Source organism: Leucoraja erinacea, chromosome 28 (assembly GCF_028641065.1).
Source record: "Leucoraja erinacea ecotype New England chromosome 28, Leri_hhj_1, whole genome shotgun sequence".
NCBI lineage: Eukaryota > Metazoa > Chordata > Chondrichthyes > Rajiformes > Rajidae > Leucoraja > Leucoraja erinaceus.
Genome location: NC_073404.1, coordinates 20,583,451 through 20,871,808, shown reverse-complemented (window position 1 = coordinate 20,871,808; position 288,358 = coordinate 20,583,451). Strand labels below are relative to the sequence as shown.

General features: G+C 40.5%; 2 protein-coding genes across 3 annotated transcripts; both read left to right on the top strand.

The window, feature by feature from the left end:
- The first annotated feature begins 108,628 nt into the window (after positions 1–108,628).
- LOC129710464 (elastin-like) lies at positions 108,629–229,368 on the top strand. Its single transcript, XM_055657419.1, has 53 exons — positions 108,629–108,692; positions 125,406–125,480; positions 128,978–129,043; positions 131,982–132,035; positions 132,826–132,894; positions 133,723–133,752; positions 136,745–136,807; positions 138,048–138,074; positions 139,786–139,821; positions 143,082–143,242; positions 145,767–145,802; positions 147,053–147,088; positions 156,520–156,654; positions 158,728–158,898; positions 165,159–165,290; positions 165,665–165,700; positions 166,310–166,369; positions 168,406–168,465; positions 168,822–168,853; positions 169,350–169,507; positions 170,107–170,142; positions 173,631–173,750; positions 174,551–174,586; positions 177,415–177,498; positions 178,045–178,080; positions 182,039–182,188; positions 184,670–184,705; positions 185,406–185,585; positions 186,299–186,334; positions 187,485–187,568; positions 188,673–188,756; positions 191,441–191,476; positions 192,221–192,304; positions 194,892–194,963; positions 196,416–196,454; positions 198,574–198,633; positions 200,496–200,531; positions 203,371–203,454; positions 203,871–203,906; positions 206,064–206,108; positions 207,378–207,428; positions 208,530–208,598; positions 208,899–208,934; positions 211,178–211,222; positions 212,393–212,416; positions 213,817–213,837; positions 215,491–215,526; positions 218,030–218,113; positions 219,165–219,212; positions 220,269–220,310; positions 222,297–222,344; positions 223,195–223,254; positions 227,580–229,368. The coding sequence occupies exons 1-53, from the start codon at positions 108,629–108,631 to the stop codon at positions 227,624–227,626; spliced, it is 3,486 nt and encodes a 1,161-aa protein (XP_055513394.1). The 3' UTR covers positions 227,627–229,368.
- A 3,732-nt stretch (positions 229,369–233,100) lies between these two features.
- On the top strand, positions 233,101–278,490 carry limk1a (LIM domain kinase 1a). 2 transcript variants are annotated; one of them, XM_055657982.1, is made up of 16 exons: positions 233,101–234,657; positions 235,137–235,233; positions 249,195–249,333; positions 251,056–251,165; positions 251,952–252,158; positions 254,399–254,504; positions 256,300–256,478; positions 259,400–259,574; positions 261,088–261,174; positions 263,456–263,587; positions 267,115–267,174; positions 267,588–267,653; positions 268,949–269,099; positions 270,360–270,415; positions 272,007–272,164; positions 274,885–278,490. In XM_055657982.1, exons 1-16 carry the CDS (start codon positions 234,600–234,602, stop codon positions 275,033–275,035), a joined length of 1,932 nt encoding a protein of 643 aa, XP_055513957.1. In that variant the 5' UTR covers positions 233,101–234,599; the 3' UTR covers positions 275,036–278,490. The 2 variants fall into 2 exon arrangements, with proteins under 2 accessions (XP_055513957.1, XP_055513958.1); XM_055657983.1 differs by lacking the exons at positions 233,101–234,657; positions 235,137–235,233 and adding an exon at positions 242,581–244,086.
- The last annotated feature ends 9,868 nt before the right edge of the window (positions 278,491–288,358 follow it).

Genomic DNA, 288,358 nt, shown 5'->3' with positions numbered 1-288,358 from the left:
GATGGACCCAGCAAAGCGTCGTGGAGCGCAATTAAGGCACAATGTTCACGTAGAACACAGGTGGCCATTCACTGCATCCTGACCTAACGCCAGCCATCTTGACTATGTCTTGCCACTGGATCCAGATAGGCCGGGACGAGAGAGTGAGGCAGAAGAATTGCGCAACTCTCCCTCACTTTAATCCAAGTCAACGTGCATGTCATGACTTCAGGACCTGTACCGCCCAACTGGGCGAAGCAAGATCATCACAGGAGTGCCTGCAGCTGAGATGTTGCGTACCGCAGAAGCTCAGAGGAAATGCATCGTGCGCAAAGCTCGAGCCTCTTCAACTTCTACTGCAGCACCCACCCAACTATGCCCCATATGCGGGCGAGCCTTCTGGGCCCGGATCGGTCTCACCAGTCACCTCCAGACCCACAAACAAAAACACTGAAGTCATGGTCTCCTTCGATTACGAAGGACGAACAACAGATAACACAGTAAACAAAAAAAAGTTCAATAAATTAAAAAAACAACAATATTAGTACAAAGCAAAGCCTGAAGTCCCTCGTGCAAGACAGTTCATAGATCGTTGTTTAGTTGGTCGGTTTTTGTAGTGTTCAAGAGTCTGATGGTTGTTAGGAAGAAGCAGTCTCTGAAGCTGTTTTCAGACACCTATACTTCCATTTGATGGCAGAGTGAAATGGTTCTGGCTTGCTTTTTGAGGCAGCACCTCCAATAGATCTTTAGATAGATCTCTCTACTGTACACCTGTAGATGTTCACAAGAGTATTTGGCTCAGTGTTCTCAATCTTCTCAGGAAATAGAGGTGTTGATGGGCTTTCTTTATCATTGTAACAATGTGTTGAGTCTAGGACAGATCTTCAAAGATATACACATCCAGGCAGGGCCGTCTTAGCAACATTATAGGCCCCGGGCAAAGCAGTGCAGTGGGGCCCCTACACTTCCAGTTTCTTTATGCCGAATCAAATATGCTGTCATGCACTTGCGATGTTCTTCTCCGTTTTCATGTTCTACAATAACATTCTACAATACATGGTTTGGCATGGGGCCCCTATGCTCATGGGGCCCCGGGCAACTGCCCAGCGTGCCCATGCATTAAGATGCCCCTGCGTCCAGAAACTTGAAATTATGTATCATTGTTTTTAAAGGTACATCATCTTAGCCTCTATTCTAAATAGGCGCAAGGCACATTGTCTTTGCTTGTTTACAGCTGCTGTCATGATGTATCACTGATTCTTGTGCATGGTTATTTATCAGCCTCTGTTTTGCTTGCATGAAACCAGATGAATGAGCAGAATGGGCTTCCCTTTCTTAACAACAGAAGAAGTAAATAGAGTGAAACTATCAACATGATTTGTCTGTTTGGAGCATGTGTATGACGCCATTGTCAGTAATGTTGAATGATTCATAAGCTCTGGTACAAATGTGCACCCATTTAACATAAATTGTTCTGCATCATCTAGGTGAGTCACCATCTGGAAGTAACATCAGTTGTTGGGAAGCTACTAATGTCTGCCATGACTGGGCACTTGAACAAATATGTGCTGATCAGGAGAGTCAGCATGATTTTGTTAAAGATAAAGTATGTATGAATAATATAGTCGAACCTTAGGAGGAAATCATTAATAAGGCAGAAAAGGAAGTTTCAATTGTTTCAAGTGCCTATTTACATGGATCTCTAAATGCATTCAACATGGTGTACATAAAACCTGGGCATGTCCTGGAGACCAATACATCAAACTTTTTCACCTTTGTTTGTTTAGATTCTCAGTCTCAGTAACTTGCCTGGTCTATTTTGTTCATTTTCTTTCTCTCTAATTTATCCCATAAACCTATTAATCAGATTACCTCTGTAACCTATCCCCACAGTGATGCTGGCCTCACCTTATCACCAACATTCCCTTTTAATCATCCATCCTGATCCATATCGCTGCAATTTAAAGCCAACTGTTGCGATCTCCTTTTGAGATGAATAGTCTGTTTCTGTCCTGAAATATTAACATGCTTCTCTTTTACAAATTCTGCTTGAATGTTATTTGAATTTTCTGTTTATGCTGCAGTTATTGAGAAGAGCATTCAGTAGTGTAGATTGGAGCATTAATCAGGTAAGCATGCCTGATGAGAGGAAGTTATACATCGGTTGTGTAAAGTATATAATATTATGGATTTATCTGTTTAAGATGTTTAAAATGCCAAATAATGCAATAGTTACTACCTCTGGTGGTAAATCAAAAACACGTTCTTAAAAATCTTGGTGGGTAAATTAGGAGGTAAGTCTAGAAATACCTTTTGGATGAAAAAGGAGAATGTTTTCAATATCTGTCCACCCTAAAGTTGTGGGTACCAAATCAATTGGAATTTTCAAGGCTGAAAATATTTGTTAAATAAGAATAACAAATTGATATAGAGCTACGGTCAGCAAATATATTTGATATCCAGTTGAATGGGAGAAAGGGATCAAGAAGAGACTCATTCTGTCCCTACATTTCTGCATTTCTATATCCTTGTAAATTGCATGCTTATGAGCAAAAGGTACAGTTCTGTCATGTTGTAGTTTCACGTTGCATCATCGATATGACACCTAAAGTTCATCAGTGCAAATGTTCTCTGAGGTAACTGTCCTTTAGGTTTGTCCTGATGGCCATGAAACCAAGTCTGTTGTGAAATAATAGTACGTTAGTCGGCTGTTATCATTGTCGTGGTTATCATTCCCCTCACTTTTGTTAGCTTAGAACAACCAAATGTGCAGTTGCCAAAAGAAAGGTCACACTTTTACAGTCTGAAGATCCAAGGCTAAAACAATTAACACAACCAACTACATGGAAACAACAACAGAAATGTATTATGTTTGACTTTAATCAAAGGCAGATTTCAGGAAGTGAAATGATAAGTCTGACAAAAAAAAACAACAACTTTCTTTAAATCTTCTGAATCTTCTGAATTTGTAGTCGGCAGGGCAGTGCTCTGCATATCGCCAACTTGGGTGTGTTGTGCATACTAATGTGCTGTTAGTGCCCCCTTAAAAGTGTTTAGTGAAGGTGATTTGACTATATTCTTGTCTAGTTTATTCTATTCCCTTAAGGTTCTTACAAAGAATGAGCTTATAAATATCTGTCCTGGTGAATGGGATTTTTATTTGCATACCATTTCTCTTTCTTGTTCTCCTTCCTGTTGAGTATGTTATGTATCTATCTGCAGTTATGCCCACGATCCTCTTTTGAATCTTGTACAACATGGCTAGTCTGTTCCTTGCCCTTCTTGTTTCCAGCGTTTCCCACTCCAGGTCGGACAGCATCTGGGTGACACTGCTACCTCTATTGTAGTTCCCGATGCAAAAGCGTGCTGCGTCCCTCTGTACCCCTTCTAGTTTGTTAATACGACCAGTTTTGTATGGGTCCCAGGCGCATGAAGCGTATTCCAGTAAGGGTCTAACCAATGTTGTATATGCTGTGGTTTTCACTTCCTTTGGGCAGAACCATAAGTTTTGTCTAAGGAATCCTAGTGGCTTTAGTGACTGTGTTGTCCACATGTTCCCTCCACAAAAGCTTGCTATCAAGATATCAAGATTTCCATCAGGAACATTACTTCTTTACTCTCCCACATTGCATTTATTTAGTTAAGATCTTACCTATCAAGCATATTGCTTGGGCTTTATTCATGGCAGAATATTACTGCAAAAGATTTTGCAACAAACTGGTACAGACTTCCTGCCCCTGCCGCATCCCACCACATTTTCCCCACCCCTAATGTTTCCCCCACTTGTCATGCCTCTATGAACTAGCTTTTCAGACACTTTATAATTGTTGGTCAATATCTTTCCACACATTACTTCGAGCCTTTTTTGAAGAGGAGCTCTTGTCCCATTCTCTGATTTGATTAATACTAGATCCCAAAGGCGTGACCCTTTATTTTATTGATGTGCTTCAGACATTTCACAGTTTCTGCTTACCCTATGTTGAGCATCAATTACTTCCTACCAAATCAATATCAAAAACAGTGTCAATGCTGGGAATTTGAAATAAAAGCAAAATATGCTGGACACACCCAGCAGTTCGGGTAGCGTTATTTGCCGCTAATCATTCCTATGTCAAACCCAAAGTGTTGGAGTAACTCACCGGGTCAGGCAACATCTCTGGAGGACATGGATATGTGTCATTTTGGGTCGGAACCCATCATCAAACCCCGGAAACATTCCTGTTCATTTCAGCTTTTTTTCACATAGGCAAGTAGTATGAAAAAGAGAAAACCTTTTTTTTTTTACCTCAAAGCACATATTTGCAGAACTGTTTCATTAAAATGTAAATCATTTTGTAGGCAAAGATTCAAGGTCACTCAGAACTGGGCAGAGTGGGAAATAGCTTCCAGATTCACTTTCTGATGTGATAATTTTTGCAAGTATGAAAGTTGCCAAAGGCTTCATTACTCAAAGTTTGGAAATCTTTAATAACGGGCCAGTAGAAAATGCAGCAACGCAGTAGAACTATGCGACATTATAGCCTTCATACATGCACTGAACAGACAATCTGCCTCATCTTTATAACCTGGTGTTAGAATAGGCAGTACGTACAGCATGTTAAGAGATATGGGTTGGGATTTTTCTTTCTCCGAAATTAGAGACTACAAACAGCTTTGCAAGTTTTACGAGCACAGTTTTATAAAGCTGTAAGAGGATTGCAATGTTTCTACATGATCTTTGTGCAACAGCACAGGTATGTTTATTTCTAGAAATACTGCCTTTTATGGTAAGTAGAGTATTTTTAAAGAGATCTAAAGTAATGTTGCGCAGCTGCTGGCACTTGAGCACGCAGCTGTGACCTTGGGCTCCTGCCACGAAAGGGCTCTGTGCAATACAGGCACGCCACTGCTGCAACTTTCTGTAGTGAAAATGGTTGATAGTGAGGGTAGGACATCTTCACAAGTAAGGACCTTTAGAAATACATGTGGAGATAATAACTTACAGGCAAGCACCGTTACATATCAGCAGGGACAGAGTTCATCCAGGGCAATACTGGGGCTCGACTGGTAGGAAGAGATAAAGTTGACAGCTAGGATTGACTTACTATGTAACATGGAGCAATGTTGATATAAAACCTTAATTTTCACCAGGGTTGTGAAGGTTAGTCCTCCACACTCAGCATTTATTATTAACCTGTATTGCATTTAGCACTTGCACAATGAACACTCCATCACCACCTTCCCTTTCCCCTCATTCTCTATCATACCACCTACATTTCACACATTAGAGAAAAGGGTTGGTCACTAAAATGTGAAAGGGGTTTTAATCTGTGGAAGGATCAACAAATCCACATGGGATGGGAAAATAAGTTGGGGTAATGAATGGTAAGAGTTGAAGGTGGCACTGTGAGCTTGCAATGCATGTTTGTAAGTTAATATAAGGCCAGAAATGTTGGGGATGCAAAAGGCAAACATCATACATTAAAGAAGGTGGTGTGGCAGTTTTCTTCAGGTATGACACAGTGGTGCTGCAGATAATGCAGTAGTCCCAACTTCAGTGGTCTTCAGTGCTATCTGTGTGAGTTTGCACATTCTACCTCTGACCACATGGGGTTAGATCTCTGCTGCTCTAGGTTCCTCATCCCAAAGACACTTTGCTTGTGAGGTTAATTGCTACTATAAATAGTACCAAGTGTAGTAGATGGTGTTAATGGGCATTTGTAAAAGTGTACGCTATAGGAAAGTGCTTAGCAGAATGGAATCAATGGGAGTAATGGCATAGACTCAATTGGCTGATATACCTTAAGACCTCTAGCACCTCCTCTTTTGTAATAAGGTCCTTTTGTAATGTGACACGGTGACCTTGGAAAATAAAATAAAGATTAAAAAACAAACCACCCATCTGAACTTACATTTTAATCAAATTCAGTAACCTCGTTGAATTGAAAAGGGCAGCATTCCTGAGATAAAACTGAGGGCTCAGATACAAAGTGGCCTCGCAACCCAGGATATTTCTGTACATAATCAATGTATTCTCAAAGATGCTCATTGTGGAGGGAATTAAATGCAATTGCTCTAAACAGCCATCATTACTATAGTCCAAATTAAGAGGTGGGAAATGGAGACTCTTACCACAAAATCTGGAGTCCGACAAGAATGTCACTTTCTGTCTTGTGTATGTGCTCCACCATCAAGCCTTAATGCCAAATCCACCAGGAAAGACATGGGTATTTGAAGGGAGATGATGTCAGACATTAGGGGTACTTAGGTCAAAGACTCCCATTATGTAGACAGCTTCACCATCTTCTACTCAGACCCACTGCCTGTTCACAGATTGATCAGCATCTGCAAGCAGGTTGAACGGAGCTCACAGCAAGAATAAGGCCATCCTCTTTGGCAATTGGCCTGACCAATCCTCTGTTCCCCAGGCAGACTTATCGAGAAGAATGCCTCATCACCAGAAACAAGCGGAAAAAGCACACTTGCCTGGCAATGTAAAGAGGCCCTGTCCCTCAGAACCTTCAGACACAGTGGATGAAATGGTCCTTGAGGAGATTGTCCTGAGGAGTTGTATAACAAAGGCTACTCCCAGAAACACATGCTGAGGAAAATAGCTGCTGCTGGGTGATCAGCAATTCTGTGGTAGACACACTTTGGTCTGTATAGAACCCATTGGTCTCCTAATGTAAGGAATTGCCCCCAACGGCACATTCCAAGATGCAGGAGAACATGCTGAGGGATGCACTGAAGCCAATTCAAAGGTACAGTCGAGACTGACCAGGTTCTGCTGTCACTGAACATTGAGGGTCTGGGACCTGTGTGACAGCCTCTCAAATGCATCATCGATGCATCATTTTAGGAGGAAATGTGAATGGCACTGATGGATTGCAGGATAATGCATTGAATTGACAGTTCAATGAATAAAGGGAAATACTTGACATAGATAGGGTAGACAGTCAGAATTTTTCCCTGGATGGAAAAATCAAATACTAATATGCATAGCTTTAAGTCTAGAGGGGCAGAGTTTAAAGGAGATGTACGGGGCAAGCATTTTACACAGAGGGTGGTGAGTACCTGGAACGTGCGGCTGGTGAGGATGGTGGTGGGGGCAACTGCGATAGTGGCATTTGAGGGAATTTTGAATAGGCTATGGATATATTTCTGGAGGGATGGAGGGAATGGAGGGATATTTCCATGATCAGTTATTCTCATTTATGCTCCTGAAGCCAGTTCAAGTTACTGCTTAAACCATATAACTATTTTTTCAGTATAGTTATCATGTTAAAGAGGATGCTCTGCTTTCTAGTTTGCAACAATTTAACAATATTTGAAAGTCTTCCAAAACTGATAATTGCGTTCTTGACTTTGCTTGGGCCTTTTGCAGAGATCTTTTTTGCTGCTTTTTATGTCATTGAGTGTTCCACAGGGGACTACTCAGTCCTTTATTTGATGTAAATGAATGGGTCACCATGTTTTACTCATGGCAAAGGTGTCTGGCTTGTTCTTACAGCTTAGAATCTCTGTGCCCAACCTTGCCGCTAAAAAATAGATGGAAGCAAAATCCCTGCACAGTTATTATATGGAAGCAGATAACTTGGAAACCTAAACATAGAAAACAGGTGCAGGAGGAGGCCATTTGACCCTTCAAGCCTGCATCGCCATTCATTGCAATCATGGCCCCCTAGAGCTCTATCTAACTCTCTTTTAAATTCATCCAGTGAATTAGCCTCTACTGCCTTCTGTGGCAAAGAATTCCACAAATTTGCAACTCTCTGGATGAAAAAGTTTGTTTCCTACACATTAGTATATGATAATCCCCTGGGATAGAAGGTTATATTCTGGGCATTGGTTCGATTTTGCATCTTTGTATCTCACCTGTACCTGTGGATTTAGATTCAACGTCGCACCAACTCACTGCCTATTGTTGCTTGCAGCCTGCATGAAATGTGCCATTTATCAACTTATCACATCCGAAGGGGCCCAATTTTGTGCTGAAAGCTGCCTGAGGTCGTTATGCCTATTTTCCACTGAGGTTGGCGAGGAGTCTCCTTCCAGTCTCACTTGCACTGATTGAGGTCCAAGATTTCTCTTATGGGGCCATCTGCAACAAGAGGAAGTACACGGAGTCTGATTCTTAAACCAGCTTGGAATGAAAAACAAACCGTAAAATATTCCACAGGCACACGCAAACATTTAAAAGAAAGACAGTTGGGAAAGAAATAGAATACTATAAAAGCTGATCAGGACGGAATTGTGGTCAGCTTTGATAATGTGACAAAAACATAAATTATGTTGCCTTGTTATTTAAACGATGATGGGACAGGTAGACATGACATCAGAGGATGAGATTAGAAATTGAACGCCAGTTACAGAGCATAAACATTAAACAAACTAATCAAACAAATAATTGCATTACAATTTACAAGTATTTCAGGAAGAGCTAGTGGAGGCACCGTTATGCTCATTTGAGAAGGTGTTACGCCAGAGGATGAAGGGGGTGACCATTGTCATACTATTTAAGACGTTATTATAGAAGCTCTTATAGAAACACATAACATTCTTAAGGGACTGGACAGGCTAGATGCAGGAAGAATGTTCCTGATGTTGGGGAGTCCAGAACCAGAACCAGGGGTCACAGTTTAAGAATAAGGGGTAGGCCATTTAGGACAGAGATGAGCCAGATAGTTGTGAATCTGTGGAATTCTCTGCCATAAGATATATCTGCTAGGGCTAACGGACTTAAGGACTTTTTAAAAAAGGTAGCTAAATACATAATGTAAAAGATGCATTACTATTCAACTTTAAAATCCTTGACTAACATTCATTAATACTTGAGCAGGTGGAATCAGGGACTAATATGCAAGTCAGAAAATGGAGAGAAGACAACAGATCCCTACTTTAAAAAAAAGTATGTGCCTCTAGAATATTTACCACTTACTTTCCATTCACAGCTATAAAAATGTCACTGGCAGAGCTAGATGTGAAGTTCCACAAGGATCAATACTGGGAGCAATGTTGCACACAATTTAGTTCAAAGATCAAGCCACTTCAATGTATGGGCTGATTAATGGGCTATGTGCAGCTTAGCATTTAAAAAGGGTTTTGATCACAGCTCCGGTGAAGAAGGGTCTCGACCTGAAATGTTACCTATTCCTTCCCTCCAGAGATGCTGCCTGACCCACTGAGATATTCCAGCATTTTGTGTCTACCTTCGAGATATTTAACATATTGCTAGCCATTGAAAAATGAAGCTGGGAGATGCTGTGTGAAAATAAATTCATTTTCTGTTTAATTCTTGTGCCTCTCATTCTTGTGTCCAGTAGTTCATCTAACAGGTCCAATTTCTGGTTTTAGCGAAGGAAATGTGCACAGCTGATCTCTATCTATAGCTGCATTACTGATACAAGGCGAATGTCAATTTCTCTCCTTTAATTGCGCAAGAACATTCCCATACCAATTTACTGATGGTCAAACGTAACCTAGAAATGAACTCTGACCCGATCTAGTATATGGAAAGATGCTTTAAGGTATGAAAATCATGTGCAAATAGATCCAATTGCAGGCAAATATGTGATTTAAAATAACAAGTAGAAATACCAAATAAATGAATAAAATCTAGAGTTACAACATGCTGACCAAGATGCCTATCTAAACTAGCCATATTTGCCTGTATTAGGCCCATGTCCTTCTAAACATTTCCTATACAGATACCTGTCCAATTGTCTTTTATGTTTATATTGTGCCTTCTTAACTACTTTTTTTGGCAGCTCATTCCATATACCCACCACCCACTGTGTGAAGAAGTTGCACCTCAGGTTGTTTTAGACGTTTCCCCTCTCACCTTAAACCTATGACTTTAGTTTGTGATCCGACTTCCCTGAGAAAGACAATATGCATTAATTTTATCTATGCTACTCATAATGTTATACATCACTGTAAGGTCACTCTGAGTCTCCTGCATTCCAGGGAACTAAGTCCTGGCCTGCCCAATCTCTCATTATAACAGTCCCTCGAATCCTGGCAACATTCGCATTAATGTTTTCTAGCTTAATGTCTTCTTTCCCACATCATGGTAATCCAAACTGTACATTGGAATCCAAGAATGGCCTCCCCAACTACTTTTACAACTGCAACATAACATCCTAATGTCTGTACTTAATGTCCTTATTGATGATTAGCATTCTAAATGCCTTCGTCACCACCTCGTCCTCTATTCTACCCATGTCATAGGTACCAATGTAGATAAAGACTTCTGGTTCCTCATCCTCACCCTTGAGAATGTCCTTTACCTTCTCGGAGATGTACTTAACCCTGGCAAGCGAAAGGCAACACAGCATCTTGCTTATCGTTTGCAGCCACAGAATCTCCTGTCTGTCCTCCTAACTATTGATTCTCCTATCGCTATTGACTGGTCCCGCAGAGTAGGCTCGTAGTCTGGAAGGTTAGATCACATGGAATCTAAGACGAGCTAGCCAATTGGTTTCAAAATTGGTTTGGAGGTAGTTGAAGCCAAGTTGAGGTGGTTAAGGTAGGTGACTAGAAGTCAAAAGGTAGTTGTGGAGGGTTGTGTAGGGGAGGTCTTGCGTGACAAATTTGTTGGAATTCTTTGAAGAAATAAATAGCAGGACAGACAAAGGAGAGTCAGTAGATGTTGTTTACTTAGATTTTCAGAAAGACTTTGAGAACGTGCCACACGTTGGGCTGCTTAGGACGATGAGAGCCCACGGTATCAAAGGGCAGATAATAACATGGATAGCAGGTTGATTAGATGGCAGAAGACAAAGAGTGGCAATAAAGGGGGATTTTTCTGGTTGGCTGGTGGAGTTCCACAGGGTTGGTGCTGGGTCCACTATATTTCACGTTGTATATCTATATTACTAAAACTCTGTTCTTGACCGCATTTGGCGATCTGTACTGCGATTTCTGAGAGAACGCCGCCACCTACGGCCATCATTTTTGGCCACCTCGCTCAGATCCCCCCCCTCTGCCGTATGTGTGCCGAGGATTTTTCCCGTCGATTAAATATGACAGAGATATTAATGATTTTACAAAATTTCCCATTCTCTCTGCTGCCCCTGCTGGCGGCAGGGGGGAGGGACTATAAAACCAGGAAGTGGTGTGCCTCAATTAGTCTTCAAGCTGGAGGAAGGCAGAGGGTCACGTTTCTCTGAGCTGTGAATAAAACTGAACAAATGTCCACACAACTATGAGTAAGTACCCTTAATGTGGTTTGAAAATGAAAATATGGTTAACGAAAAAAAGCACTGCTTGCAAATGGTTGTTTGGGTTGAAATAAAAAGGCACTCTCTCTCTCCCTCCTCCTCCTCTCTCCCCCCCCCCACCCTCTTCTCTCCCCCCCTCCCCCCCCCCATCCCCTCACCTCACCCCCCTCTCAGCACACCCCTCATTCCCCCCTCTCCTCTCTCTACCCCCCTCTCCTCTCTCTCTCTCCCTCTCCTCCCCTCCCCCTCTCTCCCCTCTCCTCTCCCTCCCCCTCCTCCCCCCTCCCCCTCCCCCTCCTCCCCTCTCCCCCCCCCCCCTCCCCTCCCCCCCCTCTCTCTCCCCCCCTCCTCCCCTCCACCCCCTCCGCCAACCTCCCTCCCCTAAACCCCCCCCTCCCCTCCACACCCCCTACCCTCTTCCCTCCACCCTCCCTGCTCCCCACCTCTCCCCCTCCCCCCCCTCTCAGTACCCCCCTCTCAGTACCTCACCCTCTCTCTCCCCCTCACTCAACACCCCCTCTCTCTCCTCCTCCTCCCCACCCTCCTCTCCCTCTTGCCCCCTCTCTATGTGTTTCTGTCTCTCTCTCTGTCTCTGCCCCTTCTCTCTCTGCCCTCACTCTCATCCCCCCCCCCCCCCCCTAGATGTGACTGCAAGTTGGGGGCTATGTGTCAGTAGATACGGTGGTTATGGTGTAAAAGGAGCAAATTAATAATATTAATATTATATCAAGGGGGGTAATTAGCGTGAGTGCGGGGGGGGGGGGGGGAGATAGTTAGTGTGTGTGTGATGCTGCATGCCGCTTCCCCCCCCCACAACCGCATGTTGGGGGAACAGACCCAACGGGTTTGCACTTGGTCTAGTTAATGATATAGATGAAGGGATTGAAGGCTTTGTGGCATAGTTTGCTGATAATACAAAAATAGGTGGAGGGGTAGGTTGTGCAGAGAAAGCAGGGACTCTACAGAAGGACTTGGACAGGTTTGGACAGTGAGCAAAAAAGTGGCAAATGTAATATAGTGTAGCAAAGTGTGTAGTCATGCATCGTCCGATCAGCTGAGAAGGTAGTTGGCTGCAACCTTCCCCCCATTGACGAACTGTACACTGCAAGGGCCAGGAAGCGAGCAGGTAAGATTATCTCTGACCCCTCTCACCCTGGCCACAAACTCTTTGAAGCACTTCCCTCTGGAAGGCGTCTCTGGACTGTCAAAGACGCCACAGTCAGACATAAAAACTGCTTTTTCCCATGAGCAGTAGCTCTATTCAATAACCAAAAGTCTGTAGCCTCCTTTTGCTCTGGTATTGTTTAAACTATAATGTTTTATTACTAATGTTTAATGTGTTATGTGTCATTCTTAATTGTTACTGCATGTGTTACTTGGGCGCGGAGCACCAAGGCAAATTATTTGTATGTGTACATACTTGGCCAATAAACTTATTCATTATTCATTATTGAGTAGGTTAACCTATGATAAATGTTTGTCAGCACTAGATGCACTGCAGTTTTGGAAGAATGAGGGGGGACCTAATTGAAACGTTAAGAATAGTGAAATGCTTGGATGGAGTGGATGTGGAGAGGATGTTTCCACTAGTGGGAAAGTCTAGGACTAGAGGTCATAGCCTCAGAATTGAGGGACTTTCTTTTAGGAAAGAGATGAGGAGAAATTTATTTAGTCAGAGGATGGTGAATCTGTGAAATTCTTTGCCACAGGAGGGTGCACAGGCCAAGTCAGTGGATATTTTGTAAGGCAGAGATAGATAGATTATTGATTAGTACAGTGTCAGAGGTTCTGGGGAGAAGGCAGGAGAATGGGGTTAGGAGGGAGAGATAGTTCAGCCATGATTGAATGGCGGAGTAAAAATGATGGGCCAAATGGCCTAATTCTACTCCTATTGCTTATGACCTTATAACCTTATGACACATGTGAGGTGTTGCACTTTGTTAAGTCAAAAAGGGCATGACTTACACAGTAGATAGTAGAACCCTGGAGCATGTTCAGGATAGAGATCTGGGAATGCAAGTGCATGGTTTCCTGAAAATGGTAAATCAGGTGGTGAAGAAGGCATTTGTCACACTTGCCTACATTGGGAAGGGTACAGAGTACAAACGTTGGGACATCATGATGCAGCTGTACAAGTCATTGGTGAGACCATACTTGAAGTACCAAATGCAAATCAGGTCACCCAGATTTAGGAAGGATGTCATTAAATTGGAAAGAGTTCAGAAGAAATTATCCAGGATATTACCTGGAGTTGTGGGCTTGAGTTGTAGGGGAGGATGGATAGGCTGCTACTTTTTAATTTGAAGCGTATGAGGCTGAGGGGTGTTCTTGTAGAGGTGTACAAAATCATGAAGAGCATGGATAAAGTGAATACTCACAGTTTATATTCCTAGAGTTCATTCTAAAACTAGAAGGCAGAGGCTAAAGGTGAGAGAGGAGAGAGTTAACAGCGTTTTCAAGGACAACCTTTTCCTTCAGATAATTGTCCATATCTGGAATGAGCTTCCAGACGTTGCTATAGAAACAGATACAATTATGACTTTCAAAAGATATTTGGACACATATATGGATAGGAAGGGATTAGAGAGCTGTAGACCAAATGCAGGCAAATGGAATAGCCCAGAATGCCAACTTGGTTGGCCAGGACAAGGTAGACTGAATGGCCTGTTTCTGTGTTCTATAGCTTTATGATTCATAAGCTTTAATTTTTGATTAGTATGGGTGTCAGGGGTTATGGGGAGAAGGCAGGAGAATGGGGTTAGGAGGGTGAGATAGATCAGCTATGATTGAATGGCGGAGTAGACTTGATGGGCCAAATGGCCTAATTCTGCTCCTATCGCTTGTGCCCTTGTACCTCTAACTTCATTAAAAAAATATAGACCATGAAGTACTTAATTTTATCATTGCCTCCTCTTTTGGCTTATCTCTGTATCCTCTGTACATTCCCCATTTAAGATTTACTCTGCGGCCCATAAATAATGCATGCCCTTATCCTTTTCCTGATGTTTTTTATTAATCTACAACACCATATTAATGTGTAGTTTAATTTTCTCGTGGATTAATTTAGTGGACTCTATTATTTCAAATGTTTCAAATTGTTGCTTTCGATGATGGTTTGCCATGATTGCTCACCAATCTACTTGCACCTTTATATCTTCATCCTTAGTGACCCATACTTGTAGGTATCATGATGACAGAATTGTGATTCATTGTGGTCATCATATCATGAAATACTGTAGACAAGAAATACTGCAAGCAAGCTACATTTGGAAATCCAAAAGTTGCTCTCTGTGAACCCTCGTATCTCTGTGCTACAACCTTCGCCAGTGCAATCAGGTATTTGACAGCAACTTCAAGTATTTCTGAAGTATATTCATGATAATGACTTTTAAAAAATGTTACTCTTTGTTGAATGCCTTTGACTTTTTAATATTTTATTAAGCTGATCTAAAATTTCTCTTGTACTGAAAGGAGGATCATTTTATATGTGTGTGTTTAAGAAATTGTGGGCACTCCATTTTCTTGTGACCTTGTGATCAATTAATTTTGAGGTGGTTGAAATTACCCATAATTATTTTATTCTTTTCCATAAATTATTTCAGTATTGCTTGCCCTAGTAACTTTCTACTATTACATGCTCGTGAGCATCACTAAGCAGTTTTTACCTCTAATTCCTGTCGTCGGATGATAAGAGCAATGTTATTTTATTTGTACCACCGTTATGTGATGTTAATAGACACAGCTGCTTCATCTGCGTGTTTTCCCATTTTATCTGTCCTAAAAATGATGCACTCTGCAATTGGTCCTAATTTCTCCAGAGCAATTTTTCAATCATCACAATTGTATGGTGTTCAGAACAGAATAGGAGGGATAGGTCATCTGGTCATTATGTCATTCAATAAAATTGTGGTGGATCATTTACCTACACACCACTTTCCCGTACTAACCTAATATCACTTGATCCCCTTAATACCTAAATAATACATCAATTTCTGTGATTAGTTCCTTATCACACACAGTGTCCCTGTTTTATTGCAGGTATTGTGTACATTATTCCACAGACATAACTCATTTTTAATAGTTCCTCTCATTTTATAAATGATTAAATGGAAAGAATCAACAAAACCATATCACTTACAAGGTACCAAATGCGAGTGGATCGAATCAGTAGGCAGATGCAATGGAACAAGCCGACATCAGCTCCAAGCTGCTGAATTCTGAATAATTGCTGGTGAAATGGCTAACAATTAAATACATATCCCAGCTGAATTTTCCTCTGGTGAGTACTGTCAACCACAATTACGCGGAACTTTGCAGTGATTGAGCTTTGTATTGCACGGTTTGTACATTGACCACAAGAATTTTCATATTTCCATTTATATTGTATAACAATTTTTGAGTATTCCAGTAGTTTCTTGCTCTGTGCTAATTATCTTTTTTTGCAAACGAATAGATCATTTGCGATTTCTTGAAAAATTATGTGTAAACAGAACAGGCTAGTAATACCAATTATCTGCTTTCAACAAACAAATATTTTCTTCCATATATAGGCGAATTAGGTCATCCATCAAAAGCATCTTTTTCCCGAGGCAGCATTATCAACGAATGTCCATTACAAGCAATTTCCAAGAAATCATGTTTGACTCTGAATTATCAAAGTTATGCTACAATTCAACACTCCAGTGAGAAGTATTGTTTAAAGAATTATAACTTGAGAATTCGCAGACTGCTGATCAACGATTTATGTGTTTTCTCCTCGCACCAAATGCCAGATGGTACTTACATTAAATTAATATTAAAAAAGCAGTATATATTTTTTGCCACTCCAGAGAAAATCCTCCACAAAGGATTATTTTGGGAGTTTAGCTTCCCAGCACACAAATCTAACAAAAAGCGGAATGATGCTGTGCATTGCTGAAAAGGGAAAGATACGTGAATGCAAACAGCATCCAATGAATTTTTAAAAATCCATCAAAGAAGACCATGGAAAACTCAAAACCATGAAGCATTTACATTACATTTACTCATACTATTATATGTTACATTTACATTTCATTTTACTTATACTATTATAATCTTATAGTTTCTGAGTTTGAACCTCAAATTCATGTTATCATAATGGATAGGAAATATTTAGTGGGATATGGGCCAAACGTAGGTGGATGGGACTAGTTCAGCTATTTAAAAAAAACCTGGTTGGCATGGACGATTTGAGCTGAAGAGCCTGTTTCTATGCATCTAAACAAAAGAGCATAGGTGGGTGATTTTCTATTTAACCCATATAGATTGTATTGGTTTCCTCATGGCTAAGGCTTTCAAAATGAGTTACTGAACCTTTTTCTGGATGGTCTCTTCATGTAGTAATAATGTGATTTTGGAGTTTGTTGGGGCTTTACCCACTGAAGATTTTGCAAAAACATTTGAAATTTCGGGGGATTTAATAATGCCCTGGAATAGATTGATTGTTTTGAAGATTTTACAACATTCTTCATCGCTGAATTTATGAACCCGGAAATGAAGGTTCACTCTCAGCATCTGAGAATTGTCAGCGACTTATTGAAATACTTTGAGTTCTGCCACGTCTTGTTTGCAAATTATGAGACATTTTGTTGACCAAGGGCAAGTGATTCACATCTCACAGTTAAACTTGTTGAATCCAGTTATTACTAAGCTAATCAGGAATCTTGTTTTTCCAGTGATGGAAAGTTTTGAATCTCTGAGGGAAGTTTGCTTTTTGGCATACTTGAAGATACAAGCAGAGGATAACAGATGGATTTTTTTTTCACCAAGACCAATTGAAAATCCACCTGGATATTGGCTCCATCTTTAACCTGGGAGTTTTCTCCCAATGTTTAACTTATTGAGCAGTTCTATAACATTCACTACATGTCCAAACAACTTGAAGTATGAAACCCATTTATTTTTCTCACTTTATCTATGTGATCAACTGGCATGTTAGTTGTTTGTTATAATGTGCATCCAAAATATTTTTTTTCCCTAAAAAATAATGTCACAGATCAATATTTCAACAACTTTTCAACTTTTGGTAATACTCCCACAATGGGCCTACCTGCTTCTTCTTTCGGTAATTTTATTTCTGGGAATTAACTTCTGTCTGTTGAAATGTGCAAATAGGAGGTATATTGGTAAGTTTATATATATATATATATATTGCTCCACAGACCGATGCTTAAATGTATAATTAAATCTCCTAAATTTCAAATGTATATTAAACAACCCGACTGCATTATTTCCTGTTATCGCACCTGGTATCCTGTGTTTCCAGCTGATCCCGAAACCCATGCTGCAGTTACAACAGCAACAAAAGTCACCATATTTATATAGTGCCTTTAACTGGGTAAAACATTACCAACATTGCTAAATATTTCACTTGAGCACTCAAAAATAAAAGTTAATGCAAGCCACATCAGGGTAGATGTCTAAAAGGTTGCAAAGGAGATATATTTGGGAAAAATCAAGGAACCAGATATGGAGAAACACAGGTACTATTGTAGACACAATAAAATCCAGATGGTGAAATCTTGAGCAAAGCAAAAAGTGCTGGAATAACTCAACAGACCTGACAACCTCTGTGGAAAGAATGGACTGGCGACATTTCGGATCAGGACTCTTCTTCAGACTAATGCTAATGTGATTGAGTTTGAGGGAATTATAGAATCACAGATATTTAGATACCATGAAAGGGTTTGAAGACAAGAATGAGGATTATTAGATTGAAGCAGATGGGGCTCATATAGGCCAGCTGGCAGATGAGAGTGCTTAATCTTCCCACATCTGCAGATTTGCAAATGGACTCGTATGTTTAATGCACCAAGGTCCTAAATTGTACTTGCACAGCTGAAGTTAGGTATCTTGAAAATGAAAAGCTTGATAAGTGAGGAAAGAGTTACTGCCTTGAAATATTACCATTTGGCAGTATTATTATGCTAAAAGTAAGTATTAGCACATTGTTTTCTACCATTTCAGAAGGTGTATACAATTGACCAGGCATGGCTTGCTGGCCATACATCTGCCATTGTGGTACCCTGCAAAGAGTGAACATTTATGTAAAGCATGATTGCTGGTTGGTTAGAAGAGCATTTATACCTCATCTATGATGAATGATCAAGCAGTGTGGCAGCAAGGTTGATGCAGAAATATGATCTAGTATTATTTGGAAAGGCAAGGATTGATTAAGGATAGTCACCATGGCTTTATGCATGGGAAATCATGTTTTACAAATTTCATTGAGTTTTTGAAGAGGTGACAAAAAGGATTGACGAGGGCAGGGTGGTAGTCATTGTCTATATTGGCTTCCGCAAGGCCGCTGACAAGACCCTGGATGGAAAACTATTCTGGAAAGTTAGATCTCATGGGATTCAGGTTGAGCTAGCCAGTTGGATACAAAATTGGCTTGGTGGGGAAGAAGTCAGGGGGTGGTCGTGGAGGGTTATCATTCAGATTGAAGGCCTCCCACAAGTGGTGTGCAGCACGGATCGATTTGGCTCCATTTTCATCTGCCATCTACATTAACGATTTGGGTGACAAAGTAATTAACGTGGTTAGCAAGTTTGCGGATGGCATCAAAACTAGTTGCATTGTGAATAATGAAGGGTTATCAAAGTTTACAACAGGTACTAGATGAATTGGGGTAGTGGGGCAAGGAATAGCAGATGGAATTTAACTCAGATAAGTGAAGCTGTTGTATTTTGATAAGTTAAACCAGGGCAGGAATTATACAGTAAATGGTAAGGCTCTAGAGAGTGTTGTGGAACAGAGAGATTTGGGGCTACAGACATGTAGTGCTGTGAAAGTAGCAACACAGATATACAGGGTATTGAAGGAGGTATTTGACATGCTTACCTTCATTGTTCAGGGCATTGAGTACAGGAACTGGGACGTTATGTTGCAACTGTACAAGTGATTGGTGAGACCACACTTGGAGTATTGTGCACAATTCTGATCAACTGCTTCAGGAAACATGTCATTAAGCTGGAAAGGTGTGGAAAAATAAGTTAGGACTTCACCAGGACTTGATGGCTTGAATTATAAGGAGAAGCTGGATAGGCTGGGGCTTTATTCCTTGCATTGTAGGAGGCATAGGAGTGACCTTATAGATGTATATAGATCATGAGGAGTACAGACAAGATGGATTATAGAGGACAGAGATTTAAAATGGGAGAGGAAAGATTTAAAAGGGAGCTGAAGGTCAAGTTTATCTCATAGGGTGTACTGGAGGAAGCTGTAGGTATGGATATGTTTAAAAGGCATTTGGACGGGTACATGGATGGGAAATGTTTAGAGGAATTTGGGCCAAATACAGTCACATTTTCAGATAGACATTTTGGTCAGCATGTTGGGACAGTTTCTGTTCAGTGTTTCTGTTTAAGCATTCAGTGAAATGATCGCCGAGTCTATGCTTGGTCTCACCAAGGCAAAGGAGGCCACGTTGGGAATGCAGAAGCAGTGTATGATGTTAGAGGAGGTGCATGTGAACCTTTCTCTCATCTGAAATGGCTGCTGGAGTCCCTGGATGGATGCGAGGGAGGAGGTGTACCTGGGGAGGGTGTGTTTTGGATGGGAAGGGATGAATGTAACACGGTGTTGCAGAGGCAGCGGTCCCTAAAGAAAGGACATGACTTCAGAATTAATGGACAGAAGTTTAGGGGTAATATGAGGGGGAACTTCTTTACGCAGAGAGTGGTAGCAGTGTGGAATGAGCTCCCAGTGGAAGTGGTGGAGGCAGGTTCATTGGTATAATTTAAAAATAAATTGGATAGGCATATGGATGAGAAGGGAATGGAGGGTTATGGTATGAGTGCAGGCAGGTGGGACTAAGGGGAAAAAAATTGTTCGGCACGGACTTGTAGGGCCGAGATGGCCTGTTTCCGTGCTGTAATTGTTATATGGTTATATGTTATATGGTTAAAGCAGAAAGGGATGTGAGTTGAAAGGCGTAACTGGTAGTGGGATCAGGTTGAAGGTAGTGTAAATGTCAGAGAGTGAAGTATTGGATGTAGAGGCTGGTGGGGTGAAAGTTAAAGGCTAGAGGAACTCTATCCAAGTCAAGCCAAGTCAAGTTTATTCATCACATACACATACGAGATGTGCAGTGAAATGAAAAGTGTCATCCATGTTTTGTCTGGGTAGAGGAAGCGAGAGCAGAACTGCGAGACATTATACTGTTCCACAAAAGTAGGGGTGAGACCCCATTTACGAAAGAAAGAGGACGTTTCAGATGTCCTAGAATCGTATGCCTCATCTTGGGAGCAGATGTGCGGAGTTGGAGAAAATTACTCGTTTGTTTATACAGATTTGACTGTCAGTAAATAACTTTTTTTTAAACTTTGGGAGCGTAGCTTTGCACTTATATCTCACTGAGTCGATAGTTGGATTTCATCCATGTCTTTCTGGTTGGCATTACAGATGTTTGAGGCATACCTCCAGCAGCTTTACTTTTCCAAAGTGTTTCCCATGTAGCTGCTCATCTATTGTTCACCTGTCTCTTGGCCTCTTTGTTGCACAATGATGCCTTAAGTCACTTCTTGCGGCACTAGTCAGAAAATAGCAACACAAACACATGGACTTGTAATGTGTGCTACATCATTTCAGTGAAATCACTAGAGATTGCCCTCTATTGTCCAGACAGTTTACAAAATAAGTTTAATGAAAATTGAAGAGCAAGATTTGTTTATTCCAACTTACAATAATTATTTCCTGTCTTTGAAAGCATTTTACATTTTGATGTATATTCTAACCCAGACTGTTTCCAATAAATGTATCCAGGCTAGTAGTTGTTTTCACAGAACAACTACACAATTACACAGCCACTAAACAATCTGCTGGTCAATTTCTATTAAAAACTGTATTTTTCCCCTATTTTTTCTTACTGTAAGCCGCATTCCGAAACTTTATCAGCTGTTTGTTGGCTGCAAAATTTTGTCACATAGTGTTTTTATTATGCCACATGTGAATTCGCTTAGAACTTCATTCAAAATTCTCAGCATATGGGATGACGGTAACACGTGCACACATTGAAGTATGGAGATTGGAAGTTAGTGCACAAGAAAAGCTTTTCACTGTACGTCAGTCCATGTGACAATAAACTAAACTGCAACAGATATAATTCCTTGCGAAATGTTGATGTATCACTATGATGTATTGTCTCACTATTCACCATACCAGACATTTGCGGCTTAAATGGATCACCAGTGACCTGCAGGGTTGTAATATTTATGTTCATGAATTCTGTGCAGGGTGAGAGTTGTGCAAGCAACCCCTCTCCGTGCAGGCAATGGACTCTCTGGTGTGGTCCTATGGGCCTCCTGGATACATAGATGAGGTGAGAATAGGTGGCAAATTATCCTCAACAATAATCCTCAACACTGGTGACCCGCAAGAATACATGCTCAGCGCTCTACTATTGACACTCAGGATTATGTAGCCAAATACACAATTTACAAGTTCACAGACGACAGCACTGTCGTAGGCCAGATATCAAATAATGACGAGATGGAGTATAGTTAGATGATTGAGAACTTCCATAACCTGGTGACAAGACAACAATCTCTCCCTCATTGTCAGCAAGACAAAGGAGATTGTGATTGATTTCAGGAAGTGAAGCAGTACACACACCCCATTACACATTGATGGCACCCAAGTAGAAATGGTCAAAAGCTTCAAGTTTTTAGGAATAAATATCCCCAGCAATTTGTCCTGGACCAGCCACATTGATGCAATGGCCAAATAAGCACACCAATGCCACTAATTTCTTCGGAAGGCTGAGGCAATTTGGCATGTCCCCAACAACCCCCAACAACTTCTACAGATGCGCCATAGAAGGCATTTTATCAGGAAGCCTTACAGCATGGTTTTGGAACAACTCCATCCAAGACTGCAGGAAATTGCAGAGAATTGTGAATGTAGCACAAACATAGAAACATAGAAACATAGAAATTAGGTGCAGGAGTAGGCCATTCGGCCCTTCGAGCCTGCACCGCCATTCAATATGATCATGGCTGATCATCCAACTCAGTATCCCGTACCTGCCTTCTCTCCATACCCTCTGATCCCCTTAGCCACATCTAACTCCCTCTTAAATATAGCCAAAGAACTGGCCTCGACTACCCTCTGTGGCAGAGAGTTCCAGAGATTCACCACTCTCTGTGCAAAAAAAGTTCTTCTCACCTCAGTTTTATAGGATTTCCCCCTTATCCTTAAGCTGTGACCCCTTATCCTGGACTTCCCCAACATCGGGAGCAATCTTCCTGCATCTAGCCTGTCCAACCCCTTAAGAATTTTGTAAGTTTCTATAAGGTCCCCTCTCAATCTCCTAACTTCTAGAGAGTATAAACCAAGTCTATCCAGTCTTTCTTCATAAGACAGTCCTGACATCCCAGGAATCAGTCTGGTGAACCATCACACAAACCATCCTGCCTTCCACTGACCCCATCTACACTTCACGTTGCCTTGGCAAGGTCACCAGCAAAATCAAGGAGTAGTTCTACCCTCTTCTCTCTTCTTCCATCAGGCATGAGGAACAGAACTTTGAGAATGCATACCTCCAGATTCAGGGACAGTTTCTGCCCAATTATCAGGCAACTAAATGTCCTCTCACCATCTAGAGTGCGATCCGGACCTCCCATCTATCTCATTAGAGACCTTTGAACTATTTTTAATTGGACTTTAAAAAGCTTTTCACTATAACTCGGTACACATGGCAAAACCAACTAAACTGAACTAAACCTCGGAGGAGAAAGAAAGGGCCAAAAACAAGAATGCCTTCACAGAAGAAGCAAAGGAGAAGGGTAAGGAGGACAATGTGGGTTATCCTGAGAAAGTTCTCAGGGAGAAAGTCATCCCCACCGCAGAAGTGATTGAACCAGAATTGCATTTTGGGCTCCATTTCAAAGTTGTAAGGGCACTATCATTGTAGACATATCTACGACAATCACCTTCCATGTGATCAAAACAAATGAAAATTAAAGAAAACACAATTCCCTTCTTATTTTCCCATTTATGGTTGATTACCTCAACATCCTCTTTTCCTCAACGGATGATAATAAGACCAAAGGCAATCATTGTTCTAATCCATATTTATATATCCAATCATTTTTAAAAAGGAATTTCTGTAATAACCTTTGTGCATATCCTTAATGCTCATCCTCATCAGATGCCCTCTTCACTTCATCAACTAAGGTAGTCAAAACATCATTGGATAATTTGGTGCCCACTCTCTTCACGGGGTTCAACCTTCCAAAAGCTCTTAAATTACTTTTAGTAGCTGTAGAGGTTAATAAATAGCTCTCCTTCAAGAAATATGGCTATCCACTCTAGTTAGGCAGAGTAGAACAGACTGAAATCTGGGAAATGAAATGAATGTAGATAAGCACTTGATGGACGGTATGGGCACGGTGGGCCGAAGGGCCTGCTTCCATACTGTATGACCCTACGATTTTAATTTCAGCAGGTGAAATCAGTACCGAATCGCACCCTGTGAATAATACAATAACTATAGCCACTGGCTAGATGCTAAGATCATAATATTGCGATAAGAACACAAAGTGCTGGAGCAATTCAATGGGTCAGGTAGCATCTCTCAAGGGAATGGATAGGGAACATCTTGGGTTGGGAACCAGTATTGGATGGATGGAGGGATGAATACAGCATGGTATCAGGCCCTTTGGCCCACTGAATGCATGCCAACTATGGATCACCCATTCACACACATTCTATATTATCCCACTTTCGTGTCCACTCCCTTCACATTAGGAGCAATTTACAGGCCAATAAACCTTTGGGATGTGGGAGGACACTGGAGCACCCAGCCAAAATCCAGACATTTACAGGGAGATCGTGCAAACTCCACACAGACAGTAGCCAAGATTAGGATCGAACCCGGGTTGCTGGCAACTCGACCAGCTGTGTCATTGTGCCGTTTCTGATCCAGGAATTTAGGTACAACTAAACAGGGGCAATGATACAAGTTGATTTTATAGGGTTCAAGATAGGAAACATGATGCATGAAACAAAAATGCATTCTTACTCTACATGCATATGCTCACAAAGCTTTAAAGGATGGTGAGCATATGCAGATGTTTCTGCTCATAACCAAGGGATAATGAAGCCAAATGTAAAATGAAGCCTTATGCAATGTCTTATTGTCACAGCTGAGATCAAATAACTTAACAGAAACTTGGAAATCAAACATGAACTTTGATTTTGTATAATTAAATACCACTCCTGTATATTTATCCTTTAGGTCCTCATCAGGGAATCCATGGTCTTTAGCCTTCCAAATAGGTCAAAATCAGTGGTGAGGATGAAAAGAATAGAATTATAGGATGATGCAATACATAAATACACCATTCCGTTCAACTAAATTTTACTTCTTAGAATTTTTTTCTCCTTCAAATATTTATCTACTTTATCATTTGAAGTTTTCAACTGAACCTGGTTCCCCTCAACCATCACCACAACCACATGCCTAATAACCCCATCTTCTCACAACCTGCCAACACCTCTCCTTTGCCCGACTGCTTTCGGACAAAGCATTTCAGACTATGAAAACTTGCTGCTTAATGTTGACTTCCTCTGCTAGCCTCGCTCATTGTCAACTACCTTAAACTTTGAACTTCCAGCTCCTCTGCCTGCCACTGGGAAGAATTTCTCTTTTACTCTGTCCAAACCCGTTATGATTATGGACAGCTCCATAATTCCCCCCTTAATCTTCTTTGCTTAAATAAAATCAACACCAGCTTTTCTATCGTTTCATGTAATTCCATTTTGGTAAATTTCCTCAATATCTTATCTCAAATCTTTACATTCTTCCTCAAATATAGAACACAGATAGCCCGACATTACTGAAGCTTAAGTCATCTTTATGTGATATCATTCCTCTCCTCCAGTGTTATCTTACAAAGAATGTTCTATCATTTTGAACACTTGTCATTACTCTTCCTCTGATTTCCACTTTCACTCCACCTGGAGCAGATATCTCACAACTCTTGTGAGATGCAAAGAACTGGAGATAATCTTCCAGAAATCTCACAATTTGCCATCATGGATCGGGAGCCAGAATGAATTGGAGGTGGGAAGAAATGGCCCTTGTATCTAGCCTGGTGTCAAAATTCAACTTAATCAACCCCAATGCATATAACACTTGATCATGTGTACCTGCTCAGCAACGTGAGGAAACAAAATAATCATAATGAAAGTCTTAAATATTCAGGTTTTATTTCCTATGATATTTTCATTTCCACGTGTCATTTCATCTCAAAACGTTGAAATGATGACCTATGTGCTTATTTAAAGCAAAACATATTCAAGTGAGTCGTGATCTAAATATGGACCCTAAGAGACATCCTTGTTTAGTCTGTTCAGCAACCTTCCAGTACAACTTTCACTCTTTGTGACATTTTCTTCTCTTTTATTTGCTGTGATCTCTTCCATGGTCTTGGACTATCACTCTGACTCCTAAATAAGAAAGAAAATTGGCCAAATAGTTTTCTCAAGCAGATTTTTCCCTTTTAACAATTCCAGCAGTTATAATTCATTGACGAAAGCTCATCAATTAGAGGAATTTAAATGTGCCTCTAAAGAGCATGCTTTGTAATTAAACGTTCTATGCTGTTTGCCAAATTTTGGAGTTGTACTGTGAGGCCTAATTTCCATTTACTGCCAGATGTCTGTTCAAACCCTATTGCAAATCTTAATGGAGGAAATGTTGGAATACTTAGAATCCCTTGCAATCCCTTGTTGCTATTGAACAGTAAACCAGAACTGCAAGATTTGTTCTTGACATTAAAACTGATACAAGGTACACAGCTAATCACTCTCCATTGAATTGCAAAGGTCAATTACCTACATTTATTCTACTTGTCGGGAGCCTGTTACACAGTTTACACAGGTCAGGAAATCAAAGGAACACTATCAATCTCAAAAAATAACTCTCTCCCCATAAGGAGAATTAAAGGCAAACAAATTAATATTATTAAATTAAGAACGCCTAGACATAAACATAGTTATTTTGCCCTCCAACACCATTGCAAATCAATGCTTAGAATTTTACTTGTCATGCAATGCAGAGCCATTCATTCCTAATTTGCAAAAGAGTAATGATCAGAGATACTTTGCTGCAAACAAACAGGGAACAAGGAACTTGTTAAATAAATTTTAAGTGAATTTATGAGCTGAAGGATTGAGCTGCCCTTTCCCAACATTAATCAGTCCTGATCAAAAGTCTAAATAGGGCCTCAGGAAATATTCCCACAGTCAGTCTGCGTTCTAGAAATGCCTGAAAGATGGAATCTAATGTATTTATATTAATCTAATGGCATTGATATTGTACAAAACCAGCATCTGTTTCCCATGTGTCAGCATCTAACAGACAGCACAAGAGAATAATATGCTACATTGTCAACCTCGATGACTCAGGCACTCAATCAGAAATATATTGTCCAAAAGGTACAGTTTTCAAAACAATTTTGTATGTAATTAAGTATGGTGTTGTAAATAATACATGGAACATTTTGCACAATTTAATAGCATCTGCTGCATTATACATTAAAAATATATTCTGCTTTTTGGCTAGGAATCAAAAATATATAACATTACATAACATATGATTCAGTGTTCACTGTGTGCATAAGCAGTGCATCTTTTTCATCCTCTTCCCAGGCATTCTCTTGGACCTAATGCTCCCATTCCATTTCTACAAGTTATGAGGTAACTGATGGGACATTGTGGGATTCTCAGACTGTGACCCAAGTGGAACAGGAGATGCCTGACGATGCCCGGATAATTTTGAATTTATTTATATTACTATTTAAGCTGAACTGCCAATAAATTGACTTGACATCTAAAGCCATCACAAACTCTCCTTGAATATCTGCAGCCAGAATCATACTGCACGGAAATGGGCCCTTTGGCCCACCAGGTCCATGCTATGCTTTTTGCCCATCTCACTAATTACATTTGCTCACATTAGGATCTTATCCTTCTATGCCTAGCCAATTTAACTAAACGTCTAAATGTCTCGTAAACACCCTACCATTTGTCTTAAAAAATAATGCCATAGAATTATAGAGCAGTATAGAAATGGACCCTTCAGCACAACTCTTAGATGCCAGCCATCACTGCTGACAATGTTAATCCCACTTGCTTGCATTAGGTCTGCAGCCCTTTACCCTTTTTAAAAAAATCTTATTACCTGTCTGAATGCCTTTTAAATATTGCAATTGTATCTGCCTCTATCACCTCTTCTGGTAGCTTGTTTCATAAATCCACCACCTTCTGAGTGACTGAAAAACCTGCTCTCACATCTCTTTTAAATTTCTCCTCTCATCTTAAGCCCATGCCCTCTCATTTTAGACTCCCTTGGGAGAAAAGCCATGACAATTTGCCCTATCTCTGCCCTTCATAATCATAAACACCTCTAATATTAATCTTTTGTATTCTCCTCATAGCTATGGGTGATGATACTGAAAATTAGTGATCAAAGTTCCTCTCAGCCAAGAGTTAGAACTTTAGCAGAAATATCCGTTTCTGAGGCGTTGTTATTTATCAATAGACATATGCTCTTTTCACCTTCCAGTTGGCTTTGGGTGACAGTGTGTCTGGCTGGATATATTACCCTGGTTTGGTATCAAGGATACTTATGTCAAGGATAATGTCAAGTTTGAGCAGTTCCTCAGCATGCTTCTTCCAGTGAACATCGACTGCACCTCTGTCCTTGATAAGGTCTTCTTTGTTTTTATTTCTCAGTGAGGAAGACTTTGGTGCTTGAACCAAAGGCTTGACAAGTGGTCTTGTATGCTCTGAAGACTCCAAAATGAAAACAGAAAATGCAGAGAATTAACATTTGCCTAGACTAAACCGAGAGCAGATAGTGCGTGTGCTACAGCTGCTGTACCTTACTCATGCAGTTTTATGTTTTGCAGTAAAAGTTTCATAGTTCCAAACACCAGTGTATTGAGCATAGAAAAAATAAGCCCTGCTGACCAGCTATTGGATGGTGTACCATTTGAAAGGCATGTACAAAATATGGTTGGAAAATTATTTACATAAACAGCCCTCACCCAGGTTAACATCTGTATGGAATTATTATACACAGAATCGTTGTGTGACTGTGCAAGGTGTTTGTGCATAATGTTTACCGATTGGTATTTCTATACATAATTGTATCACTCACATCTTCTAAGTTGTAACATATAAAAATACACAAGGGGATAATATTTAAAAACTTAAAAAACACACAAGGTAATTATGATGGAAGACTGGTCCACTTCCTTTGATTTTGATCCAGCCTGGACATGAATTAACTAATTGCAATGTTTAGAATGTAGGGTTGTTATGGTATGATGTCATGTAATTGTTATACCATGTTAGAACATTTCCCTTTTGATGACTGCTATATGTACTTCCTTTTTAACACTTATAGTTCCGATCTGCTCAGTACATTAGGTGTAACAATGAAGAATGCTGACATTGGTTAATGATTCGCTATAATCAATCGCAAACTGAAGTCCAAAACATTTGGAGTTCGTAATGTGACAAGGATAAGTGCTCTGCCAATGCAGTTGCTGTCGGTTTGCTTATTTTGCATTGATGGATACCACCAAAAGTGAACTTCTGTAGGTGAGTTTGTTTTATCATTGTGTGCTGTTCTTAAAGCAGCGCATTATAGCAATCAGTTTCAAAAGTGAGCCGACTGTACAACCCCAATGCTCAATACATTTATAACATCTACAGCAGTTGCAGTTTTTTTGGGGCTCACTGGTAAATGTGGCTTTGCTGGTTTTATGGACCAGTGATCAGAATTGGAATCTCAGATGATAGAGTTGAAGATGTACTTTTGTTGCACGGTAAGGTATATGAAACATTATCACTTACAATTGATCTTGACATTCCATCCGGAAGAGAATATTCTTTTTATTCAGCCGTGCACAAAAAGTATACACATATTGATTCTTTTCTGGTGGACACAAAACGAATCCCTTTTACAATAAATCCCAAATATCATAATAATATTATTTCTGATCATTGTCCATTAACATTCTCCTTAAAATGAGAAGGAATGCATAATAAATTTTTTTCTGGAGATTTAATCCTCAAATATTAACCGATCCAGGTTGCTGTGAATATTTGAAGCAACAGATGGAACTATTTTATGAGACAAATGACACACCAGGTATTTCGGCCTCTTTATTATGGGAATCTTTTAAGGCCTTTATCAGAGGTTCTATTATCTCATATCAAGCGTATCAAAAAAGCGTATCTAAAAAAAAAAACAGGTCAGAACAATTGGAATTAGAAGAACAGATTAGACACCTTGATTTAGAAAATGCTACTGATCCTTCTATTGACAAACACAATAAGCAGTATTAAAATTTAAGGTAATTCAAATTCTTTCTGCAAGAGTTATTACGTTATTTCAATATACTAAGCAAAAAAAACGTTGAATTCGGTGACAAACCACACAAACTTCTGGCACATCAGTTGAGAAAAATGGAAAAAGATCATACCATCTAAAAATTAGATCAGAAAAAGGTGAGCTGCTTATAATCCCTAAAGATATCAACAAAAGATTTTTACAATTCTATCAAAATTTATACACATCTAAAACTTCAGTAGAAACTATAAAGATTAAAAACTTCCTTGACAATTGTGATCTTCCGTCACTCAATGCGGCGGAACGTGAAGAACTAGGAGCGCAAATTACAGTAAAAGATATTGAAGAGACTATTAAATCACTGAATAATGGTAAAACACCAGGCCCAGATGGGTTTCTTAAATATAGCCAATGAATGAATCTTTAGAGAGTTCCAGAGATTCACTACTCTCTGTGTGAAAAATGTTTTTCTCATCTCGGTCCTAAAGGATTTCCCCTTTATCCTTAAACTGTGACCCCTTGTCCTGGACTTCCCCAACATCGGGAACAATCGTCCTGCATCTAGCCTGTCCAACCCCTTAAGAATTTTGTAAGTTTCTATAAGATCCCCTCTCAATCTCCTAAATTCTAGAGAGTATAAACCAAGTCTATCTAGTCTTTCTTCATAAGACAGTCCTGACATCCCAGAAATCAGTCTGGTGAACCGTCTCTGCACTCCCTCTATGGCAATAATGTCCTTCCTCAGATTTGGAGACCAAAACTGTACGCAATACTCCAGGTGTGGTCTCACCAAGACCCTGAACAACTGCAGTAGAACCTCCTTGCTCCTATACTCAAATCTCTTGCTATAAGCCGTGTCTTCCGCCAACTGCTGCACCTGATCCCTATTTGGTGAACTTGAATCCTCATCCAGATCAACTGAGCCTTTGCGGTACCGCACTATCCTTGTGAAAAAGGACCGTTAATCCTACTCCTTGTTTACAAGACCTTATCCATATACACGCCATGTGCTTTAAAGAACAGACGTTACCACAAACTTTAGCCGAATCAACTATTACACTGATACCCAAAAAAGATAAAGATCTGGATGAGCCAGGATTATATAGAGCAATAGCTCTTTTAAATACCGACCAGAAAATATTAGCTAAAACCCTGGCAAGAAGACTAAGTAAGTACGTTAGTCAATTAATGCACTCTGATCAAACTGGGTTTATACCCAAGAGACACTCGTTCAATAACTTGAGACGCTTGTTTAATATAATGTACACACGTCAAACGAAAAAAGAAAACTTTTCAATTATTTCCTTAAATGCAGAAAAAGCATTTGACCAAGTAGTATGGGAATATTTCTTCGCAGTATTGCAAAAATCCCAACTAGGAGAAAACTTTATTTAATGGATAAAGTTGTTATATAACAGTCCGACTGCCAGAATACTGACTAATCAAACACTCTCACCTAAATTTCAATTATCCAGGGGCAATAGACAAGGGTGTGCATTATCACCAATGTTATTTGCCCTTGCGATAGAACCCTTAACTGAAAGTATAAGATTACATCCGAGCATTCATGGCTATAATACAAAATATACTAATAAAAAGATATCATTGTATGCAGACGATGTACTATTATATATTACCAATTCCCAAGTCAGTATCCCAAATATACTAAATCTTATAGAACAATTTGGCTCCTTTTCAGGGTATAGAATAAACTGGAACAAAAATGAAATTATGCCGATAAAACCTCAAGACCCATCACACCTTCTAAAATTTCCCTTTAGAATTGCTACGGAAAAATTTAAATATCTTGGAGTTTACGTGACTAGAAAATATTCTTCCTTATTTCAAGCAAATCTTCCACCATTAATCACCAAATTAAATGCCCTTATTCAATTTTGGAAAACACTTCCGATTTCCCTTATAGGTAGAGTAAATGCCATAAAGATACTTTTCTTTCCACAACTCCTGTACTTATTTCAATTAATACCGATTTTTCTCCATAAAAGCTTTTTTTCGAAACTCGACTTAAAAAACACAGAGCACCTGGTGAAAACCCATGTGGCCACAGGGAGAACCCACAATCTCCCTATACACAGCACCCATAGTCAGGATTAAACCTGGGTCTCTGGCGTTATAAGACAGCAACTCTACCATCTTCTCACTATGTCAACCCAAGTGATGTAAAATGTAAAATCTATGTTCTTGAGTAGGTTCAGATAATGCAGACCATTGAAGGATGCATATAAAGGCAACTCTGACATAAAGTACATAAAAGGAATATCAAAACGACTACACTGCTTGAGTTAGCAAGAATATTGTAATATATAGCGGTATAGAGCAATTGACGTAGTAAAGGTCAAAATGTATGACTGGGAAAGGAATCAGAGGAGAAAATAAACAGTAGGACTTTTCACAAAGCTGTCAACAGAGAGCATTTGCCAAATCAGTGAGAGAAACAGAATTCAAAATAATGCTTTAATTATAGTGTTGCTACCAACAAAAAGCAGTATGTCCTGTAAAGGGAAATTTGTAAACTGTGCAGAAAATTGACAATTTATATAATTACACAATTTATATAAACACAATTTATACACCATTTTGTATAACATTTTCATCCAATCGGAATTCATCAAAGGATGGAAGTTCTGAAGCTGACCCAGAGATCACCAATAATTCAGGTCTGAATAAGGGTCTCGTCATGAAATGTCACCCATTCCTTCTCTCCAGAGATGCTGCCTGTCCCACTGAGTTACTCCAGCATTTTGGGTCTATCTTCAATTTAAACCAGCATCTGCAGTTCTTTCCTACACAATAATTCAGACATTCCTGAGTATGTTCATTATTTACAATATTAAGACACATAGCCATGAGTCGAAGGGGATATTTGCAACAGAGATATGAATGTACAGTAAAGCTCGACCAATCCATCACCATCAGTACTTTGGTGCTGCCAAACTGGACAATTGGATTAACTGAATTAACTGGACAATTGGATGTTACTTCTATTAATACCCAAATGCACATATTTTAGATAGTAATATAATACATTTTTCCGTAAACTGGGTGAGTTTAAATAGAGTGCAGCAAACTAAGGCTGATAATTATAAAGAGATCAGGGGAAACAAGGCCCCAGTGAGTTTATATGGAACGCTGGAGTGGGTTGTGTTTATATCAGTGTGGGAGTGAGCTCCTGCGAGTTAAAATGTGTGCTGGAAATAGGGGCCCCGATAAAATATTGGCAATCTGCTCTCCAATTGTTTGGATATCCTGATGATTTGGCATGTGGTTCACCAATTTCTGCTTCCCACAATATCTTTAAACTCACCGGACCTTTATTCCCATGCTCCGTATAAACATTGTGAGGCCCTGTTCTACGCAGTTTATAAGGAATGTGGGAAACAAAGTTCCAGTATGCAGATAAATAGAATAAGAACAGGCCCCTGTAGGTTTATGGGAGTGCTAGAATAAGGGCCCAGATGAGTTTTCAACAAGAATCAAAATGGGGTCTCAGTGTTTATAAGAATCATGGAATAGGCCATAGATTACGTCAGCCGTTGTTTATAGACTACTGCTCGGCGTTCAATACCATCATCCCCTCCAAGCTGGTTACGCGACTTGGGGTGGAGGGTATTGCACCGTGGTGTTCCCTGCAACCTGTTTCTCTCGCGGTTCACAGACTCGCCAGCCGCCTGCCACTTTTGCGGGCTGGAAGAGTCTGTGTACCACGTGTACATGGAGTGTGTGAGGCTGCAGCCACTGTTTGAATATCTAAAGGGGCTGCTCCTTGCCTTCTGGCTGCATTTTTCACCCACCATCCTCATCTTTGGACACCCCTGTGCGTAGGGGAGAGGGTAGGGCTGAAGATGTCCTGGTTGGGTTGCTCCTGGGCCTGGCCAAGCTGGCCATCCGCGAGTCACGGCGCCAGGCGGCGGAGGGCTCTACCCGGGCCAGCTGCCTGCCCCTTTTCCGGGGTTACGTCCGTGCCCGGGTGGGATTAGAAAGGGAATACGCCCTGTCTGTGGGCACCCTGAGGGAGTTCCGGGACTGCTGGGCTCCGCAGGGTGTTGAATGTATCCTCAATAAGGATTGTATCATAATTGTATAATAGTTTATTATGGATATATGTTTGTATTGTATTTATGGTGGTGGGTTCTGGCTTGTTTTATTGTAGTGTAAATATTATTTTTTAATAATTGAATAAATGTTTTGATATTAAAAAAAAGCTGGTTGCGCGAGGGACCAGTGGAGCGTCCCTCGTAGCCAGGGTCCGGAGGGCAATGAGCATCCACCTAGGGTCTGCAAGGGGAGGAGTGGCTCTGCTGTCAGTAACCGAAGGCCTGGTGACGGGATCTAGGGAGTAGGCAGGGCTGAGGATGTCCTGGTTGGGTTGCTCCTAGGACTGACCCAGCTGGCTATCCGCGAGTCACGGCGCCAGGCGGAAGAGGACTCTGCCCGAGCCAGATGCTTGTCCCTTTATCGGGTTACGTCCGCGTCCGGGTTGTGTTAGAGATGGTGGTGTTATTTGTAACATGGTTGTTTATAATTTAATGTTTTGAATAGTTTGCTGACTTTGTAATATGGTGGTTTTTGCATTTTTTGGGGTTTTTGTTTCGTGTTGGTAATCAAATAAATTATTTTTGATCACAAAAAAATGAAATAGCTGGTTACCAGGGGAGGGTAGGGCCGAGGATGTCCTGGTTGGGTTGCTCCTGGGACTGATCAAGCTGGCCATCCGCGAGTCACGGCACCAGGCGGAAGAGAACCGGTTGCCTGCCCCTTTTCTGGGGTTATGTCCGTGCCTGGGTGGTGTTAGAAAGAGACTACGCTCTGTTCACGGGCGACCTTGGGGATTTCCGGATACGGTTGAATGCATCCTTGACAGTTGTATGATAGTTGTATAATAGTTTATTGTTTGTTGTGAATTATGGTGGTGGGTTCTGTTTTGTTTTTTATTGTACTGTATATATTATTTTAATATTTGAATAAATATTTTTGATTTAAAAAAAAAAGCCGGTTACCAAGCTCACGGAACCGGGTCTCTGCGCATCCCTCGGCAATTGGATCCTCGACGTCCTCATCCACAGACCACAGTGTGTTCGAATTGACAGAAATATTTCTTCCTCATTAACAGTCAGTACGGGAGCACCTCAAGGCTGCATGCTCAGCCCCCTGCTCTACTCACTCAATACTCATGACTGTGTAGCCGGACACAGTGCGAACTCCATCTTCAAGTTTGCAGACAACACCACCGTTATTGGACAAATTACAGATGTTGATGAGTAGCGACCATTTGTCATTTACCCCTTAGTGAGATCAATCTGACTACCTCTCTCGTCAAATGGTAGACAAATGTTATAGTCATTCATTATCTCAATACACAGCAACCTGAGGCAAGCCTAGACTTGCCTTTCTGTATTGATCTACTGGAGAAAAGCCTGATTTGAGTAAATATAAAATGTAAGCTTTTCTTATATTTTCTTATATTTTTCACATAATTCAGCCTTATCATTCAGAGTATAGAAATGAGATTGACCGATTGACCAAATGGTGCCAGCACAACAACCTGGCTCTCAATATCAGTAAAACCAATGAACTGATTGTATATTTTGGAAGAGGAAGGATGAGGATCCACAATCCAGTTTATATCAATGGGACGATGGTGGAGAGGGTCAAAAACTTTAAATTCCTGGGCATGCATATTTCCAAAGATCTTTCCTGGACCCAGCACCCCGATACAATTATAAAAAAGACACATCAACACCTCTACTTCCTGAGAAAATTACGGAGATTCGGTATGTCAGAGAGGATTCCCTTGAACTTCTGCGGGTGTACAGTAGAGAGCATATTGACGGGTTGCATCATGGCCTGGTTCGGCAACTTGAACGCTCAGGACGCTCAGGAGCGGAAAAGACTGCAAAATGTTGTGAACATTGCCCAGTCTATCACACGTTCAGGTTCAGGAATAGCCGTCAAACTATAATATCGCGGACGACAGTTGGCACAATGAGCTAAGTGTTCGGCTGGCGACCGGAAGGTAGCCGGTTCGAATCCCGCTTGGAGTGCATACTGTCGTTGTGTCCTTGGGCAAGACACTTCACCCACCTTTGCCTGTGTGTGAATGTGTGTGAATGTGTGTGAGTGATTGCTGGGGCCGTAGACGCAGATTAGCAGCCACGCTTCCGTCAGTCTGCCCCAGGGCAGCTGTGGCTACAGAAGTAGCTCACCACCACCGAGTGTGACTGAGGAGTTAATGAATAATGCGATGTAAAGCCCCTTGAGTTTCTAGAAAGGCGCTATATAAATCCCATCCATTATTATTTTTATAATATTTATTCAAACATCAAAATAATATATACAGCACAGTAAAAAACAAAATAGAACCCACCACCATAATACACGACAAACGATAAATTATTATACAAATCTCTTACACTCCATGACAAGGATGCATTGAACCCCCCGCGGTCCCAGAAATCCCCCAGGGCACCCGTGGATAGCGCTTAGTCCCTCTCTAACACCACCCGGGCATGGATGGTGGGCCGGCTCGGGCAGAGTCCTTTTCTGCTTGGCGTCAGGACTCACGGATGGCCAGCTTGGCCAGGCCCAGGAGCAACCCATTGCGGTGATTGACAGGCGAGAGGACCAATCAGCTGATCTCAAGGTTTTTTAAACACTCATAACTTTTTATTTTTCATCGATGGCTCAGCGGAGGAGGACTGTGAGTAAGATGGCCAAAAATCACAGCGATACAGGGTAGCGCTTTTTCTAAAATCAATATACAGCGCAGACAGGAAGTGGTCAAGATGACACTTCTAATTATATAGATATTTGTTTATTTATGGAGTATGTGTGCATGTGTATATATACACGCTGAACTTTTTTTCTCCCGTTATGTACTAATTTTACATATTCTGTTGTGCCGCAGCAAGTAAGAATGTCATTGACCTATCTGGGACACAAGACAATAAAACATTCTTGACTCTTGATCATCGAGAAATTGTTCCACGCAGAAGGTGAATCATGCGAGGAGAATTTTATGGCTTTTTATAAAACTGAAAAATGATACTGCATTCACAATGGGAATGCTGCCACATTTACTAATATTTGCACAGCCTAAGTGTACACATCTTTCAAAGATCTTCGCACGATAGATGATCAACAACTACACAAGCGTGACAAAGCCAAGAGAAACTGCATGAAAGCTAATGCAGAGAAACACATGAAATTCAGATCTATGCCTTTACAGCCCGGGGACAAAGATCGTAGGAAACTTGATAACCACATAGGCAACTAAGCAACTCCATATGGACGGCAACCATTTGAAGATATTGCTCCAATAGGATCCATGATCTCAAAATTGTATGGTTTGCAAACTTCCACAAGACTTCCAATTCTTCAAAGCACACAAAACATCCATCGCCAGCGAGTCTGAAATTGATAACCTTAAGCTTTCAGGTGAAATTAAACAATCCCATTTGATGCATGAGCCAACAGTTTCAAAACCGGGAAATGACACGTGATATCCATAGCTCATATGGAAAACTTCCACATATGTAAAAGATTCATAACAAAGTAACACAGGATTTTAAAATAGATAAGCTAAGAATATCAGATCATGGAGTGATGGTGCATGTAGTTTTGTAACGATGTTTTATAAATTAATAAATATCCGTCTTAAAAACACAGTTTGTATTTCTCATTTAAGATCGTCTAGAGCTCTAAGCATATCTTATATTTCTGCTGTTACAATAAGAAAAATAGGTGTTGTTTACATCATGGTTAACAGTGTGTTCTATATAATTATTCAGAAGTATAATAACTGAAGGAGGTGAAGATTATACAAGACGTTGAACTGCACTGTTGAATGACTTCATGACTAAGTGCAGGCCCAATATTGTAAATGGTGAGCATTACCTAAAGATAGCCTGCTTGCCACCTTCCATTCCAGGGCTTCCCATCGTGTCCTCAGTTCGTTGCCCGTCTCCCCTTGCCTCCACACAGAGATGATCGCTTTATTTTCTGAGGAGCCCTATTCTCCCTCTTAATGCATTTGTAAAATCTCTTTGCATTTTCCTTGATATCTGCCAGAGCTATCTCCTGCTTCCCCTTTTGTCCTCCTTATTCCAAGAATTTCTTATGAATTTTGATTGGGAATCCCAATTGTATATTTGACTACTTAAACACTTGTCAAATTAAGTTTTGCAGCTACCTCTGGTATAAGCATTAAAAGGAAAGGAATGTCGAGCCGATGAATTAAGCCCCATGGAATTCAATGGGAGTTGGCAAATTGGATCTCCAATTGGGCAGGAAAGAAGTGGAAATGTTTGATAAGCACTTTAGTTGATTTGAAGGATGCAGCAGTGAGATTTTTTTCACCCTTCAGTGGAAGCCTGAATTGCTAACCAAGGCAAGAACTTGCAAAACACTTAAGTTTGTAGATGGATAGGTTCTTGACCTAATTCCAGATATGACAGGTTTATTGTATGAGGAGAGATTAAGCAGGCTGCGCTAAAACCTTCTGCAGTTTAAATGATTAAGAGATGATCACATTGAAACATGCAAAATTATTAAGGGGTTTGATGTTTTACCTGTCTGTGGAGTCCAGAAACAAGGAACATAATCTCAAAATAAAGAGATTAGTCATTCAGAATTGAGATGAAGAGAAATTTCTTCACAAGAAAGTGGTGAATCTTTGGAATTCGCTAGCCAGGAGGCTGAGGCAATAGCTGGCAGACAGAGTGCCCTCTGTTGGCATTACAATGAAAGGTGGGCCTTCAGCTGTAGCAATTGCATGGCAGGTTTGGAGCAAAATGGTGAAGTGATGGTATAAAAGATCTCTTCATGTCTAACTGCAGACTTTGCATATTATTGGATCTAGACTCCTCCAAGGTGTTTGATATTTCCTGCAACATTTCTGGCATCTCACAAAGCAGTCATATCAGCCTTGGTAGATTGTCCACCAAAGTCTAGATTTGACCTTTCTGGATCAGAATTACAGGTGACACATTCCCACTTGTCCATCATATCCTGATCCTGCATCAAAATTATTTTTTATACACAATGCCTGTACCAAACTGGTTGGTGTAACCGTCAGATTAAGTAACAAGGTGTGCTCTTCATTGTCTTGTTGTTCGGAAGTCACTGCTTGAGCTGTGGTGAGTTCTTGAGTCATTTAAGAACAGGAGGTCGTGGTGAGCTGAGAGATCAAGGAGGGATAACTAAAACATTTTCATACGGTAAATATATGTTGTCAGAATGGAGATATGAGAGGAGAATTAAAAATGAACACATGGTCAGTTTTAACAATCTCTTCATTGCTGTGATGCTTGGACTCTGCAAACCAGGCTCCAACCGTCCGAGGACCCTGTGAATGATTTCCAAGCAGCAGCTGGAAGAGATGTGCACCTTTGTTTTAAGAGGTGCCGACGTGGCTTCAACCAGTACCAGCTAACTGCAGCTTAAGATAGTGACCCCCTGAATCTGCATCCCATGGCTACATTCTAATATATCATGCAGTGAAGTTGGCATTGACTAATTGTTGCAATTGTTGTAATGTCTGTATGTCAGTGAATTTTTCATTTGTGACTGGCATCGGGTCAAAATGATGAAATTTACTTTCACACTGAAATTCCAGCACAATTTTGATAGGAGTATGGATCCATTCCTTTCCCTGTAACTACCCAAATATCAGTTAAATGTTCTTATACCTGTCTTAACCACTTACTCTTGCTGCTTGTTCCATCCACATACCACCCTCTGTCTGAAAGGTTAGCTCCTCAGGTTCCTTTAAATCTTTTTTTCTCTCACCATAAACATATGCTACTAGTTCTTAATTCCCGTACACTGGGGAAACCCCTGTATGCATTCACTCTACCGATGACCCTCATGATTTTATATACTGCTATAATATCACCCCTTGGTATCCTGCACTCCACGGAATAAATTTTTAGCTAGCCCAACTTTCCCTATAACTCAGTCCCTTGAGTCCAGGCATCATCATCGTAAATCTTTTCTGCACTTTGTCCAGTTATGGAAATAGACGCCTTCCCAAGGGCAGGGTGACCAAATTTGCATGCAATACTGTGGCCTCACAGATGTCTTGTACAACTACTACATAACATTCCGACTTCCACACTCAATGCCCTGAGTGATGGAGGCCAGCGCGACAAAAGCCTTTTTCACCACCTTATCTAGTTTGTGACTCCATTTTTATGGAACTATGTACTTGTTCAACAAGGTCCCTCTATTCCACAACCCAGAGCCGTAGAGGCGAAGAATACAGACACAAAGTGCACATCTTCGTGGCACTAGTGTTTCAATTAGATCCCATGCATATGCATACACTTTCGCAGTGAGTCATATTGGACAAGTATCCAAAGATATTACAGAGGGTTACAAGAATAATAGGGTTGATCTAATATATTCTGGGACTGCCATAATGCTAAGGGCTTAGATGGAATGGAATGTATTAAGTGTGTTCATCAAACTTTCCTCAGGCATTAGATAGAGGACCCTAGTAGGCGTAGGGCAAACTCTTGGGAAATAGGGCAGTACAAGTGATGGAGGAGTTACAGGGGGCGTACTTTGATTAACTCTATTAGATTTTAAATAGTTGTGGAAAAGGACAGACATGGACCACAAGTTAAAGTTCCAATTTGGGATAAAGCGAATTTTGATGATATTAGACAAGAACTTCTAACAGTTGATTGGACTACGTTGTTTGCTTGAGGGTAGCTTATGTTGTGCCTTTATTTAAGGGTTGCAAAGAAAAACATGGGAACTATTGGGCAGTAAGCCTAACATCTATGGTAGGTAAGTTATTGGAGGGGATTTTGAGGGATAAGGTATGCATACATTTGGAAAGGCAGTGAATGAGTCATGAATAATCGGCACAACTTTGTGCATTGGAGAATATGTATCGTGAATTTGATTCATAATTGAACGACTAGTACCAAGAAGAAGTGCATTTTGTCTCTGTATTCTTTTCCTCTACAACCACTGATGATGATAGATGAAAACTATCATCCAAAGACTGAAGAAGGGTCTTGATCCGAAACGTTACCCATTCCTTCTATCCAGAGATGCTGCCTGTCCCACTGAGCTACTCCAGCATGTCTTTCATTGTGGTTCCTTTTTTAAATAGTACATGTGGGAGGGGGGTCTTGAAGCAGTTGAATGTCCAGTGACAAGTGCATGATATAAGAAAAGTGCGAGCTGGATCATTGTAGCTCATATACTTTCAGAGGAGCAGTGCCTGCAAAGAAACAGATTTGACAGGAGAGTGGTGATAGACACATGCTACATGCTGCAGTTGCAGGACCATGCCCGGACAGCTCTGCCACTCAGTGTGGTCCTCATTTTTTTCGCTGCTGGCTCATTCTAAGCAGATGCTCCAGATTTTAGCCATGTTTGTATGCTGGATGCTCTTGTTTCAGTAAAAAAATGTGTACATCATCTTCTTACAACATACAACATAGAACATGACAGCACAGCAACAGGCCCTTCAGCCCACAATTTCTGTGCTGAACATCATGCCAAGATAAATTAATTTCATCTGCCTGCACATGATCCATATCCTCCATTCTCCGCATATCCATGTGCCGACCAAAAAGCCTGTGAGACACCACTATCATATCTGCCTCCACCACTTAACCCCAGCAGCGTGTTCCAGGCACCCACCAGCCTCCGTAGAAATGTCTCGCCCCACACACCTTGTTTACCCTCTCACCTTAAAGCCCTCCATTTATTGACATTTTCACCCTTTCCTGCATAAGAGGTGATAGGAGCAGACCACCTTGCACACTACCCACCTGTCCACCCTATTGGCTAAGACCTACCCCATCGGTGTGAGATGCTGGAAAAATCGAAGGTAGACAAAAATGCTGGAGAAACTCAGCGGGTGAGGCAGCATCTATGGAGCAAAGAAATGGGTGACGTTTCGGGTCGAGACTGAAGAAGGATCTCAACCCGAAATGTCACCTATTCCTTCGCTCCATAGATGCTGCCTCACCCACTGAGTTTCTTCAGCATTTTTGTCTACCATCTGTGAGAGATATTGGTTTCCTCACTGGTCTGAATAGCCAACTCAGAACTCACAAAATCATAGTAAGTAATTCTTAATCACGAGGGATTACTGAAGAAGAAGATTGATTTTTGTGATAATGGCACTCTTAGGACTACTGACTGAACTGGTTTCAAATGCTTCAGCCTTGTCCTTAACACTCACATGTATTAATTCTGTGCGTTGTTACTGCAAATCTCCAGCAGAATCTTTGCTCGAACAGCAAAACCTTCATGCTGTACATGTCAGACATCCCCTCACTGACCAGGAATGAAGCGTCTAATGTGTAAAAATACTACTGCCCCACATTTCTGCCACTGTGATTCAGAGCCATTAAAGTTGGATGGGAACAGAGAACCAGTTTTTGAATGCCAAAATCAATAAAGTAATGGGAAGAGAAGGTTCGAACAAACAGGTGCCAAACCAAATGTTTGCCAGTTTGCATTCAAGAACAGGTGAAATTGATAGAAAACAGTCTTTGTTCACAACCAGGTCCCAGCAGAAACTTTGGAACCATGGAGGAAACATTTAAGCTACATCTGTCAAAACTTGGCAATATTTACAATATCCATAATAAGCTTATTTGAATCCATTTAAACAATCGTCCTAGGCTCCAGTTTCAAATCACACATTAAAAGTAGATTCCTAGACAGTGAGTATTATATATTTTTTGCACTATGCCCTGATGTGACATTTATGCTTAATCAAAAGTGCACTGGGGTCAAGGAACATCCTACGGACAGACAACATTCTGTTCCTTTTAGTCTTCTATTAATTTTCCTTTGATACAATGTGCATAACATGAGATAAATTGGTACTTTAGATCAACTTGGTACATGTGATGATAAGTTAAAAACAAATAAATTGGACAATGTGATCAGCTGTTGGGAATGTTGGAAGGCACAGAATGGTGTTTTGAAGCGAGAGGGGAAAAGTTGTGTGCAGATGTCAGAGAAATGTGTAATTAAAAAACCAAGGCCAGGAAACTGAATGGTCTAGTTTTCCCTATTTGCAAAAAAAACCAAATTGCTTGAGGAACCCAAAAATGCTGGAGAAACTCAGCGGGTGCAGCAGCGTCTATGGAGCGAAGGAAATAGGCAACGTTTCGGGCCGAAACGTTGCCTATTTCCTTCGCTCCATAGATGCTGCTGCACCCGCTGAGTGTCTCCAGCATTTTTGTGTACCTTCGATTTTCCAGCATTTGCAGTTCCTTCTTAAATGCTTGAGGAACCCAATGGGTCAGGCATCATCAGTGCAGGGAAATGGATAGACAATGTTTTATGTCAGGATTCGTCTTCAGAAGTGGGAGCGGGGGAAGAGGATGGTGGGGGAGCTTGAATAAAAAGACGGTAATGGGACAAAGTCTGGCAATTGATAGGTGAAAGGTAGACACATAATGCTGGAGTAACTCAGCGGGACATGCAGCATCTCTGGAGAGAAGGAATGATGGGTGGATGCAGGTAAGGGGGAGGGGTTATTTTTTCGGTATCGTGTGTGACAATTTGCACATAATTTATTTAGGGCATTGTGTGTACTACTATTTATGATTTGCAGTAAAGAGCATAGCTGTACACACGTTAAAAAGGTACATTGGTGCAATTCGGTGACCTCAGATATCACGTAGCATTGTTTCAACCCGTGTCCGGCTAAATGACTGCATTCAGCAAACTAATTATTGCACTTTAGTGAACCATGCATGAAAAACATGGCAGAGAGGATCAACAAAAGGTTTGGAGCAGAAGTAGATGATTTAGCTCCTTCAGCCTGCTCTATAATTGGAATTATGACTATTATGTGATCTAATGTCACTGAGAATCAGGAGTGATTTCCTTATCCAAATGATAAGAATGTATGTAACACACAGCTGGAAAGTTTTGTTCTGGCAAATACCATGTGTCCTGAATGAGCTACATGGTAGGTGTAAATGGTCGTCATTCATCATGTCAGGCAAAGCATTCTGGAGAAGATCTGGTGAAATGCTGTCTCGTGGGTGAAATACAGTAGAATGTTTCCAACCTCAAAGTATATTGAGTTTATAGAAGAACAAAAATTATGACAGCTAATTCAGTACAATTTCAATAGCTACAATGACATTGCTTACCTCATTATTCTGAGTGCGACAAATGGTTCCATTGTATTACACGTTTATAAGGGGTGCAGACTGTAACTGACAAGACACCTCCAAACGTTCAAACATCTTTGCTGGCACAAAGTAATTTACATGGCTGGTCTAAATCTGAGAACTGAGAACCCAGATACCCAAATATAGTGTAGAAACGTAGAAATAAAAACAGAAAAATAGGTGCAGGAGTAGGCCATTCGAGCCAGCACCGTCATTCAATATGCTCATGGCTGGTCATCTAAAATCAATACACCGTTCCTGCTTTTTCCCCATATCCCTTGATTCCATTAGCCCGAAGAGCTAAATCTAACTCCCTCTTGAAAACATCCAGTGAATTGGCCTCCACCAAATTCAGTGGCACAGAATTCCACAGATTCACAACTCTCTAGCTGAAAAAGTTTTTCCTCACCTCAGTCCTAAATGGCTTATCCCTTATTCTTAAACTGTGACCCCTGGTTTTGGACTCCCCCAACATTGGGACCATTTTGCTTGCATCTAGCTTGCCCAATCCTTTCAGAATTTGATATGTTTCTATGAGATCTCCACTCATCCTTCTAAATTCCAATGAATACAAGCCCAGTCGACCCATTCTTTCATCATATAGAATAGAATAGAATAGAATAGTTTCTTTATTGTCATTGTAACATGGGCCATGTACAACGAAATTTAAAATGTCAGCCAGTCAGTGCAGCATTCAAACATTTCTAAAGCTAACGAAACATCCACGGTAAAATAATAAAGATAAGCAAATAAATAAAAAACACAGACAAAGCACGCATACACACCCAACCCTCCATCCTTCTGTCGATTTCACCGTTACCACAGTCCCTTAGTCTGTATCGCCCCTGCGTTCCTTGGCGGCCACATTTAGTGCTTTTATAGCAGTGGGGTAAAAACTGTTTTGTAGTCTATTTGTCCTTGTCCTTGTGGATCTGTACCGTCTGCCTGACGGCAACAGTTCAAACAGGGAGTGTCCGGGGTGGGAGATGTCCTTTATTATATTCTGGGTTTTTTTGGTGCAGCGGGAACTGTGTAGGTCCTCCAAGGTAAGGAGAGGGCAGCCGACAATCCTCTGGGCGTTGTCAATGGCCCTCTGGAGCGCTTTCCTCTGAGCCACTGTGCAGCTGGTGTACCACACGCATACACAGTATGTTAGTATGCTCTCAATGGAGCACCGATAAAAGGACAGCAGCAGCCTCTGAGTGATGTTGTTCTTCCTGAGCACCCGCAGGAAGTGCAGTCTCTGCTGGACCTTTTTCAGCAGCGCAGTGGTGTTCACGCTCCACGTCAGGTCCTCCTCAATGTGGATTCCCAGGAAGCGGAAATCCGCCACCCTCTCTACACAGTCCCCTCTGATGGTCAGTGGTACCATGTCCGTTTTGTTTTTCCTGAAGTCTATTATTACCTCCTTCGTCTTTGAGGTGTTGAGGAGCAGGTTATTTTCTTCACACCACACTGTCAGCTGCTCCACCTCATCCCGGTAGGCGTACTCGTCCCCCGCGGAGATGAGTCCCACCACTGTAGTGTCATCCGCAAATTTGACAATGGTGTTGCTGTGGTGGGCGGGGGTGCAGTCATGCGTGTAGATGGTGTAGAGCAGGGGGCTCAGTACACAGCCCTGTGGAGAGCCGGTACTGAGGCTGAGGGCCGTGGATGTGTGATGGCCCACTCTGACTCTCTGGCTTCGACCCAACAGGAAGCTATTTATCCACGTACAGGTGGAGTGTCAGTCCCGCCATCCCGGGAATTAACCTGGCGAACCTACTGCACTCCCTGCACTCCCTCAATAGCAATAATGTCCTTCCTCAAATTAGGAGACCAAAATTGCGCACAATACTCCAGGTGCGGTCTCACCAGGGCCCTGTGCAACTGCAGCAGGATCTCCTTGCTCCTAAACTCAAATCCTCTCACAATGAAGGCCAACATTAGCTTTCCTCACTGCCTGCAGAATCTGCATGCTTACTTTCGGTGACTGATGTACAAGCACACCCAGGTCTAGTTAAACCTCCCCTTTCCCTAATCTGACACCATTCAGATAATAATCTGCCTTCCTGTTCTTGCCACCAAAGTGGATAACCTCACATTTATTCACATTATACTGCATCTGCCATGCATCTGCTCCCTCACCCAACCTATCCAAGTCACCCTGTAGCCTCGTAGCAACCTCCTCGCAGCTCACACTGCCACCCAGCTTTGTGTCATCCGCAAACTTGGAGATGTCACATTTTATTTCCTTGTCTAAATCGTGTAAGAAGGAACTGCAGATGCTGGTTTAAACCAAAGATAGACACAAAAAGCTGGAGTAACTCAGCAGGACATAATAATAATAATAATATAATACATTTTATTTGCGGGCACCTTTCAAAGTCTCAAGGACACCTTACAGAAATTAATAAGAGTAAAAAAAACATATAATCGGAGTAAAATAAATAATAAGGACATCACCAATACACAAATTAAAGACAGAATTCGATCCAAAGACAAAAAATCAAAAACACAATGTGAAGAGAGAGCAGCGGCAGCTAAACCGTGCCAGCGTCCACTCTCCCTTCCGACAGCCATCTTGGACACAAACTAAATTATTCACTTACACACAAAAAATCATCCCCCCACAATGGTTACCACTGTGGGGGAAGGCAGAATGTCCAGTCCCCATCCCCAGTTCTCCCAAAGTCAGGCCTATTGCCTCTATGGAGGCCTGATGTTCCTGGCCGTTCTGGCCGGGTGCTGTTGCCCCGGCGTCGGGAGAGTCCTCTCAGCGGCTGGGCCACCTGGAACGGCCACCTTCCTTACCGGAGACCGCGACTTCCGAAGCCGACAAGGCCGCGCCGGTTTGGAGCTCCCAGGCTCCCGATGTTGAAGTCGGCGCCGCCCGTTCCGCTCCGTAGACCCGCAGCCCGGAGGTGTTGATCTCGGCGGTCACAGCTCACCAGAGCTCCAGCGCGTCGATCAAGCGCGGCGACCCAGGCAAGGCATCGCCCGCTCCGCTCCGTGATAGCGCTCCAGCGCTGTGCCGCCACCGAAGCCGAGGTGCTAGGCGGTCCCCACCAGCAAACGGCACTCCACGCCCGCTGGTAGGCCATGAGGACGGGTTATAGTGTTATGAAGGCTGACTCTCTGGGTAAACAATTATTCCAATTATTGATAGGCAGAGCAAATGAGCAGATTAACATGTTTCATCTGCTTAGTGACAAAATAAACCTGGTCTGAAACCTTCCTTGATCTCTATCACAATATTGCAAAGTGACTTAGCTGATGGTGTCTGATGCCTGTCGATGGCGGCCAATTAGCATAGCCCCATTGTCTTACCTGCCTGCTGGTTATGGGGACAAGAACATTGCAGGATCATGTCAGTTTGTAAACCACAGCAAACCAGTATGATTTATTTACCTTTGCAATAAAAAGGAACACATTTTCCTGTTAGCTTTCTGTGCGCACATGTTTACTTTCACCATTGTTCCTATTTTCTTCCTGCCAAATTCATATTTCCCTCATTATGCTCCATCCTGCTTTCTTCCCCTGCCTGTTCTTTGCATCGTCATCACAGCTTACATTCCTACATCACTTTTTAGCAACTCACTTTTTCATTTGGACCAACCAACTTGTATCTATCTTATCAGCAGCACAAGTCTTCCAGGGGTTCTATTATTAACCATTTGCCCACTACCATTCTGCCACTACCGCTGTGAAAACCTTGATCAATAGAAGTAAGTTAGAATCATGGAGAAGCTAAAATACCAAGTGAAATGTCATCATGCTGTGCATCACAGAGCACAGTGCCTCAATATAGGCATTATTTAGCAAGTAATTTAATTAATGTTTGCCACACCGAAGAAGATACACAATTAGCAAGCGACAGATATTTTTTCTATGTCGACCATGGTGCCATTTAATCTGCACATCTGCCTGCATCTGGTCTGCAACTTTCCATTCCATGTCTGGCTGTGTGCCTGTCTAAATACCTCTTACTGTATCTGCTTCCACCACTTTCTGTAGAACGTGTTCCAGGCAACCTATCACTCTTTGTATACAAAGCATGTCTTGCACATCTATTATAAGCTTTTCTTCTGTCACTTTAAAACTAGGCCCTTTAGAATGTAACATTTCCACTCTGCGAGAAAGATTATTACTCTCTGCCTAATCTATGTCTCTCATAACTTTATATACTTCTATCAGGTTGACTCTCAACTTTTGATGCTCCAGAGGAAGCAGTCCAGTTTGTCTAAATGCTTCTTATAGCTAATACTCTCTGATTTAGTCAACATTCTGGTGAATCTCTTCCACATCGCCTCCAAAGCCACCACATCCTTCCTGTAATAGTAGTGGGAGTAAATGTATGAGAATACAGAAAGGGAAAAAAACAACATAAAGACAATTATTCTTTGTTATGATTTATTGCTATTATCATTCAATCAAGATGTGATGTTTGGATCTACTCACCCTGTAAAGTAGCTTAATATTTCAGAATCATTCTGGGCCTTCTTGCTCATGTTTATTCACACTTTGACCAAAGTATGACAGTTTGATGTAAATGGATGCAGTGCCAATAGACAAACCTGTTTGAAGGTCTGGGTTCAGCACGCATTTTTGTTTGTGTAAAACATGCTGTTACAAAGCAGACCAACTTCTTTGCAGCTGCCAAAAACCCGTCACATTTGCAACTTTTTAATTCCAATAAGAGTTCATCAATTTGAATTGTTAACATTTCATCTCTCCACAGTTGCTCTCTGCCTTGCTGAGAATTTGCAGCATTTCCTGTCACTTTTCCAGATTGATCCATGGTTTATAGTGGGAAATCCTAAACTGCCTGTGTTCAAACCAAAGCTTTGGTTCAGTATGTCAATGCTCTGCGTTTTACACACATAAACTTTTAAATACTATTGATTGTACAGAAGTGAAATTGATCGACTGACCAAATAGTGCCAACACAACAACTTAGCACACAATGTCAGTAAGACCAAGGAACTGATTGTGGATGATGAGGACCCATAAATTTGTTTATATCGACGATGGCGGAGAGAGTCAAAAGTTTCAAATTTCCGGATGCGCATATTTCTGAAGTTTTTCCTGGACCCAGCACGATAAAGAAAGCACATCAACGCCTCTACTTCCTGAGAAGATTACGGAGATTCAGTATGTCAGAGAGGATTCTCTTGAACTTCTACAGGTGTACAGTAAAAAGAATACCGGTTGCATCGCGGCCTGGTTCATGAATGCCCAGGAGCAAAGAAGTGTGCAAAACATTTTGAACACTGCCCATTCCATTACGGGTTCTGACTTCCCCACCATCGAAGAGATTTACCAGACTCGCTGCCTCAAAAGGCAGCCAGCATCATCAGAGACCCACACCACCCTGGCCACATATTCATTTCACCCCAGAAGAAGGTATAGGAGCCTGAAAACGTCCAGGTTCAGGAACAGCTTGTTCCCAACAGCCATTTGGCTGTTAAACACTACAACGTCAAATAAGCTCTGAACTACATAGACTATTATGGTTATTATTACCCTTTGGTTGTTTTTTATGTGTAAGTATGTGCATGTGTGAGTGTGTATGCAGTGCTGAACTATTTTTTTCATTTATTATATTGTTTACAGTGTACTAGCTTTACATCTTCTGTTGTGCTGCTGCAAGTAAGAATCTCATTGTTCTACCTTTGACAAATGACGATAAAACACTTGACCCTTGACTCTTGATTGAAATTTCACATCACATAGCAAATCCCACACTGACAACTAGGGAGCACAACATTGAAGCATTCGTTGACCAATCCCACCAGTGACTTATCTTTCTGGCTAACAACCAACATTCCATGCATACTACTACATTTCCCACTTTGCCATTCATTTGTCGCTTAATAAAACTAAAATAAAACCTGCATTACACTTTACTGAATACATTTTAGTAAGCAACATGAACTACTTCAATGACATTCCCATTCTCTTTTAAAATCCACTTGAACTATCAATGGTTCAATGGTTCTATATTATCACATGTGCAGAGATGCAATGAAATATTTTTTTCTGCAAACAGTTCAGAAAAGTATTACTATACGTAGCACAATCCCCAATTAAGTACAAAGTGTATAGAAATATATCCAGGAGTCGCCAGGTTTTGACGCCATTTTTAAAGTGCAAATTGCAATATGGGCAGCTGACCATAAAGGCCCATTATCCTGGTGGCAGGGTTAAGGCAAAGCTGTAGACCTTCTCCATCGCTGCTTCACTGCCCTGTGCCGCGATTGGCCACGTCCTGTCTCCTGGAGCAGCGCCCAATCCAGTTGAGGCCCTGGCCCCCCTTTGGTCTTGTGTCCACACACCACTGACTCCCTCCTCTCTCGTCCAGTTCTCGGGGACATGCAAGGGCCGAGCTCAGCAGCTTCCCTCTATAGGGTGGATTACCCGGCTTCCTGGCTGGCAATCTAAGACAGCTGTGAGGTATAACTGCAGCATCACAGTCTGCCGTGCGGCACCATCCTTAATTAATCTGTGCGTTACTAAAACTGGCAAATTTTGTCACAAGTTCTATGATGCACTCTGCACTTTACTTCATGAAACAGGACCCCAAGCTGACACCTCAGCTCATAAACTGTACTTTCCTGCAGCTAGATAATTGGGGAAAATTGAAAGCGGATGTTCTAAAATGCTTTCTAATTAAATTAATGTGAGGTATTGTGAATTTGTAATCTACCTCAGCTGCAAACATTTCTCAAAGCAGCTGCACTGTATTTATTTTTACAAGGCATCCAGCAATACCTCTCGAAGAAGAAACCAGGTTCTAATTTAATTCACCTACCAAATGGAATTGGATAGAAAATAAAATACAAATTTCACAGTGGGTTTAATTTTTCATGTAGGAAATGAATCTGTCAACAGATTATTTATTTGTGAAACATCACAATAGAAATTAATCTGGTCTCCCACCGATGATAAACATTTTCCAACAATTGATTGGATAATGACTGGAAACTTGGCTAGTTTGATATTGGTACATTATTGTTACCTGTACTGAGATACAGTGAAAAACTGCTTTTCCTGCTGTGCAGGCAAATCATACCATACAGAAGTACAACAGGTAGGGCAAAAGTAGAATGGAACGGATTCAATGTTGAAGGCCCTGTTTGCACAGTACACAGTATTTGTTTATAAAGGAAATATTAGTATATTGGCTGATAATTGTCTTTCAAACCACAGATATCTTCAATGAACTGTTGGATGGTTCAGTATTTACAAATCAGCATTGCAACTGAAACTGTCCTTCACATTCCATCCACAGATAGCCCACTGTCTAGCCCACTGTTCTTCTAGCACTTTGCATTTTGCTCAAGATTCCAGCACTTGCAGTCTCTCATGTCAGCTTTTTGTAACTAAGTCAACTTGAGATTTGCCAGTCCTTCCCTGAAGGCTGTATCAATACAATAATACCAAGATCTATCTGTACATTCATGATAACTGCTCAATCACCTCAAATGTATCTGATCCACTTTCACAGCTAGATCAAACACACACCAAACCCCAAAATCACATCCTTGAAAGTCATGACTTTTAGAAAGCTAGATACTAACTTGTCAAAATGTTGTTTATACTGCACAATGTAATGAACTGTAGAGGTAATTTTATAGAAAATTCCAAGACTATAATAAACCTGTGCTTGCCTTTTATTCAACATAATCAACATTCTCTGGAATTAGTCATAGAGTCATAGCGCATGGAAAAAGTTCCTATGGCCCAACTTGCCCATGACAACCAAGATGCCCCATCTACACCAGTGCTACCTGCCTGCGTTTGACCCATTTCCCTCTAAATCTTTCCTGTCCTTGTACCTGTCCAAATGTCTTTTAAATGTTGTTACAGTACCTGCCTTAACTACCTCATCTGATGGGTATTTAAGAAGGAACTGCAGATGCTGGAAAATCGAAGGTACACACAAATGCTGGAGAAACTCAGCGGGTGCAGCAGCATCTATGGAGTGAAGGAAATAGGCAATGTTTCGGGCCGAAACCCTTCTTCATTCCTCTGATAGGTAGTTCTATGCAGATAGATAGATAGATACATTCCTCTGATAGGTAGTTCTATGCAGCTAGCACCCTCTCTGTGTAAATGGTGCCCCTTGGGCTTCTAGTAAATCTTTCCCCGCTCATTTTAAATCTACGTTCTCTAGTTCTTTATTCCAGAACTCTGGGTAAAGGTGCATTCACCCTATCACAATCTTACACAATAAGATCACACCTCAGCCTCCTGTGCTCCATGGAATAAAGTTCTAGCCTGCTCAGCCTCGCCCTATAACTTAGGGCCTCAAGTCCTGGCAACATCCTCGTAAATCTTCACTGCACTCATTCCAGCTTAACAGCATCCTGACCAAAACTGAATACAATACTCCAAATGGGACCACAACAATGCCTTGTAGATCTGTAGCACAAAATCCCTACTTCTGTACTCAATACCATTATTGATGAAGGCCGTTGTACCAGGGTGGAAGATTGCAACCTTCACGTGGTTTGCCCTGTTTCAACGAATGCAATCAATTAATGCACAATCAAATAAGATCAAATAGAACAAGTTCTCCTACAACTTCAGGCTGTGCACGCCATACACAAGAAGAAGAAGACCATTGTACCGAAAGTCTACTTGATAATCCCGTCGACCTGTTACGTCACTTTCAGGGAACACAATTCATAGTTGGATCTATGGGATGTGATAGTGTTCCACTTAAATGACCTCATGATGAATAGTTTCTCACCAGTATCTACCTCAAACCATTTTTGTTTAAGCAACAAACATTCTCCATTAATAGAACCTGAATGTTTTGGTAAATTCATGATTATTAATCGTTCAACTTTATCACAGATCAGTTCCTATGAATGAGAGTAGAAATTTGAACAGGCAAACGTATGTGTCTGTATAATAATACTTCATGCAGAAAAATAATATAAATATGTTAAGCATTTACAGATGAAGTTGATTTGGCATTTCCATACTTTAATTTCATTTACAATGATGTTGTAGCTATGGTGGCAGACGGAGGTTGAATCAGGGGAATTGCAGTTTTTGCTGGGAATTAAATGGTTCCAGATGTTCGAACTGAACTAGTGACTGAGTCTGAAAGTATAGTTGGATTTGGGAGAGAATAACAAACTTAGAAGCAAATCAATTACTGTCCACAAATAAATACAACAGTTGCAGCATTTTTTAAGTAACATAGTTTACTCTTCCCATCATCATTCAGCATGAATCATAAAAACAGAATTTCTGGAGTTTACCATTTTATTACGGACTGTCATAGCAAGGATGCTGTCACCCGCCCTCATCTGTTACTGTTAATCTCTTCTCCTCTTAGGCAGTCCCTTATGAATTGGAATGACTTGCTTCCAGTCTGGTTTTGTGGGTACTGAGGTGACTAACAAAAACTATTATGCTGTACATTTTAATACAATGATCTTCTAGCCAAGGTGATCTTGTCGACTAAAAGAACACCCAAATGTGTATCCTTTGCAGAATCGGAATTCTGGAAAAGATGGGGCAAAGTTTGTTTCTGTGAAACTGACCGTGAGAGAGAATTAAAAAAAATCTGTCCAACCAAGGCTGCATTCATTAAAGCATATGTTTTCAGATATGCCTGCTCTCCTCGTTGGTAAATATTTTCTGTGGCAAAAGCATTGCTCCCTGGGAAATAGAGGCAGATGTGAAGAGGTGGTGAACAGCCAAACATACCCTCAGGAAATTTCTAGGTTCATTTTCCTAGATTTGGTGACGAAGTTGTAATATTTATGTTTGATCCCCAACTGTGATCTTCAGGCAATAGTGCAGATACCAAATTTCCAAAACATTTTTACATGGCGTCCAGCACAACCACATATAAACATTCATGATAAGCATTTCTCATAGATGTCGGCATTTACCGGCACATCTGTACACTTGGAGTCCCAGATCAAAGAAACCCTCCACAAAATGTGCATACAGCATTCATATAACACGCAAAAACTGAGATGGGAGGTGATGGAGGAGCTGGAGAGGGGGAGGAGAGCATTCCCATGTTCACTGATCAAAACCCACAAATACCAGAGAAAGTCCACATGGAGAAGGGACATTTGAGCCAGGCGCCTGGATTCTATAGCATAACAACCAGGCACATCCAACAGGAGTGGCGGGGGAGTTCCCTTCAAGGAGTGACAGATCCCAGAGTATTTAACAGTGTAGGAAGGAGTGCCAAGAGCTCACAAAATACTTTTATATTCAACACTTGGTACTGACACAATCTACCTTTTGCTCCAACTAAATAATGATTCAGGTTCCAGCTCTTACTTTCGCACCCTGCTTGAAGGGCACTTCCCACTTAGGCAATTTTTCAGTGAACTGCCGGCGACTGTCAAGGGAGGAGAAGAGGGGAGAAGGAGTGGAGAAGGAGTGGAAACACTTTTAAGAAGCCAGATAACTTTTAATGCCAGATATACACAGCTGTGAAGTTCAACGGGCATTTAACATTACCGCTCGGTTATCCTTGGTTCTGAAAACTCGTGCTTACGTTTTTTTTCCCAATGAGCCAATGAAAATGACCAGTCAGCAAAGACGGTTAAGTTACTAAAAGCAACACATGCGCTTACCTGAATTAAACTCAATCTGCCATTCCTCAGCCCATTACCCAGTTGATCAAAATTCTGTTGTAATCTTAACCATCCTTCTTCACTGTCCATGCTATCACCAAATTTAGCACCAGACTTCTGTAGACTTACTATCCATGTCATCTATATTTCCATCCAAACTATTAATATCAACAACAAACAACAGTGGACCCACCACCATTCCTCGTGGCACAAAACTTGTATTTTGTGATGTTGCAGACTAGCCTCTTGAACAAATTCTGCAAACCTTGTACGAAAGAAACATCCGCTATTGTGGATGGCGGTTTTGGGTCAATAGAGCTAATTTTAAGAGAGGTAATTTCTAGGTTACGACCATTTATGATACAGCACTTATTTATTACCTAAACAGCATTTTGTGACATATCACTAATTTTATCCCGGCACACACTGGACATTACATATGGCGGTAAATTAAGGAAAAAGAATGCAGGGTTTGATGAGGCCAGAATTCTGAGACTTTGCAAGCAGAGTGATGATTTGCTCAACAGGGCAACAAGTTAAAGATTTGGGTGCGGAGCTCGGCATAGCTAAGCCAGAGTCTTTCATCAGGATTCAATTCCCTCATTTAAAGCAGGACAGAACATTTGCAATATAATTATATTGTTGGCTCAGTGCATAGCATTTTTCATCTCCAAGAGAAATGATTGTGGATACTGGTACTGAAATCTAGGCTGATGCCAGTGTAGCTCTGGGGTGGGGTGAGTTCTATACTGTTCAAGGAGCCACATTTCAGTTGAAGTGTAAGGCTAAACCTTAAAATACGGAGTTTGTACGTTCTCCCCATGACCTGTGTGGGTTTTCTCCAAGATCTTCGGTTTCCTCCCACACTCCAAAGACGTACAGGTTTGTAGGTTAATTGGCTTGGTAAATTGTCGCTAGTGGGTGTAGGATAGTGTTAATGTCCGGGGATCGCTGGTCGACGTGGTCCCGGTGGGCCGAAGGACTTGTTTCCGCGCTGTATTTCTAAACTAAACTAAAGTAAACTAACCTCTGAAGATAATATAAAATTTTCCATGGCATTACTATGGCAGCACGAGGGGGCAGCGGTAGAGTTGCTGACTTACAGCGCATGCAGTGCCGGAGACCCGGGTTTGATCCCGACTACGGGTGTTGTCTGTATGGAGTTTGTACATTCTCCCCGAGATCTGCGTGGGTTTTCACCGAGATCTTCGGTTTCCTCTCACACTCAAAAGACGTGGAGGTAAGTAGGTAAATTGGCTTGGTAAATGTAAAAAAAATTGTCCCCAGTGTGTGTAGGATAGTGTTAAAATGTGGGGATTGCTGGTCGGCACAGACCCAGTGGGCCAAAGGGCCTGTTTCCACTCCGTATCTCTAAACTAAACGACAGAGAAAGCCAGATATCCCTTGTGTTCTGGCTACTAATTGTCACTTAATCAATGGTGCACAAACAGATCCCCTAGTCTTCATCATAATGCTACTTGTGGGAGTTTGCCGTACAGAAATGAACTGCCACTTTGCCTGGATTATCAGTGTGACGATACTTAAAGAGTACTTTATTAGGCATAAAGCTTGTTGTGATGACCTGACACTGTCAAAAAGGCTACATAAAGGCCACATTTTCTTATTCTTTTCACCTGATCAAACCTGATGGTGTATTGGGAAGATTTTTCAGATTCGTACATTCTGGTCGGTGGGGGCGCTGCACTGGCAGCAGCCCTGTCAGCAGCGTGTTAGTCTTTTCAACTTTTTTTATTTTTTTAGTATGTCTTAAAGTCTGTTTTTAGTGTTTCTTAGTGTGTTTTGTGTGGGGGGTGGTGTGGGGGGGTGAGGGGAAAACCGTTTCGGCCGCCTCCTCCATGGAGAGGCGACTTTTTCCAGGTCGCCTCCCCCGTGGCCTAACAGCGAGGATCGGCGCGGCCTTTCCCGGAGACGCGCCCGGGGCTCGGGGCTCCGGCGGCGGGTGCAGCGTGGACTGTCAGCACGGAGCTGGGGCTCGCTGGAGGGGAGCGCTCCGTTTCGTTGGCCCGCAGCAGACGGCAGCCTGAAGCCGCGGTCTGCACAGCTCCAGCTGGCGCGGCGTCTACAGCCCGGGATCCCTCGTGGGGGACCCGGGGGGAAGAAGAAGCTTCCACCGCCGGCCCGCGGCCATCTTCTACCGCGGGTCCGGTATGGACTTAACATCACCCCTGGAGGGGAGCTTCGACCGCCAGCCCTGCAGACTGCGGTGCTTATGGCTGCGACGTGGAGGGAACTTTAAATCTTCGGCCGCCGGCCTATACCAACTAAAAGCTGTGGTCTCCGGTGGGGATGAGCCGACTCTACACTTACCTGGACTTGTACCTTGTCCTTACCATCTGGACGCCCGCAGCGACTGCTGCGGAGGGTGCAGGTCCTGACCACGGGGGAAAATGGAGGAGGACTGGCCAAATTGTGTGCCTTCCACCACAGTGATGAATGCTCTGGTGGATGTTTATGTTAAAAATTTTATTGTGTTTTTGTGTGTGCTCTTTATCACTGTATCGCTGCTGACATATCATTTCACTTGCACTTTTTGTGCAATGTGACAAATAAACCGTTGTATTGTATTGTATTGTCACTGCATAGTATAATTCATAAGAACCATTATTTGGGGAAGTACAGCAGTATAACTTGGTTATATTTTTTATACAGTTGCCATCTACTCCTGCACGTTTCAAACTTGCAATATTCATGTTCAATTAATGACGGCTCAGCAGAATATCAAAAGTCCCTGCTGTCCCCTCAGCCGCATCTCCTCTGTGTCCCTCAGTTCTGCTCTTGCTCCCCCTCCCTACAGACAGTAAAAGGATAGAATTTTTATTGTGACCTTATTGTGACCACCAGTTACATCTTCCCATCTCCACACCTTTCTGCCTTCTGCAGAGACTGTTCCCTCCACAACTGCTTGGTTCGCTCATCCTTTCCCACCCAGACCAGTTTCTCCTGCAGCTTATTTTCCCCTGTTCCTATATCTCCTCCCTCACCTCCATCCAGGGACCCCAGCATTCCTTCGAGGTGAGACAAAGGTTCACGTGCACATCCTCTAACCTCATATACTGCATCAGGTGTTCCTGATGTGGTCTCTTGCATATCAACCAAGTGTAGATTCAGTGACCGTTTCGCCAAATACTTGCACTCGATCCATCATGACCCGTTGGATTTCCTGGTTGCCAAACATTTTAACTCCCCTTCCCATCCCCATACTGACCACTCTGTCTCGTGAGGCCACATACTAACTGGAGGAACAGCATCGTATATTCCATTTGGTAGCTTACAACCCAATGGCATGAACATTGAATTCTCCAATTTGAGCTCTTCCCTCACTCCTTTCTATTCCCCTTGCTCCCCTGTGTTCCACCTGGTCTCAAACCTCCCCCCCTCCCCCCACCATCCCCTTCCATCTGCTCTAGCTTCACAATTCCCAACTCTTCAATCCTTTTACACCTCTTACACCTTCTGTTTATTTCTTCTCTGGGCTTTGCCCAACCATTTGACTATCAAAAACCCATTCATTTGTATCCATCTATAACTTGGCAGACCTGACTTGCTGAGTTACTACAGGTCTTTGTGCCTTTTTTTGTAAAGCATCTCAGTTTCTGGTTTCTATCAAAAGTCTAAACTTTCTTACATGCAAAGTTAAGGTTGGGGAGGGTTTTTTTTTGCAATAAGGAGATATATTTATTGTCGCCCATGGTTCAATTATTTTCCATATTAAAAAAACATTTTCTAATAATTATAATGTTTAAAATAAACAATACTAAACAATTGCAGTTAATCTTGTATCTGACCTATATTTTGCACATTTCAGATAATAATCACCTAATTTCTAGTTACAATTTCAAAAACTAATTTTCTTTGAAGTTACTGCTGTGAATGACCTCATGACAGTCTATCCAAGGGTTAGAAAGATTTACATCATTCCATGATAAAGGATCATGATGGGATTTCTTTGATCAGTCCAACTTATTTGGGGAGGAACTTTATCCATTTGGGCTAGAGTTTATAGCCTAGAAATTAGTGGGAATTAATGATCAAGATAACAGCATTAACTGCACATTTACCTGTTTATATTTCAATTTCTTGATTTGTCATTTCTGTAATTGAATGAAATTATAAGTTTATGAATTGGCCAGTCAATATGATTAGTTGTATTGTTGGGCAAAGTTGGTTGTATTGTTGATCATGAGAAAGGTAATCTAAGGGTACAGAATAATATTGATCAGCTGGTAAATTAGGCAGGGCATTAGCACGTGGAATCTTGATAAGTGAACATGAGTGGGAATTGTCGAAAAAGGGCAGGATATAAATCAGGGTTCACAGTAGCATTGAGGAACAAAGGGAGCTTAGTGTACAATTCTGAAGATCCCCAAATGTAGCAAAACAGACAGATAATGAAGAATGCATACAGGATATTTGCTGTCATTAGCCGGGGCATGAAATGTACGTGCAGGGAGGTTGGTGCAAAATTGTAAAGTTTTGGATTGGTACCAAAGTTGGAACATAGTTGTAATATGTGCGATTCTGGTCACCACATGATAGTTAGATAGGGGAGAGTACAAAGGAGATTCACAAAGGTATTACCATGGGTTGAATGCTTTTGTTTTGAGGAGACAAAATAGGATGACTTTGTCTGAGCACTCCATCTGCAATCCAACACCCTGATTGAGTCCTGTGTTGTGAGTGGCCCTGACGTCACAAAGATGCTTAGAACATTGAGAAGACGCCGTGATATTTCTGGATATATTTTAAACAATTATGGGAGGCATCTGGCAGGTGCTATAAATTAAACCTTTAATTTGCAACCCTTTGCATATTAGATGTGAGGTTAACTTTTTGTCTTTGAGGCTCAATGAGCACAAGATATAGATTGCACCTTTATGCAACAATGTAAATTACAATTGTGAAATTTATTGGTTCAAAAGAAAATGAGATCTAATTTTTCTCACCTAACTGTTGGAATGTTTCTGATTTTTGACTATTGGCTTGAATTCACCTGTCCGACCCTTCATATGAGGCCACATTGTTTTCCCACAATTTGTTTTTTGAGCCTGGTGCCACTTGAGCTCCAATATACCTTTTACTGGAGCATTGTCACTATCTGGTTCCAATGGCCTGCTGGGAAATAGTTCTAGCTAGGATCAAAGGGGTGCTTCAAGAAGATTTACTTAAATGAGTCCCAGCAGTTAAATATACCTGGAGCTTGCCAGGTTCATGGCTAGCTGGTGATTTGTCAGCCTAACCTGTGAATGATGGAAGATGCTCAATGGAATGAGGCCTTTTCCTAATTTTCCTACAATGGCTTTCAATCATCCAAAACATTAAACTTAATATCCTTGAGACTGGGCTTCAAATGCATCCAGTCAATGTCCCCCCCACCTCCCAGAACAGGTTTAGAGGGATATGGACCAAACACAGGCAGGTGGAAGTTTTGTAGATGGGACATGGTGATCCAAAGGGCCTACTTCCATGCTGTTTTTATATATGTGACTAAATATTGTGTAACAACCCCTTTTTTACATCCATTGCAAATCAAGCACCTATTACCCTATTGTGCTCTTTAGTTATCTATATAACCATTGGGAGCATTCTTTTCATTAAAGCCAGATTTCAATCCAAATTGTTTTAGGTAATGGTGGCTGAAAGAAAAATGATGTTCCTCTGTATCATTGAGATGCTGATGCACATTCGTGGATGAGTTTTGAATAAAGGTAGTATGTGAGATGTCAGCAAATTCTCCATCTGGTTTTAATGTGTTTTCTGATGAAGTCTGGGTTTTAACCAAACTTCTGCCACTCTAACTCACTCACGCCACATTACTGGGCACCAAAATATTTCCACTCCCTTAAAGGATCTTACATTTTAGCACATTATTAGGGAAATTTAATTGTTAACCATATGGTGGACAAACAGCCAGAGGTTATTGCACAAAGGATCTGTACAACTGCCAGTTTGAACTTTCAGCATACAATGCTTATCAGATCTTTGCTAAGCATGAATTGATTTATTGGACATTAGTTTTGAAATCTCTGGTGAGCTGCTTTAGAACAATGACCTTTAATCTCTGAGATCTACATTTGAGGTTACCCTAAATTTTGTGGGATAGAAACTTCTTGCAAAGATCCAAATTAAATTGATTTGGACAAATGCAACAAAGTTATTTATATCATCTCTTTAGACAACTTTGTTTTCTTTGTGTAAATAGAATTAAACACATTTGGACCACATCAAGTAGAATTAAATTGGCATTTTCTCAAAGGCTGGGGATAATGGTGGTTGATGTGAGAGATGGAATGATTTGCGTTACATATTTTAGGAGTGGTTGATCTGAGGTTTACAGCAAATGAAACATTTGGCTCACTTGACCGACATAATGCTTCGGGAGTGCTAGTATTAGGTCCCAACTTCCTGTTCCATGTATTTTAACTGTCTGCTTTGTATACAAATTTTAGCATTGTCCTAACTATGCTTTTCCTCCGTCTGCATGGAAGAAGGGACATAACACTTGACAGATATAGCAGAGAATCAAAGGTCTGTTACATTTCCAAGTTTGTTATTGATACCAATTTAGATGTGATTGACGAGGAGGGTGTATAGAAGCTTCAAGATGATATGGACAAGTCAAATGAGTGAGCAAATAAATAACAGGTGGAATATAATGTGGAATGTTAATTTATCCACTTCAGTGCACATGACATAGAAGTGGGGTATCAAAGGTTCAAAGGTTATTTTATTAGTCACATACACCTAGGTGAAATGAAATGCTTCTTGTCAATGCAGCACATAAAGAAAGAATACAAACATAACAATAATAAAGACATTTAAACATAAAAAACATCCCCCCACAATGGTTCCCACTGTGGGGGAAGGCACAATGTCCAGTCCCCATCCCCAGTTCACCCATAGTCGGGCCTATTGAGGCCTCCACAGTCGCCTCTATGGAGGTATTTGTTAGATGGTGAAAGTTTGAAGGGCCTTTGTTTAATCACTTTTCAAGGATGAAAGTTTCAAAGCCTTATGACCATCATATTATTTTTCTCATATTTTCATAAGACATAGAAAGAAGCAATTCAGTCCAATAAGTCTCTGCCAGCTCTTTGAGCAACCCCATCAGCTATTTCACTCATTTCCCTGCAACCTAAACATAGTCCATTAATTGTCCATCAATTCCCCCCACTCCCCATGTTATTACCATCCATTACATTAGCTGGGAAACCTACATTGAGTGCAGTTTTAAGTTGCAAATTAACCTACAAGCACATCTTTAGAAACTGAGAGGAAATCAGAGCACTGTGGGGAAACCCAAGCAGCCACAGGGAGAACACGAGTTCAATGATCACATATCTTCACAACATCCACCTATCAAACACCCTCAAAAGTCTTAAATGTTTCAATCAAGTAATTTCGCACTTTCATCAATTTCAACGTGTACAAGTTTAGCATGTCCAAACTCTTTTCGTAAGGCAACCCGACCATTCCAGCCATTAGTCTAGTAAATCTCCAAACTACTTGCTATGCATTAACATCCTTCTTTAAATAAGACCAATACTCTGTAGGGTTTCGAGACTATATAGTTCTCCTTCTGCTCACCAGTACCCTATAAAACCGAAGCATAATGTTTAGATTTGGCATTTTGACTTTTCTCCATAATGCTTTGATAACTGGCAGCTGGCATGTAAATAATTTATTGTAGTAGTGGTTGTAGTGAGGAAGGGTGTCAGTGAGTGCGAACATGCCTAAACATTTCTCCTGCTTTTCCTTCTACCAATAACATTTGGGGCTGTCTTTTGTAAAGATGAAATCATAGTAATTTATAACTGAACTAATGGCGATATAAAAAAACTTTGCATGAGGTTCATTTCCTTCCCATTTAACTAGATATCCTTACATCCAGAGACCGGTTCCAATTAAATAATCTTTATACATCCTCCACCTTAGTATTTTACTGTTCCTTTAAATATCCAGTCACTATTTCCAATGCAGATATTGTTTCTTTGAAGGACATAAACAGTGAACGGCAGGGTTCTTTTTAATTTTTTTTTAATTAGAATCAATTTTGACCTTTTAACCTGAAAATGAAGGAAAAGAAGAGAGAAAGAACAAGAGAAGGAAAAAGTGAAAAGTGAAAGGATAGGACCCCTAGACTACCAAAGTAGTGTGGCCAAAGAGTGAATAAAGATATAAGAGGAAAAGGATAAAAAAAGAAAAAAAGAAAAAAGTGGAGATATACCTGCTCCTCGTCCCCCCCACCCACCTCACCCAACCCGGTATGAAACTGCACTTGAGTTTGGTGGCCTTGCACTCTGCTTGAAGTGGTGTGAAACTGCACAAATTTGGTGGCCTTGCACCCTGCTTGAAGTGGTATGAGAGTGCACTTGAATTTGGTGGTCTTGCACCCTGCTTGAAGTCGTATGAAACTGCACTTGAATTTGGTGGCCTTGCACTCTGCTTGAAATGGAATTTCAAGGAATAGCCGTGAGTCAACCGCCACCGAACCAGCCATGAGTGAGCTGCCAGCACATCAGGCATGAGTGACTGAGCTGCCATCCCAAGAATCCATTTGGCCCACAACACCCATACTAGCACTCCCCCCCCCCACCCACCCACCCCCCCCCCCCACAAATATTGGAATTGTTGGAGAGGTAGAATATTGCGTTGGGGGACCAACCCTCCCGTGTGAACATGGGCCCTCTTAGTCTAGTAGTTCCATAAATATTGGTGTCCCTTGGGCAACTTTGACTCATGGCATCAGAGATATTCCCCTCATCTATCCAAAGGCTTCTTCTTTCCTACTCTCAGCTTAAAATCGACTCTTATTCTTGGTTCTGATGAAAGGGTCTTTTATGTGAAACTTTAACTCTGTCTCTCTCCAATGTTGATGCCTTCGTCAGTTGTTTCCAATCGATTCCACTTATCAGTGATCCAGGGGAAAATTGGATTAAAACTTGCTTGCTGGCATTAGGCGAAGGGTACTGATTAATGACAACTTCAGTGATTGGAGGATTGTGTGCAATGGACCCAACAGTAGTCATATGTATTAAATCACTTGGACAAATAAGATGCCTTTGATTGCTAAGTTTGCTGATAATATAAACATTGCCTATGTGGTTGATAGTGAGGAAGATGCAGCTATACAAAGACATAAGAACACTAGAAGTAATAGCCCATTCAGCCCCACATGTCAGTTCTGCCATTTAATAAGATCATTGGTGATCTTTTATCTCATAATATTCCTGATGTGATCCTACCAGGTGTATAAATAATTAGAGCAAGACATTTTTACTTTTATATTGAAATTCTTTTGAAACAAAGGTTAGCTTTGCATTTGTCCTCCTAATTGCTAGCTGTACCTGCATGAAAATGAATCACTAAATGTCAACAAAGTTACGCAGGTCCATTGAAACAGAATGACTTACTAGGAGACATCACAAGGTAAGAGGGAGGTCTAACATGGGCAGGACCTACACAGTGAATGGTAGGGCTCTGAGTAGTGTTGTAGAGCAGAGGGATCTAGGTGTGCAGGTGCATTGCTCCCTGAAGGTGGAGTCGCAGGTAGATCGGGTGGTCAAAAAAGCTTTTAGCATATTGGGCTTCATCAGACATCAGTATTGAGTATAGAAGTTGGGAGGTCATGTTGCAGTTGCATAAGTCGTTGGTGAGGTCACATTTAGTATTGTGTTCACTTCTGGCAACTGTGTTGTGGGAAAGGTGTTGTCAAGGAGGAAAGGATACGGAGAAGATTTAAGAGGATGTTGCCAGGACTAGAGGGTCTGAGCTATAGGCAGAGGTTGAGTAGGCTGGGAGCACAGCAAGATGAGGGGTGATCTTATAGAGGAGTATAAGATCATGAAAGGAACAGATCGGGTAGATGCACAGAGTCTCTTGCCAAGAGTAAGTTAATCGAGGACCAGAGGACATAGGTTTACGGTGAAGGGGAATAGATGTAATAAGAATCTGAGGGGTAACTTTTAAAACACTAAGTGTGGTGGATGTATCAAACAAGCTGCCAGAGGAGGTAATTGAGGCAGGGACTATCCCAACATTTAAGAAACAGTTAGACAGTTACATAGATAAGACAATAGTGGTGGTTGTGAAAAATTGCAGCAGGACCTTGATCAGATCCTTTGGAGGGATATGGACCAAATGCTGGCAGGTGGTATTAGTAAAGCAGGACATGATGGCCAGTGTGGGAAAGTTGGGCTGAAGGGCCTGTTTCCTCACTCTATCACTCTAGAAGGCTTAGTCATTTTGGCATGTCCCCAACAACTCTCACCAATTTCCACAGATGCACCATGTAAAGCATTTTATAGGGATGCATCACAGCATGTTTTGGGAACAGTTCCATCCGAGATCGCAAGAAATTGCAGAGAATTGTGGACGCAGCACAGACCACTTTACACTGCGACAAGTAGACCACTAACATAATCAAGAACAAGTCTTATCTCGCATGTTTCTGCATTAAATTCCATCAACCATTCCTCAGCATACTTGGCCAATTGGTCAAGGTCCTGCTACAATTTTTCACAACCATCTTCACTATTGCAAAGCCACTCACTTTTGTATCAACTGCAAACTTGCTAATCTTGCAGTGTATGTCTCATCCAAATCATCGATATAAATGACAAACAGTAACGGGCCAAGCACCGAACCCTGAGGCACACCACTAGTCACGAGAAACAATCTTTCACCATCACCCTCTGCATCCATCCAATAAGCAAATTTTCTATCCATTCAGCTATCTCTCCTTGTATCCCATGCGATCTAACCATCTAGAGCAGCCTACCATGAGGAACCTTGTCGAATCCTTTGCTGAAGTCCATATATACAACATCTACGGCTCTGCCCTCATCTACCTTTTTGGTCACATCTTCAAAAAACAATCAGATTTGTGAGACATGACCTCCCACATACAAAACCATGCTGACTAATCCCAGCAGTATGAACATTGACATCTCTAACTTCAAGTAGTCCCTGCTTTCCCTCTCTCCATCCCCTCGCCCTTCCCAGTTCTCCAACCAGTCTTACTGTCTCTGACTACATTTTATCTGTTTGCTTTGTTGTTACCTACTCCCAACTAACTATGATCTATTCTATATTTCCCTTGATCCCATTTTCACACCTAACACTGTCTTATCTATACAATTTGTATCTATGTACCGCCTACTCCGCTGACACCAGTCTGAAGAAGGGACTCGATCCGAAACGTCATCCATTACTTCTCCCCAGAGATGCTGCCTGTCCCGCTGAGTTACTCCAGCATTTTAAGTCTAGGGACAATTTATTGCTGCCAATTAACCTACAAACCCGCATATCTTTGAGATCTGGGAGGAAACCGGAGCACCTGGAGGAAACCCTCACGGTCACTGGGAGAATGTGCAAACTCCACACAAACAGCACCCGAGGTCAGGATTGAATCCGGGTGTCTGGTGCCAGTAGGCAGTAGCTCAACCAGCTGCACCTCTGTGTCGACCTAGTGGTATGATGAAACTGAAACTTAATTATACTTAAAACATCTCCCGATAAATTACAGGGATATTGACCAAAATCGAAGAGATAAGAAAAATAAGTACTTTAACTTTTTTGAGATAGAGGTGGGGGTAAAAGAAGAGGGGATGTTTCTTTATTGACTAAGGGAAATATCACAGCATTAATCCAGGATGACATTACTGATGTTTCATCCAATGAGGCTCCATGGGTGGAGCTGAGAAATAAAAAGGGGGTGGTCACCTTGTTAATGGTGTATTACATGCCCCCCAGTAGTCAGTGGGAATTAGAAGAGCAAATAAGCCAGGAGATTGCAGACAGCTGAAAGACTAATAAGGTTGTCATTGTATGGTATTATTACTTTCCCAATATAGACTGAGGCTGTCATGATTTTCAGATGTGTTCAAAAAGTTTCCTCAGGTAATATGTAAAGGCCGTTACACAGGAGAGGGCAAAGCTTGAACTACTCTTAAGAAATTGGGAAAAGCAAAGGACTGAAGTGTCAGTAGGTGAGTCTTTTAGGACCAGCAACTACTGTTCTATTAACCTTAAGATGGTTATGGATAAAGACAGGGCGGGCCCATGTGTTTAAATTCTGAATTGGAGCAAGGCCAACTTTAATGTTATCAGGCTGGAACTAGTTCAGTTGATTGGTATAGGCTGTTTGCGGGCAAAAGAATATCTGGAAAATGGAATGCTTTTAAAAGTGTAATGACATGAGTTCATGGCATGCATGTTCATGGTAGAGTGAAGGGCTGGTGGACACAAGGAAGCTTGGATGACAAGAGCAATTGAGGCTCTAGTCAAGAAAAAGAAGAAGGCATGGGACAAGTCTACACAGTTGGGATCAAATGTATCCCTGGAGGAGTTTCCGGAACTGAGGAGCATACATAGAAAGAAGGGCAAAACGGGGCAGAAACTAGTTTTGGCAGATTATATTGAAGAAATCCAAAGAGATTTCACGTACTTTAAGTGAAAGAGGGTGACTAGAGAGAGAGAACAGGACCCTTCAGAATCTAAAGTGTTTACCTTTGTGTACAGCAGAAGGAGAAAGGCAAGGTCCTCGATCAGTATTTCTCTTTTTTTTACCATGCTGAAAAATATCGGATGGGATTAAGGGAGAGCTAGCCAATTGGACAGAGAATTGGCTTCATGGAAAGAACAGAGGATGATGGTTGATTTGAGGCCTGTGACTAGTGGTGCGCATCAGGATTGGTGCTGGACCCATTGCTGCTTGCGGTTAACATCAATGATTTGGATGAGAATGCATGATTAATAAATTTGCAGATGACTCTAAAGTGGGTAGATAGCAAAGATGGTTGTCAATGACTACAGCAGGATCTTGATCAGTTGGGCATGTGGGCTGAGGAATGTTTAATGGAAATACGTGTGAGATGTTGCATTTTGGGAAGGCAAATCAAGGTAGGATTCACAGTAGATGGCAGGGCTCTGAGGAGTGTTGTAGACCAGAGTGATCTAGGAATACGGGTACATTGTTTTTTGAAAGTGGCGTCACAGGTAGAAAGGATACCTGTAAGTAGCAGCTGATGTTACATATCTCTGAATGAATTGGTTGAACAATTATTGAATCTTAGAAAATTATAGCACATTAGGAGGCTCTACCTCTTAAGACTCCTCCTTACTAAGAACAATTTTGGCACCCTGGCTTCATCAGACAAGATATTGAGTATACAAGTTTGGATATTACAGTTGTACAAGGACATATTTGGTGTATTATGTTCAGTTTTGGTCATTCTGCTGTAGGAAATAAGTTGTTCAGCTGGAAAGAGTGCAGAGACGATTTACAAGGACTAGAGCTACAGTATAGGGAGAGGTTGGGCAGGCTAGGACTTTAGTCCTTAGAATGCAGAAGGATGAAGCGTGATGTTATAGAGGTGCATAAGATCATGAAGGGAATGGATAGGGTAGATGCACAGAGCCTTTTACTCACAATAGTTAGATCAAGAACCAGGGGACAAAGGTTTCAGATGAGAGAGAAACGATTTATATGAAACCTGAGGGACAACGTTTTCCCATGGAGGATGGTGGGTATATGGAGAGGAGGTATTTGAGGCAGATACTATACCAACATTTAAAAGACATTTGAACAGGTACATGGATTGAAAAAGTTTAGAGGGTTATGGGCCAAAAGTGGACAGATGGGACTAGTTTAGACAGGGCATGTTGGTCAGCATGGGCAAATTGGGCTGAAGGGCTTGTTTCCATGCTATATGACTCTATGAAGGAGAATTACAGAGCCTCCTTATGTGCTATGATTTTCTAAGATTCAATGATTGTTCAACCAACATTCTGAGGGAGATATATAAAATCAGCTGTTACTTAGCAGTGCTTTAAGGTGAATGAGTAGTTAATAGCTTAAGGAATCAGAAGCCAAAATATCATAATATTAATGAAAATGGCATGATAAAAAATACTTCTTGAAATAACAGTAGTCTTTAATGCCAATGTTTTACTGGCCCAGGTCTCTTTTTTCCTGGAATAGGTCCAGTAATCAATTGCAATCCCCTGAAGTAGAGTTCCATTTAACAAGGCAGTTCTGTGCTATAGTGAATCCTGTTCCACTACATAGAGAAAGCAACAGATGTAAAAGGTGATTATTCTCAAAGATACAGACGACATACACTGAATAAATGTCCTTGCATCACTATAAAGCAGGGTGAATTGCACACCTAGCTGTTTATGTGAAATGCTTGGGAGCACAGTATCACTGGGAAGTGGTAACAAACAGGAAATTACTTCAATTTGCAAAACACAAATTGCTGGAGGAACTCAGTGGATCAAGCTGTATTTGTAAAGAACAGACAGAATTTTGGTTTGGATACACTTCTTCAAACCGATGGAGTAGAAGAGGGAACCTGGAAAAGCGAAGAGGGAGATGGGCAAATGGATGGGGATGAAAACTGACAGGTGGATACAGGTGAGGAGGGGTGATTGGCAAATGGGTGGAGATAGTGACAAAGGCTCGAAGTGAAAAGGAGAGTAAATGGCATCAGATAAGGAAAGAAGAGGAAGAGTGAAATGTAAAGCCAGAGGGGGGGGGGGGGGAATGGGTCGAAGGGGAAAGGAGGAGGGGAAAGAGGGGGAAATAGGAATTATGGGATGAGAGAATTGGTGGGGAGAGCATGGGGAGAAGCAGCAGGGTGGTGGGAAATTCTCTCAGAGATGGGCGAGTACCAAGGTGGGGCATGGGGGGATGCAGGGAGGGGAGATGTATTACTTGAAATTAGAAAATTCTATTTCATACCATTGGGTTGTAAAGTTTCCAAACTGAATGAGTTGCTGTTCCTTCAGTTTACGTGTGTTCCCACTCAGCATAGGGGAGGCCAAGGACAGGAAGTTAAGTATGGAAATGAGACGGGGAGTTAAAATCATCAGCAGTCAGGAACGCCAGCAGAACTTGGCAGTGGAGAGCACCTGCAGTGAGTGTTCAGTAAAAAAGTTGCCTTGTCTGTGCATGATCTTGCCGATGTAAGGTATGCCAGTTTAGGAGGACTGGATACAATAGACAAATTGGGAGGAGGTGAACCTCTATCTCATCTGGAAGGACGATGGGCAGAATGGCCTAATTTTGCTCCTATGTCTAATGGCTGCTGTATGAGAGTGAGAGAGGAGGTGTAGGAATAGGTATTACATCTCCTATGATTGCAGGAGAAAGGATGAATGAACCAAGGAGTTGCAGAAAGAGTTTTCCCTCTGGAAAATGGAAAGGGCTGGCAAGATGTAACTGGTGATGGGATCATGTTGTATGTGGTGGAAATGTCAGAGAATGATGTGTTGGAGAGACCCCAGATTGCTTCAATTGTGCGGATTACTTCTATTCTTTTTGAACTGTGAATCCATTTAAATTATTTGGTTGACCTCAGCTCTAATCCCATTTTCTTACATTAAGGTGGGGACCTTCTTCAGACTGACATTTTTGCACATAATTCCAGCATCTGCAGTCCGTTGTGCATCCATCACATCTATGCCCTTTAATTTTAGACAGCCCTAACCGGAAATAAAATATTCTATTTATCCCCCTTTATGCTCCTTAAAATATTATAAACCTCCATAGATCATCCATTAACATCCCATGTTCCAACAGGAACAAACCTATCTTAACCAATCGGCCTTGTAACTAAAGCCCTCCATTCTAGGTACCATCCTGGTGAGTCTCATCTGTACTCTCTTTATTACTGTCATATCCTTCATGAAGTATGGCAACCAGAAATGCATACCATACTCTAAGTGCAGACACACCAATGTTTTATGGCTGCAACGCAACTTTCCAATTCTTGTACTCAAATCCTTAATATATGAAAGCTGGCATGCCAAAGCTGTCTTCACGATGCTATCACATGTCACCATTTTAAGGGAATAATGAACTTGCACACCATTTATTCTGTATATATCAACTCTCCACAAATCCTTGCCATTTACTGTATGTCCTGTTATACTGTATTTACTATATTCATAGTTACTGTATATGCCCTGGTTTACTGCAGAGCTCAGACAGCTCTGACAGTCTAAAGAGGAGGCCTACAGGAGCGGGGCTGCAGACCTCCACAGGCAGGCCAAGTACAAGCTGAGAAGAGGAATCAGAGCTGCCAAGGAAAGGTACTCTGAGAAGTTGAGGAGCAAGTTCTCAGCTAGTGACTCTTCTTCAGTTTGGAAGGGCTTGCAAGAAATCACCAGCTACAAGAGGAAATCCTGGCTTATCTCTACTGCTGTTTTGAATACGGGAAGAACCTTTGCTATCCTTCATCTCTGTTTCTGATCCCTATGGCTCAGAGTTATCGACCAATTGCGTTAGTAGAGACTCGGACAAAGAGGGAGAGGATGATGAAAGTTGGGATTGTTTTATCCAGAATACAGTTACAACATTCAGAAAAGCATGGATTCAGGATGGGGAAGGTGTAACTCCTTGGGTGCTGTGCAGAGGCTGAGAAGGAGATTGTACAGATGCCGGCAGCATCCAATACGTACACAATCATTTAAAAATTCAATGACAAAGAGGAAGACAGTAAGATGCACAACCAAAATGCAGACTAGGGTGCTGTGGCTCAAAAGAGTAAAGAGCAGAATAACAACTCACATGAAAGAGATCTATGTAATTAGGAGAGATAAAATCCTGTGCAGATAAAGATAAGACATCTCACAGCAGTTGGAGGAACTTGGAAAGAAATTGAATAAATTCACTTAATATCATCCATGTTAGTGTAAACAGGAGAGGGAAGAGGTCCTTCTGAAAGACTTTTGTGAATCAGACTCATTCTAATTTAAGAAAGCATGATCTCAATGGCAATAATTATTGTCTGATCCATGGCAAATAGGAATAGTAACAGGTAGATTGGTGAATTTACACGTGGGGAAAAAAAACCTGTTTATCCTATGCGGGCCAGAAGTGAGATTGGAAAGAACTGCACGGATAGGATACTTGTGCATGGAATGGGCTCCATCCAAACCAGAATCCACCTGGAAAGGGGAAATACAGGTAAATATGAAGAAGACAGGGGCTCTAAATAGCAATGTTACAAAATTTTGAGATTAAAAAAATCAAGTCTGCAATTTATCCCATCAGATAAAGCATAACAATAAGTTTAATTTGACACCTAATTCACTTTCATATCTCAAGTAATAAAAAAGGTATGGCCATTTTCATACTCGGAAATTAGCATCTTGTTCCCTATTGATTTTCTATGGACATAACAAAAAAGCTGTGATCGAGGACAGTCAAAAGCCCATAACCTTCTTAAAAATTAAGAGAACTGAATGAAATTTTCAGTTATCATAGATTGAACCATTCTGAAACAAATATAAAATAATCTTACTTGGAGGACCTGAAATTAAAGCATATAATTAGTTAGTTACCCAATTGTAGCTAATTTCAAACTTCAATTACTAGATCTAAACATCTATCCATTTCTTAATAAATGATTAACATTTTTAAATAGCCTAAGTGTCCAAATAATATTCACAAATAATTCACAATAAAACATGATTTTTAAATCTCATTTACATTAATTTATAGGCCAAATGGAAGGAATTTAGTGTTCAATTGCTGTAAATTAAAGTCAATTTAAATCGGCTTTCTAGTGGGATCCTGTGAACGCGCTGGTTTAGAACGTTCACATTGCGCTGGATTTGTGCCCTCAAATGCCCAGAAAAATACTGCGGGACATAAATAGCCCAAAATGAACTATTCGCTATAGAAAACGTTATATACAGGGTTCTTAAGAAGCCCCTTTTAATGTAAAAATAAGGTACATACCTTTAATTGTTTGCTTTATAAAACCCTGGGGTTGCGAGAGGTCGCGGGTTTAGAGAGTGATTTTTAAACTACTATAACTATTATACAAGGCCATAAAAACTAATAATACCTTTTGCGACGGGGTCTTTCAGCGATTTTCCGTTAATGATTTACTAGGCTGAACATTTTCGATTGCAAAGCCTAGTAAAAATCGCATTTTAAACCCGCCCCCTCTAAACAGCACCAAAATCACACACAAGGGGTGGGGGCAGATTCTCAACCACGAGTCAGGTAGGTTTTATAACATACCTACTCTAAATGAGAAAGAAGGGGAATTTATCTACAAAATTGTTAGCATCCTAATAACTGATACTTTATTGCATACTTATTTGGTGTGTTGTTGCGTTTTAAATTTTGTTGTACCATGTGCAATGACAATAAAGAGATTAATTCATTCATTCATGCATTAATTCATTCATGCATTAATGTGCCTACACAGCTGATGTAGTGAGAATTTCATTGTTCCAGTGCCAGTGCATATGACAATCAAACCCACTTGGCTCTTGATTATGTAAACTGGGAAGGTCCAATATTGTATCTAATAAAGTGGAATGAACCCAAGCAGATAAAATGGTAAAAGTCAGAAGGCATCTAGTTATTTGGGACCATAATACAATAAATGATGATATTAGTAGGATGTAAGTATAATGAAACCCAGATTAATAGATTGGAGAATGATTGTTTACAATGAGCAACAATGTGACAAACAACATGGAACAATTATAGGAAACATTTAATGGTGTTAAACAGTAGCAAAAGGTTATTTTTCCGTTCAAGGCAAGAACAAATTAAATAATCTTGAGCCCCTATGAACAAATAAAAACAGAGAAAAAATGATGGTGAGGAAAAAAAGCAATTCAATAGATAAGAGACAATTGACAATAGGTGCAGGAGTAGGCCATTCGGCCCTTTGAGCCATCACCGCCATTCAATGTGATCATGGCTGATCATCCCCGTTCCTGCCTTCACCCCATATCCCCTGACTCCACCATCTTTAAGAGCCCTATCTAGCTCTCATGGTTATTCTGACAGAGCTCCAGAGTTCCTCTGTGGACATGGGAGAAACTTCCAGAAAGACAACTATATCTGCAGCATTCCACCAATCAGGCCTTTATGTTAAAGTGGCCAGACGGAAGCCACTCCTCAGTAAAAGGCACATACAGCCCGCATGGAGTTTGCCAAAAGGCACCTAAACAAGATTCTCTGGTCTGATGAAACCAAGATTGAACTCTTTGATCAGAATGCCAAGTGTCATGTCTTGTGGAAACCAGGCACCACTCATCACCTGGCCAATACCATACCTACGGTGAAACATGGTGTAGCAATGTTACAAAATTTTGAGATTTAAAAAATCAAGTCTGCAATTTATCCCATCAGATAAAGCATAACAATAAGTTTAATTTGACACCTAATTCACTTTCATATCTCAAGTAATAAAAAAGGTATGGCTATTTTTATACTCGGAAATTAGCATCTTGTTCCCTATTGATTTTCTATGGACATAACAAAAAAGCTGTGATCGAGGACAGTCAAAAGCCCATAACCTTCTTAAAAATTAAGAGAACTGAATGAAATTTTCAGTTATCATAGATTGAACCATTCTGAAACAAATATAAAATAATCTTACTTGGAGGACCTGAAATTAAAGCATATTAGTTAGTTACCCAATTGTAGCTAATTTCAAACTTCAATTACTAGATCTAAACATCTATCCATTTCTTAATAAATGATTAACATTTTTAAATAGCCTAAGTGTCCAAATAATATTCACAGATAATTCACAATAAAACATGATTTTTAAATCTCACTTACATTAATTTTTAGGCCAAATGGAAGGAATTTAGTGTTCAATTGCTGTAAATTAAAGTCAATTTAAATCAGCTTTCTAGTGGGATCCTGTGAACGCGCTGGTTTAGAACATTCACATTGCGCTGGATTTGTGCCCTCAAATGCCCAGAAAAATACTGCGGGATATAAAGAGCCCAAAATGAACTATTCGCTATAGAAAACTTTATATACAGGGTTCTTAAGAAGCCTCTTTTAATGTAAAAATAAGGTACATACCTTTAATTGTTTGCTTTATAAAACCCCGGGGCTGCGAGAGGTCGCGGGTTTAGAGAGTGATTTTTAAACTACTATAACTATTATACAAGGCCATAAAAACTAATAATACCTTTTGCGACGGGGTCTTTCAGCGATTTTCCGTTAATGATTTACTAGGCTGAACATTTTCGATTGCAACAGCCTAGTAAAAATCGTGTTTTAAACCCGCCCCCTCTAAACAGCGCCAAAATCATACACAAGGGGTGGGGGCAAATTCTCAACCACGAGTCAGGTAGGTTTTGTAACATACCTACTCTGAATGAGAAAGAAGGGGAATTTATCTACAAAATTGTTAGCATCCTAATAACTGATACTTTATTGCATACTTATTTGGTGTGTTGTTGCGTTTTAAATTTTGTTGTACCATGTGCAATGACAATAAAGAGATTCATTCATTCATTCATGCATTAATTCATTCATTCATTAATGTGCCTACACAGCTGATGTAGTGAGAATTTAATTGTTCCAGTGCCAGTGCATATGACAATGAAACCCACTTGGCTCTTGATTATGTAAACTGGGAAGGTCCAATATTGTATCTAATAAAGTGGAATGAACCCAAGCAGATAAAATGGTAAAAGTCAGAAGGCATCTAGTTATTTGGGACCATAATACAATAAATGATGATATTAGTAGGATGTAAGTATAATGAAACCCAGATTAATAGATTGGAGAATGATTGTTTACAATGAGCAACAATGTGACAAACAACATGGAACAATTATAGGAAACATTTAATGGTGTTAAACAGTAGCAAAAGGTTATTTTTCTGTTCAAGGCAAGAACAAATTAAATAATCTTGAGCCCCTATGAACAAATAAAAACAGAGAAAAAATGATGGTGAGGAAAAAAAGCAATTCAATAGATAAGAGACAATTGACAATAGGTGCAGGAGTAGGCCATTCGGCCCTTCGAGCCATCACCGCCATTCAATGTGATCATGGCTGATCATCTCCAATCAGTACCCCGTTCCTGCCTTCACCCCATATCCCCTGACTCCACCATCTTTAAGAGCCCTATCTAGCTCTCATGGTTATTCTGACAGAGCTCCAGAGTTCCTCTGTGGACATGGGAGAAACTTCCAGAAAGACAACTATATCTGCAGCATTCCACCAATCAGGCCTTTATGTTAAAGTGGCCAGACGGAAGCCACTCCTCAGTAAAAGGCACATACAGCCCGCGTGGAGCTTGCCAAAAGGCACCTAAACAAGATTCTCTGGTCTGACGAAACCAAGATTGAACTCTTTGATCAGAATGCCAAGTGTCATGTCTTGTGGAAACCAGGCACCACTCATCACCTGGCCAATACCATACCTACGGTGAAACATGGTGGTGGCAGCATCAAGCTGCGGGGAAGTTTTTCAGCGGCAGGATCAGGAAGACTAGTCAGGATCGAGGGAAAGATGAACGAAGCAAAGTACAGAGAGATCCTTGATGAAAACCTGCTCCAGAGCGTTCAGGACCTCAGAATGGGGCTGAGGTTCACCTTCCAACAGGACAATGACCCTAAGCACACAGCCAAGACAACACAGTAGTGGCTTTGTGACATCTGTGAATGTCCTTGAGTGGCCCAGCCAGAGCCCGGATTTGAACCCGATCGAATATCTCTGGAGGGACCTGAAAATAGCTGTGCATCGTCGCTCCCCATCCAACCTGACAGAGCTTGAGAGGATCTGCAGGGAAGAAAGGGAGAAATTACCCAAATACACGTGTGCCAAGCTTGTAGCGTCATACCCAAGAACACTTGAGGCTGTAATCGCTGCCAAAGGTGCCTCAACAAAGTACTGAGTAAAGGATCTGAATACTTATGTAAATGTGATATCAGTTACATATTTTTAATTACTTTGCAAACATTTCTAAACACCTGTTTTTGCTTTTTTATTATGGGGTATTGTGTATAGATTGATGCTTGGAAAAAATGAATTTAATCCATTTTAGAATAAGGCTGTAACGTAACAAAATGTGGAAAAAGTGAAGGGATCTGAATACTTTCTGACTGCACTGTACACAGAAGCCTGAAGTCCCACTCCAGCAGGTTCACGATCAGCTACTTTCCCACAACTATCAGGTTCTTGATCCAACCTACACAACCCTAATTCTACCTCTACCATGCAACACTACTGCCCAGCCCTTGCATTACCATGGACTTGTTTTCTTTTAAGTGTTTTTGCACAAATGTCTTGTTATTTTGCAGTCTATGTATAATTTTGTGTTGTGACAGTGCCCACTGCCTTGGATGCCGCTCTGATCCATGTCACTGGCAGATAGACCAGGAGAGGCTAAACCTCAGCGCCATTGGTAAGAGTGGTGTCCAATTAGTTAATATTGGATTGGCCCATCTGAATTTTGTCAGCCTACTCCTTAGTGTTCCAACCAGGCTCCTTAGTGTTCCAACCAGGGGAGAGGGTGAGAGAAGAAGCAGTAGATGACTCCATCTACACGGCATGCTTCGGAAAAGCAATGATCGTAGATTATAAAAGAAAGACTTGTCCAACCCAGTCATTCCTTCTTCTCTCTGTTCCTGTCTGGCAATAGAAGCTTGAAAATACACACCACCCGACTTGGGAACAGTTTTGTCCCTTCTGATAACAGGCTTCTGAACAGTCCTTCTATAACCCAGGGCACTGTCCAATTCACCTCACTCTTTTTGTGAACATTGGACTTTAGCTATGGAACTGATGTGCGCCAATACCGAGAACTATATTCTGCACTCTGTATCTTCCCCTTTGCTCTACCTATTGTACTTGAGTTATTATTTGTATTATTAATAGTATATCTGATCTGTTTAGATAGCATGCAAAACAAAGTTTTTTACTGTACCGATACACGCGGCAATAATGAACCTATACCTAAAATCACAAGAGCCTGAGCAAAAGCCATGAAGTCAGCTCATTCCATTTTTTAAATCGCATTCTTCAGGGGTTCGATGATTTAATTGACCAAATAAATATACTGGACTAAAGTATATATAGTCCCAGCATTTACCAATATGACCTGACTCCCCTATTGTCAATTGCTTATCCAATTTTCTCCACACTTTTTAAAACTTTATCTCCAAAATTATTCAAGACAAGAATGGAACCTAATACTGAAATGATTATATTTGGTTTAATGGAAGATGGGAATAAATTGAACACATCTCAAAATCTATTCCTTAACTATGGTTTAATACTAGCAAAAAAATAGTTAAGGAATAGATTTTGAAGGGTACATCAATACCAACGCTTAAAATGTGGATTGCAAGTATGTTGGACTTAATACTAGCAAAAAAATTAATACCTTTCACTCTCTGTAATCCTATCTATATACACTGAGCTCAGGACCAGTTGATATTCTCCACACTTAAACGAATGGTGAAATTAAAGCATGCAATGCCCATTCTATCACCATTTTGTTAGAATTTCACTGCAGAAAGGACTCAAACAAACGTGCCCTCATTCAAAAGAAATACTAATATCTAAAGTACAGCTTGTAAATACAGACATAAACTTTTAGTGAGAACTTCAAACATCTTTGAAAAACTAGCTGGGTCAGACCTGTCTCTCACAAGTCCATCCTTCAAAACCCTCCTGTGAAGAATAAGTCAAATGTGTTTGTGTGATATTGCTATATTTGCTATTTGCTATATTAAATTGTATCCATTTAAGACATTGATATTAAAAAGTAATACCAAAGCAAATTCTTAATGCAGTACACATACGATTCCTGAGTAACCAAAATCTCTTAAAGTTGTCCAAATTTGCATTGAGGAAGGGATCGACCCAAAATGTCACTCATTCCTTCTCTCCAGCTATGCTGCCTGTCTCACTGAGTTACTCCAGCTGATTGTGTCTATTTTAGGTTTAAACCAGCATCTGCAGTTCCCTCCTACACGACTTGATGTTTATGTTCTTTTTCATTTTTTCATAACTTTAGAAACAACCCCAAAATAAAAAGAAAACATTGTGAGCTTGCATGATTGTGATTGTTCTTTCCATGACTCACAGGCTTTACTTCAAAGTCACCAAGTTTTTTTCCCCAGGTGGAGGATTAACTCTCTGTCCCCCATTGACATGATACTTCTTCATCCAGAATGTTTGTTAACATTCACAATTGGTTGAATTATTCAGCTGCAGCTTGATTGTATCCAGATTTAAGCCTTACATAAGCAAGTATAAATGATAGCACAATCTTCCCAATTCTTCAAAAGAACACCCATCACGGGCTGTATGTTGCCAATTCTGAACAGAACAAGCCAAGATTCCTAAACTATAGAACAATCAAATTGCATTTTATGGGCTGGGAGGTAGAGGTGGAATTGTTACTGGCAAATAATACAGATGCATTATCCAGCCTGGCTCCTTATTAATGATGGTTTGTCTTCAAGGGATCGCACTAAAAGTGAATACAATTACTCTTTTGAGAAGGAATGCGCTTGGACTCAGAAATGAATCATGTGTCCCTTGATGGATCTTGAGGCTTGACATCGAACATAGCAATTGAGTTACACCTTCCTAAAAGGGTGCTCATAAGCTCATCCAATTCCATATACCCCTATTTTTGCACAGTATATCTATAAATTCCTCTGATTCTAATAAAGAGAAAAAAGATCAAATTAATTAGCATTACAGAATTGGTGCTAGGTACACGATGAACAATTTGGACAGATTCTCGCTATCTATTGCATACATTTTGTCCTCAGTGCTCATTTGGATGATTAGCATCAACCAATGCTAACTACATTTTTGCTTGCCATATCTCATGAGTTGAGGATACCATTTTTAACAATGGATGACACCTCCATGCTACTCAATGCTGCTTAAAACCAGTCCATAAAGGGGGATTGTATAAGATTATTTATCTTTTAGCTATCGGCAACTTTCCAGAAGACATATGGCACAATATTATAGAGAAATGTATGATGTGCTTCCACCTGAACCTCCAGACTTCATTATAAAATAGGAAACTTTGAAGATTTCAAGATGCAAGTTGGCTGTAGTTGATTAGAAGACTGAGAGGATGAAAGGAAACTGACAAAGACTAGCATTTCAAGAAATAATGCGAGAGTTGCAAAAAAAGAACATATTCCTTTAAGGCACACAACCCCAAGAGGAAAAGTAGTCCATATGTGGCTGACAGAATCAATTAAAATATTATTTAATCAAAGGAAAAGTTGTAAAAACTTGCCAGGAATAGCAGTGGACCTGAAGATTATCAGGTTTTTAGAACACAGCAAAGGAGGACAAAAAATTGTTAATGACAGGGAAGATAGAATATGAGAATAAATTGGCAAGAAACATTAGACCTGCAAGGGCAAAAGCGGGTCCCTGAGAGACAGAGAAAGGAACATTTATAAAGGGAATAAGGAAACTGCCCATAAATTACATAAATACCTAATGTCTGCCAGAAATACTAGAGAGCTGAAGGTTGAGTGAGGAAGAGGAACTTTAGTATTGGTTTCAAAAAAGGAAGTAGAATACTACATTTGAAAATAGATAAATCCCAAACACCCGCTAATCGACATTCCAGACTTTAGAAATGGGTGGCTGCAGAGACAATGATGGCATCAGTTATCATCCTTCAATACTCTACAGATCTTGAAATAAATGCTGAAGACTGGATATGGCATTCTTAACTGTAGATAGTTCTAATCTAGTATTTCTAGGAGTTGGAAAAATGGTGACCAGCTGTTAATCCAGGTGAAACTGTTGGAATTGAGATTTTGGCCTTGCCAAAAATGAATCAAGATGTTTGCAAAAGATTACACAAATACAATTCCATTCCAAAAGCAGTAACAAACCATGCTAATGTTCAAGCTTGGACTGGAAAACTGGTTAGTAATGGTTGTACCTCAAAATGTCAGTCAAATATCACCTCAAACAAATGAGATTCTAACCACCATCCCTTATATTCAATAGAACGGATATGTGGTTAGAAGACACAAGACTATATATGTGTGAAACATCTGTAAATTAAACCAAGCACCATTGCCACCAGTTCAATGTAAAGCCAAAGCTATTAGTGGACAACTTTCAGCAATGGTGGGAGTTCAATGCAATAACCATTTAAAATTTAATAATTGTAATGAATACTACTTTTTTAAAAAAGGAAGTGTAGTAGTGAGTTTGAAATTGATAAATCTCAGGCACCTGATGATTGGCATTCGAGAGTTTTGAAATAGGTGGCTACTGAGACAATAAATGCATTTGTTATCATTTTTCAGTATTCTATAGCTCTTGAAATAAATTATCATCAGCAAATCTTCCACTGATAGCATTCTAGAGATCACCGTTGACTAGAACAGCTGGATCCGCCTCATAAATCCTGTGGCCACAAAAATAAGCCTAACACTCAAATCCTATCTGCAAAGCATGTCATGATGGAATACTTTTTATTACCATCCAGGACAAAGCAATCTGTATTCCATCCACCATCCGAAACTGTATCTCCATGAAGCACTGACAAACAGTGGTTGCAGTAGATGCTCTCTTTAGACAAATTGCAGTTACTTGTCCCGGCTATTCTGTCAAGTACTCCCAATTTCACAACCCTACTATCAAGAAGGAGAAGAGCAGCAAGAGCCTTGGAACCTTGAAATCACGCACAATCATGACTTGGAGTAGGTATGTTACAAAACCTACCTGAATCGTGGCTGAGCATCTGCCCTACCCCGTGTGCGCGATTTTGCCGCTGTTTAGAGGGGGCAGGTTTAAAACGCGATTTTTACTAGGCTGTTCCAATCGAAAATGTTCAGCCTAGTAAATCATTAACGGAAAATCGCTGAAAGACCCCGTCGCAAAAGGTATTATTAGTTTTTATGGCCTTGTATAATATTTATAGTCGTTTTAAAATCACTCTCTCACTCCGCAACCTCTCGCAGCCCCAGGGTTTTATAAAGCAAACAATTAAAGGTATGTACCTTATTTTTACATTAAATGGGGCTTGTATATAACCCGTTATATAAAGTTTTCTATAGCGAGTAGTTCATTTTGGGCCCTTTATATCCCGCAGTATTTTTCTGGGCATTTGAGGGCACAAATCCAGCGCAATGTGAACGTTCTAAACCAGCGCGTTCACAGGAACCCACTAGAAAGCTGATTTAAATTGACTTTAATTTACAGCAAATGAACACTAAATTCCTTCCATTTGGCCTATAAATTGATGTACATGAGATTTTAAAATCATGTTTTATTGTGAATTATTTGTGAATATTATTTGGACACTTAGGCTATTTAAAAATGTTAATCATTTATTAAGAAATGGATAGATGTTTAGATCTAGTAGTTGAAGTTTGAAATTAGCTACAATTGGGTAACTAACTAATTATATGCTTTAATTTCAGGTCATCCAAGTAAGATTGTTTTATATTTGTTTCAGAATGCTTCAATCTATGATAACTGAAAATTTCATTCAGTTCTCTTAATTTCTAAGAAGGTTATGGGCTTTTGACTGTCCACGATCACAGCTTTTTTGTTATGTCCATAGAAAATCAATAGGGAACAAGATGCTAATTTCCGAGTATGAAAATGGCCATAACTTTTTTATTACTTGAGATATGAAAGTGAATTAGGTGTCAAATTAAACTTATTGTCATGCTTTATCTGATGGGATAAATTGCAGACTTGAATTTTTAAATCTCAAAATTTTGTAACATTTCTACTTGGAGGGATGTCATTCTGTTATTGTTACTGGGTCTAAATCTGGGAGTACCTTCACAGACGTGCAAAAGGGGCTCAAGATGGCTTCTTAAAGCCAAATAGTGATGTATAATAAATGCTCTCCATGCCAGCAATGCACAAATCCTGGAAAATTAAATAAAATAACCATAATTCAAAGCAACCACAAGACAAATGCAGATAGATTACAGTAAATGCAAAGGCAATATAACATACATATATGGAGGAAGGGCATACAGATTGAAATGTTGAAATATTGGTATTAACAATACCATCCTTTTAACATTCTGTAGTTTTTTTTTTTTTAAAATATAACAGAGTTTGAATATCATTTCTGTTGTGGATTTGTAGTCTACAATCATTTGTGATGTGTACCTGAACACCATGCAACTAATAAGAGGTGTGACAGCGCCCCCCTCCTTTGGATGATGTTCTGATCCCTATCTCTGGCTGACTGGCCAGGAGAGGCCAATTCCCAACATCATTGGTAACAGCTTGGTCCATTTAATTGATATTGAATTGGCCTCCTGAACCTTGTCTACCTACTCCCTTTCATTCCCAGGCATTCTAGCCAGAGGGGAGAAGGAAGAGGAAGAAAGAGAGAAAGTGGGGCATCTCACTTCTAGCAGTGTTCCCCGTCACAGGTTCAATGAAGACTGAGTGACTGGGATAAACCCAAGACCACCAGCGTTACTGTGTAGTCAAGACTTAGCTGCCTGGAAGAAGCCCTAGAGAGCCAGCGCCTCTGCTGAGGCTAAGGTTGAGTGGCTGGGGCAAGCCTGAGACCTCATGCCTCTTCCTGCCCATGGACAATGAGGGTCTGTGCCCACACATTGAGCCAAAGACTGTGCCAATAGGATAATCCAAAGACCACAAGCGCTGCCTCTTCAATCCCCAATACTGATCTGCCAGGATAAGCCTGGAACCGCCAGAGCTTCCATCCAAGGCAAGAGTGAACTGCAGGAAGAACACCTCCTCTTTTGAGACTGAACTGCCGGGACAAGCCTGCGTGCCAGTTCCTTGACGCACATGTGCCTTGACGACGAGGGACAGCGCCTCCCCCATGCGGACCAGGACTTTCTTGGCTCTGTAACTAAAGCATATCACGTGAGTTCACTCTACTGCAAGTGTCATTGTGGGTACTGCCGAACTCGGCGTCATTCCTAATGCACAGAAGCCTGAATTAAAATGTATGTTTAATGGCATTGATGAGGTAAAGCACAATTCTCTGCATTCTTAGGCATAGATCTGAAAGGAAACTACTATTAAATCAAACTCAGTAACATTTGCATATCACAGTCTGTGAGAAATAACCAGTGAGGAGCATCAGGGAAGGTATGAATTTAATTAATAGCTTGCTTACCAAAAATACCAAATATCTGTGAAATCTCGTCGTACACAATTGTTGACTTTGTTTTCTTAAAGAAATATAAGAACGTTTTGTTAAAGGTTACATAACAGGCTGGACTAACATACATCAAAAATGAGCCAAGTGAAACAGTGAGTGTACAAAATGGACATTATACAGCATTTGAATGAGTGCAAAAAGATTGTAAAGCCATGGAATACCAAGGAAATTAAGTCATTGCTGGAGAGAACTTTATCAGATCATAAAAGCATTTCAACAAAAACTAAGACAAGCCAAACTGAACTATAGGGTAGGATTCTATTCGGAACAATTTATGTCAGACTCAATCAAATCACTGCACATATGAGGCTCAAATATACTTTAGTAACAGCCAGAAGTGGCTAGAAATAATAAATATGACCATGTAGACGTTAGAATCTTATCCAATTTAATAATAACAATGTGTATCTGTCCAGATTTTTTGCTGCAGTTTAACCTCACTGTACCTGTAATGGTGGATGTGTTTCTATTGCATTATTTGGTGCCTTTTTCCTCTATATAATTGATTGGACAAGTTAGCATTCATAGCAAAAGGATTTGAGTATAGGAGCAGGGAGGTTCTACTGCAGTTGTACAGGGTAATGGTGAGACCACACCTGGAGTATTGTGTACAGTTTTGGTCTCCAAATCTGAGGAAAGACATTCTTGCCTTAGAGAGAGTACAGAGAAGGTTCACCAGACTGATTCCTGGGATGTCAGGACTTTCATATGAAGAAAGAGTGGATAGACTCGGCTTGTACTCGATAGAATTTAGAAGATTGAGGGGGGATCTTATAGAAACTTACAAAATTCTTAGGGGGTTGGACAGGCTAGATGCGGGAAGATTGTTCCCGATGTTGGGGAAGTCCAGGACAAGGGGTCACAGTTTAAGGATAAAGGGGAAATCCTTTAGGACTGAGATGAGAAAAACATTTTTCACACAGACAGTGGTGAGTCTCTGGAACTCTCTGCCACAGAAGGTAGTTGAGGCCAGTTCATTGGCTATATTTAAGAGGGAGTTAGATGTGGTCCTTGTGGCTAAAGGGATCAGGGGGTATAGAGAGAAGGCAGGTACAGGATACTGAGTTGGATGATTAGCCATGATCATATTGAATGGCGGTGCAGGCTCAAAGGGCCGAATGGCCTACTCCTGCACCTATTTTCTATGTTTCTATGTATGTTGTATGAAACTACTTTTGTATAAACAGGACAATCTGGTTTTACTACAGGATTCAATTTTTGAGTAACAACATCATAAATGACCTCCATTCATATAGTACCTTTTCTTTACTAAAACATTGAAGAAATACAACCTGACAAAAAATCATTATATGCCATGTAAGCAGCTGTTATCTGGATGGCCAAAAGTATAGTGCAAGAAATAGGTTTTAAGAAGTGCCTTAAGTAAATGAGCTAAATAAAGAGACAGGTTTAAGGAATAAATTATACAGTTTAGGGCATTGACAGGTGAAGGCAGTACCACTGATAGTGGAATGATTGAATTCCTAGCCGAATAAGGGATTAATGTTAATGGAGAGTAAGTATCTAGTGTATATACCATCTTCTGTCTGAAATTGTAACTTCTTTATTGGCTGAAGTTCTCTTGCTTTCACTAGTCAGAAAACACGATAATGCAGGAAGTGAAGCTATACCAGAATTTGCCTCAGAAATAAAATTGAAAAATTCTAGGAAAACGGGTTTAATTCATATTTACTAATACATGATATATTAATAATGTACTTACTGTGAACTTCTTTGAGGTTGTTTCCAATCCGTCACTTTAGCAGAATTTCATCAGAAACCTGATGTTGAGATTACACTGAATCAACACTGACAATAGCCAATTGACAAAGTATATATGGTCAAATGCTGTCTAGATGTTAGGGGCATTTGCATCAAATTCATCTCTGGAAGGCAGTTTCTTTGAACATAATTGGAATAATATGTTTTTGTACAGGAATTGGATTTGTACAGGAATCGGGTCTGAAACTGGATTCCAGGGAAATTCCAAACTTAGCATTTTTGAGAATGTCATTGCAAGCACGTACCTCTTTATAATGTGTAGGAAGAAACTGCAGATGCTGTTTTACACCGAAGATAGATACAAAATGCTGGAGTGACTCGGCGGGACAGGCAGCATCTCTGGAGAGATGGAATGGGTGATGTTTCGGGTCTGATTAGACATATGGGGCAATGGCTAACTGGTTTTGGTTTTATTCTGGTTTTGTCAGGAGTTATACTTGATGACAGGAGCTTGATGACAATCTCGAGAGAATGAAATTGGGTTATGTTTGTGTAGGATTTGTGTGAATGGGTATTTGATGATCAATGTTGATGAGATGGGCAGAGAAGCCCATTGTATCTCTCAATGATTACCTATCAGATTATTGTTGGAAATCGTCTTTTTTGTAACTAATGTACTCGGCTAGTTCTTGCTATCACAGAATAAATTATATTAATGTTCATAAGTTCTAGTAGCAAAATATGGCCATTTAGCCCATCAAGTACTCTGCCATTCAATGATGGCTGATTTATCATTCCCTCTCAACCCCATTCTCTTGCCTTTTCCCCATATACCCTAGTGCCTGAAGGGGCTGTCCCACTGCGGCAACCTAATTTGCGAGTTTAGGAGTTTAATTTGAAAAAACGTCATGTTGAAAACCTCCTTCGACTGTAGAAGACCTCCTTCAACTCTGTAGAAGACCTCCTTCAACTCTGTAGAAGACCTCCTTCGACTATGTTGAAGACTAACTTCGACTAGCTTCGGGAAAATTGGACTCAAAATAGTGGAGAGTGAAGACGATCTCCTTCGATCTCCCTTAGACTATCTACGACTACCTTCAACTGCCCTCGATTACCTCCAAATAACATGCCGACCTACTATGACCTACTTCGACACAACCTACGAGTAAAAACAGTATCGATTTTTTCCATGGCGACCTTTTTTTACTCGCGGTTGACATATTGAAAAATACGCCATGACCTAGCTGAGGCCTCGAGTATGCGGGGACTACCCTCAAGCATGACCTCCTAGGACCTCGTGTCGACCATGCTGCGAGTATGAGTCGATGGCAAACCTGTCAGAACTCGCGGATTAGGTCGCCGCAGTGGGACAGCCCCTTAAAGAATCGCTTGTGATGATGAGAATTTTAGGATGAAGGCAAGGTAAATTATCCTCCTTGCATCTTTGGCTGAAGCATTTTAGTTTGGCCTTTTAATTTTGTTTGCTGGACTCTACCAACATTGAGAATGATGATAATCATGAAGTCTCTGCCTCCTGCTAATTATTTTATTGTTCACCAGCATTTACAATGAAGCGATGGTTGCCCTTTGATCTAACCTGACTGGCATTGTGTGACTAGGTCTAGAGAATGCTGTTTTCTGTATTATACCTACATCTAGTTTTTGCCTTATTTTAAATATGTCCAGCCTTGTTCCTGATTCTCTTTCATATTCTTCATTAAACCCAGATTGGACCCCCTGACTTAATATTTATAGGAGAATGAGGTTTATATATCCGGTCACAAAATTGAGGTGCATTGCAACTTCACTGCTGTTCATGGTTCACAGAATTGAACTGCCAGATCTCTTTTGATTTTTATTTAATTTAGCATGATGGAGGTATAGAAACATAGAAAATAGGTGCAGGAGTAGGCCATTCGGCTCTTCGAGCCAGCATCGCCATTCAATATGATCATGGCTGATCATCCAGAATCAGTACCCCGTTCCTGCCTTCTACCCATATCCCTTGATTCCATTAGCCCTAAGAGCTGTATCCAACTCGCTCTTGAATACATCCAGTGAATTGACCTCCACTGCCTTCTGTGGCAGCTAATTCCACAGATTCACAACTCCACAATTCCACAGATTCACAACTCTATGGCTGAAAAATGTTTTTCCTCATCTCAGTCCTAAATGGCCTACCCTTTATTCTAAAACTGTGACCCTTGGTTCTAGACACCCCCAACATGGCAATCATTTTTCCTGCCTCTAGCCTGTCCAATCCCGTAATAATTTTATATGCTTCAATAAGATTTCCCTCTCATCCTTCTAAATTCCAGTGAATATGTCCAGTCGATCCATTCTTTAATCATATGTCAGTCCCGCAATCCCAGGAATTAACCTGGTGAACCTTCGCTGCATTCCCTCAATAGCAAGAATGTCCTTCCTCAAATTAGGAGACCAAAACTGCACACAATACTCCAGGTGCGGTCTCTCCTGGACCAGGCACAATTGTAGTAGGACTTATTTGCTCCTTTACTCAAATCCTCTCGCTATGAATGCCAACATGCCATTTTCTTTCTTCACTGCCTGCAGTGCCTGCATACTTACTTTCAGTGACTGATGTACAAGCACACCCAGATCTTGTTGCACCTCCCCTTTTCCTAATCTGACACCATTCAGATAATAATCTGCCTTCCTGTTCTTGCCACCAAAGTGGATAACCTCACAATTATCCACATTACACAGCATCTGCCATTCATCTGCCCACTCACCCAACCTATCCAAGTCAATCTGCAGGCTTATAGCATCTTCCTGGCAGCTCACACTGCCACCTAGCTTTGTGACATCTGCAAATTTGGAGATGATACATTTAATTCCTTCGTCTAAATCATTAATATATATTGGAAATAACTGGGGTCCCAGCACCGAGCCTTGCGGCACCCCACTAGTCACTGCCTGCTATTCTGAAAAAGATCTGTTAATTCCTACTCTTTGCTTCCTGTCTGCCAAACAGTTCTCTATCCATGTCTATACCTACCTCCCAAAACATGTGCTCTAATTTTACACACCAATCTCTTGTGTGGAACCTTGTCAAAGGCTTTTTGAAGTCCAGATACACCACATCCACTGGCTCTTTCTTATCCATTCTACTTGTTACATCCTCAAAAAATTCCCTCTCAACCCCATTATCTTGCCTCCTGCCCATAACCCCCATTCCCTGAAGAATCGCCTCTGTGGTGATGAGATTTTTAGGATTAAGGCATGATAAATTATCTCAGGAGAAGCCTGCCTTGGCCAAATGGAGCCTCAACGGGAGTGGGTAGCCCCAGTTGCGGTATGGGCCTCAGCAGCAGTGAACCGTCTGCCGGGGCCTTGGCAGAGGTTGTGCCTCGACAGTAGTGAGCCTCTGCAGCGGTGAAGCCTCGGTGGCAATGGGGCCTCAGCGGCGGCGGTGAAGACTTGGCAGCAGCGGTGAAGTCTCGGTGGCGGCAGTGAAGCCTCGTGGGTTGACCCACGGCCAGCGGTCGATGAGGGCATGGGGGAACCGCGGTGAGGGGAGGGGGGGAACAAAGGAGGAGCAGGCATATTTTGCAACTTTGTCAGCATCATAGGTGGTCGCTATTTGCATACCTTGGGAATGCAAGCAAATTATTTCACTGTGCCTTGTCACATGTGACAAAATAGTATTCCATTCCATCCATATTCCATTCCAAATCTTCTCTGCACTCCTTCCAGAACCCAATACTCCAAAAGCAGCCCCACCAATGTTTTGTACAACGGCAACTTAACATCCCAACTTCACTACTCAATACCTATAATGATGAAGGCCAATGCATCAAAAACCTGGAACACCCTATCTATCTGTATGGCTACTTTCAAGGAACTATGGACCTGCAGTCTTGGATTCCTCTGTTCTACAACACTCCCCAGAGCTGTGTCATTAACTGTTGAGATTTTGCCCAGGCTTGACTTCCCAAAAGGTAACACCTTGCACCTGTCTGCTTTAAACTCCATTAATCATTCCTTATCCCACTTGCTCAACTGATCAATTTTTGATAACCTTCACTGTATATGATACCACCCACTTTAGGTAGCGTTGTTACAAAACCTACCATCAGTGGCGCTACAGATCTGCCACCGCCTGCGCGTGCGATTCCGGAGGCTTTGGGGGCGGGATTAAAATGCAGGTTTGTATTGGTTGTCGGAGAGGGATTTCCTCGGGCTGTTAGCTGATGAAGAAAAATAGTTTGGGCTTCCATTCCCGTTTTTTTTTTTTTTAATTTAATCGCTGCATTGAAGTTAAATGCGACTTCTAACGCCTTCAACACCTTCAACATCACGGATCGCAATATCAGGACAAAACAAAAGGTATGTCATTTATTTAACATATTATCTGGCTTTTTGGTGTGGCTTCATTTTAATCTTACGATGCAAAAAATGTTATATAGGCCTTTTACGAATCGGCCATGTCTTGCCTGCCGATATGGGCTTAAAATTTATGGCAATGGCAGCTTTCCAATCAATCACATTCCAGAAACATCCACCCTCAAGATAATCAAGTTCATTAGTTTTTTTGCACAATCTAAGAATATCTAAATCGTCTATATTTTGTGTTATTGTCTATCCATGATCAATATTTTCTTACTAAATATCCACAGTACAGTTTTAGTCGGATGTATTGTGCAAAAAATAATGATTTTGATTATCTTGAGAGTGGATGTTTCTGGATCAATTTATGGGAATTAAACATTAAACTCCTTCCATTTGGCATATAAGATCACGACAAAGTGAGATTTAAAAATCTTGTTATATTGTGAATTCTTGTGTGAATGAGATCAGTTTGTTATTTGGATACTTAGGCTATTTAAATTTGTTTGCCTTTTCTTAAGAAATGGATAGATGTTTAGATCTAGTAATTGAATTAAGATGAATTTAATTGATTTGATGAAACTGATGAATATGAATTATTTTGTTGGGTATTTACTACTTGTTTTAGCGTATAACTTCATCATTTCTACCTATAACTTGTTTCTGTTAATGCTTTTCAGTGTTTTTATTTTCTTTACATTTTAAACAGATGTCCCCAAAGAAGAAATGCAAAATTGTCAATCCAAATGCCCAGCAAAAGAGACTGATTTAGACAGCATTCGCAGAGATTATCTGAATTTGGACTACTCCAAGTGAGATGATCTACAGGACATTCTTAATGGGAAAGTAGTGGGCAGAAAGGCACGTCATGCATGGTTTGAAGAGCATAAACTTGTAGTTTACAATGGCAAAATTGAAAAGTTGAGGAAAAACAAGGTGTACAGAGTTGCTTATTGGTTACAATCTGAGGAGTATGATGATGCTACTGATTATGATATGCCAATGTACCAGCTAGCAACTGATCACCTCCATAAAGACTTGGTCTTTTAGTAAAATTGTAATTTCTTTACTTGCTCTTTTGCTAGATATTGTAATTTCTTTGCCCGTCTGTTACGGACTTACAGCATATAATGCAATAATATTAAAGTTCTGATCTTGAGAATATCACATTTTTGAATTTTCATGGCAGTCTCTGTGTTTATTACTATTTCCGTCACAACGGTCACTTTTGTAATTAGCTACAATTAGGTTACTAACTAATTATATGCTTTAATTTCAGGCCATCCAAGTAGGATGTTTCATATTTGTTTCAGAATGCTTCAATCTATAATAACTGAAAATTTCATTCAGTTCTCTTAATTTTTAAGAAAGGTATGGGCTTTTGACTGTCCTTGATCACAGCTTTTGTGTTAAGTCAATGGAAAAGCAATAGGGAACAAGATGCTAATTTCCGAGTATGAAAATCACCATAATGTTTTTAATACTGATTCTTTTTATGCTTTATCTGATGGGATAAATAACAGGCTTGATTTTTCAAATATCAAAATTTTGTAACATTTCTACTTTAGTATCATCTACAAACTTGCTAATCATGCCTTCTAAATTCTCATTCAAATTGTTGATATACAGTAAACCACAAATAGCAATGGGCCCAGCTCCGATCCCCAGCGTCACCCTAGTCACTGGACCCAGTCCAAAAAACAATCTTCCACCATCACTCTCGGCTTCCTTCCATCAAACCAATTTTTAATTCAGTCAGCTAACTTTCCCTGGATCCCTTGTGATCTAACCTGCCAGAGCAGCCTTCGATGTGGTATACATGCACTCCAACATGCATATATATCTTATCCCTCAGAATACTCTCCAGTAATTTGCCGACCACGGATGTGAGGCTCTCTAGGCTATAGTTCCCAGGCATTTTCTTGCAGCCCTACTGGAATAAAAGCACAATAGCCACCCTCCAGAATTCTGACACTTTGCCCATGTCTAATGATGATTCATATATCACAACCAAGGTACCTGTGCTTCACACAGCGTCCTTGGATATGTCTGATCAGCCCCACTAGATTTATCTACCTTCATGCGCCTTAGAATGCTCAGCATCTCCTAGGAGGTGAAATAGACTCTCAAGATACCCCCATTAACTGTCCCAAGTTCTCCAGTCTTCATGTCTTTCTCCACAGTAAAAACATAGCAGAAATACAGAATGCTGTCTGATCTGCTGAGTTACTCCAGCACTTTATTTCCATATTAGTCTTGCAACTGTCTGCAAACTCCAGACATATTTGCTCGTCTCATTCCTGTTGACTATATGGGGGGCCTATAGTACATAAATGCTATTATATTAGTCAGAGTTTTTGTTTGTTTGTCCTGATATCACAGGCCATAATGAAGTTTGAGTTCAACATTGACTTCCAGAAACATGCAAACTTAGCTATGTTTCACTGTGTCATCATTGAGGCAGCAAACACCTTGCAGAGTGATGGAGAGTTAAAAGCTTTGGCTGAAATGTATGAGGATGATAATAAAAGGTCATTGCTTTTTTGGTCCGTGAGGAATCTCTCAATATTCGCTCAGTTTTTGTGATCAACTCTTGGAATCGGCAAGAAACCATTGATTTATTTTGAAGAAAAAGTTCCAATTTAGTAAAAGTTATCTACAGTGAAGCTCTGCAAACCCGATATAAATTATCTCCGAGCTTCTCTCTATCTCTCCCCATAATGTGGTAGAAAACAGGCATGTTTATGTAATTTTCTGAAGTGTCTGCCAGAATTATGACAGGACTAAGAATGGACCTGCTTTATGTCTCCATGGGTGATCTTTACTTCTGTAATGTTAAACTTTTGCAGAATTACATAGCCATGACTAACGTAAAAATGCTTAACCTATTGAGAGAAAGCATCAGATCAACCAGGAATACTTTCTAATAGTGATTTTTTTTTTCCCCTGACATGAATGTGCAGTAATTGTATGTGCCATATTTATGGGAAAATCAATTCACTTGAGCATGTATTTGAAAGATACCTGATTGATAGGTTACATTGATTTTTAATTTTGAAATACATTTCATTTTTTTAGTTTAGTTTATTGTCACGTGGACTGGGGTGCAGTGGAAAGCATTTTATGTTGCATGCTATCCAGTCAGCAGACAGACTACAATTAAGCCATCCATAGTGTACAAATACAGGATAAAGGGAATAACATTTAGTGTAAGATTAAAATCCAGTAAAGTCTGATTTTAGATAGTCTGAAGGTTAACGATAAGGTAGATGGTAGGTCTGGACCACTCTCTAGTTGGTAATAGGATGGTTCAGTTGCCTGAGAACAGCTGGCAAGAAACTGTCCCTGAATCTGGAGGCGTGCGTTTTCACACTTCTCAAGTTCTTGCCTGATGGCAGAAGGGAGAAGAAAGATTGACCATAGCAACATTTGCTCCTACATGCCCACCTCTTGCGTGCTGAAACTTTCACAACAGCTGTAACCATTTCAACAACTTTTGCTTGAATTTTCCATAATTTAAAAAAAAAATGTTGGGCTTCCTCACGGTCCAATTTTAAACCAGTAGTATAAAACCTCCTGATAGCATCAGTAAACCTCTCTGCAAGGATATTGGTTCCCTTCCAGTTTATGTGTAACTAACTCTTCTTGTGCAGGGTTCCATCTGCCCCAAAACTAATGCCAGTGATCCAAGTACTTAAAGCCCTCCTTCCTGCACCACAGTTCTTCAGTCATCTGCCCTATCCTCCTAGTTATGCCTTCACTGGCACATGGCACAGTGAATAATCCTGAGATTACAATCTGACATCCTGCTTTTTAACATTCTGCCGAACTCTCTAAATTCACTCTGTAAGACCAACATTTTATCTATGTTGTTAATATCAAATGTACTACACCTTCTGACTGTACTCCCTCCCTCTTCAGAATGTTCTGTAGCATTTCAAAATGTCCCTGGCCCTGGCAACAGGAAGGCAACAGACCATTCTGAAGTTACTCAGCCACATAAATATCTGTGTGCCTCCCTCACAAACTAATCTTCTACCAATACTATTCACCAAGAATTGTCTGTCTCCTACCATGCATAAGATCCAACAGTCATGTTACAACCTTTATTACTGCTGCCACTTTCCTCTGAGAACCCACCCCTCCTCCGAAAGTACTGAAAATTAGGGAACTGTTTGAGCGGGTAATGACCATGCGGACTGCTGCACTCCGTGGCTGCACGTAACCCATCCCATTTCTTTCTGTGCCTACTGCATGAACAACTCGGTAATAGTACAATCTACCACATTTCCTACGTCCTGGATGCTGCATAGCGAGTCCAACTATAGTTCCAACTAATTTATGTGTGCTGTTGGACACAACTTCAGGAGGTGTAATCACCTGGAGGTTTGGAAAGTTCCTCAATCTCCCATATCCTGCAGGAGGAGCAGACCACTATCCTGGCTTCCAGGGCCTTTATCTCCAGTTCCTTCTTCTAAGAAAGAAAAGAGAGTAAACTTTACCTGTTTACTACTCACTCTGTTTTGAATCCAACCAACAATAGCACAAAAGCTTCCTCTCTTCCTAAAGTATCTTCTAAGGAAGTACAGACATTGATGGGCTTTCTTTATGATTGCATCAACCTGCTGGGTTCAGGACAGATCTTCAGAGATGTACATGCCCAGGAATTTCAAGCTCTTGACTCTTTCGACCACTGTTCTGCTGAGGAAGACAGCTTTGTGCATCCTCATTCTTCCTCTTCTAAATTCCACAATTAGTTTGTTGGTCTTACTGACATTGAGAGCAGGGTTATTGTTCTGCCACCATTTGATCAGTTGTCGATCTCCCTCTTATACTCTGACTTATCGTCATCTATAATTCATCCAACAGTGGTGGTGTCATCAGCAAACTTGAAGATGCAGTTAGAACTGTTTGGCTACCCATCTGTGGGTCGGAGGGTCCAGTGGCAGAGGGGAAAGCTGTTTTCTAGGTCCAGGAGTTTGGAGATGAGTTAGGATGTAATTATGATTTTGGAGGCAGTTATAGTCGATAAATAGGAGTTTAACTTAGGAGTCCTTGTTGTATAGGTGTTCCAGAGATGAGTTTAGGGCTAGGGGGATGGCATCCTCTGAACATGTTGTGACAATAAGTAAGGCCCAAGGTTCAAGGCTGGCTGGGAGGCTGGACTTGATGTGACCCATCACCAGTTTATTGAAATACTTCATTATAGTGGATGTTTGAGCCACTGGACAGCAGTCATTCAGTAAGTGGTGAGTTACTGATCAAGTGTGGTGAAAGATACCTGTGTGATGGAGAGTGTTATTCTGAGACTGGTTATGTCAAAGATATTTACATTTTACAACACATAATTGCACCAACAACAACAATTATAAAGTCATTTATCTGGGAATGTTTAGTTAGACCAGTGCATCAGTAGTTTTATCTGATCTCACATGTTCTATGTGACAATATTCAAACCAGATTGCAAATATAAATTAAAAACAAATACATTCAAGCACTCGCATCCTTCACTGATAATCTTACAAAAATCAATTGGTTGCAGTTGTGTTGTATACTATATTTCAAAAGGAACAATTATTGTACTGTATAGCTTCATCTAGTGGTCATTACTCAACACTGCAATCTGCTATGAGTTTGGAATTTCATTCCTTTAAACTGTACTTTACTCCTGGAAACATTGTGTATGTTTTATGGAATTGAGTAGATCATATTACGAGACTAACAACAGACAGTTCATGATTGCTGCAGTTCTCACACCTATAGAAATTGTTAGGAATTAAGAATGTATATTTTATAAGCTTCCGGCCAGTTTTCAAGACCTTCCAAGATATCTGAAATTAAAATGACTTTGGTGTAAGTTTGCAGTGTCTTTTTATATCAAGTTTTTAACAAGTGCTGGAAATGATTCTCAGTTTGGCTCGCACTATTAATTGGCTTACACTTTTATATGTAGACCTTCCTGAATTCCACATTGGTCTTTTAGATTTATCATTGACATAGCGACAGTGACAACTGAACACTGACACAACAGATTCAGGGTAGGGTTGTGACATTGGAAATAAGATAACTTTATAACATGAAAATAGACCATTTAAAAAGATAAAGTTCTTAACAGCTTCAAATCTGGTAATGTCTTCCTAATTATTTGTGGCATTAAACCCAAAATACATTGATCTGTCATTTTGAGAAAGACAAGCTGAAGACTCATTAGCTTTTATTTGCAGCTGCAAAGACAGTTGCTGAAAGATGGGTCACTGAACTTCTTCCACAGTGAAATATTTCTAGGAAATTACAAAATCACATAAGAGATCCAATATCAAAATGTCCTAAAGAGTTTATAAACATATTAATAATCCTAAATTTATTTACACATTACAGTAAAGTATACATTTCTTATTATGGTAACGATGGAAAGTAGTCAATTATATGCATTTAACATATTTTATTTTATTTTTTTAAATCCCTTAAATTGGAGTAAACACATTGGGGGGGAAAAGGGCGCAAGAGTATACCACTTGGATCCTCAAGCAAATGTATCTACCTTCTTATTTAAATGTCTAATGATCTAACCTCTACAGGCCTCCGGGGTAAATTACCAAATGCAAGAAGAGATTTTCATGCACTTGAAAGTTAAATGATTGTCAACTTATTGTGACTATGTCCCATTATTTGTGACTCTCCCACTAGTCATTCCCACATATGAGATTACATTTCAATAAGATCATCCCTCATTATTCTAAACTCCAAAGAATGCAGATCCAACTTATTTTAACCACTCATGACAAGGATGTTATTACTCTTCCTTATTTCTTTTATTCATTGACAGATAATCATAGAGCAATTTGGATGTAAAACAATAATTATTGCCAGGGCAAGACACATTAAATATAATCGTGGAAACTAACTGTGATCTATCAGCCACAAAAAGCAATGAATGTTTGTAAAATCATCATTTAAATCAATGCCTTGTAGGAGAAATCCACTGAGAATCAAAGAATAACTACTACTATGGGAAAAGATAGTGTCCAATTGTTTGAATTTCCAACAGCTCATGAATGTTAAAATATAATATTCTATGAAAATTAAAGTGAACTTGAATGATCTTGAATATAAAACGATCTTGAATATAATTATTAATGTTTAAGAAGGAATTGCAGATGCTGGAAAATCGATGGTAGACAAAAATGCTGGAGAAATTCAGCAGGTGAGGCAGCATCTATGGAGCGAAGGAAATAAACGACACTTTGGATCGAGTCTGAAGAAGGGTTTCTACCCGAACCTTCGCCTATTTCCTTCGCTCCGTAGATGCTACCTCACCCCCTGAGTTTCTCCAGCATTTTTGTTTACCTTGAATATAATTATCATAACTTGTCTTTCTTCAGAAAAAACATTAAAGATATAGATGAAGCATTGCATTATTAAAATATTGAATATTGGGAATTATTGTACAACTATGGGTCCAACATGCTGCAATACTAAACAGAAAATGCTGACACTAAGGTCAGATACATCTGTGGAATAAGAAAAAGATTTAACACTGCAGACTTAAGATCCTTCATCACAACTGAGTAATTTTTCTACTTTTATTTCCAATCTACACTATTGGCCGTTTTTTCATACTTTTTAATTATGTTAACATTACTGAGTAAGAATAACGAATAAATATAAGTATCGAATGGGTTTGAGCTGAAGGCAGGAATGTTAACTCCTAGAGACCCCTGGAAAGGAATATAAATGTCACATGAACATTTAATGTATTATACTGGTTTATATTACAAATGTAACAGTATTTGCAGCCTCTGGTTAAGTAATGTTTCTCTGTACTGGCACAGAAATGGACCCCAGTTTAGGAGCATTCAAAAATAGATGAAATGAAATCCAGAGACTGCAATAGAAAGGTAATTAAAGGCTGGATCCTGGACTGAGAGAAATGGAGACCGAGGGAGTCCAGGGTTTTGGCCAGGAAAACTGGAAGTTCTGATTTCTTACATGATTTAGGATTTTGAAGGGGATCACATACGGGTGGAAAGAGGGATGTATTTAGACAGAAAGTATGTGACAGTAGGGGGTCTGTTGACAGGAAAATAGACAGTTTTGGAAACATGAAAGTTAAGTCTTTGACTTATCATAGACAAAATAAAATGAAAGGTTTTTAAATTATTACTTCACGGGATATGGTCCGCCGTAGATAGCCACTGAGATGAAGATTAGATTATTATTTTGAAAGGAAGAATATAAAAGCATTGTAAATTGTATTGCAGAAATGAGGGCCAACAATAATATAGAGACCAAGACTAATGGCTTCTCCTGTACTGTAATTTCTGTACTTCCATGAAAAATATCTTGTACTTAGTTCACATCAAGGAAGTGGTTTTAGTGATGTTTATGCTGAGCTGAGTTTAAGCTGATATGCATCACGAAAAATGCCCCTAACACAAACTGCTATCTTCATACAGCTTTTGTTTTCGTCAGACTATGCTGGATTGTTTTATTACATGATAATTAAATGCAGGTCAATTCAATGAAGTTCTATTTATCAATCTAACATGCACACAAGTTGTCCGAGAAAATAGACAGAGAGGTGATTCCGATTAAGAGGAAGGATTAGTCTTATTCATTGTCCTTCAGCAATGATCACATTGAATGGCGGTGCTGGCTCGAAGGGCCAAATGGCCTCCTCCTGCACCTATTGTCTAGTGTCTATTGTCTAACTGGATATATGCATGTACCTTAAGCGAAGCTGGGGAATTCTGATCGCAGAGAAATAAAATGTAGTTTTACAAATCTATATGCATGATTTCTTATGAGGTAATGTCTACTTTTAACAACTACTTATGGCCCATCAATTAACTATTATTGCATTTCATTGAGCAAGTTAATGAACAGCTATTAACCAGTATTACAAGCTTCTGAAATTAATTGTGAGATAAGATTGGATAACCATTTACATCTGTAGAGCTATCATTTGCATTTCCACTTATTCTATGACCACCTGTTTTTTGTCATGTACCTGTACTACCATCTGCACATTGTTCCTCCGATATGGGTCCAAAACTGCTCACAATGCACAAAATTTGGTCTGACCAGCGCTTATAAAGCCCCAGCATTACATCCCTGTTTTTCTATTCTAGTCCCCTCGAAATAAATGCAAACGTTGCATTTAGACACAAAAAAACTGGAGTAACTCAGTGAGACAGCCAGCATCTCTGGAGAGAAGAAATGGATGAAGTTCTGGGTCAAGACCATTCTTCAGCTGGTTAGGGATAAGGGAAATGAGAGAGATAGAAGGTGATGTTTGCTCAGCCCATGTGAACCAACCTGATCTCTCGGTTGCTGGACACTTTAATTCTCCTTCCTATTCCTACACAGACCTTTCTCTCCTCAGTCTCCTCCATTGTCAGAGTGAGGCTAAATGCAAATTGGAGGAACAGCATCTCATATTTCACTTGGGCATCTTACAACACAGTGGTATGAATATTAATTTCTCTCACTTCAGGTAGCCCCGGCATTCCCTCTCTCTCTATCCCTCCCCCACCCAAGTCGCATTAGCTTCTCATTTTTACCCTACAAACAGCTTACAATGGCCTGTTTCCTTTATCCATCACGTTTTTGCATATCTTTCATTCAATGTTCTTTATCTCTCCACATCACCGTCTATATCTCTACTTTCCCTTATCCCTAACTAGTCTGAAGAAGGGTCTCGACCCAAAAACGTCACCTATTCCTTCTCTCCAGAGATGCTGCCTGTTCCGCTGAGTTACTCCATATTTTTGTGTCTATCTTCGGTTTAAAACAGCATCTGCAGTTCCTTCTTACACACTAACATTGCATTTACCTTCCTTACTACTGATTCGACTTGCAGATTAACTTTCTGGGAATTCTGCACCAGCATTCCCAAGTCCCTTTGCACCTACGATTTCTGGATTCTCTCCTGATTTTGAAAATAGTCTATGCCTTTATTCCTACTACCAAAATGCACGACTGCACACTTTGCTGCACTGTATTCCATCTGCCACTGTTTTGCCCACTCTCCCAACCTGTCCAAGCCCCTGAGTCCCTGCTTTCTCCACACTGCCTGCCCCCTCCACCTATCAATGTGTTGTGAAAATAAGTGGTGTTCTACACCAAGTGTCAACTAGTTTCTTATTGCTAACCCCACTACTGGCCCATCAGGCTTCAACATCACAAATCACTTAAAGATATGGTCTCCTTTCATTGATCTGTTACAAGTATAATATAGTGCAACATAACTCAGGTCATTAACTGTTTCAGAACTGGGTGAGGGGTGTGGAACGATATGAAGTAGGTATATTCCTTTTCTTTTCTGTTCAGTTTTTTCTTTTCCCTTTTTATTCCTTCTCTCCCCCCATTTACATCTATTTCTTTTTTTTTTTGCTCTTCCTTTCTGCTCATCACTATTTTTCTACATCTCCATGGGCTCTTTCTCTCTATCTATCCACAAATTACCAATTGTTAACTTCTGGGGCCTACACATCACTACTTTCCTTAATCTCTTTTTTTTCTTCTTTTCTTGCGTCTGTTATTTTTATATTGTTAAATTTAACACAAGACGTTGTACACGAAATGCATTATGTTAGATGCCATGGTTTATACGACTGTACATTGCTTCTAATAAAAAAAAAAATTTTTTCAATTAAAAATTAAAGAAAACACCACAAATGCATTGTACGCAACCACTTCAGCGCTAGGAAAGGTCTCCGTTCCTACAATCAGTATGACTGGTTCTCTGAAACAAGCTAGATGGTCTCATCGGGTGGCGCCATTAGCAATGGCAGCCTCGCCTACAGTCTGTCTGTCTTTCGTCTTTTTTGTTATTTTTAGTGTGTTTTTAAAAAGTATGTATTAATGTTAATGTATGTGTTAATGTTCTCTGGTATGTTTTATGTGGGGGTTGGGCAGGGGGGTCAGGGGAAACTTTTTTTCAATCTCTTACCTTGCCAGAGATGCGATTTTTTTTCTGGATCGCCTCTCTGTTCGCTCTGCGGCCTATCATCATGGAGCTGGCGGCCTTGTTCGAGACTGACTTTGAGCCCCATCGCGGGGCCGTTGACTTACCATCGGAGCCTTCGATCCCTTGCCTGGGATCAACGCTCCAACTGTGGCCTGCTGATTTCAACATCGAGGAGCTCGCAATCTCGGGTAGAGACCGATGTTGGGAAGCTCCAAACCGCAGGAGGTTCGACCAGCCCCGACTCGGGAGTCCGATCATCCGGCGCGGGAAGCTGAGATCCCTCTGAGGCGGGAGCCTGATCGCCCCGATGCGGAGGGCTCGACTGACAATTGCGGGAGCCAAGATCGCCCCAACAATGGAAAGTACGAGTGCCCCGACAGCAGGAGAACAAAGAAGGGAAGAAGATTGATTTTCTTTGCCTTTCATCACAGTGAGGAATGTGGGGGAGTCGCTGTGGTGGATGTTCATGTTAAAAAAAACATTGGGTGTCTTGTTGCTCTTTATTGGTATAACTGTATGGCAATCTGAATTTCACTGTACCTTAATTGGTATATGTGACAATAAACAAACCTTGAACCCTTGAAGTATATCTGAACCCAAAATCATTCATTTATATGGAATATTAAATGTATAAAAATAAGGCTTGATGGAAATATATCTTAACTGATAGAAAATATTTTTGATGGGCCAATAAAGGTGCACTTCATCATATAAAGGTCAGTGTAAAGGAAAGTAAAAAATAGAAAGCAATCACATAATTGCTAAGCATCTTAAAGTAGTAACTTGGAAGATCTTGCATGCTGGACATTCAAGACCATCGGCTGCAGTGTAACAAAGAGGCTCTATTAGGTTGGCAAAAACAATTATTGTGGAGGTTAAATTTTCTAATTAAGATAGACACAAAATGCTGGAGTAACTCAGCGGGTCAGCAGCATATCTGAAGAAAAGGAATAAGCATTGTTTTGGTTCGAGACTGTTCATCATGTTTTACTTTACCATCATGATTATACAAAAGCGATGTGATTTATATAAATGCTGCCAATATCGAGTCAATGCAGGGAACAATTAGTAGAGGAAAAGACAATTATCTTGTTCACAGTACATAGACTACAATTGAGAAATTGAGTCATGCTTCCATATCTACAACACTGACACCTTGAAAGTAACGTGCTCAGTAGGTATTTAAGAAGGAACTGCAGATGCTGGAAAATCGAAGGTACACAAAAATGCTGGAGAAACTCAGCGGGTGTGGCAGCATCTATGGAGTGAAGGAAATAGGCAACGTTTCGGGCCGAAACCCTTCTTCAGACACAGTAGGTAGCTCAGTTAATGATTGTTGGGCCATACACCCACAAATGTCATATACAGTACAAGGAAATTCAATAGTGCCTTTACTCCAAGGCATTGACTGTTATTAAAAGCAACACAATTAAAACCTAGTTGTTTCTGCAGCAGCCAATGACAATCGTATAACATGTTCTAATTTCTTGGGTACTTTTGTTAAGGAGCTTTATCAGGGGAATTGTATCATACAAAGCACACCTGATGCAGAAATGATGCAATCCACACATGATTCACAATCAAAGTTGATATTTCTGGAGTAGTACAATTTGTCTAGGTAATGACCACAACTACATTCCTTGTGTCAGAAACAACTGAATTTCTAGTCCACTGTAAGACATTTCCTACATTTTATTGAAAAACTTTGAGATAGAGGTGGGTTGGTAGAATTGAAGTGAAACTTTAAATAGAAAAGTAAAAAGTAGAAATTCAGAGTGCATTTTGCATTTTTAAAATGCGTTAAGAATTTTACAAAAATATTTCGGAGGTTATTTAGTATACAAATATTTTTTTGTGTATGAACAGAACTTGACAGGGAGGAACAACAATTATTGCTTAGGCACAAGTGCTACTTTGGCTGGAATTTTAAGCAGGTTACAAATATGCATCTTTTCTAACACCATTTAAGTGATCACTATTTACATGGTAAACTGAGGGGAGACTAAGTTGTGAAGAAGTGGGTCATAATATGTGTGTTATGATTTAATACTTGAATTTTACAGATTCTAATTATGGGAAAACAATCAACGTTCACTCTCACAGCTTTATGAACCGATAGCACCCTTAGGTTTTTCACACGTGCTTAGTTTTACTAGGATATTCAAAAAGTATTGTGTAATTCACCCCCCCACTCCATGTTTCTCTAGACTTTTCAAAAAGAGTCAATGGGAACAAAACAGCATTTATTAAACGCATTATGAAATATCCCAAAATATCATGTTTTATCATGCTTAACAACATTTCTTAACCTTACAAAAAACTGCAGTACCTGGATTGTAATTTCCTCGTAAAAATATTTAAAATATAATTTCTTTAAATAAATGCTATGTGGGTGCGACTCAGCTGATAGAACTGGTGCCTCGTAGTGACAGACTTGGGTATGATCCTGACCTCTGGTGGAATTTGTACTTTCTCCCTGTGACCTTTTGGCCATTAAACATTTCGTTTGAGTCTCACTGGGGCTCAAATGATAATAAATTTGTATTGTATTGTATTGTATGAGAGAAAGTGGGAAAACATAAAATCAGTGTGCATGGATGATCGATGGTCAGCATGGACTTGGTGGGCCAAAGAGCCTGTTTCCATGCTCTGTTTCTAAACTTGGGCAGATGAGGTAAGTCAGGAAGCCTCGACTATCTGTGCCCAAAAGTGCCAAACATTCTAGGCACGTGGGCGATGGCAGATGGTTCCCTTTAGAAGCATTGCCTTCCAATAAGTATTATTTGGCCTATTAGATTAATATGTCTGGTAGAAAACCTTCTCCGAGGGTCACCACCTTTCTGTTGGTGGAGAAGCTTGTGGGTGTCTAAGACCCTGAGAGCTCCACTGTCTGTAGCCATGCTCATGCCACAAGGCGGGCAGGTTGAGGAGGCTGACAAAGTGTGGCCTGAGAAGAAGACTTCAGTGCCTCATGGGTGAAACAGGGGGAGAATGGTGGCTGGTCATCAGGTGGAGCACCATGGAAGAAGGCTGCAACAGAGGGGGAGTACCAATGATCGTGCAGTCCATGCCATTGCACTGGGGTATATCTCAAGCACCATGTGGTGGCTGTTTGTACAATAGTCCCCCATGTTAAACAATATCATGCAGAGGCATCCACTAGAGACATATCATAACGTATGTGACTCCAGAATCGGCCTCTTCAGCCATCTCAAGACTCGAAGAACACTGCCACCAGAAGAACAATCATCTTCAACATTGAGTGATTACTGATGATGATGATGCTGATGATGGTTGAAAAAATAGACAAACATTATTCTAAACAGCAAGTGAGTGGGGGAGGTAGGGAGTGGGGAATGGAGGGAGAGGAGGACAGTGGGGGAGGTGGGGGATAGATGGATGGGTAGGGAGGAGAGAGGAGTAATGAAGGGAGGGAATGATGAGGGTAGGGGAAAGAAGAGGGAGGGAAGGATTGGGAGAGGGGAGGAGAGGGGAAGTGGGAGGGTGAAGAGGAGTGGGAGTGCGTGCTGGGGAAATGAGCTGCACAGGGGAACTGAGCCACACCTGCGCAGTTAGGGGCTAAGGGTGAGTGGTGGAATATTGCGTTGGGGGAACAGGTTGCGTTGGGGGAATGGTGGAGTGGTGGAATATTGTGTTGATGAACGGGTTGCATTAGGGAACCAGGCCTCCCGAGTGACAGGGACCCAACAGATCCCACTTAGTCTAGTTCTTTCTACATCTAGTTGGTAAGTGTTTAATGATGTGGCTAACTCTTATCTGTCCTCTGAATTGACTAACAAACTACTAAGATGCATAAAATCATGATAAAATGATAAAACATATTTATAAACAAAATCATGCCAAATATCATTAGGGCTAGACCACGGATCCTAGAAAAATACAATTATGCAGTCAACCCAGAAAGTTTCTCATCATTAAGTCATTTAGATTAATCAACCATCAATCTATCATGGTCATTCTCACAGAATAACAAGCTTCAACCAAATTCCACAATAGATGTGGCATAGTGTGCATAACTAGGAGGAAAGGGTCGTTCAGCAACAGTCAATCATGCAGCTTAATTACTGCCTACCTCTTTGAAAGTATTGCTCACTATTAAAAACCACTGGCAAGAAGCAACGTGAGTAACAAGGGCACAGATGTATTCTTAGTGGGAGTACTTTAATGGTTAATTTTCATTGCACAGCATTATTCACTGCTATGTCCTGAAGGGCATTGATACCAGGAAGAGTGACAAGAGGTTATGAAAGAACCAGCACAGAGGTTAGTGGGTGATGGGGGGGAGTGGTATGTTTTGCCTCATTCTCACAGATGCATCTATCCATAACTATCAATGTTGCAGTGACAACCATCCACCTTCACTTTAAGGAAATGTACCATGATGCTGAATGGGATAGATTCAAAAAAGATCCATAAGTTTAAAACTGAGCACCTATGGAGCGTCATGAGCCATCAGCAAAAGCAGATTGAATTCCATCACAATATGCAACTCATGATTCATATACTTTACTGGCTAGCAATAGCATAAAACCAGGGGATCAATCCTGGTTCAATGAGGAGAATAAACTAAGAAGTGTCATGAGTATTAAAGTTGGAGTATCCTTCTATAACAACAAGCTGCATGCTAAATAGTGAAAACATCATACAATGGACAATCCTAAATAACTCCATAATAACAGATCAGATGTAAACCATTCACTTAAGCTAAAAGCTTCCAAGGCAGCTACAATACTGGCACCCACCTGACACCATGCAAAACTGCCCAGATATGCAATTTAATCACAATATACGACATAACCAATGTGGCCAAGTACCATCCCAACAATCTGCCACTTATTTGCCAGTTAAGTGATGACTGGAATAGCTCAGCAGTTAGCTATGTATGCTTAGATTGAACAAAGAAACTGAAGTATGGCACATTGAACCTCATGCCACCTTTATGGTGATAGGAACATCTGAGAGGTATTTTTAACATCCTCCAACAAAGCCTTGGTCCATAGATTTCTAACTTGATGATGTAATATATAGAGTATGCAAAACAATTGCAAACAACCAATAATAATGTATCTATGCTTAATTTGCTACCAAGAGTTAATATAAGAATATATAATAATAATATCTATAATAATAATATAATACTATTCTTACACAATATATACGAGTTTCTTATATATTAATTTTGATTTTCAGATCAAAGACTGTGGGAGTGAACTTCCAAAGGGTTCTCCAGCTTAAACAGGGAAAATGCAGGAAAATTGATGATCATTTTACATTTGCAAATTTTTCATAGTTTCAAAATTGTAAAGACTATTTCCTGCATGAAGCACATTATTATTGCTGGCAGAATGGTATATATATTCCAAACAAAAAAAAATCAAAAATATATATCTCTGGACTCAAAAGCTGATAAGAGACAAAAAAAGATCTATCCCGGATAGAATAGGAATGTTGGCAGGTGAAACAACCGTCCTCTGAGGGGAGCCAACAATGAGTCTAAATATTTTCTGAACAGGAGTGCTGGGAATGCATTTAAGGTCGGAGTTCCAAGGATGAATAAGATTAGGTCAGACTTTGCTTAAGCCTCGGAATAAGGCATTACATTAAAGAAAAGACTGCCAGGTTAATAAAATTGAATGTATTTGAACATAGCTGGACGTGAAATCACAATGAATTTTGTGAGAAAATATATAGTGAAAATCTTGTGAAAAGGGGTAGCAGAGAGATAACTCTTTAAAATAAGAATTGCTGGTGGAAAACATGAATGAGTCTGTGGGGAAATAATAATTTAAAAGCAAACAAATGAGACAGTTATTGGAAACAGCTGTAAGGCCATGACTGCAAGATTATGTAGACCTGTACACAAGAATTAGAAAAAATATATAACAACTTTAAATGTAAATTAATCTGAATGTTTGCACAAATATCAGTGGGACATTTAAAATGAAGAACTGCTATAAAGTAGGTCAAGAGAGGTCTAGCGGGAACATTCAACTTATTTTGAAAGGAACTGGAAGAGTAAATAGTGAAAAAGGATATCAGGAGTGCGTGCTAAGAAAGGCCATACATTCAGAAAGAATTCTAGAGCATAAAGGGAGGGTCAGAATGTATACTCCCACCCCCAACAAGAGATTTTTTAGAGAATTAAATATTTTTAAGATGGGCCAAGAAAAAAATATGTGAATTATCTCAAAGAAACATTGAAAGGTACGGGGAAAAGACAACATATCAAAATAAAAGTTCCATTGAATTAGCCAGCGCCAGCTCAGACACAATCAGCTGAAAGGCTTTCTTCAGTGCAGCAATTTTAAGATTGTACAGGACTATTTAAATTGCATACAGATATTTTAAGTTAAGAGCGTGGTCTGTTTTTTTTTTGCTCCTCGAGCTGAATGTTGAAACTATTAAAGAATGACATCTCTCTGTTTTAGGTACCCACTTTTGGCAGAACATGCTCCCGGTCACATTAAAAAGTCTTGCAACGAATAGGGCGTATTCAAAGTAATACGATTCATTCATTAATATCAACCCAGTCTTAGCTATATTTATTTCTTGATGGTTCGCAATTCGCACGTCATCGCACAATTCATCAAGTTGTGACTTTTTTTTTAGGGAAAGATACAATGAACGAGGTATTGCGCAAAGCCCCCGACCTCATTTGACAGTCGCAGGAAAATTTGAATTCTTGTCACCAGTTTATTTAGTGAGGTAATTTTCTGCGCGAAAGAAATTTCTGTAATGTTATATCAGAAAACAGGTTCGAGAAAATCTGCAACACGAGTAACATTGAAAGCTGGTCCACCCATTCTGAACCCAGATGGCCCCAGACTGATTAAGCAAGGTAAACAAACTAATTTATTCCACTTAAAATGAATAATAAAATGCCTCACTAGGCTAAGAGCCAGGCGTATGATAAAGTATCAGCCAACAGAGTGAGTAAAACGCTGCCAAATCGAAAAGGACATATTTGACATTACCAGCAGAACTAGTCAAAAGTCTGCAAACTCTGCTGTCCTGGGGCTGTTTCGCTGACGTCATGCAGGAAATGTCGGCATTTACTGTAGCCATGCACATTTCACCTGAAAAATATTCATGTTTCTTACCGCTTTTTCATAAATGAAATTATGTAAAATGTATTTCTATGTTCACTTCATCATTGTATCTTAATATTTGTCGATGTACCTCGTTCAATTTAAATAAATATGTTTAGAGTCAGTTGAGATTGAGTTAGTGTATATATATATATATATATTTATTAATTTATATATTATTTACATATTTAATATATATATATACACATACACATATCCATGCGGATATATATATATCCATATCCACCCATCCCCATGTGCAAAAATGTTTTGACCTGGATATATTTCTGATTATGAAAAAGGCTGAATTATAACCTAAATGTCTTTCTGTTGATACAAGTGAAATTAAAGTGTGATTTGAGTAGTTTGTATACTCGTATATGTTCGGTGTGTGTATGTATGTAGTGTGGGGTGGTGTGTGTTGGGGGGGGGGGGGGGTGGTTGTTGTACATTTCCGATATCCTTAATTTATAGTTTTACTTCACACCTTATATGCGATTCTTTCCCTTTTAGTGCATCCGCATATGTTTTGTCTCTATCAAATTGCTCCAATAGAACGGTTTAATTATATTTATACCTAAAGTAAGCATTTTCCAGTTGTAGTTTGTTATTGTTGCAAGTAACATCCATATAATTGTCTGTCTGAGTAAGTTGATATCATGTTCCGCGGCCCCAGAAATGCATGTTTTGTTAAAATGGTGACTGATACTTTTCTTCAGCAAGCATGCCTAACAACTGTCTGTTTACGGAGTTTTCTGTGGACGCACAGAGGAAAAGTGAATTAATACACATGCTACAAATTAGCATGTCTCTTTTCCCATATTGTGCCCATACTGCGCTATTCGAACTGCCGTATCTGGCTGACTTGCTGTCCTTTTCTTCTGTAATAGTTTCAGAACGCACGCAAACGACCTGGCAACGAAAACAGACGCAATTGCCGAGATTCTGGCAAGGGCTCTGCAATGTTGGCAGGAATGGCTAGAAAAAAAAAGCGCAGGGGAGAAAAGTCAACTGGCTACTTGGACGGAGTCGGGACCCTCACTAATTACGTATTGTCCACATCCGTCTCTTACAAGTGGCAATTAGGGTCAAGTGAATAAAAGCGCTTGGACTTGGAGAGCGTTAGTATTTTTGGAGTGCCCGACAAGATGGCTCTGTGGCTCGTCCAGGGATACCTGCTTCTGAGTCTCATCAACTCGTCTCTGCAAGGAGGTGAGTGCACGATGTCATATCATTTACTACTTCTGATACAATGTATATTACGATGGAGATTTGTCTTATGTTGTTATTATTAAGGAATAACATTCATTTTAAGTTTGCACTAGCCTTCATGCATCAGCTTCATGGAATTTTGTGTAACTTCTGAACTCTTTTAAAATTTAATTTCCATTCTTAACATGTCCGTGTCATTTGCTTCTTTATACATTTCTGACTGTAACCCCCTTCTCGTCGAGTTTCCATCGAGTCTACCCGACCCTTTCTCTCTTATGATAGTGTAGTTGTTTATGTTCTATATTCAACATCAGTGTTAATGTAGGTCTGTTTCCCTCTGGCTGTTTCGGCGTACGCGCGCGTCTACTTGTCAAAGATCTTCGGCATTAAGGAACAGTTGGAGAGAAATTTATGACCGAAGAATCTGTCTGGAAGAAGTCAATTTAAACAGCAATCTGATTTCATAGTTTTAAACAACCCTTGGAAAAACAGACACTGTTTAATTTTTATTTAAGATGAATTTAATTTTATAAGCGTGCAAATGTAAAGGCTACTGGGTCCATGCCCTTCTCGCTTATGTTTTTGTAATAAAAAACCATGGATATAAATTGAGTCTCTGTATCAAGCTGAGCAATGCGGTTTCCGTAACTGCGGCGCACGGTTCCAATCCAAGGAGAGAATCCACAATCGTTTACAACCAGTAATTGCATTCACTGGCAAAACACGAATATCTTGCCAAATATCTTGGCGTGAAATGGAAGGCATTAAGTTCTCACTAGTTCTCATCCGTATATTGTGCACAACTCGAAGCAGTCTTGTTCAGTATGAGGTTTCTGACCAGTTATCTCACGCACAAGACTACTTTAATGAGACGTGAGCACACGAGACCAACCTGTCACTGGTACACATGTCCCAAACGTGTCATCTGGAGGACGTAGAATACCCACTCCCTACATCGGAGTTTGATTACGGCTAGAACTTGTAATCTTAACTCCATCTCAGGAAAATTACAGGACGGCATTCGGCCCGTCAATTCCATGTCGTCTTCCAGAGGAACATTTCATAATTAGTGAATATTTAAGTATTGTTTCCCAGAGATCACAATCGATATATCGAAGGCAAAGGCTTGCATCACCTCCCAGTTTAAATTCCATTTGGAATATTTTGGAGGACCAAGAAACCAAGAATCGCCATCAGCATGCAACCTCCATACTCGTCTTTTCACCCTATTACATTTAAAACCTTTGCATAAAAACATTTAAACAGTGGACAAATGAACAAAGTGTGATGAGCAGCAGCCGTAATATTAGTCTGGCCAGAGATACAACACACTTCCCCGAAAGTGAGAACTGCTTGTGCTCACTCAGAAATTAGGCTGCAGATCAACACAAATATCCCCATCCTCCCCCCCCCCCCCCCCAGTCCCATCCATCCTCCTCGGTACCAGTCATGTTGGCGAAAACATCGTTTCATAATAAAACGAACAACCTTGGCCTAACTAATAGTTTTATGATGGCTAGAAAGGGGGAAACTATCCCAACACTGACAAATAAAACTAAACATAAATGTATGAAGGTATCATGTGCATCTTTCATCGGAACGTCGTGTAAAAGATGAGCACTTATCTCCAAACGATGTCAATCACCAATTTCTGGCTTCGTTTCTTGACGGATTCAAATTGGGAAAACGAGCAGATTTCTAATGTTGGCTCAACGTTTTCTGCGAGGTTAGTACACGCGTGGAAGACAATCGACAGATTAGAGAGAAATCTATTCCGATTTGGGGTGCCATGCCTCGCTCAAAAACAGTGCATGGAATAGAGCTGAGGTGTGGTTTCTTTGCAAATCAGTCTACTTCAAAACGTAAGGCAAAAAAGTGACAGATCTAGGAAAAGAACTGCCTCTTTTAGATAATCTAATTAATAATTTGAATTCAACCGTATATTGATATTTTGAAGGCAAATTGGCAGACAAATTTAGTACAGGGTTATTCATGTTTTTAAAAAAAAAAGTATTACGGTAAAACTAAACTTTAAACAATAAAAAGATGGCTGTGAAAGAAAAAACAATCTGGTTGCTGCTTAATACTTTACACAGGGAGTCTTCATGTCAAACGATACAGCGAAACCTCGACGGTCATGGATGATATTTTGGGGGAACAGAGACATTTATTAGTTGCAAACGTCCAAATCTGCCCAAGTTTTCCTAAAAGCCATTGCACCGTTTCACCTCTGCCGAAATGTCGTTATTCGCAACTAATACGTGTGGATATGGATGAGCTTTGAAACTAGCCTTACAAAACCCGTTCTGACTGCAGATGCAATACATACAGTACTTAATCATACAGAACTATGCAGTGACCGGCGTACAATGGTCTTAACGTAACAGGAAGCGGGAAATAGCGCCACTCTGTGAATTGTTTTGTGTGTGTGGGAAATTCTGACGGCTCCGTTCCAAAACTGGCGCGCCACTAGATTTCGTTTGAGCCAACAAAGTTGAACAAATCCCAACTTTTATGTCCCGCAGCGTTCAAGTGCTATGTTTGCGCGGTGTGTAGACTTTTATTCACAGCAAATCATAAGGACTTTGTTGCACGAACAGGACACAAGGTACTGTTTCCAAGAATCCACTTACAGGGGATTTTCAAATGACAATAAACATTCTATGTAATCGCGTAAATGCGTTAATTCTGACTTGCCTTTGCTAAAAACGGTAAAAGTAATGCTGCAGATGTTTGGCATTACGACCATATATAAGGCTTATTGTTCTTAAAACGTTCCCACAACAGTTTATTAGACAGAAGTTTAAACGGAAAATAAATTTGCGTTTAATCTTCGCATTCGGCTTGGTGTCGTCCAAGTTTCCAATTTTCTTAATGGATACAAGTATGATATTTAAATTTAATTTGAACCCATCCCCTGTTCGACACGGCCAACTGGGACAAATTAGCATTAATAGTGCAAGGATGAAAGGCGTCTAAAATCGTATTGAAATAAATAAGAACTTGCCAGGAGGCTATGGTGCTAATTGGATATGTGACTGAAATTGATTACAACTATCTATGTGCCAACGAGAACAGTGTTAGGTGGCTGGAGACATGTATGCCGGGGACAGTACTGGAAAGAAAGGTACCTTTCACGGAATACCAGAGGGTCAAGAGTGTTTTATTGTCATATGTCCCAGATAGAACAATGACATTCTTACTCGCTGCAGCATAACAGAATATGTAAACATAGTACACCCTAAACAATATGTAAACAATATGATAAGCCAGAGAAAATAAAAAGTTCAGTGTGTGTGAATATACACATCTCACAAGTACACACACACATACTCAAAAAACAAACAATAGTAGTGCAATAATAATAGTCTATTGTAGTTCAGAGCTTATTTGAGGTTGTAATGTTTAATAGTAGGAAAGAAGTTGTCCTTCTGTAAAGAATACTAACAAAATGATAAGAAGGAACTGTATTGCTGGGATGGTGATTACCTAAACTGGGCTGGAAAGGATGAAAAGATTGGCCATCACTTTGAACAAGACTTCAAACTAGGGAAGGTAAATAATCTTAATAATAATTCTGAAATAAAGGGAATGAATTAAATATATCACCAGAAAGTGTGCTTTGGTCTCCGTAAATAAAGGTTAAACTAACAGAATGGAAATTCGGATGGAAGAAAGAAAGACTTGAGAAAATCATTAAAGCACCTCCAGTGCATTAACAAAAATAAATAATTTTTGGTCAAGCTGTAAGTATAGAGACAAATCTGAAGAAATTCAGATGTAAATTTGATTTGGTGGGATGATGTAACTACTAAGAAATAGCTCCAAGACCATCACTATATTTATAAAGTCTGGGAAAGATAAGGATTAATAATGATGGTTTGGGTATAAACGTTAGCAACTAAATATGAGTGCAAAATAATATTGGGAAAGGATATAGTTCATAGGTTCTAGCAGCAGAATTAAGCCATTCAGCCAATCTAGTCTACTCTGCTATTCAATCATGGCTGATCTATCTTTCCCTCTCAACCACATTCTCTTGCCATCACCCGATAAACCCTGACAACCCTACTAATCAAGAATTTGTCAATTTCCACCTGAAAAATATCCATTGACTTGGCCATCATAGCTGTCTGGCACAATGAATTCCACAGATTCACCACCCTCTGACTAAAGAAATTCCTTCTTTATGAAATAGTCAGATATGAGATAATGAGCATAGTAAAGAAATAGAAAATAATTTACAATGGAAGTTTTGTACAGACCTTCTGTTAGTAGCTATGAAATGTTATAATCAATAAATATTGAAATTATAAATGCATGCACTAAGGACAGATTGGTTTATTTGGGTTAAATAGGTGAATTTGCATTTTAATTATGATTAATTTCTTGAATGTGTTTGGTTTCCTGCAACAGTTTATACTAAAGCCAATAAATGAGAGCCTTATTTTAATTAGGAATGAGTCAGCAGTTAAGTCTGTGTATGTGTGAACATTTTATCCAATGGCAATTATAATATAGAATTATAATTCAGTCTGAAGAAGGGTTTCGGCCCGAAACGTCGCCTATTTCCTTCGCTCCATAAATGCTGCTGCACCCGCTGAGTTGCTGCTGCACCTACTGAGTTTCTCCAGCATGTTTGTGTACCTTCGATCTTCCAGCATCTGCAGTTCCTTCTTGAACGCAATTATAATACAATTGAGTTCAATTATAATGTTTGAAAGGGGGAAGTGTTACCCCTTATTAGGGTTCCAAAATTGTGTACGGCTGATTTTGTATAATCAGACGGGTAATTAAAATAAAATAAAATAATTGAATGTGGTAGAGAACCTATTTAAGAGCCCCACTTACCAAAAAAATTGAGAGCTGCAAGATGTTAGGGGTAATATATGAAACAAAAAGCAAATAAAAATGCAACACTGTAAAAGGTAAAATGTGCAAACGGGACATGTAAAGACATTTGGAAAGAATGTCAAAATCAGCACAATTTGTACATTTTCAGGACCGTGGGTGAGCAACAACAAAGTTAAAGGATGACAGTGTCATAGTAACTGAAAATAAGGAAACGATAAATGCGATGAACACAACTTTACATGTATACAGTGAAAGAATAGCTTAAAATATCAGATTTCTTATAACATGATCAAGTTCAATATAATGTTTGAAAGCAGTCATCAATGTTCTAATCATAATCATGTTCTTACTTTATTAGCCAAGTATGTTTTGCAACATACGAGGAATTTCATTTGCCATTCGGTCATACCAATAAAAAGCAACAGAACTCACAAAATACATTTTAACATAAACATCCACCACAGTGACTCCTCCACATTCCTCACTGTGATGGAAGGCAAAAAAAAAAGTTGAATCTCTTCTGAAGAAGGGTCCTGACCTGAAACGTCTACATTTGGACATGACTGATTTTATGTAATGAGACCGAGACTGGCCACTGTAAATTACCCAAGGGAAGTAAAATCCCATGAACAGTAATGTATGTAAAGTTTGATAGTGTTTGATGGAAGGGCTTACTGGGTCGGACTGATAAGTGGCAATAATATTTGAGCAACACATGATTTATCCTAGGGAGGGATCATCATTGATCAAAAGGTTGTTCACTGGATCACTAATATAAAAACTTATGAAATTCTGCCATTAATATCTCAATGGATTGGTCAATCCTCCAAATTCCTGGTTGGATTACACTTGTCTTGTGAAGAGTTCTGGACACTGCATCATAGGAAGTGTATATTGCCTAAGAAGGGAGTGTGAAATTGAGCTATTAGAATATTATTTGGCCTCACAAGAATTTGATGATACATTTTCAAAATATTAAAATAAGCAAATAGATAGACACAAAATGCTGGAGTAACTCAGCGGGTCAGGCACCATCTCTGGAGAGAATGGATAGAGATGTTTCAGGCCAGGACCCTTTGGTGTGTATAAGCTGCCCAAGTGAAATACGAGGTGCTGTTCCTCCAGTTTGCTTGTACTCTCATTCTGGCAAAGAGACTACAAGTTGGGGGGGGGGGGGGGGGGGGGTAGGGGTGGCAAAGGGGGGTGGGAGTGTGAAGAACTACAAGGGTCTTGGGGGGGGGGGGGGTGTGGCACTTGGCAGCCTGAGAGCCCATTGTGATTATCATCACTAGAAGCTCCTTGGAAAAATAGGCTGTCTATGGGAAGCTGCAGTTACCATTGGTAACGTCCCATTGTGATGTCATTATGGCACTCGGCAGCTTGAGAGCCCATTGTGATTGGTTCACTGTGAGTGGCATTGTGACATCATCAGTGGAAAGTGCTGGAAAAACCTGTGAGTGAGAACCGTTTTTTGTCTTTTTTTAAAATCTTGAATCATCAATAACTTGTGAAAAATAGGATGAAATCTTGAGTGAACCTGATTATTGCATGGAGGGGAAAAATGTGAGTCAGAGTGTGTAAACATTTAAACACTAGCGCGTAGCGTTTTGACGAAGTATACATACAAGGTGTGTGTATATATATATACTTTTATAGGTATATAGATGTAATATCCCCTTATAATGGAAGGGAACAAACACTCGGTAGGTCAGATAGCATAAGCAGAAAGAGAAAATGTGTTAACATTTCAGGTCTGATATTATTATTATTCAGGGTCAAGTCACCGCAAATAAATATATTGATTTAAATCTTTTTATTTGAATTTCACAGCAATTTGCATACATACAATGATAACAGACAGTGACAGTCAAGGCATAATTGTGCAACAGTATGTAAGCGACCCTCAAAGCCCTTACCCTTACCCACCTTCAACCCACCCGAATCAGGTCGGAACCAAACGGGGACAAACAACACTCACATACATACACATCCACACAAATATGGTAAGATAAACGAAACAAAAAGTACTAAAAAATTAAAAAAGGAAAAAAAGGGGGTCACTAATAACAGTAACTAAGTAAGTAATTAAATAAATAAGTGTGGGGAGGGTTAAGGGGAGAGCAGCTGCAGTAGAGCAGAACAATGGTGGAGAGCACTCAGTCCTCTTCCGAGTCCGGGGACAAGTTGAGAGAGTTAACAAGTTCCAAGAAAGGGTCCCATGTATCTAGGAATGTCTTGGTAGAGCCTTTGAGAGAGACCCTAAGTTTTTCAAGCTTTAAATTGTAAAGCACCTCCTTAATCCAGCGGGTGTGTGTCGGGGGACAGGTGAGCCTCCAGTTAAGCAAGATCAGTCTCCAGGCTAACAAGGTTGTAAAAGCTAGAACCCGTTTCACCGCAACAGAGAGGTTGGTGTTGGGAGGGGTACCAAAAATGGCTGACAGTGCGTTTGGAGGAATAGTCCGCAAATAAATATATTATTTATATCGAGACCTTTCTTCAGACTCATCTTGTATGTATGTCCGAAGACGGGTCTTGACCCGAAACGTCACCTATTCCTTCGCTCCATAGATGCTGTCTCACCCGTTGAGTTTCTCCAGCATTTTTGTCTACCTCGTACAATGTCAGATCTCTAAGCAATGGTAAAATCTGCAAATTGCTAATTATCTGTAAAAGTTGTTAACTCCTTTATTTAAAGTAGTAAAATAATTCTCCCTAGATTAGTTTAGATTAGATTAGATCATTTACATAATCCTTTACAGGAAATTACAGTGCCACAACAGCTTCAAGACAGACATAACACCACACATGTAATTACCCTGCTACTAGATGTAAGACAATAAATTGTGATGTCTAATGATTTCAGTTCTAGGTAGTTTATCTCACACATGGAATGTATCTAATACATTGTCCAGAATCTCATTTACATTTTAAGTGACCAATGAATCCACCAAGCCTCATATTTTTGGGATATGGGAGGAAACAGGAGTGTCTGAAGGAAACTCACTTGGTCATAAGGAAAATGCACATATTCCATGCTATCCAGTCAGGTTAGATTATTGATGAATCCATTCAATCTATAAACAAGTAGAAAAGTGCAGAAAGAAAAATACCAGAGTGTAGAGTATAAGATTACAGCGTTATACCGTTACAGCTGCGGAAAAAGTGCAAATAAAAATAATTTCAAGGACCGTAACAAGGGAGTTTGGAAATCGATACTACATCATTTTAGATTCAGGGTTGATTGCAGAGCCATGAAGCAGCAGCTCTCTCTACTAGCTATATGTAGCCAGCCTGGTACAACTCTTTCCCCTTGAGATTAATTGCAATGCAATAAAATCTTTATTTTTCCAAATGTTTTATTTGCCATAGCCAGCTCAAATTACTTTGTGCATTTTTTCTTTCACTGAATGCATTTTTAAGACCATGTACTATCCTGAAAATCCCATGGCTTGGGCATTTATTTGTTCTGTTGTGCATTATCACAACTGACACTCACTGCACATCTGTCTATTATCTCATCTGAGTGGTATTGCTTTGTGTTTTAATGTTCCCATTCAGGTACAGAACAAAATTACATAATTTCCCCTAATATCAAGAACTTCTATAATGCCAGGCCTTAAACTTCCATAATGCCAGGTCTTAAGAAATATCTCTCTAACACACTGGCAAATTCACAGAGAGTGAAGTAACAGTAGTGTGCGTATTTTTAACACCAGTGGTTAAATTACTGAACAAGTGATTCGCGACTAGAGACAGTGAGAGAAACGTTATTTCTAACCATGACTGCTGTGGAATTTAAATTCAGTTAAAACTAATCAAGCAATAGTGATTACAAAACAATTGCTTCATAAATCTGGATAGCTGTCATCTCTTGGGGATTAAATCTCTTATCCTTAAACTGTGACTCCTTGTTCCGGACTTCCCCAACATCAGGAACAATCTTCCTGCATCTAGCCTGTCCAACCTCTTAAGAATTGTGTAAGTTTCCATAAGATCCCCCCTCAATCTAAATTCTGGTGATTTACCCATGGAAGTTACCCATTTATCCATAGTCTTAAACTTCTGAGGAAGAAGAGGCATTGATGAGCTTTCTTTGTAATTACATCTATGTACTGAGTCCAGGACAGATGGAACAATACAGCATGAGCAGGTCCTTTGTCACAATGTCTGTGGCGAACATGATATCACAACCAACTGTTATCTGCCTACACCATAATCCATATCCATTAATTCCCTGCATATTCATGTTCCTATTCAAAATTTCTTAAATGCTACTGTCACTTCTGCCACAACCACCACCCCCAGCAGTGTGTAACAAGTAATGACCACTGTGTATGTGTTTGCATGCATGGATTAATGTGTGCAAAGAAAATGCCCCTAAACATCTCCTTTAAGCTTTGCCCATCTCGCCCTAATGTTATGCCCTCTAGTATTTTGATTTTACTGTCTGGGGAAAAGGTTTGGACTGTCTACCCTATCTATGCCTCTCATAATTTTACAAACTTCTATTGGGCCTCCCCACAATGTCTGGCATTCCATTCAAAACTATCCAACCTCTCCCTGTAGGTAATAAGCCCAATCCAGGTAATTCTCTGCAACCTTTCCGAAGCCTTCACATCCTTCCTGTAATGGGACCATCAGAAATGTGCATGCCCAGGAACTTGAAGCTGTTAACTTTGTCCACCACCATCATGCTGATGATGACAGGTTAATGGACCATTGGCTTTCCTTTCCTAAGGACAACAATCAGCTCATTGAGCTTGTTCACAGTGAGAACAACATTGTTGCTCTGGCACCACCCAGCCAGATTATTGATCTCCCTCTATGACTCATGATTACCTGCTATTAAACATACTGTTTATACTTCTCTGGAGAACTCGTATTGGAATATTTTCACAACAAGGTTCTTGCAGATGGACTGAGATAGTGAGCACACTGTCATTAAATGCAAGTGTTGAGGAAGTTCGCATCCATGCTTTCCTGGGAGGTCCAATAGAATCAGGAGACCGAGCAGATGTTTGCGAAGGTTTGGCTCCAATCCCCTCACACTCCACCAACTGGAGCAAGTGACAATACAGGTACAAGTGAAAGCTATTCAGAGACTCAATGCATACATGCACTGCACACCTGATACAATTAAATATCTCGTCTTCGCCATGTGGCTGCTGCTTCATAAAAACAAACCATGCGGCAAGTTTATGTTCTTATGGAGCATTGTGAGCAAAGTTCTGCTCTGACTGTACAGAGGCCCACCTCCAAGGGGAATAAAGAAAATAGGGGCTGACATCTGTGCTTCAGAGTAAGACAGCTGGATCAGGTTTAGACTTCAGTTTAATAAAATATTACAGCACTCTGAGCTCTATTTAATTCAACCCAGAGAGTGGTGAATCTGTGGAATTCTCTGCCACAGAAGGTAGTTGAGGCCAGTTCATTGGCTATACTTAAGAGAGAGTTAGATGTGGCCCTTGTGGCTAAAGGGATCAGGGGGTATGGAGAGAAGGCAAGTGTGGGATACTGAGTTGGATGATCAGCCATGACCATATTGAATGGCGGTGCAGGCTCAAAGGGCCAAATGGCCTGCTCCTGCACCTAATGTCTATGTTTCTGTGTTTCTAACCCGATCTTCCAATATGTTACTTGATAGATAGGTTCAGCACATTGATGACTGCCTTCATGTAGGCACCAGGTCATCTGGTATCATGCCCCTCATAATTGTCCTCAGTCACCAGGAATGGAGTACTAACCCTGTAAGTGACTAATGGTATCCTTTAATGGTTGAGCATAGGTAACCTCATTCAACAATCCTTATTATTTGTGATTTACCCCTCGACTGTCACTTCTTTAGACTTCTGGTCCACTCTTTGCAGGTCTTCAGCCTCTAGATCTCATTCTAGTATATGCTACTGCATATGCATCAGGAGATTAAGCAGCATGCAGCACACAATAAAGTGTGTGCACTTGCTTGGAGTATATGGCAGAGAACATCCAGACAGAAGAAGACACCAAATCCATATTTTGAGGCGTCATCGAGGAATTCTGGTGCCCACATTGGTATCATTATAGCAATTGTGTTTAGGAATCACACAGAAATGATAAGCCAGCCAATGAAGGTTGCCTTTGTCCTCCATTATCCATCATCCACTGTGTATGTTTGGCAAATTACTCTCCTTTGCAATAAATATATCGAGAATCTAGAATTGATCATGAAGGAGACCTCTTAATGACCTGGCATTTGGATGCTGAATTTATGATGAGGTGAATTCAGTTAATGACTGCATGCCATTGTGGAAAGCCAATCGCATTGCCTGAATTAACAACTGGTCCCCATAAAAATCAATGTCACCACTCAGAACTGTACGTGTCTGTGATCTCTCTGATGCAGTGTTACATCCAAAGGTCCCAATCTATGTTAAAACAAGAAATGGATATCAAATGCTTTGGGGATGATGTTAGGAAATGTTTTGTCATTCTAGATAAGAAGGGCATTGAAGCACAATGGATTCCATGTCTAATGTTCTGATGAATATTATCCCTTTAAGCCATGTACAAAAATTGTTTTTGTGCATTGAAACTGGTGCAACTATAGTCAGTTTCTTTCTCTGTCGTCTGCCTTTGGTACTTTAGAAGCACCTTTCACATATGTTAAAAAAAATAGAGGGAAAAGTAAATGTACTGAGAAAGAGTACAAGAAGAAATACCCTAGAGATGTCATGTACCGTCCCATAAAGTTTATTTCAAGGACAAAACTATTTTTCCTCTAATTTGTAATTTTTTGGCAGGTACTTGGCTAAGAAATTCCAAGATTTTCTACAGATTCCCGTTTTGGGTTGATAAGTTTGAGATATTCTTGTTGTAAGTTCCATGCATTCTGAGCCATATAAATTTGCTCCATCTTGAGCCAACAGGCAGTCTACTGTCTCTTATTCAACGCCATTGAATCCGTGGAGGAAAACCTGAGTCAAGGTTTCCTGACGTATGTCAAGTACCAAAACGCTGTTCTAGTAGCTGATACAATGTCATAACAAACTGGAGAATTGTAGAAAACATGGCTTGTGTTTGTGTTTGAGAAGCAGTTTGGGATTTCAGCAGTTACAGATGTAAATAATTAAACTGACAATACTGACATTGTTACAGGAATAGCAGCAACTCAATCAGCTCCTGGAGCCAAACCCCTATTCAATTTATTTTATTAGCCATTTGTCTGCTTTTGTTTAGTTGAACATAGCTCAATAATTTTTCACTTTATTATGTACATGCTATTGTTGGAACTTGAATGGCTTAGCTTGTGGTGTGGCTGGTCTCGTAGCTTTTACTGTACCCAGTACTCAGTTATTTTCCAATATTATGTGGTTAATTAAATTAGCTGATGCTGATTTCTGTAATGGGAGCGTCATAGATATTATTAATGTTCTCTCCTTAAGGCCAGGGGTCATGGTCTGTTTCTTCTTGAGTTGAAACCAGGGTTACAGATTGTCCAAAAGTTGCACTGCTGGCTCCCCAGGTAAACTTGGTGCTCTTCATGAATCTCAAAGGCTGTCACTCGCTGTCCATTCAGCTGGCTTGTGGTTTTGTTTATTCAATCAAGGGATGTGAGCTTTGCATGCTGAGCCAGCGTAAAATTGTCCATTCCCAATTTCCCTTGAGAAGGTGCTGCTGAACTGCCTTCTTGAAACATTGCAGTCATTGAGGATTGGGTATACTCACAGTGTTGATAGGAAAGGAATTACAGAATTTTGGCCCAGTGATATATTTATAGGGACGGTGTGTGGCTTTCAGGGCAACACATGGTAGTGTTCCGATGCTTTTGCTGCCTTTTGTTCTTTGCGTTAGCAGAGATTTGTGGGTTTGATGGATGATGTTCAAGGAGTCATGTTAAGCTAATTCAGTGTATCCTTTGGATGGTACAAACTGCTGCAACTGTGCATTGGTAGTGCAGCAAGTGAATGGTGGGTGGGATGCATCAAGCAACCTGCAATCTGTATTCATTCGGAATAAGTGGTTAATAAAACCTTGCGAACATTCATAATGAGGGAATTCAGTATTGATAATGCTTTTGAATGTCGGAGGATGAGACCTGCATTTTACTTGCTGGAGATATTCTTTGTCTGAAACTTGTGTGGCATAAATATTACTTGCCACCAACAGCCCAGGTCTGGATATTGTTCAGGCTTGCCAGTTTTTGGCCATGGATTGCTACAATATCTGAGGAGTTCTGAATGGTGCTAAAGATTGCACAATCATCAATAAACATCTCTACTTCTGATTGAACGATTGAAGGAAGTTCATTGATGAAGTAGCTAAACATCATTTTGTCAGAACACACTCAAGTAGGTAGAGTTGCAAAAAAAGGCATATGGAATGTTTGTCTTCATTGGTGGGGACATTGAGTATATGAGTCAGGAAATCATGATGCAGCATTCTAGGACTTGGGTTAAGCCACGCTTGAAATATTGCGTGTCGTCACCCCATTACAGGAAGGATGTGGATGCTTTAAAGGGGTGTAGAGGGGGTTTGTCAGAACGATGCCTGCATTAGGAGGCAATAGCTACATGGAGAGGTTGCATAGACTAGGATTGTTTTCTCTGGAACACCAGAGGTTGCGGTGACCTGGTAAAAGCATATAAAATTATGAGAGGCATAGATGGGGTTGAAAGTCTGAACACTTCGTTTTGGCATTCTCAGGGTGAGATTACTGTGCCTAGAAACAGTGCCCTCCATAATGTTTGGGACAAAGACACATCATTTATTTATTTGCCTCTGTACTCCACAATTTGAGATTTGTAATAGACATGTGGTTAAAGTGCACATTGTCAGATTTTAATAAAGGCCATTTTTATACATTTTGGTTTCACCATGTAGAAATTAGAGCAGTGTTTATACAAAGTCCCCCCATTTCAGGCCACCACAATGTTTGGGACACAGCAATGTCATATAAATGAAAGTTGTCATGTTTAGTATTTTGTTGCATATCCTTTGCATGCAATGACTGCTTGAAGTCTGCTATTCATGGACATCACCAGTTGCTGGGTGTCTTCTCTGGTGATGCTCTGCCAGGCCTGTATTGCAGCCATCTTTAGTTTATGTTTGTTTTGGGGGCTAGTCCCCTTCAGTTTTCTCTTCAGCATCTAAAAGGCATGCTCAATTGGGTTCAGATCGGGTGATTGACTTGGCCACTCAAGAATTGACTATTTTTTAGCTTTGAAAAACTACTTTGTTGCTTTAGCAGTATGTTTGGGATTATTCTTGCTCAAGAATGAACTGCCGGCCACTGAGTTGAGGTATTTGTTTGAACTTCAGCAGATAGGATGTGTCTATACACTTCAGAACTCATTATGCTAATACCATCAGCAGTTGTATCATCAATGAAGATAAGCGAGCCAGTACCTTCAGCAGCACAAACATGTCCAGGCCATAACACCCCCACCACCGTGTTTCACAGATGAGGTGGTATGCTTTGGATCTTGGCCACTTCCTTCGCTCCTCCATACTTTTCTCTTACCATCACTCTGATATAAGTTAATCTTCATCTCACCTGTCCACGACCTTTTTCGAGAACTGTGGTTGCTCTTTTAAATACTTCTTGGTAAACTGTAATCTGGCCATCAAAGTTTGGCGGGGGGGGGGGCTATGTATAACCACACCTGTAATTTCTACATGGTGGAACTAAAATGTATAAAAATGTCCTTTAATAAAATCTGACAACACAGAAAGTTTGGCAATTGACAAACATGTTCTATTATCTAGGGTAATACACCTAGTCTGAAGTTGAAGAATTTGTATCTTTTTTGTTTCAGTATAGGGGCTTTTGTTCCATGCTCACAATTTATATCAATAATGTAGATGAGAAAACCAAATGTAGTGTTTATAAGTTTGTCATAATACATATCATAAAAGTGGGAGGAGGATGCTGAAAGTCTGTAACTTTTTGCAATCTTCTTTGTTTCTGGCATTTGAGTTGACAAACCAGACCATGATGCAAACAGCCAATATGCTCTCTACTGTACTGTGCTATTTTCAAGAGAGAGTTGGATTTAGTTCTTGGGGCTAAAGGAATCAAGGTATATGGGGAAAATGAAGGAGCGAGATACTGATTTTAGATGATCAGCCATGATCATATTGAATGGAGGTGCTGGCTCGAAGGGCTGAATGGCCTACTCCTGCACCTATTTTTCTGTGTTTCTATGTACACCTATAGAAAGTCAAGAGAGTATTTGTTGACATACAGAGTCTGTTCAATCTTCTAAGTAGAGGCGTTGATTGGCTTTCATTATGATTGCATCAATGTGCTGGATCCAGGACAGATCTTCAAAGCTATGCACACCATGAATTTGAAGTTTTTGCCTCCTCCTCCACTTTAGAGCAAAGTTCCCTTTTAGCCTTTTTGATGGCCTTATCAAGGTCATATCTGAACTTCTTGTATGACTCTGTGTTGCCAGACCAGACCAGGATTTGGACTTCAGAAGAACGCTGACCTCCTCTTTCAATTTAGTTCAGTCCAGACTTGGTGCCTTAAGGGCATGTCCCACTTTCACAACCTAATTCATGACCTTTTTATACTCGTGGACATTTTTCATCAGGCTAGAATAACGCCCCGACGTACTTGGTGCCACGAGTACCTATGACCAGCATCACCACCTACCTACGACCCACTTACGACCTCCTACGACCTTGTGACGTCCATGCTACGAGTATGAGTCAAGGGCAAACTCGGCAGAGGTCGTGGATTAGGTCATGAAAGTGGAACAGCTGCTTTAGGCCTAGCTGCTGCTGCTTAGTCTTGCACAGTCACCACCACCAACACTATCCAAAAGGGTGTACCTGTTTTCGGGAAGAAATGGCCACAGGACATCCCTGCACCTAGTCCCTTTACCCTACGTGGTGGTCATCCATCTTCATTCTGCGTTTCAAGTGTAGCCACCCCATAATGAATTCTATCTATAATGCTCTTGTTGTCCTGATGATCCTCAGGTGAGTTTGGAGCTGAAGTTGAACATACTTCCCAAGAAGTAGACCTCTGGGTATTAGAAATTTCTTTAACTGTGTGAAGAGCATATTAGGTTAACATATGAGGAGCGTTTGATGGCACTGGGCCTGTACTCACTCGAGTTCAGAAGGATGGGGGGGGGGGGGGGGGGGGGGGGGGGGAGCCAGGGATAAATTGGCAGCTCGCATTCAGTTTTCATTTAATATATTTGTAAGTTTCTGGTCCTCCATGGTGCTTTAGAGACACAGGAGGGTAGCATGAGCATACCAAGGGCATATTGCCTTGACATTATTGTGAATACACCCAGGCCCTTATGTGTATGTATGAAGTGATAAGACATTATTCTACAACCATGTAACTGTCCGCTTTAAAAAATAAACGTATACTTTTATAGTGGCAGAAAGTTTCAACAGATGGTCTAATGGAATTATCAGAAAAGATTGAAACCACAGTGCCGTACAAAAACTGGCACATCACTGTTGTGGAAAAGATTAGATTATCATATTGAAAATCAACATTACATTTATCCTAAAAAGACCTGGTGCTGAAGTAACTCAGCGTGTCCGGCAGCATCTCTGGTCAATAGGGATAGGTGATGTTTTGGGTCAGGACCTTTCTTTGGACACTTATCTTGCTGGAAGTTTAAGAGAAATTATATAGCCTATTGACATTTCAATATTTACAAAATACCAGATCAACTGAAATGCTTTAGTTACACTATCCTTAATGATTAAACTTTACAACATGTATCATCTTAGTGAAACTCTGGGCTGTAGCACAAGGTTTTGTAAAATAACATACTAACTGCAGTGTTTCAAGGAGAGGAAAGCAAATTAATTTTGCAGCACTTACAATAAATCCCATTGATTTTACAGGAGTTCCTGGAGGAAATGGGGGTCAAGGAACACTAGGACGTCTCTTTCTTCCAAGTAGTTACTTCCGAGGTTATGGTAAGTGATGCTTACATTTTCATACATACACTTCAACTATTTACCTAAAGGATCTGATTCCATTTAGGGGATAATGCCAACACCGAGATAAACATTTGCTTAGAATATAAATGATATAAAATTAATTTAATCAAATGCTAAAAAAAAAAGATACAAAGTGCAGGAGTAATTCAGCGGGTCAGGCAGCATCTCAGGATAGGTGATGTTTCGGGCAAGACACTTCCTCATGGGAGGGGGAGGGGGGGGGGGGGGGGGGGGGGAAAAAGACAGGAAGAGAGGAGGGGGCATGGCAAAGCCTGGCAGACAATAGGTTGATACAGGGTTTTTTTTTTGATAGGTAGATGGTTTCCATTTTTGGCCTCTGCCAATCACCCCCTCGCCCCTCACCAGTATCAAATTATTACATGCCAGGCTTTGTATCGCCCCTCCTCTCTTCTTCCAGATTTCTAGCTTTCTCCCCCCCCCCCCCCCCCTTACCACCACATCTACAATCAGTCTGAAGAAGGGTCCTGACCCAAAACCTGTTCTCCAGAGACGTTGCCTGGCCTGCCGAGTTATTTCCAGCAGTCTGTGCCTTTTTCTTCTGTAAAGTATAATCTGCAGTTCCTTTTTCTTAATAAAATATCACTATTTGTATTTTCACCTTTAACCAGGGGAAATCTTTAAGCCAAAGTAAATATAACTCAAAATTAATGAGAATTAATCAATTATCATTAATCAATGATGCCCAGGTATGATGAAAGGAGCTGGTAGGTTAATTACCCCAAGTGTAAATAATTGTCAGTAGAATCGTAAGGAGGTTAATGGATATGTAGAGTTTTGAGCTGAAAAGCCTCATTCCATTAGTCATAGATTCATAGACTAGATTCATAGACCAGTCATAGTCATTAATAGGGCTTCTTGTTGCTTCTTGGCAATGACCAGAGGCAATTAACATATTGTTAGAAGGCTATTAACATTTGATTATTGAGATGAAAAGTAAAAGCTCAATTTTATTGAAAGCTTAATTTCTACATGCCATGCAAGTACAGCTTCACAATATTCATTTCAGTTAATTAATTAGATAGGCAATAATATGACCTTTTCATGATTTAAAAAAAAAGGTGGAATGGCATAACATGTGCAGCTACTCATTTAAAGTTCTAAAACTCATTTAGATTTAGAGATACAGCGTGGAAACAAGCGCTTCGGGCCTACTGAGTCCACGCTGACCAGAGATCACCTGTACACTAGTTGTATCCTACACACTAGGGATAACTTACAGAAGCTCACAAACCTGCACGTCTCTGGAATGTGAGAGGAAACCGGAGCACCCGGGGAAAACCCATGCGGTCACAGGGAGAACGTACAAACTCCACACAGAGAGCACCCGAGATCAGAATGGAACATGGGCTTCTGGCGCTGTAATGCCCCTGTCCCACTTAGGAAACCTGAACGTGCGGTTCCCGGAGGTTTTTGTCACCTGCTTCCACTACCTGCAACCTCTGGCAACCACCTGCAACCTCCGGGAACTGCACAGAAACCTTGGGTGGGGCACAAAGTCTCCAGAGGTTTCCATTCAGGTTTCCTAAGTGGGACAGGGGCATTAGGCAGCAACTCTTCTGCTGTGCATCTGTGCTGCTGCTTATATTATGTTGATGTAACAGTCATTGATTTTTAGTCTCAAAAGCACGTGGACAAACACAGAATTGGATGACTATTTTACAGTTTGGCATGCTGCTGCTGCTCTTTGGATGATTAATCCACTGATGACAATATTATCACTGGGAACCTGTCAAATCCAAAAGTGAGATCTTTCAATACCAAGGTAGACAAAAATGCTGGAGAAACTCAGCGGGTGAGGCAGCATCTATGGAACGAAGGAATAGGTGACGCTTCGGGTCGAGGCCCTTCCTCAGACTGGAAAGGTGGGGGCGGGAAGAAGAAAGAAAGAGGCGGAGACTCCTTGGTCAATTCGTCCCTTCCCACCCAAACCATACCCTCCCCTGTTACTTTCCCCTGCAACCGCAGGAAATGCTATACTCGTTGCTTTACCTCCCCCACTCTATCCAAGGACCCAAGCAGTCTTTCCGGGTGAGGCAGAGGTTCACCTGCACCTCCTCCAACCTCATCTATTGCATCCACTGCTCTAGGTGTCAACTGCTCTACATCGGTGAGACCAAGCGCAGGCTTGGTGATCGCTTCGCCCAACACCTCCGCACAGTTCGCATTAACCAACCTGATCTCCCGGTGGCTCAGCATTTCAACACCCCCTCCCATTCCAAATCCGACCTTTCTGTCCTGGGCTTCCTCCATAGCAAGAGTGAGGCCCACCACAAACTGGAAGAGCAGCACCTCGTATTTCGCTTGGGCAGTTTACACCCCAGCGGTATGAACATCGACTTCTCCAATTTCAGGCAGTCCTTGCTTTCTCCCTCATTCTCCTCCCCTTCCCAGTTCTCCCACAGCCTACCTTCTCCACCTCTTTCTTTCTTTGTCCCGCCCCCCCCCACCCCCACATCAGTCTAAAGAAGGGTCTCGACCCGAAACTTCACCTATTCCTTCGCTCCATAGATGCTGCCTCACACACTGAGTTTCTCCAGCATTTTTGTCTACCTTTGATTTTAACGGCATCTGCAGTTCTTTCTTAAATATTCATAACTAATGTCAGCAGTGGGTTTGTTGAGGCTCCTAATCGGGTGATGAGAACATGTAGTTTGTAATGACAGGCATGATCACAATGGAGCAATCTTTCTAGATTTGGCTAAGGTATTACCTACTATTTTTCATAATTGTATAATTTCTATTTAGGGGAATGTTTCAGTGTAATACAATGGAAAATTGAGGTGCTTTGGTTTAGATGAGATGCAGTGCCAAAGACTATCAAAGTACAAACAAACATGGAGCAAAATTAAAGAAAAGTCCGTTCTCCCAGTTATCCTTTCGTGAAAGATGCAATTTTATAAGATAACAAGAAAAGCTGGTCAATAGACTCACTCGATCTGTACATTCATTGAGGAGCAACCAATAGGCTCTTTTCATGGATAGATGATATTGGATTGGATAGGAAGGGTCCTGACGCAAACGTCACCTCTCCAGAGATGCTGCATTACCCGTCGAGTTACTGCAGCACCTTGTCTTTTTTTTTTTGTAAACCAGCATCTGCGGTTCCTTGTTTCAAGGCTATTTTCCCCATATCTCTTTCTAATATTTTTCCAATTTCATTTTGAGTGCCACTGTTAATGGTATATCCACCAATCTATCAGATAGTTTTCATTGTGTAATCAGAACCTCTATTGTCAGTTCTGATTTTTTATTTATGGACTTGTATTCAATATCTATATAGCCATATGCAGAACCTTATTATGATATGAGTCTGAAATAAGCTGCCAGATACTCATTCCTACTTTCCATACCCCCACCCTTCCTCATCAAACCTTCTGTTGAAACTTTTATTATCTGTAGACTTGATTGTGGCAGTGCTCTGCTGGTCATTCACTCATCTTATTTCATTTCAGGAGTACCTAGCCAAGTTCCAAGGTCACCATATCCTTACAAGTCTGCTCCTGGAGCTGGGACTCTAGGTAATCGTTTTTTCCGTTTTATTTGGAGGAGCTATTCCTTCTCTGCATTTATTGTGTTCTAAATCTATTTTGTTACAGGATTCTTGAGCTGATTACCCAGCGTGAATTCTGGAGAATCTCGGCTAGGTCATGATCCACTATATTGTGGAACACTGTGGCAGAGTGCACTTGCAGTTTTACCATCTGGAATCTTTTGAAAGTTAGGAACATCGACATTCAGGTTCACATGCACAAAAGCACAAGTATTTGAGTGCAAGTGCTAGCTGTTTGCAATAGAATGCAAGCATTTATCACAGATGCATCCTATTCCGTTTGTTAATAGAGACCAATTGTAATGATTTTTTGTCATAAAATCGTGAAACCTTTTTATTCATCCGAAGACTTTATGATAATGCTGATTAACAGTGAGTTTAACACCCACACTAGTCCATGTCGACTGAATGACTATCATTGGGATGGCCCAGTGGGAAACAGTACCTCTCTCCTTGTCCCGTTCCCCTTCACGGAGATCTCCAGACATTCACGAGCAGGCATCAATTTATTTGTCTTTCTGAAAATGTGTCCACAACAATAGAAAAATGTAAAAATAGTAAACCGTCAAAATATCAGTCTGCAGAAAGTTCCCGACCCGAAACATCACCTATCCATGTTCTCCAGAGATGTTGTCTGACCTGCTGAGTTACTTTAGCACTTTATGTCCCTTTTGTGTAAACTCGCATTTGTAGTTCCTTGTTTTATCAAAATAGCAAATGCCATTTTTCTTTTATTGCATTCGCCCCTTAAATATACATAATGAGGTCTGCCATTTTTTATTCAATGCTTTTCAATATAATTGAGTTCATAACTTATCATTCACTTAAGTTGAGCATTTAAGCTGAGCATTAATATGGGCTTCAAACTGGGATACACTACAGTTTTCAAATGGTGCCCGGAACCTGTCCCGATTACTACTTACTGTACAGGCAGCATGGTGGCACAGCGGTAGAGTTGCTGCCTTACAGCACTTGTAGCGCCAGAGACCCAGGTTTAATCCCGACTCCGAATGCTGTCTGTATGGAGTTTGTACGTTCTCCCCGTAACTTGCGTGGTTTTTCGCTGAGATCTTCGGTTTCCTCCCACACTCCGAACACATACAGGTCTGCAGGTAATTTGGATCGGTAAATGTAAGTGTCTGTAGGATAGTGTTTATATGCGGGGCTCGCAGGTCGGCACAGACCCAGTGGGCCAAAGGGTCTGTTTCACCGCTGTATCTCTAAACTAAACTAAATGTTTTTAAAAGTAGGTTGTTAAAATTATATTTCTCCAGTCCAGTTTTTAACAGCTAATAATCTATCACCAGATTAAAGTTGATATTTGCCCCCAAAACAATTACATCCCATAAATTCAAAGTCGGCATATAGGTTGGTGGAGATGGGGTGAAAGTTTAGTTTAGTTTATTATTGTCACATGTATTGAGGTGAATGAGGTATATGGAAGGTCAGGACCACTCTCTAGCTGGTGAGAGGACGGTTCAGCTGCCTGGTAACAGCTGGGAAGAAACTGTCCCTGAATCTGGAGGTATCTATTTTCAAACTTCTGTACCTCTTGCCTGATGGAAGAGGGTGTGACCAGGGTGAGACTGGTCCTTGATTACACTGGTGGCATTGCTGTGGAGGCATGAAGTGCTGATGGAGTTAATGGAAGAGAGGCTGGTTTGTGTGATGGTCTGGGCTACATCCACAACCCAAACCATGCTGTGATGCATCCCAATAAAATGTTTGTCTATGGCGCATCTGCAGACATTGGTATGGGTTGTTGGGGACATGCCAAACTTCCTAAGCCTTCTAAGGAAGTAGAGACTTTGGTGGGGTTGGACTGAGAATGAGGAGAATGTTTATATGGCCAAGGTTTTTGATTTTGTTTTTTCTTCTCACTGTTTGCAATACAGTTTACTACATTAATTTAAAGATGACAAATGTAAGCTTAATTACTTGAATTTGCTTCATAATTTAGTCAGATAAATAAGAGTATGCAGCATATTGAAAGTTATAATGAGTCTGATGAAGTATTTTGAATGTATAAAAGTGCAATGGTAAATTATTAGGGCAAAGTAGAACTAGCTTTGTGTATTACATAGAAACATAGAAACATAGAAATTAGGTGCAGGAGTAGGCCATTCGGCCCTTCGAGCCTGCACCGCCATTCAATATGATCATGGCTGATCATCCAACTCAGTATCCTGTACCTGCCTTCTCTCCATACCCCCTGATCCCCTTAGCCACAAGGGCCACATCTAACTCCCTCTTAAATATAGCCAATGAAGTGGCCTCAATACCCTCTGTGGCCGAGAGTTCCAGAGATTCACCACTCTCTGTGTGAAAAAAGTTCTTCTCATCTCGGTTTTAAAGGATTTCCCCTTTATCCTTAAGCTGTGACCCCTTGTCCTGGACTTCCCTAACATCGGGAACAATCTTCCTGCATCTAGCCTGTCCAACCCCTTAAGAATTTTGTAAGTTTCTATAAGATCCCCTCTCAATCTTCTAAATTCTAGAGAGTATAAACCAAGTTTATCCAGTCTTTCTTCATAAGACAGTCCTGACATCCCAGGAATCAGTCTGGTGAACCGTCTCTGCACTCCCTCTATGGCAATAATGTCCTTCCTCAGATTTGGAGACCAAAACTGTACGCAATACTCCAGGTGTGGTCTCACCAAGACCCTGTACAACTGCAGTAGAACCTCTCTGCTCCTATACTCAAATCCTTTTGCAATGAAAGCTAAATACATACCATTCGCATATTAGTGTTGTTCCTCACATTTCGATGTATTATGTTGGGTCAATTCCCTATGTAAATGAAAGTTATATAATAAGTGAAAGGCAAATTTAACTCTCACAAAATTTTGTTTAATTAAAAATTGCATGAAGAACATAACTCTGAACTGTTTAATCTACCACTCTAGGTGCTGGAGGAGTTCCAGGTGCTGTTGTCCCAGGTGTATATCCAGGCTATCAGGGTAGGTGCAGATATTGCCTTGAAGTGTAGTATGTCTTTTACATGGTGCTCCCTGTTAGTACAGTTTATTGTCATAGATAATCCTGGATGATCAAATGATCTTGAAAATCATATTTTTTTAAATCTTCTAATGTATTAAAATACAAAAATAATACTTAAGAATTCATGATACCTTAAATAATTTTGCTGGGGAAGAATTCACTGCTTTTGGAGGTTTTTAGCTTTTTATTTACATTTTTAATCAAAGGTTTCACTGTTTTCTTAGGAAGACACGCATTCAATCTTCTCCCCCCTCAATAGTCGTTCCAAAAGTGTACAGGACTATGACTAATGAATCCATAATTAAGATAAAAGCAGAGAGCTCCATTTCTGCAATTTCCCCAACACTCTGACAACTTTACAAAGTGTCTGCCTCCAATGGCCTCAACTTCAACTGTCTCTCCCAGCAAACTTGCCAGCAATTGATGATCACAGAGCTGAGCACCGCTGTTAGGATCTGCTTTCCTGGGCTTGACCTGTTCTCTGGTGTTTGCACAAATGGCTAATTTTACAGGGGAGGTTTCAATTGTGCATTGAATGAGGAATGATGCCATCCTGCATCCTTTGAATGTTTTGTACACCTGCGTGCGGGTGTAAGGTAAATCCTAATTGAATTTCACGGAAAAATGATACTACACTCTAATTTAGTAACCAGTGCTAGAGATTGAATATATTGTCCAATCTGTTTCTATTTTTGAAAATGTGAAAAATGGAAGTAGCATTCTGTTAAGTATTATTTATTATACTCTTAGGTGCAAGGAGTCATGGGCTTGGAGTACTTCCTGGAGTACCAACTGGAACTGGTTTGAAAGCCAAACCAAGTAATTTTTTTAAATACTTATTTTGATATTCTCGTCAAGTATTTTATTAAGTAAGATTAGGAAACATGGGGATAGAGTAAAGTGTAAAAAATAGATTTAAAACTCCTTTGCCATTGTACTGTCCAAAAATACACGTGTTGCGTGTCAAGAATCAACGGACATAAGAATACAGCAGAATTAGACGTACTTGAAAGAGGAGTTTTACTTAATCTCATTTTTTGTTTTTTCAGCTTTAATGTATTGGGGATGCTGTGCTGGTTTTGGTGCTGAGGGGTGGTGTTGGGGGAGGGATGGGGTGGACTGTGTGGGAGGAGGGTTAGGGTGATGCGCAGAGGAAGTAGGTGGGGGAAGGTACAGAAACTGAGACGGGTGGGAGGCTGGGGGGATTTGGAAAATGGAGGCTGGTCATTTGCTGTTTCCACATCACCTTCCAGCCTCTGTCATTGCAAACTAGAACAGTATCTCATATTCTGCCTGAGTAGTCTAAAACCCCTCGCGCACTGACTCCATCTACCCATTACACAACTCCAATTGGGTCCCTTGCACTGTTCTCATATAAGATTTGATGATTCATCTTAAATTCCTCAAGATGTCCAAAAGACAATGTACAACTCTACACCACAATGTCGATGCTAAGAGACATGAAATTTATCGGCTAAAATAAATTTTAAAGTAATTATATTGTGGAACCTGATAGATGCTGTAGTGAATAAATAGGTAATATTGCTTTTTACAAGTTTATTGAATTATAATTTCCCACCAACAAATGAGCATGTGGCAGTTATAATGATTTAATTTGATAATGCATCCCTTTGTTTGCTCTTCTAGATGCTGGTGGTCAATATGGATATCCAACAGGTAAAGACTGATATTAGTATCTAATAATCACAAATAAAAGAATGGATCACAATAAAGAAAGAAGTGACAAAGACCCATGATTTATTTATTTGCCTCTGTACTCCATAATTTGAGATTTGTAATTGAAAATAAATCACATGTGGTTAAATTGCACATTGTCAGATTTTAATAAAGGCTATGTATTTACATTTTTGCTTCACCATGTAGTAATCACAGCAGTGTTGAAACATAGTTTCTCCCCACCCCCCTTTTGGGGGCTAGTCCACTTCAGTTTTCTCCTGAGCATATAAAAGGCATGCTCAATTGGGTTCACATCGGGTGATTGACTTGGCCACCCAAGAATTGACCATTTTTTAGCTTTGAAAAACTCCTTTGTTGCTTTAGTAGTATGTTTGGGATCATTGTTTTGCTGTAGAATGAACTGCCGGCCAATGTTTTGAGGTATTTATTTGGACTTGAGCAGATAGGATGTGTCTATACACTTCAGTATTTATTATGCTACTACCATCAGGAGTTGTATCATTAATGATGACAATTGAGCCAGTCTTCATCAACCATACATGCCCAGGCCATAACACCCCCACCACAGTGTTTCACAGATGAAGTGGTATGCTTTGGATCTTGGCCAGTTCCTTCTCTCCTCTTGCCATCACTCTGATGTAAGTTAATCTTCATCTCATCTGTCCACAAGACCTTTTTCCAGAACTGTGGTTGCTCTTTTAAGTACTCCGTGGCAAACTGGAACCTGGCCAACCTACTTTTGTGGCTAACCAGTGGTTTGCATCTTGCACTATAGCTTCTGTATTTCTGTTCATGAATTCCTCTGGGGAAAGTGGTCATTGACAAATCCACACCTGACTGCTGAAGAGTGTTTCTGATCTGTCGGACAGGTGTTTGGGGATTTTTCTTTATTATAGAGAGAATTATTCTGTCATCGGCTGTGGAGGTCTTCCTTGGCCTGCCAGTCCCTTTGCGATTACTAAGCTCACCAGTGCTCTCTTTCTTCTTAATGATGTTCCAAACAGTTGATTTTGGTAAGCCTAAGGATTGTCCGATGTCTCTAACAGTTTTAATCTTGATTCTCAGTCTCGTAATGGCTTCTTTGACTTTCATTGGCACAACTTTGGTCCTCATGTTGATAAACAGCAACAAAAGTTTCCAAAGGTGATGGAAAGACTGGAGGAAAGATTAGGTGCTGAGAGCTCTCTTGTATCTGCATGAAGGAGGTAATTAAACACACCTGAGAAATTACAAATACCTGTGAAGCCAAACATTATGGTGAAATGGGGGGACTATGTATAAACACAGCTGAAATTTCTACATGGTAAAACCAAAATGTATAAAAATGGCCTTTATTAAAGCCTGACAATGTGCACTTTAGCCACGTGATTTTTTTCTGTTAAAAATCTCAAATTGTGGAGTACAGAGGCAAATAAATATGATGGGTCTTTGTCCCAAAAATTATTGAGGGCACTGTATACGCTTCCACTAAGGTCCAGGATAGGAGATTGGTTAACAAAGGTAGGAGCCATGAGATGAATGAACATTCATCATTGAACAGGATGGAAAGAGTGCACGTAAATGGATCTTTCTCAGATTGGTAAGTTGAAACTAATGAGGAACCACAAGGATTGGCGCATGGACCCCAATTTAGCTGAGGGGATATTTTCAAGTTCCTAAAGAAATTGACTGGTTTGAGTTTTGAGGTGGATGTAAAAAGACTTACAGAAGATTTTGTCAAGATGAATGAAAACCTAAGTTCATAACAGATAGAATATAAATATAAAAATGTGTTACTTTGCTGCAATAAACAGATAAATTGATTATTTTTAAACAATTGAGAGATTAGGTCATGTTGACATTTAAAGGGACTGAGGTGTATTGGGGCACAAATCAACAAAGACCAGGTATACATTTGCTTTGAATGTTGCTTTGCAGGCAAAAATACAACAAATAAATATTAATCAACAATACCATAAATTACCAGTATTATAGATAATAAAGTGCAACTTAAACAAAGTCTATAGTAGATCGTTGAAGAGGCAGGGTTGTCCTTGAACCTGGAGGTCATAGTTTTTTAGGCACCTGTATCTTCTTCCCGATGGTAACAGAGAGATGAGAGCATGGCCAGGGTACTGTGGGGCTTTGTTGATATTAGCTGCCTTTTTGAGACCGCACTTCCTGTCGATCCCTTGAAAGTGGAGGTCAATACCTGTGATGGACTGGGTAATGTCCACCACTTTATGCAACCTCTTTGTTTAGTTTATTGTCACATCTACCAAGGTACAGTGAAAAGCTTTTTGCTGCGTGCTATCTGGTCAGTGGAAAGACTATACAAGATTACAATCAAACCGTCTTCAGTGTACAGATATATAATAAAGGGAATAACGTTTAAGGCAAGATGAAGTCCAGTAAAGTGCATTTTGGATAGATCGAGGGTCTCCAATGAGGTAGATGGTAGGACCGGACCACTCTCCAGATGGTGATAGGATAATTCAGTTGCCTGGTAACAGCTGGGAGGAAACTATCCCTGAATCTGGAAGTATGCATGTTCACCCTTCCGTACCTCTTACATGAATGGAGAGGGGAGAAGAGGAAGTGTCCGCAGTGAGACTCATCCTAGATTCTGCTGGTGGCCTTGGCGAGGCAGCATGAAGTGCAGATGGAGTCAACGGTAGGGAGGTTGGTTTGCATGATGGTCTGGGCTGCATCCACAATTCTCTGCAATTTCTTGGGGTTTGGAAGGAGCTGTTCCCGAACCATGCTGTAATGCATCCCAATATAGTGCCTTTATGGCGCATCTGTAGAAGCTGGTGAGAGTTGTTGGGGATATGCCGAACCTCCTAAGTTCATGGGCGTTCAAATGACTGAAATAGGCCGAGATGCAACTAGTCAGCATATTTTTAATGTACACCTGTTAGAAGTTCACCTGTTAGATAAATGCCTTCCCATTTCATCCAATACTTGACATTTTATATCTGTTTCCTGATAGGTTATGGTAGCTTTGGAGTAGGAGTGCCTGTTGGCTATCCAGTTCTTTCACCTAAACTTCCAGGTATGAGCTGTGCATTTTTTCACATATAGGATATTAATAGGAGTAATAGTAGAGCATGAGTAATGTGGGAAGATACAGATTCAGATACAGATTTAGTGGATATGGAGAAAGTGTGAGAAGATGTTTCCCAATTTAGAAGTAAGTTCAGACATAATCACAATCAAATATGAATAGTTACAACATTGAAAAAACCTAGTTGCAGCATATGCAGTTGTATTATAATTCAAAATGCGGTTGTTACTTATTATTGTCACTGTTGCTATGGTTCTAACTGTGCTATTGTTCAAACTCTGCAACCTCTCGCTGCTTTATACAACAGCAGCCCATTGAGTCCTCCTTTTGTCAATGTTCTTGGAGAAAAGTCCTGTCATAATGAATGTTCAGTTTCATCAGTGAGACAAGATGTCATGGCAGCACACTCAATCCAAGCATTGGCGTGTACTAGATTATATGATCCTATTACACAGACCACAAAGAAGTCCAGATACTGTACCAGTAGTTCACAGAAAAAAAATGTAGGATTCAAATAGGTGAAGCAGAATAAATTATGTGCAAGATGATGACCAATCTTATCAAAAGATGTGCTGTTGGTTCAATTAATATAGAATGATGCCAAAACAACCCCTAATTAGTGATGAATAACGTCTCGGCATTCATATTCCTTCAGAGTCTTATTATTGTGGAAGATTTTAAAGGAGCGAAATATTTAACTTTTTCCATTGAGTTTACCTTTTGATCCTCCCATTATTTATTTGTACATTTGGTATTTCTGTGGCTGACTTATTTCTTTGTTCAGATGATCTTGACCAGTTGCAGTTCTGCACTGAAATCATTTGATGAGACGTTTAATTGCTATATTCATATGAACCTCTCCATCAAAATGGTTTCTATGAACTTGTGCTAAGTTTCTACTCAAAATTCCCAAATAAATATTTGGATATGTGTAAAGAATGAGAGCCACTGAGGCCTTATCACAATATCCAATTCATTATACATCCAAAAACATCACAGTAAATAGAATTATATCTGGTCAAGAATAATCTTAAGAAAATCAGTGTGGTCTGTGTACCAAAGAGAGGAACTGTCTATGATCACACCATGCGGCATAGTGACAGAATTGTGTAACCATGTTTTGAGTTTTACTATATATTGGTTTACATACACTATACTGTGTTCGATATAATCTAGTCTAGTTTTTTATTATTAAACACAGTTTGTGACGTTTTTATTTGCATTGCAGGTGGCTATGGAATTCCATATAGTGCAGGTAGGATTTTCAATATTTTCCTCATTTTTTAAGATGTTTTTTAATATTACAATCCAGTCCTATTACTACAACACCTTGCTAATATTATCAAATTACAAAATGAAAGATGGAATCTTACCTATAAAATGTCTATGCATGCTATTAGCCCTCTGTTTTGTCTATTTCATATTTTGACCAAAAAGCATAATTGTTAAAGATTATGTAGCACTTTAACAAGGTTTACTAAGCTCCCAGAGTATAATGTTAGAAAATCACAACAATTCTGTAATTCTATTGTTATTATTCTATTTTGTAAATGGAATTTTTAATAAACAAATCAGGAATAACAATAATAAAATAAGAAAATGCTGATTGCTGGTAATACTCGGCAAGACGTGGGATCTCCATGGAGAGTGGAAATTGGAAGACATTTTGAAGTACGAAGACCTGTCGTCAAATACAAGATTTGATAAGGATAATAAGAGGATCTTTTCTGTGGATCTTTTCTCAATTAACTCTATTCCTCCACAGATTACCACATGTGCTGCCTGGTCTGCTTAGCATTTCCTGCATTCACTCTTTTCATTTCTGCAGGAAGTGTAATCCACAATTAATGTTATTGAATACAGAGTACAGTCCCTGAGCTAACACTCGAGAATGTAAATCAAATTATTTTCTGGTGACTTCAGAATTTAAATTTGGCTTTAAAATTCCAAAAATAAAATGCCGTTAACAGCAAATGTGACATAAGACTAAATTGGGAAATAAATCTCATTGTCTAGAAATTAATTTGCACTGAAAAAAACACGCTTTAAAATGGTGCTGCAAGGGAATCAATTCCTAGTGCCATTAGTTCCTAATCTTCATGCATACATCTTATGAAAGCATAGACCTGTGTCTCAATAAGGCAGCAATGTTTTTACATAGGCAAACATTAACTGCAAATAGTCTGGTGTACCAGCAAAACTAAACTCCGCTAATTTCTGTCATGCCTTTACCTCTTCAAAGGGAAGTGACATAGTATTCAGCTCTTCCGCATGACATGATCAAATCTCATTTTACAGCCATGCATTCTGGAGGAAGAGGTGTTCAATGCACTTGGGGGGCAATGCTGAGTCAACATCTTAAATGCTGATACATCTTTTCACTAACCTATTTTTCTAGTCACTTTCATAAACTATGTCCACATGCTATTGTAATTGCCATTAATTAAATGTAAGATACTTAGTTTCAGAATTAAGTTTCTCACCATCAAACTGAATATTAAATTATATCATGCTATGAACACTTTCCTGAGAGATCTTTTAAATTCCTCAGCGTAAATATCACCAACAATTTGCCCTCAACCAACCATATTGAAGCTACAGTCAAAAAAGCACACCTACACCTTTACTTTACACACCTACGAAGATGAAAGAAATGCAGTATGTCTCCAACAACGCTTGACTTCTACAGATAAACTGTAGAAAGTATTCTGTCGGGATGCATCACAGTTTGGTTTGGCAACAGCTCTGCCCAAGACCACAATAAATTGCAGAGTTGTGGATATATCCCATTCCATCACACAAACCAACCACCATCCATCGATTCAATCTACACCATGTTGCCTCGAGAAAGCCAAAAACATAATCGTACCATTTTGTGCCAATCGAAGTCATTTTGTTAATGTTCACATTGATGTCAAACTAAAAAATTGGTTGATCTCTATCATAACTTGTCAATCTTCTTTCAGCTGGATATGCAGCTGCCAAAGCTGCTAAATATGGAGGTAAATCCATCAAACATTTTAACTTAGCATAACATTTTTGTGTTAATAAGCATTCTTTTTCAATCTGTTGCACCAGTGAGCGTGACTGGTGCAACAGATTCAAACAGTGAAGCTGCTTTCACCTGTTCCCATGTCTAGATCCTGCTTTTATTTATCGCCGTCTTTTGGCTTGAAAATGTAATGCCATATTGTGTTATTTTCATATTAATAATCAAGGGAAAACCTGCAGACAAGGTGAAATATTTGTAGTTGTACTTCCAATTACTTTAATAGCAGTCGGGTTTTATAGTGGATATAGAGGATATACTTTCAAAGATAAAGATAACATTAAAATGGGCAGATAAATGGCTATTAAAAATTAGCACTGAAGAGAAGAATGCAAAGACGCTGATGAGTTTATGTACACATATCTTGGAAAGAGGGGGGACACTGAAAAATCAAATGTGATCTTTGGTTATATTAATAGAAACAGAGAACAAAAACAGAATTAAGATTTCTTAAGTTGCTTTAAAGCAGTGGCTTACCCTCACCTGGGACACTGTACTCTACCCGTTGCATTTGGGAAAGATGTCAAACTTATGGAGAAAATGTACAAAAGCGATTTCCTCGAAAGGTACAGGGAAGTGGGGTTTCAGTTGTGGGGAAAACTGAAGCCGTGGATGTTCTGCTTAAAGTAGACAATGATAAGAAGAGAGTAGAGAGAAATATTCAAAATAGTGGTTTTGATAGTATATGCAAAAATGGAACACAAATGAAGATGTTAGCAAATGAAACAAATATCGCATGAGGATACTTCTCAAATCATTGTTGTGATTTGGAATGCTGGATGATGGAAGCAAATTGAATGTAATGTAAACAGGACAGGAGAGGGAAAAGAAAATGATAGAAAGGAGGGAGAGCATGAAAAAGGGCAGTGACAGAAATTAAGTGGCTGAAAAAATTGAGGGAGAGAATGGGAGAAATTTAGAGAGGAGAGACAAAGAGAGAAATGGGATCGCTCATAAATGAGCCATATGAGAGAGAAAGGGGAAAAGGAAGACATTGTTGGTGATGCAAGCAAATTAGCTGGGAGAGGATAAGGGCAAAAAGGATAAGGGGTGGGGGGAGAGTAGGGAGCAGGAATGAGAGGAAGGAGGGACAGTACAAGAAGGACAAGATAAGAGGAGAGTTAAAGCAAAGGAATGGAAGAGCCCGAGGGGAATGAAAGCTTGACAAGAGGTAGGAGGGAGAGCGAGGAAACATAGAAAATAGGTGCAAGAGTAGGCCATTCGGCCCTTCGAGCCAGCACTGCCATTCAATATGATCATGGCTGATCATCCAACTCAGTATCCCGTACCTGCCTTCTCTCCATACCCCCTGATCCCTTTAGCCACAAGGGCCACATCTAACTCCCTCTTAAATATAGCCATTGAACTGTGGCCTCAACTACCTTATGTGGCAGAGAATTCCACAGATTCACCACAGAGGAAGGATGGAATATAAAGTGTTCAGGTCAAGCTGAGCAGAGAACAGGGGGACAAGAGCAAGTTGAGGTAGAGTGAGACCAGAAATCTGGGAAGCGAGAATGGGTGTAGGGGAATGAGGATGTCAGTAGGAGGATACACGGAGCAAAACAAATTGCTGCAGAACTCAATGCGACAAGCAGCAGCTGTGGGTTAAAGAATTGTTGGGATTTCAGGTCAAGACACTGCACCAGCAATAAATACAAATTAGCGGACTGGGAAAAGGAAAGGTGACTGGGTGGAATAGACAGGAAGTGAAGGGGAAGTAGGTATAGAGACAGGTAGATTGAATAGCAACAAGAGCCAGAATCTAAAAGGGTAAATTGAAAATGGTGCCAACACACAACAGGTCAGGCAGCATCTGTGGAGAAGATGCAGCACATTCTTTGGACTTCAGCAAGTCAAGCTTATTCAGTGCTATCTGCCCTATTTCTCCCAAATGTTATGTGGGGTTGGTGGTGTGTGAATATCTAGCCATCAAGGCACTGGACTGTATATGGCATTTTACAATGTAAATGCTATATTTTTTAAACTTCTGGAATATATTTTGCATTTAATATACTGGTACATTAATTTGCAGTCATGTTTAGCATTAATTTACTCACTACCCCAGAATAAACTATCCTTATTATGCTCCTCATTCTGTTCTGCTTCAAATTGAAGTAACAATTCATCTTTGTGATTGGAATCATAATAATATTGTAATATGCTAACTCTCAATAAGAAGTACATCAGTTAGGTTAATTTCATATATTAATGAATATAACTCTGCACCATGTCATTTAAGGCGGAGTACCTGGAGGTGTTCCTGGAGCCGTTCAAGGAGGTCTTCCAGGTAATTTGCAATAGAATTATCTATCCACATATTAAATTATCCTGCCTTTATCTATGTTGGATCCTCAAGGTTGAACTTGCTTACTGGAAATCTCCTGAAATGCATTACCAAAGCTCCGTGTGTAGCCCTTGAGCAGACATGATCATCACTACTGAAGACAATTTTCTGAGTCGTCACTCGCTGAAGAAAACTTGTGGAAGATCCATGACAGCGTTGAGCAGCCGATTTCTGTTAATGGTTTCATCCAGTTGCCTTTGTCGTGATAGCAATAAGCACACCATTTGTCCACCTTTCTTTAGTTTTGATCCAATTTATTGTAAGGGTATTTAAGATTCAAAAAGAAATTTACACACAATCTTTGTAAGAGAAGGGCATTAATGGTAATATTCCCCCCCCCATCTTATTTTATGTTTCAAGTGATCCTAAAGAATGTTACTTTGAATAATTTAAGTATTGCTCATTAATTAACTATTACAATTTATTAATCCCATATTACTGAAGGTAGTTATGCACCTTAAACTGCAAGTATTCTTTTAATTCATTCAATACCCCCTGCATGTTGGAGAAACAAATTCATCCATACTCCTATATTCGCCTAAAAAGTCGCCTAAGTGGGACAGGCCCTTTATGGACATGGTGCAATAGGTGAAATAATCTCAGTGCCATCCAATGATTCTACAGGACACCATTTGAAATATTTTTGATATTTCCCATCACATAACATTACATTTACTTGTATAATTTGCATTGTGGTCACATCCAAAAACTAATTAATAGAATAAACTGCATCTTTCTCATCATCTCTTTCAAGTCATTAAAATGATTTGAACTTTTCTGGTCACATTCCAGAAAGTTCTTGCTGTAACGAAAGCCATGAGCCACGTTTGAGAACAGCAATCTTGCTAATAACCTAATCTGTTTAGCAGAAAAATTAAGATCATCTGTTACTTTTGTCGAAAAGATAGATGATTGTACATCTCCTGTGCTGATATTCCAGGTGGTGTTCCAGGAGCAGTTCCGGGGGGTTCAGCTGGAGGCACTGTTCCAGGTGGCGTTCCAGGGGGTGTTCCAGGAGGTGTCCCTGGTAATTTAGTTGCATATTACAGACATTTTTCCATGTATTTTAATGTTTATTGAGATATCTCATATAGATAGGGTGGTAAAGAAAGCTTTTGGTATGCTAGCCTTTATAAATCAGAGCATTTGAGTATAGAAGCTGGGATGTAATGTTAAAATTGTACAAGGCATTGGTGAGACCAAATCTGGAGTATGGTGTACAATTTTGGTCGCCCAATTATAGGAAGGATGTCAACAAAATAGAGAGAGTACAGAGGAGATTTACTAGAATGTTGCCTGGGTTTCAACAACTAAGTTACAGAGATAGGTTGAATAAGTTAGGTCTTTATTCTCTGGAGCGCAGAAGGTTAAGGGGGGACTTGATAGAGGTCTTTAAAATGATGAGAGGGATAGACAGAGTTGATGTGGACAAGCTTTTCCCTTTGAGAATAGGGAAGATTCAAACAAGAGGACATGACTTCAGAATTAAGGGACAGAAGTTTAGGGGTAATATGAGGGGGAACTTCTTTACTCAGAGAGTGGTAGCGGTGTGGAATGAGCTTCCAGTGGAAGTGGTGGAGGCAGGTTCATTGGTATCATTTAAAAATAAATTGGATAGGCATATGGATGAGAGAGGGAATGGAGGGTTATGTGATGAGTGCAGGCAGGTGGGACTAAGGGATAAAAAAAAGTTGTTCGGCACGGACTTGTAGGGCCGAGATGGCCTGTTTCCGTGCTGTAATTGTTATATGGTTATACAAGTATGTTTTTCAAATATGTGGGTTTTGCTCCTCAAAAGTAGAATCTCCATTTTTATAATTGCTGCTATTAGATTACAAATATAGCCTGAATCAACGATCATATATTAGTTTAACCTGGGACAAAACAGAGTGAAGTGAGATTTCCTGGAGGTAATTCTTAATCTGTGAATATTTGAACTTGTAAACTGTTGTAAATTGGGGCCTCAAGTTTGAGTAAGCCCCATTAGGCAAAAAAAAAGTACCTTTTATTTTCCATGCAGCACACAGCTATTTGAGTGCCTTCCGTGCAAGATGGGAAACGCGCTTGGTTTTCAAACAGAAATAATTTTTCATTATTTTAAACTGCTCTGTTCTATTGAAGTCAGTTAAAAAACATCCATACCATGAAAACAAATTAATAAATTATTTTATATAAAATTCCGTGCTTCTTTAAAACAAAACTTTCAGTATTGATGCGTTCCGACATATTTGGTGAATATCCCAGTAAGATTATGGATTTTCTTTCCTGAAGTGTATTAATCAACCAGATGTTTTTTAAAACAATTTGTAGTTTAATGATTACAATTATAGAGATAAATTATTTCAATATATTTGAATTCCAGATTTAGTTTATTTCCTGTATTTTCCAGGTGGCGCCAGCAATGGCTGTCTCGCCAACAGTCTGTCTGTCTTTTCCTTCTGTGTTTTAATTGTATTTGTTAAATGTATGTTTTTAGTGTTCTTTAGCTTGTTTTATGTCGGGTTGGGGGAAACTTTTTCTAATCTCTTACCTCGACGGAGATACGATTTATTTCTGTATCGTATCTCCGTCCGCACAGCAGCCTAACATCGAGGAGTTGGCGGCCTCTGCTGGAGACTGATTTTGAGAGCTCCACCGCAGGGAACCTGCAGGACTTTAACATCGAAGAGCCCACGATCCCTTTGCCAGGGATCAACCTCGGAGCTCCAACCGTGGGTGCTTGCGGACTTAACATCACGGAGCCCGCGGTCTCTGGTCAGAGACTGACTTCGGGAACTCCAACGTGGGAGTTTCGATCGCCCCAATGCGGGAGTTTCGATCGCCCCGATGCGGGGGCTTCGACCGCTGGCTGCGAGAACTTCGATCGCCCTGACGGATGGTTCGACTGCCCCGACCGTGGGAGAATAAAGAGGAAGAAAATGTTACTTTTTTACCTTGCATCAAAGTGAGGAAAGTGGGGAATCCACTGTGGTGGATGTTTATATTAACTTTATGTAGTTGTGTGTCTTGTTGCTTTTTTTTTGTAGGGCTGTATGGTGATTCGCATATCACTGTACCTTAATTGGTACATGTGACAATAAAATTGAACCTCTGAACCTTTGACATTTTCCATCCAGCTAGTACAATTCAGATTTTAATCTTTGAATCAAACATTCAGGCATCTGGCTATCGCTTTAACAAAATAATCACTAGGCTACTGCAAGTTCAGTTCAGTTTTATTTGTCATATGTAGGTTAACACAGGGTCAACGGTACAATGAAATGTTTTTGACAAGATAACGGGTCACCTCAGCAATTGACAAGTCATCATGTGCCCACAATAAAGTAATTCAAACAATCTGTGTAACTGTAAGGAATTAAACGGCAAATTGGTTTTCTCGTTCAATTTGTAATCTGAAAATGTTATTTTGCTAATTGGATTTGAGTAATTTTCAATAATATTGAATATGTTAGAAATAAGGTTTCTCTGGAATGGGGTGATGTGTTTGATCATCAGATTACAACTCGGCATGCTACTCATTATCATAAATTGTTAATCCTCTGTCATTGCAGGTGGATATGCAGGAGCCAAAGCTGCAAAATATGGAGGTTAGTCAAATTTATTCATCATTGCAAGAAAACAAATTCATGCAAATATTCATTCTCACTCAGTAACAAGAAGGACATTAATAATGATATCTGTACATTTGTTGAATCTCAATGATCTCCTTTATGTGGCATGGCTATCAATTATTATATTATTAATGGGCATTGGATTTAAATTGGAACAATGCACAAGGCAAATATAAGACAAAAGTGAATGGTGAAACTAACTTGAGGAGGCAGGTCTACCTGGTGTCTAAGTGGTGTCTTTTGTCACTATAATTGAGTCCATCTTGTACTTTGATGCATTAGATGCAATATATATGTATTGGTAGACATATATATATTTGTGAGCATGTAACAATGACTACAAGGTGGTTATTGCCACCCATTGTTTATATAACATCATTTCAACATTTTAATTAGTAACAACATTTGTCTTAGTAATAATAAAATGCATTGAGAACTAACAATATAGAATTCTGTGAGTTTTGTAGAAAATATATATAATTGAATCTCGTGTCATGATATTTCAGGTGCTGTTCCGGGAGGGGTGGCCGGGGTTTCGCCTGGAGCTGGTCCAGGGGGTCTTTCATCTCTCGTTCCAGGGGGTGTTGCAGGAGGTGTTCCTGGTAATTAGTCCATTTTTAATGACATATTCAATGTATCTCGATGTTGATTGAAATGTGTATGTTTTATTGCTTTTACTTTTGCAATTATGTACACATATAACCATATAATAACCATATAACAATTACAGCACGGAAACAGGCCATCTCGACCCTTCTAGTCCGTGCCGAACACGTATTCTCCCCTAGTCCCATATACCTGCACTCAGACCATAACCCTCCATTCCTTTCCCGTCCATATAACTATCCAATTTTATTTAATTAGTTGCATATAATTCTTTAGTCACATGGTAGGTTACAAACTCAGAATTACTGATATGGATATGGACTTATTTCTGGAAACTTAACCCTTAGGCGACGTTACCTAATGCCCAGGTGCCGTGTGCCCTTGGCAAGATAAATTATGTACGATCTATGCACGATGAGGGGATTAATGGGTGAACTGCCTTTCATTATTCTATTGGTTATCTCAAAGATTATGCTACTGTGTTGGTTGGATGTGAGCATGTTTCATTATTATTGAATTTTGAAATATTCAATGTTAATGAAACCTGCTCAAATGGATGACCATAATATTATTAACTATTCAATTTCTGTTCATAACTTGCAAATTCTCTGTCACTGCAGATGGTTATGCAGCAGCCAAAGCAGCGAAATACGCAGGTAAAGCTTCCTATTTTCCCAGTTCAGTCAATAGCCACATGCATCGTGGGAAACTAATTTGGACAAACTTTCATGTTCACCTGTTTCCCAAGATGCTGCCAAGAATTAGAGCCATAGTCACATAGCACGGAAACAGGCCCTTCAGCCCAAGCCATCCATGCTGTCCAAGATGCCCTATCTAAGCAATATACATATGTTTACATTGGTCCTCGAAACTGCAACCTGAACCCTCGAAACCCTAAAAACCTTTCCTAACCATGCACCTGGCCAAGTGTCCTTTAATTGCTGTTATTGTACTTGCCTCAACTATCTCCTCTGGCAGCTTATTCCATATATAACCACCACCTTATGAGAAAAAAGGTTGTCCCCAGGTTTCTATCTAAATTTTCTTCTCTGACCTTAAACCTGTCATCTCATTTTTAATTCACCTACTCTGAGTAAAAGACTTTTGCATTAACAGTATCAATTCCCCTCATGATTTTATACACCTCTGTAAGATCACAGCTTAGCCTCCTGCACTGCAAAGAGTAGAATCCTAGCTTGCCCAATCTCTCCCTAAAGCTCAGGCCCGAGTCCTGGCAACTTCCTCATAGATATCTGCACTCACTGTGAAGGTCCTGCCCCGGTTTCACTTCCCAAAATGCAATACCTCACACTTAAAATCACGATCTACAGTTCCTTGTTTCTCCCCCGATGCCATGCGATCTAACCTTACGAAGCAGCCTTCCATTCAAAACTTTGTCAAAGGCCTTGCTCAAGTCCATTGAGACAACATCTTTGGCCTTGTCAACTTTCTTGGTTATTTCTTCAAAAAATTCAACTAAATTTGTGAGATATGGTTTCTCACATACAAAACCATATTGTCTACCCCGTAGCAGCCTCTGTCTATTCAAATACTATCAGAATCCTCTCCATTAACCTACCCGCAACAGATGTTAGGTTACCTGATCTATAGTTCTCAAGCTTTACCTTGCAACCATTTTGAAAATAGGCACAATATTAGCCACCTTCCAGTCATCTGACACCTCACCCATGTCTAACTATGATTTATATATCTTAACCAGAGCTCCTGCAATTTCTTCTCTAGATTCCCACAGTATTCTCAGACATATCTGATCAGGTCTGGGAGATGTATCTACCTTCATAAGCTTTCGGAAGTTCAACACCTCCCCGACTGTAATTCGGACAATCCGCAAGACCTCTCCATTATTCATTCCAAATTTCCTAGTCTACATCTATTTTTCCAGAGCCAAAACAGAGGCGAAATACTAATTGAAGACCTTGCTTATCTCCTGTGGCTGCTCACATAGATGACTGCTTTCGTTTATGAGGGATTCTATTCTCTTTCACGCTACCCACTTTAATCCTTTAATGTGCATAAAACCTCCAGATTACCTGCCAGATCTATCTTTTCACCCCTTTTTGCTCCCCTGATATACTTATGGCTCCTCATATCCCAAAACTCCTCCAGGGAAATGCTTGATCCAGCTGCCTATACCTGTCCCATGCGTCCTTTTTCCTAACCACTCAATTTATTTCATCAACCAGGCTTCCTTAACTCCCACCTGCCTTCTCCTTCACTCGAAGAGGAACATGCATGCTTTGAACTCTCAACATCACACTATTGATACACTCCCTTTCCAGACGCCCTTTTCATTAAAATCAACTATATCAACTTTTCCAAATTCCAGCCTAGTCCTTATCCATAGCTATTTTATCCATAGCTATCCATAGCTAATAGAACATGGTCACTAGTTCCAAAAGCCTCACCCTCTAACACTTCATTCATTTGCCCTTTCCAATTTCCTAAGAGTAGGTCAAACTGCCCTCTCCCTTGTAGGGGCCTCTACATATTGGGCAAGGAAATTCCAATTGTCTAAGCCCTTGACACTATGGCTGTCCTAGTCTATATTGGGAACATTAAACCTCCCCACTGTTACAACCCTATTAGTCTTGCAGCTGCTTGCAAACTTCTGGCATATTTGTTCTTCTAATTCCCGTGGGCCTAAGCTGCACTTGGAACAAGGTGATGATCCCTTTTCATTTCTCGGCTCCATCCGTATAGGTTCACTGGACGAACCATGATTAATGTCATCACGAACGATTGCAGGAACATTCTCCTTAATCAGTAAAACAACACTCCCTCCTCTTTTACCCCCATCTCTATCTCACCGGTAGCACCTGTACCCTAGAATGTCAAGCTGCTGGGCCTGTTAAATTGAGAAATAATCTATTTTGGTTTTCAAAAGAGTTCTGCAATCTCGTCAGTGAAGGGATGTATTATCAAATATTAAAACATGTTATTACTATTATTATTATTTTTTATTTTTTTGCTAGAACATAGAACAGTACAGCACATGAACAAACCCTTCGGCTTGTAATGTTTGTGTTAAATGTAATGCCAAATTGAACTTATGTTTTCTCTCTGCACATCATCCATATGGGTCCATTCCTGCTGTGTATCTATCTGTGGCTGTCAAAAAGCCCCTTAAATGCCACTATTGTATCTGCTTCCACTGCCATCCCCGGCAGCACAATCCAGAAACCTACCCCTCTCTGTGTAAAATACAATTTCTGGGGGTCTCCTATAAACATTCCCCCTTTCACCACAAAACTATGCCATCCAGCTTTTGACATTTAATGTAAAATTAATTGGATAACACTCCTTTTAACAGATGAAAGACTGAAGTGAATGGTAGAAATGACAAGGGGGATAGTGCTTATCATTTCCATTTTTTCCCGAGGGCAAACATTTGAAATACCTTAATATCTTTCATCATACTGTATATATTTACACAATCAATTTGCATAATTGTCATGTCCAAAATTTTTAAAAATTGAATATATTGCTCTTCCTCATCAAATATAAATTCTCATTTAAGCAAATGAAGGTATATGAACTTAGCCACAATCCAGAATCTCTTCTTAATAGTAAATATAACTATGATTGGTCACATTATTGTTAAGAAAATGCGTTTAACATTGAGACCTTGCAATTCTGTGAGCATTATAGAAATGTATTTTTCTTGTGTGAAATTCCAGGTGGTGTTCCAGGAGGGGGGCTTTCAGCTGGAGGCGTCCCAGGCGCTGTTCCAGGCGGCGTTCCAGGGGGGGTTCCAGGTGGTTTTCCAGGGGGTGTCCCAGGGGGTTATCCTGGTAATTTTTTTTTTAACCTTTTCAAAGTAGTTTGACAGCAATTGAAATGTTTGTTGTATTTGTTTAACTTGGCGTTTCAGATTTAAGTAAACCAAATCATTAACAGAGAAAATTATCCACTCCAATTCCATTCTGCTGGAAGTAAAGACTGCTGAGTCTTTACAATGCTGCTTGAGATGTTTTTTCTCAGCATTTTGAATTGGCCTGTTGCATCGAGGTAATTTAAGTATCCAAATGAATGTAGAAGCTCTTTGAAGGTATCCGTGCTTCTCATGCGTACATTGTCGTGCTTCTCACAAGTAGCTGGGAAAATAAACAAATGCTTTCAAATCAGTACCTTAAGGTAATAGACGTTGTAGTCTTGGCGAGCTCATGCTCCCTCGACCTGGAATATATGACTGTGAAGTGCCGCCCCGACTACCTGCCTCTCGAATTCACCTCGGTTATCCTGACAGCAGCCTACATGCTTCCCCGTGCAGACATTAAGCTTGCACTGAACGAACTGTACTCCATTATCAGCAGCCAGGAGGCATGAGCCCTGGTCATAGTTGCTGGAGGCTTCAATCAAGCCAATCTCAGGGGCGTTCTACCAAAGTACTACCAGCATGTCTCTTGTCCCACCAGAGGCCTGAACAATAAATAACGCCTAACGCTCTGTCCCTCAGCCACATTTTGGGAAATATGATCACCTAGTTGTGCTTCTACTCCCTGCCAGCAAACAATAACTGAAGCAGGAAGATCCGGCACAGAGAGTTGTTCAATGCTGGTCAACGGACACAGATGATATCCGCGCGACTGCTTTGAGTCGGTAGACTGGTCCATATTCAGGAATTCTGCAGCCAACCTGAATGAGTATGCCACTGCCATGACAGCCTTCATCAGCAAGTACGTGGAGGGGTGAGTGCCGACGTAAACAATCCGAGTGTTCCCAAACCATGGATGAACCGGGAGGTATATTCACAGGTAAAGGCTAGGTCTGCTGCACACAAGTCAGATGATCTTGAGCAGTGCAAGAAAGTCCCCTATGATCTTTGCAAAGCTATCAATAGAGACAATACTGGGACAAACTTGAGTCCCAGTATAATTATTAGGACACACGCAGAAAGTGGCAATGTTTGAATACTGGCTGCAAAGTGAAGTCGGGCAACATCCCCGGTGCTAATGAGCCCTTCCCTGATGATCTTAATGCTTCCTATGTTCGTTTTGAGCAGGTCCTATAATGCAATGACATCCATCCCTTTAGATTCGATTGCTCTTTGCAGAGTCACTGTTGCAGAAGTTAGATCAGCCTTCCTGAGGGTCCTTGGAAAGCAACTGTCCCAGACGGAGTCCCTGGCTGCGTCCTAAGAAGCTGCATGGACCAACTGGCGGAGGTATTTACGGACAACTTTAATCTCTCTCTACTCCATTCTGATGTACCCACCTACTTCATGAAGACCACTATCATCCCAGTGCTGAAGAATGACAAGATCTCATGCCTTAATGACTACTGTCCAGTGGCCTTGACATCCACCTTCTATAACGCTTTGAGAGGCTAGTTATGAAACGTATTAAATCCAGTCTACCAAGCATCCAATGATCCACTGCAGTTTGCATTACCACCACAATAAATCCACAGCTGATGCCATGTCCTTGGCCCCACACTCATCCCTGGAACACTTGGATAAGAGAGATACCTACATCAGACTTCTATTCATAGATTACAGCTCTGCTTTTAACACTGTTATCCCATCCAAGCTCATCAGCAAACTTGTGGAACTTGGAGTCAGCACTCATCTCTGCAACTGGAGCCTCGACTTCCTGACCAACAGACCCCAATCAGTGAGAATAAGGCACAAATTATCCCCTACATTAATCCTCTACACTGGTGCTCCACAAGGATGCCTTCTCAGCCACCTTCTTTACTCCTTGTACAGCCACGACTGCAGCCAAGTACAAATCCAATTGAATTTACAAATTCGCGGACGACTCTACTGTTGTGAGCCGGATATCAAATAATGATGAGACGGAGTACAGGAAAGTGATTGAGAACATCGTGATCTGATGTCAAGACAACAACCTTTCTCTTAATGTCAGCAAGCTAAAGAAGATAGTGATCGATTTCGGGAAGTGAATCGGTACACAATGCATTGATGGTGCCCAAGTAGAGATTGTTGAAAGCTTCAAATTCCCAAGTATCACCAGCAATTTGTCCTAGACCACCCATATCGGAGCAATGGCCAAGGAAGCACACCAACACCTCTACTTCCTGAGAAGGCTTAACCAGTTTGGCATATTCCTGAACAACTCACCAATTTCTACAGATGTGCTGTAGAAAGCATTTTATTGGGATGCATCTCAGCATGGTTTGGGAACAGTTTCATCCAGGAACACAAGAAATTGCAGTGATGAATTCCCCTGGCAGCCCAGCTCAATGGATACCCAAGCAAATTTTGCACAATGACCTTGTGAACGTTAACAATAAATATCAGAATTTATTTTGTGAGTCAAGTTCAAATCTTAAATTTGGTGATGGAATCTGTTTAATCTGCTATTCATGAATTCAGAAAATGCCCTTACTCATAGACAGCTCTGTATCATCAAATATCACCTAATTATACATTTGTTCAAAAAGTGGGTGGCACGAGTAGTGCTGGCATTGTTTGCCCTAATTGCCCTTCTACTGAGAAAACACATGCAAATTACCCACTTTACCATATCTGGACCCATATTAGGCAGATCAGATGAAGTTGGCAGGTTTTCTTTCACTCACTGGGGTATCAATGGGCCAAAAGTATCTTTATGTTATCTATTATCATCTTTATCTTTACTTATTAGTTGATCAACAAAAACTTTTCACTGTACTCGGCGCATGTGGCATTAAACTAAACAAACAAACTAAGTACGTTATTTAGCAAAACCTGCTAAGTACAAATTCCTTGAGTGTCCATTAAACTGATGAGTTCTACTGGCAGCCCAGCGCAATGGATACTCTAGCAACTTTTGCACAATACCTTGTGAATGGTAACAATAGCTATCAGAATTTATTTTGTGTCAATTTCTCTTTCATATCTTAAATTTGGAGATGGAATCTGTTTAATCTGCAATTCATGAATTTTGAATATGCCTTTACTCATAGACTGCTCTGTTTCATCAAATACTACCTGATTATACATATTTGAGAGTGTGGATGGCGCTAGTATTGTTTGCCCTAATTGCCCTTCTATCGAGAAAACGTGTAAAAATAACCAACTTTGGTCATCTGGACTCGTATCAGGTTTTCTTTCAAGCTCACTGGGGTATCAATGGGCCAAAAGTATCTTTATGTTATCTATTATCATCTTCATCTTTACTTATTAGTTGATTTCAGTCACCAATACAGATGAAAAAATATTTAATTTTAATTAAATTAAATGGTGTACAATTTTGGTCGCCTAATTATAGGAAGGATGTCAACAAAATAGAGAGAGCACAGAGGAGATTTACCAGAATGTTGCCTGGGTTTCAGCAACTAAGTTACAGAGAAAGGTTGAACAAGTTAGGTCTTTATTCTTTGGAGCGCAGAAGGTTAAGGGGGGACTTGATAGAGGTCTTTAAAATGATGAGAGGGATAGACAGAGTTGACGTGGACAAGCTTTTCCCACTGAGAGTAGGGAAGATTCAAACAAGAGGACATGACTTGAGAATTAAGGGACAGAAGTTTAGGGATAACATGAGGGGAAACTTCTTTACTCAGAGAGTGGTAGCTGTGTGGAATGAGCTTCCAGTGAAGGTGGTGGAGGCAGGTTCGATTTTATCATTTAAAAATAAATTGGATAGTTATATGGACGGGAAAGGAATGGAGGGTTATGGTCTGAGTGCAGGTAGATGGGACTAGGGGAGAATACGTGTTCGGCACGGACTAGAAGGGCCGAGATGGCCTGTTTCCGTGCTGTAATTGTTATATGTTATAATTCCAGATGTATTTAATTGTTGAATTTAAATTCTTCTACTGTTGTGATGGATTTAATTTCCTGTTCAATGGTCCAGACTTCCAGCAGCCAATCCAGTAATTTAATAATACCATAATAGCCAGGTTTTTATGAGGTAAAAACAAACATGATCCATGTAAGTTGAGAAAATTTGTGGACACATTTAATTTTCTAATTCCAATTGTAATTATATGGTTTCCATTATTAGTTTATTTAAACAACTAACCATTTAACATTAATCATTTTACTCTGTATGTATCTGATCTTGTTCTGCACATGCTAATTCTATGACATTGCAGGTGGATACGGAGCAGCCAAGGCAGCTAAATATGCAGGTAAATCTTCCTAGTTTCTAAATTTAGTCAATGTCCCCTGAATCTTGGGGAAGCTAATTAGGGCAAATTCTTAGGCTCACTCTGATTCCATGCCATTGCTAAGTGTTTAGTTTATTTAAGAGATACATGGCGGAAACTAACCCGTCAGCCAACCAGCAATCCTCACATATTAACACTATCCTACATACACTAGGGACAATTTACAATTATACCAAGCCAATTAACCTACGAACCTGGGCGTGTTTGGAGACCCCGGAGAAAACCCACGCAGGTAACATAGAAACATAAAAAATAGGTGCAGGAGTAGGCCATTGGGCCCTTCGAGCCCAACACCGCCATTCAATATGATCATGGCTGATCACCTAAAATCAGTACCCCGTTCCTGCTTTTTCCCCATATCCCTTTATTCCTTTTGCCCTAAGAGCTAAATCTAATTCTCCCTTGAAAACATCCAGTGAATTGGCCTCCACCGCCTTCTGGAGTAGAGAATTCCACAGATTGACAATTCTCCGGGTAAAAACGTGTTTTCTCATCTCAGTCCCTTATTCTTAAACTGTGACACTGGGTTCTGGTCTCCCACAACATCAGGAACATTTTTCCTGTCTAGCCTGTCCAATCCTTTAAAAATGTGTATTGTTTCCATAAGATATCCTCTCATCCTTCTAAATTCCAATGAATTCAAGCCCAGTCGACCCATTCTGTAATTATATGTAAGTCCCACCATCCCTGGAATTAACCTGGTGAACATATGTTGCACTCCCTCAACTGGAGGACCTCCTTGCATCTAAACTCAAATCCTCTGGCTATGAAGGAAAACGTGCCATTAGCTTTCTTCTCCACCAGCTGTACCAGCATGCTTACTTTCAGTGACTGATGTACAAGCACACCCAGGTCTCGTTGCACCTCCCCTTTTCCTAATCTGACACCATTTAGATAATAATCTGCCTTCCTGTTCTTGCCACCAAAGTGGATAACCTCACATTTATCCACATTGTACTACATCTGCCATGCATCTGCCCACTCGCACAACCTTTCCAAGTCAACTTGCAGCCTCATAGCATCTTCCTCGCAACCCACACTGCCACCCAGCTTTGTGTCATCCCCAAACTTGGAGATGTTACATTTAGTTCCCTCATCTAAATCGTTAATATATATTGTAAATAACTGGGGTCCCAGCACCGAGCCTTGCGGCATCCCACTAGTCACTGCCTGTCATTCTGAAAAGGACCCGTTAATTCCTACTCTTTGCTTCCTGTCTGCCAAACAGTTCTCCATCCATGTCAATACCCTGCCCCCAATACCATGTGCTCTAATTTTGCACCTAAAATCGTGTGTGGGACCTTGTCAAAGGACAAAACAGGGAGAGCATACAGACCGGCACCTATAGTCAGAATTGAACCCAATGGAACTGTTAGGCAGCAACTCTACCACTGCGCCAGCGTGCTGCTCTATGTGTTAATTTGCAAAATATTTTTCACTTTGAAGGATGCCTCTTGCCCAGTGCAGTGATGTAATATCAAATAGCAATAAATTATATAAATGATATGAAATTATTGATAATAATCCACCAAACAAATATAAAATCAACAGTAGAAGAGAATTGAGGGACAGATCTGCTGTTGTTCAGACATTTATCATATGATTATATTCACTGACGCCTCTAGTCATTGGAGCAGATAAATTCTTTGATACTGGGAAAACATTTATGGGAATGATGAAAAACTTGTGATAATGTTATTACCATCCTAAGCCATTTATTTTACAGATTTAAAAAAATAAATATTTTTCATCATGCTGCATATATTTTCACAATGTGTTCACGATTATTTTGATTATTACATCCAGAATCCAAATATTAGAATAGACTGTTCTGTCTCTCTGATGATTTCTAGTAAATTTAAAATGGGATTTACCAATGAGATTTAGCGCTAAGCTCATTGAATTCTGTGAAACTGTAGATGATTGAATCACTTCTCTGCTGATATTTCAGGTGCTGTTCCAGGAGGATATACTGGACTTGCAGCTGGAGGTGTTCCAGGGGGTGTTCCAGGAGGATATACTGGACTTGCAGCTGGAGGTGTTCCAGGGGGTGTTCCAGGAGGTCTTGCAGCTGGAGGTGTTCCAGGTAATTCTACGTTATTAATGATAGTTTTGATGCCTACTTTCCTTTCCACTCGAAAATAGACTTTACATTTTTATCGCTGAAGTAAGACACAAAAAGCAGGAGTAACAGCGAGACAGGTAGCATCTCTGGAAATGTTGCCATATCCCTAACAACTCACCAAATTCTACAGATGCGCTGTAGAAACCATTTTAATGGGATGTATCTCAGCATGGTTTGGGGACAGCTGCATCCAAGACCACAAGAAATTGCAGTGAATAGTGGATGCTGTCCAGACCATCACACAAACCAAACTCCCTTCCATGCACTACTTTTTTTTTTTTTTTTACCTCACGCTGCCTTTGCATGGCCACCAGCATAATCAAGAATGAGTCTCACCCTGGTCACACCCTCTTCTCCCCTCTCCCATCAGGCAAGAGGTTTAGAAGTGTGAAAATGCACACCTCCAGATTCAGGGACAGTTCCTTCCCAGGTGTGATCACGCAATTGAACCTTCGTATCAATAACTAGAGAGCGGTCCTGAACTACTATCTACCTTATTGGAGACTCTTGGACTATCTTTAGTTGGACATTACAGGACATTATCTTGAAGTAAACATTATTCCCTTTATCATGTATCTATACATGATAAAGTGAATGGCACTAGTAGTACTGGCATTGTTTGCCCTAATTGCCCTTCTACTGAGAAAACTCCTTTAAATTACCCACTTTAGCATATCTGTGTCAAAAGTGTCTTTACATTACCTATTATCTTTACTTATCCTTACTTATTAGTTGATTTCACAGTCGCCAATACAGATGAAAAAATATTTAATTTCAATTCCAGATGTATTTAATTGTTGAATATAAATTCTTCTACTGCTGTGGTAGATTTAATTTCCTGTTCCTGGATCAATGGTCCAGACCTCCGGCAGCAAATTACGTAATTTAATTAATACCTTAATAACCAGGTTTTTACAAGGTAAAAGCAAACATGACCCATATAAGTTTAGAGAATGTGTGGATACATTTAATTTTCTAATTCCAATTGTAATTATATGGATTACATTATTAGTTTATTTGAAAAACTAACTAATTTTAACGTTAATCATTTTACTCTGTATGTATCTGATCTTGGTCTGCACAAGCTAATTCTATGACATTGCAGGTGGATACGGAGCAGCCAAGGCAGCTAAATATGCAGGTAAATCTTCCTAGTTTCTAAATTTAGTCAATGTCCCGTGAATCTTGGGGAAGCTAATTTTGGGAAATTCTTTTGCTCACTCTTATTCCATGCCATTGCTAAGTGTTTAGTTTAGTTCAGAGATACACAACGGAAACGGGCCCTTTGGCTCACAGAATCTGTGCCAACCAGCCATCCACGCATATTAACACTATCCTACATACACTAGGGACAATTTACAATTATACCAAGTCAATTAACCTACAAACCTGGACTTGTTTGGAGGCACTGGATAAAACCCACGCAGGTAACATAGAAACATAAAAAAATAGGGCAGGAGTGGGCCATTCGTTGCGCCAGCGTGCAGCTCTAGCTGTTAATTTGCAAAATATTTTTCACTTTGAAGGATACCTTAATAATCTTGCCCAGTTGTAGTGATGTAATATCAAATACCAACAAATTATAAAAATGATATGAAATTATTGAGAATAATCCACCAAACAAATATAAAATCAACAGTGGAAGAGAATTGAGGGACAGATCTGCTATTCAGACATTTATCATATGTTGATATTCACTGATGCCTTTAGTCATTGTAGAAAATATATTTGTTGATACTGGGAGAACATTTATAGGAATGGTGAAACACTTGTAATAATGTTATTACCGTCCTAAATCATCTATTTCACAGATTAAAAAATTGAAAAAATTGTTTCATCATGCTGCATATATTTTCACAATATGTTCACTTGATTATTACATCCAGAATCCAAATATTAGAATAGACTGTTCTGTCTCATCTGACATAATTTCTAGTAAATTTAAAATGGGATTTACCAATGGGATTCAGCGCTGATTCCATTGAATTCTGTGAAACTATAGATGATTGTATCATTTCTTTGCTGATATTCCAGGTGCTGTTCCAGGAGGATATTCTGGACTTGCAGCTGGTGGCGTTCCAGGAGGTGTTCCAGGAGGTCTTGCTGCTGGAGGTGTTCCAGGGGGTGTTCCAGGGGGTGTCCCAGGAGGATATTCTGGACTTGCAGCTGGAGGTGTTCCAGGGGGTGTTCCAGGAGGTGTTCCAGGTAATTCTATATTAATGATAGTTTTGATGCTTATTTTGCTTTCCACTCGAAAATAGACTTTACAATTTTTTCGCTGAAGATAGACACAAAAAGCAGGAGTAACTCAGCAGGACAGGCAGCATCTCTGGAAAGTTTGGCATATCCCTAACAACTCACCAATTTCTACAGTAGCACTGTGTAAAGCATTCTTTTGGGATGCGTCTCAGCATGGTTTGGGAACAGCTTCATCCAAGACCACAAGAAGTTGCAGTGATTTGTGGATGCAGTCCAGACCATCACACAAACCAGACTCCCTTCCATTAACTTCATTTACATCTCACGCTGCCTTGGCAAGGCCACCAGCATCATCAAGGATGAGTCTCGCCCTAGTCACACCCTCTTCTCCCCTCCCCCATCAGGCAAGAGGATTAGAATTGTGAAAATGCACAACTCCAGATTCAGGGACAGGTTCTTCCAGGTGTGATCATGCAATTGAACCATCCTATCAACAACTAGAGAGTGGTCCTGAACTACTACCTACCTTATTGGAGACTCTTGGACTATCTTTAGTTGGATTTTATAGGGCATTATCTTGCACTAAACGTTATTCCCTTTATCATGTATCTATACACTGTGGTTGGTTCGATTGTAATTATATGTTGTCCTTCCGCTGACTGGATAGCACGCAACAAAACCTTTTCACTATACCTCGGCACGCGTGACATTAAACTAAACGAACAAACTAAGTACATTATTTAACAAAACTTGCTGAGTACAAATTGCTTGAGTGCCCATTGAGCTGATGAGTTCTACCGGCAGCCCAGCTCAATAGATACTCAAGCAACTTATGCACAATAACCTTGTGGATGGTAACAATGACTATCAGAATTTATTTTGTGTCAATTTCCCTTTCATATCTTAAATTTGTGATGGAATCTGTTTAAACTGCTATTCATAAATTTTGAATATGCCCTTACTCAAAGACTGCTCTGGATCATCAAATAGCACCTAATTATACATATTTGAGAGTGTGGATGACCCTTGTAGTACTGGCATTGTTTGCCCTAATTGCCCTTCCACCGAGAAAACACGTAAAAATGACCCACTTTAGCCTATCTCATATTAGGCAGATCAGATGAAGTTGGCAGGTTTTCTTTCATGCTCACTGGGGTGTCAGTGGGCCAAAAATACCTTTATATTATCTATTATCATCTTTATTTATTAGTTGCTTTCACAGTCGCTAATACAAATTTAAAAATATTTTAGTTTCATTGCACATGGTATTGGGGGTAGGGTGCTGACATGGATAGAAAATCGGTTTGCAGATAGGAAAGAAAGAGTAGGTATTAACGGGTCTCTTTCAGAATGGTAGGCAGTGACTAGTGGGGTACCGCAAGGCTCGGTGCTGGGACCGCAGCTATTTACAATATACATTAATGATTTAGATGAAGGGATTAAAAGTAACATTAGCAACTTTGCAGATGCCACAGAGTTGGGTGGCAGTGTGAACTGTGAAGAGGATGCTATGATATTGCAGGGTGACTTGGACAGGTTGGGTGAGTGGGCAGATGCATGGCAGATGCAGTTTAATGTGGATAAATGTGAGGTTATCCACTTTGATGGCAAAAACAGGAAGGCAGATTATTATCTAAATGGAGTCAAGTTGGGAAAACGGGAAGTACAACGGGATGTGGGGATCCTTGTTCATCAGACACTGAAAGTAAAGGGCCTGTCACTCTTGCCGATTTTATTCGGCGACTGCCAGCATCATTGACTGACGTATCAGGTCACCAAAAAATTGTCGCTGTGATGCGACGGTGACACGGCGTGATGACACGTGGTGTTTTTTCAAGTTTGTCGCCACTGCGTTTAGAAATGTTCACAATCTTTTGGCGACACTGATTTGACGTTGGCAGTCACAGAAAAAATCACCAAGTGGGACAGGTCCTTAAGCATGCAGGTACAGCACGCAGTGAAGAAAGCAAATGGCACGTTGGCCTTCATAACAAGAGGATTTGAGTATAGGAGCAAAGAGGTCCTTCTGCAGTTGTACAGGGCCCTAGTGAGATCACACCTGGAGGATTGTGTGCTGTTTTGGTCTCCCACTTTGAGGAAGGACATTCTTGCTATTGAGGGAGCGTAACATTAGTTCATCAGGTTAATTCACGGGATGGCGGGACTGTCATATGTTGATAGAATGCAGCAGCTGGGCTTGTATTCACTAGAATTTAGAAGGATGAGAGAGGATCTTTATATAAGATTATTAAGGGTTTGGACACGCTGGAGGCAGGAACCATGTTTCCGATGTCGGGGGAGTCCAGACCAGGGGCCACAGTTTAAGAATAAGGGGTAAGCCATTTAGAACAGGGATGAGGAAAACAATTTTCCCACAGAGAGGTGTGAGTCTGGGGAATTCTCTGCCTCAGAGTGTGGTGGAGGCTGATTTTCTGGATGCTTTCAAGAGCGAGATGGACAGAGCTCTTAAAGATAGCGGAGTCAAGGGATATGGGGAGAAGGCAGGAATGGGGTACTGATTGTGGATGATCAGCCATGATCACATTGAATGGCGGTGCTGACTCGAGGGTCAAACGGCCTACTACTGCACCTATTGTCTATTGTCTAATTCCAGATGTATTTAATTGTTGAATTTAAATTCTTCTACTGCTGTGGTGGATTTAATTTCCTGTTCCTGGATCAATGGTCAAAGGATGATTCTAAAAGCTACCGGCCCATCTCGCTCCTCTGCATCACATACAAACTCCTTGAGAGGCTGATCCACGGGCGTATCAACCCCATCATAGACCCTCAACTACCCCACGAGCAGGTTGGTTTCCACCAAGGTCGATCTACTGCGGACCAGGTAACCCTCCTCGCCCAAGACATCGAGGCAAATGAGAAGGCAGGGGCTGTTCTTACAGATCTGACATCTGCCTATGACGCCGTGTGGCACCGGGGACTAACTGCAAAGCTACCTCGGGTGCTGCCAGACAGGCACATGGTTACGCTACATCATGGAGCTGATATCAAACCGCAGCTTTGTGCTTAAGACCAGTGATGGACAGCAGAGTAGACTACGTAGACTGAAGAATGGCGTCCCACAGGGATCCGTCTTGGCTCCGCTGATTTTCAACGTGTACATCCATGACCTCCCAGAGACCATCGCTGGTAAATATGGGTATGCTGACGATCAAGCCATCCTGATGAGAGACAAAGTGTGGAAGACAATCGAAAGCTCCTTAATTCAAGATAAGGGGAATTTGGCAATATACCTACGACAGTGGCGTCTAAAGCTGAGCAAAGGCAAAACAGTGTCAACAGCATTCCATCTAAACAACAAGGAAGCTAAGCGAGAGCTAGCAGTCTTCGTTAACAACAGGAGCTTGGACTTCCAACAAACACCCACTTACCTCGGCGTAAAGCTGGACAGGTCACTTACATTTCATCAACACCTGGCTGGCCTCCGCGACAACGTCATGGCCTCATCCGACGCCTGGCAGGAACAAGTTGGCGAGCCAGTCCATCAACTCGTCGCACCTCTGCCTTATTTCTTGTATATGCCCCAGCTGAGTACTGCGCACCCCTATGGAGTAGCAGTAGACACACTAGCCTGGTAGACACGAGCCTGAACAGCATCTTGCAAACCATCACTGGGTGCCTTCAACCTACTCCAGTCAAACAACTCCTAGCATCCATCCAGTCAACTGAGACAAAAGCACACTGGATAGCCACCAAGTGGTCACAGGAGTGAAAGGCAACTTCAACCCCATTACACAGCTACATCTCTTCACCAGATAAAAGCTGTCCAGGGTCTGACCTTCCCAGAGGAGCATGGGTGAAGCTCAACAGATTTCGTACTAGAGTTGCGCGTTTCAATGTCAGCATGTGGAGATGGGGACTCCGCCAGAGCCCAGCCTGTGAATGCGGAGCAGAACAACAGACAGCCAACCATATCATCTCTGGGTGCCTGCACTACCACCCACCAAATGGAACTCGGGGCCTGGCAGACATTGACGCAGAGACAACAACCTGGCTGCTCAACACCCGGCTTGAGATCTAACTATTCCTTTGGTTTATGTTTCATTTACAAGAAGAAGAATGGTCGAGACTTCCGGCAGCAAATTCCATAATTTAACGAGATCATACTGAGTTGGACGATCAGCCATGATCATATTGAATGGCGGTGCAGGCTCGAAGGACCGAATGGCCTACTCCTGCACCTATTTTCTATGTTTCTATGTTAATAATACCTTAATAGCCAGGTTTGTATAAGGTAAAGCAAACATGATCCATGTAAGGTTGGAGAATTTGTGGATACATTTAATTTTCTAATTCCAATTGTAATTATATGGATTACATTATTAGTTTATTTGAACAACTAACTAATTTTACCATAAATCATTTTTCTCTGCATGTATCTGATCTTGGTCTGCACATGCTAATTTTATGACATTGCAGGTGGATACGGAGCAGCCAAGGCAGCTAAATATGCAGGTAAATCTTCCTATTTTCTACGTTTTTAGTCAATGTCCCCTGAATCTTGGGGAAGCTAATTAGGGTAAATTATTTTGCTCACTGTGATTCCATGCCATTGCTAAGTGTTTAGTTAAGTTCAGAGATACACAGCGGAAACGGGCCTTTCGATCCACCGAATCTGTGCCAACCAGGGATCCTCATATATTAACACTATCCTACATACACTAGGGACAATTTACAATTATACCAAGCTAATTAAGCTACAAACTTGTACGTGTTCGGAGACCCCGGAGAAAACCCACGCAGGTAACATACAAGCATGGAAAAATAGGTGCAGGAGTAGGCCATTCGACCCTTCGAGCCAGCACCGCTATTCAATATGATCATGGCTGATCATCTAAAATCAGTACCCCGTTCCTGATTTTTCCCCATATCTCTTGATTCCGTTCGACCTAAGAGCTAAATCTAATTCTCTCTTGAAAACATCCAGTGAATTGGCCTCCACCGCCTTCTATGGCAGAGAATTTCACAGATTCACAATTCTCCAGGTGAAAAAGTTTCTTCTGATCTCAGTCCTAAATGGTTACCCCTTATTCTTAAACTGTGACCTCGGGTTCTGAACTCCCCCAACATCGGGAACATTTTTCCTGCATCTAGCGTGTCCAATCCTTTTTTTATATATCTCCATTAGATCCTCTCTCATCCTTCTAAATTCCAATAAATACAAGTCCAGTCGACCCATTCTTTCATCATATGTCAGTATCCATCATCTCGGCATTTAATCTGGTGAACCTACGCTGCACTTCCTCAGTAGCCATTATGTCCTTCCTAAAATTAGGGGACCAGAATTGCACACAATACTCCAGGTGTGGTCTCAACAGGGCCCTGTACAATTTGCTCCTAAACTCAAATCCTGTAGCTATGAAGGAAAGGCTGCTCTCTCTCCTCATCCTCCCACTCGTAAAAATGGCAGAGTCCCCATAGTCCTCACCTTCCACCCTACCAACCGTCACATACAATAAATAGTCCTCCGTCATTTTCCCCACCTCCAACGTGACCCCACCACTCGCCACATCTTCCCATGCACCCCCCCTCCCCCCATCTGCTTTCTGCAAAGACCGCTCCCTCCGTAACTCCTTGGTCAATTCTTCCCTTCCCACCCGTACCAACCCCTCCCCGGGCACTTTGCCTTGCAGCCGTTGCTTTACCTCCCCCCTCGACTCCATTCAAGGACACAAGCAGGCGTTCCAGGTGCGACAGAGGCTCACCTGCACCTCCTCCACCTCATCTATTGCATCCGCTGCTCTAGATGTCAGCTGATCTACATCGGCGAGACCAAGCGTAGGCTTGGCGATCATTTCGCCGAACACCTCAAATACCAATTAATTATATAAATGATATGAAATGATTGAGAATAATCAACAGTGGAAGAGAATTGAGGGACAGATCTGCTACTCAGACATTTATCATATGATGATATTCACTGACGCCTCTAGTCATTGGAGCAGATATATTATTTGATACTGGGAGAACATTTATAGGAATCGTGAAACACTTGTAATAATGTTATTACCATCCTAAATCATCTATTTCATAGATTTAAAACATTGAAAAATATTTTTCATCATGCTGCATATATTTTCACAATTTGTTCACTTGATTATTACATCCAGAATCCAAATGTTCTGTCTCATCTGACACAATTTCTAGTAAATTTAATATAGGATTTACCAATGGGATTTAGCGCTAATCCCATTGAATTCTGTGAAACTATAGATGATTGTATCATTTCTTTGCTGATATTCCAGGTGCTGTTCCAGGAGGATATACTGGACTTGCAGCCGGTGGCGTTCCAGGAGGCGTTCCAGGGGGTGTCCCAGGAGGATATTCTGGACTTGCAGCTGGAGGTGTTCCAGGGGGTGTTCCAGGAGGTGTTCCAGGTAAATTCTATGTTATTAATGTTATTTTTGACGCATATTTTGCTTTCCACTCCAAAATAGACTTTACATTTTTATCGCTGACGATTGACACGAAAAGCAGGAGTAACAGCGGGACAGGTAGCATCTCTGGAATGTTGGAATGGGTGACATTTCGGGTCGAGACTCTTCTTTACATTTTTTATCGATGTTGCAATTGGATTAAAAATGCAACAATCTGGACAGACATGGCACCTGCCAATGTTTGGACAAAGAAAATCCTGTAAATTGGAGCCTCCAGAGGAAACCCTCTGAGAAAATTGTTCTCTTTCATATTTCCAAGTGGTACGGGCCAAGCATTTACTCTGATTTAACTTTTCAATTCTATGTCTTTGCAGGAGGATATGCAGCAGCCAAAGCAGCTAAATATGCAGGTACATCTAATCATAGTCAATTGCCCCATGCACCTTGTGAAAACAAATCGATACAAACTCTCAAGCCTACTCTGTTTGCATGCGATTAGAGTCACATACAGCATGGAAACAGGCCCTTTGGCCCAACTTGTCCATGCCAACCAAGATGTCTATCTACATTAATCCCATTTTCCCGCATTTAGCCTGTATCCATTCCTTTCCTATTATATATACTGTGAATGCTGCCTCTACCACCTCCTTCGTTCCATATACCCACCCTCTATTATTACCATCATAAGCCTTTTTTTTCACAGATTAAAACAATTACATTTTTGTCATCATGCTGCATATATTTTCACAATATGTTCACTTGATTATTACATCCAGGATCCAAATATTAGAATAGACTGTTTTACTCATTTGACATGATTTCTGCCATCTGAATAGAAAGTGAAAATATTTAAAGTTCGGTCACACATCAGAATCACTACTTAGAGTAAACAAAAGCAGCAATGCACCTTTGTGATTCCTTGTAAATTTAAAATGGATTTACCAATGGGATTTAGCACTAATCCCATTGAATTCTGTGAAACTATAGATGATTATATCACTTCTCTGCTGATATTCCAGGTGCTGTTCCAGGAGGGTATTCTGGGCTTGCAGCTGGAGGTGTTCCAGGAGGTGTTCCAGGTAAATATATCAGTTATTAATGATATTTTTAATGCGTATTTTGCTTTCTACTAGAAAATACACTTTACATTTTGATCACTGAAGATAGACACAAAAAGCAGGAGTAACAGCCGGGACAGGCAGCTTCTCTGGAATGTAGGGATGGGTGCTATTTCCCATCGAGACCTTTTAAAATGCAGTAATCCTGAACGGACATGGCACCTGCCAATGTTTGGACAAAGAAAATCCTGTAAATTGGTGCCTCCAGTGGAAGTCATCTAAGAAGGTTGTTCTCTTTCATTTTTCCAAATGGTTTGGGCCAAACATTTAGTCTGATTTAACTTTTCAATTCTATGTCTTTGCTGGCGGATATGCTGCAGCTACAGCAGGTAAATATGCGGGTACATCTTATTTTCTTAATATAGTCAATTGCCCCCTGAAGCTTGGGAAAACAATTCCACACAAACTCTCATGCTTGCTCTGTTTTCATGCTATTTAAGTCATACAGCATGGAAACAGGCCCTTTCACCCAATTTGTCCATGCCAACCAATATGTGACATAGAAACATAGTAAATACAGTAGGTGCTGGAGTAGGCCATTCGGCCCTACGAGCCAGCACCACCATTCAATATGATCATGGCTGATCATCCAGAATCAGTACCCTGTTCTTGCTTTCTCCCCATATCCCTTGATTCCGTTAGCCCTGAGTCCTATATCTAAACTCCCTCTTGAAAACATCCAGAGAATTGGCCTCCACTGCCTTCTGTGGCAGAGAATTCCACAGATTCACAACTCTCTGTCTGAAAAAGGTTTTCCTCATCTCAGTCCTAAATGGCCTCCCCCTTATTCTTAAACTGTGACCCCTGGTTCCGGACTCCCCCAACATGGGGATCATTTTTCCTGCATCTAGCCTGTCCAATCCCTTAATAATTTAATATTTTTATCTATAAGATTGCCTCTCATCCTTCTAAATTCCAGTGAATATAAGCCCAGTCGATCCATTCTTTCATCATATGTCAGTCCCGCTATCACGGGAATTAACCTAGCGAATCTACACTGCATTCCCACAATAGCAAGAATATCCTTCCTCAAATTAGGAGACTAAAACTGCACACAATACTCCAGGTGTGGTCTCACCAGGGCCCTGTTCAACTGCAGTAGGACCTCCTTGCCCCTATACTCCAATCCTCTGCTATGAAGGCCAACATACCATTAGCTTTCTTCACTGCCTGCGGTACCTGCATGCTTACTTTCAGTGACTGATGTACAAGGGCACCTAGGTCTCATTGCACCTCCCTTTTTCATAACCTGACATCATTCAAGTAATAATCTGCCTTCTTGTTCTTGCCACCAAAGTGGATAAACTCGCATCTATCCACATTATACTGCGTCTGCCATGCATCTGCCCACTCATCCAACCTTGCCAATTCACCCTGCAGCCTCATTGCATTCTCCTCGCAGCTCACACTGCCACCCAGCTTTGTGTCATCCACAAACTTGAAGATATTACATTTGATTCCTTTGTCTAAATCGTTAATATTTTTTTGTAAATATCTGGGGTCCCAGCACTGAGCATTGCGGCACCCCACCAGTCGCTGACTGTCGTCCTGTTAATTCTGGATCTTTGTTTTCTGTCTGCCAACCAGTTCTCTATCCATGTCAACACCCTACCTCCAATACCATGTGCTCTGATTATGCACACTAATCTCTTATGTGTGAGCTTGTCAAAGGCTTTTTGAAAGTCCAGATACACCACATCCACATTATGCTGCATATATATTCACAACTTGTTCACTTGATTATTACATCCAGAATCCAAATATTAGATTAGATTGTTTAGGTCATCTGACATGATTTCTGCCATCTTATTATTAAGTGAAAATATTTAAAGTTCGGTCACACATCAGAATCACTTCCTAGAGTAAATAAAAGTAGCAATGCACCTTTGTGATAGCCAGTAAATTAAAAATGGGATTTACCAATGGGATGTAGCACTAATGCTATTGAATTCTATGAAATTATAAATGATAGTATCACTTCTCTGCTGATATTCCAGGTGGTGTTCCAGGAGGATATACTGGACTTGCAGCTGGAGGTGTTCCAGGAGGTGTTCCAGGTAATTCTATCAGTTATTAATGATAGTTTTATCGCATATTTTGCTTTCCACTGGAAAATAGACTTTGCATTTTAACCACTGGAGATGGACACAAAAAGCTGGAGTAACAGCAGGACGGGCAGCATCTCTGGAGACAAGAAATGGGTGACATTTTGGGTCAAGACCCTTCTTTAATTTTTTATCGCTGCTGCAATTAGATTAAAAATGCAGCAATCTGTACAGAAATGGCACAAGAAAATCCTGTAAATTGGACCTCCAGAGGAAGCTCTCTGAGAAAATTCCTCATTTTCATTTTTCCAAGTGGTATGGGCCAAACATTTACTCTGATTTAACTTTTTAATTCTATGTCTTTGCAGGTGGATATGCTGCAGCCAAAGCAGCTAAATATGCAGGTATATCTTAATTTCTTTATATAGTCAATTGCCCCCTGCACTTTGGGAAATTATTCCATACAAACTATCATGCTCACTCTGTTTGCATGCTATTAGTCATAGTCATGCAGCATGCAAACTGGCCCTTTGGCCCAACTTGTCCATGCCAACCAAGATATCTATCTACATTAATCCCATTTTCCTGCATTTAGCCTGTACATCTCCGGTCCTTTCCTATCTGTGTATTTATCCCGATATACTGTGAATGCTGCTTCTACCACCTCCCCAATTTGTTCCATATACCCACCCTCTGTTATTACCAACATTAGCCGGTTTCACAGATTTAAAAAACTTAAATATTTGTAATCATGCTGCATATATATTCACAATTTGTTCATTTGATTATTACATCCAGAATCCAAATATTAGATTAGACTGTTTGGCTCATCTGACATGATTTCTGAGTTCTGTGAAATTATCGATGATTGTATCACTTCTCTGCTGATATTCCAGGAGGTGTTCCGGGAGGTGTTCCGGGAGGATATCCTGGACTTGCAGCAGGAGGTGTTCCGGGAGGATATCCTGGACTTGCAGCAGGAGGTGTTCCGGGAGGATATCCTGGACTTGCAGCTGGAGGTGTTCAGCAGGAGGTGTTCCGGGAGGATATCCTGGTAATTTTTTATCAGTTATTAATGATATTTGTGAAGCATATTGTGCTCTGCACTTGAAAATAGACTTTACCTTTTTATCGCTGCTGCAATTAGATAAAAAAATGCAGCAATCCTGCACAGACATGGCACCTGCCAACGTTTGGTCAAAGAAAATCCTGTAAATTGGAGCCTCTGGAGGAAGCCCTTTGGAAAAAATTGTTCTCTTCCATTTTTCCAAGTGGTTGGAGTCTATAACGACTTTGTTAGGAATCAAGTAAAGTTCTTGAGTGAGAAAAGCTTTTTAAAATATTTTGAATTAGTTTGTTGCAATAATGGCTGTGCCTTTGGAAATAACTTTCTTTTGATAAGATTTCAAATATTCTTCGTGTGGTTCATAATGCTACAAACATTCCCAGAACATTACATGGCAATAGCAGGGCATTTTCCTTCATCTACCAGCACTACTAAAGGACCAAATCTATTGGCTGTTTGTCTTTTGTTATGGAATCTGCTCTTTGTGACATTTCAATTTGCCATGGGAAAGGTTGATGGGAAATATTTAGAAGGATATGGGCCAAACATTTACTCTGATATAACTTTTCAATTCTATGTCTTTACAGCTGGATATGCGGCAGCCAAAGCAGCTAAATATGCAGGTACATCTTATTTTCTTAATATAGTCAATTGCCCCCTGGACCTTGGGAAAATGATTCCATACAAACTCTGATGTTTACTCTGTTTGTATGCTGTTAGAGCCATAGAGCCATACAGCATGGAAACAGGCCCTTTGGCTCAACTTGTCCATGCCAACCAGGATATCTACATTAATCCCATTTTCCTGCATTTAGCCTGTATTATTCCATTCCTTTCCTAGCTGTGTATCAATCCATATATACTGTAAATGCTGCCTCTACCACCTCCTCTGTTTCATATACCCACCCTTTGTGGTATAAACCTTCCCTTCGGATCTCCTTTTACAGATTAAAACCTCTAAAATATGCCCTCTAGTTTTAGACCCTCTTAGTCATAGAAAACAACTATCTATATACCAATCTATGCCTCTCATTAAATTTATGAACCTCTATAAGGTCTCAACCTCTGTGCTCCAGTGACAACAATCCCTGACTATCCAATCTGTCCTTTTAATTAATCCCCTCCATTCTAGGCATCATGCTGGTACATATATATAACCATATAACAATTACGGCACGGAAACAGGCCATCTCGGCCCTACAAGTCCGTGCCGAACAACTTTTTTTTTCCCCTTAGTCCCACCTGCCTGCACTCATACCATAACCCTCCATTCCCTTCTCATCCATATGCCTATCCAATTTATTTTTAAATGATACCAATGAACCTCCCTCCACCACTTCCACTGGAAGCTCAATCCACACCGCTACCACTCTCTGAGTAAAGAAGTCCCCCCTCATATTACCCCTAAACTTCTGTCCCTTAATTCTGAAGTCATGTCCTCTTGTTTGAATCTTCCCTATTCTCAAAGGGAACAGCTTGTCCACATCAACTCTGTCTATCCCTCTCATCATTTTAAAGACCTCTATCAAGTCCCCCCTTGACCTTCTGCGCTCCAGAGAATAAAGACCTAACTTATTCAACCTATCTCTGTAACTTAGTTGTTGAAACCCAGGCAACATTCTACTCTTTCTGCTCTTCTGCTCTTTCCGAACACTACCATATTCTTTCTATCGTGTAGTAACCAGAATTGCTCACAATATTTCAAGTGCGCCCTGCCTAAACAATGTCTTGTCTGTACAACTGCAAGATGATGTCCCAACTTTTCCACTTAATACTCATGTCAAGTCAAGCCAGCTAAACACTCTCTTCACTACTGTATCTATCTGTGTTGCCATTTTTGGTGAGCTATGAACGTGCAGCCCAAGGTTCTTCTGTACATCATGCTTCTAAGATCCCATCTGTTTCCTGCATATGTCCGGGTAGTATGAGACAGCCCAAAATGCATATGTCTGGATTAAATTCCATCCACCATCACTTTACACAGCGTTTATGTCTACAAATTTACCATTCGGAGCACAGGCTTTCACATCCAAGTCATTTATATATATATATTTTTTTTTTAAAAAGGATAAAGGTCCCAGTAGACACCACGGACTGTAGGTGCTGGTTTGCAGAAAAAGACACAAAGTGCTCAAATAACTCAGTGGGCCAGGCAGCATCTCTGGAAGACATGTTTTGACAATATTTTGGCCTGGAACCCTTCTTCAAACTGATTGTAGTAGAGGGGAGAAAGCTGCAAGAGAGGTGATGACAGGACAAAGCCACACAAGTGACAGGTGGTTACTGGTTGAGGTTTTTTGATGAGTAGATGGATGGACCAAGACCGGAGATGAAAAGACAAAAGTCGGAAAAGAGATAAGGAAATAAGGAGTGAAGTTGCGTGAAATGTGAAGCCAGAGGAAGGAATTTAGGTGGAAGGAGGCAGAGGATAGGAGACGGGAGGGGGACGGGCTGGATTGTAGGAAAAATGGGTGCACATCCAGGTGAGGCACAAGGATGAGAGAAAGGAAAAAGTCAGGGGGGGAAGGGGAGGTGTGGTTAGTTAACTAAAATTGGAGAATTAAATGTGTAAGAAGGAACTGCAGATGCTGGTATATAAACAAAGATAGCCACAAATAGACACAATCTCTGGAGATGCTGCCTGTCCCGCTGAGTTATTCCAGCTTTTTGTGTCTATCTTTGGAAAATTAAACATTCACACCATTTGGTTGTAAGCTACCAGGGCAGAATCTGAGGTGCTGTTCCTCCAGTTTGTGTGTGGCTTTGCTCTGGTGATGGAGGAGGCCCAGGACAGAAAGGCCAGTATGTGAATGGAAAGGGGAGTTAAAATGATTAGCAAACAGGAGATCCAGCATGTCCCAGCATCAATCCCTGTGGTACACCACTGGTTACAGACTTCAGTCAGAAAAACAATTCTCCACAACTATTCTCTACCTTCTATCACCAAGCCAACTTTAGATCTAGTTTGCAAGAATACCTTGAGCCCTCAATTTCAGGTCAAGCCTACTCTGCGGGACTTGTCAAAAGCTTTTCTGAAATCCATCTTGCCTCCATCAATTTTCTAAGTCACCCCGTCAACAAACTCTATATTGTTGACACCAAAATTTATTAGGAATAATTCTGTTGACTGATATTAGAACAATATGAATGATGGAAGGGAATTGAGATGAAAATCAGTTTATAGATTTAAATGTTGCTGTTACTCACTGATGCCTTTGGTCGCTGCAATTGGTTCCATGTTGTTAGTAATGAGGGAGCACTCATGGCAATGGTGAAACACAGAATAATATATTTGCCACATCAACATTGACATAAGGCAATAAAACAAAATATTTTCATGTTTTTCCTTATACTGCATATATTTACTCAACCTGTTGGCACGATGGTCACAGTCAAAAAGAAGGATCTCGACCCAAAATGTCACTCATTCCTTCTTTCCAGAGATGCTGTCTGTCCCGCTGAATTACTCAAGCATTTTGTGTCTATCTTCGATTTAAACCAACATCTGCAGTTCCCTTCTGTACATATCAAAATTGGATATGGTTAAGTAAGAAGCACATCAGCATTCATAACTAGCATATGTAACCTCAGAAGATGCAACACCTGTCCCTGTACCTCTCCCCTCGACTCTGTCCAGGGACCCCGACAGTCCTTTCAGGTGAGGCAGAGGTTCACTTGCACCTCCTCCAACCTCATCTACTGTATCCGCTGTTCAAGATATGGACTCTTATACATCGGCGAGACCAAACGTCGACTGGGCAATCGTTTCACAGAACCACTTCGCTCATCCCGCCTGAACCTACCTGATCTCCCATTTGCTCCCACTTTAATTCTCCTTCCCATTCCTACACAGACCTTTGTGTCTAAACTGCGGAATAAACTGCTCTTCCTCATGTAACATGGTTTCTGCCATTTCATTGAAGTAACCAAAAATATTTGAAAATATAGTCACTCTGCAAACAATATATTTTCTACAAATAATAAAAATAAAAACAGCTATTTACCTTTGTAATTGGTAGTCATAGTAAAAATGAAATGTGTTAGAAACAGTACCGTGTAATTCTGTAGGTTTTTAAGAAATGAATATATTTCTCCTGTGCTGATATTCCAGGCTCTGTCCCAGGAGGGGGTTCTGGGATTGTTGCTGGCGGTGTTCCGGGAGGTGTTCCGGGAGGTGTTCCAGGGGCTGTTCCAGGGGCTGTTTCGGGAGGAGTTCCAGGAGGAGTTCCTGGTAATGTTATCACTTGCTAATGATCTCTTCAATGCAGTTTGTCAGTGATTGAATTGCATGTTATACCTTTTGCAATTGCGTGCTTTGTACTCCAAATTGGTCTTTTCCTTTTCATCACTGCTGCAGTTAGATTACTCATTCAGCAAAAATGGACAACTTGATGTGATGTAAAAACATAGTGAGTGAGATAGATTGATTGAAAGATACAACATGGAAATAGGCACTTTGGCCCACCGAGTCCATGTCAGCCATCAATTACCCGTTCACCCTAGTTTTATGTTTTCCCACTTGGTGCGCATCCACTCCCTGCACACCAGGGGAAATTTACCATCTCTAAATGTAGAGACCTTTTAACTTACAAACTTTGGGATGTGGGAGGTAATGGGAGCGCCCAGAGGAAATCCATGTGGTCAAAAGAAAAACGTGCAAACTCCACGCAGACAGCACCCAAGATCAAGATTGAACCCAGTTCTCTGACACTGCCATGCACCAGCTGCACCACTGTGCCACCCTTAGATTCCTTAGAGATTCACAATTCTCATACTTGTCATGGTTGAATTGAAAACCTCTCGTGAATGGAAGCCAATTGAATAACCCTTATTATGAGCCAAATAATATATATATATAGCATATTGAGTGTATACCATGCTGATTGGAAACCACACACAGTTTGTGAGTGAGGAAATGTTTTTCGACATTTTCAATTAGTCTGTTCTATTGATGTGGATGTTGTTGCTTATAATTTCACACTGTACGCTGCTGTGCTCTTCCTTTTATCTTGTTAATCCTATCTCTTGCAGGTGGATATGCAGCATCTAAAGCAGCTAAATATGGAGGTAAAACTTCCTACTTTTATAATTCAGTCAATATTGCTGTGCCTCATAGACAATATCCATGCAACCATTAATGTATCTCCTCTTTACATAGAAAATAGGTGCAGGAGTAGGCCATTCGGCCCTTCGAGCCTGCACCGCCATTCAATATGATCATGGCTGATCATCCAACTCAGTATCCTGTACCTGCCTTCTCTCCATACCCCCTGATCCCTTTAGCCACAAGGGCCACATCTAACTCCCTCTTAAATATAGCCAATGAACTTGCCTCAACTACCTTCTGTGGCAGAGAATTCCAGAGATTCACCACTCTCTGTGTGAAAAATGTTTTTCTCATCTTGGTCCTAAAGGATTTCCCGTTTATCCCTAAACTGTGACCCCTTGTTCTGGACTTCCCTAACATCGGGAACAATCTTCCTGCATCTAGCCTGGCCAACCCCCTAAGAATTTTGTAAGTTTCTATAAGATCCCCCCTCAATCTTCTAAATTCTAGCGAGTACAAGCCGAGTCTATCCAGTCTTTCTTCATATGAAAGTCCTGACATCCCAGGAATCAGTCTGGTGAACCTTCTCTGAGAGCAAGAATGTCTTTCCTCAGATTTGGAGACCAAAACTGTACACAATACTCCAGGTGTGGTCTCACCAATACCCTGTACAACTGCAGTAGATCCTCCCTGCTCCTTACTCAAATCCTTTTGCTATGAATTCTAACATACCATTCGCTTTTTTCACTGCCTGCTGCACCTGCATGCCTACTTTCAATGACTGGTGCACCATGACACCCAGGTCTCGTTGCATCTCCCCTTTTCCTAATCTGCCACCATTTAGATAATAGTTTACACCATTTACTCAAGGCAATTGGCAACCATTTGCCGATGTCAGTCAAAAAATGCAGATGATGGAAAATTAAAAAATGTTGGAAAGATTCCGCAGTTCAAGCAGCATCTGTGGAAAGAATTAATGTGGTTGAACCTCTGGCTGATGCCTGCTGAGTGTTTCAAACATTTCCTGTTTTAGATTTTTAAATATCACTTTGGTTCAGTAGAATCTCAGTAGAATCTGTCTTTGCAGTGATATGATATTAAACAACAAAATGTCATTTTAATATGCACAATATATTAATTGTAATAACTTTTTCACATATATATGACTAAATAAATGCTGGATTATTACTGATAGATAGCATAGCATTTTCTTCTTCCTAATTTACAATCTGTTATTAATTACTGATGCTTCTTGTTACTGTAGTTTACTGTTTTTATTTACCAGTATGTGTAAAAATGCAGAGAGAAAACATGCAGGCATAGAGAGATATTTGCAAATACCACACAGTGGTTTTACAGGTGATAAGTTTATTAATTTATAGATTTCATTGAATCCACCTCCCAGCCCCTCTCATTACTGGTAACTGGGAAGCAACAGGAATGTCTTGTGTGCTACACATTGAACTGCTGATTTCTATGATTGGTTACTGCACTGAAGGAAACAATTCATATTAAGTTTCTTTCCCACCAAAAATGTTGGAAACTTAACAAGTTATCAGCAGCTTAATTTCATTCAAGTAAAATCGGCATTGACTACAGTCTCACTTGATGGATGCTGACTGTACATGTATACACGTTGTTTCCCATTCCAACCATCACCTTCATTGACAAGGTAGCTAAGATTGTCATTCTGTGTAATCAATTCTGTCTGCAAGTTTTGCCTCATAATGGTGTACGTTTCATTTTCTTCCTTTTGTCGTGTTCAAGAACAAGGCATATAATGCATGAACCTAAGTTTGCAGGTTAATGCCTTAAAAACCAAGTTGAATAAAAAGTAGAAAAGGGAACTGCAGATGCTGGTTTACAAAAACATACACAAAAAGATGGGCCAGGCAGCATCTCTGGAGAGCATGGAAAGGTGACATTTTGGGTCGGGACCCTTCTTCAGACTGATTATGATAGAAGGGGAAGAAAGCTGAAAGGTAGGAGAGGCAGATCAAAGCCTGGCATGTGATAGGTGGAAATAGGTGAACGGGGTTTTGGTGAGGCAGATGGTAAGACAAAGGCCAGAGATGAAAAGACAAAAGGTGCGAGATACAGATAGTAGCTTAGCAAGTTGTGAATAGAGGAAGGGATGTAGGTTTAAGGGGTGGGAGAAGTGAGAAGTGGGTGCGAGTCCAGATGTTGCATCAATACAATCAATCAATCAGTTTTATTTTTCACTTGCACATAAAGTGCAGTGAAATGAATTTGCAAGCAGTGGTACAATGAAAAAGAACACACAAAAACACAATAAAAATTTAACACAAACATCCACCACAGCATTCATCACTGTGGTGGAAGGCACACAATTTGGCCAGTCCTCTTTCATTTCCATATATCATGTAATATTTTTATATATATATATATATATATATATATATATATATATATATATAAATATATATATATATTATATATATATATATATAGTATATCAGTAATATTTTTATATTAGACACAAAAAGCTGGTATCTCAGCAGGTCAGGCATCATCTCTGGAGAAAAGGAATAGGTTTACGTTTTGGGGCAAGACCCTTCCTCATAGATATGAAGAAGGGTCTCGACCCAAAATGTCATCTATTCCTTTTCTCCAGAGATGCTGCCTGACCCGCTGAGTTACTCCAGCTTTTTGTATCTATCTTCAGTTTAAACCAGCATCTGCAGTTCATTCCTACACTTTTTAAAATATTATATGACCAGTTCACATCCAGAATCTGTAAATTGTAGCTTCTTTTTCTCAACCAGGTTATTCTGTGAATTTGTGGAAAGTATCAATAATAGTGTGCTCTCCTGTGTTAAATTTCCAGGTGGTGTTCCAGGAGGGGCTCCAGCACTTCCACTTGCAGCTGGTCTAGGGGGTCTTCCAGGGGGTGTTTCAGGAGGTCTCGCTGGTAATTTTGTCACTTATTATTGAAACTTTGATAAATCTAAATGCTGATGGAAATGCAAATTTTATTAATTTTACAATAATGTATATGTGCTTCTCACATAAAAAGTAATCTTCAGTTTTTATCAATGTTGCAGTTAGATTATAAATACAGTCTGAATCTACAATCACAGACAAGCCTATCCTGACAACGTATTGAGTGGAGGAGTTAGGTTCAATTAGGAGACCCAGGGTACTCCACCTGTCAATATTTTAACTTATAACCTCATAAATTCGTGTCACAGATATGAATAAGCAATATTATCAGCCAAGTTATTGGACATATCATTTATATTTTCCATGAAATATATAACCTCTTGAGTTTACACCATGTTAGGAAAGTCACTCGTTTTTTGAGTGGGAAATGGATTTTTTTCAGCATTTTGATTGATCTGCGTCATTGATATTATTTAAGTATCTAAATATCCAAACTATCTAAACAAACAAATAAACTCATGGGTATAAATTCTACCTGAGGCTCTATCATAACAGAAATCCTTTGTCATTGCAGGTGGATATGCGGCGGCCAAAGCAGCTAAATATGGAGGTAAAGTTCTGTCAATGTCATTTAGCCTCATTGAGAACCCTGTTATTCGTGGACTTATTGGGGTTCATTCTGCTATTTGCCTCTGCCACGACCCAATCATTTACAAAATTAACTTTGTTTCAAGGGATTCTCAGTGGCTTTGTATACTGCATTTTGTCACTAAATATCAATATATTATTCTTAAAAATAGGTATAGTATAACAGCTGTAAAATCCTCTTGGTGAGTAAATGGAGTAAATGAGCCATTGTAATTTGTGCGATGTTGCATTATTTGTGTATTTGCAGTGATAGAACATGTATGCACAAAGCATCACCAACAAAAGTATTAATACCATCAAGTAGATTTTCAGGATATAGTTTAAAACATTTCAGAGCACATAATATTGAAATATAAAATTTGAAGAGTAGGAGTTTATTTCAGAGCACAAAGATAACATTGTTACGTGGCTAAATAAATAACAAATAAAATGTAGAGGTCCTTCTGCAGTACAGGGCTGTGATCACACCTGCAGCATTGTGTTCAGTTTTGGTCTCCTAATTTGAGAAAGGACATTCTTGCTATTGAGGGAGTGCAGCGTAGTTTCACGGGGTTAATTCCCGGGATGGCGGGACTGTCATATGTTGATAGAATGGAACGACTGGGCTTGTATTCACTGGAATTTAGAAGGATGAGAGAGGATCTTTATATAAGATTATTAAGGGTTTGGACACGCTGGAGGCAGGAACCATGTTTCCGATGTTGGGGGAGTCCAGAACCAGGGGCCACAGTTTAAGAATAAGGGGTAAGCCATTTAGAACAGGGATGAGGAAAACAATTTTCCCACAGAGAGTTGTGTGTCTGGGGAATTCTCTGCCTCAGAGTGTGGTGGAGGCTGATTTTCTGGATGCTTTCAAGAGCGAGATGGACAGAGCTCTTAAAGATAGCGTAGTCGAGGGATATGGGGAGAAGGCAGGAATGGGGTACTGATTGTGGATGATCAGCCATGATCACATTGAATGGCGGTGCTGGCTCGAGGGTCAAACGGCCTACTACTGCACCTATTGTCTATTGTCTAATTCCAGATGTATTTAATTGTTGAATTTAAATTCTTCTGCTGCTGTGGTGGATTTAATTTCCTGTTCCTGGATCAATGGTCAAAGGATGATTCTAAAAGCTACCGGCCCATCTCGCTCCTCTGCATCACATACAAACTCCTTGAGAGGCTGATCCACGGGCGTATCAACCCCATCATAGACCCTCAACCACCCCACGAGCAGGTTGGTTTCCACCAAGGTTGATCTACTGCGCACCAGGTAACCCTCCTCACCCAAGACATCGAGGCAAATGAGAAGGCAGGGGCTGTTCTTACAGATCTGACATCTGCCTATGATGCCATGTGGCATCGGGGACTAACTGCAAAGCTGCCAGACAGGCACATGGTTACGCTACATCATGGAGCTGATATCAAACCGCAGCTTTGTGCTTAAGACCAGTGCTGGACAGCAGAGTAGACTACGTAGACTGAAGAATGGCGTCCCACAGGGATCCGTCTTGGCTCCGCTGATTTTCAACGTGTACATCCATGACCTCCCAGAGACCATCGCTGGTAAATATGGGTATGCTGACGATTTAGCCATCCTGATGAGACACAAACAGTGGAAGACAATCGAAAGCTCCTTAATTCAAGATAAGGGGAATTTGGCAGTATACCTACGACAGTGGCGTCTAAAGCTGAGCAAAGGCAAAACAGTGTCAACAGCATTCCATCTAAACAACAAGGAAGCTAAGCGAGAGCTAGCAGTCTTCATTAACAACAGGAGCTTGGACTTCCAACAAACACCCACTTACCTCGGCGTAAAGCTGGACAGGTCACTTACATTTCATCTAGTAGACACACTAGCCTGGTAGACACGAGCCTGAACAGCACCTTGCAAACCATCACTGGGTGCCTTCAACCTACTCCAGTCAAGAAGCTCCCTATACTCGCAGGCATTCCGCCCGCAGGGATCCGAAGGCAAGCAGCAACCCTGACACTATTCTCATCGTGCCATGGACCCAGATCACCTCCATCAGCAGAGAGCAGAGGCCACCCCCGACTGAAGTTCCATCACCCCTTTGCTCCACATGGAAAACAACTCCTAGCATCCATCCAGCCAACTGAGACAAAAGCACACTGGATAGCCACCAAGTGGTCACAGGAGTGAAAGGCAACTTCAACCCCATTACACAGCTACATCTCTTCACCAGATAAAAGCTGTCCAGGGTCTGACCTCCCCAGAGGAGCATGGGTGAAGCTCAACAGATTTCGTACTAGAGTTGGCCATTTCAATGTCAGCGTGTGGAGATGGGGGCTCCACCAGAGCCCAGCCTGTGAATGCGGAGCAGAGCAACAGACAGCCAACCATATCATCTCTGGGTGCCTGCACTACCACCCACCAAATGGAACTCGGTGCCTGGCAGACATTGACTGGACAGAAGCATAAGTTAGTCAGTATTTTGGATTGATATTTCCATTGGTATTATATACAATCATCACAACTATTTAAAGGAATAAGCTAGTCATGTATAGGAAGGAACTGCAGATATTGGTTTAAACCAAAGATAGACACAAAAAGCTGGAGTAATTCAGCGGGAAAGGCAGTATCTCTGGAGAGAAGGAATGGGTGACGAATATGAGATGCTGTTCCTCCAATTTGCGATTTGCCTCACTCTGACAATGGCAGAGACATAGCACAGAAAGGTCTGTGTAGGAATGGGAAGGAGAGTTAACCAGGGAGTTGTGGAGGGAACAGTCTCTGCGGAAGGCGGAAAGGGGTGGTGTTGGGAAAATGTGGCTAGTGGTGGGATCCGGTTGGACGTGGTGGAAATTTCGGAAGATTATGTGTTGTACGCGATGGTTGATGGGGTGGAATATAAGGACTAGGGGGACTGTCTCTGTTGCAAATAAGGGGAGGGGGAGCAAGCGTGGAGCTGTGGAGTACCAAGGAGACACGAGCGAGGGCCTCTTCTATGATGAGAGAGGGAAACTCCTGTTCCCTAAAGGATGGTGACATCTCGGATGTCCTGGTATGGAACACCTAATTTTGGGCGCAGATGCAGCGAAGACGGAGGAATTGGGAGTAGGGGATAGAGTCTTTGCAAGAAGCAGGATGGGAAGAAGTGTAGGTCGAGATAGTTGTGGGAGTCAGTGGGTTTGTAATAGACACCAGTCAATAGTCTATTTCCTGTGATGGAGACTGTGAGATCAAGAAAGGGGAGAGAGGTGTCGGGGATGGTCCAACTAAACTTGAGCGCAGGATGAAAATTGGTGGTGAAGTTGATGAAGTCCATGAGGTCTGCATGGGTGCAGGAGGTGGCACCGATGCAGTCATCAATGTGACGATGATAGAGTTCGGAGATAGGGCCAGTGTACGCCTGGAACAGGTATTGTTCAACGTACCCTACAAAGAGGCAGGCATAGCTGGGGCCATGCGTGACCATCTACACCTCATTTTAATGTAAATGGCAGTGGAAATTTGGTACATCATTCAACCAAATTACTATAATGATCAATCAACTGAAAGTTAGCAAGATTATTTGAGTTTTTTATATTAAATCAATGAAATCATTTTGTGGCAGGAAATGAGCTATAGATTAAACTGAACAGTGTAACAGGCCTGAGGTGATATTCTCAAGTTATCCTCTTCCTGTACTTGAACCTTGCTGTTACTCACTAGTGTTTTTTTTATTTATGCCAGTTTAGTGCCATGAGCACATGTACTGGCATTGTAGGAGATTACAGAATAGTTCCAGCCGTATTGTCTATGACTGAAATGCTTTTGAACGTTTGATCACAATCCACTTTCGGTTCTCACAGCAAACAAAAGCTGCCTTTCAAGCTTGGTAATAGATGCCCTGATAACACTTCAGTAAATTGTCTGCGCCTTTTAAATAATTGAATATACTGATGATTGGAACTCTATTCTATTGTCATTCCAGGGGCTGTGCCAGGAGCTGGTGGTGTACCTGGAGGCTATGCTGGTGGTGTACCTGGAGGCTATGCTGGTGGTGTACCTGGAGGCTATGCTGGTGGTGTACCTGGAGGCTATCCAGGGGGTGTACCTGGTGCTGGATACGGAGGCCTCCCAGGTGAGCTTTTCTCCTTTAAAATCTTTTTCTTTTTATTGAAATGTCTTCAGTGCTACAGTTCAGTTTTACCATCCATTCACTTTTTACCAATATTACAATTTTTAAGTAGATCCTGAATCCTATAGCCACGAGAATCATCAAGAACCTGGGGTGTAAATAAATATAGGTACATGGGAAAATTACCCTTCAGCATGGCATACAGGAAGTATTTCACTTGTGAAACTACATTGGTATCAGGTGTATTGGCCCAAACAGTTTAAAGAAATTAGTATTGGGCAGCACACTGACGCAGCTGATAGAGCCGTTTTCTCACAGCGCCAGATAACTCAGTTTGATCCAGCTTCTGGTGCTGCCTCTGTGGAGTTTACACGTTCTCCTTGTGACCGTGTGGGTTTTCTCCGGGAGCTCGGGTTTCCTCCCACATCCCAAGTGCATGTGGGTTTGTAGGATAAATGACCTCTGGAAATTGGCCCTAGTGTGTAGGGAGCAGTTGCAAAAGTAGGATAACCTAGAACTAGTGTGAACGGGTGATTAACGGTCATTGTGGACTCTGTGCCGAAGGTCCTGTTTTCCATGATGTATCAATCAATCAATTAATCAATCTCAATCATTCACTCAATCAATAATGTCATTTAGTTCAGGTTCCTGAAATGTTTACAAACAGGCTTTGTGTTTTAGTATGCCTTAACATGTGTCACCATATGGTATATGCTAAGTTTGATTTATAATAATAGAAAATACTTGAAATACAGGTAGGCAGGGGAAGAGGGAAGAGGGAGGGCAAATGGGCAGGATCATGCTTTACATCATTTTTAAGTAAGGGAAAAGTTAATTAAAAATGCACCTAATCAATGATTAAAAGCATTAAACTAAAGCAGCTGTTTTCAAAGAAACCAAATTTCTGTTTTCTTTCATAATCCATTGACCTATATTCCCCATAGAATGAAAGGGTCTTGGATCCTGCAACAGACCTGACCTGATGTAGTATTTAACTGGTAAATTTCAAACATAGTAGGGAATTCTCACAAGACTGATCTCCCATGCAGGAATGAAATGACCAATCCAATGTCTGACCAGATGTGCATAAGGTCATTAAAACGATTGAATGTTGAATCCAACCTGATTGGAACCACCGGCAAAATTTAGCAAGTTGTGTCCATTATTTCAGGTCAGAACTTACATCAGGATTGTCCTTGACCATGCAAGTTGATTCAGCTTCTCCTGGAAAATATTGGTATTTCAATCCAAACTGTGTGTACATGACTCAGTTTATGTACAGCTAAGTTCAGGGATACCCCTGCAAACACATATGTTCTGAGCTTATCAGGTTATGTTAGCCATTTCCTGGCCATACTCTGCACTTGAACATCTTTGGAGCAGCATCTTGTTCCGTGCCATGTAATCCTTTCTCAAATATCCTAGTACAGAATCCATGAGCTCTTTCTTGCAGAGGCTTTGAGAAAGAGAAAGTTAAATTATTATCTATTTAATTATTTGTATTAATGTAATGCTTTTATTTAATGTATGTGTGTGTTTTAGATTATTCCTGTTTATGATGTTGGTAAGGCCAACTCCATTAACTTCACCAGTAAAACAAATGTGTTGTGCTACAGATCTTCATTTAGTGCCAGTTATAATGCTTCACGGAATATATGGAGTAGATTTTCAAGAAATAACTCCAGTAATCCTCATTTAAAATTCAGATCAAATAAAATTGCACGATTTGTAACACAATAAAATAAATAATCCACCTCTTTGGCTATTTGCTCATGCTGCTCAATTCTTTATTATTTGGTATACAAAATATTAGTCATTCCCTGGCATTCACAAGAAGATCATTTACATGTGACCTATGATAATTAATGGGTAGGTAGACGCAAAATGCTTCAGTAACTCAGTAGGACAGGCGGCAACACTGGAGGGAAGGAATGGGTGACCTTTCTTCAGTCTCGATCCGAAACGTCACCCATTCCTTCCCACCAAAGATGCTGCCTGTTCTGCTGAATTACTCTAGCATTTTGTGTCTACCTTCGATTTAAACTAGCATCTGATGTTCTTTCCAACGCATAATTAATGGGTAAATAGCTGTTTTATAGTATTTTTCTTAATTCATAATATTTTAACGTTTGATTTAATAGTGTTAATTGGAAAAGTATTACGATGATGTGATAGATGATTACAAATTCAATCGTAAGAAATCCCTATCCTCCTAAACCATTGGCAAATTTCTAAAATTACTATGGAGGTTTTGAAATAATTTTCTCTCATTATTAGCTGGAGACAGTGTAAAATGTCATCAAGCAGCAACTCCTTGTGATTTTGTGATGGTAGTGTAGTGAAATCAGCACCAATTCCAATTGTAATTGCAAATGCTTGTTTTGTCCTCCTTCAAGTTGAGTCTTTCAGAAATGTGATCTACTAATATATTATTTGCACAATATGAGGCTAGATTCTCTTATCAATCTTTTTTTTTCATTGCAGCTGGCTATGCAGCAGCTAAAGCTGCAAAATATGCAGGTATGTCTTCCTATTTTCAACAGAAAACACAGAAAATGCTGGTAATTTAAAATTGAAATTTATAATACGGAACAATACTCAACAGGCCCAACAGCTGTGGACAACAAACATAGGGCCTCAGGTCCCCAGTATATTGTAACGCTTCTTGCAGGAATCATCAAGGTTGTAGTCAAAGGAATCTACAATTAGTATTAAAATAATTAAGGACAAAATTGGGAAGTCATTTGTAAAGTTCAGTTTAATCTATACCTCGTTTTAATGTAAGTGGCAGTGGAAATTTGGTACATCATTCTCCCAAACTATTATAATGATCAATCAACTGAAAGTTAGCACGGAGATTATTTTAGGTTTTGTATAAATTTTGTGAATGAAATCAAATTTTGTGACAGGAAATGAGCTATTGATTAAGCTGAACAGTGTAACAGGCTTGAGGTGGTGTTCTTAAGTTATGCTCTTCCTGTACTTGAATCTACATCTACTGGCATTGTAGGACATTACAGAATAGTTCCAGTCCTAGTGTTTATGGCTGAAATCCTTTTAAACGTTTCATCACAATCCACTTTCGTTTCTCACAGTGAAGTAAAGCTGCCTTTCATGCCTGGTAATAGATGACCTAATAACACTGCAGTAAATTGTCCATAGTCAGTCTGAGTCTTTTAAATAATTGAATATACTGAACTCTACTCTATTGTCATTCCAGGGGCTGTGCCAGGTGGAGTTCCTGGTGGTGTACCTGGAGGCTATCCAAGGGGTGTACCTGGAGGCTATCCAAGGGGTGTACCTGGAGGCTATCCAAGGGGTGTACCTGGAGGCTATCTAGGAGGTGTACCTGGAGGCTATCCAGGGGGTGTACCTGGAGCTGCATATGGAGGCCTTCCAGGTGATCTTTTCTCTTTTAAAACCTTTTCATTTTTATTGAAATGTCTTGAGTGGTAAATTTCAGTTTTACCATCCATTCACTTTTTACCAATATTACAATTTTTAAGTAGATCCTGAATCCTATAGCCACGACAGACACAAGAACAAAGAGGAAATGAATGTTCTAGGAGACATTTGATCTCTTATTTGTCTGGTTTTTGAACCAAGAAACCTGTGGTGCAAATAATCATAGGTACATGCTTAGAAAAGTTTTCATTGCCATTTTCTGGAACAATTGCCAATGCTTCCCTTCAGCATGGCATGCAGGAAGCATTTTCAAACTTTTTACTCAGTATTTCACTTGTGAAACTACATTGGTATCAGGTGTCGTGGCCAAAACAATTTAAAGAAATGAGTATGGGGCGGCACACTGGCGCAGCTGACAGAGCCACTCATAGCGCCAGATAACTGGGTTTGATCCAGACTTCAGGTGCTGCCTGTGTGGAGATTACACGTCTCCTTGTGACCGTGGGTTTCGTCCAGGTGCTCGTATTTCCTCCCACATCCCAAGTCCGTGTGGGTTTGTAGGATAAAAGGCCTCTGAAAATTGGCCCTAGTGTGTAGGGAGCGGTTGCAAAAGTAGGATAACATAGAACTAGTGTGAGCGGGTGATTAACGGTCATTGTGGGCTCTGTGCCGAAGGTTCTGTTTCTCATAAATCTTTTTTCATTGCAGGTGGTTATGCAGCAGCCAAAGCTGCAAAATATGCAGGTATGTCTTCCTATTTTCAATAGAAAACACAGAAAATGCTGGTAATTTAAAATTAAAATGTATAATACTGAACAATCCTCAGCAGGCCCAACAGTGGTGGAGAACAAACATAGGGTCTCAGGTCCCCAGTATATTATAACGCTTCTTACAGGAATCATCAAGGTTGTAGTCAAAGGAATCTACAATTAGTATTAAAATAATTAAGGACAAAATTGGGAAGTCATTTTTAAAGCTCAGTTTAATCTATACCTCGTTTTAATGTAAGTGGCAGTGGAAATTTGGTACATCATTCTCCCAAACTATTATAATGATCAATCAACTGAAAGTTAGCACGAAGATTGTTTGAGTTTTGTATAAATTAATGAAATCAAATTTTGTGACAGGTCATGAGCTATAGATTATGCCGAACAATGTCTAAGAGGGAACTGCAGATGCTGGGAAATTGAAGGTAGACGAAAGTGCTGGAGAAACTCGGCAAAGGAAATAGGCAACGTTTCCTATTTCCTTCGCTCCATAGATGCTGCTGCACCCGCTGAGTTTCTCCAGCATTTTTGTCTATCTTCCAAGCTGAACAGTGTAACAGGCTTGAGGTAATGTTCTTAAGTTATCCTCTTCCTGTATTTGAATCCTGCTGTTGCTCACTAGTATTTTTTATTGATGCCTGTTTAGAGACATGAGCACATCAATTGGCATTGTAAGACGTTACAGTATAGTTCCAGACATACTGTTTATGGCTGAAATGCTTTTGAACGTTTGATCACAATCCACTTTTGTTTCTCACAGTAAAGTAAAGCTGCCTTTCAAGCCTGGTAATAGATGTCTTAATAACACTGTAGTCAATTGTCCGTAGTCTGAGTCTTTTAGATAATTGAATATACTGTGGCGGCATCTGGTGCTTAGGCCACTTACTATGCGACAGTGCCTCGGCAGTCGGGGCTAGGGTCACGTGACTGGGTAATGTCGGGAAGGAGTTGTCATGATGTTTTGGGGTGTATCCTAGTACATGTAGTCTGCCCCGGGTCAAGCTTCCCCCATTCACGTGTGTGTTGGTCTCTTTACTTCAACAATAAAGATCTCTTTGATTCACCACACATGGCTTGCTTATTCGCCCGCCATAAAACTGATGATTGGATCTCTATTGTCATTCTAGGGGCTGTGCCAGGAGGAGTTCAAAGGGGTGTACCTGGAGGCTATCCAGGGGGTGTACCTGGAGCTGCATACGGAGGCCTTCCAGGTGATCTTTTCTCTTTTAAAACCTTTTCATTTTTATTGAAATGTCTTGAGTGCTAAATTTCAGTTTTACCATCCATTCACGTTATATCAGTATTACAATTTTGAAGTAGTTCCTGAATCCTATGGCCATGACAGACACAAGAACAACGAGGAAATGAATGCTCTCGGAGTCATTTGATCTCTTATTTGTCTGGATTTGGAACCAAGAATCCTGTGGTGCAAATAATCATAGGTACAAGCTTAGAAAGGTTTTCATTGCCAATTTCAGGAAAAATGGCCAACTCCTTCCTTCAGCATGGCATGCAGGAAGCTTATTCCAACTTTTTACTCAAGTATTTCACTTGTGTCATGGCCAAAACAATTTAAAGAAATTAGTATGCATCAGCACACTGGGGCAGCTGATAGAGCCGTTGTCTCACAGCGCCAGATAACTGGGTTTGATCTAGATTTTGGGTGCTGCCTGTGTGTAGTTTACACGTTCTCCTTGTGACCGTGTGGGTTTCCTCCGCGTGCTCTGGTTTCCTCCCACATCCCAACTGTGTGTGGGTTTGTAGGATAAATGGCCTCTGGAAATTGCCCCTAGTGTGTAGGGAGCGGTTACAAAAGTAGGATAACATAGAACTAGTGTGAATGGGTGATTAACGGTCATTGTGGACTCTGTGTGCTGAAGCGCCGGTTTGCCATGATGTATCTTTCAAACAATTAAATCAATCAATCAATTTCAATCAATAATGTCATTTAGTTCAGGTTCCTGAAGTCTAAGCTGAACACAGGCTTGAGGTGATGTTCTTAAGTTATCCTCTTCCTGCAATTGAATCCTGCCGTTGCTCACTAGTGTTGTTTATTTATGCCAGTTTAGAGCCATGAGCACATCTACTGGCATTGTAGGACGTTACAGTATAGTTCCAGTCGTACTGTCTATGGCTGAAATGCTTTTGAACGTTTGATCACAATCCACTTTCAGTTCTCACAGCAAACAAAAGCTGCCTTTCAAGCCTGGTAATAGATGACCTAATAACACTTCAGTAAATTGTCCATAGTCTTGTAAGTCTTTTGAATAATTTAATATACTAATGATTGGAACTCTATTCTATTGTCATTCCAGGGGCTGTGCCAGGAGGAGTTCCTGGAGGTGTACCTGGAGGCTATCCAGGGGGTGTACCTGGAGCTGGATATGGAGGCCTTCCAGGTGATCTTTTCTCTTTTAAAACCTTTTCATGTTTATTGAAATGTCTTGAGTGCTAAATTTCAGTTTTACCATCCATTCACGTTATATTAGTATTACAATTTTTAAGTAGATCCTGAATCCTATATGGCCACGACAGACATAAGAACAAAGAGGAAATGAATGTTCCAGGAGACATTTGATATCTTAGTTGTCTGGCTTTGGAATTGAGAACATGTGGTGCAAATAATCATAGGTACAGGCTTAGAAAGGTTTACATTGCCATTTTCAGGATAAGTTCCCCAACAGCTTGGCATGCAAGAAGCTTATTCAATTTTCTTACTCGAGTATTTCACTTGTGAAACTACATTGGTATCAGGTGTCCTGGCCAAAACAGTTTAAAGAAATTAATATGGGACGGCACACTGGAGCAGCTGGTAGAGCCGTTGTTTCACAGAGCTAGATAACTGGGTTTGATCCAGACTTCTGGTGCTGCCTGTGTGGAGTTTACACGTTCTCCTTGTGACCGTGTGGGTTTTCTCCGGGAGCTCGGGTTTCCTCCCACATCCCAAGTGCATGTGGGTTTGTAGGATAAATGGCCTCTGAAAATTGGCCCTAGTGTGTAGGGAGCAGTTGCAAAAGTAGGATAACATAGAACTAGTGTGAATGGGTGAATGACGGTCATTGTGGGCTCTGTGCTAAAGGGCCTGTTTTCCATGATGTATCTTTCAATCATTCAATCAGTCAACATTGTCATTTAGTTTTGGTTCCTGAAGTCTTTGCAAACAGGCTTTGTGTTTTAGTATGCCTTAACATGTGTCACCGTATGGTATATCCAAAGTTTCATTTAAAGATCTGCAATAATGTGGAATAATAATAGAAAATACTTGAAATACTCAGCAGGTAGGCAGCGAAATAGGGAAGTGGAAAGAGGGAGGGAGGGAGGATGAATGGGCAGGATCCTGCTTTACATAATTTATTAAGTAATGGAAAAGTTGATTAAAAATGCACCTAATTAGTGATTAAAAGCATTAAACTAAAGCAGCTGTTTTCAAAGAAAGAAAATATCTACTTTCTCTCATAATCCATTGACCTATATTCCCCCTATACAGATTGGAACCACTGGCAAAATATAGCAAGCTGTGTCAATTATTTCAGGTCAGAACTTACATCAGGATTGTTCTTGACCATGAAAGTTGACTCGGCTTCTCCTGGAAAATATTGGTAGTTCAATCCAAAGTGTGTGGTTGACTCAGTTTATATAGAATTAAGGGACAGAAGTTTAAGGGTAACATGAGGGGGAACTTCTTTACTCAGAGGGTGGTTGTGGTGTGGAATGAGCTTCCAGTGGAAGTGGGGGAGGCAGGTTCATTGGTATCATTTACAAATAAATTGGATAGGCATATGGATGAGAAGGGAATGGAGGGTTATGGTACGAGTGCAGGCAGGTGGGAGTAAGGGAAAATAATTGTTCGGCACGGACTTGTAGGGCCGAGATGGCCTGTTTCCGTGCTGTAATTGTTATATGGTTATATATAGCTAAGTTTAGGGATACCCCTGCAAACACATACGTTCTGAGCTTACCTGATTATGTTAGCCATTTCCTGGCCATGCTTTGCAGCTGAACATCTTTGGAGCAGCATCTTGTTTCGTGCCATGTAATCCCTTCTCAGATAACCTGGGACAAAATCCATGAGATCTTTCTTGCATAAGGACCGTAGGCTTTGAGAAAGATAAATTTAAAGTATTACCTATTTAAATTATTTGCTTTAATTTAATGCTTTTAGTTTATCCTGTTTATGATGTTGATGAGGCCAACTCCATTAACTTCACCAGTAAAACAAATGTGTTGTGTTACAGATCTTCATTTAGTGCCAGTTATAATGATTCACAGAATATATGGAGTAGAATTTCAAGAAATAACTCCAGTAATCCTCATTTAAAATTCAGATCAAATGAAATTGCACAATTTGTAACACAATAAAATAAATAATCCGCCTCTTTGGCTATTTGCTCATGCTGCTCAATTCTTTATTATTTGGTATACAAAATATCAGTCATTCCATGGCATTCACAAGAAGATAATTTACATGGAAACCTATGATAATGAATGGGTAGGTAGACGGAAAATGCTTGAGTAACTCAGTGGGACAGGCAGCAACACTGGAGGGAAGGAATGGGTCACGTTTCGGGACAAGACCCTTCTTCAGTCTTGACTCGAAACATCATCCATTCCTTCCCACCAAAGATGCTGCCTGTCCCGCTGAATCACTCCAGCATTTTGTGTCTACCTTCGATTTAAATCAGCATCTGCAGTTCTTTCCTACACATAATTAATGCTGTTTTATAGTATTTTTCTTAATTCGTAATATTTTCGTAATTGGAAAAGTATTACTATGAAGTGATAGTTAATTACAAATTCAATCATAAGAAATCCCTATTCTCCTAAACCATCACCGATTTTCTAAAATTACTATGGAGGTTTTGAAATAATTTTCTCTCTTTATTAGCTGGCGACAGTGTAAAATGTCATCAAGCAGCAACTCTTTGTGATGGTAATGTCGTGGAATCAGCACCAAGTCCTTAATTGTAATTGCAAATGCTTGTTTTGTGCTCCTTCAAGTTGAGTCTTTCAGAAATGTGATCTACTAATATTATTTGCACAATATGAGGCTAAATTCGCTTATCAATCTTTTTTTTCATTGCAGCTGGCTATGCAGCAGCTAAAGCCGCAAAATATGCAGGTATGTCTTCCTATTTTCAATAGAAAACACAGAAAATGCTGGTAATTTAAAATTGAACTTTATAATACAGAACAATACTCAGCAGGCCCAACAGCTGTGGAGAACAAATTTAGGCTCTCGGGTTTCCAGTATATTATAACGCTTCTTACAGGAATCATCAAGGTTGTAGTCAAAGGAATCTACAATTAGTATTAAAATAATTAAGGACAAAATTGGGAAGTCATTTGTAAAGTTCAGTTTAATCTATACCTCGGTTTAATGTAAGTGGCAGTGGAAATTTGGTACATCATTCGCCCAAACTATTATAATGATCAATCAACTGAAAGTTAGCACTAAGATTATTTGAGTTTAGTATATTAAATTAATGAAATCAAATTTTGTGACAGGAAATGAGCTATAGATTAAGCTGAACACAGGCTTGAGGTGTGTTCTTAAGTTATCCTCTTCCTGAACTTGAATTCTGCTGTTGCTCACTAGTGTTGTTTATTTATGCCAGTTTAGAGCCATGAGCACATCTACTGGCATTGTAGGACGTTGCAGTATAGTTCCAGTCGTACTGTCTATGGCTGAAATGCTTATGAACGTTTGATCACAATCCAATTTCGCTTCTCACAGTAAACAAAAGCTGCCTTTCAAGTCTGGTAATAGATGCCCTAATAACACTTCATTAAATTGTCCATAGTCAGCGTCTTTTAAATAATTGAACATACTGATGATTGGAACTCTACTCTATTGTCATTACAGGGGCTGTGCCAGGAGGAGTTCCTGGTGGTGTACCTGGAGGCTATCCAGGTGGTGTACCTGGAGCTGCATCCGGAGGCCTTCCAGGTGATCTTTTCTCTTTTAAAACCTTTTCATTTTTATTGAAATGTCTTGAGTGGTAAATTTCAGTTTTACCATCCCTTCACTTTATATCAAGATTACAATTTTTAATTAGATCCTGAATCCTATGGCCAAGACACACACAAGAACAAAGAGGAAATGAATGTGCTAGGGACATTTGATCTTTAATTGGTCTGGCTTTGGAACCAAGAAACCTGTGGTGCAAATAATCATAGGTTCAGGCTTGGAAAGGTTCTCATTGCCATTTTCTGAAAAAATTGCAAACTCCAGGAAGCACATTCAAATTTTTTTACTCGAGTATTTCACTTGTGAAACTATATTGATATCAGGTGTCATTGCCAAAACAATTTAAAGAAATTAATTTTCACACAGCGCCAGAGAACTCGGTTTGATCCTGATGTCGGGTGCTGCCCATGTGGAGTTTACGTGTCCTTCTTGTGACCCTGTGGGTTTCCTCAGGGTGCTCGGGTTTCCTCCCACATCCCAAGTGCATGTGGGTTTGTAGGTTAAATGGCCTCTGAAAATTGCCCCTAGTGTGTAGGGAGTGGTTGCAAAAGTAGGATAGCATAGAACTAGTGTGAACGGGTGATTGAAGGTCATTGTGGACTCTGTGCCAAAGCGCCTGTTTGCCATGATATATCTTTCAATCAATCATTCAATCAATCAATAATGTCATTTAGTTTAGGTTCCTGAAGTCTTTGCAACCAGGCTTTGTCTATTAGTATGCCTTAACATGTGTCATCATATGGTTTTGGGGGAAGGGTATTGGCACGGATAGAGAACTGGCTGACGGACAGGAAGCAGAGAGTAGGAATTCATGGGTCCTTTTCAGAAAGTGGGCGCCGCAAGGCTCGGTGCTGGGATGCCAGTTATTTACAATATATATTAACAATTTAGACGAGGGAATTAAATGTGAAATCTCCAAGTTTGTGGATGACACAAATCTGGGTGGTAGTGTGAGCTGCGGTGAAGATGCTATGAGGCTGCAGGGTGACTTGGATAGGCTGGGTGAGTGGGCAGATGCACGACAGATGCAGTATAATGTGGATACATGTGAGGTTATCTACTTCAGTGGCAGATTATTATCTGAATGGTGTCGGATTAGGTAAAGGGGAGGTGCAATGAGAGTGTGCTTGTACATCAGTCATTGAAAGTTAACATGCAGGTACAGCAGGCAGTGAAGAAAGCTAATTGCATGTTGGCCTTCATTGTGAGTGCATTTGAGTTTAGAAACAAGGAGGTCCCACTGCAGTTGTACAGGGCCCTGGTGGGACGGTATCTGGAGTATTGGGTGCAATTTTGGTCTCCTAATTTGAAGAAGGACATTATTGCTATTGAGGGAGTGCAGCGTAGGTTCATCAGGTTAATTCCCGGGATGGCGGGACTGACCTATGATGAAAGAATGGGTCGACGGGGCGTGTTCACTGGAATTTAAAAGGATGAGAGGGTATCTTATTGAAACATATAAGATTATTAAGGGTTTGTCAAGCTAGATGCAGGAAAAATGTTCCCGATGTTGGGGAGTCCAGAACCAGAAGTCACAGTTTAAGAATAAGGTGTAGGCCATTTAGAACTGAAATGGGCAAACATTTTTGCTCCCAGACACTTGTGCATCTGTGGAATTTTCTATCACAGAAGGCAGCGGAGGCTAATTCACTGGATGTTTTCAAGAGAGAGTTAGATTGAGCTCTTGGGGCTAAAGGAATCAAGGGATCTGGGGGAAAAAGCAGGAATGGGGTACTGATTTTAGACGATCAGCCATGATCATCATAATGAATGGCCATGCTGGCTTGCAGGCCCAAATGGCCTACTCCTGTACCTATTTTTCTTTGTTTCTATATGGTATATCCAAAGTTTCATTTAAAGATCTGGAATAATGTAGAATAATAATAGAAAATACTTGAAAAACTCAGCAGGTAGTCAGGGAAATAGGGAATTGGGAAGAGGGAGGGCGGGAAGACAAATGGGCAGGATCATGCTTTACATCATTTTTAAGTAATGGAAAAGTTAATTAAAAATGCACCTAATTAGTGATTAAAAACATTAAACTAAAGCAACTGTTTTCAAAGAACGAAAATATCTGTTTTTTCTCTCATAATCCAAAACCCTATATTCCCCCCCCCCCCCCCCCCCCCCCCCCCCCCCCCCCCCCCCCCCCCCCCCCCCCCCCCCCCCCCCCCCCCCAGAATGAAAGGATCTTGGATCCTGCTGCAGATCTGACCCGATGAACTGGTAAATTTCAAACATAGTTGGAAATTCTAATCGCCCCATAGATGCTGCCTCACCCGCTGAGTTTCTCCAGCATTTGTGTCTACCTTCGATTTTTCCAGCATCTGCCGTTCTTTCTTAAACATGAAAATTGACTCAGGACTGGAAAATATTGGTATTTCAATCCAAACTGTGTATCGTTTCAGTTTATGTATAGCTAAGTTTCCGTTCTCTCAGTAAACAAATGCTGCCTTTCAAGCCTGGTAAGAGTTGACCTGATAACACTGCAGCAAGCTGTCCATAGTCTGACTATTTTAAATAATGTAATATACTGATGATTGGAACTGCTCTCTTGTCATTTCAGGTGCTGTGCCAGGAGGTGTACCTGGAGGCTATCCAGGGGGTGTACCTGGAGCTGGATATGGAGGGCTTCCAGGTGATCTTTTCTCTTTTAAAACCTTTTCATTCTTATTGAAATGTCTTTAGTGCTAAATTTTGAGTTTTACCTTCCATTCACTTTATGCAAAATTACAACTTTAAAGTAGACCGTGTTTTCCATAATGTACTGTATCTTTCAATCAATCATTCAAACAATCAGTCATTTAGCTTGGGTTCCTGAAGACTTTGCAAACAGCCTTTGTTGTTTTAGTATGCCTTAACATGTGTCACCATATGGAATATCCAAAGTTTCATTTAAAGATCTGGAATAATAATAGAAAATACTTTAAATACCTAGGAGGTACGTGGGGCAATAGGGAAGTGGGAAGAGGGAGGGACGGAGGGTGAATGTGCAGGATCATGATTTGCATCATTTTTAAGTAATGGAAAAGTTAATTAAAAATGTACCTAATTAATGATTAAAAGCATTTAATTAAAGCAGCTGTTTTTAACGAAAGAAAATATCGGTTTTCTCTCACAATCCATTCATCTATATTACCCATAGAATTAAAGTGTCAAATCCTGCTGCAGAACTGACCTGAAGTGGTACTGGTAAATTTCAAACATAGTAGGAAATTCTAACAAGACTGAGCTCCCATGCAGTAGTGAAATTACCAAATCAATTTGAGACCAGGTGTGCATAAGGTTATTAAAACAATGGAATGTTGGTTTACCTGATCAGAACCACTTTAGCAAGCTTTGTCCATTATTTCAGCTCAGAACTTGCATCAGGATTGTTCTTGACCATGAAAGTTGATTCGGCTTCTCCTGGAAAATATTGGTATTTCAATCCAGACTGCGTGCATTACTCAATGTATATATAAATTATTTCTATTTATTATTGCGTTTAGATAAAAATGGATTTGTGTGTTTTAGATTATCTTGTTTAGGACATTGGTGAGGCCAACTCCATTAACTTCACTAGAAAAACAAAATGGTTGTGCTACCGGTCATCATTTTGTGCCAGTTACAATGCTTCACAGAATATGCGCAGTAGATTTTCAAGAAGGAACTCCAGTAATCCTCATTTAAATTTCAGATCAAATAAAATTGCACGATCTGTAATCCAATAAAATAACCACTCCACCTCTGGCTATTTGCTCATGCTGCTCATTTTTTAAATTATTTGGTATACAAAAGATCAGTCTATTTGGTATACAAAAGATCAGTCTATTTTTTTTCCACTGGCATTCACAAGAAAATAATTTACATATGACCTATGATAATTAATGGGTAAATAGCTGTTTTATATATTTTTTTTTAATATCTTAAAGTTGGATACATCTTTGTGACCTCGATTTAAACAACTTTGGTTAACATTGTATATTTCTGGTGTGTCGTTTTTCTGCAATGTAGTGGTGCTGTTGGCTTTCAAAACATTAGTCATCATTTGACTATATGCAACTGATCGCTGTTCCATTATAACTTGTCCATTCCTTTGATGTTGCAGGTGGTGCATACAGGTCTGCAAAAGCTGCTAAATATGGAGGTACGATTTCCACTTTTGTAATTTACATATGATTCAAATTGTTAAGGTAGAGAAATATTAATAAGCAAAATCTTATTAAGGATAAAATCTGCAGAACAATTAAATTTATCATCTCTATGACCTCTAGGGAATACATTTCAATCCTGGTCAGCCTTTTTCTCAAAAGATAGATTCTTCCAAATATCACGATCAGTTTTCTAGATAATTTTAAAAGTTTTCAATTTCTCAATTTGGCTGCAATTAAACTAATTTTGAGGAATTGGTGTCTGATACTGAAGTTAGTTTAGTTTATTATTGACATGTGTACTGAGGTACAGTGAAATGCTTGTTTTGTATAGTGACAAGAATAACGTATTATGTTACCAGTTTACACAGAAAATTCAGAATTCAAGACGGGCACTTCAGATTGTTATTTTGTCTTAACTATAAAAGGCTTTATTAACAGAGAATCCACGCAAGAAATATGCAGTGAAAATTCCAGTCATGTGTAAACCCATGTTCTATCATAGGTAGCAAAGGGGAATCATCTATATTAAAAATTTGCATCCAAGAAATTATACCTACTAACAAATTCATATTTAAATAAAGAGAGTGCATAAGAAGTAATGAGGTTGAAACTACTAAATTCTCTGCATAATACTCTACCTATTATAAATGTTTTCATTCATATTGCATTATGCAAATAAACCGATTTTTAATTGTTCCATTCCAATCTATGATCTTGTTAGCATTTGATGAAATTAATGAGATACTATTTGCAAACGATAAGATGGCATAATCTTTCAATTAATATTAAGAAATACATTTTCCATATAGGAAGTATTGGAAATTTGCGTCCAAATATCGCATGGCCATTGGATGAATTGAAATTTAGCAATGCAAGTATTAGATTTTTAATAGGAAGAGTATCAAATAATTTCATTCAAATCTGGTAAATTGAATTAAAGTATACAATAGAGTGACAATTTTTAAGGTTATATACTAATTTAGTCTGGACTGGCTATCTATTGCTTCTCTATTTAGACCCTATTACAACTTTTTGATACCCAGTGTAGATCGTGTTGTATGTTATCATTGCTGCAATACTTGTAATAATACTGTGAGATTTTTTTTTTTTTAAATACAGTTTTAGGGATGTGGCATACCTAGCAAGGGTAGAATTTATTGCCCATATCTAATCACCCTTGAAAAGATTGTGGTGAGTTATTTTCTTGAAAACTTGCAGACTTTCTAGTGAAGGTACATCCACAATTCTGGTGCATTGAATGACACCCAAAATTTAAATACAGCAAAAACGTCAGAATGATAGTGATCTGAGGGTATTTAAATATATGATCACGTTCCACACAAATTGTCCTTTTAGCAAAAGAAAGTAGCATTTAGGTTATGCTACAGGATGTCTTAATAATACTACAAGTTATGATCTATTACCGAGGTCATGTTTATTGGGGAAAAAATGAATCTCAAGTAAGTGAAGCTAGATAGGATGGACTAGAAAAGTACAGTAATCTGCGTAGGAAAGAACTGCAGATGCTGGTTTAAATTGAAGGTAGACACAAAATGCTGGAGTAACTCAGCGGGTCAGACAGCATCTCTGGAGAGAAGGAATGGTGACGTTTCGGGTCGAGACCCTTCTTCAGTCTCGACCTGAAACGTTACCCATTCCTTCTCTCTAGAGATGCTGCCTGACCCGCCAAGTTACTCCAGCATTTTGTGTCTACCTTCACTAAGTAATCTGTTGAGTTAATGATACAGTTCATTCTAGAGGATTAAAACTAAGAGATGAGTTATGTGCCTCAAGCCTTGGTTGGAGTACTTTGACCAATTTCAGTCATTGTGACAAAAATATTAGAGGCAACAAAGAGCATAAAAGAAAATACAAGCTTCACATGGCCTCTCCAACATTGTAGATTCATACAGCGTGGAAACAAGCCCTTTGCCCAACTTGCCTACACCGAAAGATATGAGCCAAATGCAGATAGGTGCGACTAGTGTATAGGAGGCATGTTTGTCGGCATGGGCAAGTTGGGTGCTGAAGGACCGGTTTCCATGCTGTATGATTCTGTGACACTGATTCTATGACTGTAATGATTGCATAGCTCTTGTACTGACATTCCAGGTGGTCCTGGAGGAACTGGACTTGGAGGACTTCCAGGGGGTTTATTTGGAGGTGTTCCAGGTAACATTTATTTAATCATTAGCATTATTGAAATGAATGCGAGATGCAAAAATTATCGGTGACAGTTTTATTAAACACTCTGTCAACATGTTGGGATACTACAATGATAGCCATTAACTTTATGCCAATGCTACAGATATAGTTGTAGAATCTGAATCCTCAGTAGAATACTGCTGAGCCTAACATACAGATAAAAAAGTGATCTTCTCTAAGTAGCCTACTTGGAACTATTTGGAACTTAGAAGCTTATATAAATTGGAATCCTAGATCTCAGCAGCCTTGGGTTCAGATATTTGCTTATGTCATTCTCATTTTTCAGACAAATGCACAGAATGTATACACATATTTCCAGTCAGGAGCACTCTTCCAGAGATACTGAAAACACTTATTCTATTGGTGTCAAGGTGAACACCAGACCTATTTAAAATAAATCAATAAATTATGTACTTCATTGTTCTATTAATCCTAAAGGACCACTGAATAGTTTTGAGACTCCCAGCTTATGATTCAAATTGGTCAACATCAACAGAAACTTTATTAAAAACCTAACTAAAAGTTGGATCAAGCAATCTTTGAGCAGTAAATTCTTTATCTGTGCAAAGATTTTCGAAAACAAAAGCAGCAACTTTATGCTCAAGCACTATTCCAATACTTCAGCACACTTGCTAACCTGGGATGTTAATGCAACACGTTTCTATTCACAATACGACATGGCAAATTGGAATTGGGAAAACTCCCCCACAGTCAATATAACCAAAGCAATAAGTTATTTGTGAAACCATGCCGTATGGAAATTGTCTGATCCACTTAAATATATGTATGCCATGGTAACTTCACTTCATGAGTGAAGTTTGGTTGCAAAGTATTTTAAATCATCTGGAGAATGTGACAATTTGTTTTAAGGAAACTTTTCAACCAAGCCTTTCATCTGAAAGATGGGGAAAAAAAGCATTTTTCATTAGTAGGTCAAGACTGTTATGACTGGTATTTGGGCAATTCTAAGATACTGTCAGTGACTTACAAACCTATTTTCCATGCAAAGTACATTGGAAGCCATATTGATAAAAGAGAAGTGGTTGCACACTAAGTATCTAAGAAGGCATTGACAAGGCAAAAATTGACTGGATCACGTACAATCTGACCCATGTCTCTCATATGCCTCCCGTGGGACTCAGAAGTTTCATAACAATGCAGTTCTCAATCTCCTCAAGATTATTATGCTTGGTTTCAACGTTTCTTTTTAAAAGTTTGTTAATAATGGATTACAGAAATTTCTCCACCGCTTATTTTTGACCAACTAGCTCTCAAGCATATGTTTTCCCCATCTTTCAATTCTAGAATAATTTTGTTATAACTGCTGAACCCTTTCCAGGCTCTAAAGGAATTGTAGAAAATCATTACCATTTTTTACTGTCTCAGTAACCACTTTTTATAGAATCTTAAGCTAAAGGATGTATGGCCTAGACATTTGATGGCCTTTATATCCATTAGTTTGTCATGTGCTTTTTCTCCAATGTTAATGATTGCCCCTTTATCGACTGTGTCTGGGATGCATTTAGAGTCGCCTACTTGAAAGACACATGCAATAGATTTGTTGAATGTCTCTTACATTTCCTTATTTCCCATTATTAATTCTGAGAGTGTTGTTTATGGAATAAGATTTACTGAACAAATAACCTGTTATTATTCTATTTAATTCTATTAATGGTTAATACATTTCTTTAGTTGAATTTTAAATAAATTGACTTTTTTTTTTTAAATGGCATTCCTCAGGCAGTGCTATTAATATCTGTATTGTTATTAATTGCTCTTTATTAAATGATCCCTAATCTGTCTAATTTGTCAATTCTCTGTTGCTGTAGGTGGATATGCTGCAGCTAAAGCTGCCAAATATGCAGGTAACTCTTTGTAACCTTATGTCTAGCATGAAACTATTACTATATAAGTAACCACAAAAATTGAATGTTACCAATCTTCATGGAAGGAAAAAAATGTGTCATCATAACATTTACATCAAGAATATATTTCAAATCTAATTACATTCTTGTGAAAGGTAAACTTTTCAAAATATTGCAATCAACTCTTCCCAGTTCACAATATGATTAACAATATTAAAGTGTCATGAAAAGATTTACCAAACCTGAAGAAGGGGTCTAAACAAGGGTTCCGAACAGAAATGTCACCAGTCCTTTTTCTCCAGAGATGCCGCTTGGCCAACTGAGTTACTCCAGCATTTGCGTCTATCATTAATTTGACAGTATTGAGTTTGATTTTAGAAACTGCTTCCTAATTCAAGGTTATAGATCCATGAATCAACCCATATTCATTACCAGAGTGCAGAGAGAATTTCACAACGTGCTGGAGTAACTCAATGGGTCAGGCAGCATCAGTGGAGAGCATTTTGGATTGGGATGCTTCTTCATACATTCAAGCATTCCTTGTATCTACGCAGAGAATTTGTAATTCAAACACAACTTGTCTGGTCTTAACTGCAATGATTTTGTTCAAAGAGAAGCCAAGAGATATCTCACCACGTGATAAACAAGAAATGGAAATCCTTAATCATGGATTATAGTCCAAGATAAAATAAAATCTTTAAAATCTAGTGGCTAAGTGCTTTTCTATAAATATTTAAAAAAGATGCACAATTCAAAAGTTTGCAGAAGCAGTAGAAGGGTTAGAAACAGCTTTGTGTTTTTCTCTTCCTTGGTTATACTTTTTTGTGATATATTCACCAATTACTTTCTTGTCGTATTTGAAGCTGGTATCAGTTATCAGTTTTCTTTAAATGTTTGCTTACCCAACTTTTTATTTTTGCTGGAATACATCATTTCATTGGTGACCATTAATAATACTGAATAGACATACACTACTTAAAATGTTATTTACATTAAACCTTATTTTCAGGTATGTACAATTGACTTTTTATACAGGCATATTGGTTAATAATAAGACCTTTAAGCACATTTTGTTTAGATTCTAATCTATTAGTTAACACGAGCATCCTTGGGTTTAGATAATTGTCAAGCTGACTGGATAGAAAATTAGCTTAGGAAGTAGGAAGGAAGGAAGGAAGCAGAGGATGATGGTGAAAGGATGTTTTTTGGACTTGAGGCCTGTGACTAGTGGTGTGCCACAGGGATCAATTTGTAATTTATGCAATGGGCCAATTGTAATTTGTGATATATATCAACAATTAGGATGCAAATGTATAAGGTATGATTGATATGTTTGCAGATGACACTGAAATGGGTTGTATAATAGATAGCGAATATGGTTATCAAAAATTACAGGAGGATCTTGATCAGCTGGGCAAGTGGGCTGAGGAATGATTAATGGAGTTTCATGAAGATGAGTGAGGTGTTGCATATTGGGAAGTCAAACCAGGCAGGAGCTTCACAGTCAATGACAAGGCCCTGGGGAGTGTTGCTGTGTGGAGGAATCTAGGAGTGCAGGTACATAGTTCCCTGAAAGTGGCATCACATGTTATTAGGATGGTCAGGAAAGCTTTTGGTACATTGACCTTCATCGGCCAGAGTATTGAGTATAGAAATTGGGATGTTATGTTACAGTTGTAGAAGATGATGGCAAGGCTGCCCTTGGAGTACTACATATGTTCAACTTTTTTCACCCTATTATGGGAAGGATGTTAAGCTTGAAAGTGTGCAGAGAAAATTTATGAGCATTGTGAGTTCTTGATGCCTTTGCTTTAGGGGACATTGGGAAGGATAGGGCTTTATTCCTTGAAGCATGGGAGGCTGACGGGTATTCATATACAGAGGCATAAAACCATAATGGGAATAGATGGGGTGAATGCACAGTCTTTTCCCCAGAGTATGGGAATCGAGGACCAGAGAACAGAGGTTTAAGGTGAGAGTGGAAAGATTTATTAGGAACATGAAAGGCAATTCTTTCACCGTGGTGGATATATGGAATGAGCTGGCAGAGTAGGTGGTTGAGGTCGGCAATATCACAACATTTAAAAGATATTTGGACAGATACATGGATAGGAAAGGTTTAGATGAATATGGACCAAATGCAGGCAGGTGGGACTAGCATGAATGGGGAACCATGGTCGACACGTGCAAGTTGGGTCAAAGGGCCTGTTTCTGTCATATGACTCAATTGCAGAGAAAGGGTTATGCAAATAATACTCATTTACCTGCCCATTCCAATGTAAAGTACAATTAGCCAATTATTAAAATGAATGATATCTATAAGATATGATAAATCATAAATTTTAACTAGAGTTTCGCACTTCAGAAAGGAAATGACAAAGCATCTTTTATAGTGTAATAGAAAATTGGTATTCTGTGCCTCATCAGTCTATGTAGATATTGGTTCGGTTGTTATTCAAACGGAGATTGATGGTTTTGGCTGTACGCTATAGCAATTATTTTTTGAATAAATTTGAAGCACATGTTAGACTTGTGCAAATTGTATTATGTAATGAGCTTCAGAAAAATGAGCTGCCCCCTCCTGTTTTTATGTTTGTACCCTGCTGTTACTGATGTGGTTGATCATGACATATTAAGCTTTGATAGGCATAGTTTAAACGTATTTTCTATGTTCAGAGCATATATGAATGTTTTTGAAGAATAGGAAACTTTTTAATTTCATTGAATTTGTAACAAATCCATGTTACAAATTGTCTTAGTAATATGTCAATGCATGTACAAATGTTATGTTGTTCTGATTGAACAAATTGAGACAATGTTGATTGTCCTGGCATTCCAGGGGGAGTACCAGGAGGCATTCTCGGAGCATTAACTGGAGGCTATCCTGGAGGCGTACCTGGAGGTGTTTCAACACGTCTTCCAGGTAATTGATTTCTAATAATCTATTAGTTCACTTGCTGTTTCAATTGTGTTAGCAAGGTATAGCATGATTCTCCCACTCAAACGTGATGTTAAATTATATCTATTAAGTGAATGTTAATGGGTGAAAATGATTCCACATTTCATTTGAAAATTGAAAATTCTGGAGGTCAGGAAGTGGCCCAGGGGAAAGATACTCCGATAATATTTCAGACAATGACCTATCAACAGTATCAAATACTTCCAGGTTGTACAATTCCACAGTTTGATTTTTGCATGGGAACAATCTGCATTGATATAGATTTTTTTTCTCCAGAAATAGTATTTATCTCAGTGGCGGCAATGCTGTTGATCATTGTTCCACAGTCTATGTAGCTGGACTTTGCATGGTTATAACTTGTCAATCTTTTGTCATTACAGGTGGATATGCAGCAGCTAAAGCTGCTAAATATAGAGGTAACATTTTTTTTTTATTTTGTCATTTGGAAAAGCACCAAATTATTTTTGTATTCTGAGCATACCATATTATTAAGAAATATCATCCTAATTGATACAGCTGCATGAACATGACAAATAATTTCATCAACAAATAAAGATGCCATGTTTCATGATGGTAACATTTCCAGATATCATTAGTTCTTCTTTCTGTGGATTTAGCATAAAACAAACATGTTAGAAAAAGTGCCAATCTACACTTAGACAGCATTGAATTAATTATTGAGGATCTGTTCCTGATATAGTGATGGATGTGAACAACACCCAATATCCACTGCACATCCACATAGAATTTTTAATATGAGATGGGAGCTCCACAATTTTGCATGGTCTCAATTAATGGATAGAAGGCCTCTTGAAATATTTTTAATGATTCAACAAGAACTGCTAACTAACGTTCTTAATTTAAAGTTATTAAATATAATCTTTATGTACTCAAATATATATAACAGGATGTGAGGTACCACGTGTTATATCACAGCAAGACTTTCTGGTTTATTTATTTCTGATTATTTTTCCACAAAATGTAATATCAACATTTGATGGCTCTGTTAATTTTCAATGGAAGTAACAGAAATAGGGATACAAGGTAATAAGTGATGGGAGTAGAATTAGGCCATTTGGCTCATCAAGTCAACTCCGCCATTCAATCATGGATGATCTATCTCTCCCTCCTAACCCCATTCTCCTGCCTTCTCCCCATAATCTCTGACACCTGTACCAACCAAAAATATATCTATTTCTGCCTTAAACATATCCATTGACGTCCCCCACAGCCTTCTGTGGCAAAGAAATCCACAGATTCACCATCCTCTGTATAAAGATATTTCTCCTCATCTCCTTACTAAAAGAACCTCCTTTAAATCTGCGGCTAGTCTAGTCCTTGACTCTCCCACTAGTGGAAACATCCTCTCCACATTTACTCTATCCAAGTCTTTCACTTGGATAGAGTGTTTCAATGAGGTCCCTCCTCATTCTTCTAAATTCCAGTGAGTACAGACTCTGTGAACGCTCATCATAGGTTAACCTACTTATTCCTGGTATAATTCTTGTAAACCTCCTCTGGACCTTCTCCAGAGCCAGCACCTATCCTCAGATATGGTGCCCAAAATTGCTCACAATATTCCAAATGTGGCCTTACCAGCGCCATTTAGAGCCTCAACATTGCATCCCTGTTTTTGTATACAAGCCCCCTTGAAAGAAATGCCAGCACTGAGTTTGCATTCTTTATGACTGATTTGACTTGCAGATTAACTTTTTGGGAATCCTGCACCAGCACTCCCAAGTCCCATTGCACCTACAATTTCTGGATTCTCTCCCCATTTAGAAAATAGTCTACACCTTTATTCCTACTGCCAAAATGCATGACTCCACACTTTGCTACACTAGAATTCATCTGCCACTTCTCCACCCACTCTCCCAACCTGTTTAAGTCCTTCTGCAGAGTTCCTGCTTTCTCTACACTACCTGCCCCTCCACCTATTTTTGTGGAATCTGCAAACTTTGCCACAAAGCCTTCAATCTCCTCGTCCAAATCATTAATATACAACGTGAAGAGTAGCGGCCTCAGCACAGACCCTTGCGGAACTCCACTAGGCACTGGAGGTCAACCAGAAAAAAGCCCCCTTTATTGCCACTCTTTGTTTTCTGGCATGCAGCCAACCTGCTCTCCATGCTAGTATCTGCCCTTTGATACTGTTGGCTCTCATCCGCCTATGCAGCCTAACGTGTGGCACCATATAAATCTTAACAAGTTAAAATGAAGTGTTGACTTAAGCAATTCTGTGAATTGAAAGGCTCCGTTTTTTTCTGCAATTTGATTACATCAATCCCTCTTTTATGAAAATAGACAAAGTATTAATTATCCATACCAAAATTTTCTGCCTTCACATGTAGTTCATAGACTTTTGATCTTTAACAGGCCTAATCTTTTCCCATGATTTTCTCTTCCCTTCATATAGTTAAGAATAAATAACACTTTTTATTGACTTATTTTCTAGCACTTCTCATGTTTCTTACTTGATGTGTTGATGCTCTGTTGAAATAATTAGAAGATAATTTTTTGCAAATTGTTTAACATATGTTGTTTAATATAACTCTTCTATTTTTGCATTGCAGGTGCGGGAGGGGCTTTATCTGGCGGCTTTCCAGGAGGCTTATCAGGTATTGTGATGTGTCATCAACAAGTTTAACTTCATTGTGATAAATTTAATGAAATATGCAGATATTATTCCCATGATTTTGCAATTCAGTCCACCAATAAATTTATTCTGTGCCATTGTTCATTTTGTATCAAACAACTATTAAAATACAAGTGTGGCTTGTCTCTGCTCTTAGGGCTTCATTTAATACAAGGACATAATGTTGTCATGTCCCCTGTAGGAGACTTGAATCCTCTAACTGCCCAGCTAAGTGCAAGCAAACTATTGTGTTATTTAATGATGGGAAGTATTGATAGGATAGGCAATCGGAACCCTTTTCGCATGGTGGAAATGTCAGAGACTGGAGCACATAGATTTAACGTTAGAGGAGGAGAGATTAAAGGAGGCAGGTATTGGGGGGGGCAAAGGGCCTGTTCCTTTGCTGTATGGTTTTATGTTATCCCCATATATCCCATATCTGTCTTGTTTGCTATTATTTTGCTTCTCAATCTTACTTCAAGAAAGTAAAGTATTAATTTCTTCTACTGAGTTGGATGCCTTGTTGCTATTATTAATTCAGTAAATTTGTGAAACCATTTTCAGGAACTATTACTTCATTTATAAGGAAATGTTCAAAAGGGAACACAATTATCCAGATGAGGCCAAACAAATAGATTTTGTACAATTATCATTACCGTTTGTTTTAAATTTATCCTCTCCTATTAAGCTATCTGAAAATTTAAAAAATTTAAAAAAAAAAGAGAGAAACTACTTGGTCAATTCAACCAAAAATATCTGTATGTTTTTCCACAGATATTGCCTGATCTACTGAGTGTTTTCACTGTTTCTGTTTTCTGCTTCTGCATTCTTGATAACAGTCAATTTTGAATAGCTGCAGGCTTAAAGTTCAGTGCATGTAAAAGCATGAGATTGATATTACAGTGGGATGCTAAAACCACTTTGCACTTGGGTCACTGAAAGATTGTTTCACTTTTCAATTTGGCCCAGCATCTAGACCAGGTCTGGGGTTTCTGGGGAGAGAGAGTGGGCAGCTGTCATAGGCCAGAAGATGAGTTTTGGCTCGGGCATCTGAAGAGCGTGGGTAGCCTGAGTCTGATCAGGGCCAGAAAGGGAAAAAATTATGAAAGAGAAAATAATTAAAAACATTATTAATGGCAAGAAATAAGAAACAGAGCATGGCATTATTGAACAGAATGAACAAGCATGTGTATAGTAATGGGATTCTAACATAGTTAGAATAAAGTTTAATTACTTTATTCCTTTGTTGCAGGTGGAGCTGCCGGGGCTAGAGCTGCTGCGGCTAAAGCTGCAAAATTTGCAGGTAAATCTATTTCTAAATTTTCTACATTATACTATCACATTCTTTTTAAGTTCCTAATAGTTCTTTTTATTCTTAAACACAACATAAGACATTAAAACGCAATGAACTTGTGTTTATTAAGCTCCTGGAAAAAGGAGCTAAAAGTGCAGCAAATCAAAACAGAGATGTGAATTAAAGGGCCCTGGACGTGACGATGTTGTTTAAGTCATAAAATATGCCAGACCCATTATTCGTTGCTCCACTTTGTGTCATCTCTTTGTCCCCTATATGTTTCTGTATCTCTGTAAAATGCTGTGTCTTCCAGACTGATCATTTCAGAGGCCTCAATCAGGCTATTAGACTACATTGGGATCTGGGGACATGCCTGGATATTTCAGTGTTCCTCCTCTTCATGTGTACGTGAAGAGGAGGAGTTTGTAGAAATTAAAGAAAAGCACAAGATCTACAACGCAGTGTTAATGGGAGACTTTAGCAACTCCAACAATTGTAGGGATGTGGATGTGTTGGCAGAAGATAATGGAAGGAATTCTTGTGTAATATTCAGAAAAAAAATTGATTGAGGCTGAAGGTCCCAGACCTGATGATTACAGTGAATTAAGTAGAGAATACTACAGTTGAGGAGAATCCCAGTGATAGTTGTGTATACTTCATGTTAATTATAATGAAGGACATGAGATATCCAGAAGTAAGAAAACTGGATTTTTGCAAATATAGAAAGGGTTTGCACAGTTAAACTGATGTAAACAACGGAAGCATTAGACAACTAGTTGCATGGGTAAAAACCTTTCAAAAGTTTGATTATGAGGAAGAGGAAAGCATGAAACTAATTTACTTGCTCTTGGAAAAAGCCACAAGAAACTCTTGTGGTCTAATGGCACCTGTTTTCAATTGTATAATATACTGATAGGTAAGGAAATTCATATGAAGAGAAATAGTCTCATTCTACAGCAATTATAGTGATATGCTGATCAATGCCACCGATAACAATAATTGATAGTTTTCCCAAGGCATTTGCAGTCCTAACTGATTGTTTCTGAGTAAGAAGCTTGCTAATTAATTTACTAGATTGTTGACTGTCACTTTCCCCTGATGATCATACAGGTGTGCCAGGGGCAGTTCCAAGCACTGGACTAGGAGGTCAACTAGGAGGTCAACTAGGAGTTATACCAGGTACTTGGACCTAAATACTTATGTTGCCCTGTTCCAACTCGTGCCTGGAGTTTCAGACTTAAACTGTAGTGCATAGTTTAGAACCAAGTTAACCCAAAATATCATGATATATGAAAATAAATTAATGGGTGTATTCAATAGTGGGCATTCAACAGTAGTACCAGTAGTATCATTCTTTTCTTCATCTAAAATATTTCAGAATTCAAGAATAATAGTTGATGTTTACAATACTGCAAGATCAACTCTATAAACAGATGATCTCGGCTATTTCCTTACCCTCTCAATCTTTTAATATTTTAGGTGGAGCAGGTGCAGCCAAAGCAGCTAAATATGGAGGTAAATATTCATTAAATTTAATACATTACAGAGTGCAGTTAGCAATTTATTATTTTCTCTGTGAGATTAAATTAATGCTGTCAAAGATAGTCATTAAAGATTACCCACCAGCAGATACTGCACCAATAGCAGTATCATTATGTGTTTTTTTTTTAATCACTGAGTAATTAAATGTTTATAGAAAGCAAATTGCTTCCATAGAACTGGCTGCATAGAACTAGAAGATGTTTCACCATGATGTTACAGCTGTGAAGGTTGATGTGGGTGCACAGGGGTAGAAATTAATATTAGGTCAATAAGTTTATGTGCGTAGGGGTAAATGTATTAAGAATTTAATTGAAAGTTTGTTTTTTTTGTAAATATGTAATTATCCTTCAAATTATTTGTGAGTAGATTCAGTTAATTGTACTTCTGTTACTGACGAAAGACTGTTATGAGGTCGAGTTTTAATCAAAACTAATGGTTGAGCACGTTCCATTATTTTCGAAAGTGCTGGCGTTTGAAATGATCCAATTAGGCTGCAGGAGCAAATGACTACTTTATTTTAATCACTATTGCAATGTCTCAAGGACAATGATAACTGTTTCATTTGTTTGTATTGAAGTAGTTTACAGAGATATGTGCTGCTTTACTGAAGCATATTTTTCTCAATAGCACTAAAGTAGTTCCCTGTTTGTTCGATTTAGAGGTTCGAAAACTATTTATTGGCCTCAACACTTGACCATCTATGCACTTTTGAAATCAAGATCAACAGGAATAGAAATTAATTTGTTCATTTACAACATGCACTAACATATACTGCAGAGAATTCCGTGCTAGTTTATCATTGTTTTGTAAGTGCACCTGATGCAGGTAGTCAATTCCATGCTTTTCCATACCATTGTATAGACTGTTTTGAATCTCCTCCAGTTATCTCAACAGAGTGCCTCACAATTGTTTGATGCCAAGTTAAACTAATCACCACTACATGTGACCCTTATCCCTCCAATTCCAGCATATCCATATGCCTATCAAAAAGCCTCTTAAATATCCCAGTCATATCTGCATCCAGTACCATCCCAGGCAGTGCATTCCAGATATCCACTACTGTGTAAAAAGCTTAGAAACATAGAAACATAGAAATTAGGTGCAGGAGTAGGCCATTCGGCCCTTCGAGCCTGCACCGCCATTCAATATGATCATGGCTAATCATCCAACTCAGTATCCCGTACCTGCCTTCTCTCCATACCCTCTGATCCCCTTAGCCACAAGGGCCACATCTAACTCCCTCTTAAATATAGCCAATGAACTGGCCTCGACTACCCTCTGCGGCAGAGAGTTCCAGAGACTCACCACTCTCTGTGTGAAAAAAGTTCTTACCCCACACATCTCCTTTAAACTTTGTCCCTCTCACCTCAAAGCAATGGTCTCCGGTCTTTGACATTTCCATCCGAGATAAAGGTTCTGACTGCCCACACTAGCGCTATACTTCTATCAGGTTTCCCCTCAGCCTCTTTGATACAGGAGAAAACAATCCAAGTTTATCCAAACTCTCCTTGTATCCAATACCATCTAATCCAGGCAACATTCTGCTAAACATCTTCTGCACTCTCTCCAAAGTATGCCCATCCTTCCTGTAATGGGGTGACTAGAACTGTGTACATTACTCCAAACGAGGCCTACCCAAAGTTCTTTAAACTTTTTCACTTTTATTATGGGGTATTGTGTGATGATTGACGATTAAAAAATGAATTTAATCCATTTTAGAATAAGGAACAAAATGGGGAAAAAGTGAAGGGGTGTGAATACTTTCTGAATGCACTGTACCCGTGTAACGCTGCTGCTCACAGACCTCCAGCCAGAATAACACCCTTTCACCGCAACCCTGATTGTTATGAGTAAGCCAGTTTTGTATCTAAATGACCAAGTCACCATGGATCCCATGCATCTCAATCTTCTGGATCAGCCTACCATGAGGGACTTTATCAAATGACGTACTGAAATTCATATAGACAACATGAACTGCCCTTCCCTCATTGATCACCTTTGCCATCTCCTCAGAAATCTCAATCAAGTGTGTAAGACATGACTTGCTGCAGACAAAGCCATGCTGCGTATTCCTAATTAACCCATTCTCTTCCGAATGAGAAAATTAATCCTATCCTGAAGAATCCTCTCCTGATGGCTTCCCAAACATTGACGTGAGGCTCACTGGCCTATAATTTCCTGAATGACTCTATGACACTCTTCTGTTGGCATTGCAGGTGGCCCAGGAGCTGTGCCTGGCGTTCAGCCAGGAGTTATACCTGGTAAGTTGATTTCTGATGTCGGGCAAAATATGTAAATTGTGATTTTGTATTCACGTGGCCATGCTTTCAGTATGCAGAGCCATTTGTGAATTATTGTGCCAGAAGAAATTAACTTGCGATTGACCATGAGAAAAAAAAAATTGGGGTTAATGCCATGTATCCAGGGAACTTGCATTACCTTCTGATTCAACACTGCAATATTTCACCAACAATTTGAATGTAAGGGCAAAGTATATAGTTAATAACAAGACCCTTAGCAGTATTAATGTACAGAGAGATCTTGGTGTTGAAGTCCACAGCTCCTTGAAAGTGGCAATACAAGAAGATAGAAAGGAAATGGTATACTCGGTACATGGTATCCTTCATTGGTTGAGGCATTGAATATAAGAGTCAGGAAGTTATGATACCACTTTAGTCCACATTTGGAGTGTACAGTCCTGGTTGCCCCATTACATGAAGGATGTGGAGGGTTTGGAGAGAGTGCAGAAGAACTTTACAAGAATGTTGCCTGGATATTGTGGCAATGGTTGATTGTGTATGCATTAAGTATTAGATGGGAATGATGAATGGTGGAGATCATTTTTGATTGGTAATGGAATTGTAATACATGGGGCAATGTTTGAGTAGAGTGGTGCATTTTTTGATAGATTATTTTTGTTGATGACCTTAAACTCGTATGAGATTATTAAACTGTATCCGGATTTAAGACTAGGCTTTAGTAATATTTCCTCCATCAATCATCCTTCCATTGCTTTCTTTATTTCCAAAGGGGGTTTCTGGGCGCAAGTTGACCACCACTTAAGCAACGATGTTGATGTCAACATCGGCAAAACAAGATTCTCATACTCTGACGTATATCTCCACCCTTCTGTACAATGCTCTCCAAATAGTATTAAGACTTCTAATGATTGACACCTTTTATTTCTTTGAATCTTTGTACAGGCCCCATGTATAAAAATTCTAAGTTGAGCTCTGCCAGACAATGGCATGCCTTCTTGTGCACTGCCACATTGACACTTTTAGTCAGCGGGTACAATGGAAAACTTTGGGGTGTATAAATAGTGGTTAATAAATTACATGAATTAAATTAATCTTCGTCACCTTTCAGCCAAATCAACATCACATATGCGATGTAATTTTCTTATCTTATCTTTTCTGTTATTAATATAGGAGTTCAAACTGGATCAGTAGCAGGTACAGTCATTTTATCTTAACATTGTCACAGTGTAGCAAAATTCTGCAATTATCATCATTTCATTGGCATGGCTTCCCTATTTACTGAGCCAATGAAAACATAATAAAATAAAACCAATTAGATGATTTTGGAGAAGGTTAATTTTAATCTGTTTCAACTATTATGTGAACAATCGAATAGTACAAATGGTATATTGCCTTTGCTAATTGTTCAGTCATGTGATCAAGATCAAGTTATGGAATGTAAGGGTGGGAAGTCAGCACCTCTAATACTCCCAGTAAAGTCATTTAGGATGGGTTTAGCTTACTGGATGGAAGTATGCCAAAATATCCACGCATCAGCTCAGCAACCATACTGTATGTCTTTGTTCAGGGAAGTTCTCAACCCATGGTCTTGTGGAAATTATAATTGACTTGCAATTCAACAACAGGAAATCCAGAGCTGCTACCTTTAGCTTCAAAAGAAGTGTTGCATCATTTTGAACTTTATTTATGATCTAGCTTTTCCGGGACGGGAAAAAAAATAAATGGAAAATGTTCACTATGTAATTGTAAAATAAATAAATAAAATATTTAATGAAATATTACCAAAAATAACAGCAGCAGCTGTGGAAATAATGGCCACTGAAGTAATGTTTATCTTTTGCATTTAAAACAAAAATCACATATATATCACAAGTATATTTTTCTTCATATTTCTCTGAGCTTAACAAAGCACCTGTCATTGCAGACACCCTCATGGTTATAGATGCAGATATTTAAGAAAGCAATTGGTATAAAGGAAGATAATTGAGTGCAAGAGCTGACATGTCCTTAGGCAGTCACACGGATCCTTAGGAATAGTGTATAGTTTTCATCTCATCCGAGGAGAGCTGCTCTTGTCCTGGAGGGAGTGCTATGAGGTGTTACCATACAAATTCTTGAGATAACAGAACTGGCATTTAAGAGGAATTGGGATGATTTGGCTTATATTTAGAAAAATGAGAGGGGAAAATTAGAGAATACTAATGGGATTGGCCAGATGGGATGGGGAAATATATTCCTAACAGTGAGGGAAAAACTAGGGATTACAGCCAAAGGATATGAAATAGACCTTTTCCGACTGAGATGAGGAGAAATTTCTTCAACCAAAATGTTGAAAATCTGTAGAATTCTCTACCATAGAATATAGTTAATGTCAAATCATTAAAAATATTTTATATTAGAAATTTTACCAATGACAAAATAGATCATGAGATTTGGTGGAAAATCAGGAAATAGGTGCTGAATTTGCATGATCAAATTTAATGGCGGAGCAGGTTCATAGTAGCCAATGGCCTAATCTTACTATTTTCAATGGCTATTAAGTAACTGAAGTAATTCAGAATATTGATATCTCCTTTCATGAATTCTTATTACAGGTATCCCAGGTGATTTAGCAGGTACAATTATTTGTTCTTGTTTTTTACCTAGATGTTGTGATGTTAATACCATAACCATTTCAGGAAACATTACAGCCAAAAAGTCTGTACCATTATTCAACACAAATTATTGTCCTTCCATAATTACCCCTGAACAGAAGACCCAGTGAAGAGTCAACCACTTTGGTTGGTCTGGGGTTTCAAATGGGTCAAACTAGATGAGAATGGTAGATTTCCCCTCCTTAATCAAACCCAGATGAGTATTTGCAACAATAAAGTAATTCATGATAATCAGTATCAGTATTATAATTTTAACACTGGATCTACTTAATATCTTGGTTGGATTAGAATTGGGTCTACAAATGATTTGTCCAAGCCTCTCAATTCTGCTCCAAGTACTTAACCACCATGCAACTGTACTCCTTATAACATAAATGCTTCAGCAGAATTCATAACAACTAGGTACTGGGAGTCGATTGGAAACTTTCTAAAAGAAAGCAGAAGTAGATAAAAGTAATGATTAACCTTCAGGATTAAATGTATTACACTATTGGCAAAACTGGCTACCAAGCAACATTTTTTATTGGACATCCCATAAGGGTACATCAATCAGCGTGTTTATGTCAGTTCTATTTATAAAGATGGTTTGGATTTAATCTTCCAGATTTTGCCATGTAACCAAATGCCAGCAGCCCCCACTGTTATATTTATATCAACAGACAGAATGTCAGAATGGGTCTGGTTCTGATGGTCGGACTGATGTAAATGTTAGGGGGTGATGTTATTCTGTTGCAATGGCACAGGCACACAGGGGTTAGTTTAGAATTTTATGGCTTTATATGGAAATTTATGTCAATTTCATTGTTGTAGCCTTTTGAATTAATTTGTTAGCTGTCCAATGACAAAACAAAATCTCTCCAAATAAAGCTTGCAACAGGTTTGCAAAGTTGTCTTGGCTTTATTTCTCTAATGCTTTGACAAAATAACTGAAAAAGCACAAACATGTATCTAAAAATATGTTAAGCATGAGTTACTATTTATTGGATTGAACAGGCGATGTACAAATGATTGATTTATCACTAATGGTGATTCGAGTTATGATTTAATGCAAATGTACTTCATTATATTGTTCATTGTTACATAGCTTTTACGTTACAATAAATTCTGTCATCGTAGAAATTATGAAGATAAATCGGAATGATGTTCAGTTAAATTACTTAAAAGAATAAGTCAACTGATAAAATAAATTTCCGTTGGCCTGCTTGATTCAATATTTAGGCTGTTCTTTAAATGGGAGTGCACAGCTGCCACCTCAAATGGTTGGAGACATTTTTAACTATAATAGTTGTTACCAGAATGAATTGCATTTTTTGTGTCAAAATTGGTGGAGTGTGCACACTATATACTAGTCCACTTTCTATTGGAAATAAATACTTGTGGAAGTAATTGGGGTACTTGGATGTAATGCACACTATCTATAATTTTGCATTTGCTATATATTATTTTCTTTTTAATGCTTTATTCATATTTTGGAGATTCACTGGTTAAAATATTTTACATATACAATAGATCTTATACAGAAAGCCATTGATTTTTAGAATATTACATTTAGTTCTACTTTGTATTTAATTTATCTGTACTCTGTTGTAACTAGTCAATCCTCTGTCATTGCAGGCAGTTATGCCGCAGCTAAAGCAGCTAAATATGGAGGTAAGTCATTCTACCCACACCAAAATGAGCATTCAGTACTGTAGTTGCAACATATATTTCTTAGTAATATATACATCTGTGTATTTTAAAAAGGTAGGCTTCCTGTAAAGTATTGCATTTATAACTGCTAAAGCTTATGTAAAATTAAACTTCAATGATTATAAGGTTCCACTATGAGAGAAAATCTGCATAAATATTACACTTGGATGTGATTAATATTTTACAAAGAACCTGACCCATTACCATTCCGTTCATCTTTTTTATTATCAATATCATGACTGAACTCTGATACCTCTATCTGTTTTATTTAAAATATTCAAATTTCTTGAAATATGGCAAGGTATTGTTTTTCTCAGTGTTACAATGAAATATTAAGTTTTAAATTTTAATTTTTTTAAATCATCCTTTATAGCGCAGCAGATTGAGAAGTAGCTGCTTAACAATCAGTTCTCAACTCAATAAATGTAACTTTATTTATTGTTTCGAAATAGAGAGAGGAAATTAGATATGCAATTCTGTAGGCAAGTATAATGGTGATTAACCCAGCTAGTATAACTTTCTTAAAACATTATCAAAGAATAACATCTTCAAAACTTCTCATCGTAATAACGATGGATCTGAAGTGAAAAAGTTTTAGATACCCTGTGACAAATGAAATTGGTTCATATAATTTATGGGAAAAATTATGCAGGTATAACTAAGGCGAAATGGATGTTTAACAAGAAGAATATAAACACATGGTTTACAAAATAATACATTTTAATTCAAAGTAATCATGTCTAGAAAGCTTAATTTTAAAGTACTGTAGTCTTACATGTTAAGTAATGACCATAGTTGCATGTTAAGTAATGACCATAAATGTACATGAAAAATTAAAACATAAGACACAGTTGGCAAGGGCAGCATTTAGAATAAAAATAGTAAAGGGATAAAGATAAATCCTTGGAGAACACCAAAACTGATACTATCGATATGGCAAAAGACGGATGTCATTCATTGATTGCAGTATTTTCTGCTGTTGGATGCCTCATCAATTGCACATAAGCACTGAGCTCCAATATTCAATGCTGCCATCAGTGGTACTTCCATAACAAGGTGAAAAATAGGAGCAGGAGCAGGCCTGTCAGCTCCTCAAGCTAGTCCTGGTATTCAACAAAATCATAGTGTTTGTGGTAGAATTGAGATAGAAGAGCAAAATCATGGTTGATCTTCTTTCTCAATTCTACCACAAACACTATTTTCCTGCTTTATCCCCATATCCAGCAATTCCCTTAATGTTTTGAATGCAATCAAAGATTCTGCCTCCACAACCTTCCAGAATTCACAACTCTCAAAGCACAGACACCCTTGTCGCAGTCTTAAATAGCCTACATATTTTTGAGCCCATGAACCCTTGTTCTGGACTCATTAGTCAGGGAAAACAACCTGCCTAAAAAAACCCCACCAAAGCTGTTTTACAAAAAATACATAAAGTGCTGGAGTAACTCAGCGGGTCAAGCACTGCTTCTCATTTTTTTTTTAATTAAGCAATCAATTTATTATTATGAATTTGAGCCATTTCTAAGTGAAAGGAGTTACTTTGCTAAATTAAATAATTGCACGTGGGAATCATTTCTGCTTAAATGAGATATGCTTTGACAATTATTTTTAACACATTACATCAACTGGATAATCCAGAACATCCAGCGACTTTGGCTTAAAAATGATCTAATAAGTTTTAATGAATTAAGTTTAAACTTTATTAAAATGTCTATTTTTTTCAGAATTAATGGTGGATGGTGAACTGTCTAATATAGTAAATTTAGATACTGATAACCTACCCCAAAAAAATAAAATTGATTAATATAATGTATTTAATTTCTTCTCATTAATGCTCTTATGCTTAAAATGGCCTTTCAGATGACATCCTTTTGCAGTAATCTTCAGAACCGTTTTTATTGTTCTTGATATGAGATTTTGTCTCATCCAATGGTTATTCTCAATTGCTTTACTATGGTTATTCTCTTGAAATAGATTTGCTGTTGTATTATGCAGGTATCGTGAAAGGTCAGTTGGCAATAAGGAAATATGCTATACATATCAATAGCAATAAGTGGACAGTCAAACTATTTTATTGCTGCTCTTTGTGACAGAAAGCTCTGAAGAGGCATCTCTATTCTTCACTATATGGAAGAATTATAAAAAATAAATATTTGACCATGCCGTCATGAATGTCTGGATTATTTCATTGTCGGGCAATATTGGACACATATCTCTAATATCTAGTTAGTATATAGATGGAATTTGCTATATCAAATGAATAAATACATATGTGTGATGTTTCGGTTTTGAGACTTCTTCAGACTCTGAAGAAGAGTCTCGACCTGAAACGTCACCCATTCCTTCTCTCCAGAGATGCTGCCTGACCCGCTGAGTTACTCCAGCATTTTGTGTCTACCTTCAATTTAAACTAGCATCTGCCGTTCTTTCCTACACATAATAAATTCTTATCACTGTATTGTAGCCGGTGGGATGGGCTTGCAGCCTGGCGGAGGAGTAGGTGTACAGCCTGGCGGAGGAGTCGGTGTACAGCCGGGCCTTGGATTGGGTAATGTACTGTCTTGAGAAAGGCAGGTTTTTTTTCCATGAAATCATGAGTAATCCATTGTGACTGTTCCTAGGAAAAACATAAGCAAAAAATAACAATTGATAGCTGTATCCTTGAAGGATACATGCAGGATAAATTGATGAATTTTACTTCATGTCCAATATAATGACATTTATTCATTTCCTTTATTCCTATATGATTATATCTATTCTTCGCAAGATTATGTACACTTGTACTGTATAAAATCACCCCCTCATCCTCCTGCAGCGGCATGGTTGCGCAGCGATAGAGCTGCTGCCTTACAGCGCTTGGGTTCGATCTTGACTACGGGTGCTGTCTGTACGGAGTTTGTACGTTCTCCCAATTACCTGTGTGGATTTTCTCCGAGATCTTCGGTTTCCTCCCACACTCCAAAGACGTACAGGTTTGTAGGTTGATTGACTTGGTGTAAAATTGTCCCAAGTGTGTGTAGGATGGTGTGCGGGGATCGCTGGTCAGCGTGGACATGGTGGGCCAAAGAGCCTGTTTCCTTGCTGTATCTCTAAACGACACCAAACACAATTAATCACCCCTTCATCCTCCTGTGCTCCAAGGAATCTAATTGAAGTGCATTAGTTCCAGAATATTGTGCTGAATATCAAAAAAAAATGAATCCCATTACCAATATCACCTTTCCATTTATGGAAATAGAATGCCACATTTCCAGTTCTTCACAAGCTAAAAGCTCAAGGAATATTATCCATCATCTCCATGGGCATGTGGTGGTAGAATTTGCTTTTAATGAATCAATCTAACTTTTGAACTAAGTCATCTAATTATTTCATGAGTGTACCGGACACGTGAATACTGTCAGCCTAGCTGAAAGTTATACTGAAACTAATATGGTTGTAATCAATTTGATTTGAATCAATTTAGAACTTCAGTATTAACCAGAGAATGAATTATGTTTACATTGAATGGATAATAATTTTTTATCTTGTTCTGAACATAATGAGTTCTGGACAGTGAAAGTAAAATCAAAGAGTTAACAGTGTGTGCATGGTAATTACAGGTGTAACTGGAGTTCGACCCAGCAGTGCTCCTCTGACTCCCCAACCAGGTACCATTATTACTGCTAAATAACTAGCATGTTGTTGAGTATTCTGGGTCCAGGGGTAGGTTTTATTTATGGAAGTGAAAACTGTATTATTATTTAAAGTGGTTCCTGTCTCATATGCATTGAAAGGAACCATGAAACCAGAAATGTTTCATAGACATATAACAGTCATACAAAACTTTTTTTAAAGTGTTCATGTTTGGTGCAGAGAAGGTGTACCAAAATTTCATAAGAGCAATATCACTGAAGATGAAAACAGTAGCGTTTTAAAATCTTCCTTAACTCAAGATGCTGGCAGTGGAAGAAATGAATAATGTCAAATGAAACATGAAAAATGTTTAATTCATTGTTGCTGTAGCTGCTTTTAAAATGAATGTCCATGAATAGGAAATTGAAGTATAACATTGGAGATGCTTGAGTGTCATAAACGTTGCTCTCTGATTTTAAGATGGTCACTGGAGAAAACAATAGCCGCAATGAAACAGAGGATTTACCTCCAAACTATATTGGATGTTTGGTGGATGAAATGTACCATCTGACCATCTCCACCCTGCCATTTACTCCACTCTAGGATTCATTTGCATCAGGCTGTTTGGTAGAAACTGTGTATCATGTGTTGCTTGTCAGTTCTAGGCCACCACAATATAAGGTGACCCTGCCCTATAATGCGGCAGTGGAATGCAATATTCAGGGAAAGGCCCAATTTGTGGAAGGGGAAACAAATGTTAAAGACTAGAATGTGAACCAAAATGAAAAAGATTAGCCTTTTGAGAAATTTTCAGCTGAATACCCCTTTGTGCTTGTTAAGAGTGGACATAACTGCTGATCAGTAAGCAAAACCCAGAGCCTCTTGACATCAAAAGGATCCCTATCAATTTCAAATAGCATAACCACGTGAAACATTGGGTCTTGGTAAACATTTGGTTCCAAAGCAGCAATGGATAATAGGTAATTAAAAGTTCTTTTTTGGATGCTACTTCAAATGTCTAAGGGAAAATTCGACCTTAACATGAATTTACTCCCTTAAATGATATTACTCTTTGTTTTTTTTATGAACAGGTGGAGTGCAGCCAGATTTTGGTAGTAAAGCAGCCAAGCAAGGTAACTGAAATTCCTTTAGTGGGAAATTTCTAGTTGTCCCTCTTGAATTATTGGGTTTTCGACATCACCCTGGTAAAGAAGTAGTGTTACAATGTTATTTCAATAAAACTACTTGTTTGACTCTCCACTATTAGTACATAACCCGAGGAGGCTGCCATGGATTAGGTTGGCTGTCTTCAAATTGTACAACATATAATATTCCCAATTAAATCACTCCATCTGCTGGACATATGCCCTCAGGAGTCAATCAATCGTAAACCAATCAATCAACCTTTATTGTCATCTTGCAAGCAACAGTTGTACAGTGCAAAATGAAAAGACGTTTCCCAGTGAATAGCGGAACATCGCACATGAAATTTAAAACTTTTCACACATAATAACACTAAAAACAATCCAGTCCCTGATGGAACAGTATAAATAGTTAAAAGCAGGTAAAACAACAACGTTAAAATACAATAAACCAATCATAAAAAATGTCCGGGGCAGCTGATTTGAGTGGCCAGTGCCAGTTATTAAAGTGTCCGTGCCAGCCACAGAATCAAGTGACTGTGAGTACAGAGTGACTGTTTAGCAGCCTCACAGCCTGTGGCAGGAAGCTGTTTAGCAGTCTTGTAGTCCGGGCTTTGATGCTTCGATATCTTTTGCCTGATGGCAGGAGATCCAGGTGTATGTGGAGGGGGTGCAGTTTGTCCTTAGCAATTCTCTGAGCTTTTTTCAGACAGCGGCTCTGGAACAGTTCTTGTACCGAGGGTAGGAAGACGCCAATGATCCTCTCTGCTCCCCTCACTACCCTCTGCAGAGCCTTCCTGTCCGAGCAGTTGCAGGTGCAGTACCACGTATTTATGCAGTACGTGAGTACAGACTCCACCGTGCCCCTGTAGAAAGTCCTGAGGATGTTGGTGGGGAGTGAGGCCTGTTTTAGTTTCCTCAGGAAGTGCAGTCGCTGATGGGCCCGTTTGACGGTCCCAGTGGTGTTCCTGGACCAGGTGAGGCTGTCCGTAATTTGCACACCGAGGAACTTTATGCTCTCCACTCTCTCCACTGCAGTGCCACTGATGTTGAGGGGTGTATGCTTTGGCTGCGCCCTCCTGAAGTCGACAACCATCTCCTTAGTTTTGTCGACATTCAATTCTAGATTATTTTTGCCGCACCAGTCCACCAGTTGTTCTACTTCCTCCCTGTACATTGATTCGTCATCTCCACTGATGAGTCCCACCACTGTAGTGTCATCCGCGAATTTTATGATCTTATTGTCCCTGAATCTGGCAGCACAGTCATGGGTGAGATGGGAAGATTGTAGGAGAACTACAAATTGGCATCAGGAGCCAGGAATATAGAGGGTTTCCCTTGCACCCAGAATCACTTCCTCGCAGTAGCATTAGGTAAGACTAAAAACAATATATGCTTCCCAGAAATGGAAAATCAGCTGATGATCTAAAAACACCAGAACATTGATGAAATGAAAACTAAAGCTGCAGAAAAGATCTGGTTTATTAATGAGAGGCTCTATAAGGTGCTGGTCCTTCCTGTGAATTTGGAGTATTTTACAAAGGTACCTTTTCTTGAGGTGGCTGCTGTAGGTAGCCCAGATCTCAGGAGGCCATGGATCTCTATTGCCCAGTAGACCACAAGTTTTGTGCCAGGTCTGAGGTCTTAATATTGAAACACCCTTTTCATCAATCAACTAATGGCTGTAAATGGCATATTGAAAGCAATTGTGAATTTTAATTCTATCACCTAACCTACTGTGGATAATAATACTATTTTATTAATTTAAAGAGCTGTTCTAATATCATGCCATTGTGCAGATTGGCTAGAGATGGCATGACTTCATACACACAACTTTTAAAAGAGCTTATCTTCAGTGAATATAAACAATGTCTCACAATATTGTTTTTAGGTAACAAAATAATGGTTTACCGTTTTTATCATCAATTTAAGAGGCTATTTGATCATTACTGTTCTCACATTCTGGTTCTTCTTCAGGGCTTGGACAAAGAGGTGCTGGTGGATTCCTACCCTATTATCAACCTGGTAAGGACCTGATCCATTATGTGCATTGTAAAATATAATGTAAAAACATCTGAATGTGTTTGAATTTCCAATGATAATTGGGAGGTATGAGAAAGATAGGGGTGATGGTGGAATAATTGTAGATATAATGTATCGGTAATTCCCGTAGTAATTTGCCCACTGTGTGTAAAGGTCAAGCAAAGATGGGGTGAACAAGTGAAATAACGGTTTAAAAAGTGGAAATTGATTTCTGATGAGAGGGTTGTAATATTACATGCAAATTGAGGCGACAAGCTCTTTTGTTAGTCTTTGGTGATTGAACTAAATTTGGTAGGCAAATGAATGATGCATTTATAAATACATCACAACATAACCAAGATATTTGGCTATACAGCTGCTCTTCTGGCTGCAAAAGATTTCTTGCAAGGAGATTTTGAACGCTGGTTAAAATAAGACATATGTTTTGGAATTTAAAATGCCTTTTCACCTTCACGTGCTTAATTCGCATTGTGTTTCTCTAATTTGTTATAAAAATTATAGGCTCATAAAAATAACCTCCACATTCTTACATTAGCTGAAAACAAAAATATCCAATGAAAGTAAAGATCACTCATAATTCAAACTAAACAACTGTCAGTGAAAGTGACCCGTGTAACAGATGGTGTATCACAACTGAACAGGCAAAGATGGTGATGAATAGAAAAAAGAAACATACAGTGTTATATAGAAATTATAAAGGCATCTTAACTTGCACTTGAACAACTTGGTACTAATGTCAATAGGCTAATGTGACTGCTAATGTCAGCAATCTTCAGAGACAAGAAAATGAGATGTGAGGCGCACTTCTGAAAATGTCTATTAACTTACTTAGCAGGAGTCAGAGCTGGATATGGAGATGGAACTGGACAATTGGGGTACCTACAGGCTGCAGGTATTGAATATTTAACTTGGTACTAAAGAATTTCAAAGCAGAAACGTTGCCAATAAGAATATATAATTGATTTAATTTTCACATAAAATAGCTGTTTCTGCTCTCACTGATTTCAAAATATTAGATAGCCAACATAAATGAGCAAATTTGACAGATAACACCATTGATGAGAATGAATGGCCTTTATTTTTATCATTTCACATTCAGTTTCATGTATACCTATTTCTCTTTTCTTAAAAGTTGGTTTATGTAGTAATAACTGATTTCCCAGAGGTTGTTCTTTACATTTATTGTTTGGATTTTTAAACTCCATTTCTTAAGTTACCTAATCAACACATTAATTTTATGTAATCAAAGGAACAGGCTTATAATGTTCCCAATAAATGTAGTAAGCTTTAGGATTTAGAAAATATTAGAAAAGAGAAGACCAAGTCATTGATAAGGAAATATTATGTCAAATAGTCTGGTAAGAATTGTAAAAACACACTATAAAAGTTTATTTGGAATGTAAAGCTCATCTTAATGATGGCCATCTATAGATTGAGACTGAGATTGATATTTAGGAATGTAAATAGCAGAAAGGTTAAACAAATATTTTGCATCTGTTTACAGAGAAGAAGACACAACTTCTAGAGATATTTACGATCTGTAGATGTAGTGTGAATGAGCAACTCAAAGAAGTTTGCATTACTTGACACCAAAATAGAGTACTTAAGGGAAATGGAATTTGATATATCTCCAGGACCTAATGACTTGCTTGCATGAGTTTTGATGGCTCTGGAGATATTGAATGCCCTGCAAATTTTAATCTTCTGAAATTCCCATGACTCCCACAAACAGTTTAAAAAGATTTCAAGGTAGTCAATGTAATCCCACTATTTAAAAAAGGGAGGGAGAAAACAGGGAACCTTAGGTGAATTTGTGTGACATCATGAGAAGGAAGGATGTTGGAATTTATCAGTGTATAACGGGGAACCATAGAAAATAATAGGCTTGGCAGAAACTGTGGATTTTTGAAAGGGAAATCATATTTGATAAATCGGTTTACGGTTTTTGAGGTAATGGAAACAATATTAATGATCCGATCATGTAGCACATCTAGAAATTCAGAATGCTTTCATATGTGTTTGTGCCAAATAATAGAATCTTAAACAAAAGTAGAGCTTTATGGTGGTATGGATAGCAAATTGCTTAATAGGCGAAAGGAATAAATAAGCCATGTTTGGATAGGGAATCAACAGCAAATAAGACAGAACCTAGGTTTTCACAATTTATATCCATGATCAGGATGAGAAGTAATATACCAAAATCTGCTTATGATACAAAGTTGAGTGCAAGTGTGGGCTCTGAAAAGGACAAGGAGAAGTTCCAGGGCAATGTAGGTAAGCTCAATGAATTGGCAAGCACATGACGGACAGAATCTGATGCGGCAAAATATGATGGCAAACCAAACGAGCTCTGCTAGAGGATCTCAGCAGGTCAGATAACATTAGTGGAGGGAAATGAACCATCTACTTTTATGAACAAGACCCTTCTTCTAGACTGAAAGAGTAAATGGGATGTAACCAGTATTAAAAAAAAAAAAAGCGATGAGAGGGGCAAGTGCTTACAAGTGAAGGTAAATACAGGTGAGGAGTGGTGATTCACAGGTAACTGTCGAGTGGGAAGGAAAAGGGGGCGATAGCAACAGAGGCTGAGAAGTGATGAGGAGAACAAAAGGCTGTAGATTCTGGAATGTGATGGGAAAGGAAGATGAATAATAGGCCTGAATGAGGGGTGGTGACAGACAGGGGGGGGGGGAGGGGGGGCATCAGAGGAGGAAATGATCCAATGTGAGCAGTGTCTGGGGAGCAGGTAAAGCAACAGTGTGATAGGGGGCTGAAGGGTCAGGTGTGGGGGAAAAAAAAGGTGAGCATGAGAGGATAGGGGTAAATGGGAGGAAAGAGACAAAAACGATAGAGGTGAGGGTTACCTGAGCTTGGAGAATCCAACATTCATGGGTTGAGTTGTAAACTACACAGGACAAATATGAAGTGCTGCTCTTAGGCTAAAAAAAATAAAAAAATAGGTTTTGGTGACATGAGGGTTTGGGAAGCCTTGTTCATAATCACTGAGAGTTAATACGCAAGTATATGTAAACAATTAAAAGGACAAATGGTTTATTGACTTAATTGCAAAAGGATTTGAGTAACACATATAACTGCAATTATACGGAGACCAGGTGAAAATGTATCTAGAGCATTGCAGACACATCTGATGCCACTACATAGGCAAGAATATATTTGCAATAAAAGGAGTGTTACAAATGTTCACCAAATTTGTTCCTGTGATGAGAGTTTGGAAGGGAACGTTTTTGTCCAATGAGGAGATATTAAGCAAACTGGGCTGATACTCTTGAGTTTTGAAATATAGAGCATATCTTCTGGCTCTTCACCATTTCAAAGTAAGGGAGTCACTCATTCAGGATAATGAGAGAAATTGTTTCTCTCACAATGTAGTAAATCTTAATAACTTTATACACAAGGGCACAGTAGATTTTAGTCACTTACAATTATTAATACATTTTTTTGATGGCAAGAGAATTCAACATCAGCCATGATCTTCTTGGATGGCAAAACAAGTATGATGAGTTAAATCCCTAATTCATCCTTCTATTTGTTATGTTCTTATGCCATTGCTAATGTGAAGAATAATTTTCTCATGATGACATTCAACATAGAACATTTATTTGATGCTGGCACATAATTTTGGAACTCAACATCAAATAACCTCATACTGCTTGATGCACATTCAGCAGCAGAAAGGGCACTCTAATTGTTCTATTAATAAGAAACATTTGTTACCTTTTTTCTGGATGGTCCCACATTTCTACAAGTGCTTGATGCTTACTACAGTTGTTTCAAATTTTAAAAAGTCTGCAGATAAAATTCTGATGTGCTGACTGACATTTTGTTGATTTTAAGTATTTTGCATTAAAAACAAATGCTCCCTGGCAAGGGTGCATAGACAGAAATACAACAAAGAACAGAATAGCTGAGGGAATGAATAAAAGGCATGTAGAAGATGTACAGTTTTGTAGGTTAATTGGCTTCTGTAATTTTTAAATTGTCCACAGTGTGTAGGACAATGCTAGTGTGCTTGCTGGTTGGTATGGGTATGGGCTCGGTGGGCTGAAGGCCATGCTCCAACTCTATGCTAAATAGGGTCAGGAAAAACACAACTTTCAATGGCACATTCTTGTTAGTAACTAATTAATTTTGAAAGGGGATCATGAAATATGATTTCAATCTTTTGAGCACAACTGATTTTGATTGTGGATTCTAGAGATTTTGGTAGGAGTCTTCTCCAACGGTGTGGTTGGGCAGAGTTGGTGGTGGGGAGCAGTGGATTTCCAGAAGGTTCCTACAGAACACCTACAAAATAAAAACTTAAGCAGTTTATTTGCACATAACAAAAGAACATAGAACCAGAGTAGCAAACAGCTCTTCAAGACGAAGATGAACATACTGATTTTGTTGCTCATACATATTCCTCCCAGATAACTTTATCCTTTGATTCCTTTCGTTGTCCAAAAAATTTAAGTTCCAAGCTTGAATATACACAATGACAAATTCACACCTGTTTAAGATAGAAAATTCTAAAGATTTAAAATGCTTTGTGCCAAAGAAATTTGTGGTTATCAACATCCTAAATGGCTGACCCCTATCATGACTAGTGTTTAAGATTTAGAAGGCGGGGCTGGGGAACGATGAGGTTGGAGGCTTGGGAGCTGCGGCAGGGAGCCGGAAGTGATGAAGCCAGTGATAGTGTTTGAGATAATGTGGTGCTCGTCTGTGGGGTCATGGTCCAAGGATAAGTCATGACTATCTCTCCTGGTTATGGATTCTCAAGCCAGAATGGGTTTCCCAGAAACCTCATAGAATCCTTTATGTCTTGAGATTTTTTTTGTCATATTTCTAGACGTTAGTGATTTTGACTCAAACGTCCTTAATTGAATAACTCTCTCATTCCCAGGAATTAAGAAGTGATTATAGCTACATATGTTAGTGGCATAAAACCACAACAAATCACTCTGATCAAGTGATTATAACTATACATGTTAAAGTGGCATGGAACCAACAAATCACTCTGATCACAACTCTAACTGACACATGTGACAAATGTCAGACACTCCCATAATATTAAAGATATTCAGTATCTTATTTGATAATAACCTTTTCCAATTTAATTCTATCAAATGTTTAATAACAGCTGTTTTCTGTAGGTGTTGGCTTAGCTAGAAATATTGTTGTCACCAATTGAATCTATTTTCTTTGTTTCTGAAGGCTCCCCTTGTGCAATGGGCAAATACTGTGGCAGAAGGAGAAAATAATCAAATATTGGGAAAAGAAGTGACCTCAAGAATTCTGGTGCTACTGCCTGATTTGGAATGTAAAGGATGGTGTGTCATGGAACTCCTCAGCTCCATCCCTTTCCCTCAGATACACCTTTCAACCCCCATTTCATCTACATGTGTTATCAATATCTAATGGATTTTTTTTTTATCAAGGAAACTCTAAAATATGTTGTGTGCTTCAAGAGTTTAGGGACCAGTTTACAGCTGAGTCTTTTGCTGTTAATCTCAGTATTAGTTAACACCATCCTTGACTTGATTTGTTTTATTTTGTGACAATGTCTCCAGTATTATTAAATTATAAAAATGGTGTTATTAATTTTCAGTTGCTTGGGCTTTGCTTGACAAAATGTACTGTGAGCAATGCCTGGATTATATAGCTGGGTAGTAGCTCCATCCACCCCTACCATAATATTTGGTGCTAAACATCATTTTTTTAGAGTGGCAGCTGTATTCATACAAATGATGGCTCAACTGATGCTGGGACCTGAAGTGACCAATGCAACTTTCACATATTATAGTTCTAAATGTTTGTGCACATGGCTGCCAGGACTTTGCACATGGAGGCCAAATTACCTTCCTGGCCAGAATATTCCTGGAGAGATTGATATGATTTTTAAAGTTTATTTTAAGTTTATGCAAGCTGAGAGACATTAGGACAGATTTTCCTTGTCTTCCACTCAAGGCTTCTGATGTTCATATGCACAGAAAACAAGTGCCAGCTATATTTCAGGTGTGTGTATCTCCCCGTCTGATTTTCCTGTATCCATTGCACATACATGACTCAATAGCCCTAGGCTCAGGAAAATCTGCCCCAGAGTAATAAAACATGAATAACTTCACCATAGGCATGGTGTGGCAAGACGTTTACTACCTCCAGGATTAGGATTGTTGAATGAGCTCCATACGTTTCAACAATCCGATTACCTCCACAGCTAGTTTTAACTAAGATTTTTATATTATTGATGTCCTCTTAGAATTCTTCCAACGGAGTTAATTGCATAACATGTATCCAGGTGACTTTTATTTTGAATTTGAATAATTTTCCTAATCCATTCCAGTTTATAAATTTTCCCTGGATTAGAAATACAACTTAATTGTCTTGCTGTTAAAAGATTGATCACTGTACATGGTGTTGTGAATCCCTGTGGCACTACATTGTATCTTGGGCATCATCTTTGTGAACAACTATTTAAAAATGAGAGGTTATTTGAACAGAATCATATGCAATTATTGAATTGCATGCAAATTCAAGCTGTCTGACGTGAAAATGCAGAAGCCCACCAAAGCCACAATTGTTAAATCTATTATACCTTCCAGTTTCTGATCCTTTCCTGTGATTCCACTTTCTTGGACTCTATTTTTCTGTTTTAATTCTGTTTCTGGTGGAAAATATGATTTTCAATTTTCTTGAAAATAGTGCGGAGAGCATCTTAAGTGTTCATAGAAGCAAATGCTGAACAGTTTCTACTTTTATTGCAACTCACCACTTTGTCCTGCAACTCTTTTAATAAATGAGATTGCTTGAAATTATGCTGTCATATGTAATACTTTACATCAGTTCTGTTGTAATAAACATTGTAGTAGAACTTGAGCCCCAACATTAATGTATTGCTTCAGATTTGGTGTAATGACCATCCGCTGTAAACTCTGTGACTCAAATACAGGATGGATAATAATTCAGTACTTGCTTTTAAAATAAACAAAATTGTTTACTTTAATTTTAGTTTGTAAATCATTGAACACTACGAATAACAGCATCAGAATGAATGGGAAAAACATTAATTTCTGCACAATTTTCGCAATTTATTTTATGTGGCCAAAAGCAATGCAATCCACTATTCTGTATTTACACTTGATTAACTATATTGTGAATAGCCATTAAATTATGAATGAATAACACACAACGGTACAATGAGCAACCCTTACCCTACTGACAGGGTCATCAAACAGCTACAAAATGGTAATGCTTATGCAAGAAAACCAGCAACAGTGAAAGAGAAAAGTATCATTTATATTGTTTTTATTTAAGCCCAATAAAACTACTTTAAAACCAATTAATCACTTTTGAACTGAAACTGGTAACTTGCTCACAGGTAGACCCTGCATTAACATAAAATGATCAGATTAACCCAGAAATAAGATGGTATAAAAATGTTTCAGACGTATAGAACACCGAAATGGACTCTTCACCCCACCCTGATGTCAAGATCATCTACCTGCACAATCCATATCCCTCCATTCCCTGCATATCCATGTACCTATCTAAAAGCATTCTAAGGGAGCTAAGGTCCTGGAACCCACGATCCTTCAGCACATCATACAAACTCATTACAGTATTCTCCCAAATGCACTTCTTTCTCTACGTGGGCAAAGTGACACAAATGACAGTAACAGCAAACATGCAGTAGGCAGATGTGGCTGCAATATCTGACAGTTGGAGAGGGCAGCCATTATTAGAGTGATTGTAACAGAGTTGGTGGTCAGCAGAGGGTGATGGTAACTTCCTTCAGCTTTATACTTGCTCTTCATCCCTCAATCTGTTCTGATTTACCAACTGCAAATGAGAGCATGCACCTCCTACTCTCCCTCCACCTTCATCACAGACTCCATGTATATCCTTATCCAACCCAGCCAGATGGAGATTGAAGATGATTGTGCTTACCACCATCCAGTGGCACACCGGTAGAGAAACAACTGGCCTGGATGGTGTTCCTGTCCATGTCCTAAAAACCTGCGTGGACCAGTTGACAGGACTTTGAGGCCATTTTTAACCTCCCCCTACTCCATTCTGAGATTTCCCACCTGCTTTGAGAGGACCTCAATCATCCAACGGCCAAAGAACTGCAAGGTAGTGTGCCTGAATGATTACCATCTGACATCCACCATTATGAAATGTTTCGAAGAGACTGATCATGACATACATCTCCCTCAGCGAGGTGAATCAGTTAGTTATTGACTACAGGAAGCGTGGTGAAGTATGTGCCCCAGTCAGCTTCACTGGTCCTGAAGTGCAAAATTTCAAGTTCCTTGGCATAACATTGCCAACGATTTGTCAGGATCAAGCACATTGAAGCGAAATCCAAGAAGGTACCTCATTGCCTTTACTTCCTCAAAACACTGAGGAAATTTGGCATGTCTCCAATGACTCTTTACAAACTTCTACAGATACAGCATAGAAAGCATACCGTCACAATACATCACAGCTTGGTTGGGGAAAACACTGCCCGGCCGCAAGAAATTTCAGAGAGTTGTGGATGTAGCCAGTACATCACACAGATTACACACCCCACCATTGATTCCATCTACACTTCATACTGCCTCAGAAAAGTAGGCAACATAATCAAAAACTTGTCCCAAACTGGTAATTCCTACTTCTCCCTGGTCCCATCAGGCAGAGTATACAGAAGCTCAAAAGTGTGCACCACCAGTCTGCGGAACTGTTTATTTGTCCCTCTGCTATCAGGCTGCTGAATTGTCCTTCCATACTGTTCGATTCACCTCTACCCCAATGTGGACATCGGACTTTATCTCGAGAACCTGTCTGCGTTATAATGCTGAGAACTATATTCTGCATTCTGTATCTTCCCCTTTGCTTGTTCGTATTTGTGTGTAGTATTTTCTGATTTGATTGGATAGCATGCAAAACAAAGTATTTCATAAGTTCGTGTCATAGGAGCAGAATTAAGCCACTTGGCCCATCGAGTCTACTCTGCCATTCAATCATGACTGATCTATCTTTCCCTCTCAACCCATTCTCCTGCCTTCCTTCCATAACCCTTACTAATCAAAAATCTGTCAATTTCTGCCTTAAAAATACCCGATGACACCCTTCACAGAAGTCTGTGGCAATTAATTCCACAGATTCACCATCCTCTAACTCAAGAAATTCCTCCTTGTCCCCTTTCTAAAGGTACGTATTTTTATTCTGAGGCTCTGGCCCCAGACTCTCCCACAAGTGGAAACATCCTTTCCACATCCACTCTATCCAGGCCTTTCACTATTCAGTAAGTTTCAATGAGGGCCCCCTCTTCCTTCTAAACCTCAGTGAGTACAGGCCCAGTGTAATCAAACTCTCATCATATGTTAACCCAATCATCCCCAGGTTCATTCTTGAAAACCTCCTCTGTGCATTCTCCAAAGCCAGCACATCCTTCCTCATATATGGAGCTCAAAGCTGCTCACAATAATCCAGATGGGGTCTGACCAGTCTCAGCAGTACATCCCTGTTATTATATTCTAGTCCTCTCAAAAGCCTCAGCAGTACATCCGTTATTATATTCTAGTCCTCTCAAAATAAATGCCAACATTGCATTTGTCATCTTTACTATCGATTCAACTTGCAAACTAACCTTTTTGGAATCCTGCACCAGCACTCCCAAGTCCCTTTCCACCTCTAATTTCTGAATCCTCTGTAATTTAGAAAATAGTCTACGCTTTTATTCCAACTACCAAAAATGCATGACTGCACACTTTACTATGCTGTAATCCATCTGCCACTTATTTGCGCATTCTCCAACCTGTCCAAGTCCTTTTGCAGAGTCCCTGTTTTCTCTACACTACCTGCCCTTCCAACTATCTTTGTATCATCTGCTAACTTGGCCACAAAGCCTTCAATCCAAATCTTTGATACACAAGGTGAAGAGTAGTGGCCCCAGCACAGACCCCTGCAGAACACCACTGGACACTGGCAGCCAACCAGAAAAAGACCCCTTTTTCCAACTCTTTGCCTTCTGCCATTAGCCAACCTTCTATCCATACTAATATCTTACCTCTAATACCACAGACTCTCATCTTCTTTATCAGTCTCAAGCACGACATCTTAACAAAAGCATTCTGAAAATCCAGGTAAACAACATCCACTGACTCTCCTTTATCTATCCTGCTATTTACTTCCTCAAAAAATTTCAACAGATTTGTCAGGTAAGATCTCCCCTTTACAAAACAATGCTGACTTCAGCCTATTTCATCATGTATTCAAAAACCTCCTCCTTTATAATGGCCTCTAAAATCTTACCAACCACTGATGTCAGGCTAACCAGCCTATAGTTTCCACTCTTCTGCTTCGCTCCCTTCTTGAACAGCAGAGTAACATTTGCATCTCTGGGACTGCTCCTGACTCCAGTGATTCTGGAAAGATCACCACCTCCACAATCTCTAAAGCTACCTCTTTTAGAACTCTGGAGTGTACTCCATCTGGTCCAGGTGAGTTATCCACCTTCAGACTTTTCAGCTTCTCAAACACCTACTACAATGAACGGTAAACTCTCCAATTTTATCTACCCCCCTTTTTAATCTACCTAGTTGTTTCCCCTCCCATGTGCATACATTTGTTTCCACACTACTTCCACCATCCCCAGTTTGTTTCTCCTTCTCCATTTGCTCAACACCCATTTCTTCCTTCCTCAAAGTTCCCTATTTTCACTTCCTTATCCCCACTTTCCTGCAGAGTATCTCCAATTTTAATTTTTACTTTAAATTAGTGTGAGGTTAAAATAGCCTCATACGGTTTCCATCTTGAAATATATTCCTTCAGGAATCACTAACTATTTGAAACTTAGTTAGATAAATGCTTTCCCTGATAAAAACATCTATCAGAGATTATATCATCAGGCTGGTTGTTCCATTATTTTAATGGAAAGTTCCATTCTTTTCCCACCTTTGAAAGATTCATTATATGACCTCTTCCTCTTAACTAAGGATGGGCCAATCAATATCCACAATAAATTCAACGCATAACTTCATCAGCTATCTGCACTACACTTTCTTCTACATCACTTTCTTTAACGAGTCCAATCCATTCTCCCCATTTCTCATCTGTTCTGATAATGTCAACTCACTTCTACCTTCAAAAGCTTGAAAGACTGGAAGGTCCAGACTTAAAAACAGCTTATTCCTCACTGTTTTCATATTCCTGAACCAATCACCTCCATATCACAACCTCTTCTTGGAGGTTCTGAAACATACTCTTACAACACTACCTGATTTGGTTATTCCATTATGGCACTTTAGTATTTTAGCAGTACCACATCATTATTTCTCATTAAGTGTGTTGATATTAGTCATAGAGTCATACAGCATTGAAACAGACCCTTCAGCCCAAGCTGTCTTATAAACAATCAAGTGAACACGGATTTCATGTTTATTTGCATTAAGCAGAAGCAGCTGAACATGTTCAGGTTGCACTGATGTTTATTTACCATCTGTTCCGACAAGTATCTTGCATAAGCCTTTGCACTTTTCACTAATTGACTACACCGTGACCCCATTACAAAGTGCTTAGCGCTGTTACTGGAGTTGCAGTATGATACATTATTCATTTGTGTGACTTTTGTAGGATGCCCAGGTATCCATAATGCAGTACATATTCGGGGGAATAAAAAAATAAATTAACCACAGTGTGAACGTGGAAATTAAATTCTGACCTTCCACTGCGGGGTTCGTTAATTAATCAACGTGCATCCATAGTGTTACATGAGATGCACTAGTGTCCATCTGGACGCTGCAACAGAGGCAGTGTGCATCCAGAGAGTTGGGCTGGTGCACACCCATAGTATTAGAGGGGGTGCACCAGTGTGCAGCTGTAGTGGATGCGGTCGTGTGCACTTCAGTGTTGCGGGTGTGTGTGTGTGTTCCAGTGTACATTCGCTGTGCAGCAGGATTGCATTGCTATTTCTGCCCCCGTCTGCAAGAGAACACTGAGGCGATTGCTTACACTGGGAATTGCATTTGTTATTAAGCTTTCTCCTGCAGGAGTTACGCCGTTGCGTGTCCTGAGCGCCGGATGGTGTGCAGTTTGAGAGATCCTCCTGCGAGTCTTTGGGGGCAGTTCCAGGTCGGCCCGCCCGCCCGTGTGAGTGAGGAAAGTGGAGGCGAGAAGCCGGCGGCTGCACTGTCCGTCTCGCTGGGTCGGCGCTCTCCCATTTAGCGGTGTCAAGGCTGCCGGGCGTGGATGTGGTTGATGCTGCTGTGCTGCACCTGGAGGGACGATCGGATGGGAGAAGAGGAGGGTGGGTACGGCAGGTTCACGCCGACTTGCTGCATCGCTCTGCTCGATGCCCGTGCACCTTGTTGCCCTTCTCTTCCCCTCCGCTCCGCTAATTCCACCGCACACTCTCGTTTGCATCCGTGCGGATCGCTACCCGGCCTTCCTTCCTTCCCCCTGGTGACCAGGGCTGCGGCCCCGAGGCTGCTCTGTACGTGGCCCTGACCTACCTAGTGTGTTGGTGTTTATGCTGCTTTGCGGATGCGTGCTCTCCTAGGCTACATTATAATAAATCACAGCGACCCAATGTCTGGTTGCAGCAGAGCGAATGGCCTTGCCGGGCATCATGCGGTGGCTTTGTGTGTTGTGTCTATGGGTGTAGCTGCCCTCTAAGGCCTTCTCCTGTGTGTGTGTGTGTGTGTTGGGCCTGGCTGGGTCAGGACAGGCACATACTGGGCGGTGCTCACTAATTACAGTGTCTTCATTTGCTGTCTCGGGTTACAGGGGGACGTTTGCCTTGCTGTGCGGGATGTGGCCGCTCCATCTATGATGGTCAATACCTTCAGGCTCTCAATACAGACTGGCACAACGCCTGCTTCAGGTAGGTACCTAAGGCCCTCCCTTCCTGTGTACTTTACACCGCGTTAATATTAAAACTTGTCTTTTTGTTCGAAAACGAACGTACTGAGAACATAGTGTATCATATTCACTGCACGGTGTTGTCCATACAGTACATGCTGTGCTGTTCAAAATCTAAAATGTGCTGCTCAGAACATCAGAGTACGGCACATGGTGCACAGTTGATGTATCACAGTGAATATAATTGCGTGTATAATGTGCCTAGTGTTGCACTGCCCGGAAAACAAAACTAAGGGACAAACAAACGTTTCAGAATAAGAGGTTGCCATTTTACTACAGAGATATGGACTTTCCTCTCCAAAAGCTGTCAGTCCTTGGAATTCTTTACTTCGGAGAGTTGTGGGGGTTGAACCATTGAAGTTATCAAGGCTTAAGACAAATTGTGGAGAGCAAACAGGAAGGTGGAGCTGAGGTCAAGATCAGGTCGACCATGTTGGTGGAGCAGACTTGGTTTGAATGGAGGACACTTGCTTCAGTTGGCTATTCGATGCTGTTTCTCAACAAACGTGGGATTTGTTTTAGGAGTTAATGGTGAAATTGTGAAAAGAACGGAGGTACCAGAAGGGACGATGTTACATCATAGCCACGAGAGCAGTTGCTGGCGATGCTTTGAAATAGAGAAGGGATGAGTTGGAGGTGTTGCAAATTGCGATGCAGAAAGAGCTTGTTGAGTTGATGGTTGATTGTAAGACTAAGCCGGCCATTCCCATTCCCTGCAAGCCTGCAGTTCATCTTTTCTCCAGTGCATTTCCCTTGAGAAACTCTTGATCGACTGTGAAAGTTGTAAACATTCCTACTGCCCCTCCTTTGTATTCCCCACCCCCCTCCCACCCCACATAGCTCTTTTAAACCACACCCTTGTTTTTGAACAGCCCATTTATTTGCCCTGTCTAAAACCGGTCAAAAGTTTGTACGCCTTCAAGCCTCGGGACTTGACTGCATGAGCAAACCCCAACTTTTCCAGTCTAACCAGTTCATCTCTGGAAATAAGGTAGTGAATCATTTCTACTGATTTCTCTGGGATCTTCACATCCAGTTATCCCCTTAACATTGCATTCAGCACCAATTCTTAGCCTGAACAAGTTCAAGATAACTTTCCTGCTTTTGCGTGGTATGCTTCTTTCTATAAGTACCAGGATCCCATGAAGATGTGGGAAGATACTTTAAAAGAAAAAACAAGGTTGGGAAGAAATCCCGATATTAGATAATTATAACTCTGGAATAAAACTGAAAATACTGGATTAGACGGGAATAGACATAGATGGTGGGTTACTTGTAGACCTTGACGAGGAGGTGAAAGGGCAGTGTATGGATAGGATGGAGGTTGTGGAGGAAGATCTCTGGAGATGAGGTCAGTGATCATTCTTTGTTTTGGTCTTTATGGCCAGATTCTTCACTTCAGATTCATTGGCTATCATTTTTACTTCCTGTTGTTGCTGAAATGGAAATTTGCCAGTTTTGACACTTTACTAAACTTTGGTTCACCTTACTCCTTCCTTTCAACCTCCCTATTTCAGGTCCCTCCCAGAGCCATTGTAATCTTCCCCACATCCCTGTCTTCCCTGTTCAATGGAACATTTCCAATCTTTGCAACATTACCTCTGCTATACACACTTTCCTTGCTGCCTGTAAATGCTTTGTGAAGGGACCGTTCCCTTCACAAAGCTCCGGTTTCCTTCATTAACATTGTCACCAAATCTTCTCCAATGTATTTGATGCCCTTTTACCTCCCTCTCCACAGCATCTTGAGTCCCCAAAGTCTTTTAACATGAAACAGTGATTACTTGCAATATTTTCAATTTAGTAATAAATGTAGTCTCCTTAATTCCAAAGATGCCCAAAGGAATGACTGTGAAATACTTCTGTCCCGTTCGCAGGTATAGCCATGTCTAGCTGCAGAAGGATGTGATAGCAGTGTAGTTCGTAATGATTTGTGAGCACATTGCCAGGACTCAAGGCTTTTAACTGAGACTAATTTGAGATCCTTTATTTTGGAACAAAGGAGACTGAGGGGAGGTTGAGTTTGTACTAAAACACGGATCTTGGTGAATAAGCTGAAACGACCTATTGCCCTCTGTGGAAAGTTGGTCAGCAGTGAGCATATGGTTTGGTAAAGGATTGTAGGGGAGGTGAGATTTTGCACTGGATGAGCACTGGAGTCTGGAACCTGCTGTCTGAAGGTATGATGAGGAGTGGGCCAAAAGCTGGGTATTGGGCATCATGGGCAGTGGGCCAAAAGTCGGGTATGGGGCATCGTGATTAGCTAGTGCAGCACCATAGACTCATTCACCTGTTTTTGCTGTAAAATGCCATGATTTCTAGGTTTATTCAAGCATATCACAGCATTCTGTACTCAACGTTGAGTTCAATAGTTTAGAGTAATGATTCTACCAGTTATATTAAACCTTCTCTGGACCTACTCTTGGTCTGTAATCACCCTTGTCATCATCCCTCGTGTTTTTTAATTTGTCATATCACATGTTTTTCCTTTCTTCCCCATTCACCACTTCCTTTACATTTGAAAACTTTTCATCGTTTTCAGTTCTGATGGAAGATGTTAGTTGCCTGTCTTCACGCAAGCTGAATAATTTGCATAGTGCAATTTGCTTTCATATTCATAATCACTTCCATAGTTAGTGCATCTAAAGTGAATTTCTAAATTGCATGGATGGAGTTAAGTGCTGATGAAAATACTTGAAATATGGGAGTCATTTTAAATAAAGGCATTACACAAGTGGTGATTTGGCACATGTGCAACTTTTTGTACGGGTAATTGTACTTCTAACTATGCATCAAGAGCGCAGGTAATATTGCACGTAGATATGCCAAAGTACTAATGACACAAAATTAATTCATAGCTGTGCTGTTAGGGACTGATCTGTTGATGCAATGGTGCTGAGCATTCGGATAGTATTGGGGGAATTTAGTGTGTAAGCAATGTCAATGATTAATTTATAGTATAGATCTATACGCGACCTAATGTCTGCCAGACTTGGATATTAGCGTCAAAATGAATTATTGCCAATTGTAAGTTTAAGTTAAGTACTGTTCGAAATTAAGCATGCGGTATAGCATTTCCCAATTATAGAGAAGTTCTGCAAGACTTTTGTAAGAGTTGTTTAGAAATCTACAATCCAAATATTTTTAGTGATATATTGTACTGTTAGTCTGCTGGGTGTTGTGTGTGAGATTTTACCGTAGCCCATTGATTTTCTTTTTATTGTGTGAAAACCATTCCAGGTTAATAAAACAAAAATTGCAGATTCCAAAACCTAAAGTGCTTGAGATACTTGACGATGAGAGATGTGGCAGTATCTATGGAGAGTGAAATAAAATGAATGTTTCAGATTGACCTTTCAGCAGATATGGAAATGTAGGAAAAGTGCATTTTAAGTTGCAGAGTGGAGGAAGAGGTGGAGAGGACAACGGGGATGTCTGTGACAGGATGGAGCCCAAGGTTGTCTCGGAAATGCATCGTTATTCGGTGCTATCCAGGAGAGGGTGCTGAAGGTTTGTTAATTAGAGCTGGTTTGTCTGGAGGAGGTGCAAATAAGAGTTGTAGGAGGACAATGGAGGTAAAGGAACAATATTGGAACTGAGTCAGAACTAGGGTTGCCAACTTTCTCACTCACAAATAAGTGGCAAACGGTCAAAATAAGGGACAAATTCCCGACGGCAATTCGTTGACCGATTCCACCGTGGCTGGGTGATTGACGAGTTGGCCCGGGTGCTGAACTGTTCACAGAGCCCAGCCGGCGGGCCAGTTGAGGAGTTTTGGCTCGGACGCCAGACTATGCGAGTGACATCACACGCAAAGTCCAGCACCCCATCCAACTCCTGAACTGATGATTGGCCATTAGAAGGAGGGATGTCCTGGTGTTGTTGGCAGTAAGCGAAGGTCCAAAGGTCGGACAGCTGGCCGGCTGCTGATCGACGGGGGCTATGGGCGAGGCGCTCCTGCTGCACTCCATGGGCTGCACTACGCCGGGTCGGGTGAGGCGGGGCAGTACGCGGCGTTCCGACCCGACGTCCCTTCGACTCGAGTTGCAGCAGTCAAATACGGGACAAGGGCGGTCCCGTATGGGCCAAACCAATTTAGCCCAATATACGGAATGTCCTGGCTAATACAGGACAGTTGGCAACCCTAGTCAGAGCATTGCACATTGGAAATCTGAAATCAAAGAATTCTGGTAATGTTCAGTACATCGGATAGCATCTGTAGAGAAAGAAAAACGGAGCTACCACTGCAGGCGGATGACTAAAAGCAGAACTGACTGCTTTTAACAAATATTCACACACTGCTACAGTTATCACCCCTCATCTCCTCCAGCCCTCCAATTCCTAGATATGTGCGCTGCTCCCATTCCGGCCTCGTGGCTCCCAACTTTGGAGCTCTGCTGCTGTACTGCTGATGTGCCTCTCAGCTAAACCTCAATCCTATGGAACTTTCTCCCTCAATGAGGAAGATATTTATCTCCTTAAAATCCTGCTTTTGACAAAGTTCTCCACCTGATGCTTTGAAACGAAGTACAGTGTCAATTCTGTTTGTCAATGTTCTGCTTTATAATATTGCATGCATTGTAGTCGCACTAGTTATACACTGCCTGGTCTATTACTTCTTGTTCTTCATTGCTTGATAAGTGAGAGCTGTTACACTACATCCCAGATATCTTGTAATAGAATCTATCCTGGACTGTATGATGTGGGAATGGAGGCAAACCTTTACTTGTATTCTAAACATGGCTTGTAGGGCTGGTGAGTTGAAGCTTGGCATTTGTTGTGGTTTGGAGATAGTAGGTCGTTTGTTACTGTGTGGGTGGGAAGGTGAAGCCGAGAGGACCGTATTTTGGTTGTGAGAGGGTATGTGGACCAAGGCTGATGGGAGCTCGGGGATTGGGAATGATATCCGTTCAGTGGGGAAGAGAATATCGGACCAGGCTGTTTTTTTTTAAGTGGGGGAAGGCAGGAATTGAAAGGTTGCAGTGATAGGGTTTGGAACAGTGCTGGGAGCCCTAACTACCGGGAGTTATCCCAGCGCAACACTAGGAAATAAACACACAGCAGGCCAGGCAGCATCTATGGAAAGGGAAGCAGGATTAACATTTTGGTTGAAGTTCTTTTGTGAGAAAGGGAAATTAGGTTTAAGTTGTAGTGGGAGGAATGGAGAGGAAGAGGCCATGTGTGAAAGGGTGTGGTCTGGTTTCAATGGGTTAAAGGGGGAAATTAGAGGATGTTTATTTATTTATTTATTTCGAACAGAATAAAAGAATAAAAAGCAAGTGTGAAACAGCATACAAATAAACAAAACAAGAATATTTATAAAGTGTCATAAACAATATCTATAAATAAATGAAATCATATGTGACCGAAAAGGAGCAGGAAGAAGCCAAAGCTTATTAATTCCCACCCCTTATTCAACAGCTTATAATTATCTTATACAAATTTAGTAGCTATATGTACACCATATGCACACCAGCAGCTATATATTTTGTTAATGGTGAGACTGGGATGTTCTGCAGCTGAGGCTATATTACGGAGAGAGGAAAAACTGAGCTAAAATCGCAGTGTCAGTTTAACTTCAGTGTAATAAATGTAGGCAGAGAGCTTGGTTGACTGCAATGTCTGCAGTATATTTAGCAACAGAAGCTATTAATAGAATTCTCACACTGAGGCCGCACCAAGCAGGTCCCACAGCCCTGCTGTTAGCACCATATAACAGAAGTATAACCGCTCCTTAACTCCCCAATTAACCCATTTAACCAGACCTCACTTTGTCACTGATATTCTCTGTGTTCAATCTAACCTTCCCTATATGGTCTCTGCAATATTTTTGATATATTTTACAATTCTGATTGTCTTTGACCTGGGACATCAACACTGCTTCTCTTTCTGCCGATCCTGCCTGTTTCCAGCATTATCTGTTTTTTGAGGATTCCCAACATCTGCAGTTTTCTTTTTAGTTCAGTTTAGAGATACAATGTAGAAACAGGCCCTTCAGCCCACCGGGTCTGCACCAACCTGCAATCCCCGCACATTAACACTATCCTACACCTACTAGGGACAATTTTTACATTGGCCAAGCCAATTAACCTACAAACCTGTAGGGCTGTGGAGCATGGGAGGAAACAGAAGATCTCGGAGAAAACCCATGCAGGTCACGGGGAGAACATGCAAACTCCGTTCAGGCAACACCCGTAGTCGGGATCGAACCTGGGTCTGCATTCGTTGTAAGGCAACAACTACACTACTGCGTCACCGTGCCCGCACAGTTATTTGTCTACAGTGGAGTGAGCCCCTGCTGAGAGAGCCCAGTGACAGTGCCAGTCATTACAAGTTACTGTGGTCCCACTTCTCCAATGCTGTGAAAGGGGCAAGGCATAGAAAGTGACGTCACCCTGTGTATCCCCCGTGCAAGGGTGTGTGACTCTCTGGAATTGCCCAATCGCATTACCAGGATGGTGCAAAATGACTCCCAAGTCATATGAAATGGTTATCATCATGTTTCAGTCTGGAGAAGCTTGACTTATTTCCGTTACACAATGCTGACGCAGACAGTTATGCAGTTTAATTTCTAATCGCTGACCAGTCTCATTACTGGTTTTTCCCTAAGTGACAGAAACTTGGACTAGTGTTGAATCTGTCAGACTTCTCAAAGCTGAGGGTTAATTGTCAACTGAACTCAACAACTGTAGTTGTACATGCAGCAAAATGTTTTCTGAAGAAAAATGGGATGCCTGACAGAAACGTGGCTGGAGCAACATCACACACAAATGATTTTTAAGGTGTAACTTTAATAAACATAGGCAGAGAGCTCAATTGACATATACCTGCTGCTTATGTAAAAATGTTAATTGAATCTCTGAAGAGATTCAAGGACAGAAAGACCAGGAATTGTAGATTCTTGTTCATTCCTTCTCTCCAGAGATGCTGCCTGTCCCGCTGAGTTACTCCAGCATTTTGTCAATCTTATATTTAATTGGGCTATTGATTGTTTACTTAAATAGAGTGAGCAAAGGATTTGACAACTGCACATGATCCTGATATAGGCAAAGTAGAGATATAAATGAGCATTGTTTTCAATAGATAGAGGTCAACAGATAGTCAAGAGAGAGAAGCTAATTGACTGCAATATGTATTTATAACCTACCCGGAATGTGAATGGAGTCTATTCCATGCACTGTTGCACCTTCCACCATAACTTTCATGGTGTCATAACCATGCTTTTTTTTATTTTATTACAAAACTACAAATTACAAATTGTGGGAAACCTGAAAAACAAACAGAAAATACTGGAAAAACATAGCAGATCGGGCCGAACCCTGAAAGAAAATACTCAATGATTTGGGTCTGTGACCCCTTCGTCATACTCACAGCCGGTTGCCTGATGGTGGCCAACGTTGGGTTATCGAGCGAAACAATACAAATGTTGCTTTTTTGGTTTGGTCGCTGCCCATTAACTAAACAGCAGGATTCAGCAAAGGGCAGATAGTTTGTCTCTGAATTCGAGCAGGCTAACTCTGGAAGTTTGATCACATGAGTGCCTGCTGCTGCTTCATCATCATCCCAACCTCATCCAGTAAAATCTCTTGGTCCCAGCACACATCCTCCTTCCCTATTCCAGCCAGAGTTGCTGGTCACAGTGGAAACTTTCAGTTTAGTTTATTGTCACATGTACAGAGGTACAATGAAAAGCTTTTGTTGCATGCTAGCCAGTTGACAGAAAGACAATGCATGATTACAGTCGAGCCATTCATACTGTACAGATGCATGATAAAGGGAATAATGCGAATCGAATTTAGTGCAAGGTGAGGTCCGATCCAAGATAGTCTGAGGGCGTCCAATGAGGTAGATAATTGTTCAGGACTGCTCCCTAGTTGTTGGTAGGATGGTACAGATGCCTGATCACAGTTGGAAAGAATGTCCCTGAATCTAGAGGTGTGTGCTTTCACACTTCTAACCGTTTTGCCCGATGGGAGAGGGGAGAAGAGGGAGTGGCCAGGGTGCAACTCGCCCATGATTATACTGGTGGCCATGCCGAGGTAGAGTGAGATGTAAATGGGGTCAATGGAAGGGAGGTTGGTTTGTGTGATGATCTGGGCTGCTGGTGTGCTTTCTTGGCCATTGCTTCAATTCCCATTAACTAACTTGGCAAGCTAGAAAATGAGTAAAAAGTCCACTAGATCACATTGACCAGAGCCTCTGGCCTGGGAGGGCTGCAATGGCTGTGGTTTGTATTCACCTTCCCTACTGCTTTCACTAAGTGGATCAAACCACATCAAATCCTTCCTTAAATGTGAATGGAATTGGAAAGACTGGCCATGTTCCAAAAGTGAAAGGAGGAAATGGGGACGGTTGCAGTCAAAAAAGAAACTGCACAGCTGCACTGTCATTGTGAATCTATCTGACTATTTTGTTAACGTCTCAAAACAATTCTGCTTTGATATCTAACAGGAATTTTCCAGAAGGGTAAAAATGAGTTGGTGCTTCCGATGGCTGGTGGGTTTGTGGCTGGAATAGGGGTGTCATTCACGGGTACCCACGTGCATCCTGCTGTCAATTTGCTGGTACAGGAAGTGGGCGAGCCTGTGTCTCGGTGCCATTGGTGAGGTCATTTTCAATGCCGATATATGTTTGGCAGCTAATTTTGGATATCAGCAGTGTTGATATCAGCAGCTTGCACGCGGGGTCTTGTCTAAAAACGATTACTGTAGCCGTTTGACCAAGGATTTAGAGAAACTGGACTGAGCGACATCCGTCACGGACAGAGAATGTTTACCCGTAGCTACAGAGTCCGCCCCTCAAACTCTGGGATCAGGTGAGCAGTTGGGTTCCCAACTTTAACCCCACTTAACACTGGGTAGCAACGTTTGTGGTCTTTGGTGTAAGTTGATTGTGACTGTCGATGTGAATCTCCGTCTGAATACCTCACGACTAGGCTATCTTCTCTGTGGCCCTTCTCCTGGGCCTTTTCCCAGTCGGTCTGCTGTTGCTGGGTTTGTTTAACATCATTCATACATGTTTGTGGTGGAATTTCAAATATGACCCACAAATTTCTGAAAGTATCATCAATAGTGGGCAAGCCAAGAGTGTGTTATAACTATCTTTACATAGAGTAAATTGGCCTGAAAAATCTTGCTGCTTCTTTGAGCTTCATTAAGACAATAAAGGATACTTATACTTATAGTGGTGTAATTTTTCCACCTTCGATATTGTCAGACTTGTACCAATTTGCACTGCATCTACTGTTACACACTGACACATGCACATATACCGGACTCCAGTGGCATTCTCACCATTAAAGTGTCAGGGTAATTATTAGAGGGCAAAGGTTTCTTTTAAAGTGTTGAATCAAATGTAGATGTCAATTTGAATGGACCTAACCATTTGAAATGTGGAGATGGGGGGGGGATTGCTGTTTTATTTAATGCTTATCCAGTCCTCCTTCCCCTACTATTACTTCGTCTATCTTTTCGCGCTAAATACATTTTAGTTGTGCATCTGTGTAATTAAAGTTTGATAAGAAGGAAAAGTAGCTGGTGCGCAAAACCTTGAATCCTCCTCGATCGTTGTGGATTAATACTGGTAATCAAAGACTCGCCTCTCCTCTCCTCATCTTGTGCTGCATCTAAGGCAAAGTTATACCCAAGTCATTTAGTTTAGAGATACAGCGCAGAAACAGAATCCGGTCGGCGCTGACCAGTGACCACCTCGTACACTAGCAACTATTTTACACACCCGGGACAATTTTCAATTCTTGACAAAGCCAATTAACATGTGCGTCTTTGACGTGTGGGAGGAAACCGGAGCACCCGCCTTCCCTTCCATTCTGCCCATCGTTCCTAACCCTATGCTGCTCTCTAACCATTATGTTCAGCTACATACACTTGCTGCCCCCATCCCCAGACACTCCTACAAGATTCTTCTGATTCAAGTCTCTCGCGTTTGTATTCACACCCTTTGCTTCAGTATTAGTGGATGTGCTGACAGCTGCTTGGGTCTCATCTACCAGAAATCTTTTGCATAACACTTCTGTTCTTGACGAAGCATTTTGGCACTACAATTCCATTTGTATGTTTTCCTCATTCACTCCATGAAGCTTGAAATATTTTTCTCCGCTATAACAATGTAGTTTGCTTATTATTTTGTCATCTCTTTGGCCTTTAGTGACCTTTCGGCAGTGATCGCTCAGATTATCGATATACCTTCCAGATTAAGGCGAGGGATTACAGGTGAAGAGAATGTTTTGAAGTGGGCCTGCCCGGAGTCTATTCAATAACCTTGTTGTCACCCTGCCTCTTTCACAGGGATGGTTTGGCTCAATCTGTGTGTGTGCACTTTAGTTCTGCCTCCTGCTTAGTAGAGACCCAGACTATTTACAGTTTATGGTTGGGCTAATTGGCCACAAAGTGGTGGTTCCGTTTTTTATCATCATGGCACAAAAATGAGCTCGGAAGATCCTCCTTCACATTTCATAGGAACATCATCTTAGCTGGGCTTCATCTTTGGCATGACTGCTATTAGATCCCAAAATAATCACCAGTATCATTGATGGTGAATTGTAAGTGAAATTTTGTTTTTTGACAGATGCCCCTTTTTGAAAGCTGTGACAGACTAAAATGGCATCCATTTCTGTAAACCACAACCTGGTGTGACTTGTTCACATTATTCCCATTTTTCAGTTTATAGCCAGCATGAATCAAGGTTTTGTGAATCATCTGATGTATATCCAGTTTATGTTTTTATTTGGACTTGATTGTTATCTATTGTCTTGCTTCTTTCTCATTGAATATTCTTTCTGGTTTGTTCTTTTAATTTCCCTCAATTTGTTGTCTCATTAAATGGTGGAGTGCCCTTGAGGGTAGCTCCTTAGTCTCATCGCACAGCCTCGATGTCAGTTGTGCAGTGCCTAAAGGGCCTGTCCCACTTGGGCGTCATTTACGCGACATCATTTACGCGTCACGACGCGTAAATTTTTATCAGTGGTATCTCCTTTTATAACGACATTTCAATACATTTATAATACTAAACTAAGTGGGACTCGTTGGGTCCAAGCATCACACGGGAGGGCTGGTCCCCCAACGCAATATTCCACGCAAGGCCACCAAATTCAAGTGCAGTTTCATACCATTTCAAGCAGGGTGCAAGGCCACTAAAGACAGCAAGTCATGACCGCTCCCTCCTCCATCTTGCAGATACTGAGCCACACTTCTGGGTTTTATAGTCCCTCCCCCCTCCCACCTGAAGGGGCGTGGCCTTCAAGGTGTGATTGACAGGAGGGAGAACCTCAAAAAAATTTAAACGCTAATAAGTTATTTTTCATCGATGAGGAAAAATCCTCGGCATCTGATGAGCGGAGGGGGACTCTTACTCAAAGATGGCCAAAAATCACAGCCGTATGTGGTAGCCTTTTTCTAAAATCAATATACAGTGCAAACAGGAAGTGGTCAAGATTAGACTTTTAAATATATAGAAGGCAACACAGATTTAGCATTTCCAAACCAAAGTCAACACAGCTTTAGCATTTCCAAGCCAAAGGCAACACGCTTTAGCATATCCAAACTATATTTTCAAACCACATTAAGTGCACTGACGGGTCAGTAAAACCACTCAGTTTAGTAGACATGTGTTCAGTATTATTCACAGCTCAGAGACTGAGAAATGTGACCCTCTCACTCCCCCCCACCTTACAGAGACTGACTGAGGCACTCAACACTTCCGGGTTCTATATTCCCTCCGGAAGGGGCGTGGCCTTTAGGAGAGAGAATCTCAACATTTTCAAAATACTAATAACTCTTTTATTTTTCATCGATTGGAAGAATCCTCTTGTCGTGTGCAGCGGAGGGGACTCTGAGTAAGATGGCCAAAAATCATAGGTGCAAGTGACAGTGTTTTTTTGTTTTTTTTAATCGATATACAGTTCAACAGGAAGTGGGCAAGATCAGACTTTTAGTAATATAAAGGACATTTATAATAAAATATAGGAGACAATGGGACAAGTATATGGATAGGAACGTTTTAGAGGGATATGGGCTAAAAGCAGGCAGGTGGGATTAGTATAGATTAGACACCCTGGTTACTATTGGCAAGTTGGGTTGCATGGCCTGTTTCTGCACTTTATGACTATAGAGAAATCCAAAGTATATTGTATCTCCTTTTGTCACTAACCTGGCAAATTAGTTCCTGTTCATTGCTTAACCAATTTCCTTCTGAAAGATAATTTTGACTTGTGTTCTACCACATTTGCGGGCAATGAGATTAGGATCATAAGCACTCTTTAAAAATAATAAATAAACAATGTCCCCCCCCCCTTCCTCCATAGTGTCTTTTCCCAGTTCCTTTAAGTTTTTGTTCTTTGGTCCTTGTGCTATTTGCTCCTGGGAGCATTACACTTATCGAAACCCATAATGATCTTCCATCCCCCTCTATCAAATCTCCTCTCAGTTTTTAGTGTCGAGTATTTGCACAGCCTTTCCTGTCTAACTTTGTTTTTCAGTAAATTTCCAGTAAATTGTTTTTGTCCTTCCTAAATGGTGGTAGCCCGAATTGGGTGCAAGAAATGTTTTAAATAAAAATTCAGTGCAATCTTTTTATGTAGCTCGATGTTCCTTGCACTTCACAAACTTTGCTGCCTATCTCAACAACTCCGTGTGTTTGCTAGTTGGCCAACGAGTGCCGCAGGCTGCAAATGGAGGGCAGGGGGAGTGGGCTGCAGTGACTTCAAAGATGCCAAATGGTCCAGAGGTCATGGGTCAGAGCTGTTTTATTATCTGTAGGGATCTGATTAACGAGGGATCTCTGTGAAATGAACTGAGGCTTTGTGCAACACTGCTTCCGTCGACTGGCTGTTCCCTGATTAATGAGTGGCTGGGAGAATGAACGCGAGGGCTTCTGGCTGCCCTTGGACTGCAGGGAATCAGATCAAAGCTTTGCAGCGGTCTGTGTCTGGCTGAATCGCTGCTAATCCCCAACCTTCTGACTTGCTCCCTGTTCGGGGTGTGCAGTTACAGTGACCAGGAGATGCAGTTACAGTGACTGCTGCAGTCGAGGGAGGGGCGAGGATAGAGGCAGGAGCTGCATCAATGGGAGTTTGTCAGCAAGACACAGTGGGTGCCATCATTAATCCATCCCTGTGTCAAAAGGCACAAGTAGGAAGAGTTATATCTTGAATTCTGTTCGCAGTTGCATCAGTATTGAAATCTAAATTAGGCACAATACTGGTGTAACTCAGCGGGACAGGCAGCATCTGTGGAGAAGGAATGGGTGACATTGCACTCTTCAGGGTCTGAAGAAGGGACTCTATTGGAAGTGTCACCCATTCCTTCTCTCTGGAGATGCTGCCTGTCCCACTGAGTTACTCCAGCATTTTGTCTATCTTTGGTGTAAACCAGCAACTGCAATTTCCTTCTTACACTTAATCTAAATGATTTAGTAGAATGGACCAATGGGACTTTAATGATTTCCATCATCCTATGTGGAGTTTATATTGGATTCCCTCCATTACCCTCTGTCATTGGCTCCCAGGCATATGGCTCTCCCTCCCTCAGCAAGAGCTGAGCATTCTCTCCTTTAGGTTGCACCCTTCTTTGGTTTCCTGCCTTGAGCTGCAGAGTACGTCTTTGACGGTGAAGCCTTCTGACCAACACTACCCACTACTGCTGGAGGCAGTCTTTGACCTCTTCACCGGAGCAGTGCCTGAGGTTGCTCGGTCTGTTTACCACACGTTTGATTCTTGCATGCATCCTGTTTAACTGAGCTGCGGTTTAGTGTGTTTTAGGGAGGTGTTTGCCCCAGGTCAGGCCTCTGGCTTGAGCTGGCTGATAGGAGTGTGTGTGAGTGGTAATTAGGGTTGGAATCGAGGAGAATACGAGCAGGGATCGGCCCACCTCTGCTCTTTGCTAACACCCCTGTTCTCTGCTTCTGCAGGTGTTGTGAGTGTAACATTTCACTCACCCATTGGTATTACGAGAAGGAGGGCCGGCTCTACTGCAAGAAGGACTACTGGGCTCGCTTTGGGGAACTGTGCCATGGCTGCTGCGAGCAGATCACCAAAGGGCTGATCATGGTAAGGGCCAAGCACCGCGTGGGGGCTGGGAAGAAAAAATGCCAGCCACAGAGGGCAACAGCTTGGAAACTAACTCTGGCTCACTGAGTCTGTGCAGACCACCCGTTTCCAATAATCCTACGTTAATCCCATCTTTAATTCTCCCCACATTCTCACAGCTCCCTCCACATTCTACCTCTCACCCAAGCACAAGGGGCAATTTACAGTGGACAGTTAACTTGCTAACCTGCAGGTCTTTGGGAAGAAGCGGTAGGAAACCAGAGAACATGGAGGAAGCCTCATGGTCACAATGGGGGGAAATGTAAACTGTACAGATTATGCCAGAAGACAGGATTGAGCCCAGGTGTCTCTTGATGTGAGGCAGTGGCTCTGCTGCACTTTCATTACGTGTGCCCCAGCTGAAGCATTAATATTGCTCTTAGAGCTACACGCAGCCTTTTTGATCGGAAAAAGACACACAATGCTAGTGTAGCTCAGCGGGTCGGGCACTATTTGGGTAGGTGACTTTTTGGGTTGGGACTTTTTTATTTTCCAGAGTCTGAAGTAGGGTCCTGACCTGAATCGTCACCTATCCATGTTCTCCAGAGATGCTGCTTGACCTGCTGCATTACTCCAGTGCTATCACTTTTTTTTATTAAAAACCCGCTTCTGCAGTTCCTTGTTTACACATTTTTGCTGATTGGATAATCTCTGGATCATGTTGAATGAATTATTACATAATGTCTATACCTCAGCACCGACAGATGTTAACGGAAGTCTTGGAATGTGCTTGGTGCTAGGATGCAGGTAGACATATTATATTAGATGGAAAGGAATTTACTCCATTGCTGAGGAAAATTTACGGCGTCTTGAATTCGGCAGCAGGGTGGAAATCTGAGAAAGTGATATTAACTTTAAGAAACCGACAGAATAATATTAGAAATAATTCGGGTCCTTTTTAAAACAGTATAGACATAGCATTGCTTTCAATTGCTGGATGATGGCCAACAGAATTATTCAAAGCCGTTTTAAATCAAGTTATTAGAAATTAAGAAACCAGCAGTAAGTTATTGATAATTGATAGGTGCAGGGAGAGAGACTGCAGGATCAATCGGGCAATGGGTAAAGCGAAGACTGAGAGAAGGTGCACGGGTAGTCTTGAGTCTGACGTTTTTGAGAAAGAAGGCAGGTTGTGATGGGGAATGGGAAAGGAGATTATTTCCTGGCATTGGCCGAAGAGATGACAAAGCCTTTTCCAGTTCCTGTGTCTTCCTGGACTTTCTGTAAGCAAAGCAACATCAGAGCCCATCAGCACCAACGCCTCGGCCACATCAGCCACATTGTGCCTCTAACTTTCCGAGCAAATGCCAATGCTTCCACCACAGTAAACAATCCTGGATTAGCCACCCTGCATGTTAGCAGCTGGATGCATCAATTAGATATGTGGCATGGTGGCGCAGTGGTAGAGTTGCTGCCTTGCAGCACCAGAGATCTGGTTTCGATCCTGACGACGGATACGTGCCTGTACGGAGTTTGTATGTTCTCCCAGTTACTTGCTTGGGCTTTTTCCTGCAGCTCCGGTTTCCTCCCACATTCCACAGGTTTGAGAACTAACTGGCTTGTCCCCAGTGCGTGTTGGATAGTGATGGTGGGATCGCTGGCCAACAGCCCAGTTTCCGTGCTGTATCTCCAATCTAAACTAAAACTAATCGGATGCCTGAATCTTTGTTATTTCTTCTCCAGGTCGCTGGGGAGCACAAGTATCACCCAGAATGCTTTACATGCCTAAAGTGCGGTGCGTTTATTGGAGATGGCGACACTTATGCATTGGTAGAGCGCTCCAAGCTCTATTGGTAAGTACTGACATGGACAAGTTACAACCAAGGTCTCTGTCGCTTACATTTGGTTTGTTATGATGTGCGATTTCTTGGGGAAGCCAGCATTGTCTTCCTGTGCCCTTCTTTTTATGATGGCTTACTTATTTGTTGCTCAGTGATATATATTTTTTATCAGTACCTTATAGACTGAGAGAAGTGCATGGAAAGCTGAGGCTTTTATACTGACTGGAAGAGGTTTGCCTGTTGAATGCAGACAGTATCCTAGTGCCAGTGCTCAGCACTGAAAACTTGTAGTAGTTTTAAGTACTTCCTGATGTGGTGAAATCCGATTCAACGTTGCTCCGCTGTGAATTGAATTGGCATTGCAAACATTCCATGAGAGTAACTTGTTCCTGGCCTCCTTACCATAACGTTTGGAGATACTAAAATTATTCTATGAGGCTTGATTAGTGTTGTGTTTGAGAAATCAGTTGCATTAACAAAATTTGGAACAGTGTCAACTGTTTTTTGCTGCAGCTTTCCCTCTCGCCCCTTATTGCTAATCCTAGTTATCCAGCTCCAAACATGTATGCATTCTGCATAAACGTGCCATTGCACAGCATGGGGGCTGATTACGTTTCTTTTTTCCAAAGAAACTTGGCGCAGACCAGGGACAGCCCATGGGAATGCTTTGGAATTATGTTTTGGAGGAATATCAGTTGGTGTCATAAACTTGCCATCTTGCAGCTATTAGTGCAGCTTGATGACCATCCAGGTTGCTCTGTCCTCTTTAACGTCGCTTGTCATTTGTCTCTGTTGCAGTGGTTGCTGCTACTACCATACGATAGTCACCCCCGTCATTGACCAGATTCTTCCAGACCCTCCCTGCGCTCGCATTCCACACACTGTGACATTGGTTTCAATACCAGCCTCGACAGAGGGAAAGCGAGGTATCTCTGTGTCCATCGATCAGCCCTGCAGTCCCAGGAGCTGCTCTTCGGAGCATGTGCATACTGTACGGGTCAAAGAGTAAGTGAGGGGGCTTGCTATAATGGGGAGGATGTTGTTGCTGTAACTTGCTGAATCTTGACACATATTAAATACATTTTTCATCTTAATGTATACCGTTTTCATTGTTCACTGTGGTGCCAATGAATACATGTCTTGAGTTAAGCTGAGAGAAATTGCAGTGAGTCAGTTTGCTGGCCCATGGCAAGAATCCAAAATGAATGGTGCTTTGCTCTTGTTTAACTTGTGGGGTAAAAGCAGAAGCTCAGGCAGAATTTCTGGGTGTGGTGGCAGGTGGATTGTATTTTTTTTTTTTAATGAAACCCTAATTTAAAAGATGGATAACGTGGTCCCAGGGATTGGATTAAAATGACTGAACTACCCAATTTCCATTGCATTCTTAATGGAAAGTCAGAGGTCTGGATCACATCTGGCAGACATTTAGATACTAACATAGCATTTCCCCTGAAACCCATTACTCATCTCCATGTGGGAGAGTTGTCTGACAACATCTTGAGATCATTTTGCCATTAATTATCTAAATTGACAGCAGTTTTCCTCTTGTATCAGTCCCTCGTTATTTCAACCTAAGGGCAGCGGGGGGAAATAAAGAAAAATACAGCTTTTTTATTTGCTGAGTTTTTACGATTGGACTTTTCTAGGTCAAAATTTGAGTCAAAAGGTTTTCATTTATAGAGCTTTTCACAGCCATCAATGTATTTCTAAAGGATTAGCACTGTTGTGATAGTCACAGTCAAACAGCACGGAAACATGCCATTTAACCCAACTTGTCCATATCTTAGAAACACAAATACATAGACAATAGGTGCAGGAGTAGGCCATTCGGCCCTTTGAGCCAGCACAGCCATTCAATATGATCATGGCTGATCATCCAAAACCAGTTACCCCATTCCTGCTTTTCCTCACATATCCCTTGATTCCGTTAACCCCAAGAGCTAAATCTCTCTTGAAAACATCCAGTGAATTAGCCTCCACTGCCTTTTGTGGCAGAGAATTCCACAGATTCACAACTCTGGGAGGAAAAAGCTTTTCTTCATCTCAGTCCTAAATGACCTACCCCTTATTCTTAAACTGTGACTGCTGGTTCTGGACTCTCCCAACATGGGGAACATTTTTCCTGCATCTAGCCTGTCCAATCCCATAAGAATTTTATGTTCTGTAAGATCCGCTCATCCTTCTAAATTCCAGTGAATACAAGCCCAGTCGACCCATTCTTTCATCATATGTGAGTCCCACCATTCCAGTAATTAACCTGGTGAACCTACACTGCACTCCCTCAATAGCAAGAATGTCCTTCCTCAAATTAGGAGACCAAAACTGCACACATTACTGCAGGTGCGGTCTCACCAGGGCCCTGTAAAACTGCAGTAGGACCTCCTTGCTCCTATACTCAAACCCTCTAACTATGAAAGCCAACATGCTATTAGCTTTCTTCACTGCCTGCTGTAACTGCTAGATTATTACAACAATCCAAACAAGTATACGTTAATAGTCCACTGGAATTTCCATTTATAATGCATCAAGCTCCCTTCTATCCCTGCTCTTAAAACAAAAGACAACTGAGCTGAGTGATCCACGCCATACATAGCTTGTAAAAGGTAACAAATATCAGCCATAAATTATTGGAGTGGGAGGTGGCAATTTACCAAGCCAGTGCACCTGAAGCTGGCAAACCAAATATACATAGTTGGAGAGAGGATGGGGAGGGAGCTAGTCGTGGGGATAGGGTTTTTGCCTCCATAGGGATAAAGAGAAAATGCTGACAGTGAATTAATTACACTAACTTCCTCCAATGGATCACTTGTGCTGCTTTCCTTCCTTGAAGACTTGCAAAGCCTGACCCGTGTTAAATGACAGAACCTGTAAGAATTATTTTGTTTTGGTGTGGTGTTGGTCAGATCCGATATCTGATCAGATATTTCCTAGTTTGATCAGTTTGTTTTATGGTGAGGTTAGCAGGTCTAAATTATTTCTCAATATTATGTGGTTCTAGATGATACTGGAGTCTGAGGTTGAGCTACTGCTTACTGAACACTGCATGTTATTGAAGTTGCTATTTGTGGAACTTCTGAAGATTTGGGTGGGATTTGACTTTTCCTGGCCCATAAAGCCAGATAGATTTATGGGCTTTGGTGTACATTATTATTGAGGAGTTGGATCAGAACCTTGTTCTGTGGAATGGCTCTTTAGCCCCTTAAGGTCCTGTCCATTATTAATTTGTATTTCTTTTAATGTTGCAGAGTTGATACGGACTGCATCAGTCCAGAGGTGAAAAATTCCATTCATGTTGGTGACAGGATTCTGGAAATCAATGGAACGCCAATCAGGAATGTGCCTCTAGATGAGGTAAGCAGAGGGAAGATGCAGGTTGCAGCAGCTTGGCAAAACCCTAGCATGCTTTTATCTAGCAGCATGCAGTGAAACAAACTAATTAGTCTGTTTTTGGTTAATGTCATCACCTAATGTAGAAAGGGGGGAATTGAGGCAAGAGAGACTTGGGGAGGGGTAAGTATGTGTATCATATCGGTATCATATACTGGGGGAGGGGGACCAGTATAAGATGCTGGGGTGGGGGTGATGAAGTTTTTCTTTCTCATAATTCCTTATGACGCGGGAAGCCTGTTGGCTCACTGGCTCAGTGCTGGCTCTTGGAGTGATCACCACGATCCTGCTGCCCCACTTGGATCCCCTTAAACTCTCGCATGCCTGTCAACTCTCTTACCGGCCACCTACAATGGGGATAGTTTGCAGTGGCCAGTCAACCTACCAACCTGAGCACATTGCTGGATGCAGGTGGAAGCTGGAGCACTTGGTGAGCCCACGCAGTCGCAGGAGGAATGTGCAAGTTCCACGAGGTCAGAAACCAAAACTGGGCTGCTGGAGCAGCTGCCTTCTCTGTCCAGCCTTTAGCACTGTCCTGTGAGATGGCTGCTGCTACTGAGCTGCCCGCTTTATATTGGGAATGCTTGATCCATGCAGTGGGGGAGAACGGTAGCTGAAAGGCCAGTCATAGAGACGGATGGCAGAGCTGGGTCACATGTTTCAAAGGCTTAACACAAAAGATGATGGATGCGGGAGGAGGCAGTTGAGGCAGGTGCTATTGCAATGTTTAAGGAACATTTAGACGGGTTAATGAATAGGATAGGTTTAGAGGGATGTATGGGCCAAATGCAGTCAGGTGAGGCTAGTGTAGATGGACGTGTTGGTCGGTGCGGCAAGTTGGGCCAAGGGGCCCGTTTCCACACTGTATGACTGACTCCAGCAGTTACAGTTGAGGTAAATTGGACTATGCCAGCAATGTTCAGGTGAGCGTGTGCACAAACCAAAAATGATAGTATTGGGGCTAAATGTGTGACAGGAAAGGGAGTGAAAGATGTCAAGTGTATCAAGTGTTATGTGGGTGATGTGAAGGGTATATATTCAGTGAAAAGGAGATGCAAGCTCGGGGAATGAGTGTGTGGAGTAGCGGAATAATGAGATACCAGCATTAGTTACTATGAGTGCTAGAAGTCAACTAGAAATAATGAAATTGAGGAGAGGGAGAGGGAAGCTAGTTATATATGTTGGGGAAAAATGGAGCAAACAACTATAAATGAAGATAGGAATGGAGGATTCGGGCTGTAAAATATGAGAGAAATTGGGAGGGACCAATTTGGTTGGTAGTATACGATCCACCAATCACACATAGTTGGGGTGGGAGACTGATGTTGAGCCGATGGAATGTGCTGAAATAAGAACAAAATACAGGAAACATTCAACAGGTCAGGGAGCATCTATGGAAAGTTAATGTCGGGATGAAACCTTGCCTTCTGAACTGTCCCAGACTGGCAAAGTGTCTTTGGCCTGAAACATTAACTGTTTCTCTCTCTCCATGGATTCTGTTTGACTTGCTGACTGTTTCCAGCATTTTTGTTTTTTATATCAGATTTTCGGCGCCTCCAATTTTTTTTTTTTCCCCAATGTAAAGAGCAGTCGGAATCATTGTATTGCGGAGAGTAAAACTGGTAAGCTCCTGGAAGATGCTCTAATCCTTTGTGTAGAAGTATTGCTTTTCTCTGTGCATCATATCTAGCCCTAGGAAAGAAATCTGGTGCTTGGTTGGCAATGTTATGATGGTGTGTGTGATGTTTGACTTCTGCAGATTGACCTTCTGATCCAGGAGACCAGCCGTTTGCTTAAGCTAACCATAGAACATGACCCACATGACCCAATGTTGGAGAATCAAGTGGACACTGCCAATCCAATGTCGGATGTCTACAGCCCCCAGAGACTAAGTGCTCCAAATGGAGAAGACAGCGCAGTCAAGAAACGGCCCATCATGTAAGCATGCTTAGATTAGAAAATGCTGTATATCTACAAAATGATAGATTAAATGGATATTCAGTACAAAATTAAATTCTAAAATTATGTGCACTAAAGAATTCAAATGTGGTGTGTGTTATTTAAGCGTCTGCAGATGGTTTTGTGCATAAAAGTTATTGTTCCCTGTGAAATTTACTTGGTGTAGTTAACATGCACAGAAACGCAGGCCTTTAACAGCAGGAACTTGCCCTACACCTGTGATATTTCAAGGGATTAACAGTTTTTACAGCTTTGCGGGTGCCTGCTTGAAGCCAAGCACTGTTCAATGCACAGGGGTGGATGCCTGCAGTTGAAAGTTCAATGGCAAGATTGAGTGATTGTTGAATCTGTGCATTTTATTGCTGTTGTATCGGGAGCTTTAGCAGTGGTTCTGCAGAGTTTCCAACATGAGCAGGAGCAGGAGCACGAGAGAGGAGCCAAAGGAGCAAATGATTTGCCAGAGGAATCTGAAGAAGGGGAAGTGGAAGCCTCTGGCGTGGAGAACCCAATTCTCCAGGGTCTTACTGGAGCCATGATCCTATCTCCAGCTGTCTGAAGAGGAATGCGTCTGGGAGCTAAGGTTTTCTAAGGCGGTTGTGACCGAGATCTCTCATCTTATGCAGACAGTGCATCCACCAGCGGATGCCCTGTAAAACAATATTGCCCCAAATATATATGACTTTGATTCTAGGCAGCGACGTGTGAATTACACCATGCGTATTGTTACACCATACTTCAGGACTTCATGCTGTTCACTGCTCAGAGTGGGAAATGCGTTTACTGTTGGTCATGATGATTTTGGGGGATTGTGCACATTCTTGGTGTGATAGACTGCACGTGTGCAGTTCCAGGATCTATTAGGAACAGCGAGCTCTTGAACCCACCCTCTGTGTTGGCACACATGCATCTCTTCTCTGGGGCAGACCACCCATGTCAAGTTCCACGAGAATCTCTCGTTTGTTGTGCAGTGAGACCGGATCCAAGCTACTGGGTGATGGAGGCGATTACTGTCTCTACCTCTCTGCTCAACCTCTCTGTTCTCCTGCTTTGTCCATCGCTGACACATTTTAGTCCAAGTGAAGATTGGATGTTCCAAAGCTAGAGGTATCATTGGATGGGCATAAAATGAGATACTATAAGGTATGGTAGTAGAATATGCACAAAGTATCATCTCCCAGTCCATCCCCAGCTCTGTCAGCTGAGCCCATGATTATCAGCACTCTTCCCTTTACCTGACTTAATCTGTGGACACAATGGAGTCTCCCTCCAGTGTAACCGAGTCATCCCTTCGGTTATCAGTGGGTGTAAAGCACAAGATGTGTGTTTCCTGAAGTTGTTGTCAATGTGCAAGAAATATGGTCTTGTGCTAAGGATGCTCTTGCATCTTTGTCCACTGCATCAAACAGACCTGTGGATTCATTAAACTATTTCTTACTTGAAAAGCAGCTGGAACAATAACAATGCCTCTGGAGAGGTGAACTTCCTGCTCAAGGTCTAAAATGTGGCAATTTTTTAAGCCACAGATTGACAGATTCTTGATTGGTAAGGGTTTTGGGGGTTATGGGGAGAAGGCAGGAGAATGGGGTTGAGAGGGAAAGATGGATCAGCCATGATTGAATGACTGAGTAGACTTGATGGGCAGAATGGTCTAATTCTGCTTGTAATAGAACTTGTGACCTGATGGAAAAAAATGAAAAAGAACTTGACATGAAAATATACCTGGTGGATCTGTCATCGTGACCAAGTCTGAAAGGTCTCCTGTCAGTGATTGGATCTGTCCTATCGTGGAGCATCCTGGTTCTCCTGCCTGAGCTCCAGTGTAGGTTATGTCCATCAAGAGGTGGAATGGAGGTGATCTTCATCATGCAGCAAACGCAGGATCAATTTAGCAGGCTGCCCTGGCCATGAATATTGCACATTTCAACTTCACAAAAGCTTTTTCACCCCGACTTGGAAAGGTTAGCGAGAAATGTCTCGGATTTATTTGTCTTCAGATTTAGTTACCATTCTACATCTGCTCTATAATTAGATACAAGCTGCCATCCTTCCCAGACTCTGTTTTCAAAATGGGGTGGCTTGTTATACAGACCCTCAATCTTCCTCTTTGCAATGTTGTTACATTCGTCCAGTCAGCCGCCTGTTGAATTATTTATCACAGCAGTGTGGCACGTTCTTGCTGCTTTCCACAGCTTGATCTATACTGCATGCTAACTGCACCTCTGAAGTCGATATCAAAGGGAAACCAGCAATTAAATATTGAACATGGGTTGGTGCACCATGTGTGCTCCACATGCTGCCCGCTCAGGCATATCCAATGCTCTGATCCTATTCCTTCTCTCCAGAGATGCTGTCTGTCCCGCTGAGTTACTCCAGCATTTTGTGTCTAGCTCTGATCACATGCTCAGTGTATGGTCACAGTCAATTATGTATTGGCAAATGGTACACGTTTGAGAGCTCGCTAAGTTTTGACTGGGAGGTACAAATAAAGAACCTAGTCTGGTATATTGCAGCATGTGTCACTCCAAGCTCTGCAATATATAATCTGACTCGTGACTGTCCACTGACGCTGATTAAGGCACAAGGTCTTATTCTGGTGAGTTGTATCAGCATCTGACACCCATGACCAAATTTAGGTATGACAGTCCCATGATTTTCAGGTCTTCATTGAGGCATGATTGGATGCTGGTGACTATGCTAATCTGATTTGACAATTTAAAATCTTGCATTAAGCCTGAAGGGTTTTTATTGAGTTCTGAGATAATGATGTAGTTATTTTGCATGGCTTCATTAGCCTGGTTTGTGTAAGACTAGCTTTGACTAATATTGGACCTTGTTGAGTTTGATTTTTTATTTAACCACTAAAACTCGTCGGTGATGTTTCTTACTCTGCTTATGTCCAGGAGAAGCTGTAGTATTGATAAATCTCCCAGTGTTGGATCGCCTGTCTCCCAAACGAAAGACTTGGGCCGCTCCGAGTCCCTGAGAATTGGCGCCGCAATGCATCGTATCTTCCGCCCATCTGACCTGATCCACGGCGAAGTGCTGGGAAAGGGCTATTTTGGCCGGGCCATTAAGGTATTTGTTTCATAAACCCATACTTAGGATTAGCTTTCCTAAAGATGATTTTATTCACTGCTACACTCAATCTCATTAGGGAGCAGTGGCTGGGACACTGTTACAGTGAGCATGGGTGCTTTATGTAATGATCAGGCTAACTTGCAAGCTCTCTTTCATAAGCTGTCACTGACCCATTTTCATTTGCTAAGAGACTGAAACTTGTGGGGGATTTGCATTCAGTCTCTGTAGTAATTATTTGTTTTTTTTCCAAATACACAAGATGCAACTTCTGGTCCAAAGAAGGTTAGAAGATGCAGTGTTGTTTGGTGGAAACTATATAAATATTAACACTGCAAATTAGTTGGAACCGTTTTAAAAGCAGGTTTTTCTCTATATATACAATATCTCAGCCCGGGTGTGTTTTCCTTTCCACCATTTTCTCTATTAGTTCTGTTTGAAAAGTTCAGAGTTCCAAGGAGAGATGTAGAATTGATTGGGAATCTGTCGATGATTCACTGCATGCAGAATTCTACCCCTTTAATCAATAGATGATTGATGCCAAAGTCAGTAGCCATTGATTGCCAGATGTAAAGGATGGCCCAATGACAAGATGTTCTTTGTAACAATGGTATAAACTCTCACTCTAATGTTCCCAAATATTAGTTTGATACTCGGATTAAAACTTGTGCCAACCCAAAATATTATGTGCCTTTTCCATGTTGATTGCCTTATTTTGCTTAAAGTGAATCTAATAGAAAAACGTGTGTCATTTACAACTCTAGGTGGATGTAAAATTTGTGTTGATTGTGTGTTTTTGTCATTTTTTATTATATGTATGCCTGCAGGGAAACGAAATTTTGTTCAGACCGAAAGGTCTGAATGACAATAAAGGAATCTAATCTAATCTAATCTTGGTCACTTGTGACAGAGGTTTTGTTTAGTGGTATTCTAGTTTACTACAGCAATACTGCAAGTAATCCAGCCCAATATTATTACAAGTAGTGGCATTGAGTGGTGCGAGGTGTAGTTATCCTGCTTGAGGATAAAATGGCAAAGATATGTTTGGAAAAGGATTTGAGAATGAAATATCAGAATAAATATAAAATATTATTAAAACCTAATTCCCAGTCCCTGCCCTCTTTGACACTGTGAACCCAATAAAAAATAATTTTCTTCAGTGTACTTTGTCTCAAAGTGGCACTCTAACTGTTCCAGGCCAAATTAGCTACCATTCCTTCCGTATTGCAATTGTGTCTTCAAAAGTACTTAGTTAACCATTTAAAAAATGGTCAGTAACATTGTAAGTAAAACTTCTTGTCCTTGTCAACAAATGTCTGAATTCAAACCCTCGGCCTGATGCTCCAAACATCTTATTGTACTTGCGATCCAAGCATAGGCCTTACTCAAGCATCACAATTCAATGTTGGTACAGTTGTTTAGTGTACATTTGCCGTTTGTTCCTTAATTGTGTGATGGTGTGTTCAGTGCAACAATATCCAATTCTTCATCGCACTTCCTTATTTTTGGTCAGGTGACTCATAAAGAGACTGGAGAGGTCATGGCAATGAAGGAACTGATCCGATTTGATGAGGAAACTCAGAGGACCTTTCTGAAAGAGGTTGGTAATTATGAGTTTCGCTCTTGCTGTGAGCACTAAAATATGTCCATGTGAAAAATCACAGCCCTGTTAGACAATAAGATTAAATACTGTAATTAATTGGTAATGAGTAATTGGATTAAAGTTATAGATGTACTGTGGATTCTATTAGCTGTATAATTGTTGTAACCTGGATGTGTTAAGGGGCTCTTGTGCTTCCATTGGAATGATTAGAGATAACAATAGATCTGTTAGTGCTACGAGGTAGCATTGCTACTTGAAGTATTACTGATGTATCACTTTGCAACTGCAGCTCCATTGGGCCTGCTGATGTACTTAAATGGGACCAGGTGGTTCCTTGAGCCTCCCATCATTCAGGTGATCATAACTGATCTGCGGCCTGAACTAAAGGTTTCTACAACCTACAATATGCACAAAAATGCAAATATTTATCACCCTTAAAGTAAAGTATTGTGGGTTCTGAGATTCTCTCTGAGATGAAATATTCTAGATTCAGATCCCTTTTGATTGAAATGTCTTTCCCTTAAGTGATGAAACCCTTATCCCAAGATCATGCCCTCTAGATCAAAGTTCTCCACAGATGCAAACATCCTCACAGCACCTGGACTGACAGACTATCCAGACTCTTGCATGTTTAAATAAAATTGCCACTCCTTCTGGTACACTAGAGAGTATAAACCCAATATCCTCTCATACTGAGAATCAGTGTTGAGACACATTGGTAATGGTAGAATTGTTAGATTTGAGCCAGTGATTCCCTACAATCCTGTGCGCTTCTGAGACATAACTACCTTGGGGTACTAGGGGAAAAATATCAAAGCTATTGCTTCAAAATTATTTAAATATATGAGAAGGATCCAAGAACCAAGGCCACAGGTCTCTCCCAGGCCATCACCCCCAGCACTGAGGTCCAAGTTACACTGGGTTGGCTATTTTTGACAGTTCAGGTCACTCAGAAGCTGCCTCTTCTGAAACGGGCACTATTCCCAACATCCACTGACTCCTGGAAGTCTGTGGCAAAGGAACATTGCAACTGGTACTGAGAATGTTGAATGCACACATTAGGATCATTTAACAGCCCTCCCTGCCTCTTCGTCCAAGGCAGAAGATGTGCTTATTTAACATTAAGGCACTCCACTGTACCCCATATGTAACCCTGATATTGTCTTGCTTCAGGCTCTGGGGTGGGACTTGAACTCACAGTCTACTGGAAGCAAGTGTGTTATCAATTGAGACAATTGTTAACTTTACCAGAATGGTATCTGTCTAAGGATTAAATTAAGACCAGGATGATTTGATTCAAATTTCAAGAAATTAAGCAGATTGAGAGCAGTTGTGGTAGATAAAGGATTTGTGTAGTTGACGAATTGAGGACTTGGGAGCATTAGAAATGAAATGGGGTGTTCTTGTATACACACGGAATAGAAGGTTGGGGTAGTCAACCTTCTATTCCGTATGTATACAAGAACACCCCATTTCATTTCTAATGCTCCCAAGTCCACTATTTCCGTTTGATGCTCTCACTGCCTGACTTTAAACCGTGAATGAGACGTTTCTGCTAAGCAAAATGAAATAAAATCAGAGTGATGGTGATAAATTACATTAAATAGCAAAAAAAAGATTGATCATCTGAATATTTCCCCTTTTCTGCACCTGTGAACTTGCCGTGCAAATATCTCTAATGTTGTTGGTTTCATAGGAACAGCTGTAAACCCACTAAATTCACCAGAACTTGTTGAAGATTCTACCATTGCCTAAGTCTGTAATCCTGGCCATGAACTAAGATGTGAGTGAAAGTGATTGGGAGAGGGGGGGTGGGAGGGTAGGATAGAAGTAAGTGTAAGCAGCAATGAGTCCATATGACTGGGTATACCTGATGTATGGTCAGTAGATGTGGGACCACTAAAGTGGCTGGATCCTGACACTCATTTCCTGAGAAGAGCCATTGACTTGTTTTTGATTCCGATCAGATTCAATTTTAATTGTCATTGTCAGTGTACAGTACAGAGACAACGAAATGCATTTAGCATCTTTTGGTGGGGCCTGACTGAACTTCCGCAGAGTTTTTGGTGGGACACAGGGGTTGAGACCATTCTATCTCCGTGGTTAATTCACTCCACAAGATCCGATGTGGAAAGTTCCATGTCATGTGCAAGAGGAAAGTGGATCAGGTGTGTGAAACCACATCAGAGTGTAGGAAGTGATAGTTCTATTTGTCTCTCGATGGCATGTTTTTTTTGGGGTTTTTTTTTTAAACCTGTTCTTCCCCTCCAATAATTAGGTTAAGGTGATGCGCTGCCTCGACCACCCAAATGTTCTCAGGTTCATCGGTGTCCTTTACAGAGACAAGAGGCTGAACTTTATTACAGAGTACATCAAAGGTGGAACACTGCGAAGCATCATCAAAGATTTAGTAAGTGGTGATGGAGCACGGGTTACTTTTGATATTGTGTATGTTTGCTCTCATTTACAGCTACAATAATGCTGTGAGCTGCGAATGAGTTGGATGTGTGGCATGGAAGCAGGCCCTTTGGCCCAACTAACCCATGTTGCTTTCCTGACCTAGTACCATTTGCTTTGTTTGATCTATATCTATATCTTTGCATTCCATGTGGTCTGGCTAAATATCTTTTAATTTTTTTAAATTATACCCATCTCAACCACTTCCTCTGGCAGCTCATTTCTTTTTTGTGTGGAAACACCTGCCCCTCTGGCTCCCTTTAAATCTTTCCCTTCACGCCGAAAACGTATGCCTTCTAGTTTTGGACTCCAACCTTTGGGGGGGGAAAAAGACTGATCATCCACCTTATCTATGCAACTGACAATTGTATAAACTTCTAAAGTTCACCCCTCAGCTCCTCCTCCCTAGTGAAAACAGTCCTAACCTATCCAATGTTTCCTTATAATTCAAGTTGCCCAATCCAAAGCAACATGCCTGCAAATCTTTTCTGCACCCTCTTGTTTAATCGCATCATTCTTGCATGACAGCCAGAACTTTGCACTATATCCCTGGTGCAGTCTCTAACAAATTGTACAGCTGGAATATTTAAATCCCAACTCTTATACTCGATGCCCAGTCTGATGAAGGCAAACATGCCATAAAACCTTTCCACCAGCAAAAAACAGACAGCTGGTAGGGAGATTGAGGGGTATGATTTTTCCCTACTGAGGGTGGAGGGTATACAAATTGAACTGGCAGAGGAAGTAATGGACTCAAGTGCGATTAAAACATTTAAAAGACATTTAACTAAGTACATGGACAAATGACGTTTTGGGTCAGAACTTTTTCGACTGATCACTACCAAGTCATTCATTGTGTATGTCCTGCCTTGTTGTAACTTCCTAGAAAGTATTCATTTAAGTCTTTGTCCATCTCCCATGGTTCTGCTCAAAGACGCCCACACTGATCCTATTTTCTCCCTAGTTACATTTTCTCTCTTAATATACATAGAATCTCTAAGGATTCTCCTTGACCTTATCTGCCAAGAATATCTCCAATTCTTTGTGCCCTTGATATCCTCCTTGCGTGTATTCCAACATTCCGTATACTAAAGGATTGTTTAATCCCAGCTTCCTATGCCTGACATATGCCTCTTTTTCTAACCTGTGCTTCAGTGTCCCCGCCTTGCCTTTCTCTCTATCAGGAGCATATTGGTCCTGAAATCTTTCTTTTGAAAGCCTCCCCATTGCCAGATGTCAGTATATCTGCTAACAGCCTCTCCCAGCTAACCTTTCTAATGCCATCAAAATTAGCCTTGCCCAGTGTCGAAATGTAACTTGTGGACCAGGTCCATATTTTTCCATAAGTATTTAAAAACTGCTAGAATTAATGGTTGCTGGTCCCAATGTGCTCTCGCACTGACACCTCAGTCACATGCCCAGCCTCATTTCCCAAGAGCTGATTAAGTATTGTCCCTCTAGTTGAGTAATCAACGTATTGATTGAGCCATCTTTTCCTGAACGCACTTAAGGTTGGCGCCATCTAATCCCTTGGCATAGACGTCAGATCAGTATCAGGGAAATTAAAATCTCTAACTTCCTTCAGCTATCTGCGATCCCCATACATGCGCTGCTCTATTTCCTGCTGTCTACTGGGGACTTGGAATACAATCTCACAGCCTCACTGGATGATCCCATAGGATTATCCTGTTTAAGTAGTGCAGTAATGCTGGGCCTGATTTAAAAAAAAAAATACAACTCCTCTTCAGGTCTTGCCTCCTTCTTTCATGTCTGGCACATTTATACCCTAAAACATTGGGCTGCCTTTCCTCAACTATGTTTCTGTAATAGCTATAATCATGTGCTGTGTTAAATCTTTGGCTGAATGTGTTGCTATATTAACAAAAGTGGTTATGTTCCAAAACAAAGTGTCTCTGGTGTAAAAGGAAAAATAACTGTGTGACATAAATTGTGTGGCACATAGTAAATGCTGCAGTTAATAAATGTGGCATCAGAGTGCACTGATGTACAAGAACACTATGAATCAGTGTTTGACCTTCAGCTTATAAATTCTATTATAAGATGATTCCCCTTCTAGGAGAGAGGCCAATGTGAAAACATTTCATTTTTTTGTCTCAAAAAGACATGCGATTAAACTGACAATATTGAGTAATCTAAAGATTATGTAAATTTGCATCATGATGGACGTTGGTATGAAACCTCCTTGCGTTTGATTTGAACAAAGCTGATTTCCTTGTCAGCAGTTCACACCCCCCCCCCCCCCCCCCCCCCCCCCCCCCCACAGGCAGCATGCCTGAGCAAAGATTTCATGTTCAATCAGGCAGTGACCCTCAAATAATCCCTGCAGTGTTTCAGGGGAGGGCTAGACAATCCACCCTCTGAATGGCATGGCGGTAGAGTTGCTGCCTTGCAGCACCAGAGATCCGGGTTAGATCCAGACTACAAATGCTTGTCTGCACAGACTTTGTACGTTCTCCCCATGACCTGTTGGGTTTTCTCCGGTTTCCTCCCGGACTCCAAAGGCACACAGGTTTGCAGGTTAATTGGCTTGGTATAATTGTAAATTGATTATAGATTGTCTAGGATAATGTAAGAGTGTGGGGATCACTGGTCAGCGCAGACTCTGGCCAAAGGGCCTGTATCTCTAAAACTAACACTACAGGATATGTTTCATGAAAAACACTCTCCATTCCATGACCTTGGTGAATAAGTGAGGCAGGTGGGGGTCGGGGGAGAGTTACTGGCAAGAGGAAGGTTGATAAGGGAGCTCACCTTACTTTTGTATTTACGCTGCCAGGTGAATATTTGGGCACCACACATACCAGATCGATGTCCTTGTATTCTGCCCCACTATTAAGCGGTTGCACTGTTGTCCAAATTATGATTAATATGGATTCAACCCTTGACAACTATTTTTAGAGATAGTGTGGAAACAGGCCCTTCGGCCCACCGAGTCCACAACAACCATCGATCCCCACACATCCACGCTATCCTACGCACACTAGGCACAATTTACACATACACCAAGCCAATTAACCTACATACCTGTATGTCTTTGGAGTGTGGGAGGAAACTGAAGATCTCGGAGAAAGCCCACGCAGTCACAGGGAGGACATACAGCACCGGCTTTATGGAGTTTGTAGGGCAGCAACTCTATAGTACCCAGTCTACCATGTCCCCAAATCATTCATTCTTATTCTAGAAATGCCTCAACACTTAGACTCCCCTGTCCCCTCAGTTCCGTGCTTCACACTTTTACTGGTCTTTGGTATCACACTCACCTGACCTGCCTTCATACATATCTCTAGTAGCATTTTGCATCTGCCCTTGTTAACTCCTGGTTCCTGCTGCAATATGATGGGAGTAACTGTGATTGGAGAGAACGGTTAATGATTGGGTGTGCATTTTGTCCTGCTTTCTTTCAATAAAAGCTTAAATATGATAACATGGACAAGGTTTTCTTTTTCCTGCCTCCAATAGGATACACCATTGTCATGGGATCACCGAGTGAGCTTTGCCAGAGACATCGCTGAAGGAATGGTAAGTTGTTGGGACTTGCAGAGGATCAGACAAAAATCCTGCAGATTGTATTTGAAATTTAGACTGACCCAGAGGATGTTGGCACAAAAGGACCCACTATTTATCACATGACAGTAGTTAGTACGTGTGTATCTCAAACCTTGGTTTCATAAAGTTCAGCAGAACGACCTGACTTTTGATGGTGGCTGCAGCTCTAGAGGGCTTTGCAACTGCAGATGAAGTGCAGTAATGTGGACAGGTTTTCAGGAGAGCTGAGTATTGTAGCCAAGTTGACCTCCACCCATTGTGCTTGGAAAAACAGTATATCTCCCCTCCCCTCACCAAGGTGTACAGGAGACCCTTGTTAAGTAAATTGAAGGAGATGCTGTTATATTTTGTAAGCTCCACTTATCTTCCTGTCTTTCTGATTTCAGTCCTATCTGCATTCCATGAACATCATCCACCGAGATTTGAACTCTCATAACTGTCTAGTGCGTGAGGTAAGCATCGACAAAGTGACGTGTAAAGGAATATGTGGCAAGTGTGGGAACGCTGGGTGTACTTTTTCAGGTAGAATATCCTGAATATTGTTGTGGCTACTCCTGTGCAAAATTTTCTCACACATCCCAGGCGATTGGTAATCTCTGTTGGCATGTGGGGAGGGGACACGCGTCGTTTGGAGAAAGGTTGAGGCTGAAGTTGGAGACTCCAGATGACAGTGGTCATCTATTGGGGGTCCCAAGTACTGGGGGCCAGCATCTGAGTAGTGAGTGGATCATGAACAATGGTGGTCCATTCCGATGGGGAGTGTGACTGAATGAAGCATATAGAGGCGAGGTGTAGATGCACCAGGTTTTTATTCCATGCACAGGGGAGCCTGAAGGGTGAATCTTTTGGGATTAACCCCAAGCCTCAAAATACATTGAATTTTAATATTCTTAAGAATAAAAATAGTGGAAATTTTAGTTGTTATAGTTAAATTTATGTCAATGTTTTTGACGAACACTCTGAATATTCATCACCTTTGGGACCAGGTGGCTCGCATCAATATTGCCAAAGATTTGGAGGACAAAACCCAGATTGCAGTATTGTGTGGACTAACTCTGGACACCCCAACACCAAGTATTGATTTATTGAACAAATATGCCTGCGGCCATGTTTGATGTGCTAAATGGTAAAATATCACATCCAGGACATTCCTTGATGTGTCTCAATGGTGCACATACCTTGGTTGAAAACGTATGATGGCGGCCATTTAAAATAGCCACATGGTCTATGTATTTGGCCAGTGCATACCAAAGTGCCTCGTGGTGATGTCAGTTTCCAAATCCCATTGCCTTAATGGCTGCTTGCTGCGAGCCAGTAGCCTACTCCTTCAGATGGGAGTGTTTATTCCGGCAACTATCCTTGTAATTTCAAAGCCAATTTGGTTTATAGGGGTTATTTGTGAACAGTTTCACTAGTTCTTGTTTGTATTAATTGCTACCACCCTTCAGCAGCTGAGTATAGTTGTTTCATCCCCAACATGGTGAGAAGGTCTAGGATGATGGAGTTCGCAATTTAGGACACTGGACACTTCCAGTCACATTGATCCCTGTCTGCAGGAGAGATCTTGGGCATTGTTCACACTGGCCAACGGATAATGTGGCTGGACCAGTAGTGGTCCTTGTTTGATGGGGTGGTGACTGCTGGGTTGTGTGAGTTATCCAAATGAATGTTTCTGTGCTGTTTGGCCTTTATCCAGTGGTTGAGGTCCCTTCTGAACTTTTCCTTCAATTTTGGTCTTTCATTTCAGAATAAAACCTTAGTGGTGGCAGATTTTGGATTATCTCGTCTAATGATTGAAGATAAGAAGCAGGATAGTCAGTCCGTGAGGAAACCGGACAGAAGGAAACGCTACACTGTGGTGGGAAACCCTTACTGGATGGCTCCGGAGATGATCAATGGTTAGTGTCCACTGTGTGCAACATGTCTTCCACAAGTTATCCATTACCTTCATCCATACTTCTGAGTCGCGCTATTTCACCATTACAGTGGCGCAGCGGTAGTGTTGCTGCCTTACAACACCAGAGACCCGGGTTTAATCCTGACTACGGGTGCTGCCTATACGGAGTTTGCATGTTCTCCCTGGGACAACGTGGGTTTTCTACTGGTGCTCGGGTTACCCCCCACATTGCAAAGACATGCAGGTTTGTAGGTTAATTGGTTTCTATAAATTGCCCCTAGTGTGAACCTTTGATAACATAGAACTAGTGTACGGGTCATTGTTGATCGGTGCGGACTCAGTGGGCTGAAGGGTCATTTTCCACACTGTATCTGTAAACTAAATTAAATCCCATCCAACAATCCACACTTTATATGTGAGCAGTGCAGTGAACATCATCCAAACATTTGACCGCTCAGGACATTACGTTGTCTTAGCATAGCTTCCCCAACTGATCACTTTCCATCAGGTGTCCAAGTTATTATTGGGATTGGACGAGTCAATCGGGTTCATTCACTTCATCAGTTTGGCTGCCAATCGGGTTGGCAGGAGATTAAACCTGTGGCTTTCTGGACCGGTGATTCAGTAACCATGCATCAATCCAATGGGTCTTGGAATGACAGCAGGAAAGCTTAATATTATGTCAAATAAAATAATTTTAATGATTATAAACAGGAGAGTCTTATTCCTTCAGCCTGACAAGTTACAAGTTACATACTTCGAACTTGTAATGTTGCTTGTCCAATCCAGGGGTGCTGAACACTTTCCTGAGCACTAACTGCATGCCATTCTAACCCAATCTACATTACTGGGTTCAAACCAACAGTGCAGCATGGCAAGAGCACCAGCCTGTGCAGTCTTGATGCAGGGATTGCTCGCACTCTCTTCAGTGCTGTCCAGCTCTGGATGCTTGCTTCAGCTGTGCATCCCTCAGTGCTCCCTCTGGTGGTGGTCATCATTTGGTAATGTTTGTGGCTCAGTGGAGCTCCTGGGCTTCGGTATTGCTTGGTGGAGCTGGAATCAAGTTGCTTTCCATCTGCACTCTTTTAGAACATAGCATAGACCCACTATGTCCACATTGAACAAGATGGCAAATTATTACCTGCACGTGAATTATATCCGTCCATTGTTTGGTGCTTTTTATGTGGTGTTTTTTTTTAAAAAAAAGAAAAATGTAATCTGTATTTACTATTACTGATCTCTGCTGATTTTTATTTCTCAGGAAAAAGCTATGATGAGAAAGTTGACATCTTCTCATTTGGGATTATGCTGTGTGAGGTAAGAAAATGAACTGAAGTGCTGTAGTGTTCCTGACTAAAGACTAAGAAATAATGTAATAACAAGGAACTGCAGATGCTGGTTCATGCCAAAGATAGACAAAGTGCCGGAGTAACTCAACAGGTCAGGCAGCATCCCTGGAGAACATGAATGGGGGAGATCTAGGACGGGAAGGTCAATATGGGTTTAAAACAAAAAACCTTCAGAGAGAACTTCTTCAAAGTAGGTGTGCACTGAAGAGACCACAGTGGAGTCGTGCAATGTTGTAATAAGACAAAATAATAAAAATAAAGACTAAGACACTTCCTTTGAACAGTTTTGTAAATATGTTGGAATTGTGAACAGGATGTTGCATCGGGTTCTTAATAAGGAGGGAGCATACCATTTAAATAAAAAAGGAAGCCAAAAACCTTGACGTGTTATTCCAGACTCTCCTCCATTGTCCCAGTGTGATTGGGACTGAGATGCCAAACACAACTGAAGTGGCTCGGATCGCAGAGGGTCCTCTTGAATCTCAAGTGGAAGGGGATGTGTTTTTTTTAAAACTTGTTCATGAGAATAAGTAGAGTTAAAGGGTGGATGTGGACTAATCTTATGTGGATGTAACATTGTATCTGTTAGGGAAATATACTGCAATTTTGATTGTTCTTCAGTTGAGAGGAAAGGTGGCACCAAGTGATAGGACTTGAGAACTGATTCAGAGCGTTGTTACAACACAAGAAGACCATTTGGCCCAACCAACATACCAGCGATATGTTTTGCAAAAAGCCTGTGCTGCAAAAAGCTGGTTAAAATCCAGTCGTCGCTTCATCCATTAGTCCACGTTCATAGATACAACCCATACCTTACAATAGTGGGGTACAACCTAAAATCTCAATCGTAAAGGTTTCACCTCTTGGAAGAATATAGTAGTATTTGGATTGTAATGGCCTGTTTGCAGTTTCTGCATTCAAAATAGAAGCACCTTGATCATTGAGTTAGGAATGCAGCAGTTTATACAACACACCAAAGAATCACCAGAGATTGCTGATTATTCAAATGAACATAAAGTAGAGGGATTGGGTTTGCCCTCTATCAAAACTGGGCAAACTTTGTGATTGTGCTGGTTGCCATGAAGTACGTTTCTACCCTCGCATGATCCATTTTCAGACCTGAGTCTTACTGCATATCTTGGGGCTTATGCCCAAAATTATTTGATACCTTGTCTCAGCTTTAGAAGTGTCTCATTCAGTGTACTAATGGAGTCCATGCAGAACGCATTCTGTAGGGGATTCGGTCTGTCAGCCAGCATCTGGGGAAGGGACAGACAGGCAACCTTTTGGGTCAAGAACCCTTCAATCAGTCTGAAGAAGGGTCCAGCCCAAAATGCAGTCTGATCATTCTCTCCACTGAAGTCTGCCTGATCCATCAACACTTTGTGTTTTGCTCAAGATTTCAGCATCTGCAATCTCTTGTCTTCATGAAGTAGCCAATAAATTGAAAGCCTCGTGTATGAAGTATTTTGAACATAGACTGAACAGGTTTGTTCTTGTGTGGCCAAAGTCTCAGTACATTGCCTCAGCTTTATTTTTCCTCTCTTGTTTTGCTGAAGCTGATTGGCAGAGTGAATGCAGACCCAGATTACTTGCCCAGAACATCAGACTTTGGTCTGAATGTCCCGGTATTCTTGGATCGATACTGTCCTGAGGAATGTCCAGCTGCCTTCTTCCCACTTGCAGTCATGTGCTGTGATCTGGATCCTGAAAAGCGGTGAGTAGTTCATAGAATGACTTTTGGTACACGTTTTGTCAAGGTTTGGATTGTGCAGTGATTGATGAATGGAGTAGGAAGATTTGGGCTAACTTTGGCGATGGTTCAGTTAATTGGATAAATTGGGATGAGCTGGTTGAGACAGGATTTCCCAAGGTTTTGGTGGACTAAACAGAAATTAGCCAGGTTGTATCTATCCTCTTTTGTGAACATTCATACCTAGAAATGTTCTACATAATACAGAAAATAAAGTGTTGTAACTATACTGGAACGGCTTGGGTAAAGGTGCAGCTAGTTGTGGAGTGCTGGTCTTAAGCCAAGGTGATGTGTGGTCCCGTAAACTTTGCTGTATCCAGTGCTCTCAATGTGTTATGATATCACACTGAGTGAATTGGCTGAAGATTAGTTTGTGACAACGAGGATCTCGGGAGAACAATGGGGTGTATCATTTGTTTTTCACATCTGGTTGTGGATGCTTCAACCTTGAGTAGTTACATGCTGGGCCCTGCTAACATTGAGGGTGAGGATATTCTCCTTTTAGATCATTGTCGCCCATCATTCACGACTAGATATGTTTGACTGCAGATAATGTATCCCTTTGAATATCTGCCGCTGCTGATAACTGCCCTACCTTTCAATCTATTTCCCCCCCCCCCCCCCCCCCCCTCCACTTTAGCTGGCTCTGCCCTCGACATTGTATTTGTTTCAATATAAATATAAAACACTCTGATCCCTGAGGATTGAATTTGAGATTCCACTGTGCTATGATCGCTATTTCTTTGGGGATCCTTTACTATGAGATCATTAATTAATCCAGTCTCATTACACCATACCCAGTTTTAAATAGTCTGCTCCATAATTGGTTGTTCAACATATTGCTGCTCCTGACAATTTGATTTGTCCAATCTACGTATTTAAAATTGCCCATGCTTGGCACACCATCTATCATTAAGCCCCCCCATTAGTTATTGATTTATATTCTGTCCTACGGTTCAGCTGCTGTTATGAGCCTGATACACTGCCCCCACCACTGACTGACATCTTGTTATTTCCTTGCTGATCTTCAGAATTATTTAAGCTTTCCAGGAGAAGCATTCTTCACCACTGCAGTGTTCTCATGCATTAACTTTTCCTTTCCGCTTGTCCTTCTGAAATGTCAAGCACCTCTGAAGATTTGATCACTTTGCAATCACATCTTCATTGTGGCAGTCGATCATATCTGTTTGTTTCTGCTTGTTCCATTATTTGTACAATTGCAGCAAGCATTTGTGAAAATCGCCTTTATCATTTTTCTTACTGACTTTATTTGTTGGCACACACGATTTGTAGTCTAACCCTTGATACTCAGATTTATTGGTATCACTGTCATTGTTCTGTACTGTTGTCTCTTCCTGTCCCTTTAACTTTCTAAGTTCCTCTCTGCCTGAGCCCCTATATTCTATATCAAAAAACAAAGTGCTGGATGAGCTCAGCAGATCAGACAGTATCTGTGGAGGGAATGGATAGGCAGCATTTTGGGTGAGGATCCTACTTCGGACATTGTAGTGGGGGAGAGGGGGGAATGGAGAGGAGGAAAATAGAATTAATTGATAGAATGGTTGCTGAGAGGATATTTCCCCCTAACCAGCATAATTGGAACAAGGGGCATAGTTTCAGAATAATGAATCACTTATTCAGACGCAGATTAGGAAGAATATCTGAGGTTGTGCATTGTTAGACGTCTGTTCATGATGGGGATGTGCTGACAGACCGTGTTCAAGATGGGGATTGCCAAACATTCAAATGACAGAGGAGTAGAGTAGTATAGGGAGTGCTGTTGAAGTTGACTTTGTAAACGGAAGCAATCTTATCATAGAATGAACCAGGCTCGAGGGAATGATGGACCTACTGTTCCTGTTTGTGTTTTGTGGTTCGATTTTTGAAGTTGGCTAAAAGGAATGAGTACAGGTTTTGCTCATTTGATGCATCGGTATAGAAAAAGCAAAATAATTTGATTGATACTATGGGGGTGTAGTATTTGGTAAGGAGATTGCAGATCATTCGCTGTGTCTACTACCATTCCTGATGATTGTTGAAAAAAGGATAATGGAATTATTAATCAGTAATTTAATGCATGAAGATTGGCCTAGAAGCCCCTTGCGTTATGTTTGAGATACTGTGGTATGACAGAGTATTATGAAAATATGGCTTGTTATTTCTGGTTGTCTATTTAACTCTGTGATTCTGTTCATTCAGATTTGAATGTTAATCACTTAAGTTTTAATGAAATTTCCTATCGTTCAATTATCTATAACATGGACATGTAAATGCTAATAGACTGAGCATTTGAATTACCTTGGCAATTTTGCCTTGTTCTCAACCTTTTGTCAGGCTCTCTTGTAATTTAACCCAATGATGTTGAGGTATAATAAAATGTAGATTTTCCATTCCACCAATTTGGGTCGTGCCTTATCCTTTGGGCAGAGGATTGAACCACCAAACCAACAGTGTTTGAAGTGACTGCTTTCACGTGCTGAAATGGGGAAAATCTCCATCTCCCAAAAACAAACTAGTAACTTTGCAAAACTCCTCTGCATTTATTTGCAATGGCCTGTGAATTGGGTTCAATGAGAGGTTTAAGAGTGATGTCAATATCAAGCCATATATTTGTGCTGTAACATTTGAACTGTTTTCTGGAGGCCTTCCATGTTGGTTCTGAAGCCCGTGTTTCTATTTCATAGACAGTCCTTCATGAAGTTGGGGCAGTGGCTTTTGGCCCTGAAATTGCATGTGGAGATGCACCTCCCTCTCGCATCTGACCTGGAACAGATCGATCAGTCCTTCTTCCAGAATCATTCGAGGAGCAAGGAGAAGTTTCTGGAGCCCATGTGAGACGTCCATACTGAGCAGGAAGCTGAACCATCACAGTGTAATCTCCGAGCATGCTGATGTTCAGCTGACCAACTTCACGTAACCACACATTTCACCTGCGTGCAGGGTACAATCCACCCGGCAAGTACTCTGCAGATGTTTATAATCCTGCAGGGTGACCTTTCAGCTTTAACATTTCACAGGATAGCAAGGCTCGACCATCCACATTCAGCTGGACATAGAAAGAAGGTGCACAGTAAATAAGACAACGGTGTAAGTGACTGTTTCCACATGGGCATTCCTGGAGCAATGGCGCCCAAATCAGACATCATGAATGCATTCTGGAGTTGGTGTTGGGACCACAACATTGTAGTTCAAATTATAAATTTAGAAAAATATGCTTTGGGGTAATGAATATAAGGTATTTTGGCACTGCAACTCCACTCTGAGCAAACATAGATTTGCAGTAGAAAAATGTGACTAAGTCTTATAAGGGGCCATGGGATGTTTGGTGTGAAAACTGCAAAGTTGCCATGCTATACTGTAGAAAGTGCTGTTTGGATTGGGCAGAGTAAGATATAGTGTGCCTAAGCTGCATCTAAAGTGAATGCATTCCATCCCTCAATCTGATGGGGATAAATGTAGAAACCAGCATTGAGCAGTCCGCAGGGTGACAATTTGGATGCAATTATTAGTGAACTGTAGTGATTATGTACCATGGTTTAGAAAAAAGAAATGTTTAATTAAAGGGTTGAAGGATATCGTGAAAAATTGTAACTTGCCGCACAACATCTGGTAAAGAGCTGTCAGTTAAGATTAAGGATCTTTAATGAAGCAAATGATTAGCTATTGCTTCAAGGAACTATCAGAATGGAAGTTACAAAACAGTAACCACTACAATTGTGGGAGCTCTGAGAATGGATCTTGGTGAGTTGCTCGCATTTGCCTGTACACTTGACTGAAATTAAGTCCCTTTGGGGACCCATATACTTTCTTCAACCTTTTCTGTTTCTCTTGGTCGATCTCTGGCTTTGACCTGCTGTTCTCACTGACATAACCCACTGTCTTAAAGCTTGCAGCACCTTAATTTTTTGTTTTAATTCCATTTTAAACATTCCTATTTGTAACAAGATTTATTTAGCTTTTCTTTTGCTTTATTTGTTTTTGGATTCCCTTGTTCCTTTTCTGCCTCTCACGGGTGTATTCAACCACTTTATTGGTATTGTTGTTAATCTTAATCTATGCATAATCTTTTCCGCTTCAAGGATCGTTGACCCATTTATGCTTAGTAACCCAACTGTTTTATTTAACCATGAATTACAGGATATCCAACATTTCTGGGGGGAAATGGAGTATGTCAAGATTCAAACCTTGGCCTGGCATAAAGCCCTTGGCAGAACAATACAAGAATCCCCAAATACCTTTCATTGTTAATGATCCTGATTCCATAAACAGTGGCTATCTAGCGATATCTACCACACATGCACTTGTGCATTCTGATAAATGTCCCAAAGGCAATAATCTGTTCTTCTGACTGAAGTTTTTGGTTCTGTAATTTGCATAAATCTTTTGGCTGGCTATTTTGGATTGTGCGTTAATTCTCCTTCTCTACCTCAGATTAACATCAACATTGCACTTGGTCTGATTTTGTTTCTTGAGCATCCCAAGTTTTCTGCTCCCTCCCCTGTGTTCATACCACTTATTTTCTTTTCAGTACTTGTTTTGTATTGGTAGACAAAAGTTGTGATCACGCACTTACACTTGTCCTGAATAGGAATCTGCATTTAAAAAATTAGGTGTTGCATCTCACATCTAAATCGTTGGCTATTACTCACCCGAGAGAGAGTTGAAAATCTCTCTGACCAAGTATGTGTTTGCCAAGGCAATCCTGCAGTACACAACAGCTACAGTTGAAATTCTCACCCTCTGGCTAGAGCAGGATTCTCTTGAGGTTGGGCCAAGTCACAAAGTGGAAACCCATGTTGTATTGGACTGGATAATTGGTAGCTATAAAGGAATGATTCGCAGACTTTAACCTGTGATTACATTCCCATTTACTGGAGATGCAGTTCAAATGAAGCTTTGACTCTTTGATTCTTCAGGTGATGAAATAGTTAACAGGGATTGATTCATTGACATTTTATTTATCAATAACCAAGTCGGATGATTTCCACCCAGCCTCAAGAAAACTAAAAAAACGTTCTTTTCACTTCACATTTCCTGTTAAATATTGAACCAAATCTTATTGATTGAGAATATAAATTTGAACTTTTCATATCCTGTCTTCACAACCAAACACAGCAGTGAACATGATTGAGACTTTGAGTAAAACAGCATGAAGGGATGTATGACCTTTGTACAATTAATGATAAGATTGTGAGCTTGAAGTCTATGTAGTTGACTGATGCAATAGTCTCCATTCCAGGGAGAGAAGATCTGCATTTATGCCAACTACCTTGTTAATAGATCAGTCTGACCAACTGGTTTATATAATAGTCTGTCGGCCAAGAACTGGAAAACTAAAACTGAGAATTCTAAGAAATTATTCATTTCAAAATATGTTTCCAAGGATTTATGATGTGATAGTGTGTTAATCCTGCAGGTACATATGATGTACATTAAGGATTTTGCTTGAATGCTATCCACTTTTTTTTTAATAGCTTTAACACCTTAAAACATTCCTCATTCAAATGATCCAAAAATGGTGCAGAGAATAGGGCAGCTCTCTGACTTAGTGAAGGTTACAGTGTAGTGGATCACCCACGTTAGTGGATTCCTGGTCCTGCAACGAATTGTCACGAGGATATTATACTTGGTTTCTGCGTTCCTCCTTTTGGAATGGTTGGAACAAAGTTAAATTCTTGATTCATTGCCGCCCACAGTCGACATTGTCTCAATCCCTCCATGAAGAACGGCAGCTGAACTAGATTTGGATCCACTGCCCAGCATGTTGGTGCCTTCAGTGGTCAAGGGAGAAACCTGCAAAAATGAAGCATTATTTTTGCCATATGATGCTGTCAGTTTTGTACTGGAACTTTACACAATTCCATTGTAAAGGGCCATGCCCAGACAAAAGGAATGTTATTTGTAGGGTATTAGAAGATAAATAATCATTAAGTGTAATTCATTTAAGTCTTAACCAAGTGAAGCCCTTAATCTTTGCCATCAGTGTGCATGGGATGAGGTAAACACCACTAAAACATGCAATGCAAACACTGTCTCATCACACTAAGTTGTTCTGTGCCTTGTTTAGCCAGAGCTGCCAAGGACCAGTGAGTGACTCAAAACATTTCCTAAAATGTATTAATTTATTGTTTCTGTGAATTCACTTATTGTTCAGTTTAATTCTCATGTTTATGTTGTGAAACTCAAACTGTGAACATGGTGCACTTTAAACACAAGAGGCTGACTGACAGCAAGTCTGTAAAGTATTATAATGGGGAAATGGAATAAAGCCAGCTTCATCTCAACCAAAATTTCTGTTGCTTTTTTGCACAGTGTAAATAACATGTCTACTGAAAAGAGCAGGGTGCTTGAAAAACCCACCATCCCTGCACTGTGCAGTGACTCCTGTTAGAAACTGAAATATTAAATTGGTACACAAAAATGCTGGAGAAACTCAGCGGGTGCAGCAGCATCTACGGAGCGAAGGAAATATGCAACGTTTCGGGCCGAAACCCTTCTGCAGACTGATAGGGGGTGGCGGGGAGAAGGAAGGAAAAAGGAGGAGCCCGAGGGCTGAGGAAGGGGAGGAGACAGCAAGGGCTAACAAAATTGGTAGAATTCAATGTTCATGCCCGCAGGATGCAGACACCCCAAGAGGAATATGAGGTGCTGTTCCTCCAATTTCCGATGTTGCTCACTCTAGCCATGGAGGAGACCCAGGACAGAGAGGTCGGACGGGGAATGTGCTTGAGTTGAAGCGCTGAGCCATTAAATGACCATTGTCTGGTTTGTACATAATGTGGAACAGTAGCCTGTGGAGTAACAAGAATCGTCGGAGACCTTGACCCTGTTCCAGTGCTGTTCTGTTGCTCACTCTGCCATCTGAATCATGCCACAAATTCTGCATTATGAATATCTGATAATGCCTCGGGCAACAGCACCACATGCCATTGAGCTGCAGTTCGCCTGGGTTTGATCCTGACCACCGGAGGTGTCTGGATGGAGTTTGCATTCTCACTTTGACCACGTTGTTTTTTCCTGGGTGGTCCAGTTTCCTCCCGTGTCTCCAGCTATGCTGTTTGGGAGGTTAATTGGCTAATTCTAGAGTATATGGGTGTCACTTGAGCAAGGATGGAATTGGTGAGCATGCCAGAGAGAACAGGTCCGTCAGTATGATTCTACAGAACCGTCTCGAACAAGGGTCTCGACCAGAAACGTCACCTATTCATGTTCTCCAGATATGCTGTCCAGCACTGTGTGACCTTTTGCGTTTTAACCAACATCTGCAGTTCTTTGTTTCTACGCTTTTACGTAGAGTTTTGAGAATGTAAATGTTACCAAACGCCCATTTCAAACTAATCTTGAACTATTTTTCGGGTTTTTTTTTCGGGGCAAGGGGGTATGTTGGGTCGATAAGGCTCCAGCTCTCCATGCAGCAATGTCAACGTGCCCTGTAAAAGCTAGTGTAATCCAAACACCAGGCCGGACTCGCAGCCTGTCCAGTTGTGTCGTGGACAGTAATTGCCTGCCCTGCATGTTTGCGGGTTGCTGTGAGGTTTCCGCTCATTAAATGCCAATGATTGTTGATGAATGGGCGCGGGTAAGTGGCCGGTCAGTGGTCCTTGCAGTGTGGGCCGGGTGAGCGAGCCCAGCTCCCCGCCTCTCGCTGCCCCACATTGTGCCGTGTGCGGGAGGCACCGCGCCCTTTGTGAGGGGGGCCGGCAGTCAGTGAGAGAGGGCCGGCGGCGTCAGGTGGGGACTTCACTCGCAGCTGTGGGATAAGGGAGAGAGGGAGAGAGCGAGCAAGGGAAGGCTGGCCGATTGTCCGCAGAGCCAGCCGCCTGCCACCGAGCCCGGGACAAGAGCAGCGGGGCGGGGGAGCAGCGAGGATGACCGACGAGGTGCTGCAGAATGCGTTGATGAGCATGGGTAAGTCCCCGGACAGTTGCACATTCAGCCATGTCCAACCAGCCCGTAGCTGATGCTTACAAGTGACACCTCTGCCTTATGTTTCTCTCTCTCTCCCCCCTCCCTCCCTCCCCACCGCTTCCACCTTCGCTCGCCGTGATCTGGGGAACCACCACCGCCACCGCCGTCTGTTCGCTGCTGTCGCTTGGCCCAGACTGGGAGGTAGGTCAAGCTCTGTAATAGATGTCTACACCCAGGCTCACTGACGGAGAATGCTAATGTATTAACGCCGGGATCCTTCATAAATCCTAGCCCTGAGCATTATTGCAATATTATATACTTTAGCTATTAAATACCGATTTGCATTTTGGCAGAGAACAGTGGATCGAATGCGGCAGCTTTAATCTTTTCCCAATGGGGAAACTTGCTTTACGCCTGTGCGGTTGACTGGGTGTAACGGCACGCACACCTCTCCCAGCGCGTCCACAACACGGCGCTGGCATTTCCACAGCACCACTCATGGGAAATATTGCAAAGCACAGTACTGACAATAAGATAGGACGATAGGGGATTGCACACAGCAACGGCCCACTAAACAGCAGTGAGATCATTGCAGGATTAACGGGAAACTACAGATATCACTAGAGATTACGGGTACAGAGGAATCCTGAGCAAAACACCAAGTGCTGGAGAGACTCAGTGGGTCAGGCAGTGTTTGTGGATGTAATGGGCAGGTGACATTACCAGTCGGGACCCATCGTCTGTTGATGAGGTATACGGTGCGCTCTTTGACCCACAAAGTCTGCACCAACAATTAAGCAATCAGTCCGAAGAAGGATCCCAACCCGAAAAGTCGCCTGTCTATTCCCTCCATAGGTGCTGCCTGGCCCGCAAATTCCTCCAGCACTGGGTCTTTAGCGGTAAACGATAATCATAGACCCACTTTGAGAACTTTGGTGCCGGAATGGACAATTTTCTGGCTTAGTGAATGTTCCATCCACCCTCTCTTTAGCCCACTCACCCAACCGATCAAGATCCTGCTACAATTTTAGGCAACCACCTTCATTATCCACAATACCACCCATTTTTTTTGTGTCATCGGCAAACTTGATAATCATGCCTTACACATTTCTCATCCAAATCATTGATATAGATGACAAACAGCAATGGGCCCAGCACTGAACCCTGAGGCACACCACTAGTTACAGGCCTCCAGTTTGGAAAACACCCTCCCACCATCAACTTCTGCTTCCTCCCACAAAGCCAAGTTTCTGTCCATTCAGCTGTGTCTCCTGGATCCCATGCGATCTAACCTTCTCGCGCAGCCTATCATGCGGAACCTTGTCAAATGCTTTGTTAAAATCCATGTATACAATGTCCACGGCTCTGCCCTCATCAACCTTTTTTGATTACATCTTCAAAAAACTCAATCAGATTCGTGAGACATTACCTTCCATGTACAAAACCATGCTAACTATCCCTAATCAGCCCTTGTCCATTGAGATGCATGTACATCTTATCCCTCAGTTGCAACATTCCTGTTGTAACATCCCAACCACAGATGTTAGGCTCACTGGCCTGCAGTTTTGAGGCTTTTCCCTGCAGCCCTTCTTGAATAGAGGCACAGCATCTGTGATCCTCCAGTACATCACCCATATTTAATAACCACTCATAAATCTCAGCCAAGTGAGTTTTCCTGTCTATTTTCCTTTTTTTTTTCTCCCAGTGTTTTTCTTTGTCTACTCTATCACAACAAATCTTTGAGAATTAATCCTCTAATTTCTAGTGGCTAAATAAACTGAATATATTGAGATCACTGAAATAAAAATATCAGGAATGATAAACGATAAATAATGTATAACTGGAGACTTGCCACGTTTCCTTCGCCTTCTGATGACTCATTGGTGCACTTTCTTAGCCATAACATCATTGTGGTTGGACCAGGACAAATTGTTGGTGATATTTGCAGCAGGGAACTTGAAGCTCTCGATCATCTCCATTTAAGCACCATTGATGCAGGGTGGGGCATGGGTTGGATGCAGTCATTATGAATTGGAATGTTCTCCAGGAGTGTTGGGCAGGTGCCAAGTCGGTGCACCGAAGAAACAGGCAAAAGTCTAAGTACATTTCCATTTAATGATGTGTGACTTTAGGCTCGAGCCTGCAGCTGCTAGTGCACTCATACAGGTGCTGCCCCTTTACTAGGTGGTGCTGATAATGGGCTTTGCAGATTTAGTTGAATTCTCAATGAGCTGGGTTGTCCCTTTGTCGATTGTGCACAGTGCAGTTATGGTGTGCATGTTCAGTGTAGAGGTTAGGGATGTCAGTTAAGTGTCTTGCATGATGTCGCGATTTTATCATTGTTGAAGCAGTACTGATCCACACAAGTGGAGAATATTCTTATAACATTCGGTACATGCTATTTTAGTTCCGATGTTTGTTTGTTCTCTGTAGAAGATGATCAGGGATGATCCCAGGACATTAACAGGATGAATTCAGCAAAGGAAATGACATTGACTGTCATGGGGATGTGATTTTACTAGAGATACTGTTGCGCCACTCTGCCTTCCTCTTCATGTTCTCCAGAGAAGCACTGAAAAGCTTTATTGACACGTACAAACAAGGAATTGCAGATGCTGGTTAATATACAAAGGGACACAAAGTGCTGGAGTAACTCAGTGGGTCAGGCAGCATCTCTGGAGAATGTGGGAAGATGATGTTTTGGGTCTAGACCCTTCTTCAGACTTTTTTTTTGCTCGTGTGTCAGACGACATTCTGCCAGTGTCACATCTGTACCTTTGCGGCGATAGTCGGCAGTGCATGCCCCTCCGCCACAAGTCAACATGTGGGCCATTGTCTGTACCTCCCCACAGTTGCACTTGTCAGAGTCCAAGAGGCCTCACTTCTTGAGGTTGAGTCCGCAACGTCCCACTCCAGTGCGGAGGTGGTTTAGAGCTTTCAGGTAGTATAAGGCAGGTGGTGTCCTGCTGCCATCTGTTGTTTGGTTTTGGTGCCTGGTACGGTTGGTTCTAGTTCCATGAAGCTGTTCCGACTCTTCAGGCGTTTCTTGGCACGTTGGTGATTGTGCAAGGGGTGGCGGGGGTCTGTGTCTGCGTTGAAGCGTTCTACTGTAGCTGCCCGATCACGTCTTCGAAATGGTTCGTCGATGCCTGCCAGCTCGTACAGGTGTTCAACCTTTGTCAGCTTCAGACATCCTGTGTTTTTTCCTGCAGGCAGTGTTCAATGCAGAGTCCACCTTGCGTGTTTGTTTAGAGCGGCTCCTGACGGGGCTTGCATATTCTGCTGCTGAGAAACAGAGCGCCAGGGCTGCAGTGCGGATTGTTGTTGGGTCACTTCCAAATGAGCTGTTTGCCAATTTTTCAATGACATTGTTCCGGGTGTTGACCTTTGCCTTGGTTTTCTCAACATGTTGGCTATATGATAACGTGCGATTGAGGACCACACCTAGGCACTTGGGGCTTTGCAGTGTTCCAACATGACATCATTCCATCGCACCTGCAGTTGATGTTTCGCATTCCGGTTCCGGAGGTGGAAAGCTGCGCTTTGCATTTTTGTTGGGTTTGGGCGCAGGGATCTGCACAGTCTTCAGACTGTGAACAGGTGATCGGCAGTGTGCCAAAGGGCCTGTTTCCATGCTGTATCTCTAAACCAAACTTCCAACTAGTGCGAATGGGTGATTGATTGCGTGGGCCTATGGGCCTATTTCCATGCTGCATCTTTAAACTAAACTAAAAGATGACCATTGCAACCAAACCTGCATGGTGTGCCTGCGACTTGCCACTTTTCAGCTAAAATCTGTATATTATTTGGCTTCTGTTGCAAACAGGCATGTATTTTGCCCTGTTATGCATGATAATAGGTTGACTCTTGAATTGGAATATATAGCCATTGCCACCTGGAGGTGAGGTAAAAAAGTAACGGGAAACTGACATTTATTTCCAACAGGTGTTTGTTTCTTTCTCATAATTGTGCAAATTCTAATTCTAATTTGAAATGTTTGGCTTTCTATTTGTAGAATGTTTTCTCAGTAAAAATGTTCAGCTCAAACAGTTTGCATTTGGAGTTTTTAATTTTAAAGAGTGTGGCTTTCTGTTTACCCATCCACTGTCATTCTATGCAATGAATTGAGCTATACTTACCATTCCGCTTCACTATCTGCAATAGTATTGTCTCTTATCCCTTCCTGGGAAGTCTCAATCTGTTATTAATGCTGGCAATAAGGAGCACCTACTCGTACCCTGCACGCTATCCACCCCAATGAGATTACGGAGCTCAGGCTGGATTCTGATGGCAGCCATGTAGATGGATCTTCAGTTGTTACTGGCTGGTGCTGGAAATGTCATTTCCTTGTTTGTGTGGAATGGATTCGGCTCTGTGGTAATGGTGTGCTAGCTGAGGGAGGTCTGTGAGCTGCTTTCTTCCACCATCTGTTGATGGCATTGTGTAAATTTAATTCGCTTAATTAGTTGATGAGTGCGTCAGTCATCTGACTGCCCTGGATAGAGTGTGTGTGTGTGTGTGTGTGTGTGGGTTAGAGCGAAGCTGTGAATTCACAGATGGCGTTTGGCTTTTCTAGCTTGTCTATATTAAGTGAGAATTTCTAGCTATGACTTGTGATATTCATATTTGCAAAAATACATAGTTGAACCTTTTGTTGGCGCCTAAATAGAATCCTCTGTTATGTAAATGGAGACTATTAATTTCATGAGCTTTTTGCTGTAAATCGGTTTTGTCCTTAAGATTTACACTGAGGAATGAATTAATTTTTGATGTTGTCTCCAATTTATTTTGATCTTTGGAAAATATTGTCACATGTCATTATATTTGTGTATGTTCCTCTGTCTCAGTTGGTGTTAGACCGAAAGATCATTTCAATCTGCCAAGCAGATCAAGCAAGAGCAGTCAAGATAGATTGGTTTGATTTGTATCCATTTTTGTAAACCATCCAGCACACAATCCAGTTGGAAGGAAGGGACACTTTACTATACAAGGAACTGGCACATGCCAGACCAGCATCCACCATTTTGCATATCTGCAAGTTCCTTGCAAAATAAAAATGTAAAATGACAAAACTAGGTGAATCTATCAGTAAATAGCAATCGGTTTATTGGTTGTATTACTTCATGTTAGTACTTAGTTGGTCAAGAACCATTTTACAGGCCTTTCTGTGTAATTTATGATCACAAATAATGCTGCTCAATATATGTCCAGTTTACTTTTCTGTCACTTGTAAAGCCGCACAATGCAACAAGCCGACAAGAAGTTTAGTTGCTCTTGAAGATGCCATTTGATTAAAGGCACCGAGTTAGTGTGTTCTTCGCCATTTCTTGATTTATTAATTTATAACATAGAGGTTGAACCACCACAGGCAAGTTAACATTGATTACCATCCAGGCCTTATTACCACAGGCCTTCCTCTGTCTTAAATATAATTTAGTTCCCTTTTAAAAAAAAAAAGAGCATTTTGGAAAATGTTGCTTTCATACCAGGGGTTAAAAGCATGTGATTTACATTAATCGGAACATAATATAAGCAGTAACAGACTGTACAGTCAGTACAGACTACAGCCTGCCATTAAATATGATTATTGCTGTTTCTGTGTCTTGTCCACTTTCATACGCAATTACCACTACACTAATTCCAGAGGATGTAAACACTCTGCAGGTACGGAAACCTCAGCTGTAGGCAGTACTCCAAATTAAGTCTCTCAAAAGCCCTGACCTTCTTGGTAAAACTTAGATAAAAACTTGCACTCACTCCAGGCCTCTTGCAATAAATGCTAACACATTACTTATATTCCAAATTGATCACTGCAGGTCCATGTTTGCTCTTTGTGTCACATTTCCCTATCAATATTTACATGACAGGTTTCTCAACATAAAACAGGGCATCACAGGAACAAGTTATTTGGTCTACAATGTCCATGCCAAACATGATGCCAAGTTAAACTAATCTTCTCTACCTGCATGTGATCCATTTCCCTCCATCCCATGCATATACATATACCATTTCAACCTTTCAAAGCCTTTTAAACAACATCTGCCAACATCATTCCCCCTGGCAGCGTGCTCAAGTACACCCACCACACTGTTTTAAAAAAACAACTTGCTCCCTTCATCTTTAAGCAATCCCTTCCAGTCCTTGACTCTCACACTTTGGGGGAAATAAAGGTTCCGACTGTCTAACTTACCTATGCCTCTCATAATTTTATATAGTCTCCCCTCAACCTTCTGTGTTCCAGACACCATCTAAAGATTTTTTTTAAATTATTTCTGTGAGAAGTGCACAACGTCACAATATCCTGCTATTCCACCTGCTGGCTGCCCAGGATTGAATCCCATGTAATACCCTTATAATAATCGTCTGCCAACTTGAAAACAAAATGTTTATTTCTACACTTCTCCCTCCTTTAATTAATCCTCTAACAATGCCAATATGTTACACAAGATCTGATAATTGGATTAGTAAATGGGGAAATGTGACGTTAAATGAGAGCATATTGACTGGTTGCATCACGGCCTGGTTCAGCAACTTGAACGCCCAGGAGTGAAAAAGACTGCAAAAAGTTGTGAACACTGCCCAGTCCATCACCGGCTCTGATCTCCCCACCATCGAAGGGATTTATCGGAGTCGCTGCGTCAAAAAGGCGGCCAGCATCATCAGAGACCCACACCACCCTGGCCGCAGAGTCATTTCACTCCCGTCATTGGGAAGAAGGTACAGTAGCCTGAAAACTGTTCAGGAACAGAGCTTCTTCCCTACAGCCATCAGGCTATTAAACACTACAACCTCAAATAAGCTCTGAACTGCAATAGACATTATTATTATTATTATTGCACTACTATTGTTTTTTTTTGTGTAGGTATGTGTGTATGTATGTGTATATATATGGTCCCCCTTTTGGGCGAACACAATGATTGAGCTAGAGAAGTCACCTTTTGAGTGAAGAAGTTTCTCCTTGTCTCAGTCCTATGTGACCTACCCCTGTCTCAACCTTAGCCTCCTAGTCTTGGACAATCATGGGAACATCCTTCCTTCAGTTAGTCTGTCAAGTCCTTTAAGAATTTTAGAGGTTTCATTCTTCAAAACCATCATCCCTACAACCAGGTTGTATGGATTTGATTTATTTACCTCAGAGAGGAGATTCTTAAGATAGAGCAGAAATTCATTAATTTCTGCTCTATCTTAAGAATCTCCTCTCTGAGGTAAATAAATCAAATCCATACAACATTCCAAAGTGCTGTCTCATGCAATAAGGCTTCCTTTTTCCTGCAGTCAAACTTTCTTGTAATGAAGCCTAAAGCACTATTTTGTTCTCCTAAGCAAGGGCCGCAAGTTAGCTTTCAGTAGCTGGTACACGGTCCTTTTGAGGATCAACACAAACCAGGTCAGTACGGTGATGCAGCAGTAGAGTTGCTGCCTTACAGCGCCGGAGACCCGGGTTCGATCCCGACTACGGGTGCTATCTGTACGGATTTTTCCCTGTGATTGTGTGGGTTTTTTCCAAGATCTTTGGTTTCCTCCCACACTCCAAAGACATACAGGTTTGTAGGTTAATTGGCTTGGTATAAATGTAAATTATCCTTGGCGTGTGTAGAATAGTGTTAATGCGCAGGGATCGATCGTCAGTGCAGACTCGGTGGGATGAAGAGCTTGTTCCCACGCTGTATCTCTAAACTAAACCCAATCCCTCACCATGTAACAAATACTCCACTTTTCTGTTTTGCGTACCAAAGTGTATGGCCTCCCATTTTTCCACATTGTGTTAAACGTGCCATGTTCTCACCCACTTCCCCAGCTTGTCCATGTCCCCTTGAAGCATCTTCACATCTTCCTCTGTAGTCATAATCCCACCTAGTTTTTTTAGTATCATCCGCAAACATTGAAAAATTATATTTCATCCCTTTGGTACAATAATCGTTGCAAAATATTGCCCAAGTACCCTATCAGTCACATCGGAGAAAGGTCCATTTTATTCCCACACTTTTCTCCTTACCCAATGCTCAATTCTCAATCCATGTCAGTATATCGTCCCCAATCCCATGTGCTTTAACACTGGTAACCAACTTACAAATGGGACTCAAAAGGCCTCTAGAAATCTGAATGCACCATTCACTTGTTCCCCGATCTATCTATGAATCATAAATTCAAAGAACTCTATCTGATTAGCCAAACATGATTTTTCCTTCATAAATGCGCATTGATTCTGCAAAATCCTATTATCCTTTTCAAGGTGTTCTGTTTTGCATC

Excerpts from the sequence above, each read along its gene's own strand:
- LOC129710464 (XM_055657419.1), top strand. The coding sequence starts at position 108,629 with ATGGCTCTGTGGCTCGTCCAGGGATACCTGCTTCTGAGTCTCATCAAC. Across the intron at positions 138,075-139,785 it reads TGGAATTCCATATAGTGCAG|CTGGATATGCAGCTGCCAAA; the intron begins GTAGGATTTTCA and ends ATCTTCTTTCAG. Across the intron at positions 165,291-165,664 it reads TGTTCCAGGAGGTGTTCCAG|GAGGATATGCAGCAGCCAAA; the intron begins GTAAATTCTATG and ends ATGTCTTTGCAG.
- limk1a (XM_055657982.1), top strand. The coding sequence starts at position 234,600 with ATGTGGTTGATGCTGCTGTGCTGCACCTGGAGGGACGATCGGATGGGA. Across the intron at positions 234,658-235,136 it reads TCGGATGGGAGAAGAGGAGG|GGGGACGTTTGCCTTGCTGT; the intron begins GTGGGTACGGCA and ends CTCGGGTTACAG. Across the intron at positions 252,159-254,398 it reads CATACTGTACGGGTCAAAGA|AGTTGATACGGACTGCATCA; the intron begins GTAAGTGAGGGG and ends TTAATGTTGCAG.